Here is a 288,358-nt window from a genome sequence, read left to right as displayed (position 1 = left end):
GTCAGGTGTCAATGGATACGTCCAGGGTCTTGTATGAATGGATACGTCCTGGGTCAGGTGTCAATGGATATGTCCTGAGTCAGGTGTCAATGTATAGGTCAAAGTCAGGTGTCAATGGATATGTCAGTGTCAGGTGTCAATGGATACATCAGTGTCAGGTGTCAATGGATACGTCCTAGGACAGGTGTCAATGGATAAATCCTGGGTCAGGTGTCAATGGATACATCAGTGTCAGGTATCAATGTATACGTCCTTGGTCAGGTGTCAATGGATACGTCCTGGGTCAGCTGTCATGGATACATCCTGGGTCAGGTGTCAATGGATACATCCTGGGTCAGGTGTCAATGGATACATCCTGGGTCAGGTGTCAATGGATACGTCAGTGTCAGGTGTCAATGGATACGTCAGTGTCAGTTGTCAATGGATACGTCAGTGTCAGGTGTCAATGCATACACCAGTGTCAGGTGTCAATGGATACGTCCTGGGTCATGTGTCAATGGATACGTCCTGGGTCATGTGTCATTGGATACATCAGTGTCAGGTGTCAATGGATATGTCCTGGGTCCGGTGTAAATGGATCGACAGGGTCAGCTGTCAATGGATACGTCCTGGGTCAGCTGTCAATGGATACATCAGTGTCAGGTGTCAATGGATATGTCCTGGGTCCGCTGTCAATGGATACATCAGTGTCAGGTGTCAATGGATACGTCAATGTCAGGTGTCAATGGATACGTCAATGTCAGGTGTCAATGGATACGTCAGTGTCAGGTGTCAATGGATACATCAGTGTCAGGTATCAATGGATACATCCTTGGTCAGGTGTCAATGGATACGTCCTGGGTTAGGTGTCAATGGATACGTCCTGGGTCAGGTGTCAATTGAGACATCAATATCAGGTGTCAATGGATACGTCAGTGTCAGTTATCAATGGATACGTCAATGTCAGGTGTCAATGGATACATCCTGGGTCAGGTGCCAATTGATCCATCAGTGTCAGGAGTCAATGGATACGTCCTGGATCAGGTGTCAATGGATATGTCCTGGATCAGGTGTCAGTGGAAACGTCCTGGGTCAGGTGTCAATTGATATGTCCTGGGTCAGGTGTCAATGGATACATCCTGGGTCGGGTGTCAATGGATACATCAGTGTCAGGTATCAATGGATACGTCCTTGGTCAGGTGTCAATGGATAAGTCCTGGGTCAGGTGTCAATGGATACGTCCTGGGTCAGGTGTCAATGGATACATCAGTGTCAGGTGTCAATGGATACGTCCTGGGTCCGGTGTCACTGGATACGTCCTGGGTCAGGTGTCAATGGATACATCAGTGTCAGGTGTCAATGCATACGTCCTGGGTCAGGTGTCATGGATACGTCCTGGGTCCGGTGTCAATGGATACGTCCTGGGTCCGGTGTCAATGGATACGTCCTGGGTCCGGTGTCAATGGATACGTCCTGGGTCCGGTGTCAATGGATACGTCCTGGGTCAGGTGTCAATGGTTACGTCAATGTCAGGTTTCAATGGTTACATCACTGTCAGGTGTCAATGGATCCGTCAGTTTCAGGTGTCAATGGATACGTCAGTGTCAGGTGTTAATGGATATGCCAGTGTCAAGTATCAATGGTCACGTCCTGGGTCACGTATCAATGGATACGTCCTGGGTCACGTATCAATGGATACGTCCTGGGTCCGGTGTCATGGAAACGTCCTGGGACCGGTGTCAATGGATACATCCTGGGTCAGGTGTCAATGGATACATTCTGGGTCATGTGTGAAGGGATACCTCTGGGTCAGGTGTCAATGGCTACGTCCTGGGTCAGGTGTCAATGGTTACATCCATGTCCGGTGTCAATGGATCCATCAGTGTCAGGTGCCAATGGATATGCCAGAGTCAAGTATCAATGGATACGTCCTGGGTCAGGTATCAATGGATACGTCCTGGGTCAGGTATCAATGGATACGTCCTGGGTCAGGTAACAATGGATACGTCCTGGGTCATGTGTCAATGGATACGAAAGGGTCAGATGTTAATGGATATGTCCGAGGTCAGGTGTCAATGGATACGTCCTGGGTCCGGTGTCAATGTATACGTCCTGGGTCAGCTGACAAAGGATACGTCCTGGGTCAGCTGTCAAGGGATACTTGCTGGTTCAGGTGACTGACTACGTCCTGGGTCAGGTGTCAATGGCTACGTCCTGGGTCAGGTGTCAATGGATATGTGAGTGTCAGCTGTCAATGGATACATCAGTGTCAAGTATCAAAGGATACGTCCTTGGTCAGGTGTCAATGGATACGTCCTGGGTCAGCTGTCAATGGGTACGTCCTGGGTCAAGTGTTAATGGATACATCCTGGGTCAGGTGTCAATGGTTACGTCAGTGTCAGGTGTCAATGGATACGTCAGTGTCAGTTGTCAATGGATACGTCAGTGTCAGGTGTCAATGCATACGCCAGTGTCAGGTGTCAATGGATACGTCCTAGGACAGTTGTCAATGGATAAATCCTGGGTCAGGTGTCAATGGATACATCAGTGTCAGGTATCAATGTATACGTCATTGGTCAGGTGTCAATGGATACGTCCTGGGTCAGCTGTCATGGATACATCCTGGGTCAGGTGTCAATGGATACATCCTGGGTCAGGTGTCAATTGATACATCATGGGTCAGGTGTCAATGGATACGTCAGTGTCAGGTGTCAATGGATACGTCAGTGTCAGGTGTCAATGGATACGTCAGTGTCAGGTGTCAATGGATACGTCCTGGGTCAGGTGTCAGTGGATACATCAGTGTCAGGTGTCAATGCAGACGTCATGGGTCCGGTGTCATGGAGACGTCCTGGGTCCGGTGTCAATGGATACGTCCTGGGTCAGGTGTCAATGGATACGTCCTGGGTCAGGTGTCTATGGTTACGTCAATGTCAGGTTTCAATGGTTACATCAATGTCAGGTGTCAATGGATCAGTCAGTGTCAGGTGTCAATGGATACGTCCTAGGACAGGTGTCAATGGATAAATCCTGGGTCAGGTGTCAATGGATACATCAGTGTCAGGTATCAATGCATACGTCCTGGGTCAGGTGTCAATGGACAAATCCTGGGTCAGCTGTCATGGATACATCCTGGGTCAGGTGTCAATGGATACATCCTGGGTCAGGTGTCAATGGATACATCCTGGGTCAAGTATCAAAGGATACGTCCTTGGTCAGGTGTCAATGGATACGTCCTGGGTCAGCTGTCAATGGGTACGTCCTGGGTCAAGTGTTAATGGATACATCCTGGGTCAGGTGTCAATGGTTACGTCAGTGTCAGGTGTCAATGGATACGTCAGTGTCAGTTGTCAATGGATACGTCAGTGTCAGGTGTCAATGCATACGCCAGTGTCAGGTGTCAATGGATACGTCCTAGGACAGTTGTCAATGGATAAATCCTGGGTCAGGTGTCAATGGATACATCAGTGTCAGGTATCAATGTATACGTCATTGGTCAGGTGTCAATGGATACGTCCTGGGTCAGCTGTCATGGATACATCCTGGGTCAGGTGTCAATGGATACATCCTGGGTCAGGTGTCAATTGATACATCATGGGTCAGGTGTCAATGGATACGTCAGTGTCAGGTGTCAATGGATACGTCAGTGTCAGGTGTCAATGGATACGTCAGTGTCAGGTGTCAATGGATACGTCCTGGGTCAGGTGTCAGTGGATACATCAGTGTCAGGTGTCAATGCAGACGTCATGGGTCCGGTGTCATGGAGACGTCCTGGGTCCGGTGTCAATGGATACGTCCTGGGTCAGGTGTCAATGGATACGTCCTGGGTCAGGTGTCTATGGTTACGTCAATGTCAGGTTTCAATGGTTACATCAATGTCAGGTGTCAATGGATCAGTCAGTGTCAGGTGTCAATGGATACGTCCTAGGACAGGTGTCAATGGATAAATCCTGGGTCAGGTGTCAATGGATACATCAGTGTCAGGTATCAATGCATACGTCCTGGGTCAGGTGTCAATGGACACATCCTGGGTCAGCTGTCATGGATACATCCTGGGTCAGGTGTCAATGGGTACATCCTGGGTCAGGTGTCAATGGATACATCCTGGGTCAGGTGTCAATGGATACGTCAGTGTCAGGTGTCAATGGATGCGTCAGTGTCAATGGATTTGCCAGTGTCAAGTATCAATGGATACGTGCTGGGTCAGGTATCAATGGATACGTCCTGGCTCAGGTGTGATTGGATACGTCAATGTCAGGTGTCAATGGATACATCAATTTCAGGTGTCAATGGATACGTCAATGTCAGGTATCAATGGATACGTCCTTGGTCAGGTGTCAATGGATACGTCCAGGGTCTTGTATGAATGGATACGTCCTGGGTCAGGTGTCAATGGATATGTCCTGAGTCAGGTGTCAATGTATAGGTCAAAGTCAGGTGTCAATGGATATGTCAGTGTCAGGTGTCAATGGATACATCAGTGTCAGGTGTCAATGGATACGTCCTAGGACAGTTGTCATTGGATAAATCCTGGGTCAGGTGTCAATGGATACATCAGTGTCAGGTATCAATGTATACGTCCTTGGTCAGGTGTCAATGGATACGTCCTGGGTCAGCTGTCATGGATACATCCTGGGTCAGGTGTCAATGGATACATCCTGGGTCAGGTGTCAATGGATACATCCTGGGTCAGGTGTCAATGGATACGTCAGTGTCAGGTGTCAATGGATACGTCAGTGTCAGTTGTCAATGGATACGTCAGTGTCAGGTGTCAATGCATACACCAGTGTCAGGTGTCAATGGATACGTCCTGGGTCATGTGTCAATGGATACGTCCTGGGTCATGTGTCATTGGATACATCAGTGTCAGGTGTCAATGGATATGTCCTGGGTCCGGTGTAAATGGATCGACAGGGTCAGCTGTCAATGGATACGTCCTGGGTCAGCTGTCAATGGATACATCAGTGTCAGGTGTCAATGGATATGTCCTGGGTCCGCTGTCAATGGATACATCAGTGTCAGGTGTCAATGGATACGTCAATGTCAGGGGTCAATGGATACGTCAATGTCAGGTGTCAATGGATACGTCAGTGTCAGGTGTCAATGGATACATCAGTGTCAGGTATCAATGGATACATCCTTGGTCAGGTGTCAATGGATACGTCCTGGGTTAGGTGTCAATGGATACGTCCTGGGTCAGGTGTCAATTGAGACATCAATATCAGGTGTCAATGGATACGTCAGTGTCAGTTATCAATGGATACGTCAATGTCAGGTGTCAATGGATACATCCTGGGTCAGGTGCCAATTGATCCATCAGTGTCAGGAGTCAATGGATACGTCCTGGATCAGGTGTCAATGGATATGTCCTGGATCAGGTGTCAGTGGAAACGTCCTGGGTCAGGTGTCAATTGATATGTCCTGGGTCAGGAGTCAATGGATACATCCTGGGTCAGGTGTCAATGGATACATCAGTGTCAGGTATCAATGGATACGTCCTTGGTCAGGTGTCAATGGATAAGTCCTGGGTCAGGTGTCAATGGATACGTCCTGGGTCAGGTGTCAATGGATACATCAGTGTCAGGTGTCAATGGATACGTCCTGGGTCCGGTGTCACTGGATACGTCCTGGGTCAGGTGTCAATGGATACATCAGTGTCAGGTGTCAATGCATACGTCCTGGGTCAGGTGTCATGGATACGTCCTGGGTCCGGTGTCAATGGATACGTCCTGGGTCCGGTGTCAATGGATACGTCCTGGGTCCGGTGTCAATGGATACGTCCTGGGTCAGGTGTCAATGGTTACGTCAATGTCAGGTTTCAATGGTTACATCACTGTCAGGTGTCAATGGATCCGTCAGTTTCAGATGTCAATGGATACGTCAGTGTCAGGTGTTAATGGATATGCCAGTGTCAAGTATCAATGGTCACGTCCTGGGTCACGTATCAATGGATACGTCCTGGGTCACGTATCAATGGATACGTCCTGGGTCCGGTGTCATGGAAACGTCCTGGGACCGGTGTCAATGGATACATCCTGGGTCAGGTGTCAATGGATACATTCTGGGTCATGTGTGAAGGGATACCTCTGGGTCAGGTGTCAATGGCTACGTCCTGGGTCAGGTGTCAATGGTTACATCCATGTCCGGTGTCAATGGATCCATCAGTGTCAGGTGCCAATGGATATGCCAGAGTCAAGTATCAATGGATACGTCCTGGGTCAGGTATCAATGGATACGTCCTGGGTCAGGTATCAATGGATACGTCCTGGGTCAGGTAACAATGGATACGTCCTGGGTCATGTGTCAATGGATACGAAAGGGTCAGATGTTAATGGATATGTCCGAGGTCAGGTGTCAATGGATACGTCCTGGGTCCGGTGTCAATGTATACGTCCAGGGTCAGCTGACAAAGGATACGTCCTGGGTCAGCTGTCAAGGGATACTTGCTGGTTCAGGTGACTGACTACGTCCTGGGTCAGGTGTCAATGGCTACGTCCTGGGTCAGGTGTCAATGGATATGTGAGTGTCAGCTGTCAATGGATACATCAGTGTCAAGTATCAAAGGATACGTCCTTGGTCAGGTGTCAATGGATACGTCCTGGGTCAGCTGTCAATGGGTACGTCCTGGGTCAAGTGTTAATGGATACATCCTGGGTCAGGTGTCAATGGTTACGTCAGTGTCAGGTGTCAATGGATACGTCAGTGTCAGTTGTCAATGGATACGTCAGTGTCAGGTGTCAATGCATACGCCAGTGTCAGGTGTCAATGGATACGTCCTAGGACAGTTGTCAATGGATAAATCCTGGGTCAGGTGTCAATGGATACATCAGTGTCAGGTATCAATGTATACGTCATTGGTCAGGTGTCAATGGATACGTCCTGGGTCAGCTGTCATGGATACATCCTGGGTCAGGTGTCAATGGATACATCCTGGGTCAGGTGTCAATTGATACATCATGGGTCAGGTGTCAATGGTACGTCAGTGTCAGGTGTCAATGGATACGTCAGTGCCAGGTGTCAATGGATACGTCCTGGGTCAGGTGTCAGTGGATACATCAGTGTCAGGTGTCAATGCAGACGTCATGGGTCCGGTGTCATGGAGACGTCCTGGGTCCGGTGTCAATGGATACGTCCTGGGTCAGGTGTCAATGGATACGTCCTGGGTCAGGTGTCTATGGTTACGTCAATGTCAGGTTTCAATGGTTACATCAATGTCAGGTGTCAATGGATCCGTCAGTGTCAGGTGTCAATGGATACGTCCTAGGACAGGTGTCAATGGATAAATCCTGGGTCAGGTGTCAATGGATACATCAGTGTCAGGTATCAATGCATACGTCCTGGGTCAGGTGTCAATGGACACATCCTGGGTCAGCTGTCATGGATACATCCTGGGTCAGGTGTCAATGGGTACATCCTGGGTCAGGTGTCTATGGATACATCCTGGGTCAGGTGTCAATGGATACGTCAGTGTCAGGTGTCAATGGATGCGTCAGTGTCAATGGATTTGCCAGTGTCAAGTATCAATGGATACGTGCTGGGTCAGGTATCAATGGATACGTCCTGGCTCAGGTGTGATTGGATACGTCAATGTCAGGTGTCAATGGATACATCAATTTCAGGTGTCAATGGATACGTCAATGTCAGGTATCAATGGATACGTCCTTGGTCAGGTGTCAATGGATACGTCCAGGGTCTTGTATGAATGGATACGTCCTGGGTCAGGTGTCAATGGATATGTCCTGAGTCAGGTGTCAATGTATAGGTCAAAGTCAGGTGTCAATGGATATGTCAGTGTCAGGTGTCAATGGATACATCAGTGTCAGGTGTCAATGGATACGTCCTAGGACAGTTGTCATTGGATAAATCCTGGGTCAGGTGTCAATGGATACATCAGTGTCAGGTATCAATGTATACGTCCTTGGTCAGGTGTCAATGGATACGTCCTGGGTCAGCTGTCATGGATACATCCTGGGTCAGGTGTCAATGGATACATCCTGGGTCAGGTGTCAATGGATACATCCTGGGTCAGGTGTCAATGGATACGTCAGTGTCAGGTGTCAATGGATACGTCAGTGTCAGTTGTCAATGGATACGTCAGTGTCAGGTGTCAATGCATACACCAGTGTCAGGTGTCAATGGATACGTCCTGGGTCATGTGTCAATGGATACGTCCTGGGTCATGTGTCATTGGATACATCAGTGTCAGGTGTCAATGGATATGTCCTGGGTCCGGTGTAAATGGATCGACAGGGTCAGCTGTCAATGGATACGTCCTGGGTCAGCTGTCAATGGATACATCAGTGTCAGGTGTCAATGGATATGTCCTGGGTCCGCTGTCAATGGATACATCAGTGTCAGGTGTCAATGGATACGTCAATGTCAGGGGTCAATGGATACGTCAATGTCAGGTGTCAATGGATACGTCAGTGTCAGGTGTCAATGGATACATCAGTGTCAGGTATCAATGGATACATCCTTGGTCAGGTGTCAATGGATACGTCCTGGGTTAGGTGTCAATGGATACGTCCTGGGTCAGGTGTCAATTGAGACATCAATATCAGGTGTCAATGGATACGTCAGTGTCAGTTATCAATGGATACGTCAATGTCAGGTGTCAATGGATACATCCTGGGTCAGGTGCCAATTGATCCATCAGTGTCAGGAGTCAATGGATACGTCCTGGATCAGGTGTCAATGGATATGTCCTGGATCAGGTGTCAGTGGAAACGTCCTGGGTCAGGTGTCAATTGATATGTCCTGGGTCAGGAGTCAATGGATACATCCTGGGTCAGGTGTCAATGGATACATCAGTGTCAGGTATCAATGGATACGTCCTTGGTCAGGTGTCAATGGATAAGTCCTGGGTCAGGTGTCAATGGATACGTCCTGGGTCAGGTGTCAATGGATACATCAGTGTCAGGTGTCAATGGATACGTCCTGGGTCCGGTGTCACTGGATACGTCCTGGGTCAGGTGTCAATGGATACATCAGTGTCAGGTGTCAATGCATACGTCCTGGGTCAGGTGTCATGGATACGTCCTGGGTCCGGTGTCAATGGATACGTCCTGGGTCCGGTGTCAATGGATACGTCCTGGGTCCGGTGTCAATGGATACGTCCTGGGTCAGGTGTCAATGGTTACGTCAATGTCAGGTTTCAATGGTTACATCACTGTCAGGTGTCAATGGATCCGTCAGTTTCAGATGTCAATGGATACGTCAGTGTCAGGTGTTAATGGATATGCCAGTGTCAAGTATCAATGGTCACGTCCTGGGTCACGTATCAATGGATACGTCCTGGGTCACGTATCAATGGATACGTCCTGGGTCCGGTGTCATGGAAACGTCCTGGGACCGGTGTCAATGGATACATCCTGGGTCAGGTGTCAATGGATACATTCTGGGTCATGTGTGAAGGGATACCTCTGGGTCAGGTGTCAATGGCTACGTCCTGGGTCAGGTGTCAATGGTTACATCCATGTCCGGTGTCAATGGATCCATCAGTGTCAGGTGCCAATGGATATGCCAGAGTCAAGTATCAATGGATACGTCCTGGGTCAGGTATCAATGGATACGTCCTGGGTCAGGTATCAATGGATACGTCCTGGGTCAGGTAACAATGGATACGTCCTGGGTCATGTGTCAATGGATACGAAAGGGTCAGATGTTAATGGATATGTCCGAGGTCAGGTGTCAATGGATACGTCCTGGGTCCGGTGTCAATGTATACGTCCAGGGTCAGCTGACAAAGGATACGTCCTGGGTCAGCTGTCAAGGGATACTTGCTGGTTCAGGTGACTGACTACGTCCTGGGTCAGGTGTCAATGGCTACGTCCTGGGTCAGGTGTCAATGGATATGTGAGTGTCAGCTGTCAATGGATACATCAGTGTCAAGTATCAAAGGATACGTCCTTGGTCAGGTGTCAATGGATACGTCCTGGGTCAGCTGTCAATGGGTACGTCCTGGGTCAAGTGTTAATGGATACATCCTGGGTCAGGTGTCAATGGTTACGTCAGTGTCAGGTGTCAATGGATACGTCAGTGTCAGTTGTCAATGGATACGTCAGTGTCAGGTGTCAATGCATACGCCAGTGTCAGGTGTCAATGGATACGTCCTAGGACAGTTGTCAATGGATAAATCCTGGGTCAGGTGTCAATGGATACATCAGTGTCAGGTATCAATGTATACGTCATTGGTCAGGTGTCAATGGATACGTCCTGGGTCAGCTGTCATGGATACATCCTGGGTCAGGTGTCAATGGATACATCCTGGGTCAGGTGTCAATTGATACATCATGGGTCAGGTGTCAATGGTACGTCAGTGTCAGGTGTCAATGGATACGTCAGTGCCAGGTGTCAATGGATACGTCCTGGGTCAGGTGTCAGTGGATACATCAGTGTCAGGTGTCAATGCAGACGTCATGGGTCCGGTGTCATGGAGACGTCCTGGGTCCGGTGTCAATGGATACGTCCTGGGTCAGGTGTCAATGGATACGTCCTGGGTCAGGTGTCTATGGTTACGTCAATGTCAGGTTTCAATGGTTACATCAATGTCAGGTGTCAATGGATCCGTCAGTGTCAGGTGTCAATGGATACGTCCTAGGACAGGTGTCAATGGATAAATCCTGGGTCAGGTGTCAATGGATACATCAGTGTCAGGTATCAATGCATACGTCCTGGGTCAGGTGTCAATGGACACATCCTGGGTCAGCTGTCATGGATACATCCTGGGTCAGGTGTCAATGGATACATCCTGGGTCAGGTGTCAATGGATACATCCTGGGTCAGGTGTCAATGGATACGTCAGTGTCAGGTGTCAATGGATGCGTCAGTGTCAATGGATTTGCCAGTGTCAATTATCAATGGATACGTGCTGGGTCAGGTATCAATGGATACGTCCTGGCTCAGGTGTGATTGGATACGTCAATGTCAGGTGTCAATGGATACATCAATTTCAGGTGTCAATGGATACGTCAATGTCAGGTATCAATGGATACGTCCTTGGTCAGGTGTCAATGGATACGTCCAGGGTCTTGTATGAATGGATACGTCCTGGGTCAGGTGTCAATGGATATGTCCTGAGTCAGGTGTCAATGTATAGGTCAAAGTCAGGTGTCAATGGATATGTCAGTGTCAGGTGTCAATGGATACATCAGTGTCAGGTGTCAATGGATACGTCCTAGGACAGTTGTCATTGGATAAATCCTGGGTCAGGTGTCAATGGATACATCAGTGTCAGGTATCAATGTATACGTCCTTGGTCAGGTGTCAATGGATACGTCCTGGGTCAGCTGTCATGGATACATCCTGGGTCAGGTGTCAATGGATACATCCTGGGTCAGGTGTCAATGGATACATCCTGGGTCAGGTGTCAATGGATACGTCAGTGTCAGGTGTCAATGGATACGTCAGTGTCAGTTGTCAATGGATACGTCAGTGTCAGGTGTCAATGCATACACCAGTGTCAGGTGTCAATGGATACGTCCTGGGTCATGTGTCAATGGATACGTCCTGGGTCATGTGTCATTGGATACATAAGTGTCAGGTGTCAATGGATATGTCCTGGGTCCGGTTTAAATGGATCGACAGGGTCAGCTGTCAATGGATACGTCCTGGGTCAGCTGTCAATGGATACATCAGTGTCAGGTGTCAATGGATATGTCCTGGGTCCGCTGTCAATGGATACATCAGTGTCAGGTGTCAATGGATACGTCAATGTCAGGGGTCAATGGATACGTCAATGTCAGGTGTCAATGGATACGTCAGTGTCAGGTGTCAATGGATACATCAGTGTCAGGTATCAATGGATACATCCTTGGTCAGGTGTCAATGGATACGTCCTGGGTTAGGTGTCAATGGATACGTCCTGGGTCAGGTGTCAATTGAGACATCAATATCAGGTGTCAATGGATACGTCAGTGTCAGTTATCAATGGATACGTCAATGTCAGGTGTCAATGGATACATCCTGGGTCAGGTGCCAATTGATCCATCAGTGTCAGGAGTCAATGGATACGTCCTGGATCAGGTGTCAATGGATATGTCCTGGATCAGGTGTCAGTGGAAACGTCCTGGGTCAGGTGTCAATTGATATGTCCTGGGTCAGGAGTCAATGGATACATCCTGGGTCAGGTGTCAATGGATACATCAGTGTCAGGTATCAATGGATACGTCCTTGGTCAGGTGTCAATGGATAAGTCCTGGGTCAGGTGTCAATGGATACGTCCTGGGTCAGGTGTCAATGGATACATCAGTGTCAGGTGTCAATGGATACGTCCTGGGTCCGGTGTCACTGGATACGTCCTGGGTCAGGTGTCAATGGATACATCAGTGTCAGGTGTCAATGCATACGTCCTGGGTCAGGTGTCATGGATACGTCCTGGGTCCGGTGTCAATGGATACGTCCTGGGTCCGGTGTCAATGGATACGTCCTGGGTCCGGTGTCAATGGATACGTCCTGGGTCAGGTGTCAATGGTTACGTCAATGTCAGGTTTCAATGGTTACATCACTGTCAGGTGTCAATGGATCCGTCAGTTTCAGATGTCAATGGATACGTCAGTGTCAGGTGTTAATGGATATGCCAGTGTCAAGTATCAATGGTCACGTCCTGGGTCACGTATCAATGGATACGTCCTGGGTCACGTATCAATGGATACGTCCTGGGTCCGGTGTCATGGAAACGTCCTGGGACCGGTGTCAATGGATACATCCTGGGTCAGGTGTCAATGGATACATTCTGGGTCATGTGTGAAGGGATACCTCTGGGTCAGGTGTCAATGGCTACGTCCTGGGTCAGGTGTCAATGGTTACATCCATGTCCGGTGTCAATGGATCCATCAGTGTCAGGTGCCAATGGATATGCCAGAGTCAAGTATCAATGGATACGTCCTGGGTCAGGTATCAATGGATACGTCCTGGGTCAGGTATCAATGGATACGTCCTGGGTCAGGTATCAATGGATACGTCCTGGGTCAGGTGTCAATGGATACGAAAGGGTCAGATGTTAATGGATATGTCCGAGGTCAGGTGTCAATGGATACGTCCTGGGTCCGGTGTCAATGTATACGTCCTGGGTCAGCTGACAAAGGATACGTCCTGGGTCAGCTGTCAAGGGATACTTGCTGGTTCAGGTGACTGACTACGTCCTGGGTCAGGTGTCAATGGCTACGTCCTGGGTCAGGTGTCAATGGATATGTGAGTGTCAGCTGTCAATGGATACATCAGTGTCAAGTATCAAAGGATACGTCCTTGGTCAGGTGTCAATGGATACGTCCTGGGTCAGCTGTCAATGGGTACGTCCTGGGTCAAGTGTTAATGGATACATCCTGGGTCAGGTGTCAATTGATACATCATGGGTCAGGTGTCAATGGATATGTCCTGAGTCCGGTGTCAATGGATACATCAGTGTCAGGTGTCAATGGATACGTCAAGGTCAGGTGTCAATGGATACGTCAATGTCAGGTGTCAAAGGATACGTCAATGTCAGGTGTCAATGGATACGTCAGTGTCAGGTGTCGATGGATACATCCTGGGTCAGGTGTCAATGGATACATCCTGGGTCAGGTGTCAATGGATACGTCAGTGTCAGGTGTCAATGGATGCGTCAGTGTCAATGGATTTGCCAGTGTCAAGTATCAATGGATACGTGCTGGGTCAGGTATCAATGGATACGTCCTGGCTCAGGTGTGATTGGATACGTCAATGTCAGGTGTCAATGGATACATCAATTTCAGGTGTCAATGGATATGTCAATGTCAGGTATCAAAGGATACGTCCTTGGTCAGGTGTCAATGGATACGTCCAGGGTCTTGTATGAATGGATACGTCCTGGGTCAGGTGTCAATGGATATGTCCTGAGTCAGGTGTCAATGTATAGGTCAAAGTCAGGTGTCAATGGATATGTCAGTGTCAGGTGTCAATGGATACATCAGTGTCAGGTGTCAATGGATACGTCCTAGGACAGTTGTCAATGGATAAATCCTGGGTCAGGTGTCAATGGATACATCAGTGTCAGGTATCAATGTATACGTCCTTGGTCAGGTGTCAATGGATACGTCCTGGGTCAGCTGTCATGGATACATCCTGGGTCAGGTGTCAATGGATACATCCTGGGTCAGGTGTCAATGGATACATCCTGGGTCAGGTGTCAATGGATACGTCAGTGTCAGGTGTCAATGGATACGTCAGTGTCAGTTGTCAATGGATACGTCAGTGTCAGGTGTCAATGCATACACCAGTGTCAGGTGTCAATGGATACGTCCTGGGTCATGTGTCAATGGATACGTCCTGGGTCATGTGTCATTGGATACATCAGTGTCAGGTGTCAATGGATATGTCCTGGGTCCGGTGTAAATGGATCGACAGGGTCAGCTGTCAATGGATACGTCCTGGGTCAGCTGTCAATGGATACATCAGTGTCAGGTGTCAATGGATATGTCCTGGGTCCGCTGTCAATGGATACATCAGTGTCAGGTGTCAATGGATACGTCAATGTCAGGGGTCAATGGATACGTCAATGTCAGGTGTCAATGGATACGTCAGTGTCAGGTGTCAATGGATACATCAGTGTCAGGTATCAATGGATACATCCTTGGTCAGGTGTCAATGGATACGTCCTGGGTTAGGTGTCAATGGATACGTCCTGGGTCAGGTGTCAATTGAGACATCAATATCAGGTGTCAATGGATACGTCAGTGTCAGTTATCAATGGATACGTCAATGTCAGGTGTCAATGGATACATCCTGGGTCAGGTGCCAATTGATCCATCAGTGTCAGGAGTCAATGGATACGTCCTGGATCAGGTGTCAATGGATATGTCCTGGATCAGGTGTCAGTGGAAACGTCCTGGGTCAGGTGTCAATTGATATGTCCTGGGTCAGGAGTCAATGGATACATCCTGGGTCAGGTGTCAATGGATACATCAGTGTCAGGTATCAATGGATACGTCCTTGGTCAGGTGTCAATGGATAAGTCCTGGGTCAGGTGTCAATGGATAGGTCCTGGGTCAGGTGTCAATGGATACATCAGTGTCAGGTGTCAATGGATACGTCCTGGGTCCGGTGTCACTGGATACGTCCTGGGTCAGGTGTCAATGGATACATCAGTGTCAGGTGTCAATGCATACGTCCTGGGTCAGGTGTCATGGATACGTCCTGGGTCCGGTGTCAATGGATACGTCCTGGGTCCGGTGTCAATGGATACGTCCTGGGTCCGGTGTCAATGGATACGTCCTGGGTCAGGTGTCAATGGTTACGTCAATGTCAGGTTTCAATGGTTACATCACTGTCAGGTGTCAATGGATCCGTCAGTTTCAGGTGTCAATGGATACGTCAGTGTCAGGTGTTAATGGATATGCCAGTGTCAAGTATCAATGGTCACGTCCTGGGTCACGTATCAATGGATACGTCCTGGGTCACGTATCAATGGATACGTCCTGGGTCAGGTGTCATGGAAACGTCCTGGGACCGGTGTCAATGGATACATCCTGGGTCAGGTGTCAATGGATACATTCTGGGTCATGTGTGAAGGGATACCTCTGGGTCAGGTGTCAATGGCTACGTCCTGGGTCAGGTGTCAATGGTTACATCCATGTCCGGTGTCAATGGATCCATCAGTGTCAGGTGCCAATGGATATGCCAGAGTCAAGTATCAATGGATACGTCCTGGGTCAGGTATCAATGGATACGTCCTGGGTCAGGTATCAATGGACACGTCCTGGGTCAGGTAACAATGGATACGTCCTGGGTCAGGTGTCAATGGATACGAAAGGGTCAGATGTTAATGGATATGTCCGAGGTCAGGTGTCAATGGATACGTCCTGGGTCCGGTGTCAATGTATACGTCCAGGGTCAGCTGACAAAGGATACGTCCTGGGTCAGCTGTCAAGGGATACTTGCTGGTTCAGGTGACTGACTACGTCCTGGGTCAGGTGTCAATGGCTACGTCCTGGGTCAGGTGTCAATGGATATGTGAGTGTCAGCTGTCAATGGATACATCAGTGTCAAGTATCAAAGGATACGTCCTTGGTCAGGTGTCAATGGATACGTCCTGGGTCAGCTGTCAATGGGTACGTCCTGGGTCAAGTGTTAATGGATACATCCTGGGTCAGGTGTCAATGGTTACGTCAGTGTCAGGTGTCAATGGATACGTCAGTGTCAGTTGTCAATGGATACGTCAGTGTCAGGTGTCAATGCATACGCCAGTGTCAGGTGTCAATGGATACGTCCTAGGACAGTTGTCAATGGATAAATCCTGGGTCAGGTGTCAATGGATACATCAGTGTCAGGTATCAATGTATACGTCATTGGTCAGGTGTCAATGGATACGTCCTGGGTCAGCTGTCATGGATACATCCTGGGTCAGGTGTCAATGGATACATCCTGGGTCAGGTGTCAATTGATACATCATGGGTCAGGTGTCAATGGATACGTCAGTGTCAGGTGTCAATGGATACGTCAGTGTCAGTTGTCAATGGATACGTCAGTGTCAGGTGTCAATGCATACGCCAGTGTCAGGTGTCAATGGATACGTCCTGGGTCATGTGTCAATGGATACGTCCTGGGTCATGTGTCAATGAATACATCAGTGTCAGGTGTCAATGGATATGTCCTGGGTCCGGTGTAAATGGATCGACAGGGTCAGCTGTCAATGGATACGTCCTGGTTCAGCTGTCAATGGATACATCAGTGTCAGGTGTCAATGGATATGTCCTGAGTCCGGTGTCAATGGATACATCAGTGTCAGGTGTCAATGGATACGTCAAGGTCAGGTGTCAATGGATACGTCAATGTCAGGTGTCAAAGGATACGTAAATGTCAGGTGTTTCATGGATACGTCAGTGTCAGGTGTCAATGGATACATCAGTGTCAGGTATCAATGGATACATCCTTGGTCAGGTGTCAATGGATACGTCCTGGGTTAGGTGTGAATGGATACGTCCTGGGTCAGGTGTCAATTGAGACATCAATATCAGGTGTCAATGGATACGTCAGTGTCAGTTATCAATGGATACGACTGAGTCAGGTGTCAATGGATACGTCCTGGGTCAGGTGTCAATGCATACATCAGTGTCAGGTGTCAATGGATACGTTTTGGGTCTGGTGTCAATGGATACATCCTGGGTCAGGTGTCAATGGATTCGTCCTGGGTCAGGTGTCAATGGATACATCCTGGGTCAGGTGTCGATGATTACACAGTGTCAGGTGTCAATGGATACGTCAATGTCAGGTGTCAATGGATACGTCCTGGGTCAGGTATCAATGGATACGTCCTGGGTCAGGTGGCAATGGATACGTCAATGTCAGGTGTCAATGGATCCGTCAGTTTAAGGTTTCAATGGCTACATCAGTGTCAGGTGTCAATGGATACGTCAGTGTCAGGTGTCAATGGATATGCCAGTGTCAAGTATCAATGTGTCAATGGATACGTCCTGGGTCAGGTGCCAATTGAGACATCAATATCAGGTGTCAATGGATACGTCAGTGTCAGTTATCAATGGATACGACTGAGTCAGGTGTCAATGGATACGTCCTGGGTCAGGTGTCAATGCATACATCAGTGTCAGGTGTCAATGGATACGTCCTGGATCAGGTGTCAATGGATACGTGCTGGGTCAGGTGTCAATGTATACGTCAATGTCATGTGTCAATGGACATGTCAGTGTCAGGTGTCAATAGGTACATCAGTGTCAGGTGTCAATGGATACGTCCTGGGTCAGCTGTCAATGGCTACGTCCTAGGTCAGGTGTCAATGGCTACATCCTGTGTCAGATGTCAATGGTTACGTCAATGTCAGGTGTCAATGGATACGTCAATATCAGGTGTCAATGGATCGGTCAGTGTCAGGTGTCAATGCATACGTCAATGTCAGGTGTCAATGGATACGTCCTGGATCAGGTGTCAATGGATATGTCCTGGATCAGGTGTCAATGGAAACGTCCTGGGTCAGGTGTCAATTGATATGTCCTGGGTCAGGAGTCAATGGATACATCCTGGGTCAGGTGTCAATGGATACATCAGTGTCAGGTATCAATGGATACGTCCTTGGTCAGGTGTCAATGGATAAGTCCTGGGTCAGGTGTCAATGGATACGTCCTGGGTCAGGTGTCAATGGATACATCAGTGTCAGGTGTCAATGGATACGTCCTGGGTCCGGTGTCACTGGATACGTCCTAGGTCAGGTGTCAATGGATACATCAGTGTCAGGTGTCAATGCATACGTCCTGGGTCAGGTGTCATGGATACGTCCTGGGTCCGGTGTCAATGGATACGTCCTGGGTCCAGTGTCAATGGATACGTCCTGGGTCAGGTTTCAATGGTTACGTCAATTTCAGGTTTCAATGGTTACATCACTGTCAGGTGTCAATGGATCCGTCAGTTTCAGGTGTCAATGGATACGTCAGTGTCAGGTGTCAATGGATATGCCAGTGCCAAGTATCAATGGTCACGTCCTGGGTCACGTATCAATGGATACATCCTGGGTCATGTATCAATGGATACGTCCTGGGTCCGGTGTCATGGAAACGTCCTGGGACCGGTGTCAATGGATACATCCTGGGTCAGGTGTCAATGGATACATCCTGGGTCATGTGTGAATGGATACTTCTGGGTCAGGTGTCAATGGCTACGTCCTGGGTCAGGTGTCAATGGTTACATCCATGTCAGGTGTCAATGGATCCATCAGTGTCAGGTGTCAATGGATATGCCAGAGTCAAGTATCAATGGATACGTCCTGGGTCAGGTATCAATGGATACGTCCTGGGTCAGGTATCAATGGATACGTCCTGGGTCAGGTATCAATGGATACGTCCTGGGTCAGGTATCAATGGATACGTCCTGGGTCAGGTGTCAATGGATTCGTCCTGGGTTAGGTGTCAATGGATACGTAGGGTCAGATGTTAATGGATACGTCCGAGGTCAGGTGTCAATGGATACGTCCTGGGTCCGCTGTCAATGGATACGTCCTGGGTCAGCTGACAAAGGATACGTCCTGGGTCAGCTGTCAAGGGATACTTGCTGGTTCAGGTGACTGACTACATCCTGGGTCAGGTGTCAATGGCTACGTCCTGGGTCAGGTGTCAATGGATATGTGAGTGTCAGGTGTCAATGGATACATCAGTGTCAAGTATCAATGGATACGTCCTTGGTCAGGTGTCAATGGATACGTCCTGGGTCAGCTGTCAATGGGTACGTCCTGGGTCAAGTGTTAATGGATACATCCTGGGTCAGGTGTCAATGGTTACGTCAGTGTCAGGTGTCAATGGATACGTCAGTGTCAGTTGTCAATGGATACATCAGTGTCAGGTGTCAATGCATACGCCAGTGTCAGGTGTCAATGGATACGTGCTGGGTCATGTGTCAATGGATACGTCCTGGGTCATGTGTCAATGGATACATCAGTGTCAGGTGTCAATGGATACGTCCTGGGTCTGGTGTCAATGGATACGTCCTGGGTCAGGTTTCAATGGATACATCAGTGTCAGGTGTCAATGGATACGTCCTGGGTCAGGTGTCAATAGATACGTCCTGGGTCAGGTGTCAATGGATACATCCTGGGTTAGGTGTCAATGGATATGCCAGGGTCAGATATCAATGGATACGTCCTGGTTCAGGTGTCAATGGATGCATCAGTGTCAGGTGTCAATGGATAGGTCAGTATCAGGTGTCAATGGATATGCCAGTGTCAAGTATCAATGGATACGTCCTGGGTCAGCTATCGAAGGATACATCCTGGGTCCGGTGTCATGGAAACGTCCTGGGACCGGTGTCAATAGATACGTCCTGGGTCAGGTGTCAATGGATACATCAGTGTCAGGTGTCAATGCATACGTCCTGGATCCGGTGTCATGGATACGTCCTGGGTCCGGTGTCTATGGATAAGTCCTGGGTCCGGTGTCAATGGATACGTCCTGGGTCGGGTGTCAATGGTTACGTCAATGTCAGGTTTCAATGGTTACATCACTGTCAGATGTCAATGGATCCGTCAGTGTCAGGTGTCAATGGATACGTCAGTATCAGGTGTCAATGGATATGCCAGTGTCAAGTATCAATGGACACGTCCTGGGTCACGTATCAATGGATACGTCCTGGGTCAGCTATCAATGGAAACGTCCTGGGTCCGGTGTCATGGAAACGTCCTGGGACCGGTGTCAATGGATACATCCTGGGTCAGGTGTCAATGGATACATCCTGGGTCATGTGTGAATGGATACATCCTGGGTTAGGTGTCAATGGATACTTCTGGGTCAGGTGTCAATGGCTACGTCCTGGGTCAGGTGTCAATGGTTACGTCAATGTCAGGGGTCAATGGTTACATCCATGTCAGGTGTCAATGGATCCGTCAGTGTCAGGTGTCAATGGATATGTCAGTGTCAGGTGTCAATGGATACATCAGTGTCAGGTATCAATGGATACGTCCTGGGTCAGGTGTCAATGGATACGTCCTGGATCAGGTGTCAATGTATATGTCAATGTCAGGAGTCAATGGATATGTCAGTGTCATATGTCAATGGATACATCAGTGTCAGGTGTCAATCTAAATGTCCTGGGTCAGGTGTCAATGGATACATCCTGGGTCAGGTGTCAATGGATACATCAGTGTCATGTATCAATGGATACGTCCTTGGTCAGGTGTCATTGGATACGTCCTGGGTCAGGTGTCAATGGATATGTCCTGGGTCAGGTGTCATGGATACGTCCTGGGTCCTGTGTCAATGGATACATCCTGGGTCCGGTGTCAATGGATACGTCCTGGGTCAGGTGTCAATGGATACATCAGTGTCAGGTGTCAAAGCATACGTCCTGGGTCTGGTGTTATGGATACGTCCCGGGTCAGGTGTCAATGTATACGTCAATGTCAGTTGTCAATGGATATGTCCTGGGTCAGGTGTCAATGGATATGTCATAGGTCAGGTGTCAATGGATACATCCTGGGTCAGGTGTCAATGGATACATCAGTGTCAGGTATCAATGGATACGTCCTTAGTCAGGTGTCAATGGATACGTCCTGGGTCAGGTGTCAATGGCTACGTCCTGGGTCAGGTGTCAATGGCTACGTCCTGGGTCAGGTTTCAATGGCTACGTCAATATCAGGTGTCAATGGTAACATCAATGTCAGGTGTCAATGGATACATCCTGGGTCAGAGGTCAATGGATATATCCAGGGTCAGGTTTCAATGGATACGTCCTGGGTTAGGTGCAAATGGATACGACAGGGTCAGATGTTAATGGATACGTCCTGGGTCAGGTGTCAATGGATACATCCTGGGTCAGGTGTCAATGGATACATCAGTGTCAGGTGTCAATGGATATGTCAATGTCAGGTGTCAATGGATACATCAGTGTCAGGTGTCAATGGATACGCCCTGGGTCAGGTGTCAATGGATAAATCCTTGGGTCAGGTGTCAATGGATACATCAGTGTCAGGTGTCAATGGATATGTCAATGTCAGGTGTCAATGGATACATCAGTGTCAGGTGTCAATGGATACGCCCTGGGTCAGGTGTCAATGGATAAATCCTTGGGTCAGGTATCAATGGATACATCAGTGTCAGGTATCAATGGATACGTCCTTGGTCAGGTGTCAATGGATACGTCCTGGGTCAGCTGTCAATGGGTACGTCCTGGGTCAGGTGTTAATGGACACGTCCTGGGTCAGTTGTCAATGGATACGTCAGTGTCAGGTGTCAATGGATACGTCAGTGTCAGTTGTCAATGGATACGTCAGTGTCAAGTGTCAATGCATATGCCAGTGTCAGGTGTCAATGGATACGTGCTGGGTCATGTGTCAATGGATACGTCCTGGGACATGTGTCAATGGATACATCAGTGTCAGGTGTCATTGGATACGTCCTGGGTCAGGTGTCAATGGATATGTCCTGGGTCAGGTGTCATGGATACGTCCTGGGTCCTGTGTCAATGGATACATCCTGGGTCCGGTGTCAATGGATACGTCCTGGGTCAGGTGTCAATGGATACATCAGTGTCAGGTGTCAAAGCATACGTCCTGGGTCTGGTGTTATGGATACGTCCCGGGTCAGGTGTCAATGTATACGTCAATGTCAGTTGTCAATGGATATGTCCTGGGTCAGGTGTCAATGGATATGTCATAGGTCAGGTGTCAATGGATACATCCTGGGTCAGGTGTCAATGGATACATCAGTGTCAGGTATCAATGGATACGTCCTTAGTCAGGTGTCAATGGATACGTCCTGGGTCAGGTGTCAATGGCTACGTCCTGGGTCAGGTGTCAATGGCTACGTCCTGGGTCAGGTTTCAATGGCTACGTCAATATCAGGTGTCAGTGGTAACATCAATGTCAGGTGTCAATGGATACATCCTGGGACAGAGGTCAATGGATATATCCAGGGTCAGGTTTCAATGGATACGTCCTGGGTTAGGTGTCAATGGATACGACAGGGTCAGATGCTAATGGATACGTACTGGGTCAGGTGTCAATGGATACATCCTGGGTCAGGTGTCAATGGATACATCAGTGTCAGGTGTCAATGGATATGTCAATGTCAGGTGTCAATGGATACATCAGTGTCAAGTGTCAATGGATACGCCCTGGGTCAGGTGTCAATGGATAAATCCTTGGGTCAGGTATCAATGGATACATCAGTGTCAGGTATCAATGGATACGTCCTTGGTCAGGTGTCAATGGATACGTCCTGGGTCAGCTGTCAATGGGTACGTCCTGGGTCAGGTGTTAATGGATACGTCCTGGGTCAGGTGTCAATGGATACGTCAGTGTCAGGTGTCAATGGATACGTCAATGTCAGTTGTCAATGGATACGTCAGTGTCAGGTGTCAATGCATATGCCAGTGTCAGGTGTCAATGGATACGTGCTGGGTCATGTGTCAATGAATACGTCCTGGGACATGTGTCAATGGATACATCAGTGTCAGGTGTCAATGGATACGTCCTGGGTCCGGTGTCAATGGATACGTCCTGGGTCAGGTTTCAATGGATACATCAGTGTCAGGTGTCAATGGATACGTCCTTGGTCAGGTGTCAATGGATACGTCCTGGGTCAGGTGTCAATGGATACGTCCTGGGTCAGGTGTCAATGGATACGTCCTGGGTCAGGTGTCAATGGAAACATCCTGGGTCAGGTGTCAATGGAAACATCCTGGGTTCGGTGTCAATGGATATGCCAGGGTCAGATATCAATGGATACGTCCTGGGTCAGGTGTCAATGGATACATCAGTGTCAGGTGTCAATGATACGTCCTGGGTCCGGTGTCACTGGATACGTCCTGGGTCAGGTGTCAATGGATACATCAGTGTCAGGTGTCAATGCATACGTCCTGTGTCCGGTGTCATGGATACATCCTGGGTCCGGTGTCAATGGATACGTCCTGGGTCAGGTGTCAATGGTTACGTCAATGTCAGGTTTCAATGGTTACATCACTGTCAGGTGTCAATGGATCTGTCAGTGTCAGGTGTCAATGGATACGTCAGTATCAGGTGTCAATGGATATGCCAGTGTCAAGTATCAATGGACACGTCCAGGGTCACGTATCAATGGATACGTCCTGGGTCAGCTATCAATGGATACGTCCTGGGTCCGGTGTCATGGAAACGTCCTGGGACCGGTGTCAATGGATACATCCTGGGTCAGGTGTCAATGGATACTTCTGGGTCAGGTGTCAATGGCTATGTCCTGGGTCAGGTGTCAATGGTTACGTCAATGTCAGGTGTCAATGGTTACATCCATGTCAGCTGTCAATGGATCCGTCAGTGTCAGGTGTCAATGGATATGTCAGTGTCAGGTGTCAATGGATACATCAGTGTCAGGTATCAATGGATACGTCCTGGGTCAGGTGTCAATGGATACGTCCTGGATCAGGTGTCAATGTATATGTCAATGTCAGGTGTCAATGGATAGGTCAGTGTCATATGTCAATGGATACATCAGTGTCAGGTGTCAATCGAAATGTCCTGGGTCAGGTGTCAATGGATACATCCTGGGTCAGGTGTCAATGGATACATCAGTGTCATGTATCAATGGATACGTCCTTGGTCAGGTGTCATTGGATACGTCCTGGGTCAGGTGTCAATGGCTACGTCCTGGGTCATGTGTCAATGAATACATCCTGGGTCAGGTGTCAATGGTTACATCAATATCAGGTGTCAATGGTTACATCAGTGTCAGGTGTCAATGGATACATCAGTGTCAGGTGTCAATTGACACGTCCTGAGTACGGTGTCAATGGATACGTCCTGGGTCCGGTGACAATGGATACGTCCTGGGTCCGGTGACAATGGATACGTCCTGGGTCCGGTGTCAATGGATACGTCCTGGGTCCGGTGTCAATGGACACATCCTGGGTCAGGTGTCATGTATACGTCCTGGGTCCGGTGTCATGGATACTTCCTGGGTCCTGCGTCAATGGATACATCCTGGTTCCGGTGTCAATTGTTATGTCAATGTCAGGTGTCAATGGTTACGTCAATGTCAGGTGTCAATGGATCCGTCAGTGTCAGGTGTCAATAGATACGTCCTGGGTCAGGTGTGAATGGATACGTCCTGGGTCAGGTGTCAAGGGATACCTTCTGGGTCAGGTGTCAATGTATATGTCAATGTCAGGTGTCAATGGATATGTCAGTGTCAGGTGTCAATGGATAACTCAGTGTCAGCTATCAATGGATACATCAGTGTCAGGTATCAATGGATACTTCCTGGGTGAGGTGTCAATGGATACATCCTGGGTCATGTGTGAATGGATACATCCTGGGTCAGGTGTCAATGGATACTTCTGGGTCAGGTGTCAATGGCTACGTCCTGGGTCAGATGTCAATGGTTACGTCAATGTCAGGTGTCAATGGTTACATCCATGTCAGGTGTCAATGGATCCATCAGTGTCAGGTGTCAATGGATATGCCAGAGTCCAGTATCAATGGATACATCCTGGCTCAGGTATCAATGGATACGTCCTGGGTCAGGTATCAATGGATACGTCCTGGGTCAGGTATCAATGGATACGTCCTGGGTCAGCTATCAATGGAAACGTCCTGGGTCCGGTGTCATGGAAACGTCCTGGGACCGGTGTCAATGGATACATCCTGGGTCAGGTGTCAATGGATACATCCTGGGTCATGTGTGAATGGATACATCCTGGGTTAGGTGTCAATGGATACTTCTGGGTCAGGTGTCAATGGCTACGTCCTGGGTCAGGTGTCAATGGTTACGTCAATGTCAGGGGTCAATGGTTACATCCATGTCAGGTGTCAATGGATCCGTCAGTGTCAGGTGTCAATGGATATGTCAGTGTCAGGTGTCAATGGATACATCAGTGTCAGGTATCAATGGATACGTCCTGGGTCAGGTGTCAATGGATACGTCCTGGATCAGGTGTCAATGTATATGTCAATGTCAGGAGTCAATGGATATGTCAGTGTCATATGTCAATGGATACATCAGTGTCAGGTGTCAATCTAAATGTCCTGGGTCAGGTGTCAATGGATACATCCTGGGTCAGGTGTCAATGGATACATCAGTGTCATGTATCAATGGATACGTCCTTGGTCAGGTGTCATTGGATACGTCCTGGGTCAGGTGTCAATGGCTACGTCCTGGGTCATGTGTCAATGAATACATCCTGGGTCAGGTGTCAATGGTTACATCAATATCAGGTGTCAATGGTTACATCAGTGTCAGGTGTCAATGGATACATCAGTGTCAGGTGTCAATTGACACGTCCTGAGTACGGTGTCAATGGATACGTCCTGGGTCCGGTGACAATGGATACGTCCTGGGTCCGGTGACAATGGATACGTCCTGGGTCCGGTGTCAATGGATACGTCCTGGGTCCGGTGTCAATGGACACATCCTGGGTCAGGTGTCATGTATACGTCCTGGGTCCGGTGTCATGGATACTTCCTGGGTCCTGCGTCAATGGATACATCCTGGTTCCGGTGTCAATTGTTATGTCAATGTCAGGTGTCAATGGTTACGTCAATGTCAGGTGTCAATGGATCCGTCAGTGTCAGGTGTCAATAGATACGTCCTGGGTCAGGTGTGAATGGATACGTCCTGGGTCAGGTGTCAAGGGATACCTTCTGGGTCAGCTGTCAATGTATATGTCAATGTCAGGTGTCAATGGATATGTCAGTGTCAGGTGTCAATGGATAACTCAGTGTCAGCTATCAATGGATACATCAGTGTCAGGTATCAATGGATACTTCCTGGGTGAGGTGTCAATGGATACATCCTGGGTCATGTGTGAATGGATACATCCTGGGTCAGGTGTCAATGGCTACGTCCTGGGTCAGATGTCAATGATTACGTCAATGTCAGGTGTCAATGGTTACATCCATGTCAGGTGTCAATGGATCCGTCAGTGTCAGGTGTCAATGGATATGCCAGAGTCCAGTATCAATGGATACATCCTGGCTCAGGTATCAATGGATACGTCCTGGGTCAGGTATCAATGGATACGTCCTGGGTCAGGTATCAATGGATACGTCCTGGGTCAGGTGTCAATGGATTCGTCCTGGATTAGGTGTCAATGGATTCGAAAGGGTCAGATGTTAATGGATACGTCCGGGGTCAGGTGTCAATGGATACGTCCTGGGTCCGGTGTCAATGCATACGTCCTGGGTCCAGTGTCAATGGATACATCCTGGGTCACGTGTCAAAGGATACGTCCTGCGTCAGGTGTCAATGGATACGTCCTGGGTCCGGTGTCATGGATATGTCCTGGATCCGGTGTCTTGGAGACGTCCTGGGTCCGGTGTCATGGAGACGTCCTGTGTCCGGAGTCAATGGATACATCGTGGGTCCGGTGTCAATTGTTACGTCAAGGTCAGGTGTCAATGGTAACATCAATGTCAGGTGTCAATGGATCCGTCAGTGTCAGGTTTCAATGGATACGTCCTGGGTCAGCTGTAAATGGATACGTCCTGGGTCAGGTGTCAAGGGATACGTCCTGGGTCAGGTGTCAATATATATGTCAGTGTCAGGAGTGAATGGATACATCAGTGTCAGGTATCAATGGATACGTCCTGGGTCAGGTGTCAATGGATACGTCCTGGATCAGGTGTCAATGTATATGTCATTGTCAGGTGTCAATGGATATGTCAGTGTCATATGTCAATGGATACATCAGTGTCAGGTGTCAATCGATATGTCCTGGGTCAGATGTCAATGGATACATCCTGGGTCAGGTGTCAATGGATACATCAGTGTCCCGTATCAATGGATACATCCTTGATCAGGTGTCGATGGATACGTCCTGGGTCAGGTGTCAATTGTTACGTCAATGTCAGGTGTCAATGGTTACATCAATGTCAGGTGTCAATGGATCCTTCAGTGTCAGGTGTCAAAAAATACGTCCTGGGTCAGGTGTGAATGGATACATCCTGGGTCAGGTGTCAATGTATATGTCAATGTCAGGTGTCAATGGATATGTCAGTGTCAGGTGTCAATGGATACATCAGTGTCAGGTGTCAATGGATACATCAGTGTCAGGTATCAATGGATACATCAGTGTCAGGTATCAATGGATACATCAGTGTCAGGTATCCATAGATACGTCCTGGGTCAGGTGTCAATGGATACATCCTGGGTCAGGTGTTAATGGATACGTCCTGGGTCAGGTGTCAATGGATACATCCTGGGTTAGGTGTCAATGGATACGCCAGTGTCAGATGTCAATGGATACGTCCTGGGTCAGGTGTCAATGGATACATCCTGGGTCAGGTGTCAATGGATACGTCAGTGTCAGGTGTCAATGGATACGTCAGTGTCAGTTATCAATGGATACGTCAGTGTCAGGTGTCAATGGATAGGTCCTGGGTCATGTGTCAATGGATACATCAGTGTCAGGTGTCAATGGATACGTCCTGGGTCTGGTGTCAACGGATACGTCCTGGGTCAGGTGTCAATGGATTCGTCCTCGGTCAGGTGTCAATGGAGACATCCTGGGTTAGGTGTCGATGATTACACAGTGTCAGGTGTCAATGGATACGTCAATGTCAGGTGTCAATGGATACATCCTGGGTCAGGTGCCAATTGATCCATCAGTGTCAGGAGTCAATGGATACGTCCTGGATCAGGTGTCAATGGATACGTCCTGGATCAGGTGTCAATGGATACGTCCTGGGTCAGGTGTCAATTGATATGTCCTGGGTCAGGTGTCAACGGATACGTCCTGGGTCAGGTGTCAATGGATTCGTCCTCGGTCAGGTGTCAATGGAGACATCCTGGGTTAGGTGTCGATGATTACACAGTGTCAGGTGTCAATGGATACGTCAATGTCAGGTGTCAATGGATACATCCTGGGTCAGGTGCCAATTGATCCATCAGTGTCAGGAGTCAATGGATACGTCCTGGATCAGGTGTCAATGGATACGTCCTGGGTCAGGTGTCAATTGATATGTCCTGGGTCAGGTGTCAATGGATACATCCTGGGTCAGGTGTCAATGGATACATCAGTGTCAGGTATCAATGGACATTTCCTTGGTCAGGTGTCAATGGATACGTCCTGGGTCAGGTGTCAATGGATACGTCCTGGGTCAGGTGTCAATGGATACGTCCTGGGTCCAGAATCATGGATACGTCCTGGGTCCGGTGTCGATGGATATGTCCTGGGGCAGGTGTCAATGGATACGTCCTGGGTCAGGTGTCAATGGATACGTCCTGGGTCAGGTGTCAATGGATACATCCTGGGTTAGGTGTCAATGGATACGCCAGGGACAGATGTTAATGGATACGTCCTGGGTCCTTTGTCAATGGATATGTCCTGGGTCAGGTGTCAATGGATACGTCCTGGGTCAGGTGTCAATGGATACGTCCTGCATCAGGTGTCAATGGTTACGTCAATGTCAGGTTTCAATGGTTAAATCAATGTCAGGTGTCAATGGATCTGTCAGTGTCAGGTGTCAATGGGTACATCAGTGTCAGGTGTCAATGGATACGTCAGTGTCAGGTGTCAATAGATATGCCAGTGTCAAGAATCAATGGATACGTCCTGGGTCAGGTATCAATGAATACGTCCTGGGTCAGGTGTCAATAGATACATCAATGTCAGGTGTCAATGGATACATCAATGTCAGGTGTCAATGGATCCGTCAGTGTCTGGTGTCAATGGATACGTCAGTGTCAGGTGTCAATGGATATGCCAGTGTCAAATATCAATGGATACGTCCTGGGTCAGGTGTCAATGGATACGTCCTGGGTCAGGTGTCAATTGATACGTCCTGGGTCAGGTGTCAATTGATACGTCAATGTCAGGTGTCAATGCATACGTCAGTGTCAGGTATCAATGGGTACGTCAGTGTCAGGTGTCATTGGATAGGTCCTGGGTCATGTGTCATTGGATACATCAGTGTCAGGTGTCAATTGATACGTCCTGGGTCCGGTTTCAATGGATACGACAGAGTCAGGTGTCAATGGATACGTCCTGGGTCAGGTGTCAATGGATACATCAGTGTCAGGTGTCAATGGATACGTCCTGGGTCTGGTGTCAATGGATACGTCCTGGGTCAGGTGTCAATGGATTCGTTCTCGGTCAGCTGTCAATGGAGACATCCTGGGTTTGGTGTCGATGATTACACAGTGTCAGGTGTCAATGGATAAGTCAATGTCAGGTGTCAATGGATACACCCTGGGTCAGGTGCCAATTGATCCATCAGTGTCAGGAGTCAATGGATACGTCCTGTATCAGGTGTCAATGGATACGTCCTGGATCAGGTGTCAATGGATACGTCCTGGGTCAGGTGTCAATGGATACGTCCTGGGTCAGGTGTCAATTGATATGTCCTGGGTCAGGTGTCAATGGATACATCCTGGGTCAGGTGTCAATGGATACATCAGTGTCAGGTATCAATGGATACGTCCTTGGTCAGGTGTCAATGGATACATCCTGGGTCAGGTGTCAATGGATACATCAGTGTCAGGTATAAATGAATACGTCCTTGGTCAGGTGTCAATGGATACGTCCTGGGTCAGGTGTCAATGGATACATCCTGGGTTAGGTGTCAATGGATAAGCCAGTGTCAGATGTCAATGGATACGTCCTGTGTCAGGTGTCAATGGATATGTCAGTGTCAGGTGTCAATGGATACGTCAGTGTCAGTTATCAATGGATACGTCAGTGTCAGGTTTCAATGGATAGGTCCTGGGTCATGTGTCAATGGATACATCAGTGTCAGGTGTCAATGGATACGTCCTGGGTCTGGTGTCAATGGATACGTCCTAGGTCAGGTGTCAATCGATTCGTCCTCGGTCAGGTGTCAATGGAGACATCATGGATTAGGTGTCGATGATTACACAGTGTCAGGTGTCAATGGATACTTCAATGTCAGGTGTCAATGGATACATCCTGGGTCAGGTGCCAATTGATCCATCAGTGTCAGGAGTCAATGGATACGTCCTGGATCAGGTGTCAATGGATACGTCCTGGGTCAGGTGTCAATGGATACATCCTGGATCAGGTGTCAATGGATACGTCCTGGGTCAGGTGTCAATTGATATTTCCTGGGTCAGGTGTCAATGGATACATCCAGGGTCAGGTGTCAATGGATACATCAGTGTCAGGTATCAATGGATACGTCCTTGGTCAGGTGTCAATGGATACATCCTGGGTTAGGTGTCAATGGATACGCCAGTGTCAGATGTCAATGGATACGTCCTGGGTCAGGTGTCAATGGATACGTCAGTGTCAGGTGTCAATGGATACGTCAGTGTCAGTTATCAATGGATACGTCAGTGTCAGGTTTCAATGGATAGGTCCTGGGTCATGTGTCAATGGATACATCAGTGTCAGGTGTCAATGGATACGTCCTGGGTCTGGTGTCAATGGATACGTCCTGGGTCAGGTGTCAATCGATTCGTCCTCGGTCAGGTGTCAATGGAGACATCCTGGATTAGGTGTCGAGGATTACACAGTGTCAGGTGTCAATGGATACGTTAATGTCAGGTGTCAATGGATACATCCTGGGTCAGGTGCCAATTGATCCATCAGTGTCAGGAGTCAATGGATACGTCCTGGATCAGGTGTCAATGGATACGTCCTGGATCAGGTGTCAATGGATACGTCCTGGGTCAGGTGTCAATTGATACGTCCTGGGTCAGGAGTCAATGGATACATCCTGGGTCAGGAGTCAATGGATACATCCTGGGTCAGGTGTCAATGGATACATCAGTGTCAGGTATCAATGGACATTTCCTTGGTCAGGTGTCAATGGAAACGTCCTGGGTCAGGTGTCAATGGATACGTCCTGGGGCAGGTGTCAATGGATACGTCCTGGGTCCGGAATCATGGATACGTCCTGGGTCCGGTGTCAATGGATATGTCCTGGGTCCGGTGTCGATGGATATGTCCTGGGGCAGGTGTCAATGGATACGTCCTGGGTCAGGTGTCAATGGATACGTCATGGGTCAGGTGTCAATGGATACATCCTGGGTTCGGTGTCAATGGATACGCCAGGGTCAGATGTTAATGGATACGTCCTGGGTCCTTTGTCAATGGATATGTCCTGGGTCAGGTGTCAATGGATACGTCCTGGGTCAGGTGTCAATGGATACGTCCTGCGTCAGGTGTCAATGGTTACGTCCTGCGTCAGGTGTCAATGGGTACGTCAATGTCAGGTGTCAATGGATCTGTCAGTGTCAGGTGTCAATGGATACGTCAGTGTCAGGTGTCAATGGATACCTCAGTGTCAGGTGTCAATAGATATGCCAGTGTCAAGAATCAATGGATACGTCCTGGGTCAGGTGTCAATGGATACATCAATGTCAGGTGTCAATGCATACGTCAGTGTCAGGTACCAATGGATACGTCAGTGTCAGGTGTCAATGGATAGGTCCTGGGTCATGTGTCAATGGATACATCAGTGTCAGGTGTCAATTGATACGTCCTGGGTCCGGTGTCAATGGATACGACAGAGTCAGGTGTCAATGGATACGTCCTGGGTCCGGTGTCATGGATACCTCCTGGGTCCGGTGTCAATGGATAAGTCCTGGGTCCGGTGTCAATGGATACGTCCTGGGTCAGGTATCAATGGATACATCCTGGGTCAGGTATCAATGGATACATCCTGGGTCCGGTGTCATGGACACGTCCTGGGTCCGGTGTCAATGCATACATCCTGGGTCCGGTGTCAATGGATACGTCCTGGGTCAGGTGTCAATGGCTACGTCCTGGTTCAGGTGTCAATCAATACATCAATGTCAAGTGTCAATGGTTACATCAATGTCAGGTGTCAATGGATCCGTCAGTGTCAGGTGTCAATGGATATGCCAGTGTCAAGTATCAATGGATACGTCCTGGGTCAGGTATCAATGGATACGTCCTGGGTCAGGTATCAATGGATACATCCTGGGTCAGGTATCAATGGATACATCCTGGGTCAGATATCAATGGATACGTCAATGTCAGGTGTCAATGGATACGTCAATGCCAGGTGTCAATGGATACGTCCTGGGTCCGGTGTCACTGGATACGTCCTGGGTCAGGTGTCAATGGATAGATCAGTGTCAGGTGTCAATGGATACGTCCTGGGTCAGGTGTCAATGGATACGTCCTGGGTCAGGTGTCAATGCAGACGTCATGGGTCCAGTGTCATGGAGACGTCCTGGGTCCGGTGTCAATGGATACGTCCTGGGTCAGGTGTCAATGGATACGTCCTGGGTCAGGTGTCTATGGTTACGTCAATGTCAGGTTTCAATGGTTACATCAATGTCAGGTGTCAATGGATCCGTCAGTGTCAGGTGTCAATGGATACGTCAGTGTCAGGTGTCAATGGATTTGCCAGTGTCAAGTATCAATGGATACGTGCTGGGTCAGGTATCAATGGATATGTCCTGGCTCAGGTGTGATTAGATACGTCAATGTCAGGTGTCAATGGATACATCCATTTCAGGTGTCAATGGATATGTCAATGTCAGGTATCAATGGATACATCAGTGTCAGGTATCAATGGATACGTCCAGGGTCTTGTGTGAATGGATACGTCCTGGGTCAGGTGTCAATGGATATGTCCTGAGTCAGGTGTCAATGTATAGGTCAAAGTCAGGTGTCAATGGATATGTCAGTGTCAGGTGTCAATGGATACATCAGTGTCAGGTGTCAATGGATACGTCCTAGGACAGTTGTCAATGGATAAATCCTGGGTCAGGTGTCAATGGATACATCCGTGTCAGGTATCAATGTATACGTCCTTGGTCAGGTGTCAATGGATACGTCCTGGGTCAGCTGTCATGGATACATCCTGGGTCAGGTGTCAATGGATACATCCTGGGTCAGGTGTCAATGGATACATCCTGGGTCAGGTGTCAATGGATACGTCAGTGTCAGGTGTCAATGGATACGTCAGTGTCAGTTGTCAATGGATACGTCAGTGTCAGGTGTCAATGCATACGCCAGTGTCAGGTGTCAATGGATACGTCCTGGGTCATGTGTCAATGGATACGTACTGGGTCATGTGTCATTGGATACATCAGTGTCAGGTGTCAATGGATATGTCCTGGGTCCGGTGTAAATGGATCGACAGGGTCAGCTGTCAATGGATACGTCCTGGGTCAGCTGTCAATGGATACATCAGTGTCAGGTGTCAATGGATATGTCCTGGGTCCGGTGTCAATGGATACATCAGTGTCAGGTGTCAATGGATACGTCAAGGTCAGGTGTCAATGGATACGTCAATGTCAGGTGTCAATGGATACGTCAATGTCAGGTGTCAATGGATACGTCAATGTCAGGTGTCAATGGATACGTCAGTGTCAGGTGTCAATGGATACATCAGTGTCAGGTATCAATGGATACATCCTTGGTCAGGTGTCAATGGATACGTCCTGGGTTAGGTGTCAATGGATACGTCCTGGGTCAGGTGTCAATTGAGACATCAATATCAGGTGTCAATGGATACGTCAGTGTCAGTTATCAATGGATACGACTGAGTCAGGTGTCAATGGATACGTCCTGGGTCAGGTGTCAATGCATACATCAGTGTCAGGTGTCAATGGATACGTCCTGGGTCTGGTGTCAATGGATACATCCTGGGTCAGGTGTCAATGGATTCGTCCTGGGTCAGGTGTCAATGGATTCGTCCTGGGTCAGGTGTCAATGGATACATCCTGGGTCAGGTGTCGATGATTACACAGTGTCAGGTGTCAATGGATACGTCAATGCCAGGTGTCAATGGATACATCCTGGGTCAGTTATCAATGGATACGTCCTGGGTCAGGTGGCAATGGATACGTCAATGTCAGGTGTCAATGGATCCGTCAGTTTAAGGTGTCAATGGCTACATCAGTGTCAGGTGTCAATGGATACGTCAGTGTCAGGTGTCAATGGATATGCCAGTGTCAAGTATCAATGTGTCAATGGATACGTCCTGGGTCAGGTGCCAATTGAGACATCAATATCAGGTGTCAATGGATACGTCAGTGTCAGTTATCAATGGATACGACTGAGTCAGGTGTCAATGGATACGTCCTGGGTCAGGTGTCAATGCATACATCAGTGTCAGGTGTCAATGGGTACGTCCTGGATCAGGTGTCAATGGATACGTCCTGGGTCAGGTGTCAATGTATACGTCAATGTCAGGTGTCAATGGACATGTCAGTGTCAGGTGTCAATAGGTACATCAGTGTCAAGTGTCAATGGATACGTCCTGGGTCAGGTGTCAATGGCTACGTCCTAGGTCAGGTGTCAATGTCTACGTCCTGTGTCAGATGTCAATGGTTACGTCAATGTCAGGTGTCAATGGATCAGTCAGTGTCAGGTGTCAATGGATACGTCAATGTCAGGTGTCAATGGATACGTCCTGGGTCATGTGTCAATGGATACGTCCTGGGTCATGTGTCATTGGATACATCAGTGTCAGGTGTCAATGGATATGTCCTGGGTCCGGTGTAAATGGATCGACAGGGTCAGCTGTCAATGGATACGTCCTGGGTCAGCTGTCAATGGATACATCAGTGTCAGGTGTCAATGGATATGTCCTGGGTCCGGTGTCAATGGATACATCAGTGTCAGGTGTCAATGGATACGTCAAGGTCAGGTGTCAATGGATACGTCAATGTCAGGTGTCAATGGATACGTCAATGTCAGGTGTCAATGGATACGTCAGTGTCAGGTGTCAATGGATACATCAGTGTCAGGTATCAATGGATACATCCTTGGTCAGGTGTCAATGGATACGTCCTGGGTTAGGTGTCAATGGATACGTCCTGGGTCAGGTGTCAATTGAGACATCAATATCAGGTGTCAATGGATACGTCAGTGTCAGTTATCAATGGATATGACTGAGTCAGGTGTCAATGGATACGTCCTGGGTCAGGTGTCAATGCATACATCAGTGTCAGGTGTCAATGGATACGTCCTGGGTCTGGTGTCAATGGATACATCCTGGGTCAGGTGTCAATGGATTCGTCCTGGGTCAGGTGTCAATGGATTCGTCCTGGGTCAGGTGTCAATGGATACATCCTGGGTCAGGTGTCGATGATTACACAGTGTCAGGTGTCAATGGATACGTCAATGTCAGGTGTCAATGGATACGTCCTGGGTCAGGTATCAATGGATACGTCCTGGGTCAGGTGGCAATGGATACGTCAATGTCAGGTGTCAATGGATCCGTCAGTTTAAGGTGTCAATGGCTACATCAGTGTCAGGTGTCAATGGATACGTCAGTGTCAGGTGTCAATGGATATGCCAGTGTCAAGTATCAATGTGTCAATGGATACGTCCTGGGTCAGGTGCCAAATGAGACATCAATATCAGGTGTCAATGGATACGTCAGTGTCAGTTATCAATGGATACGACTGAGTCAGGTGTCAATGGATACATCCTGGGTCAGGTGTCAATGCATACATCAGTGTCAGGTGTCAATGGATACGTCCTGGATCAGGTGTCAATGGATACGTCCTGGGTCAGGTGTCAATGTATACGTCAATGTCAGGTGTCAATGGACATGTCAGTGTCAGGTGTCAATAGGTACATCAGTGTCAAGTGTCAATGGATACGTCCTGGGTCAGGTGTCAATGGCTACGTCCTAGTTCAGGTGTCAATGTCTACGTCCTGTGTCAGATGTCAATGGTTACGTCAATGTCAGGTGTCAATGGATACGTCAATATCAGGTGTCAATGGATCAGTCAGTGTCAGGTGTCAATGGATACGTCAATGTCAGGTGTCAATGGATACGTCCTGGATCAGGTGTCAATGGATATGTCCTGGATCAGGTGTCAATGGAAACATCCTGGGTCAGGTGTCAATTGATATGTCCTGGGTCAGGAGTCAATGGATACATCCTGGGTCAGGTGTTAATGGATACATCAGTGTCAGGTATCAATGGATACGTCCTTGGTCAGGTGTCAATGGATAAGTCCTGGGTCAGGTGTCAATGGATACGTCCTGGGTCAGGTGTCAATGGATACATCAGTGTCAGGTGTCAATGGATACGTCCTGGGTCCGGTGTCACTGGATACGTCCTGGGTCAGGTGTCAATGGATACATCAGTGTCAGGTGTCAATGCATACGTCCTGGGTCAGGTGTCATGGATACGTCCTGGGTCCGGTGTCAATGGATACGTCCTGGGTCCGGTGTCAATGGATACGTCCTGGGTCAGGTGTCAATGGTTACGTCAATGTCAGGTTTCAAAGGTTACATCACTGTCAGGTGTCAATGGATCCGTCAGTTTCAGGTGTCAATGGATACGTCAGTGTCAGGTGTCAATGGATATGCCAGTGTCAAGTATCAATGGTCACGTCCTGGGTCACGTATCAATGGATACGTCCTGGGTCATGTATCAATGGATACGTCCTGGGTCCGGTGTCATGGAAACGTCCTGGAACCGGTGTCAATGGATACATCCTGGGTCAGGTGTCAATGGATACATCCTGGGTCATGTGTGAATGGATACTTCTGGGTCAGGTGTCAATGGCTACGTCCTGGTTCAGGTGTCAATGGTTACATCCATGTCAGGTGTCAATGGATCCATCAGTGTCAGGTGTCAATGGATATGCCAGAGTCAAGTATCAATGGATACGTCCTGGGTCAGGTATCAATGGATACGTCCTGGGTCAGGTATCAATGGATACGTCCTGGGTCAGGTATCAATGGATACATCCTGGGTTAGGTGTCAATGGATACGAAAGGGTCAGATGTTAATGGAAAAGTCCGAGGTCAGGTGTCAATGGATACGTCCTGGGTCCGGTGTCAATGGATACGTCCTGGGTCAGCTGACAAAGGATACGTCCTGGGTCAGCTGTCAAGGGATACTTGCTGGTTCAGGTGACTGACTATGTCCTGGGTCAGGTGTCAATGGCTACGTCCTGGGTCAGGTGTCAATGGATATGTGAGTGTCAGGTGTCAATGGATACATCAGTGTCAAGTATCAATGGATACGTCCTTGGTCAGGTGTCAATGGATACGTCCTGGGTCAGCTGTCAATGGGTACGTCCTGGGTCAAGTGTTAATGGATACATCCTGGGTCAGGTGTCAATGGTTACGTCAGGGTCAGGTGTCAATGGTTACGTCAGTGTCAGGTGTCAATGGATACGTCAGTGTCAGTTGTCAATGGATACGTCAGTGTCAGGTGTCAATGCATACGCCAGTGTCAGGTGTCAATGGATACGTGCTGGGTCATGTGTCAATGGATACGTCCTGGGTCATGTGTCAATGGATACATCAGTGTCAGGTGTCAATGGATACGTCCTGGGTCTGGTGTCAATGGATACGTCCTGGGTCAGGTTTCAATGGATACATCAGTGTCAGGTGTCAATGGATACGTCCTGGGTCAGGTGTCAATGGATACGTCCTGGGTCAGGTGTCAATGGATACGTCCTGGGTCAGGTGTCAATGGATACGTCCTGGGTCAGGTGTCAATAGATACGTCCTGGGTCAGGTGTCAATAGATACGTCCTGGGTCAGGTGTCAATGGATACATCCTGGGTTAGGTGTCAATGGATATGCCAGGGTCAGATATCAATGGATACGTCCTGGTTCAGGTGTCAATGGATGCATCAGTGTCAGGTGTCAATGGATAGGTCAGTATCAGGTGTCAATGGATATGCCAGTGTCAAGTATCAATGGACACGTCCTGGGTCAGGTATCAATGGATACGTCCTGGGTCAGCTATCGATGGATACGTCCTGGGTCCGGTGTCATGGAAACGTCCTGGGACCGGTGTCAATGGATACGTCCTGGGTCAGGTGTCAATGGATACATCAGTGTCAGGTGTCAATGCATACGTCCTGGATCCGGTGTCATGGATACCTCCTGGGTCCGGTGTCAATGGATAAGTCCTGGGTCCGGTGTCAATGGATACGTCCTGGGTCGGGTGTCAATGTTTACGTCAATGTCAGGTTTCAATGGTTACATCACTGTCAGATGTCAATGGATCCGTCAGTGTCAGGTGTCAATGGATACGTCAGTATCAGGTGTCAATGGATATGCCAGTGTCAAGTATCAATGGACACGTCCTGGGTCACGTATCAATGGATACGTCCTGGGTCAGCTATCAATGGAAACGTCCTGGGTCCGGTGTCATGGAAACGTCCTGGGACCGGTGTCAATGGATACATCCTGGGTCAGGTGTCAATGGATACATCCTGGGTCATGTGTGAATGGATACATCCTGGGTTAGGTGTCAATGGATACTTCTGGGTCAGGTGTCAATGGCTACGTCCTGGGTCAGGTGTCAATGGTTATGTCAATGTCAGGTGTCAATGGTTACATCCATGTCAGGTGTCAATGGATCCGTCAGTGACAGGTGTCAATGGATATGTCAGTGTCAGGTGTCAATGGATACATCAGTGTCAGGTATCAATGGATACGTCCTGGGTCAGGTGTCAATGGATACGTCCTGGATCAGGTGTCAATGTATATGTCAATGTCAGGAGTCAATGGATATGTCAGTGTCATATGTCAATGGATACATCAGTGTCAGGTGTCAATCTAAATGTCCTGGGTCAGGTGTCAATGGATACATCCTGGGTCAGGTGTCAATGGATACATCAGTGTCATGTATCAATGGATACGTCCTTGGTCAGGTGTCATTGGATACGTCCTGGGTCAGGTGTCAATGGATATGTCCTGGGTCAGGTGTCATGGATACGTCCTGGGTCCTGTGTCAACGGATACATCCTGGGTCCGGTGTCAATGGATACGTCCTGGGTCAGGTGTCAATGGATACATCAGTGTCAGGTGTCAAAGCATACGTCCTGGGTCTGGTGTTATGGATACGTCCCGGGTCAGGTGTCAATGTATACGTCAATGTCAGTTGTCAATGGATATGTCCTGGGTCAGGTGTCAATGGATATATCATAGGTCAGGTGTCAATGGATACATCCTGGGTCAGGTGTCAATGGATACATCAGTGTCAGGTATCAATGGATACGTCCTTAGTCAGGTGTCAATGGATACGTCCTGGGTCAGGTGTCAATGGCTACGTCCTGGGTCAGGTGTCAATGGCTACGTCCTGGGTCAGGTTTCAATGGCTACGTCAATATCAGGTGTCAATGGTAACATCAATGTCAGGTGTCAATGAATACATCCTGGGTCAGAGGTCAATGGATATATCCAGGGTCAGGTTTCAATGGATACGTCCTGGGTTAGGTGTCAATGGATACGACAGGGTCAGTTGTTAATGGATACTTCCTGGGTCAGGTGTCAATGGATACATCCTGGGTCAGGTGTCAATGGATACATCAGTGTCAGGTGTCAATGGATATGCCAATGTCAGGTGTCAATGGATACATCAGTGTCAGGTGTCAATGGATACGCCCTGGGTCAGGTGTCAATGGATAAATCCTTGGGTCAGGTATCAATGGATACATCAGTGTCAGGTATCAATGGATACGTCCTTGGTCAGGTGTCAATGGATACGTCCTGGGTCAGGTGTCAATGGGTACGTCCTGGGTCAGGTGTTAATGGATACGTCCTGGGTCTGGTGTCAATGGATACGTCAGTGTCAGGTGTCAATGGATACGTCAGTGTCAGTTGTCAGTGGATACGCCAGTGTCAGGTGTCAATGGATACGTGCTGGGTCATGTGTCAATGGATATGTCCTGGGACATGTGTCAATGGATACATCAGTGTCAGGTGTCAATGGATACGTCCTGGGTCCGGTGTCAATGGATACGTCCTGGGTCAGGTTTCAATGGATACATCAGTGTCAGGTGTCAATGGATACGTCCTTGGTCAGGTGTCAATGGAAACATCCTGGGTCAGGTGTCAATGGATACATCCTGGGTTCGGTGTCAATGGATATGCCAGGGTCAGATATCAATGGATACGTCCTGGATCAGGTGTCAATGGATACATCAGTGTCAGGTGTCAATGATACGTCCTGGGTCTGGTGTCAATGGATACGTCCTGGGTCCGGTGTCACTGGGTACGTCCTGGGTCAGGTGTCAATGGATACATCAGTGTCAGGTGTCAATGCATACGTCCTGGGTCCGGTGTCATGGATACATCCTGGGTCCGGTGTCAATGGATAAGTCCTGGGTCAGGTGTCAATGGTTACGTCAATGTCAGGTTTCAATGGTTACATCACTGTCAGGTGTCAATGGATACGTCAATGTCAGGTGTCAATGGATACGTCCTGGGTCAGGTATCAATGGATACGTCCTGGGTCAGGTGGCAATGGATACGTCAATGTCAGGTGTCAATGGATCCGTCAGTTTAAGGTGTCAATGGCTACATCAGTGTCAGGTGTCAATGGATACGTCAGTGTCAGGTGTCAATGGATATGCCAGTGTCAAGTATCAATGTGTCAATGGATACGTCCTGGGTCAGGTGCCAAATGAGACATCAATATCAGGTGTCAATGGATACGTCAGTGTCAGTTATCAATGGATACGACTGAGTCAGGTGTCAATGGATACATCCTGGGTCAGGTGTCAATGCATACATCAGTGTCAGGTGTCAATGGATACGTCCTGGATCAGGTGTCAATGGATACGTCCTGGGTCAGGTGTCAATGTATACGTCAATGTCAGGTGTCAATGGACATGTCAGTGTCAGGTGTCAATAGGTACATCAGTGTCAAGTGTCAATGGATACGTCCTGGGTCAGGTGTCAATGGCTACGTCCTAGTTCAGGTGTCAATGTCTACGTCCTGTGTCAGATGTCAATGGTTACGTCAATGTCAGGTGTCAATGGATACGTCAATATCAGGTGTCAATGGATCAGTCAGTGTCAGGTGTCAATGGATACGTCAATGTCAGGTGTCAATGGATACGTCCTGGATCAGGTGTCAATGGATATGTCCTGGATCAGGTGTCAATGGAAACATCCTGGGTCAGGTGTCAATTGATATGTCCTGGGTCAGGAGTCAATGGATACATCCTGGGTCAGGTGTTAATGGATACATCAGTGTCAGGTATCAATGGATACGTCCTTGGTCAGGTGTCAATGGATAAGTCCTGGGTCAGGTGTCAATGGATACGTCCTGGGTCAGGTGTCAATGGATACATCAGTGTCAGGTGTCAATGGATACGTCCTGGGTCCGGTGTCACTGGATACGTCCTGGGTCAGGTGTCAATGGATACATCAGTGTCAGGTGTCAATGCATACGTCCTGGGTCAGGTGTCATGGATACGTCCTGGGTCCGGTGTCAATGGATACGTCCTGGGTCCGGTGTCAATGGATACGTCCTGGGTCAGGTGTCAATGGTTACGTCAATGTCAGGTTTCAAAGGTTACATCACTGTCAGGTGTCAATGGATCCGTCAGTTTCAGGTGTCAATGGATACGTCAGTGTCAGGTGTCAATGGATATGCCAGTGTCAAGTATCAATGGTCACGTCCTGGGTCACGTATCAATGGATACGTCCTGGGTCATGTATCAATGGATACGTCCTGGGTCCGGTGTCATGGAAACGTCCTGGAACCGGTGTCAATGGATACATCCTGGGTCAGGTGTCAATGGATACATCCTGGGTCATGTGTGAATGGATACTTCTGGGTCAGGTGTCAATGGCTACGTCCTGGTTCAGGTGTCAATGGTTACATCCATGTCAGGTGTCAATGGATCCATCAGTGTCAGGTGTCAATGGATATGCCAGAGTCAAGTATCAATGGATACGTCCTGGGTCAGGTATCAATGGATACGTCCTGGGTCAGGTATCAATGGATACGTCCTGGGTCAGGTATCAATGGATACGTCCTGGGTTAGGTGTCAATGGATACGAAAGGGTCAGATGTTAATGGAAAAGTCCGAGGTCAGGTGTCAATGGATACGTCCTGGGTCCGGTGTCAATGGATACGTCCTGGGTCAGCTGACAAAGGATACGTCCTGGGTCAGCTGTCAAGGGATACTTGCTGGTTCAGGTGACTGACTATGTCCTGGGTCAGGTGTCAATGGCTACGTCCTGGGTCAGGTGTCAATGGATATGTGAGTGTCAGGTGTCAATGGATACATCAGTGTCAAGTATCAATGGATACGTCCTTGGTCAGGTGTCAATGGATACGTCCTGGGTCAGCTGTCAATGGGTACGTCCTGGGTCAAGTGTTAATGGATACATCCTGGGTCAGGTGTCAATGGTTACGTCAGGGTCAGGTGTCAATGGTTACGTCAGTGTCAGGTGTCAATGGACACGTCAGTGTCAGTTGTCAATGGATACGTCAGTGTCAGGTGTCAATGCATACGCCAGTGTCAGGTGTCAATGGATACGTGCTGGGTCATGTGTCAATGGATACGTCCTGGGTCATGTGTCAATGGATACATCAGTGTCAGGTGTCAATGGATACGTCCTGGGTCTGGTGTCAATGGATACGTCCTGGGTCAGGTTTCAATGGATACATCAGTGTCAGGTGTCAATGGATACGTCCTGGGTCAGGTGTCAATGGATACGTCCTGGGTCAGGTGTCAATGGATACATCCTGGGTCAGGTGTCAATGGATACATCAGTGTCAGGTGTCAATGGATATGCCAATGTCAGGTGTCAATGGATACATCAGTGTCAGGTGTCAATGGATACGCCCTGGGTCAGGTGTCAATGGATAAATCCTTGGGTCAGGTATCAATGGATACATCAGTGTCAGGTATCAATGGATACGTCCTTGGTCAGGTGTCAATGGATACGTCCTGGGTCAGGTGTCAATGGGTACGTCCTGGGTCAGGTGTTAATGGATACGTCCTGGGTCTGGTGTCAATGGATACGTCAGTGTCAGGTGTCAATGGATACGTCAGTGTCAGTTGTCAGTGGATACGCCAGTGTCAGGTGTCAATGGATACGTGCTGGGTCATGTGTCAATGGATATGTCCTGGGACATGTGTCAATGGATACATCAGTGTCAGGTGTCAATGGATACGTCCTGGGTCCGGTGTCAATGGATACGTCCTGGGTCAGGTTTCAATGGATACATCAGTGTCAGGTGTCAATGGATACGTCCTTGGTCAGGTGTCAATGGAAACATCCTGGGTCAGGTGTCAATGGATACATCCTGGGTTCGGTGTCAATGGATATGCCAGGGTCAGATATCAATGGATACGTCCTGGATCAGGTGTCAATGGATACATCAGTGTCAGGTGTCAATGATACGTCCTGGGTCTGGTGTCAATGGATACGTCCTGGGTCCGGTGTCACTGGGTACGTCCTGGGTCAGGTGTCAATGGATACATCAGTGTCAGGTGTCAATGCATACGTCCTGGGTCCGGTGTCATGGATACATCCTGGGTCCGGTGTCAATGGATAAGTCCTGGGTCCGGTGTCAATGGATACGTCCTGGGTCAGGTGTCAATGGTTACGTCAATGTCAGGTTTCAATGGTTACATCACTGTCAGGTGTCAATGGATCTGTCAGAGTCAGGTGTCAATGGATACGTCAGTATCAGGTGTCAATGGATATGCCAGGGTCAAGTATCAATGGACACGTCCAGGGTCACGTATCAATGGATACGTCCTGGGTCAGCTATAAATGGATACGTCCTGGGTCCGGTGTCATGGAAACGTCCTGGGACCGGTGTCAAAGGATACATCCTGGGTCAGGTGTCAATGGATACTTCTGGGTCAGGTGTCAATGGCTACGTCCTGGGTCAGGTGTCAATGGTTACGTCAATGTCAGGTGTCAATGGTTACATCCATGTCAGGTGTCAATGGATCCGTCAGTGTCAGGTGTCAATGGATACATCAGTGTCAGGTATCAATGGATACGTCCTGGGTCAGGTGTCAATGGATACGTCCTGGATCAGGTGTCAATGTATATGTCAATGTCAGGTGTCAATGGATATGTCAGTGTCATATGTCAATGGATACATCAGTGTCAGGTGTCAATCGAAATGTCCTGGGTCAGGTGTCAATGGATACATCCTGGGTCAGGTGTCAATGGATACGTCCTGGGTCCGGTGACAATGGATACGTCCTGGGTCCGGTGTCAATGGATACGTCCTGGGTCAGGTGTCATGTATACGTCCTGGGTCCGGTTTCATGGATACTTCCTGGGTCCTGCGTCAATGGATACATCCTGGTTCCGGTGTCAATTGTTATGTCAATGTCAGGTGTCAATGGTTACGTCAATGTCAGGTGTCAATGGATCCGTCAGTGTCAGGTGTCAATAGATACGTCCTGGGTCAGGTGTGAATGGATACGTCCTGGGTCAGGTGTCAAGGGATACCTTCTGGGTCAGGTGTCAATGTATATGTCAATGTCAGGTGTCAATGGATATGTCAGTGTCAGGTGTCAATGGATAACTCAGTGTCAGCTATCAATGGATACATCAGTGTCAGGTATCAATGGATACTTCCTGTGTGAGGTGTCAATGGATACTTCTGGGTCAGGTGTCAATGGCTACGTCCTGGGTCAGATGTCAATGGTTACGTCAATGTCAGGTGTCAATGGTTACATCCATGTCAGGTGTCAATGGATCCGTCAGTGTCAGGTGTCAATGGATATGCCAGAGTCCAGTATCAATGGATACATCCTGGCTCAGGTATCAATGGATACGTCCTGCGTCAGGTATCAATGGATACGTCCTGGGTCAGGTATCAATGGATACGTCCTGGGTCAGGTATCAATGGATACGTCCTGGGTCAGGTGTCAATGGATTCGTCCTGGGTTAGGTGTCAATGGATTCGAAAGGGTCAGATGTTAATGGATACGTCCGGGGTCAGGTGTCAATGGATACGTCCTGGGTCCGGTGTCAATGCATACGTCCTGGGTCCAGTGTCAATGGATACGTCCTGGGTCAGGTGTCAATGGATTCGTCCTGGGTTAGGTGTCAATGGATTCGAAAGGGTCAGATGTTAATGGATACGTCCGGGGTCAGGTGTCAATGGATACGTCCTGGGTCCGGTGTCAATGCATACGTCCTGGGTCCAGTGTCAATGGATACATCCTGGGTCACGTGTCAATGGATACGTCCTGCGTCAGGTGTCAATGGATACGTCCTGGGTCCGGTGTCATGGATAAGTCCTGGATCCGGTGTCTTGGAGACGTCCTGGGTCCGGTGTCATGGAGACGTCCTGGGTCCGGAGTCAATGGATACATCGTGGGTCCGGTGTCAATTGTTACGTCAAGGTCAGGTGTCAATGGTAACATCAATGTCAGGTGTCAATGGATCCGTCAGTGTCAGGTTTCAATGGATACGTCCTGGGTCAGCTGTGAATGGATACGTCCTGGGTCAGGTGTCAAGGGATACGTCCTGGGTCAGGTGTCAATATATATGTCAGTGTCAGGAGTGAATGGATACATCAGTGTCAGGTATCAATGGATACGTCCTGGGTCAGGTGTCAATGGATACGTCCTGGATCAGGTGTCAATGTATATGTCATTGTCAGGTGTCAATGGATATGTCAGTGTCATATGTCAATGGATACATCAGTGTCAGGTGTCAATCGATATGTCCTGGGTCAGATGTCAATGGATACATCCTGGGTCAGGTGTCAATGGATCCATCAGTGTCCTGCATCAATGGATACATCCTTGGTCAGGTGTCAATGGATACATCCTGGGTCAGGTGTCAATTGTTACGTCAATGTCAGGTGTCAATGGTTACATCAATGTCAGGTGTCAATGGATCCTTCAGTGTCAGGTGTCAAAAAATACGTCCTGGGTCAGGTGTGAATGGATACATCCTGGGTCAGGTGTCAATGTATATGTCAATGTCAGGTGTCAATGGATATGTCAGTGTCAGGTGTCAATGGATACATCAGTGTCAGGTATCAATGGATACATCAGTGTCAGGTATCAATGGATACATCAGTGTCAGGTATCAATGGATACGTCCTGGGTCAGGTGTCAATGGATACATCCTGGGTCAGGTGTTAATGGATACATCAGTGTCAGGTATCAATGGATACGTCCTTGGTCAGGTGTCAATGGATACGTCCTGGGTCAGGTGTCAATGGATACATCCTGGGTTAGGTGTCAATGGATACGCCAGTGTCAGATGTCAATGGATACGTCCTGGGTCAGGTGTCAATGGATACATCCTGGGTCAGGTGTCAATGGATACGTCAGTGTCAGGTGTCAATGGATACGTCAGTGTCAGTTATCAATGGATACGTCAGTGTCAGTTATCAATGGATAGGTCCTGGGTCATGTGTCAATGGATACATCAGTGTCAGGTGTCAATGGATACGTCCTGGGTCTGGTGTCAACGGATACGTCCTGGGTCAGGTGTCAATGGATTCGTCCTCGGTCAGGTGTCAATGGAGACATCCTGGGTTAGGTGTCGATGATTACACAGTGTCAGGTGTCAATGGATACGTCAATGTCAGGTGTCAATGGATACATCCTGGGTCAGGTGCCAATTGATCCATCAGTGTCAGGAGTCAATGGATACGTCCTGGATCAGGTGTCAATGGATACGTCCTGGATCAGGTGTCAATGGATACGTCCTGGGTCAGGTGCCATTTGATATGTCCTGGGTCAGGTGTCAATGGATACATCCTGGGTCAGGTGTCAATGGATACATCAGTGTCAGGTATCAATGGACATTTCCTTGGTCAGGTGTCAATGGATACGTTCTGGGTCAGGTGTCAATGGATACGTCCTGGGTCCAGAATCATGGATACGTCCTGGGTCCGGTGTCGATGGATATGTCCTGGGTCCGGTGTCGATGGATATGTCCTGGGGCAGGTGTCAATGGATACGTCCTGGGTCAGGTGTCAATGGATACGTCCTGGGTCAGGTGTCAATGGATACATCCTGGGTTAGGTGTCAATGGATACGCCAGGGTCAGATGTTAATGGATACGTCCTGGGTCCTTTGTCAATGGATATGTCCTGGGTCAGGTGTCAATGGATACGTCTTGGGTCAGGTGTCAATGGTTACGTCAATGTCAGGTTTCAATGGTTAAATCAATGTCAGGTGTCAATGGATCTGTCAGTGTCAGGTGTCAATGGATACATCAGTGTCAGGTGTCAATGGATACGTCAGTGTCAGGTGTCAATAGATACGTCAGTGTCAGGTGTCAATAGATATGCCAGTGTCAAGAATCAATGGATACGTCCTGGGTCAGGTATCAATGGATACGTCCTGGGTCAGGTGTCAATGGATACATCAATGTCAGGTGTCAATGGATCCGTCAGTGTCTGGTGTCAATGGATACGTAAGTGTCAGGTGTCAATGGATATGCCAGTGTCAAATATCAATGGATACGTCCTGGGTCAGGTGTCAATGGATACGTCCTGTGTCAGGTGTCAATTGATACGTCCTGGGTCAGGTGTCAATTGATACGTCAATGTCAGGTGTCAATGCATACGTCAGTGTCAGGTATCAATGGGTACGTCAGTGTCAGGTGTCAATGGATAGGTCCTGGGTCATGTGTCAATGGATACATCAGTGTCAGGTGTCAATTGATACGTCCTGGGTCCGGTTTCAATGGATACGACAGAGTCAGGTGTCAATGGATACGTCCTGGGTCAGGTGTCAATGGATACATCAGTGTCAGGTGTCAATGGATACGTCCTGGGTCTGGTGTCAATGGATACGTCCTGGGTCAGGTGTCAATGGATTCATTCTCGGTCAGCTGTCAATGGAGACATCCTGGGTTTGGTGTCGATGATTACACAGTGTCAGGTGTCAATGGATACGTCAATGTCAGGTGTCATTGGATACACCCTGGGTCAGGTGCCAATTGATCCATCAGTGTCAGGAGTCAATGGATACGTCCTGTATCAGGTGTCAATGGATACGTCCTGGATCAGGTGTCAATGGATACGTCCTGGATCAGGTGTCAATGGATACGTCCTGGGTCAGGTGTCAATGGATACGTCCTGGGTCAGGTGTCAATTGATATGTCCTGGGTCAGGTGTCAATGGATACATCCTGGGTCAGGTGTCAATGGATACATCCTGGGTCAGGTGTCAATGGATACATCAGTGTCAGGTATCAATGGATACATCCTGGGTCAGGTGTCAATGGATACATCAGTGTCAGGTATAAATGAATACGTCCTTGGTCAGGTGTCAATGGATACGTCCTGGGTCAGGTGTCAATGGATACATCCTGGGTTAGGTGTCAATGGATACGCCAGTGTCAGATGTCAATGGATACGTCCTGGGTCAGGTGTCAATGGATACGTCATTGTCAGGTGTCAATGGATACGTCAGTGTCAGTTTCAATGGATACGTCAGTGTCAGGTTTCAATGGATAGGTCCTGGGTCATGTGTCAATGGATGCATCAGTGTCAGGTGTCAATGGATACGTCCTGGGTCTGGTGTCAATGGATACGTCCTGGGTCAGGTGTCAATCGATTCGTCCTCGGTCAGGTGTCAATGGATACATCCTGGGTCAGGTGCCAATTGATCCATCAGTGTCAGGAGTAAATGGATACGTCCTGGATCAGGTGTCAATGGATACGTCCTGGATCAGGTGTCAATGGATACGTCCTGGGTCAGGTGTCAATTGATACGTCCTGGGTCAGGTGTCAATTGATACGTCCTGGGCCAGGTGTCAATTGATACGTCCTGGGTCAGGTGTCAATGGATACATCCTGGGTCAGGTGTCAATGGATACATCAGTGTCAGGTATCAATGGACATTTCCTTGGTCAGGTGTCAATGGATACGTCCTGGGTCAGGTGTCAATGGATACGTCCTGGGGCAGGTGTCAATGGATACGTTCTGGGTCCGGAATCATGGATACGTCCTGGGTCCGGAATCATGGATACGTCCTGGGTCCGGTGTCAATGGATATGTCCTGGGTCCGGTGTCGATGGATATGTCCTGGGGCAGCTGTCAATGGATACGTCCTGGGTCAGGTGTCAATGGATACGTCATGGGTCAGGTGTCAATGGATACATCCAGGGTTCGGTGTCAATGGATACGCCAGGGTCAGATGTTAATGGATACGTCCTGGGTCCTTTGTCAACGGATATGTCCTGGGTCAGGTGTCAATGGATACGTCCTGGGTCAGCTGTCAATGGATACGTCCTGCGTCAGGTGTCAATGGTTACGTCCTGCGTCAGGTGTCAATGGGTACGTCAATATCAGGTGTCAATGGATCTGTCAGTGTCAGGTGTCAATGGATACGTCAGTGTCAGGTGTCAATGGATACGTCAGTGTCAGGTGTCAATAGATATGCCAGTGTCAAGAATCAATGGATACGTCCTGGGTCAGGTATCAATGGATACGTCCTGGGTCAGGTGTCAATGGATACATCAATGTCAGGTGTCAATGCATACGTCAGTGTCAGGTACCAATGGATACGTCAGTGTCAGGTGTCAATGGATAGGTCCTGGGTCATGTGTCAATGGATACATCAGTGTCAGGTGTCAATTGATACGTCCTGGGTCCGGTGTCAATGGATACGACAGAGTCAGGTGTCAATGGATACGTCCTGGGTCAGGTGTCAATGGATACATCAGTGTCAGGTGTCAATGGATACGTCCTGGGTCTGGTGTCAATGGATACGTCCTGGGTCAGGTGTCAATGGATCCGTCCTCGGTCAGCTGTCAATGGAGACATCCTGGGTTAGGTGTCGATGATTACACAGTGTCAGGTGTCAATGGATACGTCAATGTCAGGTGTCAATGGATACACCCTGGGTCAGGTGCCAATTGATCCATCAGCGTCAGGAGTCAATGGATATGTCCTGGATCAGGTGTCAATGGATACGTCCTGGATCAGATGTCAATGGATACGTCCTGGGTCAGGTGTCAATTGATATGTCCTGGGTCAGGTGTCAATGGATACATCCTGGGTCAGGTGTCAATGGATACATCAGTGTCAGGTATCAATGGATACATCAGTGTCAGGTATCAATGGATACGTCCTGGGTCAGGTGTAAATGGATACATCCTGGGTCAGGTGTCAATGGATACATCAGTGTCAGGTATCGATGGATACGTCCTTGGTCAGGTGTCAATGGATACGTCCTGGGTCAGGTGTCAATGGATACATCCTGGGTTAGGTGTCAATGGATAAGCCAGTGTCAGATGTCAATGGATACGTCCTGGGTCAGGTGTCAATGGATACATCATGGGTCAGGTGTCAATGGACACGTCCTGGGTCCGGTGTCAATGGATACATCCTGGGTCCGGTGTCAATGGATACGTCCTGGGTCAGGTGTCAAAGGATACATCAGTGTCAGGTGTCAATGCATAAGTCCTGGGTCCGGTGTCATGGATACGTCCAGGGTCAGCTGTCAATGGATACATCCTGGGTCAGGTGTCAATGGATACATCCTGGGTCAGGTGCCAATGGATACGTCAGTGTCAGGTGTCAATGGATACGTCAGTGTCAGTTGTCAATGGATACGTCAGTGTCAGGTGTCAATGGATAGGTCCTGGGTCATGTGTCAATGGATACATCAGTGTCAGGTCTCAATGGATACGTCCTGGGTCTGGTGTCAATGGATACGTCCTGGGTCAGGTGTCAATGGAGTCATCCTCGGTCAGGTGTCAATGGAGACATCCTGGATTAGGTGTCGATGATTACACAGTGTCAGGTGTCAATGGATACGTCAATGTCAGGTGTCAATGGATACATCCTGGGTCAGGTGCCAATTGATCCATCAGTGTCAGGAGTCAATGGATACGTCCTGGATCAGGAGTCAATGGATACGTCCTGGGTCAGGTGTCAATTGATATGTCCTGGGTGAGGTGTCAATGGATACATCCTGGATCAGGTGTCAATGGATACATCAGTGTCAGGTATCAATGGATACTTCCTTGGTCAGGTGTCAATGGATACGTCCTGGGTCAGGTGTCAATGGATACGTCCTGGGTCAGGTGTCAATGGATACGTCCTGGGTCAGGTGTCAATGGATACGTCCTGGGTCCGGAATCATGGATACGTCCTGGGTCCGGTTTCAATGGATACGTCCTGGGTCCGGTATCGATGGATATGTCCTGAGGCAGGTGTCAATGGATACGTCCTGGGTCAGGTGTCAATGGATATGTCATAGGTCAGGTGTCAATGGATACATCAGTGTCAGGTATCAATGGATACGTCCTTGGTCAGGTGTCAATGGATACGTCCAGGGTCAGCTGTCAATGGATACATCCTGGGTCAGGTGTCAATGGATACATCCTGGGTCAGGTGTCAATGGATACGTCAGTGTCAGGTGTCAATGGATACGTCAGTGTCAGGTGTCAATGGATACGTCAGTGTCAGGTGTCAATGGATAGGTCCTGGGTCATGTGTCAATGGATACATCAGTGTCAGTTGTCAATGGATACGTCCTGGGTCTGGTGTCAATGGATACGTCCTGGGTCAGGTGTCAATGGATTCGTCCTCGGTCAGGTGTCAATGGAGACATCCTGGGTTAGGTGTCGATGATTACACAGTGTCAGGTGTCAATGGATACATCCTGGGTCAGGTGCCAATTGATCCATCAGTGTCAGGAGTCAATGGATACGTCCTGGATCAGGTGTCAATGGATACGTCCTGGATCAGGTGTCAATGGATACGTCCTGGATCAGGTGTCAATGGATACGTCCTGGGTCAGGTGTCAATTGATATGTCCTGGGTCAGGTGTCAATGGATACATCCTGGGTCAGGTGTCAATGGATACATCAGTGTCAGGTATCAATGGATACTTCCTTGGTCAGGTGTCAATGGATACATCCTGTGTCAGGTGTCAATGGATAAGTCCTGGGTCAGGTGTCAATGCATACGTCCTGGGACCGGAATCATGGATATGTCCTGAGGCAGGTGTCAATGGATACGTCCTGGGTCAGGAGTCAATGGATACGTCCTGGGTCTGGTGTCAATGGATACGTCCTGGGTCAGGTGTCAATGGAGTCGTCCTCGGTCAGGTGTCAATGGAGACATCCTGGATTAGGTGTCGATGATTACACAGTGTCAGGTGTCAATGGATACGTCAATGTCAGGTGTCAATGGATACATCCTGGGTCAGGTGCCAATTGATCCATCAGTGTCAGGAGTCAATGGATACGTCCTGGATCAGGAGTCAATGGATACGTCCTGGGTCAGGTGTCAATTGATATGTCCTGGGTGAGGTGTCAATGGATACATCCTGGATCAGGTGTCAATGGATACATCAGTGTCAGGTATCAATGGATACTTCCTTGGTCAGGTGTCAATGGATACGTCCTGGGTCAGGTGTCAATGGATACGTCCTGGGTCAGGTGTCAATGGATACGTTCTGGGTCAGGTGTCAATGGATACGTCCTGGGTCCGGAATCATGGATACGTCCTGGGTCCGGTTTCAATGGATACGTCCTGGGTCCGGTATCGATGGATATGTCCTGAGGCAGGTGTCAATGGATACGTCCTGGGTCAGGTGTCAATGGATATGTCATAGGTCAGGTGTCAATGGATACATCAGTGTCAGGTATCAATGGATACGTCCTTGGTCAGGTGTCAATGGATACGTCCAGGGTCAGCTGTCAATGGATACATCCTGGGTCAGGTGTCAATGGATACATCCTGGGTCAGGTGTCAATGGATACGTCAGTGTCAGGTGTCAATGGATACGTCAGTGTCAGGTGTCAATGGATACGTCAGTGTCAGGTGTCAATGGATAGGTCCTGGGTCATGTGTCAATGGATACATCAGTGTCAGTTGTCAATGGATACGTCCTGGGTCTGGTGTCAATGGATACGTCCTGGGTCAGGTGTCAATGGATTCGTCCTCGGTCAGGTGTCAATGGAGACATCCTGGGTTAGGTGTCGATGATTACACAGTGTCAGGTGTCAATGGATACATCCTGGGTCAGGTGCCAATTGATCCATCAGTGTCAGGAGTCAATGGATACGTCCTGGATCAGGTGTCAATGGATACGTCCTGGATCAGGTGTCAATGGATACGTCCTGGGTCAGGTGTCAATTGATATGTCCTGGGTCAGGTGTCAATGGATACATCCTGGGTCAGGTGTCAATGGATACATCAGTGTCAGGTATCAATGGATACTTCCTTGGTCAGGTGTCAATGGATACATCCTGTGTCAGGTGTCAATGGATAAGTCCTGGGTCAGGTGTCAATGCATACGTCCTGGGACCGGAATCATGGATATGTCCTGAGGCAGGTGTCAATGGATACGTCCTGGGTCAGGAGTCAATGGATACGTCCTGGGTCAGGTGTCAATGGATACATCCTGGGTTAGGTGTCAATGGATACGCCAGGGTCAGATGTTAATGGATACGTCCTGGGTCCTTTGTCAATGGATATGTCCTGGGTCAGGTGTCAATGGATACGTCCTGGGTCAGGTGTCAATGGATACGTCCTGCGTCAGGTGTCAATGGTTACGTCAATGTCAGGTTTCAATGGTTAAATCAATGTCAGGTGTCAATGGATCTGTCAGTGTCAGGTGTCAATGGATACGTCAGTGTCAGGTGTCAATGGATACGTCAGTGTCAGGTGTCAATAGATATGCCAGTGTCAAAAATCAATGGATACGTCCTGGGTCAGGTATCAATGGATACGTCCTGGGTCAGGTGTCAATGGATACATCAATGTCAGGTGTCAATGGATCCGTCAGTGTCTGGTGTCAATGGATACGTCAGTGTCAGGTGTCAATGGATATGCCAGTGTCAAATATCAATGGATACGTCCTGGGTCAGGTGTCAATTGATACGTCCTGGGTCAGGTGTCAATTGATACGTCCTGGGTCAGGTGTCAATTGATACGTCAATGTCAGGTGTCAATGCATACGTCAGTGTCAGGTATCAATGGATACGTCAATGTCAGGTGTCAATGGATAGGTCCTGGGTCATGTGTCAATGGATACATCAGTGTCAGGTGTCAATTGATACGTCCTGGGTCCGGTGTCAATGGATACGACAGAGTCAGGTGTCAATGGATACGTCCTGGGTCAGGTGTCAATGGATACATCAGGGTCAGGTGTCAATGGATACGTCCTGGGTCTGGTGTCAATGGATATGTCCTGGGTCAGGTGTCAATGGATTCGTCCTCGGTCAGGTGTCAATGGAGACATCCTGGGTTAGGTGTCGATGATTACACAGTGTCAGGTGCCAATGGATACGTCAATGTCAGGTGTCAACGGATACACCCTGGGTCAGGTGCCAATTGATCCATCAGTGTCAGGAGTCAATGGATACGTCCTGTATCAGGTGTCAATGGATACGTCCTGGATCAGGTGTCAATGGATACGTCCTGGGTCAGGTGTCAATTGATATGTCCTGGGTCAGGTGTCAATTGATATGTCCTGGGTCAGGTGTCAATGGATACATCCTGGGTCAGGTGTCAATGGATACATCAGTGTCAGGTATCAATGGATACATCAGTGTCAGGTATCAATGGATACGTCCTGGGTCAGGTGTGAATGGATACGTCCTGGGTCAGGTGTCAATGGATACGTCCTGGGTCAGGTGTCAATGGATACGTCAATGTCAGGTGTCAATGCATACGTCAGTGTCAGGTATCAATGGATACGTCAGTGTCAGGTGTCAATGGATAGGTCCTGGGTCAGGTGTCAATGGATACATCAGTGTCAGGTGTCAATGGATACGTCCTGGGTCTGGTGTCAATGGATATGTCCTAGGTCAGGTGTCAATGGATTCGTCCTCGGTCAGGTGTCAATGGATACGTCCTGGGTCAGGTGTCGATGATTACACAGTGTCAGCTGTCAATGGATACGTCAATGTCAGGTGTCAATGGATACGTCAATGTCAGGTGCCAATGGATCCATCAGTCTCAGGAGTCAATGGATACGTCCTGGATCAGGTGTCAATGGATACGTCCTGGGTCAGGTGTCAATGGATATGTCCTGGGTCAGGTGTCCATGGATACATTCTGGGTCAGGGATCAATGGATACATCCTGGGTCAGGGATCAATGGATACGTCCTTGGTCAGATGTCAATGGATACGTCCTGGGTCAGGTGTCAATTGTTACGTCAATGTCAGGTGTCAATGGTTACATCAATGTCAGTTGTCAATGGATCCGTCAGTGTCAGGTGTCAAGGGATACGTCCTGGGTCAGGTGTCAATGTATATGTCAATGTCAGGTGTCAATGGATATGTCAGTGTCAGGTGTCAATGGATACATCCTGGGTCAGGTGTCAATGGATACATCAGTGTCAGGTATCAATGGATACGTCTTTGGTCAGGTGTCAATGGATACGTCCTGGGTCAGGTATCAATGGATACATCCTGGGTTAGGTGTAAATGGATACATCCTGGGTTAGGTGTCAATGGATACGCTAGGGTCAGATGTCAATGGATACCTCCTGGGTCAGGTGTCAATGGATACATCAGTGTCAGGTGTCAATGATTCGTCCTGGGTCCAGTGTCAATGGATACGTCCTGGGTCCGGTGTCACTGGATACGTCCTGGGTCAGGTGTCAATGGATACATCAGTGTCAGGTGTCAATGCATACGTCCTGGGTCCGGTGTCATAGATACGTCCTGGGTCAGGTGTCAATGGATACGTCCTGGGTCAGGTGTCAATGGATACGTCCTGGGTCAGGTGTCAATGGTTACGTCAATGTCAGGTTTCAATGGTTACGTCAATGTCAGGTGTCAATGGATCCGTCAGTGTCAGGTGTCAATGGATACGTCAGTATCAGGTGTCAATGGATATGCCAGTGTCGAGTATCAATGGATACGTCCTGGGTCAGTTATCAATGGATACGTCCTGGGTCCGGTGTCATGGAAACGTCCTGGGTCCGGTGACAATGGATACATCCTGGGTCCGGTGTCAATGGATACTTCCTGGGTCATGTGTGAATGGATACATCCTCGGTCAGGTGTCAATGGATACGTCCTGGGTCCGGTGTCAATGGATACGTCCTGGGTCAGGTGTCAATGGATACGTCCTGGGTCAGGTGTCTATGGTTACGTCAATGTCAGGTTTCAATGGTTACATTAATGTCAGGTGTCAATGGATCCGTCAGTGTCAGGTGTCAATGGATATGCCAGTGTCAAGTATCAATGGATACGTCCTGGGTCAGGTATCAATGGATACGTCCTGGGTCAGGTATCAAAGGATACATCCTGGGTCAGGTATCAATGGATACGTCCTGGGTCAGGTATCAATGGATACGTCCTGGGTCAGGTATCAAAGGATACGTCCTGGGTCAGGTGTCAATGGATAGCTCAATGTCATGTGTCAACAGATACGTCAATTTCAGGTGTCAATGGATACATCAATGTCAGGTATCAATGGATACATCAATGTCAGGTGTCAATGGATACGTCAATGTCAGGTGTCAATGGATACGTCCTGGGTCAGGTGTCAATGGATACATCAGTGTCAGGTGTCAATGGATAGGTCCTGGGTGAGGTGTCAATGGATACATCAGTGTCAGGTGTCAATGGATACGTCCTGGGTCTTGTGTGAATGGATACGTCCTGGGTCACGTGTCAATGGATATGTCCTGAGTCAGGTGTCAATGTATACGTCAATGTCAGGTGTCAATGGATACGTCAATTTTAGGTGTCAATGGATATGTCAGTGTCAGGTGTCAATGGATATGTCAGTGTCAGGTGTCAATGGATATGTCAGTGTCAGGTGTCAATGGATACGTAAGTGTCAGGTATCAATGGATATGTCCTGGGTCAGGTGTCAATGAATACATCCTGGGTCAGGTGTCAATGGATACATCAGTGTCAGGTATCAATGGATACGTCCTTGGTCAGGTGTCAATGGATACATCCTGGGTTAGGTGTCAATGGATTCGCCAGGGTCAGATGTTAATGGATACGTCCTGGGTCCTTTGTCAATGGATATGTCCTGGGTCAGGTGTCAATGGATACGTCCTGGGTCAGGTGTCAATGGATACGTCCTGCGTCAGGTGTCAATGGTTACGTCAATGTCAGGTTTCAATGGTTAAATCAATGTCAGGTGTCAATGGATCTGTCAGTGTCAGGTGTCAATGGATACGTCAATGTCAGGTGTCAATGGATACGTCAATTTCAGGTGTCAATGGATATGTCAGTGTCAGGTGCCAATGGATATGTCAGTGTCAGGTGTCAATGGATATGTCAGTGTCAGGTGTCAATGGATACGTAAGTGTCAGGTATCAATGGATACGTCCTGCGTCAGGTGTCAATGGTTATGTCAATGTCAGGTTTCAATGGTTAAATCAATGTCAGGTGTCAATGGATATGTCCTGAGTCAGGTGTCAATGTATACGTCAATGTCAGGTGTCAATGGATACGTCAATTTCAGGTGTCAATGGATATGTCAGTGTCAGGTGCCAATGGATATGTCAGTGTCAGGTGTCAATGGATATGTCAGTGTCAGGTGTCAATGGATATGTCAGTGTCAGGTGTCAATGGATATGTCAGTGTCAGGTGTCAATGGATACGTAAGTGTCAGGTATCAATGGATACGTCCTGGGTCAGGTGTCAATGTATACATCCTGGGTCAGGTGTCAATGGATACATCAGTGTCAGGTATCAATGGATACGTCCTTGGTCAGGTGTCAATGGATACGTCCTGGGTCAGCTGTGAATGGATACATCCTAGGTGAGGTGTCAATGGATACATCCTGGGTCAGGTGTCAATGGATATGTCAGTGTCAGGTGTCAATGGATACGTCAGTGTCAGTTGTCAATGCATACGCCAGTGTCAGTCGTCAATGGATACGTCCTGGGTCATGTGTCAATGGATACGTCCTGGGTTATGTGTCAATGGATACATCAGTGTCAGGTGTCAATGGATACGTCCTGGGTCCGGTGTCAATGGATACGATAGGGTCAGCTGTCAATGGATACATCCTGGGTCAGGTGTCAATGGATACATCAGTGTCAGGTGTCAATGGATATGTCCTGGGTCCAGTGTCAATGGATACATCAGTGTCAGGTGTTAATGGATACGTCAATGTCAGGTGTCAATGGATATGTCAATGTCAGTTGTCAATGGATACGTCAGTGTCAGGTGTCAATGGATACATCCTTGGTCAGGTGTCAATGGATACGTCCTGGTTCAGGTGTCAATGGATACGTCCTGGGTCAGGTGTCAATTGATATGTCAATGTCAGGTGTCAATGGATATGTCAGTGTCAGTTATCAATGGATACGTCCGTGTCAGGTGTCAAGGTTAGGTCCTGGGTCATGTGTCAATGGATACATCAGTGTCAGGTGTCAATGGATATGTCCTGGGTCCGGTGTCAATGGATACGACAGAGTCAGGTGTCAGTGGATACGTCCTGGGTCAGGTGTCAATGGATACGTCCTGGGTCTGGTGTCAATGGATTCGTCCTGGGTCAGGTGTCAATGGATTCGTCCTGGGTCAGGTGTCAATGGATACATCCTGCGCCAGGTGCCAATGGATCCACCAGTGTCAGGAGTCAATGGATACGTCTTGGATCAGGTGTCAATGGATACGTCCTGGGTCAGGTGTCAATGGATATGTCCTGGGTCAGGTGTCAATGGATACATCAGTGTCAGGTGTCAATGGATACGCCAGTGTCAGGTGTCAATGGATATGCCAGTGTCAGGTGTCAATGGATATGCCAGTGTTGGGTATCAATGGATACGTCCTGGGTCAGGTGTCAATGGATATGTCAGTGTCAGGTGTCAATGGATACGTCCTGGATTAGATGTCAATGGAAACGTCCTAGGTCAGGTGTCAATGGATACGTCAATGTCAGGTGTCAATGGATACATCAGTGTCAGGTGTCAATGGATACATAACAAAAACAGAATTACCTGGAAAAACTCAGCAATCTGGCAGCATCGGCGGAAAAGAAAAGAGTTGACATTTCGAGTCCTCATGACCCTTCAACAGAACTGATTTTTCTTTACAAGGTGAGGGGTGAAATATAAGCTGGTTTAAGGTGGAGGGGGGTGGGGTGCAGGGGGTGGGTGGTGGCGGCGGAGGGGGAGAGAGAGAGAAGTGGAGGGGGATGTTGTTGTAGGGACAAGCAAGCAGTGATAGTAGCAGATCATCAAAAGATGTCACAGACAAAAGAACAAAAGAACACAGAGTGTTGAAGTTGGTGATATTATCTAAACGAATGTGCTAATTAAGAATGGATGGTAGGGCACTCAAGGTATAGCTCTAGTGGGGGTGGGGGGCCTAAAAGATTTAAAAATAATGGAGATAGGTGGGAAAAGAAAAATCTATATAAACTATTGAAAGAAAAAGGAAGGGGGAAGAAACAGAAAGGGGGTGGGAATGGAGGAGGGAGCTCAAGACCTAAAGTTGTTGAATTCAATATTCAGTCCGGAAGGCTGTAAATGCCTAATTGGAAGATGAGGTGCTGTTCCTCCAGTTTGCATTGGGCTTCAATTGATACATCCTGGGTCCGGTGTCAATGGATACATCAGTGTCAGGTGTCAATGGATACGTCAGCGTCAGGTGTCAATGGATACGTCAATGTCGGAAAGCCAACTCAGATGCGACCTGTATGAGTTGTGACAGAGGTCACGGGGACCGTAAGAAGACTTCACAATCTGTCAAGCTTAGCAGTCATGCTCCACATCACAACAGATACATCTACAAAGTTGCAGATGAAGCCAACCCCGGCGATGGCGATAGTGAGAGTCCAAATCCGAGTAGGCGAGAGGGACCATTATTTCACATTGTCGGTCACTGAATAGATTGGTTCAATTACTCCAATGGAAGCATTTGTGTCTATTTGTGTTCTACGTCTGAAGTAGAAGGGCAGGTATGTGTTCTGGGTGAAGGTGGGCACACTGCCAGAGCAAATATTTTACCTACACAAAAAGGGTATACATATCTGGGTAAGTGGCCAGCCATGGTAACTCATACGAAAGTCCAGCTTGGGCCTTACAATAGTTTAGCGATTCCATGTTTGGGTTCCATCGTGAGTCCCATGTCTTTTACATTGTCTGAATGGAAGGACCTGCTGGCCCAGGACTACATGCGTGCAGGGATTTGACCCCAGTAACAATACATGCGAAACCGTGTAAAAGGTGCAGGCATATATAGCCAAGGGAAGAAGCCAAGCATGGAGGACAAACCAGTTCACTCTGTAGAGGATCTCATGTCAGTTTACCCTGACTGTTTTGACAGGATAGGTAGCTTTAAGGGGGAGGCTACATTACACCTTCAGGATGATGCCACACCCACCATGAAAATGTGGTATAATTATCCAAGCCAAGGTGAGGACCAAGCTTGATAAAATTGAGGCAGACAGTATCCTCAAGTCCGTCCAGGGCCACACCGACTGGTATAGCTCCCTCACCTACATGGTAAAAAAGGAAAGTATCTATCAGGACCCCTGTAGGCTGAAACAGGCGCTCAAAAGTTGCCCATACAAGGTTCCCACCATGGAAGAGTTGAATCCCAAGTTTGCGGGTGCACAATTCTTTTCAAAGCTAATGCCAAAAATGGCTATTGGTCGGTACACTTAGCCAAACAATTGCAAGAGCTCACCATCTTCCACACACCTTTTGGTAAGTACTTCTTTCAGCGGCTCCCTTTAAGCTTGTGCGTCAGCCAAGGTGGTTTAAGCAATGCATGGACTACATCACAAGTCAAGTGCCAGGGTCTGTGTGTTTGCCGATGACATTGTGGTGGTAGGCAGGACCTGAACAGAGCATGATCACAACCTGCATGTTCTGATGCATGCAGCAAGGAAGGAAGTCCTCATCTTTGACAGCTGCAAATCTGAGATACCTATCCGAAAAATCTATGTCTTCAGGTCTATATATTCTGATCAGGCATTCGACCAGACCCAGGCAGTTGGCCTGTTCCGCAAGATAAGGAAGAAGTCCAGAAATAACTCAGGCTCTTCAACTTCCTGGGGCTGGACTTTATGACTCCCACCAAGCGTGTTTCTGGTGAGGAGGTGCATATGTTGGGTGGCTAGCCACCACATGCCCACCCCTGACCCATTCCCTCTAATTTGGGGAGAGGGTATGGGTAAGGCATCTGCTAGCCCACCTGTCCTTAGGCCTATTGAGGGCCTTAACTGCCCGATTAAGTGGCAGTTAAGGGCCTCAATACAGCTCTACTGCCATAAAATGTTGGGCAGTGACAGGCGGGCCAGGCTGTGTTGAAAAGGCTGGACGGAAGTGGGGAGCACATCATTCAGAGGATACCTCTATGCTCACAAGGGCATTCCCCCCCCCCTCAAGATGTTATCCCCCACTTTGTTGCCCTCTGTATGGCCCCCAAAGGCTGATTCCCCACCCAGTCCTACCCCAAGGTTACCTGGTCCCTTCCCACACTAAAAGCCCGGAACGTACCTGGGGTGCTGATGTCATCTTCGGTCTCCATGGGTCTTAGTCAGACTGGCCGGCAGCACTCAAGGGTGGAACTTCCTGTTTACTGAGGGGCAGAAGTGCAACCCTCAGCCTGTTTATATCTCCCCCAGCACCACCACCAACGACCCCCCCCCCCAACCCCCCAGCAAGTTATTGCTCCAGGGCAGACATTTTAATAGTCAGTCACTTTGGAACCGACTTTCTTTCCCAGCGAGACGGGGTTCGAGCATTACGCTCCCCCCACCCACCCCCAATTAAATTCCGCCTCTGACTCCAGCCAGGGCAGGTTTTGTTCAGGAAATGGCACCATTGAGAGATCTGCTGAAAAAGAACGCTCCTTTCCTTTGGTAGGGAGACCACCAATAAGTATGTCTTTAACCAGTTGAAGACCTCACTGACAGAAAATGCCATGATTCTTCAATTCTATGACCCAATAGAGGTTACCACGCTGGCAGTTGATGCCTCACAGAAGGGTCTGGGTGCCTGTTTGTTAAAAAAGAGGCGGCCAGTTGTTTTTGCATTCCATGCCTTGTTGCCAGCCCAGGCTAATGACTCGAATATTGAGAGCAAAACCTTGGCTCTCATTTTCGGTATTATGCCTTTCCATACATAATTCTTCGGTAAGCGCTTTGTGGTGGAAACTGACCAGGAGCCTCTGGAAATTGTTTGGAGAAAGTCTTTGATGAGTGCACCACCACGCCTTCAGCTCCTACTAGTGAAAATACAAGGGTTTGATTCTAATGTCAAGTATAAACTGAACAAGCTGATGACCACCGTGGAAACGTGGAGCCGGTTGCCTAACCTGGATGCCCTAGTCAACTGGCAGGTTGACCTTGTCAACGTGGAGCTTGATGATGCACAAGATGTTAATTTTGCCCACTTCAGGCAGTGAAAATGTGACCAACTTCGAGTGGAGACAGCAGCAGATCCCACATTCCAGAAGCTATGGAAGAACGTAGTTGAAGGTTGGCCAGATTTCAGCCAAAACGTGGCTGAATCCATCAAGTTGTTCTGGAACTTCAGAGATGACTTTGGAGCCATGCACAGTGTCATTTTTAAGACCAGGCAAGTCCAGGTCCCTGCGTTTGCTACGGGCTGACATACCCCAACAGCTCAACCAATCGCATGAGGGTATTGACTACACCAGGCGGTTGACCAGGGAGACAGTCTATTGGCTGGGTATCAACAACAATATTGCATATATTGTTCAGATATGTCAGGCTCACCTGTCAAGTCAACATCAAGAACCTTTCATTGCTCATGAGATTCCTGCACTCCCATGGTCAAGGACTGATAACTCCTCTAGGTACTTAATCATCAGTTATTTGACATATCGAGTTCTACGGTAGGGGGCATGCTCAGTGTGACCTTCAGTTTATTCGTAGTATCTGAGGAGGCGGTTTCTAATAATAGCTTCAATATACGTGACATTCCTCAGAAATGGGGTGTTTCACTTACCGCATCTTCACTTCATTATCCATGTTCCAGTAGCCTTGTGGAACGTAAGATTCACACAGTCCAATTGTTTATTATCAAATTCCAGAAGACAGGTTAAGACTTACATGTTGCTATGCTCCACCCACATGCAAATCTGTTGAGTTCTACAATTCCATCCCCAGCTGAGCTCATGCTCAGGCACCAGATCCGTGCTTATCTTCCTAGCCTCCATCTTTCCATCTATCCTTAACTTTGGGACGTTCTTTTGGAAAAACGCAGGAAGATGAAAGAGGTACATGACAGTCATGTCGAAAGCAAGCCTTCCAAATTAGCCGTAGAACAACACATCACAATACAGAATCCTGGAACGGGGGCATGATGTACTTCACAAGTCTCCAGGATACAACTAGAATCACACTCACTAGAGGTTACTACTTCTAATAGTCAGGGGTGAGTGTGGTTGAAGACAAAAATGATGCATAGTGAAATGTAAATGCTTCTAGGCCATTTCAAATGGGTGAAATTATTAGACTTCAAGTGGGTAGTCTTTCCTTTGTTTACCTTCTATTACTGTCAAGACTGTGGACCAATGTATTTGTAACAAATCACCAAAGTGACCTCAGCATTTCAGCATTCAATGCAGTCAGTGCACGTAACACAGGATGAAGTCCATACTAGCAACAGAACATGACCTTGCTGGATTAGGTACATGTGAAACAAAGCAAAGGCCTACTAATGCTTCACAAACTATTCTCCAATGCGAACCCCATTTTAACTCACCACAAACTTCTCGAGGGAAATCTGAGGTGGGCAACAAAGGCTGGTCTTGCCAGTAAAGACCACATCCAGTGAATGACTAGATATGTACATACATATAAAACTCTTGAAAATTAACTGGACCCCAGGCGCCAACAAAAACAAAGCAGCAATAATACAGCACAGTAACATGCGGCGTGTTATTCTTAAAGATCACGTATTATAGATCAACATATAAATATGAAAATCTATGTTTTTAAAGAATATTGTAAAAATGTAATTATTTTATATACTCACATATGTTTCAGCTAAGACATCAATATTCCATGATGACTGAAGATTCAACGAAACCACTTTCCCCCTCTAAATTGTAATCAGCTCCTCTGCCCGCCCAGTAAACACATACACCCCTCTTCCCAATCCGCTTCCCCCACACACTCAGCAATACCTCTTCCAAAACCCCTGCCCCTCACTCACACAGCTTTTTCCTCCCTACTTTTTCAGATCCACTCACTCATCCCCTCCAATTTCTCCACCTCCCATCCCGCCCCATCCCTTCTTTCCTCGTCACTGCCACTGCCCTTGGCGTTGTGATTTTTTTTAAATGGCTGTCGGAAAACCGCAAAGCTGTCCAAAGGTTGGAAGCAGCAGTTCCCACTCGCAGAAACTGTCAATGAAACTGATAGTTACGTTTTTTAAAAAAAACGGTCTTTTGGGTCTATAGATACCAATGAAACACTTCCAAAACCCCAATGTCGGAAATCCACCATTTGGCAAAAAATTCTTATCCCTGATTGGTGCTATGTTGTGTCAGAATAGTGGTAATTTAAGAACAGTTCACGAACGCAGATTGATGGAAAACTCCATCCAAACTTAACAAGCTTGAAGTCAAAGTCTCAAGCAGAATCCATGCATTCTACTCTCGCAGAGAAGAATCCTTGCAAAGCTGCTCTAGATTCCAAAAACTGTTATCCCGTTTCTAATCAGGCCATTACCTTCACGCTATTGTGACTGATGATGTTTACGTTATTGTTTTGAAGCATACATATTTATCTCCAATTACTGTTTTTGAATTGTATATAGTTAACTTTTATCTATTTGTGGGGGATCTGTTTTTATTTGCAATAAAGGGGGATGTTATGGTTCACCTTTAAGAGATGTGCTTGTTTGCAAAGTACAGCAGTGTAAGGGATGTGATGTAACATAACATGTGTTTTCTGTATCCTGGCAGTCTGAAGAGAGACCTATACAGTACAGACCTATCTGTACATGCAGGACCATCCTTGAATAAATAATTCATTTCTTGAGTGGTCAGGCTTTGTTCACAAAGGGTATGGGGAGAAAGCGGGAGCAGGCTATTGAGTTGGATGATCAGCCATGATCATAATGAATGGCAGAGCAGGCTCGAAGGACCGAATGGCTTACTGCTGCTCTTAGTTTCTATGTTTCTATATTTATTTACTTCAATGTGGGCCATCAATTCATTTACTTTGTTATGAATGCTACATGCATTCAGATAGAGAGCCTTCAGTTTTGTCTTTTTCTTACCTTTGTTACATCTGGTCTTGACTGTTGATGTATTTTTAGGTTATCCTCTCTGTCCCTTCCTGCCATTCTCTGACCCTCATTTCTCATATTATTATATAACACTCCAGCCTTGACTCTACACTTTGGGCAGAATTTTTCCGTTGGTGTGCGGGGGACAGGACCCGCACGCTGATGCAGGGTGACATCGGGAACTCCCGACGTCACCCCGTGTCATTTACATTTTCAGGTCGGCGGATGTGCAGCCAATTCGGCTGTGCACCTGCTGACCTATCAAAGGCCTATTAAAGCCATTAATAAACCAATTCAGCTTATTGGACGGGCAGGCCGGGAGCTCAGACGGGCTTGTGAAAAAACATGAAACCTCATCCACGGGCGGGATGAGGCTTCATGAGGGTTTTTAACTTTTATTGCAACCTTTCATTAAAATTTATGGACATGTCCCAACTCATGTGAGTGTCCCCTCATGTGACATGGCAGGGAAAATTTTTAAACTCCTTTGTTAAAAGTTTCAAAACAGAGCCAATCTCCTTGAGGCAGCACTTAGCCTCAGGAGGTCTGTGTGTTCTTTCGCACGCATACGCGAAAGAGCGCACTCCCAGCTGAGGGAAACTCCCCTGCCCGCACAGGGAGCACATAGCGCTTCCTGGCCACATCACGCTGGGCAGGCCTTGATTGGCCCGCCCACATAAAATGGCGGCGTGCCCCCAACTAGGGCTGTTGATCGGGAGTCCACCCGCTCGCGCCTGTTCTTCCCCCTCCAACGAAGGGAAAGTTTTCCCCCTTGAATTACTACCTGTACCGAAATTTGATCTCATTTAGTTTAAAACACTCTCTACTTCCCTAATTACATGAATTGCGAGGACACTCATCCCAGCATGGTTCATGTGTAACCCATCCCAATGCTACAGCCCCCACTTTCCCCAGTACTAATGCCAGTGCCCCACAAACCGGAACCCACTTCTCCCACACCAGTCTTCAAGCCACGCATTTGTCTCTCTAATCTTAGTTGCCCTATGCCAATTTGCACGTGGCTCAAGTAATAATCCAGAGATTATTACCTTTGAGGTTCTGCTTCTTAATTTGGTACCCAGCTCCTCATACTGACTTTGCAGAACCTCTTTCCTAGTTCTACCTATGTCATTGGTACCTACATGGACCATGACAACTGGATCCTCCCCCTCCCACAGCAAGTTCCTCTTCAGCCCTGAGCAGATGTCCCGAACCCTAGCACCGGGCAGGCAACATAGCTGTCTGGACTCTCACTCTTTGCTGCAGAGAACAGTGTCAATCCCCCTCACTATACTATCCCCTACTACCACTACATCCCTTTTTGCTTCCCCCAGTTGAACAGTTTCCTGTACCAAAGTGCCATGGCCAGCCAGCTCATCCACCTTGCAAACTTCACTTTCATCCACACAGGTTGTGAGCACCTCACTTGTATTCATATAGCACCTTTCAAACCACAAAACACCCCTGAGTGCTTTACAGCCAATGAAGTACCTTTGAAATGCAGTTACTGTTATATTATAATAATTATAATGCACTTGCCAAATTCCAGAATCTAACCATAGAGAATCACCTGCAATGGCTTTTTTTCCTTCTCCCACACACACCACTCTCCTTGGCTCCTTCTAAATCTCATCCTCAGCTTCTGTCAGTTTCCACACACATCAAATACATCCAGCTCTACCTCACCACAACTTCTCGTAACCTCTTCACTGTCTTTAAATTGTCATTCTGCTTGTCCAACATCCAGTAGTGGATGAGCAGAAATTTCCTCCAATTAGATATTAGGAAGACCAAAGTTATTGTCTTCAGTCTCTGTCACAAACTCATTGGACCCATCCCTCTCCACTCTGAGGTAACAGTCTAAGGCTGGACCAGACTATCCACAATCTTGGTGTGATATTTGACCTCGAGATGAGCTTCTTTGTTGCACACCCTGCCATCACTAAGATTGCCTATTTCCACATCCGTAACTTTGCCGAACTCTGTCCCTGCCTCAATTGGCTGCTGATGTCTCATCCATGCCATTGTTACCTCTGGATGACTATTCGAACACACCCCTGGCCAGCCTCCCACATTCCTCCCTCCGTAAGCTTAGTCATCCAAAATTCAGGTCCCATCGCCCCTGTGCTCGCTAACCTACTTTGACTCCCAGTCAAGCAATGCCTTGATTTTAAAATTCTTTATTTCAAATCATTCCATGGTCTCACATCTACATAAGAACTAGGAGCAGGAGTAGGCAATTCAGCCTCTTGAGCCTGCCCTGCCATTCAATACAATCATGTCTGATCTAATTTCGGCCTCAACTCCAATTTCCCGCCCTCTCCCCATAACTTTTCAACCTGTTACGAATTAAAAATCTGTCTTTCTCCTCAAATTTATTCAGCATCCCTCCCTCTCTCTGTAATCTTCAGCCCACAATACTTAAATGTGTGCTTCTCTAATTCTGGCCTTGAGTAAATACTCATTGTAATCAATTCACTATTGGTGGCAGTGCCTGCAGCTGCCAAAGCCCTAAGTTGTGGCATTTCCCCCCAACCCTCTCAGCCTCTCTTTATTCCTATACCATACTCCTTAAAACCTACTTCTTTGACCAAGCTTTTGGTAATCTATCCTAATGTTACATTTAGGAATGGTGGCACAGTGGTAATGTTATCGGACTAGTAATCCAGAAGCCCAGGCTAATGCTCCAGACATGAGTTGAAATCCCACTGCAGTACCTGGTGGAATTTAAAATTTAGTTCCTAAATCTGTAATGATGATCATGAAACTACTAGGTTGTCTTAAGAGTCCTATCTGATTCAGTAATGCCCTTCAGGGAAGGAAATCTGACATCCTGACCTGGTCTAGCCTACATGTGACCCCAGACCCACAGCAATGTGGCTGACTCTTAACTGCCCTGGAACATGCCCTAGCAAATCAGTCAGTTGTATCAAACTGCCACAGAAAAGTTGAAGAATAAAACTGGACAGGCCATCTGGACATTGGCCTAGGCACAGGGAATGACATAGGCACAGCCAGTCCTGTTGATCCTGAAAAGTCCTCCTCACTAATATCTCAGTGGGCTTGTGCCAAAATTGGGGGGACTGTCCCACAGGCTAGTCAAGCAACAACCTGACATCTTCATACAGAATTATACCTTACAACCAATGTCCTAGACACATCCATCACTAACCCCGAGGTGGTGGCAGAATGGAATATGGCTCAGAATTAGCAGCCTCGGGAGTACTCAGCATAGACTCCAGACCCCTTAAGTTTCAAGGTATCTGGTCAAACATGGGCGAGGAAACCTCCTGCTGGTTACCACCTAATTCACCCCCTCAGCTGATGAATTCGCACTCCTCCATGTTGAATACCACTTGGAAGGAACACTGAGGGTAGCAAAGGTATCTGGATGGGGGCCTTCAATGCCCAACACCAAGAGTGGGTTGGTAGAACCGCCACTGATCAATTTGGCTGAATCCTGAAGGACATATCTGCCAGATTGGGCCAGCAGCAGGTGGTGAGAGAATTAACAAGAGAGAAAAACTTTCTTGACCTCGCCTTCACCAATCTACGTGGTGCTGATACTATTGGTAGGAGTGACCAATGTATGCTGATAGGCCACGGGGCCTCATGAAGCCCAATTTTGAGCTGCTAGATCTGTTCTGAATCTATCCCATTTAGCACAGTAGTAGTGACACAATAGAGGGTAACCCTCAAAGTGAAGACAGGCCTTCATCTCCACAAGGAGAATAGTATTCAACCACAATCTGTAACCGCATGGCCCAGCATATCCCTTACTCTGCCTTTACCTTAAAGCCAGAGGACCAACCCCGGTTCAAGGAGGAGCTTAAGAAAGCATGCCAAGAGCAGCATCAGTCTTACATAAAAATAAGTCGAAACTCAAAAACGGGATTGATTCCATGAATGCTAAACAGCAGAGGCAGCAACCAAAGACAGAGCTAAGCATTTCCACGACCAATGGGTCAGATCAGTGGCAGTTATCTCTCAATCAGCTGAAAGTAGTTGGTTCAATGGGTGTTAATTACTGTAGTAGGAAGATAAGCTAGCTAGTGACTCACCAGAGATTCTTTATAAGCTTCAGGTTTTTGAAACCGTATGGAGTAAGGGGACACACAGAAAGAAGCCTATGCTTGAGTGAGACGTAGACAGAGTGTGTAGTTGGGAATTCGGTTCATGTGGGGATTTGGTGAAGTGAGGGAAGATGGTGATTTTTTCTCAAAATACCTTTTTCAGCCTACAGTCACTGTAGAAGACACAAGTTGCTTCACAGAAATAGAGGGTAACACCAGCAAAAGTTTGAAGAGCCGGGGGTTGGGCGGGGGGGGGGGGGGTTGTCTATGGATTCAGACCATTCCAAAGAACATTGAAATGTGACATAACAGCAAAGAAGGTAAGTGATTGGTTGGTTGGTGAGCATTTTTGCTTATCTAAACTAGGGAATTTTAAGCAGGGTAAGTATAAGATTAATTGAAATAATAAGAAGAATCTTCTGAAACTTGGGTAATTTATTAGTAAGGTTTTATTAGTAGTATTGGTTTTTATTAGCAATAGTAAAGCTTATTAGTTAGTTTAGAATTAATAAATCCCAATACCACTAACAAAAATAAATTAATAGATAACAATGTCCGAGTCCTAAAGGACATAGCTGCTAGGCTGTGGCAGGTGGTGAGAGAACCAACAAGAGGGAAAAAACAAAAACAAAAACAGAATTACCTGGAAAAACTCAGCAGGTCTGGCAGCATTGGCGGAGAAGAAAAGAGTTGACATTTCGAGTCCTCAAGACCCTTCGACAGAACTTGAGTTCAAGTCCAAGAAAGAGTTGAAATATAAGCTGGTCTAAGGTGTGTGTGTGTGGGGGGTGGAGAGAGAGAGAGAGAGAGGTGGAGTGGGGGTGTGGTTGTAGGGACAAACAAGCAGTGATAGAAGCAGATCATCAAAAGATGTCAACAACAATAATACAAAAGAACATATAGGTGTTAAAGTTAAAGTTGGTGATATTATCTAAACGAATGTGCTAATTAAGAATGGATGGTAGGGCACTCAAGGTATAGCTCTAGTGGGGGTGGGGAGAGCATAAAAGATGTAAAAAATAAATAAATAATTTTTTTTTCCTTTTTCTCTTTTTATAATGGAAATAGGTGGGAAAAGGAAAATCTATATAATTTATTGGAAAAAAAACAAAAGGAAGGGGGAAACAGAAAGGGGGTGGGGATGGGGGAGGGAGCTCACGACCTAAAGTTGTTGAATTCAATATTCAGTCCAGATGGCTGTAAAGTGCCTAGTCGGAAGATGAGGTGTTGTTCCTCCAGTTTGCGTTGGGCTTCACTGGAACAATGCAGCAAGCCAAGGACAGACATGTGGGCAAGAGAGCAGGGTGGAGTGTTAAAATGGCAAGCGACAGGGAGGTTTGGGTTATTCTTGCCGACAGACCGCAGGTGTTCTGCAAAGCGGTCGCCCAGTTTACATTTGGTCTCTCCAATGTAGAGGAGACCACATTGGGAGCAACGAATGCGGTAGACTAAGTTGGGGGAAATGCAAGTGAAATGCTGCTTCATTTGAAAGGAGTGTTTGGGTCCTTGGACGGTGAGGAGAGAGGAAGTGAAGGGGCAGGTATTGCATCTTTTGCTTGGGCATGGGGTGGTGCCATAGGAGGGGGTTGAGGAGTAGGGGTGATGGTGAGTGGACCAGGGTGCCCCGGAGGGAGCGATCCCTAGGGAATGCCGATAGGGGGGGTGAAGGGAAGATGTGTTTGATGGTGGCATCATGCTGGAGTTGGCGGAAATGGCGGAGGATGATCCTTTGAATGCGGAGGCTGGTGGGGTGATAAGTGAGGACAAGGGGGACCCTATCACGTTTCTGGGAGGGAGGAGAAGGCGTGAGGGCGGATGCGCGGGAGATGGGCCGGACACGGTTGAGGGCCCTGTCAACGACCGTGGGTGGAAAACCTCGGTTAAGGAAGGAGGGCCCCAGCTATGCCTGTCTCTTTATGGGGTATGTGGAACATTCCTTGTTCCAGTCCTACTCCGGCCCCCTTCCACAACTCTTTCTCTGGTACATCGATGATTACTTCGGTGCCGCTTCATGCTCTCGTTGGGACTTGGAAAAATTTATTAATTTTGCTTCCAATCTCCACCCCTCCATCATTTTCACGTGGTCCATCTCTGACACTTCCCTTCCCTTCCTTGACCTCTCTGTCTCAATCTCTGGTGATAGACTGTCCACCAATATCCATTACAAATCCACCGACTCCCACAGCTATCTCGACTACAGCTCCTCACACCCCGCTTCCTGTAAGGACTCCATCCCATTCTCTCAGTTCCTTCGCCTCCGTTGCATCTGTTCCGATGATGCTACCTTCAAAAACAGTTCCTCTGACATGTCCTCCTTCTTCCTTAACCGAGGTTTTCCACCCACGGTCGTTGACAGGGCCCTCAACCGTGTCCAGCCCATCTCCCGCGCATCCGCCCTCACGCCTTCTCCTCCCTCCCAGAAACATGATAGGGTCCCCCTTGTCCTCACTTATCACCCCACCAGCCTCCGCATTCAAAGGATCATCCTCCGCCATTTCCGCCAACTCCAGCATGATGCCACCACCAAACACATCTTCCCCTCACCCCCCCATCGGCATTCCGTAGGGATCGCTCCCTCCAGGACACCCTGGTCCACTCCTCCATCACCCCCTACTCCTCAACCCCCTCCTATGGCACCACCCCATGCCCACGCAAAAGATGCAATACCTGCCGCTTCACTTCCTCTCTCCTCACCGTCCAAGGACCCAAACACTCCTTTCAAGTGAAGCAGCATTTCACTTGCATTTCCCCCAACTTAGTCTACTGCATTCGTTGCTCCCAATGTGGTCTCCTCTACATTGGAGAGACCAAACGTAAACTGGGCGACCGCTTTGCAGAACACCTGTGGTCTGTCCGCAAGAATGACCCAAACCTCCCTGTCGCTTGCCATTTTAACACTCCACCCTGCTCTCTTGCCCACATGTCTGTCCTTGGCTTGCTACATTGTTCCAGTGAAGCCCAACGCAAACTGGAGGAACAACACCTCATCTTCCGACTAGGCACTTTACAGCCATCTGGACTGAATATTGAATTCAACAACTTTAGGTCGTGAGCTCCCTCCCCCATCCCCACCCCCTTTCTGTTTCCCCCTTCCTTTTGTTTTTTTTCCAATAAATTATATAGATTTTCCTTTTCCCACCTATTTACATTATAAAAAGAGAAAAAGGAAAAAAAATATATTTATTTATTTATTTTTTACATCTTTTATGCTCTCCCCACCCCCACTAGAGCTATACCTTGAGTGCCCTACCATCCATTCTTAATTAGCACATTCGTTTAGATAATATCACCAACGTTAACTTTAACACCTATGTGTTCTTTTGTATTATTGTTGTTGACATCTTTTGATGATCTGCTTCTATCACTGCTTGTTTGTCCCTACAACCACATCCCTACTCCACCTCTCTCTCTCTCTCTCCGCACCCCCCACCGCCCCCCCACACACACACACCTTAAACCAGCTTATATTTCAACTCTTTCTTGGACTTGAACTCAAGTTCTGTCGAAGGGTCATGAGGACTCGAAACGTCAACTCTTTTCTTCTCCGCCGATGCTGCCAGACCTGCTGAGCTTTTCCAGGTAATTCTGTTTTTGTTTTGGATTTCCAGCATCCGCAGTTTTTTTGTTTTTATAAGAGGGTAAAAACCTCATCCTCACCAACCTGCCTGCTGCAGATGCATGTGTCTGTGACAATATCGGTAGGTGTGACCACCGCAGAGTCATTGTGGAGTTGAAGTCCCGCCTTCATATTGAGGATACCCTCCATCGTGCTGTGTGGTACTAAATGGTATGGATTTCAAACAGATCTAGCAACTCAAAGCTGGGCATCAATGAGGTGCTGTGGGCCATCAGCAGCAGCAGAATTATACTCAAACACAATCTGTAACCTCATGGCCCGGCATATCCCCCACTCTACCATTGCATCAAGCCAGGGGATCAACCCTGGTACAATGAAGAGTGCCGGAGGGCATGCCAGGAGCAGCACCAGGCATACTTAAAAGAGGTGTCAACCTGGTGAAGCTATAACGCAGGACTACTTGCGTGCCAAACATCAGAAGCAGTGATAGACAGGATAACCAAAGGATCAGATCTAAACTCTGCAGTCACGAATGGTGGTGGACAGTTAAACAACTCAAGGAGGAGGAGGAGGCTTCACAATTATCCCCATCCTCAATGATGGGGGGGCCCAGCATATCAGCGCAAAAGGTAAGGCTGAAGCATTTGCTACAATCTTCAGCAAGAAGGGCCGAGTGGATGATCCATCTCGGCCTCCTCTGGAAGTCCCCAGCAACACAGGTGGCAGTCTTCAGCCAATTCGATTCACTCCACGTGATTGCAAGAAACAGCTCAAGGCACTGGATAGTGCAAAGGTTATGGGCCCTGACAATATTCCAACAATAGTACTGAAGATTTGTGCTCCAGAACTTGCTAAGCCCCTAGCCAAGCTATTCCAGTACAGCTACAACACTGGCACCTACCTGGTTATGTGAAAAATTGTCCAGGTATGCCCTGTAAACAAAAAGCAGGACAAATCCAACCCGGCCAGTTACCGCCCCATCAGTCTACTTCCGATCGTCAGTAAAGTAATGGAAAGGGTCATCAACAGTGCTATCAAGCAGCACTTGCTTAGCAATAACCTGCTCACTGACGCCCTGTTTGGGTACTGCCAGGGCCACTCAGCTCCACTTATTATAGCCTTGGTTCAAACATGGACAAAAAAACTTAACTCCCGAGTTGAGGTGAGGTGAGATGACAGTGACTGGCTTTGATATCAAGGCAGCATTTGACAGAGCGTGGCATCAAGGAGCCTTAGCAAAACAGGAGTCAATGGGAATCAGGGGGAAAACTCTCTGTTGGTTGGAGTCATACCTGGCACAAAGGAAGATGGTTGTGGTTGTTTAAGGTCAGTCATTTCAGCTCCAGGACATCACTGCAGGAGTTCCTCAGGGTCGTGTCCTCGGCCCAACCATTTTCAGCTGCTTCATCAATTACCTTCCTTCCATCTTGAGGTCAGAAGTGGGGATATTCACTGTGCAATGTTCAACACCATTTGTGACTCTTCAGATACTGAAGCAGTCCATGTCCAAATGCAGCAAGACCTGGACAATATCCAGTCTTGGGCTGACAAGTGGCAAGTAACATTCGTGCCACACAAGTATCAGACAATGACCATCTCCAACAAGAGAGAATCCAACCATCGCCCCTTGATGTTCAATGGCATTATCATCACTGAATCCCCCACTATCAACATCCTGGGGGTTACCATTGAGCAGAAACTGAACTGGACCAGCCATATAAATACTGTGGCTACAAGAACAGGTCAGAGGCTAGGAATCCTGCGACGAGTAACTCATATCCGGACTCCCCAAAGCCTGTCCACCTACAAGGCACAAGTCAGGAGTGTGATGGAATACTCCCCACTTGCCTGGATGAGTGCTGCTCCCACAACACTCAAGAAGCTTGACACCATCCAGGACAAAGCTGCCTGCTTGATTGGCACCACATTCACTCCCTCCACTACTGTCTTACAGTAGCAGCAGTGTGTACCATCTACAGATGCACTGCAGGAATTCACCAAGACTCCTTCGACAGCACCTTCCAAACCCATGACCACTACGATTTAGAAGGACAAGTGCAGCAGATAGATGGGAATGACACCATCTGGAAGTTCCCCTCCAAGTCACTCACCATCCTGACTTGGAAACATATCACTGTTCCTACACTGTCGCTGGGTCAAAATCCTGGAGCTCCCTTCCTAATAGCACTGTGGGTGTACCTACACCACATAGACTGCAGTGGTTCAAGAAGGCAGCTCACCACCACCTTCTCAAGGGCAACTAGGGCTGGGTAGTAAATGCTGGCTCAGCCAACGAAGTACACATTCCGTAAATGAATAATGATTTATAAAAAAAAACTCTGGGAGTAGTTTATAGGCCCTCTAACAGTATCTAAACTGTATGACAGAGTACAGGAGGAAATGCATGGGGCATGTAAAGAAGGCACTGCAATGATGGGTGACTTTTCTTTAAATTCATTTTATGGGATGTGGGCGTCGCTGGTGAGGTTAGCATTTATCCCTGATCACCCTTGAAGGTAGTGGTGAGCTGTCTTTTTGAACCGCTGCAATCCATGTGGTGTAGGTACACCTACAGTGCTGTTAGGGAGTCCCTGGATTTTGACCCAGTGACTTTAATCTACATATAGATTGGGCAAACCAGATTGGCAAAGACAGCCTGAAAAATGAGTTCACAGAGTTTATTCAGAACAATTTCTTAGAGCAGTACATTCTAGAGGCAAGCTTGGAGCAGGCTATCCCAGACCTGGTAATGTGCAATAACCACATAGCAAAGAAACCTCTAGGCAACAGCAATCATAACATGCTAGAATTTTACATTCAGTTTGAAGGTGAGAAGTGTGGGTTTAAGATTATTGTTTTAAACCAAAATAATGATTATTATAAGGTTATGAAGGCAGAGTTGGCTAAAGTGAACTGGGAAAAGGGGAATTAATAATTGAAAACAAGAACGGTAGAAACAATGAACAGGTATTTTGTGTCTGTCTGTATTGTAGAAGGCTTAGAAAACTTCCCAAAGATACTTGAAAATCAAGAGATTTTCAATCAAACAGAGGGAGGAACTTAAAACAATCACAAGCACAAGAGTAAAGGTGCTAGGAAAACTATTAGACCTAAAGGCACAAGTCCCCTGGACTTGAAGGCCTGCATCCTAAGGTCTTAAAAGAAGTGGTGGAAGAGATAGTAGATGCATTAGTTATTGTCCAAAGTTCCTTAAATTCTTGAAGATTGGGAAATAGCAAATTTATTCAAGAAAGGAGGGTAACAGAAAGCCGGAAACTACAGGCCAGTTTTCCTAACATCTATAATAGGGAAATTGCTAGAACCCATTACTAAGGAGGTAGTAGCAGGATATTTAGGAAATCATAATGGGATCAGGCAGCGTCAACATGGTTTTGTGGAAAGGAAATAGTATTCACTAAATTATTAGAGTTCTTTGAGGAAGTAACAAGCAAGATGGATAAAGGGGAACCTGAAGATATTGTGCACTTGGATTTCCAAAAGACATTTGATAAGGTGGCACATCAAAGGTTACCACACAAAATAAGAGCTCATGGCGTTTGTTTGGGGGGGCTGTGGGCGGGTAGCATGTTAGGATGGATAAATGACTGAGATAAAAACAAAAAAACTGCGGATGCTGGAAATCCAAAACAAAAACAGAATTACCTGGAAAAACTCAGCAGGTCTGGCAGCATCGGCGGAGAAGAAAAGAGGTGACGTTTCGAGTCCTCATGACCCTTCGACAGAACTTGAGTTCGAGTCCAAGAAAGAGTTGAAATATAAGCTGGTTTAAGGTATGTGTGTGGGGGGCGGAGAGATAGAGAGAGAGAGGGGTGGGGGGGGGGTGTGGTTGTAGGGACATTGACATCTTTTGATGATCTGCTTCTATCACTGCTTGTTTGTCCCTACAACCACACCACCCCCCCCACCTCTCTCTCTCTCTATCTCTCCGCCCCCCACACACACACCTTAAACCAGCTTATATTTCAACTCTTTCTTGGACTCGAACTCAAGTTCTGTCGAAGGGTCATGAGGACTCGAAACGTCAACTCTTTTCTTCTCCGCCAATGCTGCCAGACCTGCTGAGTTTTTCCAGGTAATTCTGTTTTTGTTTTGGATAAATGACTGGTTAGCTAACAGGAAGCAGAGAGTAGGGATAAATGGGTCTTTTACAGGTTGGCAAGCTGCAACTAGTCAAAAGCCACAGAGTGCTGGAGCCTCAACTACGTACAATCTATATCAATGACTTGGATGAAAGGACTGAAAATCTGGGAGCTAAATTTGCCAATGACACCAAGATAGGTAGAAAGGTAATCTATCAAGAAGAGGAAAGGAGTCCCTACAAAGGGACAAGATGGGTTAAGTGAGTGGCAAAAATTTGGCAGATGGAGTAAATTGTCCAATTTGGCATGAAGGATAGCAAAGCAGTAAATATTTAAATGGATAAAGACCACAGAACCTTACAGTACAACAGGATTTGGGTGTCCTGGTACATGAATCTCAAATTTAGTATGCAAGTTTAGCAAATGATTTTGAAGGAAAATGGAATGTTGGCATTTATTGCAAGGGGAAGGGAGTATAAAGGTAGGGAAGTTTCACTGCAGCTGTACAGGGTTTTGGGAAGACCACATCTGGAATATTGAGTACACTTTTAGTCTCCTTATTTGGAAAAGGATACAATTGTGTTAGAAGTTCAGAGAAGGTTCACCCAATTCAATCCTGGGATGAAGGACTTATCTTAAAGGTTAAACAGGTTGGGCCTGTATCCATTGGCCTTTAGAAGAATGAGGTGATCTTATTGAAACAGAAGATCCTGAGGGGACTTGACAAGGTAGATACCAGGAAGATGTTTCCTTTTGTGTGGGAGACTAGAACCCAAAGGACACAGTTTAAAGATAAGAGGTCCCCCTTTTAAGATGAAGATGAAGGAGAAATTTTCTCTCTTAAGAGGGTCATTAGTCTGTGGAATTCTCTTCCTCAGAAAACTGTGGAGGCTGGGTATTGATTTTATTCAAGGCTGCATTGGATAGATTTTTGATTACAACAGAGGCAAGGGTCATGGGAAGCAATCAGGAAAATGGAGTTGAGGCCACAATCAGGTCAGCCATGAACTTATTGAATGGTGGAGCAGGCTCGAAAGGTCGAATGTCCTACTCCTGCCCCTAAGTCCCCTGTTCTTATTTTCCAAAGATCTGCACGTGCCAGATCCAGTACTGAATGGTAGTGGTCAACTGAACAACCAACCAGAAGCAGCTCCACAAGCATCTTCAATGTTGGGGGAGCCCAGCACATTAGTGCAAAAGACAAAACTAAAGTATTTGTAAGCATCTTCAGCCAGAGTGCTGACTAAGTGATCCATCATGGCTTCCTCCTGAGATCCCTACCGTCACAAATCCCAGTCTATAGCCAAGGAATGGCTGAACACATTGGACACAGCAGAAGCTATGAACCCTGACAGCATCCTGGCTGTAATACTGAAGACTTGTGCTTTGAGAATTAGCTGCACCCCTAGTAAAGCTGTTCCAATACAGCTACAATACTGGCAACCACTTAACAAATCAAAAAACGCCCAGCAAGTCTTGTCCACAAAAAGCAAGACAAATCTAATCAAGCCAATTACCAGCCCATCAGTCTATTCTCCATCAGCGCAGTGTTGAAAGGTGTCATGAACAGAACTATCAGGAAGCACTTACCAATAACATGCTCATCAATGGTCAGTTTGGGTTCTACCAGAGCCAGTGTCAGACTTCATTAAAGCCTTTATCTAAACGTGGACAAAAGCTGAATTTAAGAGGTGTGGTGAGAGTGACTGTCATAGACATCAAAGCAGCACTTGACCAACTATGGCAGCAAGGAGGCCTAGCAAAATTGAAGTCAATGGCATTCAGAGGGAAAACCATCTGCTGGTCGGAGTCATACTTAGCACAAAGAGGGTTGTGGTTGTTGGAGGTCAACCATCTTAATTCCAGTACAGCACTGCTTTTGCTGTCTTTTATCCCTGGATTATTATTTGGATTTTCCTATAATGTTATCTCTCACCTCTTGCCAATCATGGTGATTTTATTTGCTAAGTAGAGCATCAACTGTTAGCTTCAGTATTTAAAATCGATAAACTGAAGTTTCATGTACTAATACATGAGAAAGCTGTGAACATAGCCATATACACTACACCTGTCATAAGTAAGGCTTACATGCTCCCCAGCTAAAATTGGTCATTTATTCACTATTTAGAGCTGAACAGCTCTTCACTTGAGAGTAACTTGAGAGTTCCAATGCTCAATGTGGGCTGGGCAGGGAAGAGATGAACATCACTGAAAATGTAGCACTGTTTGCAGCCACCTGCTATTTAAAAGAGAGTCTGTGTTATCTGCTGCCCAGTGCAAATGCAGTTGTAATTTAGTAAAACACTAAATTCTGCCTTGAATACATTCAACTCAACACTTGACAATAACTCACCATATTTTTATGATGGGGAAGTAGTATTGTAAGAAAACAATCCGTCACACTGCACTGATTTGGGGATTTCGAAAACTTCAAGACTCCCAAGTCTATTAGATGAAATGACCTCTGTATTGTGTGCATCATCACTCTGAAGAAGTGCTTTCAAAAATTCAATACATAAAAATTCCAAATATATTCTTTATTGTTCAGAAAAAATGAAATCTAAAATCATATACAAGAAAATTTATACAGGCTTTAAAATTAGCCAAGGAGATGATTCATATAATCAATATAAAATTTCTAGTTAGTTAGAATAGACAATATTTGAGTGTAGATAAATGATAGGTTACCAAACTCCATCAAACCATAAGTTTATAGCATTAATCATTAGACCCTCATTTACAGTGCTGTCATTTAGTCTACTCAGTGCTCTGTAGGACCATTCACTTATTTCCCAAAGCAGTTAAAAGGAAACAATAAAACCCACACAATGAAAATAAATTTCATTAGTCACTCTTATGATAGAAGAAATTAAGCATTTTATGCCTGATTTCTAATTCTGCTCCTGACACAGTCAGTTGCCTTACAAAATAAAAAAATCCATCCAATGTTGTTATATTCTCATTGTTTAAAATAGCATTTAATAAAAAGAAAAACCTACCAATGCTTTAAACATTGTGAAATTATACATTCAACTAGAGATATGCACTTCCCATGTAAATATTTGATCACCAGTCTTCATAGAACAAGCCCCACTTTGTACTTGATTTAAAAAAAAATCATACCTTCATGCTTTTGTAATAAAACTGTTGTTGTTTTATTACAAAATGAAGTGGGGAGAAAACAACTTTTATTTGAAGGGTTTATTTCAAATAACATTCTTAATCTGGTCAGATAATTGATTTGTGTACTCATGAGTTTCTTCACCCTTCATTTCTCCAAATTGAGTTGAATTGCTAAATCCTGTTAATTAATATGCCTGTTTTCAAAAAGTTCAGAGGATTTCAAAGGAGTAACTAGAGCATAATTACTCATTTTTTTACTTGCTCTATTTTACTGAAGATATTTAGGTAGGAGATGGGAGTTGAAGTGTGGCAAGTTTAAAAAAAACTAAACTTACAGCACATCTCAAAGTCTGGAAGGCAAATGGGCAACGTAATATGGTACTTCAGGAGCATCGGTAGTTAGTAAAGATTTCACAGAGGATTTGATTTAGATTGTCATTTTCAATAAATTCTGTTGATTAAATTCACACTCAATTTCTTTTGATACAGAACATATGAATACGTAAAGCACAAACAGGAAAGAAATTCTGGTCTACAGATGGTGTGGTTTCAATATTCTCTACCTACTGTTACTGAACAGGTTACAGTAATAGTAACGTGACTAGCAATAAAACAGTAAAAATAAATGATCAAACTAGCCAGTTGATTTTAAATCCACATTATGCAAGTTATTCGATATACTGCCACAACAGAATGTTAACATCTCCATTCCATCTCTGCTTCAAATGCTGCTGTCTTCCTGATAATACACTGATTTTTGATTTTCACAAATGCAAGGCATTTGTATTAGTACATTGAGCCACTTTTAGTATTAATTTCTGGTGAACAAATTAACATTACTAGATCAATTTCTAGCAAGATTTGGTTCGATGGTGGGTTCACTCTTCCTGTAGCTCAAAGCCATTCCCAGCCATCCATAGCTCTCCTCTAATGTAACAGGTCACTCAACCCAGAACCCTTTCATATTTATTGGCCAATCCAGAGTCCACAGTGTATGTCCAAACATAAGCACACTTCACAGACCTGTGCTTACTAGCAGTGAATGATGTTGTAAAACAAGTGTACAACAGTTACAGGTTGCTCACTTTTTCTGCTCAAGAGTCATTTATAGGAAACATTGCTCTTTTGACAAAATCTTTCTTCATCCATTGCTAGATTTTCAGTCGGTTTAAGTAACAGATTGTCAAAGATGAAAGCATGTGCCTCTCGCAATATATTTTGTTCTCACACTGGTTCGAATATACATCATGGGACATCCTATCCTTAGACTACTCACACAAGCTCCAATACTTAATGATGGGTAGCACAACTTGATCAAAATATTTCTTCATTTTATCCATGAAAATAATACTCTAAGCAAATATGTTTGGAATTTTAGGAAAAGCATAGAGTTTTTTTTAAAAGCCAGTACAGAACTGGTGAAAAATGATTAATCTGGAATGTTAACTCCGAGAGTAAACTACAGTAGCAAGAAATATAAAAATAGACTGCATTAGCTTTAACAAGAATGTAAAAAAAGAGATTAGTGCAAGTAAACCTGGGTCACTTAAGACAGAGACAGGTGAAGGGTTATCCACCTGAAACATATGAACTCAGTTTCTCCCTCCGCTGATGCTGCCTGACCTGCTGAATATCTCCAGGATTTTCTGATTTTTTTTTGAGAACTGCCTCGCTGCTCAGCTGGCCTGATGACTTCACTAACAGCATCCAAAACAGCTTTTAGGAAATGCTATGGGGAATTGAGGGGGTGGCCAGCTTCAGAGTCGCCAGATGTCAGGGCACAGTGCAGCCAGCTGGGGAACCTGTTATCACATGATTTCCAGGCTGGTTTGCAAATGAAGTTCCTGCTGTTCGTTAGGAGCCTCTTAGTGAATACACTGAGTTGGTAATGTCAGGCCTAAATTAAAAGAAAGAAAATTGGCTCAGACTATTCTTCTTTATAAAGGGAAGAGGTTATGGGAATAAACTCCTGAGACTTTTACCCCTTTAAGGGGATGTATCAATTCCCTATAAAGCAGCTGGGACTACAGAGCCAGAACTGCCTCTCTTTTTCCTTCTATCCTGTATTAAAAAAAAACCCTTTCAGCTTCCCCAACTTTACTGAAAAATTGAAAGCAATATCTAAAACACTTCAAGCAACATTGAGCTTTTCACAGCTTCTACTTTTGGACTACAGAGGATGTCAGTTACGAAAAGGGAGTATTAAGCCAATTCTCCCAAACAGCCTGTCAATTTTAAGAAGTCTGTAAATCACCATCAGAATCTGTATCACTTAAAATATGTAAATCACATCATTAAGAAAAAAATGAAACAAATAAAAGTACATAAAGAGTCAGAAGAAGAAAAGGTAAATTCATGATGTTACATATACATTAATTCTTCAATTTGCAAAATGAACTTTAAAGAAACTGAACCAGAGAGACTCCAGTGCAGGAAGGCTAAAGATAAGCTGAACATACATGGAAGAAAAAATAATTTTGGCGTATAATCTTCCAATTAAGAATTGATAAAATTGAAAATCCACATTTATGGAGAAGACAATAGTGAACTTGAATTTTCAGTAGATTGCCCTTATCATGGTGTTTTATGCTGAGGCCATTTTGTGATATTATAGCAAAAAAAATATTTTATTATCAATTTAAAAAAAAATTTAAAAAGAGATAATCCAAATGTAAAAATGTCAGCTGACATAAATAACACACAACTAGATAAATCTGTAAACAGTACAGTTCACTCTAGTTGTAGAAGCATCTGCAACTGGAAAGTACATTTAACTGTAGGAATTCCTTTTTCCAAAATACAGCCTTTACATAAATTACATTGACACAAGTATGATTACAAGATACTTAAATAAATTGGAGGTGAATTTCCTGGGGCTTCTGCCCACCATAACTTTGGCAGAAGGTAGAAGGATACCTGGGTTACACTTGTAAATGCCCAGTTACAGTAAAAGAGCAGGTGAAACCCTGAATAAATCCACCCCCACCCATTATCTTATTATAAAGTCTTCACTCATCACCAGCACCTCAATCCAACCTCTCAGCAGCTCCTTTTAGGTTTCAACAACATATAAGGAGAGGAAGGAAAGTGTTGGTTTGTGTGCATGTATAAAAGACAACCTTTGATGATTGATTGTCAACAGCAAACACTACTGCCCTTCAGATTAGGCATACCACACATTAACACACTTAAGGAGCGTTCACCTGATATGCTAAGGTGGGCAGAGAAAAAAAAGTAAATAAAATATAAAGTGGGAAACTTAAAGGTAGTACAGTCTTCCTGATGTCAGGCAAGTTCAAGACAGCATTTGTGAAGGAGAAGATAATTGTTTGATATATTTCTTCTCACGAAACTAAGCCATTGCTGCCATAATGGATGCAACACAAACAGGGCTTATTTGAGAGAGTGGTATAGTTTCCAACATTTTAGTAACAATGGGAGATATTTTGTTACCCATGTAGAAAGTCCCTCACAAAATACTCTTTTTGGAGACCTATGGTATTTGCTCATTTATTTTTGGGGTATGTGGAAGAGATGGTTGATGCTAATATATACTTATTCCAGGGTTTTGAAGTTTACAATATGAAAGGACTGATTTGAGGTGGTATTCACAAATCACAATTTGCAACATTCTGGTCTAAGGGCAACAAGGCTCTTCAAAGTTTGTAATGTAAACACAACAACTAAGGCTTCAGTTGATCTATCTACCACATTAGTTACTGCTTTCAAGATACAAGTAGCACCATTTCAAATATAGGCATAGTCAGTTCACATAGTTGAAACAATGTCTGTGCTAGAGAACAGGTTTAAAATGGATAGGGCACAGTTTGAGAAAAATGTGGCAGGAAACAGCTTTCAATCCTGAGAAAAAGTGGGAAACTGTAAACATGTTTCTGCAGATGGACAAAGGTTGCAATGCCCCATTATTAGAACAGTAACAGGTACAAAATAAGTAACAGATACAAAGGTTTAACAAATTGATTAGAATCCAAACATCAGTACACTAAAATGTTTGCGTGTTGAAAACTTAATTGGCAAAAGAAAAACACTAAACAGATAAGATTACTTCAAGGCACAACAGGTTTTAAAACTTGTCAATAAAATCCACTTCAAATAGTGCATTTGGTGTCATGAATTTTCTTTTGGTTGTGAGGGGGAAGGAAAAGATAAGTAAAGATTTCTAGGGAAAAACGTTGGTATAAACTTAAGATCAGACAATGATTATGTAGTACTGTCAAAAATGAAAAAACCAGTACCAAACAGTGACAGAATGGAAAAAAAATACAAGGGTGTTGGTATCAACCAGTCAATTTGGAATGACAGTGGGGAGAAACCACTCAATCTTAAACATTTTAACAGAATGTACGATGTTACACTGCTTAACCTTTAACCTGTTTTAGACTCCTGTAAACATTTGCATGCAGTTATTGCACTGTAGACACCAATGCGAAGTTAAAGATCAATAGACTGGATTTAAAAAGAAAAACTTGCACTTACTTTTTAAATTGTATGTATCTACTTATCTTTAAGTATGGTCATTCAACCTATGCAGTGTAGAAAGCAGGATGATTCAGACAGCAGTGAACTGTATAAAATACATGGAGCCATGTTTAATTTGAAGGTTTGGGGCACAGTAAGATGAAGATGGTGCATTTTATCAACCCAATTTGACCTACATACATGTACCTGCTAGCCAAGGTCTGGTGTTCAAATGTACTTGGAAAAGCCTCGTGTTTGTAAGCTGTAATTTAGTTCAGTGGTTTTAGGTTTAAACAGTGAATTAAACAGACAAGTGGCAGATCCAAGTTTGAGCTAGAACTGAAAGATCTTAATTTGTTCTACTCGCATTCTGACAATTAACATGATGGCCTTCTACCAATACTTGCTCATTTTAGTGCAGCTTAATTTCTGCTCTTTAGTTTCCCACACACATTTCCATTGTATAATTTGCTGACCAACCCCCACCCCAAGTAACTACTAGTAAAAACAAATTGCACTATTTCTAAAGTGTCTGCAGTCATTCTAATAAACTTTGAATGATTGAAACATAAGTACAAAATCCTTCAAAAATACTAATTATCTCGAACAGAAACTAGCTTACATTTAATAATTTCCTTTTCTCCTGTGCCCCCAGCCTGCTTTTGAGTTGTCAACTCATCTCCAATTTTCAAAATTGGTCACATATTAAAGTAGTTCAACACCACATGTTCTCCATGGAGTGCTACAAGACAAATGATTTTTAGCTTAAGTTCTTTTTGGTTTGGGCTTTCTTGTACTTCTCTTGCTAATCCCATTTCTTTTATTCATTTTAACTTTCCTTTCTATAGTGGAAGTGTAGTTGTATGGACACCCTTTCAACATATCCAAGATGAATGATATATGTCTCATGTAAAACATTCTACACAATTAAATAGTGTTTTCATTGAGTGAACTAGAAATGTGTTAACTGACTTACTAGTAGTATTGGTGGGCAGATATGTTTAAATCAGCCGCCTGGGTCTGGGTTGTGAAAATGCACATCTCCAATTGATCCGATATGGTGTCACAGTAGTTGCAATTACTCAAGACTTGAAGACATGTACAGCCCGTATGACAAACTGCCTGCAGATGGGGCACTCACTCATGCGCTTCCCACACTTAGTACACGTGACCATATGGCCACACTCCAGCAGCACACAGTCAATTGGAGAGTCCATGCATATTTTACAGAGATTCTCATCGACACCTGATGGTTCATTCCCACCTACGCAAAATAAAAAACAATTAATGCAAAATGCCACTATTATGATGCAGACAGCTATGCAATAAACTGGTTGAGGCCAAAAATATAAATTTTAATTTGCATAGTCATACTGAGAAAGCCAGTGCTGAAGAATGAAACACTTCCTATTTTTGATACTTGGCTCTCACCCATAGTCTCAACATTAACAAATTTATTGCCTGGGACAGGGGTGCAACTCTGCAATGTCCAAGCATGGAAGCAGAGTGTTACTTGGTCACCGATCTCAGTCTGTCATACAATTTTGGTCTGTTGATTACACTCACACTCGGATAATGTAACTCCAGCCAAATTATAGAGTAGGTTTTGGGTTTTTTGAGTACATCAAAGAGACCCTGCAATGCAGAAATTTCACCCAGGTTTACGCATTGAGGTTCTGAGTTTGAAATCAGCCAACTTAATGGGATGAAAGTCTCATTTCTCTCTAAGGTTACAGGTCCGAAAGTGAAGCGAGTCAATACAGCTTTAACCTGCACAGAACAAAACTGATTGGCATTAAGCATGCAGACCCACAGACTTGGTTCTGTTGGAAATGGAAAACTTACACTTGGACAGTGGTAGTACTTTTCTTCAGTTTACGTTAAGGCAAATGTTAGGATACTTTTGGTTTCTATCAAATTCAGGAAAACTTTTAAACAAAAATCAACATTCCAGCACCAACATCCCTTACTGTGCTGTGTGGTCTGTTTCTGTGCTGTAAATACTATGGAATACTCTGTACTAATCCATACAAAGAACAATCGTAAGGGTCTCTTAAAAGCTACAAAGTGAAATTAATGCAGATTCTTACCACCTTCTGTTCTGGGTTCAGAAACTGTCAAGGAAAAAAATTAGGAGAGAAAAAATATATCCCACACAATAGGATTAAATACCTAGTATGGTTATCTGATTCTATATATGGAACTTCTCTTACCCTGATTCTGAAGGTCCTTTTGTTCATTGTACAGTCTTGTCACTCTCTCCATTAGCTCCCACTTTTCACAACATCCCTTGTAATTTACAAAATTTCGTGCTAGTATTTCCTTTAGCTGACGCACTGTGAGAGCTTCAATATCTTCAATGCAAGTCAAGTCTGATAGAGAGGCTCGATGCCGGCCTGGGGCAACTATCTCCTCTGAATCGATGGACTAGGGCAAAGATCACCAAAACGGATAGTATTAGTGATTACAAATAGGTATAGTGTTTAGAGTATCATGCAAAAACCAATCATTTATTCCACACATTAGTTACAGGAACTATAGTAACAATGTAACACACCCCGATGCACTGCAATTTTACATATACTAAAAGATCTTCAAAAACTTGACCAAACAAATTTGGCAGATGTCTTATTTGGGATGATAAAATTGATGAAAAAAAGTGTTTTCTTCCTATTCTTCTCAGAGCACGCTGAAAGAAAGTTAATCTTTCATTTCATCAAGGAGAGGAATGGACTTCACTTAAACTGGCTGGAATTACTGTCCTATTGACTCAAGTAATTAGGGCAGTAGATTGGGCTTTGCGCTAATACAGGTTCAGGGAGGGTTCAGACAAAGGTAAATTTAATTTAATAATTACATTTCTAAAACAAGATTAGATAGAGATGGCAGTGCAGGAAATATACTACACATGAAGCATGTGGGAGTTTGTAGAGGGCAGCACAATCCTAGGCAACCACATTTGAAATAAACATCTGCATCTTGGGGAACTTTGGCTCCCCAAGAGTTATTAAGCTGGGACCTGAGGTACAGACATTGCAGGGTATCAGGGAGGAGAGTTCCTGTCCATTTTGACCCAGGAGAGAGTCACATCCCTTAGGTTTGGTGGTGATTTGGATTTGGTTAATGGTCAGGGGCAGGAGGGCATGACTGTGATCTAGGTAGGTAAGGGGACCACAGATGCAATGGTGGCAGAGGCTCAGCCTTCGTCCTTGTCCAACAGGTACTTGCTATTGGTACAGGTGAAAATAAAGACTTCAAGAAGGATGGGCAGATTGACTATGGTTTTATGGCATAGGAGGCTATTCGAGTCAGAGGAGTGAAAATGAATATGTTTGTGGTAGGGACGGTATAGTCAGGGGATAGATATTAGTTCCTGCAGCCTAAGCTGAGAGTTCTGAAGGCCTGCTCAATGCCAGGGTTAAAGCCACATCCTTGTGGTTGGAAAGGAACTTAGAAGACCAGGAGGATCCAATTGTTACTACGTAGAAACCAATGACTTCTGTAGAACAAGTAATGGAGGTTCAATTGAGGGAGTTTGGGGAGCTAGTGTGCAAATTAAAAAGAATTTAAAATGTTATAATCACTGTTACTAACTGAGTCATGCAGAAATTGGAATGGATATAAATAGATTTGCGTTTAAATGTGTGGCTGAAAGAGAGTTGTGGGAGGCAAGGAATTTTAATTCACGGATCCTGGTTATGTTACGAGGGAAAGAGTTGAGCTCTATATAAACTGGGCTGGGACCATGAACCTGGTAAACTGAATAACTAGGGTGATCAATGGGGCTTTAAACAACTAGGGGGTGGGGGGGAGGTTTAGATGAGGGTAAATTTAGAAGTCTGAAAAGCCAAGGCCATAGAACATGTAGTATAAGGGTCTGGTACATACAGGGTTAATGTGGGACTAAGTGCAGTACTGCCCACACGTTGATGTAAGAAGGCACATGACCCAGAGCCAGGGTCGGTCTAGAGATGGACAGAGATATGTAAAGACCTAAGATGGGGTCAGCTCCACACCTGTACCCTCTACTGTATATAGTTATGAGTTGTTAGTAGAGACTTCAACTTAATATACTCAAGACTATGAAGCCTATTTTATGGTGCCCGAAGCAGGATCCTTCATGTTGGTAGCGTCTGGATCAAAAACCCTTATCTTCACAAGAAGCAGAAAAACTAAGAAAAAGGACACCTTCAATGGATTCTGAACTGAAACAAACTCCCAACTGAAGCTACAGAGGCGGAGAAAATTCACCATAAAGAAAAAGCTCCAGAGAGAAAAGAGCCTGGAAGCAAAAAGGTAGAAGTTTTGCTCCAGCATAAAACCCCATTGAATTTCCCTTGGAAGGCCAGCTCCAGCAAGCAGAGCTCACAACCTGCAGGGTGAGATAAATCTTTTTGTTAAATTCCAGGCTAGCCACTTCTGAGAAACCCCTTTTCAATCATTCAGAAACTCTATTTGAAAGAAACCCATCGCTGATCCTGATCCCCAACTCCAAGTTTCAACACGTGGCTTCCAAGTTCGGCAAAGAGAAGAGAAAATTAAATTAATAATTACTTTTGTCTATTTTTGGGTACCTCATGATCGTTCGATTTTCCTAAAGGCCAAGCCTGTAATTCTTTTCTAAACGTCCTGACTCGCAATGCTATATTGCTGATTAAATTAAGTCAGCGGCCAGCTGACCCATGCAGCCATTGCAGACCCTTCTTTGGGCAGAAATGTGCTGCTGCCATTTTGGAAAGCCTGCCAAAAGCCATCAAGTGCGGGAAGATCTATTGCTCAGCTGATAACAGTGGTGCCATCTTGGAAGTCTGTAATCTCTTAAAACTGTATCCACACTTTAAAAAAAATCTTCAAAATGGATCACAATTCCACACATCCAGCTCCACTGGGGTTAACGCATTGCCTAGACCAGTCACAGAATTGGAGTCTTTTGAGGGAAAGATTTTTAAGATACAACATTGCTACAGGCCTAAATTAAAAAATAAATCAGCAGCAGAACAAGTCAATACACTTTACTCAATTCAGCCAATTGCAGATGACATAATTGCACAAGCTATCAATGAGTCATCTGCCAAATCTGATGATGTTTTAAAATCTTTCGATGTTTATTTCGACCTGAGATCCAAAAAAATGCTGGAGAGCGCCAAATTTAATGAGCGAGTCCAACCTGTCAATTCATTCAAAAAAGATTACTACAGGCCGCCAGAGGGGTGTGAATATGGCGATTTAAAGTCTAAGGTCATCTGACACAAAATCGTGGTGGGTATTGCAGACAATTCATTCCCTGACCTCCTACTAGCTAAAGGTGATTTTCCCCTGGACAAGACAATTCAGCTAGTGAGACTGAACTATGTGAACATACCAGAACCATGCTAAGGGGAGAGAACACGACTTGGGGCAGAAGCCAGCCCTCAGTCCACCATATCAGGTCACAGAAATGCAGGGACCATCCAAATCAGGGAAAGCAGTTCCTGAACCACCCAGCAGAGTGACCTTGCCAGCGCTGCAGTGTGAAGCACCCTCACAGGGGAAATCAGTGTCCTGCGAGCACTACTCAAGCAGTGCTTCCACTGTAACTGACAGGGACACTCTAGTAAACTGTGCAAGTTGAAAAAACAGCACCGCACAGATAGCCCAAAGATAATCCACAAGGGTGAGACCAAAAACCCTGAAGACATACAGCTATGTTCCTTGGGTGACACCAGAGAATGCAGCTCTTGACTTTGGAATGCTCAATCCTAGTAAATGATCATCAAACAAATTTTAAATTAGATTCAGGTGCCAGTGTGACCATCCTGTCAGATAAGGAACCATGGATCTAAGGCCTTTGGATTCGAACAATGGACACTCCACTTTATGGAGCAGGGGGAGTTTGACTCCCTGTCATCAGCAATGATCCTTGAACCACTGAGGTATGGCAACAAGGAGATTTTTGAGCTGAATCGGAATCAGCTTCCCTCTCTTCTCAGCAGGGATGCCTGTGTAACCCTTGATCTCCTCCAGATGGCAGAAGATGCCAAGACTACCACTGTCGTTAGTCAGCCAGAACAGCACAGTCCTGAGTCCTCAAACACTAGAGTATTCAGACTCTGATTTCACCTGCAATCCCTCTTCTCTTTTTGTGGAGCAGGTTTGTACGTCATCACTCCAGGTCTGAGTAAATCCCCAATGGTTAGACCAACCTACCACACAAGAGATTACCATAGCACCTCTGGTGGAAGAGGTACCAGAGAAGGATCAACAATCTGAGAAGCCTCTACCTCCAACTACGATGATGGTACAGTTGGGAGACACACCAACCACTGTGCACACACAGCATCTTCTAGCCAGCGTCCCAGAAGCACAGGGAAGCTGGAACCTTGTGGCAGTCTCACACCATCAACAACAAATGACAGAGATAAGCACGCTATCCAATCTTCTTGCCTCAGCCTCAGAGAGCTTCCTGACAGCCCAAACAGAAAAAGAAGGAAAGGCACCATTTCCATCCATCCTGTAAGAAATGGTCAAGGGTAACAGCAACCATACACCTTCAAACCAACTAGACCAACCAGGCATGGTTTAACATCAAGCAATGGAAGAAATGGATGAAAGCATATCCAGATGCCAGTCCAACTTCCAAGCTAACAACAAGAACCAGAACCACTAGAGTCTACCATTCTCCAGACAGAACAGGAAACGAGATGTGGGAGGGTTATAGGGCCTCCAGGCTGCCTGAACCTCAAACTTCAAGGACTTGAAGGGGGAGATGTAATCGCAATAATGTTGGAATGGTATTAAGGTTTTAACAATAAGGTAAATGCACAAGACTTGAATAATGTAAGACTTGAAGTAAACTAAAATATCTCTATATCCATGGGATAAAGACTTGGGAGATGTAGTAGTAGGGTCTGGTACATACAGGATTAATGTGGGACTGAGTACAGCACCGCCTACACAGTCACGTAAGACGGCACATGACCCATGTTTAGAGATGAACAGGGATGTGTATCAGCTCAATACCTGTACCATCTACAGTATATATGTACATAGTTATGAGTTGTTAATAAAGACTTGCTGTCAATATACACAAGATTACAAAGCCTACTTCATGGTGTCCGAAGTTGGATTCTTCTGAACAGAGTAGCAATTTAGCTAGAATTAGTCAGTGTTAGGAAGGGATGAAATTTAATAACATTAATATGACATTAGTGACCAAGGCCACATCAGGGAAAAATAGCAGCAAGTTAAAATTAAAGATACTATACCTGAATGCACAAAGCAATTGTAATAAGATTCTTTTTTAAAAGATGAGTTCATGGGATGTGGGCATCACTGTCTAGGCCAGCATTTACTGCTCATAATTGTTTTTGAAGCTAGTGGTTAGCTGCCTTTTTGAACCTCTGCAATCCACGTGGTGTAGGAACACCCAGAGTGCTAGTAAGAAGGGTGTTCCAGGATTTTGACCTAGCAACAGTGAGGGAATGGTGATAATAGTTCCAAGTCAGGATGTTATTTGTCTTGGAGGGGAGCTTCCAGGCAGTGGTGTTCCAATAAATCTGCTGCCCTTGTCCTATTTGGTCATGGGTTTGGGAGGTGATGTCTAAGGAGACAAGGTGAGTTGCTGCAGTACATCTTGTAGATGGTACATACTGCAGCCACAGTGCATTGATGCTGGAGGGGGTGAATGTCGAAGGTGGTGGATGGAGTGCCAATCAAGACAGATTAATGAATGGCACAAATAGAGATAAATGGGTTTAGCCATTACTGAGATGTTGTTGCAGGGTAACCAAGACTGGGAACTAAATATTCCAGGGCACATGACTTCTAGAAAATATAGGCAAAAAGGAAAAGGATATTGGATAGCCCTAATAGCAAAGGATGAGATAAACAGAGCTGAGAGTGGCTGAAGACAAAAAGGTCTAAAATTTTTTTGTGATAGGGAATCATGTAATTATTGTACTTTTTATGATGTGTAGTAAAATGCAAATGCTTCTGGGCCATTTCAAATGGGAGGAATTATTAGGCTTCAAGTGGGTAGTCGTTCCCTTGTTTACCTTCTATTACTGTCAAGACTGTGGACTAACTTATTTGTAACAAACCACCAAAGTGACCTCAGCATTTTAGCATTCAATGCAGTCAGTGCATATAATACAGGATGAAGTCCATACTAACAACAGAATTATATATGCTGGATTATGTATATGCAAAGTGAAGCAAAGGACTATGGCAGTTCGTCAAACTATTTTCCAATGTGGCCCCATTTTAACTCACCGCCACCTTCAAGGGCAGTCAGGGATGGGCAACAAAGGCTAGCCTTGCCAGCTATGACCACATACCATGAATGATTATATATATAAAAAATAACTTTTGAAAATTAACATAACCTCACATGCCAACAAAAACAAAACAGCAATAATATGGCATAGTAAATTTGGTATGTTATTAAAGTTTGTATATTATAGATCAACTTATAATAATTCATCATGTAAATATGAAAACCTGTAAATCTGTATTTTTAAAATACTTAGTCAAAATGTTATTATTTTATGTGCTCATGTAGGTTTCAGCCAATCCATTCTGACAGAAGACCAAGTGAAGCTCCTCTCTCGCCACGTCCACACACACTCATGCCCTACCTCCCATCAACACTCAGCACCCCACACTCAACCCTTCCCACTCTCTCCACCCACCCCCATTCACTCAACTCCTCCTCTTTCTCCACTTTTCTCCCTACCTGGATTTATCCATTTTGCTCAGATGTGTGGGAGCTGGAGTGGAAAAGCAGGAACAATGATATTGGATCAAATGGAAACATTTTATAAATTAGACTCAAAATCTAAATCTTTGTAAAACATTGATTGATGTTGAGAGAAGCAGCTGTCAGGGCCCAAACTCCGGGCCTGGAATTCCACACGTCCCCACCAGGCGGGCCAGGGAGTGCAGCCTATTCCATCACTGGATATTTGGGAAGGGGCAAGATTCCAAGTAGGCTGAGCAAGAAGCAAGTGCAAAGTGACAACCGCTGCCCAGGGCAGGATATGGTTGAGACCAGTTCTGGCTGGAATCTCCCTCCCTCCTGGATCCGGAGCCAGAACCTGAAATCAAGCCAGACCTGCTGAGTTTTTCCAGGTATTTTTGTTTTGGATTTCCAGCATCCGTAGTTTTTTGCTTTTTATCTGAAGTAGAGTTGTGGTTAGGTTGGGGCCGAGTTGCTCCATTGAAAACAGGACCTCAGATTGGGCAAGATGATCCAGCCATCCTTTGCCAGTGGCAGTAACTCCAACAGCAGAGGCAACCCAGCACAGAAGAAGAGCCGCAGAGACTCAAAACGTTAACTCTGTTTCTCTCTCCACAGATGCTGTCAGACCTGCTGAGTTTCTCCAGCATTTTCTGTTTTTATTATAGGACAGTGTTCTGCAGACTGCACATAGGAGCTGCTGCTACTGGGGGCACAGCCTCTACATTTCCCAATCACAGAAAGAGTCAGATTGGTGGCAGATTAAAGAGAAGGGTTGGTGGAAAAAGATTTAAAAGGGCAGAATTTCATGAACCAAAAGTCAGAATTTTGCCAAACAGCAGAAACTTCTCATCCCTAGATAAAGGCAGTAGATAAAGGATCTCAACCAAGAAAAACAGAATGTCAAACCAGTTTGGATGGAGCTACAAAATTACAGAGGACAGAAAACAGTGGTGGGAGTAATTTACAGACCTTCTAAAAATAATCAGTCTTGGACAGAGCATATTTTAGGAAATTAGAGGAGCATATACCAAGGAAAATGCAATATTCCTAGGGGCTTTAATCTTTTTGCAGGGTGAGCAAATCAAATAGGCAAAAGTAGTTTGGAGAAGAAGTTCATGAAATATATTTGAAACAATTTTCTGGAACAATTCAGAGAACAGTAACATGCAATAAGACAGGGGTAATTAAGAACGCCGCAGTAAAAGATTCTCTGGGGAGCAATTTCTAATTTGCCCACTACTCAGGCTAGGCTGACTGGTCTGTATTACTTCAGCTACCCCTTCCTTCATTTTTAAACAACATGGTACAGCAATGCATGCAGTCAGAGGGAATTGGAAAATGATAGTCTGAGCCTTCTCTATTTCTTTCACTTGTTTCTCTTAGCAGTCTGAGATAAATTTCATCCAGGCTTGGTAATTTATCTTTCAAGGATACTAAACTTCTCAATATTTCCTCCCTCACTATGTTTATTTTATCCAATATTTCATCTCCCACAACTACAATTTCTGCTTCATCCCACTCATAATTCAGAACCATGCCCACATCTTCTGCCTCCACACATACATTGCATTTTTAGTCTTTAACCAGCCCCACTCTTTCCTAAGTTATCCTCTTGCTCTTCATGTATTTATAAAATGTCATTGGGTTCTCCTGGATTTTAGTTGCCAATATTTTTCATATCGCCTCTTTGCCTTTTTAATTTCACTTTGCATTTTCTATACTCCTCTGGACTCTCTGCAGTATTGAGCTCTTGATATCGGACATAAGCTTTCTTTTTTTGCTTGATCCTACTTTGACTTTCATTCATTCATTCAGGGTGATTTGAGAGTCCCACCCTTTTTCTTCATGGGAACATATTTGTTTTGAACCTTCTCCTTGAATGTCTCCCATTGTGCTGACACAAATTTACCTTCAAGTAGCTGTTTCCAGTGTTGCTAAAATTACTTTGCAACTTAGTAAAATTGGTCTTTCCTCAATTTAAAACTTTCACTCTTGGTCTAGCTTAATCCTTCCCCATAATTATCCAAATCTAACTGAATTAGGATCACTACCACTAAAATGCTCCCCCACTTTCCACTGGCCCCAACTTATTCCCTAAAACAAGTCCAGAACTGTCCCTTCTCTCGTAGGGCTTGCTGTATACAGGCTAAAAACTTCTCCTGCATATATTTTAAGAATTCTGTGCCAACTGTATGTTTAACACTAAATCAATACCAGTTAACACTTGGTAGTTGAAATCCCTTATTACTGCCCTTTTCAGCAATTTTACTACATTTTTTGCTCTTCTATCTCCCTCTGTTTGGAGGTCTATGGGATACTGCCAGCAGTGTGATTTTCCCGTTTTTATTCCTCAGTTCAATCCACATATCTTCATTTGATGATCCTTCTAGTAAATCAACCCTCTTCATTGCTGTGATTGCTTCTTCAATCAACACTTTTAATCCCTCTCTCTATCCTGTCTGAAAACCCTATTACCAAGAATTTTGAGCTTCCATTCCTATCCTTTAAGCCACTTTAAAATTGTGGAATTAGATTTTTAAAAAATAACCGTAGATAAGCAATGCAAACATTTAAAAGAGATAATTTGTTGTTCTCAACAAATACATTCCCTTGAAGAATAAAAATTCCATTAGAACTAGAAGTTAAGGATAATATTAGATCAAAAGACGACTCTTACAATGTTGCCAAAACTAGATTTTAGGGTACTAGAAACTGGCAAAATAACCAAGAAATTGATAAATAGCACAAAAATAAAGTGAATATAAATTAGCAAAAATATGTAGAGTAAAAACAAATTCTAAGAGTGTTAACAAGAATGTAAAAGGGAAGAGACTAATGCAAGCAAATATGGGTCACTTAAGGTAGTGACAGATGAAAGGTTATCGGCCTGAAACGATAACACTGTTTCTCTCTCCGTAGATGCTGTCTGACCTGTTGAGTATTTCCAACATTTTGTTTTTTTTTTTACAGAAGAAATTATAATGGGGAATAAAGTAGCGTTTTAAAAATATTTTCTGTCTGTCTTCACACTAGAGGACACAAGAAGCATACTGCAAATTGTGGGGAATGAAAAGTCTAATGGGAGTGAGAAACTTAAATGTAATTGGGGAGAATTTTTCCTATGGCGAGCGGGCTGGGCTGGAGCGGGCGTGGACCAGATTGCTGCTTGTGATCGGCTGCGCGCTGCCATTTTATGCGGGCAGGCCAAATAAAGCCCGACCAGCGTAAAGTGCAGCCGTAGCGCTCAGCGCTACCTGTGTGTGTGTTTGTGTGTGTGTGTGTGTGTGTGTGTGTGTGTGTGTGTGTGTGTGTGTTTGGGGGGGGGGGGGGGGGGGGCCGACCCAAGAGAGCAGCAATCACTCGGAGATTGAATGGATTGGAAAACTTTTGAAGTAGTAAAAATTTATTTAAACATGCCCCTTCACGTTTCATGTGACAGTGTCACATGAGCTGGGACATGTTTGTGAAGTTAAGGAAATTTATTTATTTTATTGAAAAGCTTCAGGAAACCTCATCCCGCCCATGGATAAGGTTTCCTGAAAAATGCAAAGGCTGCTTGGGCCCTTGCAGCTTTCTTAACAAGTTTAAGTACTTTTTAATGGCCATAATTGGCCGTTGACAGTTTGACAGGTGCGCAGCTGCCTTTGGCGCGCGCCCGCCAAACGAAATATCGAAATGACGTGCGATGACGTCAGGACACACACCTGGCTGTCTTCACGCATCATTTTACACATCAGCGTGTCGGGCCTGCCCCCGCACGCCAACCAGAAGAATTAGCTCATTAATATTGAAGAAAAGTACTGGAAAAAAATAATGAGTCTGAAAACTGACAAATCCCCTGGATCTAATGGCCGACATCCTAGGGTTCTAAAGAGATAACTACAAAGATAGTGGATTGATTTTGATCTTCCAGAATCGTCTAGATTCTAGAACCATTCTCAAAGATTGGAAGGTAGCAATATGCACCCACAATTCAAGAGTCACAACTGTGAGAAAATGATTAGCTCAGGATGATTGGAATTTTAAGAGTTGCCCAAGTTTAAATGCTGGAGTTGTTTTAGAATAGCATTGAAATAATGCTCTGTGGCACTGAGTATAATTGACCCCACTCAATAAAACAGGCTACTTTTGATTGAAAATATGATCAACACAGTACACTCAGCACATTACTGATCGCTTAGGAAAACTGACCACAAATCTGCTGGCCTGCAACTGTGTCATTTACAAAATTCTAGAAACAAGAAAGACTACAGTGTAGCACACCAAGAATGAAGATGTAACACACCTCAGTCTCATCCTCTAGTTGTGACACAGGCTCGTTTGGATTCTCTTCCGTCACTTCTGCATTCAACTGTGTATGTAAAGATGAGAAATTACATTACACTCATATTTCAGCACAGTCAGTAAAATGAAAACTAAATTGATTAAGATTAAAGCTCATAACTAATACTGAAAGATTATACAAGTGACCACAAATTGTTTGTAATTGGAGTTCACTATAATTCCAGTATTTTTCAATTTCTATGCAAACAGCACAAACCATTCATAATGATCTACATCACATGAATCATGCTGTTTGTGCAGACTGCTTTACAGGTTTACCAGTAAACCTAACACAGTTCTATTAACTGTTATAAACAAAGAAGTTCTTAATTTCCGTATTGGAAGACAAACCAGAAATAATACATGCAAATGATTAAATTCCTTTTTGCAACCAAAAACTTTAAGAAATTAGTGAATTTGGTTTGTGTATACATCTTCATTGTTCACTTCTGTGCTGCATTTAATAGGTTAATAATTTATTCACAAGACAGTCAAATGGTCAATATGACTTAATTTTCATTTCTTCTTCCTACCACTGATACAGAATTAAAGTCCAACACAGGTCCATCACTTTTTTAAAAATTCTGCATGTCGACCATACAGTTTTCTGAGATTTATAAATTACATATACACATATATACCAGGTTTTCTTCTCGAGACTGTCCTGGGCTACTTGAGCTGGTTGCTCCATATGGTGGTGGAGCATCCTGTGAGGTAGATGCTGTTGTCCCCGGGTGGATATTTGGTATGAAGTACTGTTGCTCAGGCACATCCATCCTATAAACAGGGATATGCACATGTGGGGTTGGGGCAGATGGAGGTCGCTGTCCCAGTACTAGATCTACTAGGTCTGACTTCTCTCTGCACATCTCCATTGAAATTTCATGTAGTTGTAGGTAATCACGCAAGTCTTTCACTTTCATTTTCATTAGCTCTCCTCGTTCAAAGTCAGTGGCACGGAATCTCTGGCAAGTGTGGCACATTTTAGGATTGTTCTCAGGTTGGACTGAACAGGCTGTGCAGAAATTCTTCTTACAGTCCACACATACATGCTGTAATGAGAAGAAATGTTAATGGCATTGTGCATCATTCAACTTTGTACATTAAATTAACACAGAGTTCCTACTTGACTTACTGTGGTCATTTCTTCTTTCTCCTAAGTTAAGCAATTTTTTAAAACAAACATTAAACCAGCATTTCTCAGAATTGTTCCATATCACAACCATAATAGTTGATCTCCCATGAGATTGCTCATAGTAAATTTTTGTAGGGATATGCCATTTAATTCACAATATATTGTTCCACTTTTCAGCTGGTCCGTTTTCTAACAAACTAGGAAAACAGGTGTTCAGATAATTTACAGTAACATTGTTTTGAAGCATAGTTGTAAACTGGAATTTGCTCATCTGTTTCTGGCTGGACATTAGAAATGCAGGTCAGAACAACCAGCATTTTAAGATTGTTTTGCATCTGTGGAAAAACGTGATACATGTAGCAAAACATGACATTTGTAATATGGCATCTGTGCGTATAGAAATGCTGTTTTTGATATAATACTTAGATTTTCCATGGCATTACTAATGCCAAGAAAGATATTTCATTGCCTTATAGGGACAGGAGTATTATAACTATGTAATGCAAAATGCATTATCTTGTTGGCAAAGTAAAACAGTATACTTTCAAGAACATAGATCCAACAGCTGTTGAGTAAACATTGAGAGAGTTTATTCAGAGTTTAATTGCCAACCAGACTGCAGGTCAGAACCCTGGCTTTAAATTTAGTTGGTTAAAGCAATTAAGAAGTTGCAAACTTCAATATTTTCTGTTCCTGGACAGTTTCTGTTTATTTCAAATGACTGCTGTTGTCCTTATTTTAAAAAAAGGTAATATTAACATCAGATGAGGCTTGGCTCTGGTATTTTCTATTCAGGCTGGTTTCTCTTCACATTGCAATCCTCTGACTTTTTCCTAATCTTATCATTACCCTCCTTCTCTTCCCCTGCCCGCACCCCCCCCCCCAACCCCCCCACCCCCCCCCACCCACCCCTGCCCACAAGCCCCAACCTCCTCAGCCAGTTTGATATGAAAACCAATGGACAAAAAATGAAATAGAGAAAAAACGTGACTTATTTTCCCCAACTAAATTCCTGTGGAATCTCCTGTGGAGTTTGCACTTGGAATCATAGGCTATGCTACTACAAGGTGCCAAGGTGTGAAAAGGGGAGATGGGTATACATGTCTACTGAAAAACCATGTTTCTAAGAATGCTGCCCAGAGATTGTGAATCATTTATTTTGATTAAAGACAGTAACATAAATTAGAGTTGCCTCACTGCAACTGGATAAATAGCACAGCTGCATTCATGAATGTAAAAGAAAACTCAAACTGTCAATATGAAAAGAGATGCTCCAAACATTTCCCTCAGCACCTCTTCCTAAAGCAAGAGAAAATGAGAACTGGTTTCACCACTATAAAAGGATCTGCAAAGGAGTTTTTAACTCTGCATAAAGACATGGCCAGATTTTCAGGAAAAGTAACAGTGAGGCTAGCAGGTTTTGCCATCATTAAAAAGTAAAACAAATAGCAACTTTTGGTGATGGCATATGTACAGTTAAACAAGGAAATTAGGACGTTGCTGGCCCAGTAGCCCTGCTCCTCTAGAAGCTACATGAAAACAAATGAAGGGCATGAAGTTAAATACTTAAATGACAGGTAACCACTAAACACAACAGAAAAGCCAAGGCTTCTTTACTCAAGCTGACACTAATTTTCAATGGTCTGGTAAGTCTTAAATTCTGCCAAACAGTTTCTCTGACACAGAAAAGTAACTTTAGAAAGTGTGGAATCTCATTCCTTCAGGTTTTTATTATTGCTGGAGAATTTTTTTAAAAATGTAAATGTAAATTTTTTTAAATTTTCCCTCTTGGTCTCATCTTTTTCATAATACCCTCTTTCCTTCCCACTATTGCACTTTCTGTATATGATTTGGCATTGAAATAATTGTTCTAACTTACACTACCTGATCAGACACAGCAGTCTCAGAAAGGATTCTTCAATTGATTGGTTAAGGAGATACACAGTTGCTTGCCCTGGTCACACAGGTTCCATCCCCTGTAGGAGGGCGCTGCATTGTTTGGATTTCTAATCATTGCAGGTTCCTGTGCAAAATCCCATAGAAAGTTTGTGGGCAAGTGTAAGAGCAATGAACAGTTAGCACAGTTCGTTTGCTGCTGACTGCTGGGGGAAAAAAAAATAAGTTTTTATGTAACAATCGTTTTCAAGTTCCAGGACTAAGAGTAAACGACTGTTGCAATCCTATGTTCTCTCTGATCAGCAAAACAAAACACCAAAGTAGCTTGTTTTCATGAAGCTTTACAAGTAAAGGATTTTGAATTTACATTTAAGCAGATTTTGAAATAATTTGGAAGGACAATCTCAATTCTCTCAGCCTGCCTAAATACAGTGCAAATGGATATATGCTGGATAATTTTTAACACTGCACATGCTAAGACCCTGGGAATTGCAGACACAGGTTTACTTGTTTATTTTCTTCAGTTAGCAGAAGTATAGCTTTGGGTGGAATATCAACTCCAATCCTAAGATTTTTAAGAATGGCTGAATTCCCATGCTTAATGCTTTAATGAGGATACTTGGTCAAACTTTTTTTTAATATAAGGATTTTTCTAATCAAGTGAATTATGTATTTTTAAAACAATGTTATGAACCTTGGCATAAAAGCTTTTGGTTCACTTGAGAAAAAATGGCCAAAAGATTTTAAAATGATTCTGAGCAATTTAACTGGTTTAGTTGCTTTCAATTATGCCCTGGAATTAGAAAAAGTCAGGCAAATTTACATTCAAGGAGCAGAATTGGACAATCTTGTATTAATAAATTTGATTTGTAGAATCAAATATATCATCATTGGGACCTAAAATGGGAATGGAAGTTATTGTAGCAAACTCTTTTTAAAATTCTTCCACAAATAAAACACTTGAATTTTTAATCTGCACTTGAGCAGGTCATTGTCAGATTTTACAACAACTTATACTTGCATAGCATCTTTAATATAATAAAACACCCCATGACACTCACAAGAGCATTAAAACAAAATAATGACACTCAGCCATGTAAAGAAATATTAGGTCAATGACTAAAAGCTTGGGCAACGAAGTAGGTTTTAAGGAGCATCTTAAAGGAGGAAAGCAAGTTAGAGGCGCTTAGAGGTGCAGGGAGAATTTGCCAGAGCTCAGGGCCTTGGCAATTAAAGACATGGTCACCAAAGGTGGAGTGATTAAAACTGGGGAAGTTCAAGAGACCAGAATTAGAGAAGTGCAGTTATCAGAGGATTGTGGGGCTGAAAGAAATTACAGATACACAGAGGGATGAGGCTATGGAAGGATTTGAAAACAATGATGAGAACTTTAAAATCAATACGTTACTTAGAGCCATAGATTCTACAGCATAGAAAAAGGTCCTTCGGCCCATCGAGTTTGCACGACAATCAAACAAGTACCTAACTATTCTAATCCCATTTTCCAGCACTAGCAAGACCCATAGCCTTGTATGCCATGGCATCGCAAGTGCACATCCAAATACTTCTTAAACATTATGAGGGTTTCTGCCTCTGCCACCCTTTCAAGCACTGAGTTCCAATTCCCACCACCCTCTGGGTGAAAAAATTCTTCCTGGTATCCCTTCTAAACATCCTGCCCCTTACCTTAAATCTAGAGCCAATGCACATCAGCAAGCACAGGGGTGATAGGTAAACGGGACTTGGCGCGAGTTAGGATATGGACAGGTTTAACCTAAGTTTACGGAGGGTAGAATGTGGGAGACCAGCCAGAAGTGCATTGGAATAGTCAAGTCTAGCGGTAGCAAAAGCGTGCATGACAGTTGTTTCAGGCAAGCTGAGACAGGGGATAAGTTGAGTGATGTTATGGAGATGGAAATAGGTTGTCTCAGTGATAGAGTGAAAGAACTTAGAAGCTTATCTCTGGGTCAAATGTGGCACCAAAGTTGCAAACAGACTGGCTTAATCTCAGTTTTGCTAGGGACAGGGATGGAGTCAGTAGCTAGCAAACATTCTGAATTTTGATCTGCACTCGATGCAACCATTATAAGATTTTAAGAATTCATGTAATGCTTATGTGATATCCTCACATGTAGAAGTCCTATTTATATGCATTCTGCCAATATGGACGTCTGTTCAAAAGAATTGGTAATCCACAAATTAATGAGTTACATTTTTAAAAAATTACATTCTACAGCACCTTTCATGATTTCAGGACATCCTGTGGCTCAATCGGTAGCACTCTCACATCAGAATCAATAGGTTATGCGTTCAAGTCCCACTCCAGATTTGAGCACAAAAATCTAGACTGGCACTTGAGTGCAGAGGGATTGCTGCACTGCTGGAGGTACTTTCAGATGAGAGGTTAAACTGAGGCTTCATCTTCCCTCTTACATGGATATAAAAAATCCCACAGCACTATTTCAAAAATAAAATGGTAGTTATCCACAGTGTCCTGGGCCAATATTTATCCCACAACCAACATCACACTAAAAAATTATCTGGTCATTATCACATTGTTGTTTGCTGTGCACCCAACTGTCTTTTTTCCTATGTAACAAACTGTACTTATCAGCTGTAAAGTGCTTTGGGATGTCCTGAGGTCATGAAAGGCACTAGATAAATGCAATGAAGCATCTTTGAAGTATGCTGACTGTTTTAGTACAAACCAAGGTAGCCGATTTGTGCACAGCAAAGTCGCATAAATCCTAATGAGACAAATGATCAGATAATCTGGTTGCTATGTTGGCCAAGAGAGAAATAATAGTCTGTAGACTGAGAGATGGCCTCTGCTCTTCTACAAATGGTGCCATGGGTTCTTATATGGTTAACCAAGAGAGCAGAAAGGGATTTTTTTTTTAATACCTCAGCCAAAAGACAGCACCTCTGACAACTGAGCACTCTGTCACTCCTGTACTAAAGTGCTAGTCTAGATTATGTCTCCATGTCCTGGAGAAACCTTGAACCCAGGACTTTCTGACTCAGGCAAGAGCACTGCCACTGATGCAAAAACTCAGTCATTCAAAGGTGCAAGTTCAAAGCTTGTGCAGATAATGCCTCCATGCGGAATCATGGCAATGCAGTAAGAATATCATTATCATTGTTCAGTTGTCTCTTACATAGATGCTTTTGTATTTTTAAAGCAGTACTGTCTGGACAAATGACTGTCTAAAAACATTAAAGAAAACAGTGGCTACAAGAGCAGGTCAGAGGCTAGGAATCGTGCAACAAATAACTCGCCTTCTGACTCCCCAAAACCTGTCCACCATCTACAAGGCACAATTCAGTAGTGTGACAGAATACGCTCCACTTGCCTGGATGAGTGCAGCTCTTACAACACTGAAGAAGCTGGACACCATCCAGGACAAAGCAGTCCGCTTCATCGGCACCACATCCTCAAACATTCACTCCTTCCACCACCGACACACAGTAGCAGCAGTGTGTACTATCTGCCAGATGCACTGCAGGAATTCACCAAGGCTTCTTAGCACCTTCCAACCCACGACTACTACCACCTAGAAGGACAAGGGCAGCAGATAGATGGGAACACCACCAACTGGAAGTTCCCCTCCAAGTCATTCGCCGTCCTGACTTGGAAATATATCGCCATTCCTTTACCGTCGCTGGGTCAAAATCCTGGAACTTCCTCCCTAACAGCTCTGTGGGTGTACCTACACCACGTGGACTACTGCAGTTCAAGAAGGCAGTTCACCATCACCTTCTCAAGGGTAACTAGGGATGGGCAATAAATGCAGGGCCAGCCAGCGAAGCCCACATCCCGTGAATGAATAAAACAAAAGGAGAGAGAAGTGGTTGGAGGAAAAAAAAGATTCCAGACATTCGTGGTTAAAACTTCACAGAATATCATCATGAGGTTGTAGTACCAATCCCGTGTAGGCTAGTCACTTTGTTTTAAACTACAGCTTCCAAAGGCAAGTTAGGAAACATATCAGGGTGTGATCATAAGCCGTTAAGAATAGCAAGGTCCACATGCTATGCTGATTTACATCATCTCAGAGAAAGCAGAGTGGATATGTTACTATTGACTTTGGTAACCCAGGATCAAGGACCTGTGGAAGTTTGTTCTCATCTTTCTCTCAGCTAATTATTTGGAAAGTTCTCTTGTCAGATAAAGGCCAGATAAGACTCAAGCGTGAAGCCATTTATGATCAATTAACCTGCTAGTTTTAGACTTGAAAGTTAAGTTGAAAAGAGAAAAGCTTAAGATTTCATTATCTTGGTTACCACCATGCTGAGACTTCAGTTCATTTGTATGTTAGCCAAAGGTGCAAAAATAATTTCTCTCAAACACCTCCCCCTATGACAAAAAAGTCATCTGGGGCTTGCAAGAGCATGAATTTGGAGCATTGCCAAACGAAATACAAATCACTGTTTGAACAGAGGATATAACACATATGTGAATCTATCCATACTATTAAAAGTTACGTGTTTACAAAAATGTAGACTTATTAGCAGATTATAAGTGCTTCCAGAGTTGCTAACCGTGGTTAGCATGTACTACACTGCCACATGGACATCATGGCTTGGGTTGCAAAACCAGGAACAGATATTTACTATGAGAGATCTCCATCAACTTGGTCTTCAGTCTTTACAGTAAGCCCTACATACATAACTGAAGAAAACATGCTAATATAAAGAACTAATATTTCAGTTTCATTCCATAATCTTACTTCATACTTTGGATGGAGACTATCTCCTGGCCTGGACTCCTGCCTACCTCCTATCTGCTCCCGGAGTGCCACTTTCTGACCACACACACATTCTATTTTGGGACCATCAAAATACTCCCATGTCTGAGTCAGAAGCATAATACCTTCCTGCTCCACAACTACAGCTGAAATATTTAAGCGCCTGTACAAACTTCCTCAGAGTCGAGAAAAGTTGGGTTAATTTTCTAAGAAAGACTCATACAAATATAGACCGTTCATGGCATAGAAGAAAACCATGTTGTCCATCTTAACTGTGCTGGTTTAAAAAGAGCTATTCAGCTTATGCCATCTTTCCAGGCTTGGTCCATAACTCTTTAGGTCATGAGATTTCAGGTGCAATTCCAAGTGTGATAAGGGTTTTTTGCCTCTATCACTCTGCAGGTAGTGAATTCCAGACTCTCCTACCTGTGTGAAAAAAATGCCTCTGCTAATAAAGGCAAGTATCCAATCGGCATTCTTAATCATATCTACACTTGAAAGTTTTGAAATTGTGCCCTGTACACCCAAGTTAAAGTCAATAACAGATAATCAAGAAAAACAGTGGTTCTGGTACCAATCCCTGAGGAACTCCACTATACATTTTCCTCCCGCCTGAAAATCAATTGCTCATCACTACTCTGTTTCTTGTCAGTCAGTCAACTTTGTACCCATGCTGTCACTGTGCTTTTGATTCTGTGGGATTCAATTTTGCTGACAAGCCCATTATGTGGTGTTTTATCAAATGCCTCTTGGAAGTTCATATATACACCAACCACATTGCTCTCATCAACCCTCTTATCTCAACAAAAAAACTCAATCAAGTTAGTCAGTGTATGGACATGCATTCACTTCTCAGTATCCAACCATTTATTTCCTTGTCAAGAATGCCCTCCCCAAACGCATTACCTGACTTCTCCAGATTGAACTCCAATTATCTCTTTTCTGCCCACCTAACCAGTCAATTGATACCTTCTTGTAGTCTACAGCTTTCTTCCTCACTGTCAAGTGCAGTCCATTTTTGTATCATTTGCACACTTCCTAAACATGCCCTATATTAAGTCTAAATCACTGATATATACCACAAAAAGCAAGGGACTTCGTACTTTGTGAATAGGATCCAAACCAATTGGTGAAGCCAAAACCAACAAACAGAGCTTTTCTTTACTAAGGGAGTTTATTGACTTGCTCAGTCACACAGCTCTCCTCCCACATAACCCAGTGTCCCAGCTATTCCCTATTTATATGTGCTCAAAAACAATTAATGCTGAGCCCTGCAGAACCCCACTGGAAGCAGCCTACCAGTCCACAAAAACACCCATCAAATATAACACTTCCTGCCACTGAGCCAATTTTGGATCCAACTTTCTCTTGAATCTCACACGCTTTCACTTTTCTGAACAGACTGCCATGTGGAGTCTTGGCAACAAACTTATCTCCTCAAAAAATTCAATCACTTTAGTCAGACATAACCTTATATTAACAAATTCACGCAAACTGTCCATAAGGCCATAAGATGTTGGAGCAGAAGTAGGCCATTTGGCCCACTGAGTCTGCTCAGCCATTCAATGAGATCATGTTCGAACTAATAATCCTCTCAACTCCACTTTCCTGCCCTTTCCCCATAACCCTTGACTCCCTCACTGATTAAAAATCTATCTCCGCCTTGAATATACTTAATGGCCCAGCTTCTAAAGCCCGCTGTGGTAAAGGTTCACTACCCTCAGAGAAGACATTCCTCCTCATCTCTGTTTTAAATGGGTAACCCCCTTATTCTGAGATTATGCCCTCTGGTTCTAGACTCTCCCACAAGGGGAAACAACCTATCAGCATCTACCCTGTCAAGCCCCCTAAGAATCATATATGTTTCAATAAGGCCACACCTCATTCTTCTAAATTCCAATGAGTAGAGGCTCAACTTACTCAACCTCTCCTCATAAGAAAATCCTACCATACCTGGAATCAACCTAGTGAACTTTCTCTGGACTGCGTCCAATGCCAGTATATCTTTCCTTAGATAAGGAGACCAAAACTGTTCACAGTATTCTAGGTGTGGTCCAATTAGTGCATTGTACAGTTTTAGCAAGAACTATTTTTATACTCGATTCCCTTTGAAATGAAGGCCAACATTCCATTTAGATAAAAGCAAAAAACTACGAATGCTGGAAATCCAAAACAAAAATAGAAATAAAAATACCTGGAAAAACTCAGCATGTCTGGCAGCATCTGTGGAGAGGCACACAGTTAACGTTTCAAGTCTGTATGACTCTTCAACATAACTAAGTGAAAATAGAAGAGAGGTGAAAATATAAGCTGGTTTAAGGGGAGGTGGGTCAAGTAGAGCTGGATAGAGGGCCAGTGATAGGTGGAAATAGCCAAAAGATGTCATAGACAAAAGGACAAAGAGGTGTTGAAGGTGGTGATATTATCTAAGGAATGTGCTAATTAAGGGTAGAAAGCAGGACAAGCAAGGTACAAATAGCCCTAGTGGGGGTGGTGTGAAGGAATCGAAATAGGCTAAAAGGTAGAGATAAAACAATGGATGGAAATACATTTAAAAATAATGGAAATAGGTGGGAAAAGAAAAATCTATATAAATTATTGGAAAAAAAAAAGGGGGGCTCGGAAAGGGGATGGGGATGGAGAAGGGAGTTCATGATCTAAAATTGTTGAACTCAATATTCAGTCCGGAAGGCTATAAAGTGCCTAGTCGGAAGATGAGGTGCTGTTCCTTCATTTTGCGTTGAGCTTCACTGGAGCAATGCAGCAGGCCAAGGACAAGACATGTGGGCATGAGAGCAGGGCGGAGTGTTGAAATGGCAAGCGACAGGGAGGTCTGGGTCATGCTTGCGCACAGACCAAAGGTGTTCTGCAAAGCGGTCACCCAGTCTGCGTTTGGTCTCTCCAATGTAGAGGAAACCGCATTGGGAGCAATGAATGCAGTGGACTAAATTGAGGGAAGTGCAAGTGAAATGCTGCTTCACTTGAAAGGAGTATTTGGGCCCTTGGAAGGTGAGGAGAGGGGAAGTAAAGGGGCAGGGTGTTGCACCTTCTGTGATTGCATGGGAAGGTGCCGTGGGAGGGAGTTGAGGTGTAGGGGGTGATGGAGGAGTGGACCAGGGTGTCCCGGAGGGAACGAGCCCTGTGGAATGCCGCCGGGTGTGTGTGTGTGTGTGTGTGTGTGTGTGTGTGTGTGTGTGTGTGTGTGTGTGTGTGTGTGTGTGTGTGTGTGTGTGTGTGTGTGTGTGTGTGAGAAAGGAAGATGTGTTTGGTGGTGGCATCATGTTGGAGTTGGCGGAAATGGCGGAGGTTGATCCTTTGAATGCGGAGGCTGGTGGGGTGATAAGTGAGGACAAGGGGGACCCTATCATGTTTCTGGAAGGGAGAGGAAGGTGTGAGGGTGGATGCGTGGGAGATGGGCTGGACACGGTTGAGGGCCCTGTCAACCACCGTGGGTGGAAAAAGTCGGTTAAGGAAGAAGGAAGACATGTCAGAGGAACTGTTTTTGAAAGTGGCATCATCAGAACAGATGCGACGGAGGTGAAGGAACAGAGTGAATTGGATGGAGTCCTTACAGGAAGTGAGGTGTGAGGAACTGTGGTCGAGGTAGCTGTGGGAGTCGGTCATCGACACCAACACCCATCCAGGACTCTCCACCCTGCCTGTCCCTCTGTCCCCATCCCATCTTCCAATTCCAGCCCCACCGTGTATTCACCATACCTCCTGACCTTGCCCTCTCCGATGCTGAACATTCAGTGCTCAGCAAAGGACTTAGTTTCATACCCTTACGCCCTCATCTCAATGAATTTCAGGCTCGGCACGATGCTGAACTCTTCTACCGCCACCTTCGTCTCTGTGCTCACTTCTTTGGGCAGGAGTCCTATCCCCATTCAATGGATCCTTTTTACCCGCCTTCAATATTCTCCCTCCACCTGGACCCCTCCTTCTGGACTCTTACCTTCTCTTGATCTTTTCATTGAGCACTGTCGGCTTGACATCAGTCATCTCAATTTCTCTGCTCCTCTCACCCACTCTAGCCTATCTCTCTCTGAACTTGCTGCACTCCGTTCTCTCAGGTCCAACCATAACATTGTCATCAAACTTGCTGACAAGGGTGGTTCTGTTGTTGTCTGGTGCACTGACCTCTACCTTGCAGAGGCTAAGCGTCAACTCGCAGACACTTCCTCCTACCTCCCCCTAGACCATGATCCCACCACTGAACATCAAGCCATTATTTCTAGGACTGTTACTGACCTCATCTCCTCTGGAGATCTTCCTCCCACAGCTTCCAACCTGATAGTCGCCCAATCTCGGACGACCCGCTTCTACCTCCTACCCAAAATCCACAAACAAGACTGTCCCGGCAGAGCGATCATATCAGCCTGTTCCTGCCCCACAGAACTCATTTCTTGCTATCTTGACTCCATTCTCTCTCCCTTTGTCCAGTCCCTTCCCACCTACATCCGTGATTCCTCTGATACCCTACATCATAGCAACAATTTCCAGTTCCCTGGCCCCAACCGCCTCCTCTTCACCATGGCCGTCCAATCCCTCTACACCTCCATCCCCCACCGGGATGGTCTGATGGCTCTCCACTTCTTCCTCAAACAGAGGCCCGAACAATCCCCATCCACCACCACTCTCCTCTGTCTGGCTGAACTTGTTCTCACATTGAACAATTTCTCCTTAAACTCCTCTCACTTCCTCCAAATAAAAGACGTGGTTATGGGTACCCGCATGGGCCCCAGTTATGCCTGTCTCTTTATGGGGTATGAGGAACATTCCTTGTTCCAGTCCTACTTCGGCCCCCACCCACAACTCTTTCTCCGGTACATCGATGACTGCTTCAGTGCTGCTTCATGCTCGCGTCTGCACCTGGAAAAATTTATTAATTTTGCTTCCAATTTCTATCCCTCCATCATTTTCACATGGTCCATCTCTGACACTTCCCTTCCCTTGACCTCTCTGTCTCAATTTCTGGTGATAGGCTGTCCACCAATATCCATTACAAGTCTACTGACTCCCACAGCTACCTCAACTACAGCTCCTCACACCCCGCTTGCTGTAAGGACTCCATCCCATTCTCTTAGTTCCTTCGCCTCCGTCGCATCTGTTCTGATGATGCCACTTTCAAAAACAGTTCCTCTGACATGTCTTCCTTCTTCCTAACTGAGGTTTTCCACCCACGGTGGTTGACAGGGCCCTCAACCGTGTCCGGCCCATCTCCCGCGCATCTGACCTCACACCTTCCTCTCCCTCCCAGAAACATGATTGGATCCCCCTTGTCCTCACTTATCACCCCCCCCAGCCTTCGCATTCAAAGGATCATCCTCCACCATTTCCACCAACTCCAACATGATGCCACCACCAAACTCCAACATCATGCCACCACATCTTCCTTTCAACCTCCCCGGGGGCATTCTGCAGGGATCGTTCCCACCCTGGTCCACTCCTCCATCACCCCCTACACCTCAACCCCCTCCCATGGCACCTTCCCATGCAACCGCAGAAGGTGCAACACCTGCCCCTTTACTTCTCTTCTCCTCACCCTCCAAGGGCCCAAACATTCCTTTCAAGTGAAACAGCATTTCACTTGCACTTCCCTCAATTTAGTCCACTGCATTCGCTGCTCCCAATCAGTTTCCTCTACATTGGAGACAACAAACGCAGACTGGGTGACCGCTTTGCAGAACACCTTCGGTCTGTCCACAAGCATGACCCAGACCTCCCCTGTCGCTTGCCATTTCAACACCCCACTCTGCTCTCATGCCCACATGTCTTGTCCTTGGCCTGCTGCATTGCTCCAGTGAAGCTCAACGCAAACTGGAGGAACAACACCTCATCTTCTGACTAGGCACTTTACAGCCTTCCAGACTGAATACTGAGTTCAACAATTTTAGATCATGAACTCTCTCCTCCATCCCCACCTCCTTTCCGATCCCCCCCTATTTTTTCCAATAATTTATATAGATTTTTCTTTTCCCACCTATTTCCATTATTTTTAAATGTATTTCCATCCATTGTTTTATCTTTACCTTTTAGCCTATTTCGATTCCTTCACCCCACTCCCACTAGGGCTTTCTGTACCTTGCTTGGCCTGCTTTCTACCCTTAATTAGCACATTCCTTAGATAACCTTCAACACCTCTTTGTCCTTTTGTCTATGACATCTTTTGGCTATCTCCACTTAACACTGGCCCTCTATACAGCTCTACTTGTCCCACCCCCCCATTAAACCAGCTTATATTTTCACCTCTCTTCTATTTTTACTTAGTTCTGTTGAAGAGTCATACGGACTCGAAACGTTAACTGTGTTCCTCTCCGCAGATGCTGCCAGACATGCTGAGTTTTTCCAGGTATTTTTATTTTTGTCAACATTCTATTTGCCTTCCTCATTACCTGTTGAACTTGTATGTTAGCTTTTTGGGATTCATGCACAAGGACTCCCAAATTCCCCTGTACTGCAGCCTTCTCCATTTAAACAATATTCAGCTCCTCTATTCTTCCTGGCAAAATGCATAACCTCACATTTTCTCACATTATATTCCATCTGCCACTTTTTTGCCCATTCACTTAACCTGTGTATATCGTTCTGTAGACTCCTTGTGTTATCCTCACCATTTGCCTTCCCACCTATTTTTGTATCATCTGCAAATTTGGCAATAGTACATTCATTTTCCTCATCTAAGTCATTAATGTATATTGTAAGTAATTGAGGCCCCAGCACTGATCCCTGTGGCACTCCACTAGTTACAGGTTGCCATCCTGAAAATGCCCCCCTTATCCCAATTCTGTCTTCTATTAGTTAGCCAATCCCCTATCCACGCTAATATACTTCCCCACCACCATGGACTCATCTTATTAAGTAGCCTTTTGGAAATCCAAATATACTATATCTACTGGTTTTCCTTTATCTATCCTGCTAATTACCTCCTCAAAGATTTCTAATAAATTTGTCAGGCATGATTCCCCTTCATGAAGCCATGCTGACTCTGCTTGATTAGATTATGTAATTCTAAATCCTCTGCTATTATATCCTTTATAATAGATTCTAACATTTTCCCAACGACAGATGTTAAGCTAACAGGCCTATAGTTATCTGTTTTTTGTTTCCCTCCCTTTTTGAATAAGGGAGTTACATTGGCAGTTTTCCAATACTCTGGGACTTTTCCAGATTAATCTTGGCCTTCCTAAATGCTGATTTATACTCAGAATTTTTTTTCAATAAGTTGTCCATCACCGAGGTTAAGCTAATTGCCCTTTAATTATTCAGTCTATGCTTTCCACACTTTTTAAACAACTCTTTGTTTAAAAATACTCTGTAGCAGTAGAATCACTCTTTGCATATCAGTTTAACTGCCAGTACCTACATTGTGAGCCTACAATGTCATTTTAAGAGTACATGTTTCAATTAATTAAAGACAGAGCTTGCATTGACATGGTGCCTTTCATATGAAGACATCACAAGGCACTTTACAGCCAATGAATTAATTTTGAAGCATAATCACTGTTGGTCTGCAGAAGAAATGTACTCACTTGTGGATTTATCATAAAAGGTCTCGAGTGTTGCTTCACTTCCAAGAGCCTTCTAATCAACCGTACTCTAGAAAACTTTGCAGCCAAGAATTTTAAAGAGCTGATTCTATTGGTACTAGGTTTTATACATACATCATCTTCATGAATTCTGGAACATTGTCATCAACAATCTGAAAAACTCTGAAATTTATAAAAAGTATGGGGGAAATTGCTCGCAACTAATGCTGCAGATAGGATTAGTTTCTTGAATCTAGACTCTCCAATCAAACAGAATGTTTAGAGCATTAATAATTTTTATGGGGGTTTTCCCAATTACCCTTCTCAACTGTAGAGCAAACAGTCTTGGCCACCATGCCAACTCCGCAGTTTCCACTGAAATAACAGTGGGAGAAGACTCTTGTAGAAATCCCATCCCCAAATGTTTGGAAGAAACAAAGATAATTTGCTGTTGGATGCATTAGCACAAGCAAAAATGTCAATCACAGAATGATGTGATAAGGTCAGAATGATCCTCAAACACAAGAAAGCTTGCCACTCAACCATTAGCCAAATTTTAATTGCATAATATAAAGAAAACCTTCCTTATAGGGAAAACCTTCCTCCTGGGGATCAAAGGGATTCTAAGCTACAGTGCCGTTGGACACATTGCACATATCTGAACTGTGAAATCAAGGCTCCAGCACAAATAAATGAAATGAGAAACTACTTATGACAGATATTTAAGGAAAAAATACAGGAAACATGGCAGCCAATTTGCGCAAACTCTCACAAACAGTAATGTCATAATGACCCAGATAATCTGCTTGCCTGAATTTGTTGATGCCATAATTCTACAGGGGAAACTTCCCACACAATAGCTGCAGTTCCTGTGATTTCATAGCTGACTACATCCTAGGCAGCTAGCTGCCTGCCTCAAAGATGGTGCCAAGCATCACAAGATCAATGGATCCAATTCTAGAACTAGCCCTATACCTCTTTCCATCTACTCATATGTGTGACCATGCAGATATGTTTTCTGCAGGCAGGAAGTGGGGCACTGGCTATTTCTGAAGGTGATCTCCAGCACGGATTATTTCAGGTTCTGTCTGCAATATCCTAGCTCTACTTTAAAGCTCCCAGCTTGAGCCGGGTTGGTTTCTGAGAGTCGTGTTCACGAAACTGGCAAAAGACCCCCTCTCTTGATAGGTCGACACATCCAGCCCCTAGATCTACAGCAGCATCTATACTGACTGAACCAACATGGGAAACTCACAGCAAGTTGAAGCCATGCAGCCCTTTAATTCAATGTTAATGCTGGTTTGGGAAAGCTTTGCACACACTGCCTGTGGACAGAGGGCTGGGATAAATACAGTGTCTATAACTGGAGCCTGGGATAAATGAGCAGCTCCTCACTCACTGTCATCGGGTTCACTGTTACTGCAAATTCCCTTCCTCAGGCTTGGTCCCATCAGTTTTACAGGGGAATGAGTGAGGGTCATAGGCCTGTGTGTGGGAGCACATTTATAGCGATGAACACATGGGCAGCATTTGAGTTTCACTCTGCGTGTTCAGGAGCCGAAGAACACTTGCATGTGTGGATGTTACCAGACAACCATGTGCATGATAACATCACTGCATGTGAGTAGATGGGTTTTCGGCCAGGTACAGGGCAAAGAGGATAGCTTCAGCATATAGGCACATTTCGATAATGTCATTGTCAATTTAAGAACACAAGGACATGAGAAATAGGAGTAGAAGTAGATCATACAGCCCGTCAACCTGCTCCACCATTCAATAAAATCATGGCTGATCTTCAGCTTCAACCTGCCTGCTCCCCAAATCTCTCGATTCCCTGAGAGACCAAAAATCTGTCTGTCTCAGCCTTAAATATATTCAACGATGGAGCACCCACAACCCTCTGGGGTACAGAATACAAAAGATTCACAAACCATTGAGTGCAGAAACTCCTCAGCTCAGTCCTAAATGATCGCCCCTTATTCTGAGTCAGTGCCCCCACATGCACAATGAAAGCAGCTGATTATTATTTAATGGGGATCTTCACAGGCCAGATCTATTTAGGGACCTCAGCTTCATATTTGCTTAACAAGTACATAGTCCTAAGTTACAGTTTCCGTACAAAAATACGATATTGGGTTTTAACATGCCAATCATAGAGCTTCTTCAGCATCTGTTGAAGTGTTCAAGGATCGTTCCATTAGATACCAACAGAATTTCCCAACTCCCTGGAATGCCAGTCTGTCACAATTCTTGGGTTAAGAATTTGAGGGAGGATTCTTTATAAGAGAAATTATACTTAAATTCTTATGTTATAAGATATCGGTTGGTTGCTCGGAACTGTTGGTTGCTCACCACTCTCAAGGAACTAGAGCTAGATTGGTTGAGTTACTTTCAATTGAATCCTAAGTCCTACACCAGAGGTTTAACACATTATCTAAGCATCTCCAGTGCAGTACTGAAGGATTGCATTGTTAGCATTACAGTCCCTCAGGTGTAATGCTAAACCAAAGTCTATTATAATACTGCAGGTCAACATTCTACAATTAACATTCCTGCCTTAACCAACATCATAAGCAGATTAATTGGTCATTCACATCATTATTTTTGCAGCATCTTACTGTACAGAAAATGGTTGCTATGTTTGTCTACATAACTATGATTACATTTCAAATAAATTCATTGTGAAGCACTGGGTCATTTGAGACAGAGTAAGGCATAATTATGTAGCTAGCATGTAAGTTTCAATCAAGTAGTATTTTTTCAGAACTAGTTTTTAAGATGCCACAACTCCTTTCCAATGTCACTTCTCTTCTGCTATATCCCAAAAAAGGCCATTCCCTATAAATAAGGGGATTGAGCAAAAGCATATTTTGGAAATTGCATCTCTGTTCACTCCGTGTACTATATATTTATTGGTTCCTTGTCCTCTTATTCCCCACCTCTCACTGTCCTTGAAGAACTGCAACATTCCCTTGGTGACCTCTTCCTTGCTATCCCTCTACTATATCCCTCCTATCCCTGTACTGTCCCAGTTTTTGTCTCTATTTTCTCTACTGCCATATCCATATAGACCACATCCATGGAACCACAGAAAAATTACAGCACAGGAGGAGGCCATTTGGCCCATCTTGTCCTTGCCAGCCCAAGGACACCCAGGTGCCCTTTCTAATCCCATCTTCCTGCATCCGGCCCATAGCCCTACAGCTTACAGCACTTAAAGTGCAGATCCAGGTACTTTTTAAAGGAGTTTAGAGTTTCTGCTTCTACCATCAACTTGGGCAGCGAATTCCAGACACCCACTACCCTCTGCATAAAAAAAGTTCTTCCTCATGTCTCTCCTACATCTTCTGCCACTTATCTTGAATCTATGTCCCCTGGTTCTAGAATTTTCCACCAAGGGATACAATTTTAATACATTCTTGTAAACCACCTCTGCACTCTCTCCAGAGCTATTACGTTCTTCCTGTAATGTGGTGGCCTCCAAGATCATCTTCCGTTCCAGAGTCCGCTCTGTGGAGCAGGATGAGACATGCTCACATTTCTTCTTCCAAAAGGTACACAGAGAGAGCTCTGTGATCAGCAGCCTGAAGGAAGAAGACGGTCCAGTAAAGTCATCGCAGTCCAACATTTTGAGGATCAGCAAATCCTTTTATGCCGGATTGTATGACGTGAAGCCCACAAACAGCACGGTCTCCCAGTCCTTCCTGTCCTCTATCACGGAGGTCTTAGACAACAGTACACGGGAGAGCCTGGACAAACCGCTAACTCCTGACGAACTGACTAAGGCCCTTGAGTCCTTTGAGAAGAGTAAAACTCCCGGAAGCGAAAGCTTGCCGGCGGAGTTGTATTCGGCTCTGTGGGACTGGATCGGCCCAGACCTGATAGAAGTGTACCAGAGCATGCTCCTGGCCAGCAGTATGTCAGAATCCATGAGGAAAAGCATTATCACCCTCATGAGGAAAAGGGAGGAAATTAGAAATTGGCGACCCATTTCACTGTTGAATGTGGACTATAAGATTCTGTCCAAGGTCATCACCAATCGGATCAAATCCGCTCTGGAATTGGTGCTCCACCCTGACCAGACCTGCACTGTGCCGGGCAGGAAGATTTCTGACAGCCTCGCGCTGCTCAGGGATATGATTGCCTATGTACAGGATAGGGGTGTGGATACCTGCCTCATTAGCCTGGATCAGGAGAAGGCCTTTGACAGAATATCGCACACCTACATGGTGGATGTGATCTCCAAAATGGGGTTTGGAGAGGGAATTTGCAATTGGATCCAACTGCTCTACACTAACATCAGTAGTGCAGTCTCAATCAATGGGTGGGAATCCGATAGCTTTCTGATTAAATCTGGAGTCAGGCAGGGCTGTCCTCTCTTGCCTGTTCTTTTCATGTGTTGCATAGAACCCTTTGCTGAGTCCATCAGGAAGGATCCGGGCATAAGAGGAGTGACAATCCCAGGCAGCGGAGGCACTCAGATCAAAGCCTCCCTGTACATGGATGATGTCGCTGTCTTCTGCTCGGATCCACTGTTGGTGCGCAGACTGATCCACATCTGCGACCAGTTCGAACTGGCCTTGGGAGCCAAGGTAAATCGTGGGAAGAGCGAGGCCATGTTCTTCGGGAACTGGGCTGACCAATCCTTTGTCCCCTTCACTGTCAGGGCTGACGGCCTGCAGGTGCTCGGGATATGGTTCGGAGGGACCAGGGCATGCGTTAGAAACTGGAAGGAGCGAAGCGAGTGTCTATGGTGAAAAGGAAACTGGGCATGTGGGAGTGACGCTCCCTCTCCATTGAGGGTAAGAACCTGGTCATCAGGTGTGAGGCACTCTTGCTGTTGCTGTACATGGCGCAGGTCTGGCCCATTCCACACTCCTGCGTGGTGGCGATCACACACCACCCCCGCCCCCCGCCCCTCCTGGCCCACATGACCAGCTGCTTTTTTTTTGAGAAAGGGATTCAAGACACCCATCCTCCTTACAAGCAACAATTTCAGACTCCCCAATTGCCTTTCAACAATCTTTTTGCAGTGTCCCTGCTGGGGGATCACTTTGCCAACTCCTTTGCATCCCACTCAACCCATCAATATTATTGTTCATTAGCAAAGTCATAGGGGGGCAATAATATCTCTGCACTCCCCTCGAGAATGCCAAGTTATTCGCAAACAAGGTCCCTTCTATCTAGTAACTTAGCATAAATGACTTAATTAACCAATTTTGACCAGGACTTTGCTCATGAATGGCAATACCTTGCCTCTTATTGAATCATCACCACCTAGCCAAACTTTTCATCACCTGCTTTCCAAACTACCTTAATGACGCCATAGTCCTCATCACAATCTCACCTTGATGTCTCCCCTCCTTCATCTCCTTTGAGCTCCTCACCTTGTTCCATCTCTCTTGCTTTTCTTAAAATGCTCATTTTCTACCAACCCACTTGAGTTTCTCATCAAGATGTTCTCCCCACAATGAATGATTCCTCATCTTCAGCAATTTAAATCTCCATCACAGCTCCTCTCTTCTTGTTCTCCCAAAACCTCTTGCTCCATACAAATTCTCCTCTCAGTCATGGCTACCTTATCAACTTTTCCATCTCACTATTCCTGTAATCTTGATCACTGAGACTTCTGATCACTACTTTCTATCCCACATCACGAACAATGTTCATCTTTTTACAAACCTACTTCCTTCTGTACTCCTGGGAAAAAAATGCTACTATATCATCGATAAATGATAGATAATTATTTCCTATCAGTGTAATTGGCAGGGGGCACAGTTCAGCTCCTTTTTACACAATTAAATCCTACTGTTCAGATAAAGCATTTTGCATTTATCAGTACATTATTTAGTTTGTTAAATTTACAATAAAACTAAATAATGTAGTATTTGCTCCAGGAACTTTAATCATCCTTGAAAGCCTCACATACGTAGGTTTTTCTTCAAATTCCTACTGGAAGTCCTATTGAGCCCATTTACAAACAGCAAGCTCCCATAAGCACAATGTGATAATGGCCAGATAATCTGTTTCAATGATACTGGCTGAGAAATAAATTTTGGTCAGGGTGCCAGTGAGAACACCCCTACTTTTCTTCAAATAGTGCAATGGGATCCTTTATGACTACTTGGGGGGGGGGGGGGGGGGGGGGGTGCAGACAGGGTCTCTGTTTAATGTCTCAATCAGAACACAAGTTATGAGCAGGAGTAGGCCATTCAGTCCTTTGAGCCTGTTCTGCCATCTGATAAGATCATAGCTGAACTGACTGTGGCCTGAACTCTACTTTTCTGTCTGTTCCCCATAACCCTCGACTCCCTTATCGATCAAAAATCTAACTCAGCATTGAATATATTCATGGCCCAGTCTCCATTGCTTTCTGGGGAAGAGAATTCCACAGACTAATGATCTTCAGAAAAAAAATGTTCTCCTTAATTCAATCTTAAATGGGAGACCCCCTATTTTTAAACTGTCCACGTCAAGTACTAGTCTCTCCCACAAAGGGAAACATCCTTTCAGCAACTACCTTGTCAAGCCCCCTCAGGATCTTATAAGTTTCAATAAGATCACCTCTCATTCTTCTAAACTCAACTGGATACAGGCCTAATCTTTCCTTATAAGACAATCCCCATTCAATTCCCCTTGTAATAAACCCAACATTCCATTTGCCTTTCTAATCACTTGCAGCACCTGAATACTAACTTTTTGGGATTGATGTACCAGGAAACCCAGATCCCTCTGTACCATAGAGTTCTGCTGTCTCTCTCCATTCAAATAATATGCTGCTTTTCTATTCTTCCTGTCAAAATGAGCAAGTTCACATTTTCCCACATTAAACTCCATCTGCCAAATTTTTGCCCACTCACTTAACCTAAATCCCTTTTTCCTTTTGATAACTTACTTTCCTGCATATCTTTCTGTCATCAGCAAATTTAGCTACCATATACTTGGTCCCTTCAACCAAGTCATTGATACAGATTGTAAATAGTTGAGGCCCCAGCACTGATCCCCGTGACACTTCAGTAGTAACATCTTGCCAACCCAAAAATGACCTATTTATCCCTACTCTTTGCTTTCTGTTTGCTAACCAATCCCATATCCATGTTAATATGCTACCTCTTATACAATGAGCACTTATTTTGTGCAGTAACCTTTGATGTGGCATCTTTTCAAAACACCTTTTGGAAATCAAAGTACACCACATCAAAAGGTTCCTTTTTATCCACCTTGCTTGTTACTTCCTCAAACCATAGAAAAGTTACAGAACAGAAAGAGACAATTCAGTTCATTGTGTCTGCGTCAGCCAAAAAAAGAGAAAGCAAAAAGAAACTAGCTGATTTTAATCCCACTTTCCAGCACCTCGACCATAGCCTTGTAGGTTACAGCACTTCAGGTGCAGATCCAGGTACCTTTAAAATGAGCTGAGCATTTCAGCCTCAACCACCAAGTGAATTCCAGATGCACATTGCCCTCTGGGTGCAAAATTTTTTCTTCATGTTCCCTCTAATCCTACTCTAATAAATTAGTCCAACATGATTTCCCATAGAGGCACAGAAAGAGGCCATTCAACCCATTGTGCCTGTGCCAGCTGAAAGAGGAAAAAAAACACAGCCGCCCATTCCCTTTCACAAAACCCATGCTGACTCTGCCTGATTGTATTCCCTCTCTCTTCAGGTAACATGCCCTAAGACAGCCTTGAAAACTACTGAGCTCATGTCAATCTTGATCTAGAGGTGTGGATCATCTGATTGTATTATGATTTTCTAAACATTGTTATCTTCTGCATAACGTATTCTAGCATTTTCCCTATGGCAGATGTTAGGCTAACTGGCAGACAGTTTCCTGCTTTCTGTCTCACTCCTTTCTTGACTAGAGGTGTTTACATCAGTGATCTTCCAACCCACTGGGACCTTTCCAGTGCCATATAGATATCTGATGTTGAGACAGTCACATTACACCTCACCACAGCATTAGTTCACAATCACAACTGTAGCCAGTATATCCATACCATGTCCTCACATTTGCTGTGCTACCTCTGCCGATTATGTACTGGCCAGAAGGAAGCTGGCAGGAGTATTGCCAACTCAGCCAGAGATGTTGGAGTCTCACTGTGTACAAATGCAAAAGATGGGTTATTCTCCATTCATGTTTAATCTATGAAAAGGCATGAGAAAACACTAGGTAAACTTGCTAGCTGAAAGACGGAACCTCTGATAGTGCAGCACGCCCTCAGTACTGCACTGAATTGTCACCCTAGATTTTGGACTTAAGTGGTCTTTCAAAGTCAAGGTTACAAACAGTATGACCCAACAAGGTTAAAAGAAAATTGTATAAAACTGAACTTAAATTGTAAGCTGGTATAACAGGTTTGAGCACAAAGGACACATGGTCTTCTGAAGGAAAACAAGATTGATGGGCATGCAATAAAAAAGTTGCAGTGCCAATAAATCTCTTGTGGAAGAGTAATAGTTTCAGCATGAATCTTAATTTACTTCTGCAGCTTGATTCGGGCTCCCAAAATAGAAAAGAATAGAGCAATTAGTGGTTTTATTCTCAGGGGTTTAGAAGAATGAAAAGCTTCCATTTTCTTCAAAATACCACAGCTTGAATCCTTCTGAAACACAAAAAATGATTCCATTTCCGACTGATCTAGCATTTGGGAGCTTTCCAGAATAAAGGTATTAAACATTAGGCAATGTAGATGTAGTGAATTATTTAATGTTGGAAAATATCCTGCATCATAACAAGAGAACTTTAAAACTAAAGTTACAGTAGCTAGGATACGTCCTCTAGAAGGCCTCATGCTCTAAAGATGTGAAATCTGAACTCAGAAATAATTAATGATATGCTAATTAGCTTTTTTAAAAAGAAGCTAAACACACTCACTGGACAGGACTTCAATTCCTGTATTGGAACCTTGATGGCGTGATGCTGATTCCCCAACCCCATACCGATGTGGAAATGCACACGTGTCACTATTTTGATTTCCAAGTAACTTAACTGGACAGGAGTTACATTTGCCACTCAATTCGCTGCAGCAGACGTGGGAAGCAGGCAGGTCTAAGGCAGCAGCGGGTTTGAAATAAAGGGCGGACATGAAATATAAAAGCTATGGTACACTCAATATATTTTACTGTACTGAAGTGTTAATAGTTTTAATACACTATATACACACAAACATACATATGCTAATGTAGCACTGATCACAAAGGTTAAGTCTGTTGGGGTGTGGGAGTGGGGAAGGGATGAACACCGTCACTAAGTGTTTGGAGGGAAGTTTTTACAATGTTTTTGTTCACAGACGTAGGTAGGTTGCATCCTAGAAAATAAGAGCACTTTCTATCCCACTGCAGGTAGTTAAATAAATATGACTGTTTTTCCCTCACATAGCAACTCATTATATATGACTGTGATCTGTCCCATGGGATAGAAGCTCTTTATCTTAAAGATTTAAAAAAATGAACGTCAACAAAAGTGAACTAATTTACATAGTTCCTTCTTTACAAAAGGCTTCTGCAACAATAGAGTTATTAAAGGGTTCTGTTTGAATGGGCTTAAATTCAAGGCTTCAATTTACTATCACCCTGCAAACTTGAATAATGGTCTAGTGCTTGTATATCTCTCCACCCATAGCCTGTTGCAAACCATGAGTCCCGTTGAAGGGTCACGAGGACTCGAAACGTCAACTCTTTTCTTCTCCGCTGATGCTGCCAGACCTGCTGAGGTTTTCCAGGTAATTCTGTTTTTGTTTTGGATTTCCAGCATCCGCAGTTTTTTGTTTTTATTTCTTTCTGTGTCTGCCGCAGGAAAAAAGCTCCTTCCCAACTCCCCAACAATTGCACTTTCAAAGTCCTAACTGTCCAGCCTTGGTCCTCCATTCAGAACAGCACTTCGGGAGGTACTGATCTTCCAAACACGTCCTCATCTGCAACTTTGATGCCGTAGCCCCCAATAATGCCATTATTGTCTCATCCTGCGTGTCTCTGGTTGATGCGATGTGTCAAGTGAGCTAGCGTAGTGAGTGGCGTGTAGTCTATGTGTTACCTCTTGATCACAGCTCTCACTGGTGGATAACAGTATAACTATTGCAAAGAGAGCAGAGTGCGTAAGCCTCTCCTGCCAGTACAAAGCCCATTCATCAGCAAGCCTGATGTAGTGCCTCCCCAAGGCGACATATGTTGCTGGGTACCTTGTGGCCTCAGGCTAAACTACTGGGGACTCAGAAAATGTCTGGCCCCAGACATGTGGCATAAAAGCCCACTGGTTTGTGGCTACATCCTGGTGCCCACAAATCAGACCCCCAGCTATGGGTAAATAGCCCTACATTCCTGTGAGTGTCTCAGGAGAAAAGGCAGCTAAGGGACTAAGCCCTGGATTTTCTGTCAGGGTGTCCAGAGTGGAGTCCCGTAGGGGTAATCTGTCACCTATTAGGCAGCTTTCCAGCAACTCCTGCAGCAGAGCTGGTACCAAACAGTGCTGGTTTCAGCCTTTGGAAAATACGGGGTGGGGGGGGCACTCCCCGATGCTTGGGAAATTCCGGGTCTCCAATCTATTTTCCCAGGCCAGCGCCCTTGAGCTTTGTGGTTTATGTTGGCACAGCATGGGAAAAAACAGTTACTGGCTGTAAGTACTTGCCTGATTGGCATAGAGCACAAGCACCAGTGATTACTTCTAATGGTGGGAAGAGATAATTGTGTCTCATTGGATAGCTACCACTCAACTCAAGCTGGGCAACCCCCAACCAGTTAGGTGCTGTCCTGTCATAGCCGGCTTGCTTCAATGGGTGCTTGGGGCTTAGAGAGTCATCTCCTGACAGGCGGGTTGCTAATCTATGCACAAGGCAAGACAAACTCAACAAAGAAGACACCAGTCTTTCATGTCGCAAGCTGGAATGTAAGGACCATGCACCCTGGCCTTACCGACGACCTTCTGCAGGCTGATGACACAAGCAAGACAGCTGTAATCGGCAAAGAGCTTACAAGGTTCAATGTGGACATTGTTGCACTGCAAGAAACTAGGCTAGCTCAAAATGGATCCATTATAGAGAAACACGACATATCCCTCTGGCAGGGGAAACTCAAGAGGCAACATGTGAGCTTTAGTAGGTTTCACAGCAAAAAGAAACAAACACTCTACTCGTGATGACAAGCACTCCATAGAAGGCTGAGAGGGACTTCTTACTCTTCACTCGTCAACAAGCATGGGCCAAGTAACTTCTCTGCATCTATGCCCTGACACTCACCTGCAGATCAAATGTCAAGGATCAATTCTATGAGGCACTTGGCTCTGCCAGCAGCAGGATTCCCAGCACTGAGACTCTGTACCGCCTAGGAGACTTCAATGCAAGGGTAGGTACTGACTTCACAGCTTGGCCAACGTACATAGGGCACCAGAGAATTGGCAAAATGATTGAAAATGGACAGAGGATGCTGGAGCTATGCTGTTACCATGGACTGTGTGAAGAACAGCTACTTCCAAACTAACCCGTGTCAAAATGCATCCTGGAGACATCTGAGATCATGCCACTGGCATCAGCTGGATCTCACCGTCACCACATGTACCACACCCTCAGTGCCCTCATCACTTGTAGCAATCACAGCCCTGGCCATGACACTGACCATTCCCTGATGTGTAGCAAGGTCAGGCTTCAGCCAAGGAAACTATACCACTCCACGGAGAAAAGCCATCTTCGGATCAGCACTTGCCATACCACTGATCCAGAAAAGGACCCAGGAGTTCCTCAACACCCTTGATCAGGTTCTTTCGGACAACACTATCAAAGGCGAGAATGTGGTGTCAAAGTGGAATCATCTGCACAAGACTAACCATTACTTTGCTCTCATTGCATATGGGAGAAGAGATCAGAGGAATGCTGACTGGTTTGAGGTTTATTGGACTGAAATGGAGCCAGTTACTGCAATCAAGAGGGCAGCCCTCATGAACTACAAGCAAGTTCCCAGCAAATAAAAGTCGAAATGCTCTGAGCTGCCAGAATCAAATCTCAGCACTGCACCAATCAATACCAGTTAAAACTCTGCAACAGCATACAATCTGCTGCTGAATGCAGGGATGCTAGTGGGATTTATGAAGGATTCAAGAAAGCAACAGGCCCAGCAGCAAACAAATCAGCCCCCTTGACAACAAAGACAGGGATGATCATCACTGAATCAAGCAATCAGATGGAAAGATGGATGGAGCACTTTTTTCAAACTCAATGGAGAACCTCTTCTGAAGAAAGCTCTCAGCGCCATTCCAGACTTTCCTATCAGGGAGGAGCTGGTCAGCAAGCCCGCCATAGTAGGGCTCAATAAGGCCACTGACCATCTGACCAGTGGTAAAGCCCCAGGAAATGATGGCATTCCACCTGAAATCATCAAAAGCGGAAAACCAGCCCTGCTGCAGCATCTCCACGAACTTTTGTATCTCTGCTAGAAGGAAAGGTTTTTGCCTCGAGACATGCGTGATGTAAAAATGGTCACCTTGTACAAAAACATAAGTGACTGCAACAATTACTGAGCATCTCCTTGTTCAGTATTGTAGGGAAGGTCTTTGCTCGTGTTGCTCTGATAAGATTGCAGACCCTTGCATCACGCATCTACTTCGACTCTCAGTGTGGTTTCTGAGCTGGCAGATCGACAGTTGACTGATTTTCTCACTTTGGCAGTTAGAGCAGTGCTGTGAACTGTGCAGGCCACTCTACAACGCCTTCATGGACGTCAATAAGGTCGTCAACCCTGTCAGCACAGACAGGCTTTTTAAACTGCTGTGGAAAATAGGCTGCCCATCTGGACTCCTGGGTTTAATTTCTTCTTTCCACAAGAACATGCACGGTTTCATCAGAGGCCATCAAGGTCAGCAGCGAGGTAAAGCAGGATTGTGTACTGGCATTAACTTTGTTTGGCATATTTTTCTCCATGCTGCTAGAGTTGCTGTTTGCTGATGTCACCATGCTTGCATCCCATACTGAAGTACACTGACAGCAACTTGTAGATTGGCGCTCCTAGGTCTGCAAGGAGGTTGGACTGACAATCAACATCAGGAATATTAAAGTTACTGTCCAGGACATAGAGTGTCCACCTTCCAACAACATTGACAACCTCACTCTGGAGGTCATCAACAGGTTCACAAACCTTGGATCAACAATTACCAACAACCTGTCCCCTGATGCTCAAATCAACACCAGGATTGCCAAGGCTATAGCTGTCACATCAAAGTTAAGAAGTCAAGCGTGGACCAACAGCAAACTAACTGAAAATACAAAGTTCCATGAATTCTCAGCACCCTCCTTCACAGTGGCAAGGCAGTGGACAACATATGGAAGCCAAGAAAACTAACTGAACAGCTTCCACCTCCACTGCCTCAGATGAATACTGGGCACCTCCTGGCGAGACAGAGTGCTTAATATGGAAGTACACCAGCATGCAGGGATCTCCAGCATGTTTGTCCTCGACAGTGGCTCCATTAGCTGGGTCATTTGAACCGAATGGATGCTGGCTGTATCCCCAAAGAATTACTCGATGGCAAGCTTGCTATTGGCACAAGATAACAAGTGACCCCTGCCTTTGATATAAGCATGTGTGCAGGTGAGACTTCAGGTTGACTGGGATCGGAATCAATGCATGGGAAGTCCTCGCTGCTGACCATAGTGCCTGGAGCAAGCAATCAGAAAGAGCGTGGAAAAAGCAGAGGACAAAGAAATGACCAGATGGCAGAAAAGAGAGCCGGCCAGAGGGACAAAGCAGCAGACCATCTGAAGAAGGGACTGCTGCCTCGTCAGCCATAACAGACCAAGTTCAGTACAGAAGTGACACACACCCTGGGCAGGTGCCATTGCGCTCTCATCCTGGCACATCTTTCATTTCCACTTAAGTCCAAGCGGTGCAGACTTGAACAGATATACTGGAAAACTGGTTAAGCCATTCACCACCAGATCTGGGTGGGCCACAAAAAGCAGTATCAGATCCTGCTCACATCTGCCTAAACTGCTCACTAATCCAGGATCATCCTGAAATGCAAAGGTAACTCCTGGCTTCTTTTTGCTACTGCAAACAGTCTTCAATTTCTCTCCTGTTTCGAGTATCCTCACAATCAACAAATGCAAGGAGTTCATAGACTTCTTTGGATGGTCTCCATCTTAGTGACAATCAGCTGTATCTGCCACTTCCCTTCTGTTCATCGAATAGGAAAATCCCTCTATTGTTTCCCCCTGCCCAGGCCCTGAACTTTCATTTTTCTCCAATTTCTCTTATCTTTCCTTTTTAAAGCCCATCTTAGCCATCAGAGCTTTCTCCTGCTCCCTCAACCCTATGCCTCTAAACTACTGACCATTCAGCATCCCTTCCTGGTTCTCATTAGTTGATATTGTTAACCATCTTTGCTCTCAGATATTGTACTCATCTCCTTTAAATTGACCATCATCGCCCCTCTCCTAAATAAAACCCTTTACTCTGTCTTTGCTAACTATTGTTCCAACTTCAACCTTCCTTCCCTCTCCCTTTTGCCTCCTAAATCCATGCTCATCTTTCCCAGAACTCAATGAAAGACAGGTCATGCTTCATTCTGTTCTGATGTTGTTGACAAAAAGAAATTCCATTGACCTTCACTGCCTCAGTTATTTGCCATCAAGAGTGTAAGAGGACTTTGGCACATAAATACCAACTTCTGACCTACAGAGTAAATGCTCTGTCTTGCTGTCAATCAAAAGAATTCCAGAAGTTGTATATATTCCAGATGTAGTATGCCATGCCATTAGGTCCTCCTACTCTAGGAAGGCCTATGAGCTCAAGCTTCAGGTGTCCAAAAATGCATCAGCCTCTGATAGAAAGCATTAGAAACATTTCATGTCCACAAAATGTCACCAAAGCTACATGTATTGCTTTTCTTCTAAATGTTGTAATTTTTTAAATGTTAACTACATTATAAATATTACTTCCTCTACTATGTTTCTTGGGTTTACAGAGCCCTCAAATGTCATCCAAAAAGATTTTCAAAATTTTCCTTCATTGGTTCGCCTCCACCTCATCTATTGATTACCCATTAATTTCAGACAGCTTCTCTCTATGCCTTAAAAAGTAGAGATAGCTATGGCGCACAAATAAAAGAAAGTGAGATATTGATATGTTCTTGGGAAATAAGGGAATCAAAGGATAGAGGGATAGGGCAAGAACGCAAGTCGAGCTTGAAGATCAACTTTAATCTTAGAATGGCAAAGCAGGTCCAGGGGATGTATAGTCTGCTACTGCTATTTCATGCTTTTATGTGTGAGAGCTACAAGGAAATATTGAAGACATACAGCAGAGAAGACAGACTGATGTAAAACAGTGTTACAGGAACAATTTTAAAAAAATGTTAAACAGACTGATCAAAATTGTTCAGTAGCCAGAGAAAGCATTAGGGATGGGTGGAAGACAAAAAATGAGAAAAATTAAGAGCATAAGCAGCTGAGAAATTTTCAAGGAAAGTAGGAGTGTTGTTCGTTAATAATGCCACAGAATCAGAAATGGTACATCTTGGGGAACCCAACAAGACATGCTGTTATTGATTTTTTTTTAAGTTGCAAGTTGCTGGACGCTCCACAGCTGCAGCCTAAAACTGACCAGCTAATTCCAAACTGTAAGCTTTCCTGATCAAACAAGAATTAAGCATGACCCAGACCTCCCTGTCGCTTGCCATTTCAACACTCCACCCTGCTCTCATGCCCACATGTTCGTCCTTGGCCTGCTGCATTGTTCCAGTGAAGCTCAACGCAAACTGGAGGAACAGCACCTCCTCTTCCGACTAGGCACTTTACAGCCTTCCGGACTGAATAATGACAACTTTAGATTATGAACTCTCTCCTCTATCCCCACCCCCTTTCCGATCCCCCCCTTTTTTCCCCCAATAATTTATATAGATTTTTCTTTTCCCACCTATTTCCGTTATTTTTAAATGTATTTCCATCCATTGTTTTATCTCTACCTTTTAGCCTATTTCAATCCCTTCCCCCCACCCCACCCCCAATAGGGCTATCTGTACCTTGCTTGTCCTGCTTTCTACCCTTATTGTCACCGAATAGCACATTCCTTAGATAATATCACCACCTTCAACACCTCTTTGTCCTTTTGTCTATGACATCTTTTGGCTATCTCCACCTATCACTGGCCCTCTATCCAACTCTACCTGTCCCATCCCCCCTTAAACCAGCTTATATTTCACCTCTTTTCTATTTTTACTTAGTTCTGTTGAAGAGTCATACGGACTCGAAATGTTAACTGTGTTCCTCTCCACAGATGCTGTCAGACCTGCTGAGTTTTTCTAGGTATTTTTACTTTTGTTAAGAATTAAGCCTTATTCATCTAAGTGTTTACTTAGCAATTAGCCTTGGTGGTCTTAGGAGACACAGCTGTGCTTTAGCAGAATGTACTGCATTTTATATGTCATAACACTTCTCAATATAAAAAATAGCAGTTCACCGGTTGCGCATGAACTATTCATATTAAAAAAGTCACATATCTGGAGAGCTTCTGATTTCTGCCGCAAATTTCAATCACAAAACAGCAACAAGTCACAGCCAGAGAGGGAACTTATCAACAAGTGGAATCTTTAAAGGTATTAACAGAGAAAAAGCAATTAGTTTCTAATTTACTTCACGATGAGACTACTCCCAACAACTAACCTATGCAGTATGAACACAGCTCAAATTTAGCAGAATAATAGATGGCACAAAATCACAGCAATAAGTTCTGTTCCTTTTAAAACGGGATATCCTCTAACAAATCAAAGGAACAGTGCAAAAGATGAATAAGTCACCAAATTTAGCTTAGCAAGTATTGAGAGAATGCGTCAACTTCTCCCTCAGTAGAATCACTGATTAATTTCTCCAAGATAGATTAATATTCAAGGTTAACAGCACAAGACACTACCAACATTTAGTAATATTTATTTCTAAGTTGCAACTTCCGCCGAAAAGTAGTTTCCTGTGCAATAGTTCAATTCTAATCTTTAACTCAACTTGTACCCACCTTTCTCAATGGATTTTCAAATTGGGAACCACAAGCTCTGCATGTGTGCTCCAATCCAGATGGGGGTGACTGAGAGTTGTAACCTGCATTAGTGTATGCCTGCCTCCTAGGATTATGCTCAGGTTCATCCATGGTCTGGTTGTCCACACAGAACCAGTTGCAGCAGGAGGCCCACATTGCAGTGCCGTCTGTGAAAACAAACAATTAATTTATAACTTGAAGAGATATCAATATCAACAGTTTTAAAATGGTCAATGTCACACATTTTATCACTTTTTACCCATTCACTTATTGGATGTACTTGAGGATCTGGGAGGTGCTGTAAAAGAAGCCTTGGCAAATGGCTGCAGTGCATCTTGGAGATGGTATACACTGATGCCACTGTGTGCCCGTAGTGGATGGAGTGGACATGGAAGATGCTGGATGGGGTATTGATCAAGCAGGGTGCTTTGCGCTGGTGTTGAGCTTCTTGAGTACTGTTGGATCTGAATTCATACAGGTTAAGTGGAGAGTATTCCATTACACTTCTTGACTTGTGCCTTGTAGATGGTGGAAAAACTTTGGAAGGTCGGGTGGGAAGTCAGTTACTCACCATAGACTCTGGCCGAATCTGGCAGCCACCCTATTTGGCTGATCCACAGTTTTGGTCAATGGTGACATCTAGGATGCAGATGGGTCACTTTCTGACACTTGCATGGCACAAGCGTTATTTGTCACTTGTCAGCTAAGTCCGAATGTTGTCCGGGTCTTGCTGCGTGGGGTTACGGACTGCTTAATTTTATGAGAAATTTTCAACGGAACTGAACACCGTGCAATCAACAACAAACATTCCCACTTCTGACTTTATGATGGAGAGAAAAGCCACTGATGAAGCAGCAGAAGATGGTTGAGCTTAGGACACTGCCCTGAGGAACTCTTGCTGCAACAGACTAGGATGGAAATGATGCCCTCCAGCAACTATCGCCCTTTGTGCCAGTTTGACTCTAACCTGTGGAGTTTTTTCTCTGATTCGCACTGATCTCAATTTTACTGGGGATCCTTATGTCCTATTGATTAAAATGCTGCCTTGATGTCAAGGACAGTCACTGTCACCTCACCTCCGGAATTCATCTCTTTTGACCATGATTGGTCAAGGCTGTAATGAGGTCTGGAGTCGAGTGGTGTTAATGGAATCTAAATTTGAGCATTGACGAGCAGGTTAATGCCAAGTCAGTGCACTAACAAAGACCCTTCCATCACTTTGCTTATGATTGACTTATTTTGAGTATTATTACTAGAAGAGCTAGGCTGGATGTGTGGCTATTTCTGAAGCACAAGTCTTCAGTGCTAATGCTAGAATGCTGTTGACATCCATAATCTGTTACATCCAGTGCTTGATTTTCTGTACAGTGAATTAAATTGGCTAAAAACTAGCATTTATGATGGTGGGGACTCAGGAAGAGGTTAAAATAGATAATCAATTCAACATTTTCAATTGAAAATGGTTGCAAACACTTCAGTGTTGCCTTTTGCACTCATATTCCATACTTTGCTATCATTGAGGATGGGGATGGGCATGGAATCACCTCCCCCTCCTGTTTATTGTCTACCACTGTTCAACGAGCAGATGTGGCAGGGCAGCAAACTGATTTGATCCATTGGCTGTGGGATCACTTAGCTGCCTATAACATGTTGCTTCCACTATTTAGCATCCATATATGTACCTTAGTCAGGCTGACACCTCATGTTTAGGTACACCTGGTGCTGTTCCCGACCTACCCTTCCACATTCCTCATTATACCAGGGTAGGCCCCCACCCTTAGGCTTGATGGTAATGGTAGAGTTAGGAATATGCTCAGTCACGAGATTACAGATTGTAATGGAACACAATTCTGTTGATGATCCACAGGGACTCAAGGATTTGAGTTCCTAGATCTTTTCTGAATCTATCCAATATAGCACAGTGGCTGTGCCACATGATGGAAGGCATCTTCAATGGTAAAGACCGGATTTTGTGACCACAATGATTGTGCGGTCATCGCTCCTTTCAATATTGTTATGAACAGGTCCAGGTGAGTGAGTGAGTGAAGATCAGGTCAACTAAGTTTTTCTCTCATGTTGGTTCTCTCACCATCACCACAAGCACAATCTGACAGCTATGTCCTTCAGGACTCAGTCAACTCGGTTAATAGTGGTGCTACTGAGCCATCCTTCTGATAAATATTGAAGTTCCCCACCCAAAGAACATTCTGTCTTTGCAACCCTCAGTGCTTTTTCCAAGTGGTGTTCAACATGGAGGAGAACTGATTCATCAGCTGAGGGGGGGTAACAGGTGGTAATTATCAGGTTTCTTTGCTGATATTTGACCTGATGCCATGAGTGTTCATGGGATACAGAGTCAATGGTGAGGACTCCCACAGCCACTCCTTCCTGACAAGATACCACTGTGCTGCCACCTCTGGTGGGTCTGTCCTGTAGGCTGGAAAGAACAGATAATGGTGATGGAGGATAAATTGATAGGTATGATTCTGTATGACCATGTCAGGTCTTGCTTGACTAGGCTGTAGGACTGCTCTCAATTTTTGCACAAGTTCCCAAATGTTAATGAGGATGACTTTGCAGAATTGACTGTGCGTGGTGTGCTTTTGTTGAATTAGTTTCTGATACCTAGTTTGATGGCTAGGTGTTCTATCCGGTGTTATTCTTCTTGCACGTTTTTGTAATAGTTTGGTACTTATACAAAGCTGATTGCAGAAATTCAAACAAACATTAATCTGAATTAAGTAAAACTTAAAAAATTGTAACCTTCACCCCCAAAAATTGCTAGAAAATGTTTAGGAAATAAACATGCAAAACGTCAAAGGAACACAGGATAATAGTGCTTCTACAAGCACTCAACTAGGCTGTTTTAATTAAGGACACACTGCTATAACCAGAAACAATTCAGGAATTGGATCACTCAAAAGAATGGGCTCTAATTTATTTACCTCTGAAATAACAGTATAAATGCTTGCTCGACAGCCAAACTACCTTCTCAGAAAGGGAAAAACAGCAATGACTAATGTGACCACTAGTTAAGCAGGATTCCTTTGCTCTCCTGACACAAGTCCTTCTGGGACACCACTAGTCACTTCTTTTCAACTTGAGCACATATCAGTTTTCCTTATTTTTTGTCTTCTAACAATTAACCTATCTCATAACCAGGTCAAATACTTACTTTCTATTCCATGAGCTTTAACTTTGAGCCAACAGTCTTGTACATGGAACCTTACTGAATGCTTTCCGGAAGTGCACATAAGCTATACCCATGGATATCCACCTGTTTACAACTATAATTGCTTTCTCAAAGAAATTCAATTAGATTTGTTGGACATAACCTGCCCTTCACAAATCCGTGTCAGCTTTCTCTAAACAGATCATTTTTTTTTTAAAAAACAGTTCAGGTCATTTTGTCTTTAATTATATATTCCAATAACTTCTCTCAACAGATGTTAGACTAATCAGTCTGTAATTTCCTTGTTTCTCTCCATCACCTTTCTTGAATAATGGAGTTACATTTGCAATTTTCCAATCTAAAGGGGCAATTCCAGGATTTAGAGATCTATGAAGATATCGGTAGGAAACTCTGCAATTTCTTCAGCCATTTCCTTTAAAACCCTTGGCTGAGTTGGAGGTGGGCATTAACTGGGGATTCACTTCTGCCCCTAAAAATAGACACAGACTGAAACTGTGGTTATTGGGTTATGAGGTGCGTTTTTATAATATGTAACCTTGCAATCAAATACTTATTATAAGTGTATAAAGCTTGGCACCAGACCCATCCTTCACCATCTGACTTTCTGGCGTATAACATGGTAACAAAGAATGTTACCTAAAGACTGGAAACTAAGAAAAAAAATCAGAAATTTAAAATCCGAGCAGTGCTTTTGGAAAATGACAGAAAGCAAATATAAATTGTTGATTTATGATTATCCTCTAATGTGCTTGGAGTCTAAACCATTTGACCAGTGGAAGAATGAAGTGAATATATGAATGCAGGTCATGTCCCTACTAAAAGAGGAAACAAGATATGGCTTTGGGTTTGTCACTTCCTACAAGTAGTAAAGTCATAAGTAAAATATTTTTTGAGGTGTATGCCCTTCAGTTGGATAGTTGAAAGTTTGGAGTTCTTGGATGAAATTTACAAGAATGATGATCTGTTAAATCCACGTGAGGCATGGTCAGACTTTAACAAATTTCAAAAGCCCATAGATTTTGTTTTTCCCTTTACTTTTTCATGGGATGTGGGTGTCACCAGCATGGCCAGCATTTGTTGCCTATCCTAAATTTCCTCTGAACTGAGTGGCTTGCTAGGCCATTCCACAGAATCACAGAATTGTTAGAGTAGGAGGAGGCCATTTGGCTCATCATGTCTTCACTGAATGCAGTTAAAAGTCAACCACTTTGCTGTGGGGTCTGGAGTCAAAAATGACATTAGTAACCCAGATAGGTTTTTTCAACAATTTATGATAGTCATTCACCATGAAACTAACTTTCAATTCCAGGTTTATTAATTGAATTCAAATTCCACCAGCTGCCATGGCAGGATTTCAACCCATGTCCCCAGAGCATTAGCCTCAGCATTTGGGGTACTAGTCCAGCAACAGCCCCATTGCACCATAGTTTCCCCATTATATCATGGGCTTTAACAGATTTAGGAATCCATACATCAGTACAAGTGTTTAAACTGTTGGATTCTGCTAAGGTGGCTCATATGGACAGACTACTGGTTCTCTGGGAACCTTGTCCTTTAACTTGGGACGCAAAAAAAAGGGTTCTTAAAAGTATTTTGGTTGCTGAAACACTGACTCTTGTGGAGGCAGTGGATATGTGATTCTGCTTATCAATTATCTTAAGTGAGATCCTGTTCAATGGGATGCTGTCCAATGAATGCTCCTTTGTTTTTGAAAATATGATTTTTCAACTTTCAACTGACTGGAAATTTTGCAATTTGAACTGAGGCAGAGTAAGCTGCTTAAAATGCAAGGCCACATTCCAAGGTGAAGGTGAGAAACAAACAAATCATCCTCAGGGGAGTGTGAAGAGGGAGACATTTCCTATAATCCAGGCACCTATTGAATCTCATAACTATCTCAGGAAGGGACATTAAAAATACAAGTACTGGATATTGAAACAATGACTGCCTTGGTCAGACCCACCAAAAACCTTTTGGAAACACACAATGGGTGAAGTACTTCAAGGCAAGGCTGCCCAATCACTTGAGCAAGATTGCAAGTGACACAGGTGGTCTCAATAAAGTCTTCAGCAGAGGAAACAGGTTAAAGGCTGCTCTCTTACCCTCTCTCTATTTTGGAATAAGTGTGTCGTCCGGTTCGAGAAGCCAACTCGATCAGAAACCTACCAGTGAACTGAGATCTCATAATAATTGCAAAATGTCTCCATCTGACTGCATCCAAAAAACCAGCTAATCTAAATCAACCGCAGCATTTAAAATCTAAGCCTCAAGTACAATCAAAGGACACTTAACCATTTATTCTTTTACTTTTTTTTAATTGCACTCTGACTCCCTTTATTTCTGATACCTGCCTGTGCATGTGTGTGTGGGGCTGAATGCTTGACATCACGTTTTTATTATTTTCTCGGGTTTAGCGGTTAATAAAATTTGCTCTTTGACTCACAATGCGATGCTTTGGACCGAATATAGGAGATGTTTGATTTAATTTGTTTCGAAATTTTGTTTGCACATATAATTTTTTTTATTTAAAGAGAAGGGAATCTTTTAACTGTATATTGTGTGCAGGTGTTAGGCATTAACTAGGGATTCACTTGCCCTATATAAAGACAAACAGTGTTTGTTGGGTTAGGAGGTACATACTTGTAATGAATAACTCTGTAAATAAATGCATTTAAAAGTATGTAAAGTTAGGTTCCAGTTCTATCCTTTACCAACTGGCTTTTTGGAGTATAACAGGATGGAAACCACCAGATCTTGGGGATCTGTCCATCTTTATGGCCACTATTTTACTTTAATAGAGGATAGGATAATATATACCAAAATAATGAATCAAGGACTAAAAGTCACTACAAATGCTGATAGGAAGTGATAATTCAAAAAGTCGGTCATCTCCTTATTGTTATTTGCAACACTATCCACACATTTCTTTTAAGGGCCCATCATTGATTACTCTTCCTCTAACATAATTGTAAAAACTGTGTTAATCTTGATAATGCTTGCAAGTGTCTTTTCACATTCCCTTTTGCAGCTGTTACTATGTTTTTTGTTGTTCTTCAGTGCTCTTTATATATAAAGCACTTTCAAGCAAAAACAATTTCTCGTTTGTTAAATTTGAATCCTCCGATCCAACTTTCCTGATTTAACTTTTAGGTAAATGCCTAAGAAGTTACCAACAATGTATGCTTATCATTTAATATTTTGTACAGCTCATGGAGGTATATCCCAACCATCATCAGGCTCAGTTGTGATGTTCTCACATCTGAATATCTTGATGATCATTGCTTTTATAATTTAAAAAGGTAGGCCACTTGGGCGAGTTTCCTGTAAACTGCTGTTGCCCCTGAACTATAACCGAACTGCTTTCAGAACAGGAGGGAAGAAGGCACAAGAAGGGAAAAGGCATTGCACGTTAAAAGCTCTCTGATATTTAAAGCCTGTATTTATTCCCAAAAAACGGGCTGTATTAACCGCCCTTGCATGATCCTATACTTTCTCATTTGATGTTTCCTTTCTTTCCATTTCTGTATATGCCCTCCAATTCTTCCTAATCCTTGAGAGATAGCACTTCTTAGTGTTGAAATTTCAGAAGCGCATGCAAATATTTCCTCTCCGAAAATGTAAACAGCAGCACAGGAAAAGAATTAGAGAAACCTTGAAATCCCATCATATGTGAGCCCCATGAGGCAGTGGAAAAAAATTATTATAGTTTCACATTTTGACACCTAGGAAGCAACAAATTTACACTCAAATTTCACAAAGTGCTAGATAACTGGAACTTTTTCACCTTCCACTCCTCCATACTGGTCTAATTAGCTTATGATTGCAGGTACACTAACTGCACATTCATTCCATGTGGAGTTTTAAGAATCATATTCACAACCTTTTGTTTAAAAACTCACCTTACACACAGACACTTGAATATTAAACGTATCCAACTTAGATGATTTTTTTTGTAAATTAGAATATGGGGAGGAGCAACAGAATGAAAGGAGAAAAGAAGTCACAACAGTTACAATTCAGAAGGCTTTCATAACATTGAAGTCAACTTGAGCCACTGAATAATGCTAGCTTCATTTTTTGAGTGAGATATTGCCTACAGAGCATAAAGCTTTTCATAGTTTCTCATGTACTACCTATTCAATTATGTTTACAATGGATCAGAATCCCTCTGTGTGCCATTTAAATTCAAGTCTGCAGTTAATTAACAATGATCTAGGAGCAAATAAGATACAATCTTAAATCATGACTGGATTATTGCTCTGGGCAATCACAATGGAACAAGAATCCCATACCAATGATGTCTGTGCATCAGCAACCCGAAGGTATGCATTGGGTAAAAATCTGAATGGCACATGGACGAGGCGCTTGCGCTTTATCCGTATGGAATCGATATCAAGAGATTTCAGAAGCGCAATTTTTGTTTCTTGGAGCTGCTGGTGATCGTTTGTCTCGGCGCTCCATAAAAAAAAAATCCCAAACAAAATTTTGCTAGTCAACAAACAAATCAGGGAGACCAAGATGTCAAAGCTGAAACACACCCAAGAGTCATACTTCTTATAACTGAAATCAGGTGAACATTGCAAAACCTGAGACTACAAGAGTATATTGCTTGTTTAGCAAAGTGTGGCATCTCAAATATATTATCAAAATTCACTTTACACTGCAATTCTAAATCTACAACAATTCATCATTTATTACTCTCATGTTAGTACACAAAAAAAAGCTTTAACTGTAGAAACTTGAACTTAACATAACTGTAAATTATGTTTCCCATACAATTTCCACAAAAGCCAAATAAAATTCATTTTCCATTTTAAATAAAAGAGTGTTGATGCATCAGGCTGATGAATTTTAGATTGCCCTAATACACAAACTGAACAATAGCACAGGTAGATGGCAAGTACTCCAAAACTACATTTTCACCCTCAGTGCAATCTTAGTTTAAGTGCTCCTAGAGAGGTCTTAAAAATTTCATGATTAGAATATTTTTGCTTCAGTAGGTAAACCAAACTCTTTGGAAAATTTATAATTGAAACCAGTTCACAAATAACTGGATAAGTCTTATGCTATTTAAATAGATTCAACTTGCAGCATTAGCACTTAAATTACAGAAACTTCTGCATCTCAAGGTTAGCAAAACCCTGGGATGAGAATCAGAATGACTAAACACAATCTCCATCTCAGTGCTAATAAAGTTTAATTGAATATTCGTAAGACAATGAATGATAGATAAGCCATATCATAGCAGCTTTTTAATCATGCACGGAAGCTTTATACAAGAGGTCACTTTACACAATTAACCAGGACAAAGAGAAAATACTCAAAATGACTACATGGAGGGAAAAAAACAATGAAGAGCTTGCTATCCCAGAAAAGGTGAGGTAAATAGCCGATGCATTTAAGGGGAAGCTAGATTCGTACGTGAAGGAGAAAGAAACTGAAGGGTGTTCAGATAGAATTAGATAAAGTAAGGTGGAAGAAGTGGAGTATGACACAGATCAGTTAGATTTAATTGCCTGTTTGTGTTGTGAATTCTATTGCTGGACTTCGCAGTTGCAATGATGAAGAAACTGTCAGCGTTCATTACATGTGAAGCTGACAGAAACGTCTGCTGTTCACATATCCCCAGTTAAATCCAAATACTGCTTTGGTGATTCCCCGCTCGAGGTTGCACCATCGAAAGTCCTTGCAGATGGCAACCAATTACTCACTGAATTGACATAAACATCCACTTTTCCACTAATGTTCCCACTGGAAGAACCTTTGAAAAAAGTATGCCTCGTTAAATAAGAGGTAACTGGGGTTTTATTTTACAGTGTACTAAGTGATAGTTTCTGCCTAATCAGTTCCCGAGGCCATGGCACTCCAGGTCAGAGGGGAGAGAGTATAAAGTCAAGTCTGAATACCTTTCTATATCTCAGAGCCTGAGATAGATGAGAATGATGGCAGGCTGGGCGCAGGCTTCCTATGTGCCTTGTTGGGTTCCATGATGTTAAGCCAGGAACATCTTAAAGAAAAGGGGGAGTTCAGGTTGCAGCAAGGTTATATACATTCACAAAGTGAATCCTGAACATTTAAAAAATTTATATTTCATTCCAAGGCTTATATTTCCATAAGCCACGTTTGGTTGTAGAATCTGGTGATGGTAGACTTTCCTTTGCAAACTGTTGCCATGAGTTCATCATCCAGTCCAAAACTGGCAAACATTAACTTTAAAATTAACAATGTTTCAGAATTAAGCTACCCAACCAGACCTTTGGAAAAGTCAATGTCAGAACACATCTGACCTCAAAGCTGATAGGTGCCTTCTAAAGAATGAATTCAGACAAAGAATTACTCAATAGCCAAGTCTTCAACTGTAAAACATATGGATGAATTTTATGTTACACCCTTCATTCAGAATAGCTGGAAGGAAGAATGTTTTGATAAAATGTTGATTTCCCCCTCTAAATCTCATGTTGAAGCATAAATATTTCACTCACACATCTCTGCAGATTAGTAAAAATAGCCTCAAGTAGCACCTTAAACTGAATCATTCATCTGTTTTCTGAATGTATGTAATCCTATCTGCAACACTTTTACCCACACAAGAATAAGCAATTCCTGTATTAATTGTATTTCAGAAAAAATATAGTTGTAGGGCATTATGGTCTGCCAGAGTCTTATTTTGATTGGGCCAAGTAAGCAATCAACGAATAGGCATTTGGAGGAGGAAGGCAATTCTGCCCATCTTAATTCATCCATTCAGAACAACCTTGCATTGCCCTCCCTGTAGCAGAGTTGTTTCTTAAATTATTCCAGAGCTTCTCTCTCCACCAATCTATGTAGAAATCCACTCCAAGAGTTAACTACTGTTCAAAGAACTACTTAATACCAATCCTAAAGTTACAGTCTACTAGTTTGAATGTGTGTTATCAGATGAACACTGTTTAAAGTAGTATTCCAAATTATCCTTTTTGATATTATCTTATGTCATTTAAAAGACCACCCCCTCATACATTCTTACCAGGTTGAACATCCAAAGTCCCTATTGTCTTTCCTCATAACTCAGACCCTGACACCAGGAATCAGTCACGTGGCTCTTTCTATATGGCCTCTAGTGCTTGAACGACTGCCTTATTTGCTCAGTGACCAACTTGTCTGACCAGAGCACTGTAGTTTGTTTACCTCGGATTTGTATTTCACTATTTTGACTACTGACTTCCTTAATTGCTGGTTTGCATTGGATGATCATGTCGAGTGTTCAATCTAGGAGTCCTAGGTCTCTTTCAACTTCACTCGCAGCTATTTGATCAGCATTCATCAAGTATTGTTTTCCATCTTTTCCCCCACACCTGCAGCACTCTGCATTTGTCTGAAGATTTTGTTTTGCTATTTTTCATTCCTCAGCTGTCTTCTACTAGTTTGGGATTATCTGAAAATTTAACCATTTGCACTGGGTTTCAAAATCCCAAATCATTGATATACTCAATTCATATAAAATGTTCTGTCGAAGGGTCATGAGGACTCGAAACGTCAACTCTTTTCTTCTCCGCCGATGCTGCCAGACCTGCTGAGTTTTTCCAGGTAATTCTGTTTTTGTTTCATATAAAACGTGATGGACTTAAGCTGGGCATTTTCAGCAACAATTTGAAAGACATTGTTTATTAAATTGATATTTATGTATAGAAAATCTCAGGATAGAATCTTAACAGAAGAGGAAAGAACTAGAATCCAGGTAGTTGCAGAAGCTGATCATCTGCGCATGCAGAATTGGGTTTACATATAAATTACAGCCTATATTCCCTTTCTCATTTCAGATGCTGTTGATCAGTTACAACACTCCTCCTGCTACCATGGCTGAGATCAGCTAACTCAGTACATACCAGGCATTGATTCTAGGTCCTTCCTCATCTGTAATGTTCAATTAAATCACATTCAAACATAATTAAGACAATTAAAATTCCATAGCAGCAACTGCATAACTAAAACAATATTGGATGAATGCTGATCAAATAGCTGTGAGTGAAGTTGAAAGAGAACTAAGACTCCTAGATTCGACACTCAACATGATCATCCAGTGCATGTGCATGACCAATGAGCAGGCCATTTTTTGGGCAAGTAGCAGAAAAATTGGAAAAGGGATGAAATACATGATCAATGTTGATCAAATAGCTGTGAGTGAAGCTGAAAGAGACCTAGGATTCCTAGACACAATGCTCAACATGACCATCCAATGCAAACCATCAATTGAGGAAGTCAATAGCCAAAATAGGCTCAGATGGGCCTTCTCCATTTTAGTTGGTCACAAGCCAGGGACTCCCATGAGTTATCAGGGACATCTGATCTCTTCAAGGATACTTTGGGGCCATCCCTAAAGAATTTCTGCTGGTCTCCTGAGAGTCTCCTGCCAAGACTGAGTTCCAAGTAGAACAGTTGCTTTGGGGATCTGGTGTCAGACATACAAACTACATTAAAGCAAAAAACTGTGGATGCTGGAAATCCAAAACAAAAATAAAAATACCTGGAAAAACTCAGCAGGTTTGACAGCATCTGCGGAGAGGAACAGAGTTAACATTTCGAGTCCGTATGACTCTTCAACAGAACAGAGTTAACTGTGTTTCTCTCTGCAGGTGCTGTCAGATATACAAACTACATACCCCACCTAGCGGAGTTGGTTTTGAGTGGTTAGTGCCTCGATTCTGTGCAAATTAGCTTGGGAGAGGATGCTTCCATTGGACTGCCTTTCTTGCCACTGGATCTGGAGGGTCTTTAGAAGGCACTGCTGCTGGCCCTTCTCCAGTGCTTTTGGGTGCCTGTAGTCCAAGTCTTCAAAGCATATAGGAGAGCAGGGATCAATGCTGCCTGGTAAACCATGACCTCAATCTCAGGTTTGATATCCTAGTTCACAAATACACTTTTCCTCAGGCGACCGAAGGCTGAGCTGGCACATTGGAGGCGATGAAGAAGAGAAGTAGTTTCATTATGGGTTATATGGTTCTGTACATTTAATGAGCAAAATTATTAGAAGTTAGTTCATATAAATTTGTTTAATTTCCAGGAAGTCACTGAAAATATGAGTATTGATGATATCAGTAGAATCTGGCTAGAAGTCCCTAAAACCAAAAGTCATGGTACACTTCAAATAAAAGTACCATCTTCTATGGTTAACAGGTCAATTTCCTGAATTCAAAATCTTCCTTGAATAATAACTTGCTCAAATGTAAGAAGCACAGCTGATTTCAGAGTTTTTCTAGAGTCAATATAATTTCTGGCTGCACTCCTAAACTTGTACTTCACTGATTAAAAGGACATATTAATTCCATTTCCATATCCTGCACAACAAAAAGATATTTGCCTTAGAGTCAAATTGTGATATGTCAAGATGCACCCAATTTGTAATATATATAAAACATACTGAACAGCTTGTGTTAATGAGTATTTTTTTCAATCCTGGAAAGATTTTAGTGGTTAAGTTTAAAATTTACCTGATATGAGTGTCGGAGTAAAGAACATTACGATCGTTTTCTCATTTGAGAGAATATATATGTGAGATAGTATTGTGCAGAATGAAGCAATACTCTTTGTGACAATTCAATTACAGTATATTCTAGTTTTCATCAAAGGTGAACACCAATATGAGGTATTTAAAAATGAACTTCAATGCAATTAAGATAATTCATTAGAAAGCTGTTGAAACAATCTGATAAGAAAACAATGAGAAAAAGAATGGCATAAAGGACTGGCAGGATACAAGGCTAGCAAGAACCATGGTAACACTGGTTGGTGTCCTAGCACATAACAACCGTTATCAAGATCAGGTACAAATGAAAGTGAGTTCCCAAATGTTCCTGTGTTCCTGTTTATTTCTCTTTTGAAGCATTTTCATTCAGATGATTACATTGGGATATGATTAAAACTTAGTTAATTTCATATATTTTTCCATGATGTCCTGGAATGAATGTTACATGCACAAGCTGACAATTGAAATGAGAAATTTTAGAGGTGGTGATGCTGATCTTTATAAAATCTGAGATAAAGAAATCGGTTTGAATGATGAAGTATAATGATTCCCAACTCATTAATCATTGGAGTAACTCATGCACGATGTCCTTTTTTAAACTTGTTCATTTAACAGGATATCATATGAAGGAAAGTTTGATTATACAATTGATGTTATAGTTCCAAAGGGCATTCTATCAGCATAAGACCATAAGACATAGGAGCAGAAGTAGGCCACTTGGCCCATCGAATCTGCTCCGCGTTCAATGAGATCTTGGCTGATCTGATAATCCTCAATTCCACTTTCTAGCCTTTTCCCTATAACTCTTGATTCCCTTACTGATTAAAAATCCGTCTATCTCAGCCTGGAATATGCATAACGACCCAGCCTCTACAGCCCTCTGCAATAAAGAATTCCACAGATTCACGACCCTCAGAAGAAATTCCTCCTCATCTGTCTTAAATGGATGACCCCTCACTCTAAGATTATGCCCTATGGTCCTGGACTCTCAGAAATGTCAATTCAAATGTCATGTGCATGTAACATTCATGCCAGGACATCATGGAAAAATATATGAAATTAACTGAATTAACTCAGAAAGGGAAATAACCTCTCAGTATCTATCCTGTCAAGCCCCAGAATCTAATATGTTTCAAAAACAATCAATGATAGTTGTCATGGTCACCATTACTGAGACTAGTCTTATATTCTAGATTTATTAATTGAATTTAAATTCCACCAGCTGCTGTGGTGGGACTCAAACAAAGGTGCAATGGGGAAAGGCCAATGTCTAAGGCCTTTCAGCCAAAGTACACCGAGGAACTGGAAACTGTGTAGAACTCCTCGAGCTGTAAGTTCAACATGTAATGAACATTGTAAATATTAACTTTAATTGAGTAACATACAGTAATGGAAGAGACTGATATGGTTTGCACCTTATGTATTGTCAATTTTGAATACTCACACAATGTACTTCTATAAATTTTATGAATAAAGTATATTTTTGAAAAAAAGACAGCAATATATGCAATAAGAAAGTCAGGAGAAATGCCTTTACTCAGAGTGGTGAGAGCGTGCAACTTGCTACCTGAAGTTATGAGGCAAACAGTGTAGACGTCTTTATGGGGAAATTTAATAAACACAAGAGGGAGAAAGGAATTGAAAGTGATGCTGAAAGGGTTAGAGAATGTAGGGAGGAGGAGGCTCGTGTGGAGCACAGATAGCATAGACCAGTTGGTCCAAATTGTCTGTTTCTAAGCAATAATTTCAATGTAATACATAAAAAGCCACACAGAATAGAATCAGAAAGCTGCTCTTGATGGAGAATTTATTGTGGAGATTCTTGGATCTGAGGTACTTCTCAAAAGGAAGTCTGTAGCATTTTATATCATTAATCCGCAGGGCAGTCACTGACTCAAAAACTGTACCCCAGAGGACAGTGAGTCACACAGAGTGGGCGCGTGGTCAGAAAATGGCCAGTGTGCAACCTCCTGACCTGTGACTCCCTCCATGCCCTTTCAATGGGACTCAGTTCTCTTAGATCACGATGGGGCAAAGGTTTTGAATGCTCACGATGGCAACAGTGGACCAAGATGTCATTTGTTTGCTATTTTTAGTGAAATTATGAGCACATTCCACATTTCTGGTTTTGACAGAAGTTACAGTTAGAGGAAACCTTCCCACTGATTTTACAGTGTTGATGACATCTAAGAAATCCTCCTCCAATATGATTCAACACTACTCCACTTCACAAACACTAATCACACAGTAATGCAGCGCAGCGCTAAGACAGTGCTGCACTGTCAGGGCTGCCATTCTTCCAATGAGACCCCGGTCTCATCTGCCCTCTCTGGTGGTGTCAATGACCCGACAGCCACTATTTTGAAGAAGAGCATGGGGGGAGTTCTCCCTCATATCCATTTATCCCTCATCCAAAAATCAATGAAAACAGAAGCATCTGGTCATTTATCGGTTTCTTGGTTGTGGGATCTTGTTGTATGTAAACTGGCTGCCACGGAACAGGGAACCTGCACCACAACAGCGTTAGAGGACTAAGAAAAATTGATTATTTGTATACTTGGTAGACACCAAGTGATGAATGTTAGATAATACAGGGTGTGTTACAATGCAGTTTTTATAAACTTGTCACTGAAAAAATCTTTTTGCCGTTTCCTGTAATTATGAAATCGAACAATTAACTAAAGCTAAAACAGAATTACTTGGAAAAACTCAGCAGGGTCTGGCAGCATCGGCGGAGAAGAAAAGAGTTGACGTTTCGAGTCCTCATGACCCTTCGACAGAACTTGAGTTCGAGTCCAAGAAAGAGTTGAAATATAAGCTGGTTTAAGGTGTGTGTGTGTGTGTGTGTGTGTGTGGGTGGGGGGGGGGGCAGAGAGAGAGAGAGAGAGAGAGAGAGAGGGAGAGAGAAGTGGAGGGGGTTGGTGTGGTTGTAGGGACAAACAAGCAGTGATAGAAGCAGATCATCAAAAGATGTCACCAACAACAATCTTTTGATGATCTGCTTCTATCACTGTTTGTTTGTCCCTACAACCACACCAACCCCCTCCACTTCTCTCTCTCTCTCTCTCTGGCCCCCCCACACACTTTAAACCAGCTTATATTTCAACTCTTGCTTGGACTCGAACTCAAGTTCTGTCGAAGGGTCATGAGGACTCGAAACGTCAACTCTTTTCTTCTCCGCCGATGCTGCCAGACCTGCTGAGTTTTTCCAGGTAATTCTGTTTTTGTTTTGGATTTCCAGCATCCGCAGTTTTTTTTGTTTTTATAATTAACTAAAAGCTCTTGACAGGGCCCTCAGCCGTGTCTGGCCCATCTCCCTTGCATCCGCCCTCACGCCTTCTCCTCCCTCCCAGAAACATGATAGGGTCCCCCTTGTCCTCACTTATCACCCCACCAGCCTCCGCATTCAAAGGATCATCCTCCGCCATTTCCGCCAACTCCAGCATGATGCCACCACCAAACACATCTTCCCTTCACCCCCCTATCGGCATTCCGTAGGGATCACTCCCTCCGGGACACCCTGGTCCACTCCTCCATCACCCCCTACGGCACCACCCCATGCCCACGCAAAAGATGCAACACTTGCCCCTTCACTTCCTCTCTCCTCACCGTCCAAGGGCACAAACACTCCTTTCAAGTGAAGCAGCATTTCACTTGCATTTCCCCCAACTTAGTCTACCGCATTCGTTGCTCCCAATGTGGTCTCCTCTACATTGAAGAGACCAAATGTAAACTGGGCGACCGCTTTGCAGAACACCTGCGGTCTGTCCGCAAGAATGACCCAAACCTCCCTGTCGCTTGCCATTTTAACACTCCACCCTGCTCTCTTGCCCACATGTCTGTCCTTGGCTTGCTGCATTGTTCCAGTGAAGCCCAACACAAACTGGAGGAACAACACCTCATCTTCCGACTAGGCACTTTACAGCCTTCCGGACTGAATATTGAATTCAACATCTTTAGGTCTTGAGCTCCCTCCCCCATCCCCACCCCCTTTCTGTTTCCCCCTTCCTTTTTTTTCCAATAAATTATATAGATTTTTCTTTTCCCACCTATTTCCATTATTTTTAAATATTTTAAAATCTTTTATGCTCTCCCCACCCCCACTAGAGCTATACCTTGATTGCCCTACCATCCATTCTTAATTAGCACATTCGTTTAGATAATATCACCAACTTTAACACCTATGTGTTCTTTTGTTCTACTGTTGTTGACATCTTTTGATGATCTGCTTCTATCACTGCTTGTTTGTCCCTACAACCACACCAACCCCCTTCACTTCTCTCTCTCTCCACACACACACACACACACACACACACACACACACACACACACACACACACACACACAACACACCTTAAACCAGCTTATATTTCAACTCTTTCTTGGACTCGAACTCAAGTTCTGTCGAAGGGTCATGAGGACTCGAAACATCAATTCTTTTCTTCTCCGCCAATGCTACCAGATCTGCTGAGTTTTTCCAGGTAATTCTGTTTTTGTTTTTAAAGCTCTTGCCTGCCTGTTTTAATGAAATTGAAATTTGATCTTCTTTGTCACATTGTATACCAGTATTGTGAAAGTCATTATATAAAAAAGATCATTTTAGTTGAAAAACTGGGTCATGTTTTAACAGTCACAATAATATTGGATGCAATTCCTACTCCCAAATGAGTGTAAATGAGAATGAAATCAAGGTGGATGGAACAAAAGTATGTTTCATATTCCAACCCCTTTTGGATTCGTAGCTTAGACTGAGGTGCAGAAAAACCTGGCAATCAAATCTTCTGGAAATGGTGTTGGACCATGAGTCAAGCCCTAGGAAAGCTGGTACCATTATCTAAAAGTAATATGACAGTGATCCAAATGATGTCATAATTGTGCTCCTTCAGCTAAACACTTTTCCACAAAGACAGTACACCTCAAATTTAAAGTAGTAGTATAGATAATACTGTTTTGATCTCAGGGCCTATTCATATCACGCTAAAGAACTGTTCTGGGTATTTTGTAGTGATAAGCTGTGTAGTTAGAAACAAAGAAAATAGGAGCAGTAGGTCATTCGGCCCTTCCAGCCTGCTCAGCCATTCAATATGATCATGGCTGATCCTCTATCTTAACACCGTACTGAAGCCTCTTAACACCATCTTCATCGCTCACATTCCCACTAAGTTTTGTGTCATCAGCGAACTCGGAAATATTACATTTGGTTCCCTCATCCAAATCATTGATATATATTGTGAATAGCTGGGGGCCAAGCACTGATCCCTGCAGTACCCCATTAGTCACCACCTGCCATTCCAAAAAAGACCCATTTATTCCTACACTCTGTTTCCTGTCTGCTAGCCAATTCTCAATCCATACCAATAAATTATCCCCAATCACACGTGCTTTAATTTTACACACTAACCTCTCATACTTTACTTTGACTTTATCAAAAGCTTTCTGAAAATCCAAATACACCACATCGACTGGTTCACCCTCATCTATTCTGCTAGTTAAGTTCTCAAAAAACTCCAATAGGTTTGTCAAAGATGATTTCCCTTTCATAAATCCATATTGACTTTGTCAAATTCTGTGGATATTTTCTAGGTGTCCTGTCACCACATCCTTCATAATAGACTCTAGCATATTCCCTACTACTGATGTTAGGGTAACCGTTCTGCACTTCGCTGTTTTCTCCCTCCCTTTTTTTAAAAAAAAGTGGGGTTACATTTTAGCCAATTAAATTCCAGAAGCACCACCATATGCAGTTGGCTTAGACCTTAGCTTTGCTAACTCGCACCCTTCACTCTCTAGACTTAGACATGTAGGGCATACTTCTATGGGAAGAAAGCATACAATCTATCAAGCATCTTGATTTAGTACCATTATTCAGGTAATCACTTGACCAAAGGAAAATTAGGTGAAGCCCAAATTCAGTAAAAACGGAAGTGCTATATAGTGTGCTCACTAGTGTATTCACAATAGTAGAGGTTATTCCATTTTCACAGCATCACAGAATTGTTAAGGTGTAGGAGGCCATTCAGCCCATTGTGTCTGCACCAGTTCTCTGAGGATTTTGACTTAGTGCCAATCTCCTGCCTTTTCCCCAAAACACTACACATTGGATGATTATTTAAATAGAAACAAAGCCCTCTTGAATGCCTCAATTGAACATGCCCCAACACACTTCCAGGCAGGGAATTCCAAACCTTAACTACTCGCTGTGTGAAAAAGTTCTTTCTCACCTCACATTTGCTTCTTTTGCAAAACACTTTAAAACTGTGCCCTCCGGTTCTCCATCAGTTTACCAGCAGGAACAGTTTCTCCCTACGTACTCTGTCCAGGCCCCTCATGATTTTGAAAACTACTATCAAGTCTCCTCTTAGCCTTCTCCTCTCCAAGGAAAAAAGTCCCAACTTCTCCAATCTTTTCTCATAACTGAAGTGTCTCGGCCCTGGAACCATTCTTGTAAACCTCTTCTGCACCCTCTCCAATGCATTCACGTCCTTCCTATAGTGTAACACCCAAGACTGTACACAATACCTTAGCTGAGGTCTAACGAGTGTCTTATACAAGTTCATCATAACCTCCCTGCTCTTATTCTCTATGCCCCTCTTAATGAAGCCTAGGAAACTGTAAGCCTTAGAAACAGCTCTCTCTACCTGTCCTGGCACCTTTATTGGCTTATATATATACACACACAACCTGGTCTCTCTGCTCCTACACACTCCTTAGAATTGTATCATTTATTTTATATTGTCTCTCCATGTGCTTTGTACCAAAGTGTATCACCTCACACTTCTCCGCATTGAACTTCATCTGCAACCTATCTGCCCACTCCACCAATGCATCAATGTCCTTTAGATGTTCTCCTCACAATTTACAATTCTCCCAAGTTTTGTGCCATCTGCAAACTTTAAAATTGTCCCCTGCACACCAAGATCTAGATCATTTATATGTTTCAGGAAAAACAAGGGTCCCAATACCAACCCCTGGGGAATTCCACTACAAACCTTCTTCCAGCCCAAAATATATCCATTAACCATTACTCTCTGTTTCCTACCCTTCAGCCAATTTTGTATCCACATTGCTACTGGCCCTTTTATTCCATGACTTATAACTTTCCTCACAAATCTGTTGTGTGGCACTGTATCGAACGCCTTTTGGAAGTCCATATACACCCCATCAATGGCCTTGCCCTCATCAACCATCTCTGTTACCTCTTCAAAAAACTCCAGCAAGTTAGTTACATGATTTTCCTTTAACAAATCCATGCTGGCTCTTCTGAATCAATCTAAATTTTCCATGTGACTATTAATTCTATCCCAAATAACTGTTTCTGGAAGTTTCCCCACCACTGAAGTTAAACTGACTGGTCTGTAATTGCAGGGCAGATCCTTACAACCTTTTTTGAACAAGAGGGTAATGTTTGCAATTCTCCAGTCCTCCGGCACCTTCCCTGAATCAGGGGAATATTGAAAGATTATTGCCAGTGCCTCTGCAATTTCCACTCTCACTTCCTTCAATACTCTTGGGTGCATCTCATTCGGTCCCGGTGCCTTACCAACTTTAAGTACTGACAGCTTATCCAATACCTTCTTATCAATTTCAAGCCCTTCTGGTGACTGAGTTCCCTCCTCTGTCACCATGACCTGGGCAGCATCTACCTTGTAGGTAAAGACGGATGCAAAGTATTCATTTAACAGGCCTCTTGCCTCTGTGTAAATCCCCTTTTTTGTGCCTAATCAGCTTCCACTTACCACCCTTTTACTATTGATGTCCTTATAGAATATTTTGGGATTTCCTTTTATGTTAGTTACCAGTCTTTTTTCATAATCCCTCTTTGCTTCTTGTATTTGCTTTTTCACATCCCTTCTGAATTCAGCTTGGTTCTCAATTGTATTTGCTATCTGACACCTGTCGTAAACACACTTTTTCTTCTTTAACTTAATTTCTCTCTCCTTTGTCATCCAGGGAGCTCTGGATTTGTTTGTCCTACCCTTCACTTTTGAGGGAACATACCTTGACTGTGCCCAAACTATCTCCTCTTTGAAGGTAGCCCATTGTACAGTTACTGTTTTCCCTGCCAACCTTTGGTTCCAGTCTATCCGACCCAGCTCTGTTCTTGCTCCTTGAAGTTCGCTCTCTGCCAGTTGATCATTCTTACTAACAGTTGATTATTCTTACCAAAGAAAAATATTCTTATTTTCACCAAAAAATAAACACTGGATTATGGAAAGCTTTGCAATCTGCCAAACATGTACGGCCATTACTTTGAATCTCCTTTATTTTCCAAATCAAATGGGGTTTTAATTGGTGTTCTAATATTTTGCTGGAGAAGTCAACTAACTCATTCTCCTGATACAAACTGCAGCCTCTATTCCTGATTTAATTCCACCACAAAGTAAAACTAAAAATAAATACTATGACAGTCAAATCATCCGAAACTTTGCAAATTAAAAGGAAAACTACATTTTCATTAACTGCTTTTTTCAGCACTAGGGAAGTTAGCAAAATTATGTGTTTTGATGATAACTCAGTTAAAATTTAGGCTAATGATACAAATGTAAATGAACAGTTACTCACAACTATTACAAGAATATTTTTTAAGACAGGACTTGTCTTTCAACCTGTTATTTTTTGTGAATCGAAGGTAGCTCAAATGTAAGTTGACTTTAAACACTTGTCATTGATGGTTAATAAGAACAATCAACTTTAATGTTTTGGTGCATGGCATGTATTTGGGAATTAACATGTTGGATCAATTTGAACATTAATGATTTTGGGAACATTAAGCTAGGTTTGCTGCAGTTCTAATTGGTCACCCTGAGTAAATAGCTCACATGTCACAGATATCATTGAACAACTAATGTATCAATATAAAAATAGAAATATGTATCGCTGATCAAATGTGTAGTTATCACAAAACATTATATGATATGGCAAATATTTCTAATGTGTCACATGTAATTAGAAACATGCACACTGATTCAGACTAGTCTACTATATAATTGCACATGCTTACATTCCTGGTGCAAAATCTTCAAGAAAAAAAGCACGTAGAAAAATAAGGACTTGAAACAAAAATAGTCTAGAGCATATGTGCACAGAAGAAATCTGACAGTACTTCCTGCATGCCTCACCTAACCATACAATAGGTAGTGTTGGCTGCCAACCAGTAATCCTATTAAAAAGTTTCCAAAGATGAACATTAGCTGGGCGATGGGAGAGGGGAAGGCAGGGTCAGATGAATATCAGCTGAAGGGGGTGGGAGGTGGATTCATTGTCTGGTATGCTGATATCCTTAAACAACTTGCCAATGCAAGAAAAATAGAATTCGATGGCATCCTGGAACAAGTTAACATTGGCATTTTCAGGAGCATAGAGCAGAAAATAGTGACGGTTGAGGAAGGGTGGAGGGAGGTATTTACAATGGGACTAAATGCACCAGAATCAATATTTTAAGGAAAGAAGTTCATTTAAAATATGCATCAAGGAGATCTGCAATTCAAGCCAAGTTCGGAAAAGTTTTACCAAAAAAAAGCGTAAAATTTATTAATCTTTAAGAGACATGAACATTCCAGGCATTTAATGAAAAAAATAGACATTCACTAAATTGCCAATGGAACTTGAAATAAAATGCTGTCTTTGTATTTTCTATTGACGTTTCCTCTTTGATCAGATTATACCTTACCACACAAGCAGCGATTTGATTAATTTTATAACTAAAAATAACTTATAAATGAAAACAATGCTGACACTACACAACTTTTCTGGTCACAGCTAACAATGTTGCATTACTGTGGTTGCATGTCGTTACAGCAGCCAAATTTGAAGAGCAGAAACAAGTGACAAGAATTGTAAGCCATAGGTACAGTATAAATGGTGCGTTTTGAGATAAATAGCCCATGCCTTCAATATTGATATTGGAATCCCTCTCCTAATTCACTGTATTAATAAAATATCCTTTTTTTAAATCATTGTGGTAATGATGGTGAAACTGTCAACATTCGCTGTCATTACTGCACTGAAACTGACAGCAACTTCAGGAGTTCGGACATGCTCAAAACAACAAAGGCATCCAGAAGTTGCTGTCAATGACTGTGTTCCTCCATAGGGTGCACTGTAGAGGTCCTCATGGATTGCTATCTCCTTTGCAAACATGAACTAACAAGAATGTTCACTCTTACATTGCTAGTTTATCTGTAAAAACCTTCAAGAAAGTGACACCTTGTTGAATGTGTAACTAAATGGGCTATTTCAAAATTACTGCTAACTACACTCACTGAAAAGCTAGTTTTATATTTGTGGTGTCAAATTTCTCCAGTGATTAAAAATTCCATATATCTTTTAAAACAAAGTTAAAAGTTTGGTTATCTTTAAATCTTCTATCTCAATGCTGTCATAATTTATTTTGTTATCTGAAAATATCCTTCACTTTCATTTAAATTAAGTACCTTTAACTTCTAGGTTTGCTGTGTGTAAATACTTCAACCTCATTGGTTGTCAACTGCTGTTAATGCAATTGATTTGGCACCGGTCTTAAACTGAGGTGGAGGAAGGGGAAATTCCCACAGAGATCTTTGTGGGCAGCTTACTTCTGATTGCAAAATTCAGACATTTATATTACTTAAGCACAATATGCTTCTTGCACATTTCAAAAGTTGGTAGTCGTGCACCTATTTATTAGTCTCTATAGGAATGCATTTTCTTTATTTTTGTCAGAACATCCAAGCTTACTCATTTGTTGCTGTAATTCAGGCACTTGAGGTTCTACTTAAAACATCCATATTAAGATCATTACGCAACATTATATAAACAAGAGTTGCAAGTTAAACTAACAGAGGACACGAGTAAAGTTGCCCTATTAAAATTAATACAATGACTGCTTAGCACTTCTCTGTTGGCTAGATTTCAACACTTCAACAATGTATCTCATCAGGCTTCTTATTAAATGTTCTCTCAAATTCAAATAAATGCCATTCAAATCAAACTGACTATATAACACAAGTAATAAAAGCTCTAGTTTATTACTCAGTTAGAGTGGCTGATTGTATAAATTCATTACACAGACCTGCGTTGTGTTCTATTTAAAAAGCAATTCTGTGCAGAAGGCACCTGTCATAAAGTTTTGGGTTAGTTAAATTTTGAAGAATGGAGATTTGCCTAATCAATTCATGACGTGAAGGCGGCATGGATAAGGATTTCTGGAGGGGCTACAGTAGGGTGAACAGTGTCTTGAGGAGCTATGAGCCTTGGTCATGGGCTGATATGTGATTCAAAGCTCAGCTCATTGTCGAATAGAATGCAGAAATTTTACCAAGTTAATGACAATGCTGGCAAGAGCTGAACAATACAATTTAAGTTTTGCAACAGTAAGCCAAGACTTAAATGCTGAACTGACAATTTGATACCACAGTGACAGCCTGCAGTCAATGGCGATGTTACCAAAGAGTAGCATGTAGATAAAGGGAGATCAGGAGAAAAACGTAATATGAAAAAGGATTGGAGTCTGATACTATTGTGCCTCAGGTGATTATAAGAATTGAAAGTGAAAATGCAACAAGGGAGTGCATCAGCAAGAATGTGAATGAACCACTCGGAGCTAAATATTTATAGGGAAGGTACTCAAAACGTTAACAAAATTAAATGTAGAAAAGTCACCAAGCCCAGTATAAGATGGCTATCACAGCCATGGAAAAGTTACAGTTCAGATTCATTACAATGAAAGCAAGAATGACAGTTACAATTAGAAAGGTTTGGGAAAAAAATGACCCTTTTCTCACTGAAACCAAGCATGTTAACGAGTCAAATAGAGGTTTTCAAGATTATGAAATAATTTGGAGAGTTTAAATAGATTACAATAGTTAGGTATTTGTTTGACTGGCGCACTCGATGGGCCGAAGGGCCTTTTTCTTTGCTGTAGACCTCTATGACTCTATATATTAAAAGCTGTTTTCCTCACTGATTGGTACTTCAGTAACAATGGTATTTCAGTAACAATGGGGCACAAATTGAGGAGAATCACTGAGGATAAAGATGACAGAATATTTTTCAGGGGTTATGAGAACATGGAATGCTTTACCACAAGACCGCAAAATCATTAATACAAGTATTAGATAAATATTTCGAGTGGGGAAGATATAAAAGCAAATGGGGAAAGGCAAGTAGAGTAAAGAGATCTAATTGAGAGCCAACCTTGGCACAGACTGGTATCTAATGCCCACCTTCTATGGTGTAATTTCTAGCATTTTCTCCTCTCAAGTCTACCTCCAGAACACTGCTGTCTTCTGGTTCACTCCTTCCTGACACACCACAGCCACTACCATTGCTGACAATAACTTCTCCTCCACTGATATTTTCCAGAATTGATCTTGGTTTTCCCCACTTTATTATCTACATTCTACATCTTGCTTACATCATCCAGTGGCAAGTAGTCAGCATTTTGCATGTACTCAATGACACCCTATTTCCTCTACTTCCCACACTTTGAAATCACTTATCCAATATCAATACGTAGATGAGGTAATATTTCCTCTGTATGAATGCTGGGAAAACGGAGATTATCCTATTCAGTTCCCATCAGCACTTCTGAGCTTCTGAACTTGAGTCAATTTCAAGCTGAGTTAGGAAATGCTATATCTAGCATCCTGTTCAACTTCCTCCTGCACATATTCTTCATTGTTGAAAAGTTTTTCTTCTTGTTATTGCCTCAAATCAGTACTTCTGCAGCTGAATCCCTTTCAGGTCTTCTTTACCTCAATAATAAACTTCTCCAGTGCCTTTTAACTGACCTACTGCACAGTCACCTCAACTATCCTAGGTTCTCATTCATACTAAGCTCTGTACTCACATTACCTCCACCCATAGCTCCACTATGTGCTCCAGCTTGTCAATTTTAAAATTCTTAACCTTGCTCGCAAATCACTCCATGGCTTCATCCGCCTTCATGAAAGTCCTCTGTCTTGTACTACTGCACATACTCTCTGCTCCTCTAACATTAGGCTTCACCCCACCCCAGCTCCCTCTGTTCAGGGGGTGGCAGTTCAATCAGTTTCAACAGTCCTCTCAAGTAGAAAAGCAGGAGTGCTCTCCCAGTGAGTTGTCCAACGTTTAGCCCTGAACCAACAGTTAAATCAGATGACCTGGTCATTTATTTAACTGTTGTTCATAAGGGCTTACTGTGCACAATCTGGTTGCCATGTTTCCTACTTTACAGTAGTGACTAACCTTTAAAAGTACCTCACTAATAGGAGCAGCTTAAGTGCATCACTTTGGGATACACCAAAACTGACCATATGGGCACAAAAAAATGCTACTGAGGAACTGTAATTGACACATTGAAATGAATCCACAAGGGCTTAAAAGAAACTTAAATGGAGAGAATGGAGTGTTGAAGTTGAATAGCAAGTCATGATCTTCAACATACAAGCTGTCAATGTGACTTTGCAGCCACAAGATAAAATAGTTAAGATCCATCTTACCTAATTCCTCAAGGAAAACCTGACTGTTTACTCATCAAGGCATGCAAATATTTCTTTAAAATATTTCAAATTTATCCCTTCCATTACCACATCAAGGAAAAGAACATAATAGTAGCAGCAGAGCATATGGGCCATCGAGCCCTCTCTGCCATTCAATAAAATTATGCCTGAACTTCTACATCAACTCCACTTTCTCACACTATCCACATATCCCTAGATTCCCTTAGTGCCCAAAAATCTATCAGCCTTGAATACACAACAACTGACCATTCATAGACCACTGGAATAGAGAATTCCCAAGAATCTCAGCCTTCTGAGCAAAGAATCTTAAATAGCCAGCCCCTTATCCTGAGACAATACCATTTAGTTCTAGAGCTTGGGAAACAGTATCTATCCTGCCAAGCACTGAGCATTTTATCTGTTTCAATAAGCTTATTTCTCATTCTTCTAAACCCCACAGAATATACTACTAAAACGCGCCTCATAAGGAGAGCACTCTCATCACAATCTATCTAGTGAGTAGACAGTATCTATCTGGACAGTACTCCAGACGTGGTCTCACTAAAGCCCTATATAACTGCAGCAAAACGTCTTTGCTATTCTGCTACAGCCCTCTCGCAATAAAGGCTAACATATCAATTGCCTTCCTAATTGCTTGCTGTACCTGCATATTAACTGATTTATGTATAAGGGCTCCCAAGTCCTCCTGAAGATCAACATTTAGTAGTATCACTTTTTCACATGTTGATTTTCCATTCTTTCTAACAAACTGAATAATTTCATACTTTCCCATATTATATTGCACTGGAGGGAGTGCAGAGGAGATTCACCAGGATGTTGCCTGGGATGAAACATCTAAGTTATGAAGAGAGGTTGGATAGACTTGGGTTGTTTTCGTTGGAGCAAAGAATACTGAGGGGGCGACCTGATGGAGGTGTACAAGATTATGAGGGGCATGGACAGGGTGGATAGAGAGCAAAAAAATATATATATGTGACATCTTTTGATTATCTGCTCCTATCACTGCTTGCTTGACCCTACAACCACACAACCCCCCCTACTTCTCTTCCCCAACCCCCACCCCTCCAACTTCTCTTCCCACCACCCCCCCCACCTTAAACCAGCTTATATTTCACCCCTCTCTTTGGATTCACCCAGTTCTGCTGAAGGGTCATGAGGACTCGAAAAGTCAACTCTTTTCTTCTCCGTCGATGCTGCCAGACCTGCTGAGTTTTTCCAGGTAATTCTGTTTTTGTAGTGGATAGGAAGCAGCTGTTCCCCTTGGGTGAGAGGTCAGTCACAAGGGGACATAAGTTCAAGGGGTCAGGCACAAGGGGACATAAGTTCAAGGTGAGAGGCAGGAGGTTTAGGGGGATGTGAGGAAAAAACTTTTTACCCAGAGGGTGGTGACAGTCTGGAATGCGCTGCCTGGGAGGATGGTGGAGGTGGGTTGCCTTACATTCTTTAAGAGTACCTGTATGAGCAGTTGGCATGTCATAACATTCAAGGCCAAGTGCTGGTAAATGGGATTAGGTAGGTTGGTCAGGTTTTTCTCACGTGTCGTTGCAGACTTGATGGGCTGAAGGGCCTCTTTTGCACTGTGAGATTCTATGATATGCCCAATCATGTAAAACTGCAATGAAAACAATAATTTCACAGAGCTGTTGTGATCATCTCACACCTCATTACACAATTCTTAACAACATAATTCGGCAATATCTAAATAATGATTGCAGTTGAACAAATAATTGGCATTAAAGAGCTTCAATCTCAAGGCCACTTCTGCATTTGAAGAGGCAAATGGTTGCCAATTAGTCAAACTATGGTCAATATTTATTTTACCATACCAATTAATTCTATAAAACAGAAAAAGCATTTCCACTTATAGTCGTTTAGAAGTACAGAACTTGAGTATTGCTGAAAGAAAAAGACATTTTTTGTCAAAGCTTTTCATCTTGCACTCATCTGGACATGGGCATAAAAGAAACTTGAACAGAGAGAATGGAACGTTGAAGTTGAATAGCAAGTCATGATCTTCAACATACAATGTGACTTTGCAGCTTCCATGAAAATGGAAGACAATGCCAATGTCAGGGGAAACAACATATTTATACTGTATAAGAAGAGTGTGTTGATTGGTTGGTAACTGAACTTTGATTGATAGAGGCCCTGTCATGGAGAATGCACCAGTTGATGGTGATTAAGAGTTAACTGCCAAACATTGTTTGAAATTTAAACTAGGAGCTTGATCTAATTGATCAAGACATTGCCCTGGGGATTGAACCAGCGAATGGCTACCACTTATTTTGCTTAGCTGAAACAGGCAGAGTGTGTGTACATGTTCTTTGTTCGCAAAGAACAGGGTCTTGTGTATTAATAAATGTAGCTTCCAGTATATGCAAATACACCACACTGCAAGCCTGACTGACAATCTTAAATTGGTTGTCTGTGTGATTCTTAGCATACCGAGGAATATTTAGCAAATATTGCCCAATTGCGGAATCACATCTAACGTTGGACACCGTTTAGAGTTTTGCAAGCAGGGCTGGTTGGGTACGGTCTGTATCCTACCCGTTGCGAACAGCAGAAAGGACATGCTATTTTATACGATTCGCCAGTCTTTGGGACGTACAGCCTACATACTTAGCATCACACTGACACTGAAATTCATATACCATATTACTAATTTGTGAGATAGGAAGAATGTCTTTTTAGCTTGATGGCAGCATCCTGTTAGTGGTGAACACCACTTGTGTTGCTATTGCATTGTAGCAGCATGAAAGCTAGCTTCACCTGTTGCTCAAATTTTTGAGATATTGAGAGTTTCAGTGCCAGTGTGATGCTTTGAGTGGTGAACACCACTTGTGTTGCTATTGCATTGTAGGAGCATGAAAGCTAGCTTCACCTGTTGCTCAAATTTTTGAGATATTGAGAATTTCAGTGCCAGTGTGATGCTAAGTGTGTAGGCTGCACGTCCCAAAGACTGGTGAATCATATCAAAATGCACGTCCCTTCCACTGTTCACAACAGGCAAGGTACAGGCCATAACCAACCAGCCTATGCTTGCAAAACTCAAAACAGTGTCCAACATTAGATGTGATTCTGCGATAGGACAACATTTGCTAAATAATCCTGTGTGTGCTAAGAATTACACTGGCAACCAATTTAAGATCATCAGTCAGGCTTGCGGTATGTGCATTTGCATGTATTGGAAGCAACACATTAATACACAGGGCTCTGTTCTTTGAAAGCAGAAAGAACACATACACACATTGCACCTGTTTCAGCTAAATAAAATAAGTGACAGCCATTCACTGGTTCATTCTCCAGGGCAATGTCTTTATCAATCAGATCAAGCTCCTGGTTTAAATTTCGTACAATGCTCAGCAGTTAATTCTTAATCACCATCAACTGGTGCATTCTCCATGACAGGGCCTCTACCAATCAGAGTTCACTTGCCAACCATTCAGCACTCTCTTCTCATACAGTATAAATTTGCTGTTTCCCCTAACACTGGCATTTTCTTGTGAATTGTCCCGATGAGTGTAAGACAAAAAGCCTCAACAAAAAAAAGTTTATTCTTCCAGCAATTTTCTGGGTGAGTACTTGGTCAGGTAAATCATCATTGCCTACGCTGTCAATTGGAAGCAGGAACTGCCCAATAATGGCACACATCAATGCAAATTGCACAATGTAATTTAGGTCGCAAGTCATCCAATCCAAATGTAGGGAAATGGTGCAAAACTACCAAGGCGAGATAGTCTGATGTCACTCAATTTTGCAACAGTTTTGTTAGAACTACAACCTGGGAGGGCTGGGACTCTTAACACTAAAATCTAACTGACATTTGAATGAACAGAGTTCCATTTTCCCCTGACCACAGAACAATATGGAATCAGTAAGATATTACAGATCTTCCAATCAGTTTCAGAAAGTACCAATTACTTTCAGGAGTTTTAAATGTACAGAAAATCCAGCAATAGAACAACATTGTAAGTACTCATTACACCATCTAACAGCATGCTTTTAACACATAAAAGTTGATCAACTTCTGAACTATATTTAGTTTCAGGTAGATATGTAAAGCATGTAGGCAATTCAAACCTCAAAATATAATGTAAAATGCATTGCAATTAAGTTATCAGATCAGCCATGATCTTATTAAGTGGCAGAGCAAGGTCGAGGGGCTGAATGGCCTACTACTTGTTGGTATGTTCGTAAATTTATCTCAAATAGTTCAGCGCATATCTGACAGCATCTCTGGAGAGACACAGCTCATGTTCAGACCAATATGCCTCTTCTTCAGGACGTATTGGGCAGGATTTTCAGCGGCCCAGGCAAAGGTCCACTGCCTTTCAGCTGACGGGGCCAGAAAATCCTGCCCTTTGGACTCGAAACATTAACTCTGTTTCCCTCTCCACAGAAGCAGTTAGACCTTTTCTTTTTTTTCTCCACTCATGGGATGTGGGCATGGCTGGCTAGACCAGCATTGATTGCCCATTCCCAATTGCCTTTGAGAAGGTAGTGGTGAGCTGCCTGCTTGAACTGTTGCAGTCCATGTTGTGTAGGTACCCACAGTACTGTTAGGAAGGGAGTTTCAGGATTTTGACCCAGCAACAACAGTGAAGAAACGGCAATATATTTCCAAATCAGGATGGTGAGTGGTTTGGAGGGGAACTTCCAGATAGTGGTGTTCCCATGTGTCTGCTGCCCTTGTCTTTCTAGATGGTAGTGGCTGTGGGTTTGGTAGGAGCTGTCTAAGGAGCCTTGGTGAATTCCTGCAGTGCATCTTGTAGATGATACACACAGCTGCTACTGTGCACAGTGGTGGAGGGAGTGAATGTTTGTGGATGGGGTGGTAATCAGACAAGCTTTGTCCTGGATTGTGTTAAGCTACTTGAGTGTTTTTGGGGAGTGCAAGTGGAGAGTATTCCATCACACTCCTGCCTTGTGCCTAGTAGATGGTGGACAAGCTTTGCCGAGTCAGCAGGTGAGTTACTCGTTGCAAGATTCCTAGCCTCTGAACTGCTCTTGTAGCCACAGTATTTATATGGCTAGTCCAGTTCAGTTTCAGGTCAATAGTAACTCCAGGATGTTGATAGCGGAGGATTCAGTGACAGCAATACCATTGAATGTCAAGGAGTGATGGTTAGATTTTCCCTTGTTGGGGGTAGTCATTGCCTGGCACTTGTGTAGCACAAATGTTACTTGCCACTTGTTAGCCTAAGCCTGGATATTGTCCAGGTCTTGTTGCATTTGGACGTGGACTGCTTCAGCATCTGAGGAGATGTGAATGGTGCTGAACATTGTGCTATCATTAGCGAACATCCCCACTTCTGATCTTATGATGGAAGGGAGGTCAGTGATGAAGCAACTGAACACTGTTGGGCCTAGGACACTACCCTGAGGAACTCTGATGAGTTTTCTGAGCACTTTGTCTTTAACTTCAGGTTTCCAGCATCTGCAGTATTTTGCTTTTTAGTTCAACACATATCTCTAACTTTATAATACGCGTTCTAGTTTTAGCAGTACTTCATTCTTGAGTTCTCATTGGAATTATTTTAAAAGCTGTGAAATAATATTGTAGTCTGTTAGAAAATCATAAATGCCATTGCCTCTACTGATTTGCATACTTAATTGGTTACTTGAAACTGGGGGAAGAAGTTTTAAATCAAAGATTCGGATCAAGAAAGCACATATTTGACAAAAGAGAAGTCAACTTTGTTATTTACTATCTGTAATTATAGCCATGAAATATACCGCCCGTCTCCCAATATTCAGCTGAAATTTAAACTATTTACTTGAAATTCTACTCATCTGAGTATCTCAAGAATTGCACATCAAACTTAAGGGTGGTGAGCAAATAAAATCTGAAGCAACGTCTTATTTCTCTGGAAAATTATAGTAACAATGTTCTAACATATCTACACAGAACAAACCACTAAATGTAACTGTTTATTTTCCTTAGAATGATTTGTCTGGCATTAAGTGGTGACATTTCAAACTTGATGGTAAAAAAAAGGCCTTTTTCAATTTGAATATTTACAAAGTACCGAAGGAAGACAGTGGAGGCGAATGGAAACATTTCAAGAATAACCTGAAGACAAGACATATGGAATGTGACATTCTGCCAGAAACATGACAACAATTAGCCAGAGACTGCATAGTTTGAACACTTTGAAGACAGAGTGCCAACAGTAGAAGGAACGCCTTATTTCAGAAAAGTCAACCAGTTGGAAGGTGAACAAAACTGGGCACATGACTTTTAATGTGCATCATTAACTATGAACTTATTTATACTGCTGCATCACGGTCATCTTCATTTCAAAGTGACCTGGGCTTTCTTTTGATTGGCTATGTATTTGGCATGGATGAAGAAATATCATTGTGTTAAAGGTCTCAAAGTTATTGAGAAATCCACATAAGTGCAATTTCCATTTAATTAATTTACCCTTCTCATTGTAACAAACGCCATTTACCCAATTCCAGACAGCATATCAAAAACCAAGTTTCTCACCCTGTTGAGAAGTTAAATCAAATATAACTACCAAAGGTATTAGTTTCAGCTGCTCATATATCCTACCCGCCTGTTAGGAAATTGATTTATAGGTTATTTAGCTGCAGGGAACATATCTCAGCCTTGTGATAGACCTATCAATGCAACCACCATCAAGGAGCCAATGTGCCTCATCAATAATCAGTTGCACTAGAGTTTTGACGACAGACTCATGCATCAGTTTACCAAATCCACAATAGAGAAGAAAAGAACTTGGACTTACATAGTAACTTTTCACAACCTCCAGTGTCTCACCAGCAAGTAAAGTACTTTTTAAGTATGAAGGACTCTTGAAATGTAGCCATGGTTGTAATGTAGGCAAATGTAGCAGCTAATTTACACAGTCACATCAACTTTGAGATACTGACCAAATCTGCTCCCATGGTATAAACTGAGTGTAATGTTAGCCAAGATACTGAGAGAAATCCCATGCTATTCTTCAAATATTGTTACAGAAACTTTTATTTCCACTTAAGAGGCCAGATGATGTCTCATTCGAAAGCTAGCACTTCAGTGCAGCACTCCCTCAGCACTGTTCTGATGTGTCAACCTAGATTATGAGCTCAGGTCTTGAATCTGCAGCCTTCCATGAGCTAAGACCTTAAGGATTGACTTGACTCTAATCTCCCATAAGCATAATTTGTCCGGGCACAGATGTTGAAAGGTATTGTTCAAGGCTTTTATTATTAAGTGTGAGCTTGGCTCAGTCAGTGGCCCTCTTACCTTGGAGTTAAAGTTGCAGGTTCAAGCCCCACTCCAAAACTTGAATATATAGTCTAATATCTTAATGTAATGTTGGAGGGAGTACCTTGTTGTCAGAGGTACTATCTTTCAAATGTGACCTTAAACCAAATTCAGGTGAATATAAAACATTCTATGGTTCTATGCAAGGTCTGGGGAATTCTGTTGGTATGATGCCAACATTAATTTCTCAACCAACGCTGCCTAAAAAGATTAATTGCCATTCATCTTATTTCTGAATGCAAATTTGCTGTTACATTTGCCTGCTAAATGTCAAGCGATTAGACTTTTAAAAAATTCATTGGTTGTGAAGCACTTTGGGATGTCTTGAAGATATGAAAAATGCAATACAAAGTAAGTTTTTCAAGGGTTTCTATTCAAAAAGGACTTCATTAAAATAATACTAAAATGAATACAACAAAGCTTCATGTTAAAGTATGGCAACACGATTTCTGATTGATTTCTTATCTTGCGAGAGCATGACTAGTGTCCATTATAATAGTCGCACCTGTTAATGCAAGATTTAGCAGTCTCATTGGCAAACACAGGATTCCACAAACATTGTGTATTGTCCAGAATTAAAATTAGTTTACCAGTTTGAAACCAGCGAGTTTAGAAAAGTAGTAGTCAAAGTGATTATTTAACGAATCCAACAGAACAATTAAATATTGCAAATGTATATGCTCAGTGAGAAGTTTTTATAAACTTGTTGCAAGAGAACAACTTGTACAGCACAAAATAAATCAATCCTATTTAATAGAACAGCAACAATAACTCTGCTTACACTCATTTAGCCACCTTAATTTGAAACACCAATTTTAAAGTTCATGATTGCCCTCGAGAACTCAGCTCCACTTTCACTGCCTTCACAAGATTTTTCAATTCTCCATAAGGGCAAGTGGTAGGGGTAGCATTGGGGGAGCATTTTGCAGATAATGATCATAACTCCGTTAGATTCAAGGTTGTTATGGAAAAGGTCAAGGATGGGCCAGAAATCAGAGTTCTAAATTGGGGGATGGCCAATTTTAATAAGATCAGATATGATTTGGCCAGAGTGGACTGGTGCAGCTACCTTAAGGTAAATCTGCACCAGAGCAGTGGAACTCATTTGAGAAGGAAATAAGGAGAGTACAGGGCCAACATATTCCAGTAAAGGCAAAGGGTAGGACCAACAAATCCAGGAAACCCTGGATGTCGAGGGATATGCAGGATTGGATAAAGAGAAAAGGAGAGCCTTATGGCAGATACCAAGGGCTCAAAACAGCAGAAGCCCTAGAGTAGTATAGAACGTGGAGGGAGGATCTTAAAAAGGAAATTAGAAGAGCAAAAAGGGGGCAAGAAAAAACATTGGCAGGTAAAATAAAGAAAAATCCAAAGTTCTTTTACAATTCCATTAAGAGTAAGAAGATAACTAGGGAAAGAGTAGGGCCCATTTAGGGCCATTGTGGTAATTTGTATGTGGAGCCGGAAGACATAAGTAGGGTTCTAAATGAATACTTTGTGTTGGTGTTCACAAGTGAGAGGGATGACGTGGGTTTGGAAATCAGGCTGAAGGACTGTGACATAATTAAAGAAATTAGCGTAGAAAGGGAAGAGGTTCTAAGTGGTCTGGCAGGCTTAAAAGTAGACAAATCTCCAAGCCCAGATGAAATGTATCCCAGGCTGTTGAGTGAGGCAAGGGAGGAGATAGCAGGGGCGCTGGCAATAATTTTCAATACCTCACTGGCCACAGGAGAGGTGCCAGAGGACTGCAGCACAACCAATGTGGTACCGTTATTCAAGAAGGGAGGAAAGGATAAACCAGGAAACTACAGGCCAGTCAGTCTAACCTCAGTGGTGGGGAAACTATTGGAAGCAATTCTGAGCGACAGAGTTAATCTACACTTGGAGGGGAAGGGATTAATCAAGGACAGTCAGCATGGTTTTGTTAAGGGGAAGTCACGTCTGACCAATTTGATTGAATTTTTCGAAGAGGCGACCAGGTGTGTAGATAAGGGCAATGCATTTGACATAGTCTACTTGGACTTCAGCAAGGCTTTTGATAAGGTCCCGCAAGGGAGACTGATAACGAAGGTGAGAGCCCATGGGATTCAAGGCAGTTTGGATCTAGAATTGGCTGAGTGGCAGGAATCAGAGGGTGATGGTCGGAGGGTGTTTTTGTGACTGGATGCCTGTGTCCAGTGGGTTCCACAGGGATCGGTGTTGGGTCCCTTGCTGTTTGTGCTATATACAAACGATTTAGACTTGAATGTAGGAGGGTTATCAGTAAGTTTGCGGATGACACGAAAATTGGTGGGGTGGTAAACAGTGAGGAGGATTGCCTTAGATTACAGGAGGATATAGGTAAGCTGGTCAGATGGGCTGATCAGTGGTAAATGGAATTTAATCCGGATAAGTGAGAGGTGATGCACTTGGGCAAGACAAACAAGGCACAGGAATTCACAATGAATGGGTAGGACCCTGGGAAGTACAGAGGATCAGAAGGACCTTGGTGTGCATATCCACCAGTCCCTTAAGGTAGTGGGACAGGTAGATAAGGTGGCTGAGAAGGCATATGGGATACTTGCCTTAAATAGCCGAGGCACAGAATATAAGGGCAGGGAGGTTATGCTGGAACTGTATAAAATGCTGGTTAGGCCACAGCTAGAATATTGCGGGCAGTTCTGGAATCTGCATTATAGGAAGGATGCGATTGCACTAAAGTGCAGAGGAGATTTACCAGGATGTTGCCTGGGCTGGAGAGTTTTAGTTATGAGGAGAAATTGGATAGACTGGGGTTGTTTTCCCTGGAGCAGAGGAGTTTGAGGGGAGACTTGATTGAGGTGTATAAAATTTTGAGGGGCATTGATTGGGTGGACAGGGAGGAACTTTTCCCCTCGATGGAGGGATCAATAGCCAGGGGGCATAGATTTAAGGTAAGGGGCAGAAGGTTTAGAGGGGATGAGGGGAAGAATTTTTTCACCCAGAGGGTGGGTGGGAATCTGGAACTCACTGCCTGAAAGGGTGGTAGAGGCAGAAACCCTCATAACATTTAAGAGGTATTTGGATGTGCACTTGTGATGCCATGGCATACAAGGCTATGGACCTAGTGCTGGAAAATGGGATTAGAATAGTTAGGTACTTGTCTGACTGGCGCAGACTTGATGGGCCGAAGGACTTTTTTCTGTGCTGTAGACCTCTATGACTCTATAATTCAGAGGTACTAGCTGTTCTGGCACATGACAGAGAGCCCTGCAAAGAGCACAAGTCAGAGCTACAGTATCATCTACACAATTACACAATGATTGAAGGCTGTAATGGACACAAGATTTACTCAGTTCAACAACAGTCTAATTCTGTGAGCAGCATACACTCACCTGGACTGATAGCAGTCTTTGCCTCACCTTTAGGATAGTGATCTGAAATTACACACCATAATATTAATATTTAATTGGAAAAGACAAAATTACTATCATTTCTATGTTTTCTTTGCAAATAAGATTACATTTCTAAGACAATTTTTACAACTGATGATGTTGCAACTTTCTTTGTTCATAAAAGTGAGCATTTCTGGCAAGACCAGCTTTATTGCCAATCCCTAATTGTCCTTGGGAAGCTAGTGGAGAACTGCCTTCTTGAACACCTGGTGGAAGGAGGAATCAGCGATGGCAAGGCCATTGATGTCAAAGGGAAATGTTTAGATTCTCTCTTGTTGAAGATGATTATTATCTATTGCCACTTAACAGCCCAAGCCTGAATGCTATCCAGGTTTTGCTGCATGCGGACAAGGGTTGCTTCAGTATCCGAGAAATAAAGGCAAAATACTGTGGATGCTGGAAATCAGAAATAGAATTTTAAATTAATAGGTGTTCTGAAGAAAGGTCATCAACCTGAAAAGTTAACTGTTTTTCCACAGGTGTTGCCAGACCCACTGAGTACTTCCAGAGTTTCCTGGTTTTGTTTCTGAGTTTAAATCATTTTTTTTAAGGATAGCATTAAAAGACAAAAGAAAATTCAACAGGTAAGTTTAATCATTTTTACTGTGTTCTATATTGGCTTTATTTTCTTTAAATGCTTATTTTGAAAAATTAGTTGAAATTAATTTGATTCATTGACATGGGTTGAGGCAACTCTTTAAACTGGAAATTCCCCATAGTAATGTTGCTTTAGGCAGTTTCTATGCTGATGTAATTGTAACTAAAAAAGGATGACAACAGAACCTAAAGTTTGAAGACAGGAAATATGTCAGTGCAATAACTTCTATTCACATAGTGCCTTTAACACAAAAAAATACATCCCAAGGTGCTACACAGACATGGAAGGAAAAAAATGAATGCTCAGCTAAAATAAGAGATTTTAGGAGCAGTGATCAAAACCTTGTCCAAAGAGTTATAACGTTAAAAGAAGGGTCTTAAAGAAGCAGAGAGACTTCTGGAGAATAGACCATTCATGGCTGAAGACATGGTTGATAATGGAGGGGAGAAGGCAGTGGAGTCTGCATCAGGATGAGTGGTGAGTTCAGGTAGCAACCTCAGGCTGGAATACACTAGAGATTTCTGATACGTCAGTTATTTCCAATGAATATCAAAACTTAGCAGCAACCTGAAGCAGAGCCTGGATATCTACTGTAACTGACTGTAAATTCTGCTATGTACTTGGTGTACCGTAGGAAATGTCTGTACTACAAGGCGATCATCTGCAACTTTTGTTTGTCTTTAGAAATTGCACTGATTAGTTTTAGCAATAAAAAAGACTGTGTTTAGTAGAAAGAGTAGCATGCAATAATTTTGCACTGAACAGTATATAATGCTGCACATTCCATAACAAATGGCACAATTCTTTTTGCTGGGGGTAGGGCACAGGGGGCATAGGTGCAAGGAAAGATGAGAGAAACACGTCATCTCCTTTTGAGGGCATCTTCACCCCTTCCTGTTTTGCCCTCTTCCTCAGTTTTTTCTCTTCCCTGGTCCCCTGTCAGTTTAAGTCCTTGCTGGAGAAATGTTCCACAGACACCTGCTACCTGAATGCACATTACGCAAGTGAGCATTATTTGGACATGAGTTTAGACATTTAGTCTCAGCAAGATATCTAACTACTAAGGGCATCAGAGCCAAATCAAGTTTTTCGGCTTATCAGTCAAGGAAAAGTGCACTTCCAGTAGGAGTCACTCAAGAGTAATCAGAGATGGAAACCTTAGCTCTTACTCCTGGGAACAAGCTGCAATACCTCTGCACTATCCAGGTTGAAATCAACTAACAAAGCTGAAATCAGGAATTAAATTCAGGCTCTTCCTGGTCTATCAAAAGAAGCAAAATTATGACACAACAGACAATGTCAGGATGCTTAAGGGTATACAAAAGTAAACAGCGGTAGACTGTTTCCAGTGGGCAGTAAGACAAAATTAATTAATAAGCGAGTTTAGAAAAGATTCTCAAATAAAGATGCTTTGAACATATAACTCTTTAAACAGGCAGTTCCATTGGTTGTGGAGGAAATAGAAATAGAAGTCCCACCTGCCAACTCTTCCTGTGAACATGGGGGACAAAAGAAGAAAAAACAGGTTCAGGGTCAGTCCCCAAAAAAAAGGTGCCAAGTCAGGGAAGGAGGAGGAAGACTGTCCAAGAAAAGTACATTTAGTTTTAGCCTGCTGAAAGGGTCAGTATGGAACATTTCAAACACAAAGTCTGAGGTAAAGTTATTTTCAAATTACATTGTGCAATAAAGCAGCTTAATTATTTTCTGGCCCCATCTCAGTGTTAATCAGTTTACTTTTCAAAAGACCGGCGAAGCAAAAGTGAGGATTAAATTAATGACCACCATATCCCGTTTATACAACAGGACGCCTCATTGTTACATCCCTCCCTCCCTTTCCACATTATGCTATGTATCTGTAGATATTTACAAATGCAAACTCCCAATTATGAGACAAGCTGGTGAGATCAACTTCAGGGAATACATAAGACAGGCTTGAAATTCAAAACTGGTCACATCAACTGAAATACCAAGAACTCCTATAACTTATAATGTGAATAAATTGCAAATATCAGGCACACTACCTTGCAAGATGCTTCACTGTTTAAGCCTAGACTTTGCCATTAAATAAGTAAATTTTATATGCAACATAATCTTCACAAGACAAAGCTGATCGACAACTTAGCTGACAACATTAGCAGGCAGTGTATTCTGACAACCTGCCAATTGAAATTGAATCCCTCTGGACTTTGCACTTAAGCGTTCTGCGCATCTAAACCAAATAATAGAATCATATTCCCTTGAAGTTTTTTTTTTCGAAAATACATGGTTAAAAAGTGCCAAACACACCTACTTTAGAGCTGATAGCAACTATCTTCCAGGACTTCTATAGTAATTAGAGTTTATTATAAATCTTCTGCTTGAGTTCAACGATTTGCAAAAAGGAACTTTATTTGGCACCTTTATTGTGTGTCAGAAGGGTAACAAAAGTGATAAAGATTAGGTACAAGCCATGTCCTGGCAGATATTAATATCTTACTCAAGGATGGAGGCTTTTGTGGGTTTATTTTTTTTTTAAGTACAGTAAATGGGTTGAAGTTCAGGGAGTACGAAGAGATTGGTGAGAATTCAAGGACAACGTTCAGAAGCTGTAAGCTGCCCTGGTACAGAAGACAGCAGGGAACTACAACAGGTAAACACTGGTGTACTTTCAAAGTGTGGCTGGTAGTTTGAGAAGAGATGGGGGGGGTCCGGAGGGCGATGTATTTCAGGTATACTCCTGACGCTGGTTAACTTTTCTTCCTAGTGTGGCACGTACACCATCCCCAACACACACAGATACGACAACCCCAGGTAAAACAGCCAGCCCAGCACCTTATTCCTTACCTTCGCGGCTTCCCCTCGTTGCTTTATCGAAAACTTTTCCTCACTTTGTTTCATCGGCAAAGACGTAAGATTGAAGACAGAGACTGAACTTCAACGGGTGGGTAGAAGGGACAGCAGCAAAACTATGATTGGGGGGAGGGGAAGATGACGATCCGCCAAGTCGTGAATCACTTGTCCTTTCACTTTAGCTTCTAACCGACTTCTCTTTGCCCCTCGCGGCAGCCGGATGGTGCGCGCGCACATCAGGCTGGCTGGTCCTTGGGACCGGAGCCTGGAGGACCACTCCGGGACAGCGGAAAACAACAGAGGGAACTCTTGGCACGAAGTTAGGGTATCGTTGGCGAGACACCTGCTTCAATGCTGACGGGTCCAAAACATCCGATAAAACAGGAAAATCTGGCGGAAAATCAGAAGTCTTCGATACAGTGTAAGCGGGTTAATTTTGAAAGACCTCAACAATCGAAGGTTTTTATTGCGTTTAGGTTTAGAAGCTGTTGACCAATGAAAGGAAACACGGGCCGCCAACCACCCCCCCCCCCCGGACGTGATCACGTAAGACGCATCGCGCGGGAAGCGGGTAACCATGGAGCCGGGAGAGAGCGGGAGCGGCTCGGTGCCGGAGCCGGGAGCGGGGCAGGATCGGGATAAGGAGGTCGCGACCTCCAGTGCTGCAGGGCGAGTGGCAACGGCAACCTATGAGCTTCCTTGGTGAGTGAATTCTGAGCAACCCTCTCCATCCCCCATCCCCCCTCCCCCCCCGCCCCATCCCCCCTCCCCCCCCGCCCCATCCCCCCTCCCCCCCCCGCCCCATCCCCCCTCCCCCCCCGCCCCATCCCCCCCCCGCCCCATCCCCCTCCCCCCCTCCCCCTCCCCCCCCTCCCCCTCCCTCCCCCTCCCCCTCCCTCCCCTCTCCCCCCCTCTCCCCTCTCCCCCCCTCTCCCCCCCTCCCCCTCCCCCATCCTCCCCCCTCCCCCCCTCTCTCTCCCTCCCTCTCTCTCCCTCCCCCCTCTCTCTCCCTCCCCCCTCTCTCTCCCTCCCCCCTCTCTCTCCCTCCCCCCTCTCTCTCCCTCCCCCATCCTCCCCCCTCCCCCCCTCTCTCTCCCTCCCCCCTCTCTCTCCCTCCCCCCTCTCTCTCTCCCTCCCCCCTCTCTCTCTCCCTCCCCCATCCCCCCTCCCCCCTCTCTCTCCCTCCCCCCTCTCTCTCCCTCCCCCATGCCCCCCTCTCTCTCCCTCCCCCATGCCCCCCTCTCTCTCCCTCCCCCATGCCCCCCTCTCTCTCCCTCCCCCATGCCCCCCTCTCTCTCCCTCCCCCATGCCCCCCTCTCTCTCCCTCCCCCATGCCCCCCTCTCTCTCCCTCCCCCATGCCCCCCTCTCTCTCCCTCCCCCATGCCCCCCTCTCTCTCCCTCCCCCATGCCCCCCTCTCTCTCCCTCCCCCATGCCCCCCTCTCTCTCCCTCCCCCATGCCCCCCTCTCTCTCCCTCCCCCATGCCCCCCTCTCTCTCCCTCCCCCATGCCCCCCTCTCTCTCCCTCCCCCATGCCCCCCTCTCTCTCCCTCCCCCATGCCCCCCTCTCTCTCCCTCCCCCATGCCCCCCTCTCTCTCCCTCCCCCATGCCCCCCGCCCACTCTCCCTCCCCCATGCCCCCCGCCCACTCTCCCTCCCCCATGCCCCCCGCCCACTCTCCCTCCCCCATGCCCCCCGCCCACTCTCCCTCCCCCATGCCCCCCGCCCACTCTCCCTCCCCCATGCCCCCCGCCCACTCTCCCTCCCCCATTCCATCCCCCATTCTCCCTCCCCCATCCCTCCCCCCCTAGTGGGCACCAACCATGAACTTTCCTCATCCATATGAAGTACACAGCAAAATCTTTGAGAGTTGAAAGAGATTTATGCACTGAATCTCAACTTTGCATCTGTCTTAACAAGAGACACAATAAACATCCCAAGAAGTTCTGTAAGTCAAGAGCCAAAAGAGAGAAAGGAATTTAGAGCAGTCGCGGTCACTAGAGAAACAGTAGTGGGAATGCTAATGGAAGTAAAGAAGACAAGTCCCCTGGACCTGATGGTGAGTGGCTTGGAGGGGAACTTGCAGGTTGTGTTCCCATGGGTCTGTTCCCAGGCATCTGCTGCCCTTGTCCTTCTAGATGGTAGTGGTCGTGGGTTTGGAATTTGCTGTCTAAGGAGCCTTGGTGAGTTCCTGCAGTGCACCTTGTAGACGATACACACTGCTGCCACTGTTGGTCAGTGGTGGAGGGAGTGAATGTTTGTGAATGGGGTGGCAATCAAGCGGTTTGCTTTGTCCTGGATGGTGCCAAGCTTCTTGAGTGTTGCTGGAGCTGCACTCATCCAGGCAAGTGAAGAGTATCCTGACTTGTGCCTTGTAGATGATGGGCAGGGGTTGGGGAGTCAGGAAGTGAGTTACTTGTTGCAGGATTCCTAGTCTTTGACCTGCTCTTGTAGCCACAGTATTTATATAGCTAGTTCAGTTTCTGGTCAGTGGTAACCAGGATTTTGATAGTTGGGGATTCAGCGATGGTAATGTCATTGAATGTCATGGGGTAATGGTTAGATATTCTCTTGCTGGGGATGGTCATTGCCTAGCACTTGTCTGGCGCAAATGTTACTTGCCACTTATCAGCCCAAAAGGTCTTTACTTGCCTGGATGAGTGCAGCTCCAACAACATTCAAGAAGCTTGATACCATCCAGGGCAAACCTGCTTACTTTTTTGACACCACATTTACAAACATTCACTTCCTCCACCACCAATGCACAAGGTGTACTCCAGGAGCTAACCAAGGCTCCTTAGACCACACCTTCCAAATCCATGACCACTACCATCTTGAAGGACAAGGGGAGTAGACACATGGGAACACCACCACGTGGAAGTTCTCTTCCAAGCCACTCACCATCCTGACTTGGAAATATATCGCCATTCCTTCATTGTCACTGGGTCAAAATCCTGGAACTCCCTCCCTAACAGCATTGTGGGTGTACCTACACCTCATGGACTGCAGCAATTCAAGAAAGCAGCTCACCACCACCACCTCAAGGGCAACAAAAGATGGGCAATAAATGCTAGTCTAACAAGTGACACCCACATCCATGAATGAATGAAAGAAAATAAAGGTTCGTGGAAATCTCCCCTAAAACTGTTGAGGTTTGACCAATTAAAAACTACAAAACTGAGATGTGTGCATTTTCGTTCAGCGAGGGTATTGATGGTCATGAAAACAGGCTGGGTAGATGGAGTTAAGACACAGATCAACCATGATCTAATTGAACGGCAGAGCAGGCTCAAAGGGCAGAATGGCCTCCTTGTATTTCTATATTCCAACTGACCTCTGCAATTTTTCCATGCATTTACATGTTTTAGCTTTGTTTGCATCCCCAGTTCCCTCTGTTTGATCCATCCAGTCAGAGCCATACTATCTGGAATTTCCTATCCAAGCCCCTGTGTGTACATGCATTCCTTGGCTATCTCTCAACTCGCGTTTCTCTGAAGTATCTCGTGTTTTTTTTTCTACATCTTATTAATGTAAGGTATCAAAACCTGATATTAAAAAAAATCTCTTTGTTAAACAGGGTTGAGAAATACAGACCACTGAAACTAAATGAAGTTGTGGGGAATGAGGAAACCGTCAGCAGGTTGGAGGTACTTTTCAGCACTTTTCTGTTTCCACATCACCAATTCCAAACCTCTCCTCTCCTTGCCACGTGGTTGAGGTTGAACCAGACTGTTTGCAATCTTGATGTCATATCTGACCCAAGATTAACTTCTGAGCACATACCCACTCTATCACTAAGATCTCTATAACATCGCTCAACTGCCCCTGCCTCAGCTCATCTCGTGAAACCCTCATCCATGCCTTTGTTACCTCCCAGACTTAACTATTCCAACATGTTTCAGGTCAGCCTCCCACACACTACTCTTCGTAAACTTGAGGCGGTCACAAACTCTGCTGCCCGCACCCTAACGCGCACATACCAAGCTCTGTTTACTCGTCACCTTTCTACTTCCTGACTTACACTGGCTCCCAGTTCAACAGAGCTTCTATTTTAAATTCTCCCCTTGTTTTCATGTCCCTCCTTGGCCTCACTCCTTTCTATTTCAGTCCAATAACCCTCAATATGAGTCCCTGTAGTTCTGATATCTTGTGCGTCCCCAATTTTAAACGCTCAACCATTTATGGCGAAGCCTCAGCTGCTTAGACCCTAAGCTCTGGGATACACTCCGTAAACCCCTCTGCCTCGCTTTTCTCCTATAAGAAGATACTCCTTAAAACCTACTTCTTTGACCAAGCTTTAAGTCATCTGGCTGAATATCGCCTTATGTGGCTTGGTGTCAAATTTGGGTTCATAATGCTCCTGTGAAATGCCTTGGGATGTTTTATGCAAAATGTGTTAGATAAATACAAGTTGTTGTTTAAAGAAGCAAATCTTAAAGTTGACAATTACATTGTGAGGGAAAGAAAGTTCATTTTCCTCTCTTTTTTTCCCCCCGCCCAGCCCTAATACATCAAATTTAAAATTTACTAATTGATCTCCTGCAATATTACACTTGGGCAATCAAGACCAAATATACCAGGGCATGTATGGCTCACAACATTTTATTGTGCCTCAAGTTAGGCTGATAAAGAGGGCTTGGATCTGCTTGGAAAGCTACTGAGGCAATATGTAACAAAGCTCTGTTTATTTGGATAGTTTAAGTGTCCACTGAACGGGCGGGGGGTAGAAAATGGCAAGAATAGTTCAGGCTAGTGAACATTTAACCCACTATTGGGTTGCCAGTGGAGCTACGCTTAGGTTGAAAAACTGTCTGGGAGAAGGTGGAGTGGTTGAAGCTTGATGAACACTACTCGGGAGGTCAGATACCCTCCTTGTACAGAGTTAGACTTGAGGTAATTCGGATTAATTAATAAGCGAGGGGATCTCATGTACCACACTTTTCAAAGTGGTACACAGTGTGTTTTTCAGTGCTCTTGCTTATGCTGATATGGCCTTTTGGGAGTTCTCAAATGACTTGTCTAAGGGAGTGTATGAAGATCAATTTAGGAAGATCAATTTGTGCAAGAACCAATTATCACTTGCTTATGAATTATTGGAGTGGGCTTCTAAAGCAAAATTTACAAGTACACGTGATCCTGCAGTTGAATATTGATGCATTATTAGTGGGGTTCCCATTTACATTGGTGTTTCTTCAATGCATTTTGAGATGGAATGATGTGACCCATTCAACATGCTATTATGAAAAATTACTGGTAGTAGGGTAAACCAATCATTCAGTTGCACAGAATAAAGAGATTCTTAAAAAAAAAATGTAATTTCCTTCACAGGAAGGATGATCTTTTAAGTTCCTGAAGCTTTAATTAGCAATTTTAAACTTGATTTAAAGTAGGAGGAATTTCAATTTTCCTGGTCTCTACTCTATCTTAAGCTTTGCTTCCTTAAGCTTCCTTTGGCTGGGGGAAGCATTCCTTTAAAAGACTCTTCATTTCTGTTCTTTTCCAAAGAAGTATGTTTTTCTCATTCTTCATCGTTGTAAAAGTACAAGAACTGGTTTCCCTGAATGACTATAGTATGGTTTTATAATTGAGGTGAGGCCAATTGTCCAACTTTTTATAGCACTGACGCATTGCAGGGAAAAAACAGATCAGGAACAGAATTTTAAGTTGCAGTGATCTGGAATTAAAAATGGGAATCATTTACTATGAGCTATTTCCATTAGCTATATAAACACAAGCCATTGTCAACCAGATGCACATTAGATTTTCCCATTTTAGTTTCCAATTATTGTTCCTAATGTTGATAAATTTTGATTAATTATCAGTTATTCAAATTTGGAGGATTTTAATTTATTACAGCATTATTGTCAACAGTAGCCTCAACTTTGGCACTAATTGTTAGTGGTATGTTAATTATATTGTGAAGATGCACAGGTGAAGAGCATTGTTTGTTTAAGTACTTAGAGCACTGATAAAGAGAGACTGCTGGGACACTGGGTTGGTAGGTAGAAGGCAGAAATATATTATGTTGGATTCTGTGAATAAACCTGTTGTCCAGAAAAGTATTGGTATCTAGTTTCATACTTCTCCAACTGGTTTGGAGTTGAATTAACAATAAACATCATAGAAACAATAGAGCCATAGTATAAATAAACCATAGAAATAAAATGGCATCTATATCACCAGAGCATCTGAAAGGCTTCTCCAGCAGTAGTGAATGCCATAGGACACCTTTTCACCTCCCGGCCCAGTCTGCAGATTAGCTAAATTGCTAGACTGCTAGTGCAAGCCAGTTATGTGGTGCGTTAATTGTATAGATCGGTTTCTGATATGGCAGAAGATGCACAGCCAACAAATTGAATGTCTGCAATTGGGGAGCAAGTTTATCCCTTAGTCACTGCCAATGCTTTGAACTCCATTTTGGCCTGTAAATATACCAAGTTCAGAGTGCTGTGAGTCAACACCTATTGAAGAAGTTCTGTAACTTAAATAATGTGTAAAACTAGTTTCCATGTCAGTTAAGCTTTATGCACTTTGTGTCCAAAGTTCAAGATGTCTGAGCTGAGGAACGCCAGGAGCTAAACTAAGTTCTTCCCAAAAATGTTCAAGTAATAAAAGGGCTGTGCCCAGATTTGTCTAATTTCTTTTGCTATTAGCTTCTGTCTCTGAAGCCTTTTGAAATAAGTTGGCAAAGTGATTTGAACATGGTTCCACTCTCTCTCTCTCTCTCTCTCTCTCTCTCTCACATCCTGCCACCCCTCCCCCAAGGTCTCAAGAATGATTGTTTTAATAAAGAATGCTTTTCCATCTGTCCACTCATAATTTAAGAAATAGGAACAGGATTAGGTTATATGGTCCCTTGAAACTGTTCCACCATTCAATAATAAGATCATGGCTGAACTTCTACATCAACTGCACTTTTCTGACTTCCCCATATCCTTTGGTTCCCTCCAGAAATCTGTTGATCCCGATCTTGAAAAATTGAACCAAGCATCTACAGCCCAGTAATAAAATAGTAGTAGAGAATTCCATTGATTCACAATCGTCTGAGTGAGGATGTTTCTCCCCATCTTAATCCTAAACAGCTGAGCCTTTATTCTGAGACTATGATCCTTAGTGATAGATTCCCCAGCCCTCAAAGAATTTTATGTTTTGATGAGACCATCTTTCATTCTTCTTAATTTCAGAGAATATGGGCCTATTCTATTCAATTTCTCCTGCTAAGAATCAATCTAATCAGCTTTTACTGCACCTCTTCTAAAGCAAGTGTTTCCTTTTCTTGAGCTAGGAGACCAAAACTGTACATGGTTCTTCTGGTGCGGTCTCCCCAAAGCCCTATGTAGTTGCTCTTAACCTTTATTGCAAGGTAATTCAAGTGTAAGGCACCATTTGGTCTCCTAATTGCTTGCTATACCTACGTGTTAATATTCTGTAATTAGCAAACAATGGCCCCTCCCAATCCCTTTGTATCTTTGTATACCAATATTTAGCAGTCTCTCACTTCCTTAAATATTTGTATAAAAGTGGATAATTTCACACACTCCCCCACACCCCCCACCCTGCATTCTACTCCACCTTCTTGCCGATCATTTAACTGGCCCGTATCCCTTTGCATCCTCTTTGAATTCCCTTCACGGCTTACTTTTGCAGGGACAATGAGCTTAGGATGGGAGAAGAAAATTAATCAAGAAAAAAAGGTTTGAAAATACTATGAAGGCCCATCAAGCATGATAACAGAAGAGGTAGCTTTGCTCTGTCCCTGACATTTGTTAGATCTCACTGAGATGTAGCACTGATCAAAAACTGGCTTGGGTAATCCTGTTCACAAGTGCAGCCATCACTGACTATGATCAGCACAGATCTAGCCAAAGTTAGCTCAATAAAAAATTCTTCTGGTATAAAAGCAAAAAACTGCGGATGCTGGAAATCCAAAACCAGGAAAAACTCAGCAGGTCTGACAGCATCTGTGGAGAGGAACACAGTTAACGTTTCGAGTACATATGACTCTTCAACAGAACTAAGGAAAAAATAGAAAAGCGGTGAGATTAGTCAGTGTGTTTTATTTGTCAATTAAACCTTGTTGGGTTTTTTAGTGGGGTGGATATTAGTTTCCGGAGACTGTCTCCTTCATAATTAGTAATCATTTTAGTTTAAAATTCATCAATCTGAGGATAATTATGTAGTATGAGGACCTTGTTTCCTGAACCTATTCATTGTATCCTCCAGTAAAGTAAGAACTATTTGAAGTTGAATAGTTGATTTGATTGGCTGGAATACATCAACGAAGCTTGATGTTTCTTTGGGCAGAAGTGGGGCAAAAAAGGAAGAAAGTTATAGAACCTAACAATTGTTTACAGCACAGCATCATGAGTTTTGTGGATAGCCACAAACTCTGGCCAGCTGGAGAATTACTCAAACCTATGGCATTGTAAGCAATACTCTTCATTTGCTTAGCCATTTTAAGCATTTCATTCACAGAAAACAACCAGCTTATGTGATAGCCTTATAGCTCCAGATGAAGTATTGCCTTTTAAACAGTAACCAGGTTACCTGCTTCCTCATGTAAACTGCATAATGAATCTTTTAGTTGTGATGTTTATGGGCTGGGTTACGAGGTTTGATTGTAGCTTTTTTGCTTTTTCCCATCAGTGAAATGTTGAGTTTTTGACCTTTCAGTAGGTACTCATGAGTTAATATATGTATTACAGTTGTCCTATATTTTTTGCGTGATCCTGCACTTTCAAATTAATTCATTGTTGAATGTTCAAATGCATACTGGCTGCAATTACTTCAGTCATCTCATTGTGTCATCTTTAACAGGTGTTCGCAAGGGAGGGAAATGTACCCAACATCATTATTGCAGTGAGTATGAATCATCATACAGGCCAACGCCCATTTAATTATCTTACAGGAATGTCTGATAGCAGCATACTGTGATGTTTCCAGAACACAAACCTTTGTAAAGCATAAGAGAGTTTAATGTAGGAAAGGTATGTTTTGTTCAGACTGAAGGATACTAATGCCTGATGTGTTGATAAGAACAGGAAATCAGAAATTGTCTTTTAAGTTGTGTTATGACCACAGCAGATGTTAATTGCTAAGCAAACCAAATCCCAGAGGGAAACTTGGCTTATGGACCATACCCTTTTATTGTATTCTGAAAACGAGAAGAAAGCACACTGATCTCAGCAGCAAGAGGTCCAGTAACACATTTTGAGATTTAAATTAAAAGTAAAAGTTTTATTAACAAGAAGAAAAGAAAACTTCACACAAGATTACAATTACACAGTTAAAATTAGTTTCACATAATACCTTCTCAAAAGACTCCCTACTTGGTCAGACCCACAAGTAAACACCTTCCAGGCAACACTCCTTTATGAATGTTTAACTATAAAAACCCAGTAATATTACCCAAGGCAAACTGCTGTAGATTTACTAAAGGTATACCACACAACCTCTTAAACTCTCTTCACTCTGCTGTGAAAATCCAAGATTTCAGAACAAAACTGCTTTTTGCAGCCCAAGACTTTCCTGGCTTGCTTGGATGGCTGATTCAAACTGCATCTTCTCCCAGCCTAGAGCTGTTTCCAGGAGATCTTCCTCACACAGCCAACTATCAACCCGTAAGCTTTCCACAATAACTCTAAAATACCTTTTCCCCCTTTCATCTGAGGTTCCACTGTTCTCACACCACTTTGAAACTCAAATCCTTCCAAATATAAAATATTTCATGTTTTTATTTTCCCTACTTTCGAGTCAATAAAATATAATATACCCTCTTTTGTTTACCCATGGAACTCCTGTAAAATGCAAAAGTGTTTCTTGTCACTTCTGACTTCCCTCTCAACTTAACTAAACTCTCAACTTAACTAAAAATACAAATATTAGATCCAACCTATTTACTTGTACCTCAAACCCACCATAATATGTCATTACAAATGCATACCTAACACCTCTATTCTTTCATGCCTTACCTCCCAGACAACCTGTTTTCTAGTAACTTTTCCCCAGCTTAATCAATGGCATTAAATGGCACAGCCTGCTTCACGGAAAAACACAACATTCACCCCCAAAAAGAATCCATTCGCACAGTGGTGCTGATTAAATCATATCTGCACTTGAACTTGCATCTAAACTGCTGTAAGTTTGCATTGTTTGTTTTTCCCCTGACCTTTTTTATCTACTATTGCTATCATTTCATGCCTTAACGTTGACAATTGACCAATGTTTCTTGGTCTGAATGCATCCTTGCAAAATGGTTTTACCTTGCTTGCTAATTGGGTTGGTGAGAACTACTACCTTTTGACATTACCATTGACCAGGAATTTTATTTATGCCAGTTTGCTTCAAAAATAGTTCATAATTTGATAATATCTAAAGGTAGAGATCACTAGTGGCAATCCAGTAACTGGATTTGTGTTGCTGAGTTAAATCCTTGGTGACCAGCTTTCTCTCCATCTATATCCATGGACTGAAATTGTACCTTGATCTTGGTCTAAAGCTTTTATTTTTTTAATCCATTCATGGGATGTGGGCATCAGTGGCTAGGCCAGCATTTAATTCCCATTCACAATTGCCCTTGAGAAGATGGTGATGAGCCACCTTCTTGAACCACTGCAGTCCATGTGGTGCAGGTACACCCACAGTCCTGCTGGGGAAGGAGTTCCAGGATTTTGACCCAGTGACAGTGTAGGAACAGTGATATATTTCCAAGTCAGGATGGTGAGTGGCTTGGAGGGGAACTTGCAGGTGGTGGTGTTCCCATCTATCTGCTGCCCTTCCAAGTGATTGTGGGTTTGGAAGATGCTATCCAAGGAGCCTTGGTGAGTTGCTGCAGTGCATCGTGTAGATGGTACACACTGCTGCCACTGTGTGTTGGTGGTGGAGGAGGTGCCAATCAAGTGGGCTGATTTGTCCTAATTGATGTCAAGATTCTTGTGTGGTTGGAGCTGCACTCATTCAGGCAAGCAGAAAGTATTGTATTAAACTCCTGACTTGTGCCTTGTAGATGTTGGACAGGAAGTCAGGAGGTGAGTTACTCACCACAGGATTCCGAGCCTCTGACCTGCTCTTACAGCCACACTATTTATATGGCTGACCAGAAATTGAACTGGACTAATGGTAACCGCCAGGATGTTGATAGTGAGGGATTCAGTGAAGGTAATGCCATTGAATGTCAAGGGACGATGGTTAGATTCTCTCTTATTGGCACTTGCCTGGCACTTGTGTGGCACAAATGTTACTTGCCACTTGTCAACCCAAGCTTGGATATTGTCCAGGTCTTGTTGCATTTGGACATGTGCTTCAGTATCTGAGGAGTCATGGATCGTGCTGAACATTATGCACTCTTCAGCGAACATCCCACTTTTGTCCTTATGATGAAAGGAAGGTCATTGATGAAGCAGCTGCAAGATGGTTGAGCCTAGGACACTACCCTGAGGGACTCCTGCAGTGATGTCCTGGAGCTGAGATGATTGATCTCCAACAACCACAACCATCTTTCTTTGTGCTAGGTATGACTCCAACCAGCAGAGAGTTTTCCATTGATTCCCATTGACTCCAGTTTTGCCAGGGCTCCTTAAAGCCACACTTGGTCAAATGCTGCCTTGATGTTAAGGGCAGTTACTCACCTCACATCTGAAGTTCAGCTCTTTTGTTCATATTTGAACCAAGGCTAATGAGGTCAGGAGCTGAGACCTCCTGGTGGAACCCAAACTGAGTGTCAGTGAGCAGGTTATTACTAAGCAAGTCCCACTTGATAGCATTGTTAATGATCCCTTCCATTACTTTTCTGATGAAAGAGAGTAGACTGATGGGGCGGTAATTGGCCAAGTTGGATTTGTCCTGCTTTTTGTGTATTCTCATATAACTAGAATGTTTGAGTGGTAAAGAACTGTTGATCCCAAATTTGTGATTGAGCCTTGACATCATTTAAGAAATCCAATGTTGCCGTTTGTAGAAAGTCATTGTGTTTCACTGTCAAGAGTGGGAAAGATTTAGCTCACAATATCTTTTCTTAAACTTCCTCAACTTTTCCCATTCACACTAGAGAAGAATTGTTCTTGGGTTATTTAGAACGTACACGTGGTGGATTGCTGATTTATAGAAAATAAACTTCATTGGTTATATAGCTGGTGGCACTCTGTAAAGTTGTGTTCAGTGATGTAAAGAAAATACATGTATACAGTTGTTATGAGTTATAAAATATAATTTTACTAACAGATTTAAAAATTATATCTGTTTAACGCAAACACAGGATTTAGATGGAGTGCTGACAGGCTTAACTCATTACTGTGTTTGCATTACGATTGACAATGTTTTTCTTAATGTTTATTAAAGCCATGAGTTATTGCTGGATGTTAACGCTTTATTAAAGTAATAAATATTCTAGTGCTTGCCCTCAACATCTGTTGTCTAAATTGATTCTTTTAAGTGAACAGTTTTAACTATTGCATATCTTTAAAAGCTGACCATTTTATTTCTGTCATCATCAAGGGTCCACCTGGTACTGGAAAAACAACTAGCATCCTGTGCTTAGCACGGGCACTGTTGGGTCCTGCATTAAAAGATGCCGTTCTTGAACTCAATGCATCAAATGACAGGTAAGATAGCTGAGGATATTTTGCGTGGATTTTTAATATGATTATTTAATATTTTTCATTTGTCGCTCACAGTAACTGCTGCCTTAATATGCGTTGCTGTCCGTCTACATTTACTCGGTGCCAGTGCTTCTAAGGTGCCACCCATCCCAAGGCAGACCCACAAAAAGTCTGATCCATAATTTTCATTCCCAAAAGTGAGAGACTGTACACTTTTTCAGCAAAGATCTGATGACACCTAATGAAATCCAGCAGATTTTGCTGCTAGTGTTTGTATTTAGAAGAACAGCAGGCAGCAAGAGAAGCAAGCAGTTGGCTCAAATTTGCTGCCCAGCAACTTTTCTTTCCAGAAAATATGTTGTGTTACGAAATATTATCTTACACAATATGTTGACATGTTGTGAAACATAGTCTTTTCCCAATGTTTTAGTTCCATATCCCCCATCTCACCTTTGTGTTGCTTCAGTCAGGGCTGGTTGTAGGTACAGTAAAGGCAGTTGACATTGGCAAAAGCATTATTAAATATGAAAATAAATACATCAAGACAAAACATCCCTGCTACAACCAACCCTCCTGTGATATCACTTGCTATCAACCAATCGTGTTTGATGTGAACAAATGGATTTTGTAATTCTAATCAATTGTAGTGTGTAGCTTTTCTGTGACAATTGGAAGTGATGAAATTTTGAGGTAATTTATTTACAGGATTAAGCCCATGTGATGATCTCATTCACAATGTAGAAAGGTGTAAAAAAAAAAACCTCTAATTTGTGCAGTGCCTTTTATGTGTTCAAAGTGATTCACAGTTAATGGCATACTTTCTGAAATTGTGGCTGTTGTAATGATGGCAAAGATAGCAAACTGATTTTTTTATACCATAAGATCCCAAGTACAGCAATGAGCTGATGTTGGTTAAGGGACATGTATTGGCGACGAAATTGGGAGAAATCTTTTTCTTTTCAAATTGCTTTTCTGCCTGCCTTAGAAACAGGCAGAGCCTCCGTTTAACATCTCCTCTGAAAGATAGCCGATTGGATAATGTCCTAAAGTGTCAGCCTAGATTACATGCTCAAGTCACTGCAGTGGGTCTGAAACCTGCAACCTTCTGACTCATGAAAATGCTTCCAAAGATGTATGGCTGACATGCTAAATATTGGATATAGTATTCATCTGCAGACACCCTCAGCAAATACAATTAATATTATTCCGGAAAAGGCAAAATAAAAATGTCTGGAAGATATCTCTGGTCTTTTTCAGAAGAGGAACTCTTCTCCCTCCCTGACTCCATAAGGCATTGAAGCACAATCCAGGAAAACTACCCATCCCTAGACGAACTCAACTAATCAACATACTCCTAATGTGCCCAATGATCGTCTTTAGGAAATTGTCAGCTCTTATTTTAAAGGATTCTTATTTATCCACTTTTTACCATGGTCACCATGTTGCAGAGGGCAACAGAGTAGCACTGTGGACAATAAGGCTGGCGTGAGCAAGAGTTTGCAGATATTTTCCTCTTCTTTTGAACACCCTCCTGCCCCTGTCCCCTACATCCACATACTTGCCCATGGAGAGTGATTATTGAGTTCATTGTTGGTTAGACTCCAAAATCTGAATTGTCAGAACAGATACAGAGTAAAATTCTATCTACTCTGCCTTAGCCCTCAATTTCTAAAGAGCTACTCCAATGGGCAGATGTGAACCTTTACATTTCCTACATCAGCTGCTCTGGTTCAGCAAAGTTTGAGAAATTTTTGGACTGCATAATAATTCTGCCTAGATACTTCCAATTATTTTAATAGTGACAAATGATGCCTTTGTGAATTTATATGAATATGATTTGCCTTTGTACAGAGGTATTGATGTGGTCCGAAACAAAATCAAAATGTTTGCCCAGCAAAAGGTCACACTACCAAAAGGTCGTCACAAGATCATCATCCTGGATGAAGCTGACAGGTGAGAGGATTCATGTACTTGAGCATAAAAATCATATCTGATGTATGTAATCTAGACTGAAGAGAAGATGGATGCCAACAGCATTTCAGCACAAGATTGGTAGGGATTTCCCCGCCTTAGTGTGTTTGAGGTCAGCATCAAAATTTTTATTGCATTGCAGACGTGATCAAGACCATAAAAAATATCTGTTTAAGGCAGAAGCGAGCATAATATGACTGCTTCTGGAAGGAGTTCTGCAGTGCAGCTGAGTGCTATGGAAACACTGCGTTTATGTTATTTGAATGCAGGGTATAGAACCAGACCTTTTTGTAAAATTGCATGTGGCAACCACTTCCATGTCCAGTTGTGGTGACTTTCTGCCACGGCTCACTAGCTTCTACAGTGGTTGGGGAGTTGGGGGGAGGGGGGGGGTGCCTAGGCCTCCTGCTCTAGAATACCCTTCCTACACCTCCCTGCCTCTGCAACTCACTTTCCTCCTTTAAAACCTACCTCTTAGATCATCAGACTTGATATCTCTTTGTTTGACTGCATCATGTTTTGTTTTATAGTGCTCCTGTGAAGCACCTTGGAATGTTTCACCATGTTGAAGATGCTTTATGAATATAAGTTGTAGTCGGCACCAGCTCAGTTAGTGGTCTGGCATTTTATTAGCCAATGCTGTCACTGAAGCCAGACTTGTACCTCTCTGGAGGTTCCCGCAGATGAGCAAGAGCTGAATGTAGAGTGAAGAGCATTTATTATTTATCTGTGGTATAATTAAGTGATGTTTGTATTCTATATATTTTCAAATATTCTGTATGATTTATAGTATGACAGATGGAGCTCAACAAGCCCTAAGGAGGACAATGGAGATTTACTCTAAAACAACACGCTTTGCCCTGGCATGCAATGCTTCAGACAAAATCATAGGTAGGTTTGTATGAACGGGAAAACCTTAATTATATCTCTAGAAGTTGTTAAATTAGCTATTCTCCTGTTTCCGGACATTTTGACTGTTTTTCCACAGAAATAATTTCAAATGGTTTGAATTTTGTTTTTGAAAGCAATGTACATTGTCATCAGTTGATTTTTTTTTTTAAACTCCAAAAAGAGTCAGACAGCAAAATGCTGTGAGAAGGTTGAAAAGTCAGGAACTATAGCAAGAGGATGTTAATCCCTGGGGTTTGGACTGTATACAAACTTAGTCAAGTAGGACAACCTACTGATGGAGAGGTTGGGGAGACATTGTGGCATTCCTTGTCATATCATTACACAAATACAAGTTGTACTGACTAAACAGGGTTTCATATATGTTTGCATCTTATCATGGTATAAGCCCTCTTAAAGGTACAAAACCAAACCTTATCTCATCTAATGTTAACTCTGGCCACTTTCAGGGTGCCTTCTGAAGGACTGAAATAATATTACGTTAAGCTGGCACCTGTTACACTTCTGTCTGTGGTGCCATCAAGGAATGTTATTTTTCGAAGTTGCAAGGAGTTTTTATTTTAGTTTACTGTAAATTGCTTTACATGATACCAACAAAGCAGGTGTTGCCATAGCGGTGAGTTGTGGAAATGTAACCACTCCTGGAGCTGATCTTGTGATTTATTCAGCTCACGTCACTTGACGGTTTATTTTTAGTAGCTCACCACTTCCTGGCCTGGATCCTCTCGACAGCAAACAGAATGAATCATACAGCTCAAAACTTGAGTTGACATTGGTTGGATCCTAGCCAGAGGCGATTGTATCACATGAACTTCACAGGCTGTGCTAGTGAGCTGTAAACTGAAAGATTTTAGTGGGGGTTTTTGATGGGGAGGGGCAAGTGAAAGAGATGCAAAAGTGAACGTACCCTATACCTGCTTGTATATAATTTGAAATAGAGTAGCTATTGTCTGCGATTTACACTTTGTAGCATGCTAATACTGCATCACATATTGCAATGTTTTCTACACTCTTGAATATAGTTGATTAGGTGTATCTGTATGCTTGAGATGGATCATTAGCCGATCCAGCTCTGCTTTAGGTTGTTGCACAAATCAGTAAGGAAATTAGCTATCTATCTCTTTTACCTGCACTATGGTTATATGAACATACAAATTAGGAACAGGAGTAGGCCACTCAGCCCCTCGAGCCTGCTCCGCCATTCAATAAGATCATGGCTGATCTGATTGTAACCTCAACCACACGTACCTGCCTACCCCCCGATAACCTTTCATCCCTTTGTTAATCAAGAATTTACTTAGCTCTGCCTTAAAGATATTCAAAGACTGCTTCACCGCCTTTTGAGGAAGAGTTCCAAAGACTCACAACTCAGAAAAAAATTCTCCTCATCTCTGTCTTAAATGAGCGACCCCTTATTTTTAAACAATGATCCCTGGTTCTAGATTCTCCCCACCTCCACCCTTTCAAGACCCCTCAGGATCATAAAGGTTTCAATCAAGTCGCCTCTTACTCTCTAAATTCCAGTGGACACAAGCCTAACCTGTCTACCTTTTCCTCATAAGACAACCTGTCCATTCCTGGTATTCATTTAGTAAACTTTCTCTGAGCTGCTTCAAATGCATTTATATCTTTCCTTAAATAAGGAGACCGGTACTATACACAATACTGCAGATGTGGTCTCACCAATGCCCTATACAACTGAAGCATAATCTCCTACTTTTGTAATCAATTCTCCTCACAAAAATTATATTTTATTAGCTTTCCTAGTTACTTGCATACTAGCCTTTTGTGATTCATGCACTAGGACACCCTGATCCCTCTGAATCTCAGAGCTCTGCAATCTCTTTCCATTTAGATAATAAGCTTTTTTATTTTTCTTGCCGAAATGAACAATTTCACATTTGCCCACATTATATTTCATTTGCCAGGTCTTAGCCCATTCACTTAACTTATCTATGTCATTTTGTAGCCTCCTTACGTCCTGTTCACAATTTACTTTCCTATCTCTCTTTGTGTTGCCAGCAAATTTAACAATCATTCCTTCGGTTCCTTCATCCAATTCATTTATTTAAATTGTAAAAAGTTGAAGCCCCAGCACTGATCCCTGTGGCACACCAGTCATCACATCCTGCCAACCAGAAAAAGACCCATTTATGCCTACTTTGTTTCCTGTTAACTAACCAATCTTTGATCCATGCTGATTTGTTACCCCCTACACCACTTGCTTTTATTTTCTGCAATAACCTTTGATGTGGCACTTTATCAAATGCCTTCTGGAAATCTAAGTATAGTACATCCACCGGTTCCCCTTTATCCACAGCACGTGACTCCTTCAAAGAACTCCGAGAAATTGGTTAAACATGATTTCTCTTTCACAAAACCACGCTGACTCTGCCTGATTGCCATGAATTTTTCTAAGTGCCCTGCTATAACATCTTTAATGATAGCTTCTAACATTTTCCCTATGACAGATGTTAGGCTAACTGACCTATAGTTTCCTAATTTCTGTCTTCCTTTTTGAACAAAGAATAAACATTTGCTATTTTCTAATCTAATGGAACCTTCCACGAATCTAGGCAATTTTGGAAAATTAAAACCAATGCACCAACTATCTCACTAGCCACTTCTTTCAAGACCTTATGGTGAAGTCCACCTGGACCTGGGGATTTGTCAGTCCACAGCCCCAACAATTTGCTCAATACTGCTTCCCTGGTGATTGTAATTTTCCCGAGTTCCCGCCGCCCCCCCCACCCCCCCCCCCATTTCCTGATTTGCAGCTATCTCCGGGATGTTACTTGTAGAATACAAATCCTACAATTGAAGACCAAAGCAAAATACCTGTGACTGCCAGTTCATTTATACTGATATTTTTAGTCAAGTAGTAAGTGTGATACAAAGGATGTAGATTGTTTGGAAGTCCAGGACATGTCACATAAAGAGGTTGATTGTACTAATTGTTATGTAATCCTAAATGTTTGTTCTGCTGTACCTTTGTCCTCTTTTGTTATCATGTGTTATGCCTGAAAACTGCTGGGAGAATTTATATAAAATCCCCTTTTTAGTGACATCCCAAGAAGGAAAACAGTGGATAGAGAGAGAGAGCTCTGTCCCCAAACACTAGAGAGGAAATTATGGTATAATTGAAGAAAGCTTCTCCTCATTATGGCCACTTCTATGCTGCCTCCTGATCAGACCAGCAAGCACCAGAACAAATTTGGAAAACTAGATTATCTAAGGTGCATCCTTAACCTTGAAGTGTTCAGAATAAAGGGTGCTGTAATTGTATCTACTGGTTGATACTGTTCAGTGTACAATCAAGTTCATGTTATATCCTTGGCATGCTCACAGAGCCTATCCAGTCTCGCTGTGCTGTCCTACGTTACACAAAGCTCACCGATGCCCAGGTCCTTGCACGACTGATGCAGGTGGTCGAGAAGGAAAATGTCCAATATACAGATGATGGACTGGAAGCCATCATCTTCACAGCGCAAGGAGACATGAGACAGGTAAGATCAGTTTGAGTCGTGGCACTCAAGAGTATAGAATGAGTGCTGACCTGTTAAATGTTATGCAAGTACACCAACCACTTACAAAAGATTCCTATATTATAATTTCCCCATAAGCTTTTCCCAACATCAACAACTATAATTGCATATGTAGCACTGTTAAGTTAGTAAATGTCACAGAAGCGTTCTCAAACAAATTTGGAATAGCAAACCTTATGGGAGGAGAGAGGGCAGGAGAGGTCTAGGGATGGGATTCCTGAGCTTAGGTAAATTTGCATCAATGTAAGTGAGCTGTAATTTTTGTCCTTGTCCCTTGAAGGATGTTGATGTAGAGATATGGACGACTTTCATTTTTCTTTTAGCTATCTCAATAAGATGCAAAGTGATTTAACCTTTTACCATGTGCCAGTACTGTGCTTTTGACCCAGTCATGGACAGCCTCTGTTCAGAATGTGACATTTCCATTTGCCTCTGATTAAGACAGCTAATTAGCATCAAATTATGAGCAGTTTTAATCAAACACTACGAATTGGGTTGAATCCATCTAGACTCCATTCATATAGGAAGTCAAGAGAAAGATATGTTTATTCTGTTCCTATGAGCTGAATTTGAGTGAGTAGAATGTATTACAGTATGTTCATTTTGAATAGAAACTCCAGTGTAGGTGTCCCAAGGTGTGCATTTCTTGGCTAATTTATTTTGACTTATAGAGAAACTTCTTTGTCTTAACAGGCTTTGAACAACTTGCAGTCAACACATTCAGGATTTGGGTTTGTCAACAGTGAAAATGTTTTCAAGGTAAGTGCTTAGGATTTTTGTAGAAAGAAAAAACTTGGATTTATATAACAGCTTTCACATCCCAGAACACTTTACAGCTAAATCATTATTTGAAGATTATGATGAGTTAACCGGTTTTTGGTGGTGTTTATTGAGGGAAGAATGTTGACTGGGATGTTAGGAGAATTCACAACTCTTAATCAGTTAGTGCTATGGGATTTTTAATGTCCATCTGTCAACAGGCAGGTGAGATCCTGGTTTAACACCTTCTGAAAGACAGCGCCTTGAACAATGCAGCACTCCCTCCATTTTCCACTGAAGTAACAGTTCAGATTGATATGTTTGAGCAAGAAAGCTAAACCACTGAGCCAGTCTTCCGCATGTTTAGTTACACAATATTGCTGCTACTTTGCACCATAATTCTGTTGTTTATCTTAATTTGTTTCCTGTCCAGTGATTTTTGTTAGATGTCCTAAAGATCCTAAGCAATATTTTTTTTAAATAATAGAATGGATATATTCCTCAATTTTCCCCATTTTATTATACAAGAATACAGAAAATTGTTCTTTAAAAAGCTAATTTTTATTCCATCTTTCTTGCATATACCTGGATCCTGTTTTCTAGTTGCTTTATTATAACCACAATAGTTTTGATCTTGATGCACACTTCTTGTTATATGTTATAATGCCATTGTTTTATTAACTGTTGAGTTATTGAGCTGTATTTTGCCTCAAATATTTTGGAAAACATTTGTTTTACACCGAATGATGGTGCATTTGCTAGTCCTGTGTTCTGAGCAGGGAGTGTGCTCAGATTTAGTGTGTTCCTTTGACCTGTATCCCCTTTTAGCTAGCTCCTTACTGGGAGCATGGAATTGGTGAATTCATACCAATGGAAGCTAAGAAGGGACTTTAGATATCAACTTCTCTCAGTTGGTAGCTCTCTGACCTCTATATCAGGCTTGTGGGTTAAAGCTCCACTGTGGATTTAACACGATCCAGAGTGACACTACAGTGCAATACTGAGGGAGTGCTGCGTTGCTAGAGGTGCCATTTTTCCTTGATTAGTGAATTCAAGGTTTTGCCTGCCAGTTCAGATAGGTGTAAAAGATCTCATGACACTATCCAATGAAGACCAAGAAGCTCTCCCAATGTCTTAACTGAATCCAATCACCAAATAAAGAAAATTATCTGGTAATTCATTTTCTGTGTTGGAACCAGCCAAAAGTGGCTGCTGTATCTACCAATGTAACATCGGCAATATTTGAGTGATATGTGGCTGTACTTTGAAACATCTTGAGGATGTATTAAAGCACCATATAAATAGAAGTTTCTCACATTTTGAGTATTTGAGTGCACAGCCAACTGTCAGCCGTAGTTTGGTCTGTAGATGCCTTAATTATTTGCATGTCTTACAAATTTGTTGACACCCAAGAAATTCTAGTTGAGTTTATGCAGGGAGCATCAAGTAGAATTAAAACAATGGCCTTAGGAGTTCTGGCAGCTGTGTGTAGTAGCGGGTAAAAACACTGGAGATACTGTCATGATTCAGAACGTGTAGTTCTATCCTTACTAAATGTCCCATTTCCAATAGGTCTGTGATGAACCACATCCACTTCTGGTAAAAGAGATGATTCAACATTGTGTTAATGCAAACATCGATGAGGCATATAAGGTGAGTTCTGCATGATGACACTATCGTTCGCGCATGTTTATAGTTAACTCTCAAACACAAATTTGTTAATGTCTCCTCCTTAAGCTTTTATTCTTCAGCTAAAAATGGAGAATGCTGGAAATACACAGTAGCCAGGTGCATCAGTGTAAATAAACCAAATAATTAACTCATATTTCGCTTTATCAGAACAGTCCTATCTCCTTGTTTGTTACCAAATTCTCCTCTATTCCAAAACTATGCTGCAGGATCAGGTTATTCCTAATATTCTCCTCAACAATAAACTGCTGCCTCCAACTCCCTTCCATTCTTTCCAGTGGCAAGCGTGAGAAGCTTGTAGACTTCTTTTGTTTGAAAGGTTATAACAATCTGTTCAACAGCCTCATCCCTCAATTTTTACTCCCATCTCATGCCTTTTGCTCTGCATCATGGCCTCATCATCCTTGTCTCTTTCATCTTTCAAGACTGCTGACATCACACCCTCTTCAAAAGACCCACATGAGCATCGTTCCCTCTAATTTCTCTTGCTGTTTGTTGCACTATGTGGTCCCTTTTAAGATTGCTGAGCTCGTGTACATCTTAAAGGGAACATTGCCTTTGTGCAGCCTGTTTGTCCTTTGTGCGGTACATCCCAGATTGCTGTGCAGCCACACACCAGCACACCTCAGGGGTGACATTGCGTGTGAGACCTTTGTGGCGCCCCCTATCTTGCATGCATGTCTTCACTGCCCACCTCTCCCTCTTCACCTCGCCATTCACACTCCATCTTATTTGCACTTGTTTTCAGTTGATAGCTTTTGATTTATATTTTCTCCTCTCAGTATGATAATTTGACGTGTGTTTCATTGGCTATGCTGTTTACTGATTATCTATCTGTATCGCTGTTGTTTTTTTCATTTTCAGGTTGTTGCTCACCTCTGGAAGCTGGGTTACTCGCCAGAAGACATCATTGGCAACATCTTCCGAGTCTGTAAAACTTTCCAAATGCAGGAGTACTTGAAACTGGAGTTCATCAAGGTGAGAAGGGTTGGAGCATTGGAAACTAGGTTTCCCAATTGGCAGTACCTGGCATTAAAATAATACCTATCAGAAAAACAGTGCTACTGTTTGACATGATCATCTTGGTTGTATCTGCTTCTGGGTCAAATGGTTAAGTGTTTCTGTTTTGCACCAGAACTTGAGCACATAGTCAAGGTGACATTGTATTGTAGCACTGAGAGACTTCAGCATTGTCAGAGGCACATCCTGCAAAGGAGAGACCTCATTATCCATTTTGGTAGTTCATGTTAAAGATCACCCAACGCTATTTGTATAGGGCATTCTGGTGCACTTCAACGTAACTCTTTGTGTGAAATGTTTCGAGACATTTGACACACCACAATAAGTTTTCCATGCAGGGGAAGATGTAAGAAGGAAACTAGTTTCACTTAACATGTCTGGGAATAAAACCATTTGCAACACTGAAAATGTGTTATAACCAGGAGATTGCTGTTGGTTTATTCTAGCATACTGTTCCAAACCTCATGTCAGACTCCTGACTGTGATTCTGAAGCTATACCCCATTTCCTAGCAGGAACTCAAGTCCCCTTTAAACTTGCCATGGTTTAAAATTTCTCCATTTTGACTGTGATTACTCAATAATTCTACCCTTTTACAAAAAGAAAACTGACTAAATATCTTTTGTTTTGATGCCTTTTAATTTTGAAAAGTAGAAGTTTGGCCCATTGTAGTTGTTCTGATACCAATCCTGCAAGCAGAGCTAACCACTCTAATTCAATTTTCCTGTTCTTCATATCTATGTATACCGTTCCTTTACAAATATCTATCCATTATATTTTAAATTGTTATACTCTGCTTCAATAAATACGTGTATTTAAAACATTCCACGTGCTAATTACTCTGTGTATGGAACGTTTCAAATCTTCCTTTCATTCTTCCACTGATAATCCTTGTTACCAATTGTAAATTCTCTTCCTCCCACTGCACACCTCCCCCCCCCCCCCCCCCCCCCACAATATGCATGACTCCTTTTTTAAGTTTTATTTCTACTCCAACCTTGTTATCAAATCTTAGCCTTAACATATTTTTAACCCAAACTTTATTCACCACTGACTTCAGTATCTTCCACTGCTGGTTTTGCCATTTGCCAGTTTTCCAACCATATTAATCTGGGTGAAGGCCCCTTTCAGTCTATTAAAATTAGGTATTTAATGTGAATTTTTATTAATAAGGCTGAAAATGTGTTTATCACAGAAAATAAGTTTTTTACGTGTCTAGTTCATCATCTGTAAGTAATCTGATTTTAAATCTCTGAAAATGACTTGAAACAAACTTCTACTATGCTATTTACTAGTGTTATTGGTGTACACATCAGTTACTTAGTAAATTAAATATTCGTACTATTTTAAAAACCTTTGAAATGTGCCTTTGTGCCAAAAAGAAACCAGCTTCATTTGAAGAATCTCCATTTGATCAGACTTGATGCAGTGGAAACTCTCTCTACGTTACTTATTTCAATTTGGAGATGGGGGCAGCTTCCAGCGCAATGTTTCTTAAACCAATGTTAAAGATTGTAGAAACTAGATTTACACTGGACTTAACCTGTGCTTAAAATTACACAATTTCCTTTTACACCAAAATTGGTAATTAAAGGCAAATGGTCATTAGGAAGACCAGTGAAAACTTTAGGCTGCTTTTAATGAATGGTTAGATAGTGGTTTCATATTTGCAGTTCCTTGTGAGTCGATTTATTGGGACCGTTAGAATGAAGGTGAAAAGTTGAAGCTGGGCTTTTCTACTCACGGTTGCACAGTGACATTGACAAGAAGAATGGAGCAGATCACCTGGAATTTAATTAGTGTTACAGGACTGGCTCTTGGGAAAATGAGAGGAAAACAAGAGGGTGGAGGAAAGATTGAGAGATAGTGTTATTCCAACATGGAACTGCATTGCAGAAATCCATGTTTGAACCCTCCTGGAATAATAACTGTGTTTTCTCTCTTGCTCTGGGCTCCATTCAGTTTGATTCCACAACCTAAAACTGGTAAATATTCGGTGCTGATTTGCAGAAGCAACATGGAAATGTTAGGGTAATGATTTTTCCATTGTTGAAATAGAGCTTTATTCTGATTCTTCATTGCAAATCTCAGGATCTCTCTCGGAAAAAGTGGGAGGCAAGAATGTAGGACAGAATTGCAGAGAAAAGTTGCTGCTGTACTTCTAGTTTCCGGCATAAATAATGGCACATGGTTAGAGAAATGGTTAAGAAACAGGAAGAATAGAGATTGGTCTCTTTAAAACAAAAGGTAACTCATAAATTTTGAGCTGATGGTTTGTAATTTTTAAAAGTAAATTCTTTCTTCTGGATCCCTGCAGGAAATTGGATACACTCATATGAGAATTGCAGAAGGGGTGAATTCCTTATTGCAAATGGCTGGACTGCTGGCTCGACTTTGTCAAAAGACTGTGGCTCCACCAGCAAGTTGATGCATAGGCCCTAATCTCCAGAGTGCTTTTGTTTTCAAAAACTAGTTTCAAGTTTGTTACAGATTTGTATGTTTATCTGTATAGACTTCATTGGATATCTCCCATCAGATAACCTTCCTGTATTCATGGGATTCTGTGGATTTGTACTTCTGTATCTCGGCTTTTATCACTTTCTGGAGCTGTGTAAAGTTCACATAATAAATGCAGAAATTTTAATGTGCACCAAATCAGTAAGGCATAAATTTATGTGAACTTATTTCTCGACCATGGAAACAACCATAGAGCACGGAAACTAGAATTTCCAAGTTGGAGACTGATCATTTCAATATGAAATTCTGATTTACCTGTTCCATGGGTGTGTTTTAATATTTTCTTTTCACCTTGATTCTGCTGTGTAGCCCGTGTAAGTTTCTTAGCAGCATAGTAAGATGCTGACTCCTTGGCTAATGAGATCCAGTACAGGTTCGCGTTGTTAGTTCTTCCTTTCTCCAGTTATTTGTAAAATAAATTCATCTCTGTTGAGGTATTTGACAGTGGATTCACTTCAGGAGATCTTCACATATCACTGCTTTCTGTTTTTGTCATTGGTCCCAATTACACCATGAAAATAGCCCCATGTGAGCTCCAGCACCCCATGAGGCCACTTAAATCCTAGTTCACGTGCATGCTAGAATGCATTTCTATTTTGCCGTGACTGTCTCCATGGAAATAAGCACACGTGCTGAAACCAAATAGACTTTTTTTTAAACTGGTGAATATGAAGAAGCTGTTGACATTTCTCAACACTTTAATAATATAAATATTGCCTCTGCTCAGGGGATTTACAGGTGAGCTGTTTTTCTTTTCTGTGTTTGTTGACCTGATCAATTTTGGAGAAAAACATGATTCATACTGGGAGGAATGTCAGAAATGCAGTCATGAATGTGATTAATTTATTAGAAACTCAGCCACATACACGCACACAATCTGATTTCCTTGTTCTCTTTCCTTTTCACCGCATGCCCCCTCCCCACCCAACCCTTAAAATTGTAGCAGAGAGATTATCCGCCACAGTGGGTGAAGAGGTTGCAAAAGGAAATTGCGCAGCAAATGTATGAAGGGAACCTAGAGCTTTTCAGATCTGAGGTGTTGAGAGCTGCAAAGGGAAAACTGCTTGTGGATTGAGGTTAGAAATGGAATTACAACAATGGTTAGACTCCGATAAGTCAGAAATTATTTGATCTGGATTGAAAAGGAGCAGACTACTTTCCCACTGAACACTATTCTAATGTTTGTGTGGGAATGCTAGAGTATTCTCCTCTTTGTGGAATGATGAGGCTTGTAATTTTCAGTGGTGGAAATGCTTAAGTCGGTCTTCCTTTTTGTTCACTGCAGTGACAGCAGTTGGAGTGGTTGAAGGATCCAGTACTGTGACTGGGCTGCTCCACTGACGGTGGTTACAGGGAGTAGTTTCATGACATGACTGTTAACAGATCCAGTGGCCAAAAAAACAGGATGCTGCTCCTGTGACGGCAGGGAGCAAAAACCAACTTCAGTGTGCTCATGCCAGCAACAAAGTTTAGTTTCATAAAAAGCCTTCAAAACCCAAGGGAAGGAGTACTTTAATTACAAGTTAATTTTCCTGCCAGTTTGTCTTGCCTCTCTTTGACCAATGCCAGAGCTCCACCAAACTTTTTCTCCTTGCTCCTCTTACTCTACAAATATGCTACTCTACCCTCATTACGGTCACATCTACTTCGTTTTTCCCCAACCTCAAATCTTTGGAACTCATAATCTCCCTTAATCTCCACCCCCTCCCCCATACTTGTTTTTAAAACTCAAGCTTTGCATTATCTAATTGCTGCTTTCGAATTCTGCTGTCCAACCTTGGACTGTGGGCCATCAACCTACTGATGTTTTTTTTAAAAATACATCACCTAGATGGATTAATGATAACTACTGAAATTAGAGGACACATGGGATCACCCAGGCTTGGCCAAATTGCAGATACAAGTTTTGAAAGCGCTTGCAGTAAAATAAAACTAGAATGGATGTCGTAGGGAATATGACCTTTTGGCCAAGCCAGGAAGCTGATAACTAGCCTGTGGGTCAGTCTGTGATAAGCTGAGGATTGTGGGTCAGAAAAAAATAAGTTGATGAATGACCTGTGAGTTGTAGGGTAATAAACTGATTGCTTGACCTCGGGGTCAAGCTAAAATATGCAGATGATAGGCGCTGTGGTGAAATGTCAGGATGGATGAGCAAAGTTTATTTTGGAATAAACTGAGGACATCGTTTGTGCTAAAGGTCAGGTCATTCTGTGATCGTTTTATAAATTTCTCTAATTACAGATGCATCAAACAGGTAATTTCATGTTTGTGTTGTAAACTTGTTTGTAATTATGTAGGTAACAAACTAGACATACAAAATGATAACATTGTGAGTTAATGATTAGATAACACAAAGATGGCATACAAGAGACGGAACCTGTGTAAGTAACCTTGAATTGCCTCTGAGCATTCTGAAAGAGCATTTCCTCTGTATGCATACTTATACTGAATAAACTGCTTGTTTTTACTTAAAACTGATTGTGTCGAGTTTTTTTTTTAGGTACTCCACAACACATGGATAAATCTTGCTCCATTTTGCCAAAACTTGTTTTTTCTGCTCCAGAATGTTGTCTTTTAGGATGCCACAGGTGTACAACCATGTTTTTAGTACAAACACTTTCTGCCCTGGGACGAATGTGTCATTTCAATAACATCTTAAAGAAGTAAGCAAGCAAACAATCTATGTATGGTTAGTGTACGTGTCTGAGTCTTTCATGGTTGGTACTCTTTGCTAGAATTCATTCAAAACTAGTGTTTCCCTCAGCAGAAGATGGGTGTATCTCATTTATTACTGATAACAGAATTTTAATTGGGCCTTTTATTGAAATGTTTGTAAAAGAACTGTGCAGAATAACATTTTAAACTGTTGTACTTTCAATAGATTTAACAAAGCAATTCATAAATTACAAATCTTGCAGAAAAAATGTTCACATTAAAATTAATGGCATTTTTACTATCTCCAGTGTATTCATTGTCACTGAAGTGAAATAAAAACAAGGCACTGTACATAGACTTTCCTTCCCTTTTAAGGAAGTGATAAAACCACCTGAAACTAGAGCCACCTTAGGGAATATTCCCATCAGCAAAGCGGCATTCACAACTTGGATTTTCACATTTTTTTTTTTTCAAAGGTCTGATCAATTCTGTTCTCAATAGTTCTTATTTTTCAACCTTATTTTAAATGGTAGCATTTCTTATCGAATTAGTATCCAGTGCCAATTACAACCTCTTTAGCTTTGACTGACCCTTGCATATTATTAGGACTGTGCAAAAGCATCTGGAATAGCTAACTTATTGCATGAGATAATAGCACTGAAGGATTGATTTCCCAACCCTTGCCCTGGGAGGAAAGGTCAGGAAAATGGGGCTCTGTTGTTTCTGCGTTGTTTCAGAAATAGGGGGCAAAAATATAAGAAATCACTGGTAAGTCAAATAAAGAACTCAGGAGAAACTTATCCATTCCCTATTCCTATGATGAAGGGGTTGACTTATCAAGAACGGCTAAACAGGTTAGGCCTTTATTCATTAGAGTTTAGAAGAATGAGGGGTGATCTTACTGAAATGTACAAGATTCTGAGGGGGCTTGACAGGGTAGATGTTGAGATGTTTCCATTGGTGGAGGTATCTCAAACTAGGGGACATAGTTACAGAATAAGGGGACACTCATTTAAAACTGAGATGCAAAGGAATTTCTTCTCTGAGGGTAGTGAATGTCTGGAATTCTCAAACCCAGGGAGTTGTGGAGGCTAGATCACAAGGTATTTAAAAAGGAGGTAGATAGATTTTTGAATTATTGGGGTGTTGGGGGCCACAAGGAACTGGCATGAAAGAGGAGTTGGGGCCTGGGGTAGATCAGCCATGATCTTATTGAAGGGGCCGAATGGCCTACTCCTATTTCTTATGTTCTTATTCAGAGTATGGTGGGAATGCAGAACCTACTCCCATATCGTGTGGTCGAGGTGAATAGCATAGCTACAATTGAAGGGAAATTAGATATACATGAGGAAGAAATTAATAAAAAATAAGGTAGGCTAGGTGGAGACTTCTATGGAGCATAAACACAGTCAGAGACCAGGTGGACCAAAGGGTCCCTTTCTGTTGTAAATTTTATGTGTAATTGCTGGTCATTTTTTTGGGAGAGGGGGAAGAACATGTCCTCAAGGCATTCAAATGAGGTAGGAGAAGATGCTCCTGGCCCCCCCCTGCCATCTCATTTCCTGGTCTAAATATGTCCCAGAATCTCTAGAGCTGTGGCCTGCACATAACCCTGCAGACTGCAGGGTTCCTGAAGACAATTTAAAAAGCTCACATGTTGAAATTTACTTGGAATTTGTGGCTGCTGATTTCCTTTGGCAGTCAGAAAATCCTCATCACTGAGACCCAATGCCCACTGTTCTGCTGCCTGTTACAGGGTGGCTACAAGTCACAGATATCCTGGGACTCCTAAGAGCCACCCACTTGAGCACATAGAATCCAGATTCTATGTTTGGATATCTGGCTATATGGAAAACATGGTGGCCAATGGTGGGAAATGAATGACAGCCTAACCAAAAGGGTTGCAGGGTTATATTGAGTTTAAACAAACAACTTTCCCCTTAGGTTTTTTTCTCCATCAAATCTTAAAGTTCAAATTAAATTTAAAGAATGGCTGGTTGAATTATTCACTAATTATTTACCTTTTTAATTTTGTTTTCTCCCTCAAGTTCCACTGTGACCCACACTATTTCTTGGTCAAGTGAGCAAGTAAACTTTGTGTTATGCTAAAATCGGCTGCAGGAACATAAGAGATGAGGATTCTGCCTCCACTAGGGGTGTAAATCTGACATCACTTTCCTGTTACAGAGTGAAATTCATTGAATATGTTTCAAACCTACATCCTAACACGTATTATGGTAGACTGCAATATTGTGTTTTGATTACCCTTGATGTAGATACCAATTTTGTGGAAATATATTTGTATTTAATAATATCATTTGATAGGCTGTTGCCATGAAGTACCACACAAGCTGAAACTGGTCCAGCTGGTCATTGTCAACAGATGCTGAACCAGGTTTTATGGTATATCTAGGATTGCAATTCAGTGTGGTCCAATATCCAAAAATTTTCATTCCAAAGAACTGTAGGGGGGGAGAATAGAAGCCAGGTTAATGTGCATCATTTTGAACAGATTCAATTGAGCCTTATTGAATGCTGGTTCTACATCATCAGTCAGTGTTTAGAGAATCTCCATAGTACAGCTGAGACATGAGAAACATATCGGCAAGCTACTTTCTACTTGGATTTTGTTTGCTTAAGGTGTATATTTATAACAGCGCAACTACAGTACATCAGTATACAGCCAACTGAATAAAGGAGCCCTTTGCCAGATAACAGCATAACCCAAGTTATGATGCAAGTGCAGCTAGAATGCTTAATTTCCCTATTTTTACAATGGGTGCACCCACAAAAGTAAATTATTTTTTCTAGAACGTAATATACATTGAGATAAATTCATTGGACCCTTGATAAACAGTGCTCTGGCTAGGAAAGATACTAATAACTTAGATGTTCTGATAGACTCCACTCCAATCATGTTAACTTCCATCAAGCTAAAACCTGCCAGTGTTTTAAATTGGATTTTTGGGAATCAAGAATAACTAGTAATCGATGCTGACTTGGTTAAAATAATTGATGCACTGATATGCTAATATACATAACTGCTATTTATGGAGCAACTTTTAATGTAATAAAATGTCCCAAGCTACTTCACAGGACTGTTTTAAAGCAAAATTAGACAGTCACATAAGGTGATATTAGGGCAGATGGCCAAAAGCTTGGTCAAAGAGGTAGGCTTTAAGGAGCATCTTAAAGAAAGAGAGATAAGAGTTTTATTGAGTGAATCCCAGAACTTGGGGTTTAGGCACCTGAAGTCAGTGTTTGTGGGGCTGGAAGTAATCAGAAATGAGGAAGGGAGAGATCATGGAGAGATTTGAAAATAAGGAACAGTTTTAAAATAAAGGTTTTGCTTGACCGGGAGCCTATTTAGGTCAGCAAACATGGGTGAAATGGGACTTGGTGTAAGTTAGAACAAGGGCAATAGAGTTTTTGGATAACCTTATGTTTATGGAGGGCAAAATGTGGGAGATCATCCAGGAATGTGTTGGAATAGTCAAGTCCAGATGTACCAAAGGCATAAATCAGCAGCAGATAGGTTGAGGCAGGGACAATCAGCTGATGTTACAAGTATGTGGTTGAAAGCTCATCTTGGGATCAAATATGACACCAAAGCTGTGGACAGTCTGGTTTAGTCTCAGACAGTTGCTAAGGAGAGGGATGGGGTCAGTAACTAGGTAACGGAGTTTGGAATGGGGACTGAAGATAATACTGGCAAGACATTTAGTTGGAGGAAATTTCTGTTCATCCCATACTGGATGTCAGATAAGCAGTCTGATAATTTAATAACAGTGGAAGAGTCAAGGGAGGTGGTGGTAAGGTAGAACTGCATGTCATAAGTGCACTTGTAAAAACAAATGCTGTGTTTTCAGATGGTGTCGCTGCAGGGTAGTCTGGGGATGAGAAATACAATGGTGTCAAGGTTAGTTCCCTGGGAGACACCAGAGGTAATGATGTGGGATCAACAAGAAAAGCTATTACAACTGGGCATCTGAATACAATCAGATAAGAATGGAACTAGGTGAGTGTAGTCCCACCCAGCTGAATGAAGTGGAGAGATGTTGGAGGAGGATAGTGTGGTCGACTGTGTCAAAGGCTGCAGGCAGGTTGAGAAGGATAAGGAGGGATAGTATATCTTTGTCAGTCACACTATGTCATTTGTGTCTTGTGCTAAGAGCTGTTTTGGTACTGTGGCCGGGGCAGAAATCTGATTGGATGTGTTCAAACATGATGTTCTGGGAAAGTTGGGCACAGATTTGAAAGGTTGGATGTGGGGTGGCAGCTTGAAAGGGCAGTGGGGTCAAGAGTTGTTTTTTTTTTAAATGGAGAAAAGTGATTACAGCAGATTTAAAGCAGAGAGGGACAATAGAAAGGAGAGTTGTTCACAATATCGGCTAACATAGGGCGAGGTGGTGAAGCTGGGTAGTCAGCAGTTTAGTAGGAATAGGGTGAAGCAAATTGGCTCCTATGGACAAGATGTTCTTGGAGAGGGAATGAGGGAAAGACAGTGAAAGCAGAGGAAACCATTGAGGGATTTTGACCCAGTGGGCTAGTGGAAGGGAGGGAAGCGATGGAGGCAATTAATCAGATGGTTTCACTCTTAGTGACAGAGGTCATGAGCTCTTTGCACTTAATTGTTGGAGGCGAGGGGTTTAAGAAGACGGTTTGCAGTAAAGAAGCTAGAGGTTATCTCTATTGCAGGATGATCCTTGAATTGTAAACAGTTTTAGCAGGCATGAGCAGGACCCAATAGTACTTTATAGGGCCCAGGCCGATCTGGCAGTGAATTGATAAACCAGTTGTCTACCATATCCTTTCAAGTCTACATCCCTTGGAATAAAGGTAGCAGAAGGAATGGCCAGGGTGAGAGAGTAATGGTTTTACTGGGGACTAGGACATTATAGGTGGAGGTGAGAGTATCATTGAGCAAATCAGTAGCTGCAGAAATGTGAATGAAGGGCCAAAAACTAAACGGTTGTAATTTTTGAAGTGAGTTGCAAGTGAATTAGCAGATAGCTTTTCTTATGGGTGAATACAGGAGGAGGAAGGGTTTGGGAGTAGAAAAGGGATGTGCGTGAAAAGTGATACACAGAGTGATTTTATCTGTGATTGATAGATGGGAGAATGAGACCACATGATATGGCAACTTCAAGGGGTGGCCATGAACATGGATTGAGGAGTTTACATGGAGAGAGAGGTTATGGAGGAGAAGAGGGAAGTGAACTCAGTAGAGGCAGCATGATGAGTTGAGATTTTGGGGGTGGGGATGCTGAGGAGTGGGTGAAATCACCAAAGGTCAAAAGTTGCTTGGTGTAGTGGCTTAGGGAGAAAAGCAGTGAAGGTAGCCCTGTGAGAATTTTTTTTACAATACTTGAGTGGGTGATAGAGAATGAGGGATGAAATAAGGCGACACTCTTGAGGAGGAAAAAGTGCCAGAGGAGTAGGCAGTCAGGCTAAGGTTTTATTTGGTGATATCAGCCACACTGTCAATACACTGGTCCTGGCAGGGCAAATGTTGGAAGATATGGTCAGGTGGTGAGACTTCATTTACTGGGAAGGTACCGCACAAAGGATTAGTGCGTTTGTTTGGGCTACTACAGTTTGATTGTTTCTGTCATTCTGATCTGTATTAGTCCATTATGCAACCAGTCTATTATTCTGCAGCCTCACACTGCAATGCAGGCCCACTGGCAAATATCACTCAAGGCAGTAACACTGTGTTGGACAGTGTCCTCTTACCCAACTGTGGTTCTTATTAGCTCGTTGTTTGCAGCCTTGCCAGGAATTTCTCTGCTTTAATCCCTGGCAATAATACAGAATGCGCATAATTTATTGTACAGTTTGACTAAAAGTGAAAACCCTGTGTTATCATTTTTGGTAAATAAAACAACTTTAGGTCCACAGATAATAAACATTCTTACTATCTGGCTGTTTGAGTATCAAGCAACAATTACTTGCATTTGCAAGGTGGTCAATTCACTTGTAACCTGCTCCACTGGTTCAACAATACCCTAACGCTATCAGATCATCCAAACAGGAAATGTTTTTCATCATTTAATATATAGATTATAAAATTTTGATCAACAGTTAGTACAAATATGAACACAAGAGCTTGATATAAATTTGTGCAGAAATTTGCATTGATCCATACAATAGCTTCTAATCTCTTTCGTATTACATGTACCATGAACCCTGGATGAAATTGTGTGCTGTTCATAACAGGATTTCATTGTGCATCACTGATACACAAAGACTTTAGTACAAAGCACAGATTAGAGTATCAACAGAGCTCTGACGCTCTTCAGTAACTTTGGTTCTATTTGGAGAGTATGAGATAATGGCTCTCTGTCTCTGTGCATCATTTTAAATTCAATAATACAATAATTTAATAAAACACTAATTGAGGGTGAGAAATGAAAGTAGATCTACTGGTGTGTTCAGAGTTTGTAGATTGAAGCTAAAACAGTCTTGAATGGTGACCATTATCAGAAGCACAATGGTACCAGACTTCTATCAGATCATTTTAGTGATACCAGAGCACGCACAAGACTGGCATCAACACAGCTCATTGTGGATCATCATTATTGAAATCTTCCAATTCTAATCAAATGTTTAAATAGAGTGGAATTAACATGTTTGATTGGGAAGTGCACCATTAGAATGCGATTCTTGTGCAGCAATAAATTAATGGAGACCAGGTCACTAAATGTTTGTGGATATTGCAACTTTTAAGTATTCTTAGCAGAGCTAAGAAACACAAAAAAAATCTTTGCATTCGGAGAAAGGAAGGAATTCTCCAGGGGCTTGTCGACCATGTTCCTCTTTGACAATCCATTTGAGTTCATCTGAGAATAGTTAACTTCACAGTCTGAGAGTCTTAAATGTAAGTTTTCTTCCAGATCTCTGTATGCTAAAGGAAAAACAAAAGCTGAATGAATCTGAAGTTAAAAGCAGGAAAATGCTGGAAATGTTTTCCACGGAAGTGGAATTCTGAAACCTATGCATCTTTCAGATTTGGAACTACATGGAATAACTGAAGCCAATAGCATTTAAGAGGAAGCTGGAGAAGGATATGCTGATGGGATTGGATGAAGATGGGTGGCAGGAGGCTCACGTGAAGCAGAAACAACAACATAGAGCAGTGGGGCTGAATGGCCTGTTCCATGTAAGAGATCTGCAGAACTTTGGGGTGTATATGTCTTTAGGATTCATACAAGAATCACGTCATAGTGAGGGGGTTCACAGAATCACAGAATTTTAAATGAATGAATATTTATATAAAAGAGAAAAGTTTATATCATCCTAATCATTTCTAAGCACTAACTTGATCATGAATAGAAAAACCATTAAAAATACTATACCTTCCCCATCTCCATAGCCTTGTCCAGCACTATACCTCCTTCTATAAAAATTGTTTTTTTGGGCTGTAACCCCTTGCAAATTGTCACTCCCTTTGCTCCAACATTGTAGTTGCTGCCTTAGCTTTAGATTCTGGAACTCCTTTCCTAAACTCTTCTGTTTTCCCCACCTCCCTCATTTTTCAGACACTCCTTGAAACTCTCTTCTTTGGCCAAACTTTCGATCAGACCTCATTGTAGCTCCTTCTTAGGCTGGCTATCCACTTTTCCCTTGTGCCTTTGAAATGCCTGAGAAAGATTCTCTGTTAAAGGTGCTGTGTAAATTCAACTTGTTGCTGTATAACACAATCAATGCAAATGCCCATTTTATTGCTATAGAAACAGCAAGTCAGCATCTGAAAGGTGCATAGGTTTCAGAATTCCACTTCTGTGGAATACATTTCCAGCATTTTCCTGCTTTTAATTTCAGATTCATTCAGCTTTTGTTTTTGGGCAGATAGATGGCAGATGAAGTTCAATGCCGAGAAGTGTGAGATCATGCATTTTGGAGGAAGAACATAGACAGACAATATAAAATAAGGGGTGAAATTTTGAAGGGGATGAAGGAGCAGAACGACCTGGGTGTATATGTGCATAGTTCATTGAAGGTGGCAGGACAGGTGGAGGGAGCAGTTAATAAAGCTGTGTGTCCTGGGCTTTATTAATAGGGGCATTGAGTACAAGAGCAAGGAGGTTATGCTGAATTTATATAGGATACTCATTAGACCTCAGCTGGAGTAGTATGTACAGTTATGGGCGCCGCTTTATAGGAAGGATGTGAACACATTGAAGAGAGTACAGAAGAGGTTTATAAGAATGGTTCCATGGATGAGAAACTTAAGCTGTGAAGATAGATTTAAAGTGATTTGCAAAAGAAGCCAATGTGAAATGAGAAAAAACTTTTTCACACAACGAGTGGTTCGGGTCTGGAACACACTGCCTGGGAGTGTAGTGGAGGCAAGTTCAATCAATGCATTGAAGAGGGCATTAGATGATTATTTGAATAGAAACAATGTGCAGGGGTATGGGGAAAAGGCACGAGGTCATAATGCTCATTTGGAGAGCCAGTGGGCCGAATGGCCTCCTGTGCCATTAAAATTCTGTGATTCTGTGAACCCCCTCACTATGACGTGATTCTTGTATGAATCCTAAAGACATATACACCCCAAAGTTCTGCAGATCTCTTACATGAAACAGGCCATTCAGCCCCACTGCTCTATGCTGTTGTTTCTGCTTCACATGAGCCTCCTGCCACCCCTCTTCATCCAGTCCCATCAGCATATCCTTCTCCAGCTTCCTCTTAAATGCTATTGGCTTCAGTTATACCATGTAGTTCCAAATTCCACATTCTAACCACTCTGAGTAAGGGAGCTTCTGCCAAATTCCCCATTGGAACTATCTTGTATTTATAGCCCCTAGTTTTGGTAATGACACTTCCTTACACGTTTCAGCACACATCTTAGAAAGCAACTGAATGTCCCTCGGGATGTCACAGCTATTGTGACGCTGGCTGCGATTTTCCGTGCCCGCTGGCACGTGCCTTCGGACCTGTTCGGCAGCGTGAGCGGACAATTTGGAGTGATTGGTTTCACAATGGCGTGAAACCAGTTCGTGATCATCTACTCACACCTGCCCATGGCAGGCTGCATTTCCTGCCATCGGACATCAGGAACCTCATTATAATACATCAGCGTATCATTATTGGGTCACCCCACTGGAATTGTCATTGCCGCCCCGCCCTGCTGCCATCCCCCCAAAACGTGCTGGATTTTCCGACCATGTTGATGTAAAATATGTCTTGACAAGTGCGACGTGCAGAAGTTGGGATTTACTGCCTTTTTTCACATCACGGACATCCGAGGAGCAGGGAATGTTGGAGCCCGACAGCAATGGGACCCTGGGGAACATCCATAGCATGCTGGGTGGATTCTCATCAACATGGCTCTGCCGCAAAGCAGCTCACGGAAGTTGTATAGTCAGCGTTGATGCTCACAACGGATGATGGTCGAGGGGGCAAATGAAGGTGTCGGAGGCAAGGTTGGGAGGGAATGAAGGAGGAGGGGATAACGGAGGAAAGCAGCAACTGGGGAGGCAGGTGTAAGGGAAGGAGAGGGGAAGAGTGTAGAGAGCGAAGGGTGGGTGGGGGGGGAAGTGTGTAGGTGAACATGCGCAGGAGGGGATGGATAGGTCCATCTCTGCCTCCTGGGGAGCAATCTGAGGGTGGGCATGATATGAGGGAATGACCGAGGGCAGTGTGAGGCGGGAGGGTGAGGGTTTGACTGTAGCGGTAGAAAGAATAGCAAGGGACGGTGTTTGGTGGGGATTTGGAAGCAGACACTGACCCTGGGGGCTGGGAAGGGAATATGAATGGGGGTGGGATTTTTGGGAAGGAAGGGAACCTGCACATTCACCCGGACATCCCTGAAGGAAAAGGGTTGTGGCTGATAGGTCACGGAGTGGGGGGGTGGAAGGTGATGTCACAGGGGCAACAGTGACAGGGGAAAGGAAATGGGTGGCTGGGGGAGGGGAAAAGATGGAGGAAGTGCACAATGCTGTGAAACCAGACCATGCTTGCTCAATTGAAAGTGAAACGAGTGTCGTGGCAGTATGATCAGTGGGGGGGCGGAGATGCAGGTCAGCTCAGATGGACAACTGAAAGCGAACCCCAGCAGGCAACATTCAAATTGCTCAGGACATTGAGGTGTGTGTGATGTGGGAAGGACCCACGTGCGTGTGAGAATGCTTGCATGAGGCACTAAAAGACCTGACCACACACACACTTCTCCCTCCAGAATCACTCATTGGCCGGCTGCTCCCTCTGCGGTAAGAGGATGAGGTTGAGGAGGTCACAGGCAAAGGGGACTCGGAGGGAGAGGAAAGACTCTGAGATTACTGAGTGGATAACCCAGGGGTGTTCAGTGTCGCTCCTCCTCCCTTCGGGTGCCCAAGGGCCCTGGCCTAACTCCTTGAGAGAAAGAGCACCTGGAGTGATGTCGAGGTGCCCCGTTTCCCTCTCATGCTGCCACTGCAGGGACTCACCCATGGCTACCACGATGGAGTGCAGGTCTGCATGCTGCTGGACCCGAGTCTCTGTGGTGTCTGCCATCTCCCCATGGACACCTTCATGTACGCACATGTGGACTTCACTGTATCAGAGAGCAGGCAAACACACACTTCTGGCTCGCATGTTGAGGCCTTTCAACAGCTCTGCACGATGTTGTCCCGTCTTTTGCTGAATTTCCACAATGAGCTGGAAGGACAAATCCAAAGGCTCATCATCTGACTCGCACCTCAAAGATGCCTCTTCCCCAGCAGTCCTCCGAGTGCAAGGGGAGCTCGGCTGAACCTGCCTTCTCCTGCTGCGGACACGTGTCCGTGTGGTGACCACCAGATTGTGAACCAGAGCCTGCTCTAGATCTAGGTCCCACTGAGGTGTGTGTCTGTGTGCTGGTGGAGGGTCTGGATAAGCGCTGTGACGGGTCTTCCAGGCTGCTTATTTCCAGCTCTTCAATAGAGGAGGTGTCCTCTTGGCTGCAGATGAGGGTGTGGCTGGAGCTGAGGGACTGGCAGGCTGAGGGTGTCGGTCCCTTGGCAGAGTTCCCTGTGACCCAATGTAGAGATAATGAATGCATAGCAGCAGAGTCAAAATGTGGCTGCCCTCTGAATGAGGGCAGTTAGAGATGGGCATTAAATGCTGGCCTAGCCAGCGATGCCCATATCCCATGAATGAATATTAAAGAAAAGCAGGAGAAAGATCACTTACAATTGGGTTGAGAGAGGGATGATGTGGTGCTGGATCCTCAGGTGGGTGTTTGCCACTGACCTCACCTTTGCCACAGTCACAGTCCCTGCCCTCACTAGTCAGCATGATGACACGTTCCTCAAAGTGAGTGAGGGGCCTAATGTGAGCCACTCCACCCCGGGTCTAGGACCTCTCCCTGCTGTTGTGAGCCAGCTTCTCCTGCATGAAGACAGATGGAGAGTGTGTGAGCAGGACACATGGCACTGAGTGGAATGTTTGTGCGGTGAGCAGAGACGTGGACAGGATGAGGACGTGAGCTCAAGAGGGTATGAGCCTGCTGGAGATATGAGGGGTGTGTGTGAGAGTTAGTGGCATTGTCCCTTGAGGTGTGAGATCTCTGGATGTGCAATGAGTTTGAGTTGAAAGCAATGAGAAGAGTGAGTTATACTGGCAGAACGGATGAGACTATTCATCCTGTAGCAGCACTGGGTGGCTGTCCTCTTTTGCAGGGCATTGGCGCTGACCACCCCTGCCACCACCTCTCATGCTGGATTGCTGATGACTCTACCCCTCCTGCGGCCAGAGCAGGGGGTAGAGGACATCACATCAGGCTTCCACGGTGTCCAAATGGCATTCCAGTGACGTGTCATTAAACCTGAAGGCTGCAGTCTTTTTGCCTTTCGTGGACCTCTTCCCTGCAGTAGCCATGGGCTGGAAGCACTGAGATGTGTGCGCGCGACTGGACTTTAAATATGGCGCCCAGCGTGAAGAACTGGCGAATGAGAGCCCCCCCGCCATGGAAACATCGTGTTTCCCAGGAATGCATAATTAATGTGGCAGGTTTGGGTTGAAAGGATGTGAAAACCCACCATCACGGCCAGCAGGTAAAACGTCATTTTACCCACCCGCTACTGCACTTAGTGCAAATCTGGGATGATTCCGCCCACTGTGTTGTGCTGTGTTCTCAGTGGTCAGAGTTTGTTGCCTGGGGCATTTTCAGATGACGGGTAATGTAAAGATTCCCAAGAAGCTAATAATAGGAAGGTTGGAAGAGTTTCATGAAATTCATGTTCAACGTTTATGTTCATGCTCTTCCAATTTCAACATTCTTACTACATCCAGCCCATGTCAGATTTATTCCATTTAGTGGAACAGGCTGAGCAGGTACACTTGGTCAAATTCTGAGTGATTTTCTTACCTTTACAGGGATGGACAGGGAACAGTGTTGACATAATCTGGATCATCGTCATCATCATCATTATTCCCAACTCTCTTTTCTGAGGATTAAAAATAAAGCATAAATAGTGAGTTTGTTCGGATTTTGTACAATTTCTTGCTACTGCAATGCTGGTTCCAATAGGAACAAGGATAGAGTCTTGGAGATCATTTAAGGCCATCTTGTGTTTGTTCTGGACTACCATAGACACAGTATGGTATACTACACTATATCATACTCTATCTAGGAGGAGGCCATTCAGCCTCTGAGCCTACATTATTCAATCAGATCATAGTGGATCTGTACCTCCCCTTCATTTACCCACCTTTTACTTCCTATCCTTTGATACTCTTACACAATAACTTTGCAAGAAGGTAGTTCCATATTTCCATTACATTTTGTGTGAAAAAATGCTCTCTGATTTCACACAAATGACCTCGCTCTAATTTTATTATGCCATCTTATTCTAAATTCCCCCACTGAAAGGAATAATCTCCCTCTACCTACCCTATCAAATGATTTCATCACTTTAAACACCTGAATGAGGTCTGTCCTCAACCTTTCAAACTTGTGAAAGTTTATGCAAAGTGTCTTCATCTTTAAATCTTAATTTAATCTTTAATTAAATCTTCAATCTCTGATATCATTCAAAAGACTCTGAGGTACTCGCTGTTAAGGCCACAATACAGTGAAAATTGTATCACAGACAGTTCCAAAAAAGAGACAGATGTTCATTGAGACTCCCAAATAACTTGCATGGTAAGATACACAAGAGGCAGTCTGAAACGACTGGCATTCAAATAGCAAAACAGCGGTAGTCTTCAATGCATCAAGCCTTTCTTTTCTTCTTTATTCTTTCATGGGATGTGAGTGTCACGGGCAGGCCAGCATTTGTTGCCCATTCTGAATTGCCCTTGAACTGAGTGCCTTGCTCAGCCATTTCAGAGGCAGTTAGGAGTCAACCCCATTGCTGTGGATCTGGAGTAAAATGTAGGCCAGACCAGGTAAAGACGGCAGATTTCCTTCCCTGAATGACATTAGTGAACCAAATGGGTTTTTGTGACAATCACAGAACGTTAATGGTACAAAAAGGAGGCTATTCAACCCATCGTGTCTTCACTGGCTCTCCAAATGAGCATTATGACCTAGTGCGATTGCCCTGCCTTTTCCCCATACCCTTGCACATTGTTTCTATTCAAATAATCATCTAACGCCCTCTTCAATGCCTCGATTGAACCTGCCTCCACCAAACTTCCAGGCAGTGCATTCCAGATCCAAACCACTGGTGTGAAAAAGTTTTTTCTCGCATCACATTTGCTTCTTTTACAAATCACTTTAAATCTGTGCCCTCTCATCCTTGATCCTTTTATGAGCGGGAACAGCTTCTCCCTATCTACTCTGTCCAGCCTCCTCATGGTTTTGAACATCTCTATCAAATCTTCTCTTAGCCTTCTTCTCTCCAAGGAGAACAGTTCCAACCTCTCCAATCTATCTTAGTAACTGAAGTTTCTCATCCCTGGAACCATTCTTGTAAGCCTCTTCTGCACTGTCTCCAATGTGTTCACATCCTTCCTATAATGTGGCACCCAGAACTGTACACAAGACTCCAGCTGAAGTCTAACAAACGTCTTGTATAAATTCAGCATAACCTCCCTGCTCTTGTGCTCCATGCCACTATTAATAAAGCCCAGGACACTATGTGCTTTATTAACTGCTCTCTCCACCTGTCCTGACACCTTCAATGATCAATGCACATATACACCCAGGTCTTTCTGCTCCTGCACCCCCTTCAAAATTTCACCCCTTATTTTATATTGTCTGTCCATGTTCTTCCTACCAAAATGCATCACCTCACACTTCTCCACATTGAACTTCATCAGCCACCTTTCTGCCAACTCCACTAACTTGTCTATGTCCTTTTGAAGTTCTACACTGTCCTCCTCACAGTTTACAACACTCTCAAGCTTCATATCATCCGCAAAATTTGAAATTGTCTCCTGCATGCCAAGATCTAGATCATTAGTATATATCAGGAAAGGGTCCCAATACTGACCCCCTGGGGAACTCCACGATAAAGTTTCCTCCAGCCTGAAAAATATCCATTGACCATTACTCACTGCTTCCTATTTTTCAGCCAATTTTGTATCCACGTCCCTTTTATTCCACGAGCAATAATTTTTCTCACAAGTCTGTTATGTGGCACTGTTTCAAATGCCTTTTGAAAGTCCATGTACACCTCATCAACAGCATTACCCTCATCGACCTTTTCTGTTACCTCTTCAAAAACTCCAGCAAGTTAGTTAAACATGATTTCCCCTTTAGAAATCCATACTGGCCCATATTTTTCCATGTGACTACTAATTCTATCCTGAACAATTGTTTCTAAAATCCTGTCCACCATTGAGATTAAACTGACTGGTCTGTAATTGCTGGGCTTATCCTTCCAACCTTTTTTGAACAAGGGTGTAATGTTTACAATTCTCCAGTCCTCTGGCACCTCCCGAATCTAGGGAAGGCTAAAAGATTATGGCTGGTGCCCCTGCAATTTCTACTTTCACTTCCTTCAATATCCTTGCATGCACCTCATCGAGTCCCAGTACCTTTTCAACTTACCGACAGTCTATTCAACACTTCCGCCTAATCACTTTTGAACCCTTCTTGTGACAGAGTTTCCTCGTCTGTCACCATGGCCTGGGTAACATCTACCTCCTTGGTAAAGATGGATGCATAGTTTCATGGTCACCATTACTGAGACTAGTTTTATATTCCAGATTTATTAACTGAATTCAAATTTCACCAGCTGCTGTGGAGGGATTTGAACTGGTCTCCCCAGAGCATTAGCCTGAGCCTCTGGATTACTAGTCCGGCAACATTACCACAGTGCCATCAGCTCCCCACTTTACAACTTTAAAATGAGACATAGCCTGTTGCAAAGCTACTGTGTCTTTCACTCCCGCTTCCCCTTGCAGCTTTCTTTGTTTCTGTCCCGTTAGATCAGGATGTGCAGACTGATAAGGGATGGGAGCAGGTTTTGAGACAGAAATTTTGTAGAAAGGGGGGCTCTTGCAAAATCCTGGAATTCCTTCCTGAACAGCACTGTGGATGTAGCTTTGCTATGTGGACTGCAGTGAGACCAGAAGGTGGCTCACCACCACCTTCTCAAGGGCAGTTAGGGGTGGGCAACACATGTTGGTCTTGATAATGACGTTCACATCCCAATACCAAGAATGAATAAAAAACAAAATCATAATGGTAAAGAAACTGTTCTGCTTCTGGTATTGAATGCTGGCTTGGTTCTATCTCAGATACATCAATTTCTCTGCCACTTTGGATGTTGGGAATTAAAGAATTCTCCATTCTGTTGAAACTTATTTCTCATGATACATACAATGAACATTTTGAAAATGACACCTACAAACAGCTGATGCCAGTTTCCAAAATATCTGTCTTTTACTGGTTTCTCTCTCTATGCGTTGAGGTTTAGTGTCCATAACTGATCCCTGTGCTCAAGTCAAGATCAGACCAAGACCTTGTACAACTGCAGCAACACTTCCTGACTTTTGTATTCCCGTTCTCAAAATAAATAGCAACATTGCATTTACCTTTTTGATTGCTTATCATTTCCGAGTACTAATCTTTAGTGCTTTGTGTATGTGGACACCCAAAGCTCTTCCATCCACCTAGACTCTCGTCATTAAAATAACCAAATTATCTTTCACGTATCCAAAGGGATTGATCTTATGGAAGTATGTTTGAACAATAAATGTGCTACAGTTGGCCAGTCACCCTTGCTGGAAGGAGGTCTATGCGGACATCAGGTAGGCGAGGTAGAATTTCCCCAAAGCTCTCCCACCATAGCTTGATTTTAAGTTATTTATGCTGTTCTTTTTGTGGAGGGAGGTGGAGCTTCATTTCTCTCCCAACAAAGAGTCCCTGCACAGGAGAATTTCTGGGCTTGAGTGAGAAAAGGATAAGACACAGTTGTTTCCTGGTTGTACCTGAAGAGCTGCCACCAAGTTTGTTCTCTCACTAAACACTTCATGAAGGCACTGGCCTATTACTAATTTTAGATGTTGGAGATACAGTACCCAGAAATTCCACATCTTTGTACTCACTCCAATTGGAGTGGGGTGGGGGTGGGGGAGAATGTGGTTTGCAGGAAACTCAGTGGGGGAGCGGGGGGAGCTCTTTTACCAGTTCTTTACCCCTGGCCTTACAGTGGAGCTGCAGTAGGCTGGGTCTGCCATGCTGTGGTGCGCATATCCAAATTAAACATCAATGGCGGGAAATTTTTGAAGTATTTCAGTTTTTCCTCATTTGTGTGAATTACTCTATTTTATACCTCAATGAGGTAATCCACTTTCCCACTGGGATAATTCTTTTTGCTTGTCCTTGTATCTTTTCTAATGTCCTTTTTGAAGTGAGATCAGAAATACATTCATTGTGTGATGAAATGTACATTCGTTTTGGATTTTTTTTCTCTGTGTGTTTTTGTAATTTTGCACCTGTGGGGAGCGACACTTGGTCAACTGGAGATGTAACATTTTAAGGTACAGAATAGACCATCTGACTCTGCCTCAGGGCAGGGGGCTGAACCCTGTTGGGAGATATCACAGGTCAGTTCAAGGGTCACAGCAGTTCACTAACAGTTAGTCATGAACAGGAAAAGAGGAGGTTCGCTCCATACGGATGAAGTGCTACCATTAGCTCTGCGTTACTGGAGGGGGCTGGGGCTCTGAGAGGCCTGGGAGCCATTGGTGGCTCCATGCTGCTGAGAGTTGGGGCTCAGAAAAGCCCAGGAGCAGAGATTGCTCATTGCTGCTGAGGAGATTGAGGCTTAGGGAAGCCCAGAAGCAATTTTTGGTAGCAGCGCGACTGAGAAGTTGGGACCGTGCTTGAACGCTGGAACGTAGCCTAGCTGACACAATGGGGCACAGACTCGGTAGCAGGTTAGTTCAATTGGAAAAGAAGACCAAGACTTTGGAGCAGATCGAGAGAGAGCTAGAATAGTGTGCCTTATGTGTGAGGATTGTACACATGGAGTAGAGGTGCCGTCAGCTGGGAATCAGACTAGATCTTTGAAGGCGAGGAGCCGAAATTCCTTGTGAGGAAAACAGATTTAAAGAATTTTTGTGACTCAGTGATGACTGACGTCTGGGCAGGTTGCTGAGAAATTCAGGAGACCCGTCTTGGTTGTGTCTGCCATACAATGTGTAGTTTATGGTGTGTACAACCACAGTTTGTCTGTTGATTCCTGTTTACCTGTTATTTCTGGAGGCTAAGAGTACAGGATAGATAGTGTTGAGTGTTTGCCTTGCTGGCTTTTGTATAGTAAAATTTCTTCTGTTTATTTAAAATGTTGCGGTTTTATTCGATTAGTGAGTAACTGGAATTTCAAGTTGCAAATTTCATCCACTTTAACAAAAGATTAACGTTGGCCAGATCAGAATGAAATTTGGTGGTTTCGTTCAGGGTTGTATGAAAATTTGGAGATCTAGTCTGGGATCTTAACAACTGCAAGATCTGCCAGTATTAGAAAGCCTTAAAATACCCTTTATGCATATGTATTCCAATGTTCTCTCGCTGTCAAATAACTACCATTATTAATAAGTTTCCTTCAGCTGATGATTAATGACCATCCAATTTTCTGTAAGGTTCCCTACCCCGATCTCTCAATTGACATCACTGGGGCGTTGTTGGGCTGATTTGTGTGAACTATCTCCGATCTCATCCCTGCCCTTTCACTCAGTTTCATTCCCTGACCTTAGCTGTTCAACATCCTTTTGCTAGGGTTGAAATGAAACATACTTTGATAATCCCTGATATGTCTATAGGAGTTGAACGAGGCTGGTTTGAGCTCTACATAAGGCACGGATCTCTCTGGCCATCACCACTGATCCCTTTCTTACCAAGATATAAATCGCAGGTTTTCAGTGTTACTATTGGTTCAGCAATAACACTTACCCTCTGGCTCCTCCAGGTGCTTCCACTTTACGGCATATTCGCAGTTCTCGTAACTTCCGCCTGACTCCACTGAAATCAGATGAAACACTGTTAGCTGCAATTCTCTTTAAGTGTTTGTAATATTGAAAATGTAGAGGAAACCTGTTACTAAACCTACCAGATGTCTGACTCGCCGTTTTACCGATCTCCACATTTTCATACGAATTTGAATCGTCTTTGGGCAAAAATACAACAAGGTCACATTACAAACATCATCACAGAAAATCTGAGAAATATTCCTTGCTTATTAATCCTTTGACAACTGCACTGGGTTTCTGCCCCAAAATCAGAAGTGTGCAAGATTGTTCATACTATTGAGGGTAGGGACAAAGGAACATCGGAATACCAATCTTGAATCTTACCCCCGTGTTTCACTGCTTCTTGGCTACACTGTACGATGTGTGGGACATTCCAGTCTGAGGGAAGGAGAGAACAAACTCCCACAGAGGAGCTGATTCACGTTCTGCAAAGTGCATTTGCCAAAGTGCAGGATGTGGGGGAAGAGCAGGAGAGTGAAATTAATTGGATAGCTCTGTCAAAGAGTTAGCACAGGCATGATGGGCTGAGTGGCTGCCCTCCCTGCTTTATGATTCTAAAAAGCTAGGAAGTCTGGAGGCAGAAGCTTACGTAATTTAAAAAATATATTTAAATTAAGGACATTATGAAGTGTTTAAAGATCTCTATTCTTTTAATTCCATCTAAAAAGTATCCATTTGAAATAATTAAATATAACTTTCAGGTGAAATTGGATTTCTAATCTAACAGAAACCAGCTCCTTGTTCAGTCAGGTCCTAGTGTTCCAGCAGTGTGGATGATCTTTGCTGTCACCTGCCCAATTCTAATCTGTGTGCTTAGAGCTCCATCTAATGGCCAGATGCGGCAACTGATTAGAGGGAATTGACACCAGACAGAACAGGTGTATATGGGTAGCCTGTTATTTTTCAGTCAGTAACTTATATGGAAATTACCTACTTTGGACTATGTAGGAAAATGATAATGTTTACAATATAAATTGTTGCCATCTCATTGGGGGAAATAAACTTGCAGGGCTATGGGGATAGAGAAAGGGGATGACACTGGTTTGCTCTCCAGAGACTCGATGGGTAAAATGGCCTCCTTCTGTGCCCAGAGTTCCACAGTTCAAATGAACTAGTTTTACCGCCTCTGACTGGACATATTCTAAGACATTTTATCACATGTTCCTATGACCTGATGACAGTGCAAAGCCACTAATTATGTATTAATCAGAAGCAGGAATCCTCTTAATTGCCATCGCCTCCTAGCCCAGAGGCACTGAGACCAATTTAAGCACCCACAACTAGCACAGAACTGAGATCAAACTTTAGTACTTGGATCAGAACAGTGCAGAGCAATGCCTTTACTCTATCTGAAGGATGTCCAAACACGTAACCAAATCCAACCCACTACACAGTTTCAAATTGACCAGCTTCTAGTTGCAGCAGAACATATATCAGCATAATTGCCTGCCCTGCGTGAATAACAACATCAGGGAGGACACCGGCCTGATAATGAGCCTCCCACACCCACCAACTGAGATAGTTGCCCTCAGGCAGGGACCTGCCTTACTGCAGATTTCCGAGACAAAGCCTGACTACAGGGAGAGAGTAGCACTTAGGAGAGTGGGAGAGATGTGTGATCCCACTGAAATCCCATTTCCAACCCTGACAGTGGTCTCACTACTCGATATGCTCATTCCCCACCAGCCTAAGGTCAATGGGCCAAAAGACCGCCTTCTGCGCCATAATGACTCTATTGCCCAGCAATTTTAGAGTACTTTCTATCTGTTTTTTGTCAACAGGAATTTTGTCACCTGCTCCCCCTTCCCCCAAAGTGATTACTGATTAAAAGAATGCACTGAACTAAACCAACTGGAAGTAGTGATGGAGAAATGTTAGAAAATGCATTGGGAGATTTATAAAAGCAGTTATTTCACTCTCATATGATTTTCTACCGTATATTGTAATATTGCTTTAAGAGAGATTATGCTGATGAGTAAGTATTCGGAATGTAAACCATGTGACCGACATTGTTCAGAGGAGCTTTCAATTTAGCTAGCAGCATGTGGCGTGAAGGAATTGCAGCTATGCTTTCTGGTTAACAATAGCTGTTGAATCTTTGTAGTAAATCTGTCTGCTGAGCAATCCTGTTCTACATTGTCAAATAAACCAAACCTACCTTTAGTTTACCAGTCCTGAGTGAGATTGGTAAATTTGTATTAAGCAAACATAGAAATACAATGTGGTACATTTAATTGAAGTTTGTTTATGAATATTATATGAATTGGTTTTGTAGATAAAATAAATTTCTAAACTAAAAAATCTCAAATCATGAAAAGCAGATCAGGCAGATTACCATTTACCGTAAAATAGAGGGACATGAGGAGGATCATCCGGAACCATCTAGAAAACCTGATCTTTCATGACAGTAATACCGTCTCTTAAGTAACGTCAACATCCCTATTTTTCAGACTCCAACAGCTTATTCCAAATATCAGCTTTAGCTCAATGGGTAGCACGCTTGCCTCAGAGGTGGGTGATTGTGGGTTCAAGGCCCACTCCATCCAGAAACTTGAGCCCTTAATACAGGCTGTGCTTCAGTGCAGTACCGAGGCAGTGTTACACTGCCACAGGAGCTGTCTTTCACATGAGCTGTTAAACTAAGGCTCCATTGTGGTCAGTCAAATAAAAGATTACACAATGATATTTGGAAGAGGAGCAGGGAACTATTCTTAATGTCCCTCCCCTCCCCAATATTTATTTCTCAATCACCACCAAAAACACATTAACTCATCATGGTTGTTTGTGGGACCTTGCTTTGTGCAAATTGGCTGCTATGTTTACTAACATAACAAAAGTGGCTGCACTTCAATAGTTGAATGCAGGTGGGTTGTCCTGTGGTCTCATTGGCACTCTATAATTACAAGTTCTTTTTATGTGTTGACCATCTTTCATGTAAGTGGAATTCCCTGGTATCAGCTCTAAATTTACCTTTTGCAAGCTTGAACCTGCCACTCCCTGTTATACTACTGGCTCAGAATAATGCACCAATCAATCAACAGACATGCAGTTAGACCCAAGTTAATGTCAGGGTGTAACTTACCATTGGGAGGTTTGAGAAATTCCTCAGGGAAGCAATAATATTCTGCTGCTAAGGGATTTCTGCCAAAGGAAACAAAAGACTAGAAATTAAATTCAAAGCAATCATCAGTTAATAACCTGCAATTGTGAACAAGCAGAATTAAATCCAAAAGCGCAGTGCAAACCTGCCCAGTGCTGTCTCAATAACTGGGACTGGGATTCCAGTGTTGGCTGACCCAGTGCCATCTCAATAACCGGAATTCCACTGTTGGCTGACCCAGTGCCATCTCAGTAACTGGGATTCCACTGTTGGCTGACCCAGTGCCATCTCAGTAACTGGGATTCCACTGTTGGCTGACCCAGTGCCATCTCAGTAACTGGGATTCCACTGTGGACCTGGATAAATATGCCAGGTTGCTGTGTCCTGTTGTAAATGCAGACAAACCCCGATGGTCACACCGTCAAACTCACTTTCCATGTCCAGGGTTATGATGATAGCGGTAATGTGCAAGCTATCAAATGGTACTTGGTGCTCATGGAGCGGCTCCCTGGGAATGACATGGGTGGGGAGGCAATGTGCAGCTTTGGTGATGGTGGACAGTTCGTGGATCAGCCACCCAATAAGTGGTGTTAAGATATGGATCAGCTATGATCTAACTGAATGGTGAAACAGGCTCAAGGTGCAGAATGGCCTCCTCCTGTTCCTCTACTCATATGCCTATACACCCCATCTAACATTGTTTGCCATCAATTTCAATGGCGTGAAAAGACGGGCAGGCAATCTGATACCACCACTTGTCCAGCTCTGCCCAAGTGAAAAATTATCCCCAAAATCTTGGGCAAAGAGAAAAAGTATTAAATCAAATTTCCACAGCATTTCTGTGAATTGTGGGATCTTCCAAATTAATCACTTTCACAGCCTCTTTGGGTGAGACTGCCAATTTTGCCAGTCCTGCAGACTCACATCCTCTTTGAACTGGGCAGGGACAGACAAATTCAATCTACGTTAGACCCTTACAACAGCAGCCTTGCATTCCATCACTCTGGACTGGGATCAAAGAGGAGCTCAGTGCTCCAAGTCTAGCATCAGTCCCTCGACATTCAATTGAGGCCAATTCTTCTTGTCAGCATCCTTCCAACAATTTCGAAATCCAATTTTCCCAGTGAGGAATGTGTGCAAGGAGGGGGTATCATTGAATCAGACTGTAGCAACATGAATGGGAGATAACACTACCCATATCCCTCACTGCCCCCCACAGACCCAATTTTAACATGAGTTCTGCAATCTAAATTTAAGAAAGCTTAGAAACGGGGAGTGGGGCTGTCTTGCAGAGAGCCAGCACTGACACAATGGGCTGAATAGCCTTCCTCTATGGTGTAACCATTCTATCTTCCTCTCTCCCCATTTTGTTTTATATTTTGCAAGTGCCTACTGTTTGATTCTATTCTCAGATTCCAGTGCTACACCTGAAAGAATCCAGACTACAGTTTATATAAGCAGAAAGTAAACAGTGACTTACATGTAATTCTGGTCTTGTTCATGATTGTTTGCTGGAAGAGAACAGAACTTGTTACTTTATCTTAATAGTTTCCACAGGTGGCAAACCATCAACAACACACCACGAACAGGCATGGGGATGCTTAGAAACTAAATTAGAACTATCTGAAGAATCTATTGAAACAGTAACAGAAGATAATGGCCTGGCATGAGCGTATTGTATGGCAATGATCGGTCTATGGTTCAGATAAAGAAAGAAAAATTTGCATTTGAATAGTAACCTTCCCATCCACTGGGGAAGACGGTGGCATGGTGGTAATGTCATTGGACTAGTAATCCAGAGGGGGACATTAATATTCTGGGGATACTGGTTCAAATCCCACCATGGCAGCTGGTGGAATTTAAATCAAATCAATAAGATAATGAAATTTTCATTAAAAACCCATCTAGCTCCTTTAGGCCATCCCTCCCAGGTCTTGCCTACATGTGACTCCAGGCCCACAGCAATGTGGTTGACTCTTAACTGCCCTCTGAAATGCCTGAGCAAGCCACTCAGTTTAAGGGCAATTAGGGATGACCAACAAATGCTGGTCCAAAAATAATTATTCTCCCGTTTATACATGGCTGTTAAATCCTAATTTACATCTTGGTGGTGTCCTACAATTCTTGATAGGAGTAGGCTGGACTAGGAATCAATCGCAGAATGATCTAATCTATTTTTGGTAGAGTAAACTTGCCAAGTAAATTTGACTGTATTAAAACAAATTTGCATATAATTAAGATGACACCTCTACCCTTGTCCTACTCCCAGGCTTTAAATTTAAAAGGATTAACCTTTCCCATATCATCCCTCTATAAAATAACTTCTTAGCTGTACCCTTTCTAGTAGTTCTTATGGTGTAGTTTGACCAGAATTGGATACAGTGTTAAAGATGGGTCTGCCTGGCGTTAAGTTGAGCATTGTACAGTTCAATCATGATCTCCCTCTGACTTTTCTTGGATTTGAAAACAAGAAGTGATATTATCAAAATTATTGAATTAAAACTTTAATTCATAATGGTTACAACAACTACCTGTCCTCACTTGCACTCCATTACAATACCACTCTGGAAATTGTTCACTTACCAATACTTATGTTGCCGTAGCCAGGTGTGTTTCCAGCTGTTAGAAAAGAGAGTGGAGTTTAAGTTTGGCAGCAGCAAGTGCTAATATTACATTCTGTCCTCTCTATCTTAATTGTCTTTAATCCCTTTCCCGAAGGAGCTCTGATTGCTGTGATCCAGTTCCCTGGGCAATGATTGCTATCCAATACCTGCTCCAGGTTTTCTTGTTTCACGTGTGAATGTAGGTTGCCAGCACTGGCAGGGGATTTGACTGAGCAGAACATCTACGCAAGACCAGCACAATCCTCACATCTAGCAGGTCACTAATCAGGAGTGGCAATTCCAAATATATCTTAAAAGAGCCATATAAAAGATGGGGTAATGGAATTTTGGGTATTATGTTTCTTTATAGAAACATTGAAACTGGAGGTCAGTCATCCCCTCAAGCCCATTCTGGTATTCCATAAGATCATGGCTAATCTTCCATCTACCTACTTTCGCCCCATATCCCTTAATACCTTTGGTTAACATCTCAATTGTAAAACTAGTAAATGACACAGCATCAATCATCATTTGCAAAGAGAGTTTCAAACATTTACTATCCTTTGTGTGGAGAAGTGTTTCCTAACTTCACCCCCTGAAAGATCTACCTCTAATTTTTCCATTAAGTCCTCTAGGCCTAGACACCCCAACCAGTGGAAATATTGTTTCTCTCTCTCCTATCTTTTCCTCTTAATACCTTGAAAATTTCAATCAGATCTCCCCTTTAACCTTCTAAACTTCAGGGAATACAACCCTAGTTTGTGTAACCTCCCCCTGGAGTCCAGGTATCATTTTGATAATTCTATGCTGCTCTTCAAGGCCTATATATCCTTCCAAAGGTATGGTGCCCAAAATTGCTCACAATACTCTGGGTATGGTCTAACCAAGTCTTTATTGCTATAACATGACTTCTAACTCCCTGTATTTTAGTCCTCTTGATATAAAGTCCAGCATTCTTTTAGTCATTTTGATTATTTTCTGAACCTGTCTATGACATTTTAATGATATATGTACATGGACCCCAAAGTCTCTTTCAGCCTTTACTGTTTGGAGCTTTTCACCATTTAGAGTGTGCCCTGTTCTATCTTATTTAAGTTCAAAGTGGATTATCTCATATTTGCCTATGTTGAATTCAATTTGCTACAGTTTTGCCCATTCACTTCATCTATTAATATCACTTTATAAATTTATTCTTCCATCTGCACTGCTTGCAGTGCCACCTATCTTTGACTCATTGGAAAACTTGAACATGTGTATTTCCATCCCATCATCTAAGTCGTCAATAAATACAGTGAATAGTTGAGGACTCAACACAGATCCTTGCAGAAGACTACTAGTTTCATGCTGCCAAATAGAGTATTGGCCCATTATCCCTACTTTTTGTCTCCTGCCACTCAGTCAATTTCCTAACCAGATCAATAATTTGCCTTCGTTTCTAAGAACATTAACTCTCAGTCTCTTATGAGGAACTTTATCAAATGCCTTCTGGAAGTCCATATAAATAACATCCATAGACATTCCCCAGTCCAATATTTTAGTCACCTCTTCAAAAAATTCAATCAGGTTCATCAGGCATGACCTACACTTTACAAATCCATTCTGGCCCTTTCTGATCAGCTGAAATTTTTCAAGGTGTCCAGTCATCCTATCCTTAACAATAAACTCTAGCAAGTCCCTGGATTCTCTCTCTCTCTCTTTCTTAAAGTGCGGAACGATATCTGCAAATTTCCAATCTTAAGGAACAGCTCCCGAATCAAGAGAACTTATTTAAAAGAAATGACATTCCTCTCCTCTTGCCCTATCGTAGGATTACTAACATGGCAGTTCTATGTGAAGGGTCAGGAGTAAGTTCAGGGAAAATATGAGCGGCAGAGAGAGAATAAGAAATACAGCAAAAAAGCGACAAAGGGCAGATTTACAAAAAGGGAGTGAGTTTAAGCAATCAAGTCAGAGGCAAAGAGAAAGAGATACCAAAGTAACAGGAGAGAAAAAAGGTTATACATTGAAAGAATGTGAGAAAGAGGGAGAGAAAGAAGTGAAGACAGAGTGAGTGTGACAGAAGAAATGAAAGGGCACAAGCAGAGACAAGGAGACAATTTTTTTTTTTTGCCTGTGAATAATAGGCAGATGGTCTGCTTTTAGGGTAAGTAGCTAACACAGGCTGTCCCTGAGAAGGGATTCTTAAACTGTTTCATACAAACCTTGGTGAACGTGTGAAATTAAATCATTTGAGGCAGCCAAATTCCTGAAAAAAGTTAGAAGTATGTTATTCAAGATTATTATCTTACTTCTGGTGCTTAGCAAATCAACCAGAAATGCAGCAGCTCACATCAATAGCTCACACACACACACAGACACAGACATACACATTCTTATACATCTGGTCAACTCAGAGGGAAATTGAGGGGTTTTTATAAACATCATTGATCATACTTTGCACCACATTTCTTACTCAGTCTTTGAATCCGGTGTTGGTGTTGGTTCTGGTCGAGACACTAGAAAAAAATAAAGACAACATTTTACTCAGTGAAAATTAAAAGTCATACCAATTGAATTAATTTCTCTGTGTAGTGATACTGATTTAGTCTTTGATATATTAGACAGTTTTTCAACAAGCTATACGAGTGTGCCTGGGCCCAAACATACTCCCCTCCCAAACCTTAAGCTTCCCACACTTAACCTAGCATCAAAGTAGAGGTTTACCTCACTATCGTATGTTCTTCTCTGTTCTATCTTACAGACCACTTTGTACCTTATGTCTTCATTCCCAGTCTTTGTGAAAAGGCTTGATAACAAAAACACCATCTTGTGATGCTTGCCACCTGTAGCAATGCTATAATTTTTAAATGTTCTTCACAGAGGAGAAATATTTACTGAACTGTAAAGAGAGAAAGAACTTGCATTGTGCTCTTCATGAACTCCAGGATGTCCAAAGTGTTTTACAGACAATGAAGAAAGAATATAATTAGGAGGAGGTAGTCCACATGGCAACTCAAGCCTGTTCTGGATTCAGTACAATCATGGCTGATCTTCTGCCTCAACTCCACTTTCCCTTCTGCTCCCCAAATCCCTCAATTCTCTGAGACACCAAAAGTCTGTCCATCTCAGCCTTAAATATATTAATTGATGGAGCTTCCACAACCCTCTGGGGAAGAGAATTCCAAAGATTCACAACCCTTGAGTGAAGAAATTTCTCCTCACTTCAGTCCTAAATGATTGACCCCTTATTCTGAGACTGTGCCCCCATGTTCTAGATTCCCCAGCCAGGTAAACAACCTCTCGGTGTCTACTCTGTCAAGCCCTTTCAGAACCTTGTATGTTTCAATGAGATCACCTCTCATTCTTATAAACTTCAGAGGACAGATGCCCAGTTCACTCAGCCCCTCATTATAGGACAACCATCTCACCCCAGAAACCAAACTAGTGAACCCTCATTGTACCACTTCTAATGCAAGTATGTCCTTCCTTAAATTGGGTACCAAAAACTTGATCTTCTCATGGAGGTAGAAGACATGGCTGTGATACTAATGTTTTGCAATCGTCTTCATTAGATGAGAGGATGCTGCCAATGTAGCAATAAATTATGAGGTATAGCAATATTGAATAGGATAAAATCAGATAAGGTGGTCATTGAAAGTTTGGCAGTTCTTAAGGTAGAAATGTCACCAATCCTGGTTGGATGTATCCTAAGCTAATGAGGCAAGTAAGAGTCGAAAGTGCAGAAGCTCTGGCCACAATCTTCCAGTCTTCCTTGGATATAGGAGTAGTACCTAATGACTAGAGGATTGCACACTGCACACCTCTGTTGAAAAAAAATGGAAGAGATATAATCCCAGTAACAAAAGGCAAGGCAGCCACCATTGGTTGTGAGGAAACCTTTGGAGACAATAACCTGAAACAAATGCATTGGTGTTTAGAAAATTCTGGGCTAATAAGTAAAAGAAAGCCCAAACATGTTAAAAGCAAATCATGTTTAACAAAGCTTGAGTTCTTTGAAGTAACTGAGAAGGTTGATGCAAGTAGTACAGTTGTTGTTGTGGATAAGGACTTTCAAAAGCCGTTTGATAAACACATAGCAGATTTGTAAACAAAATTAAAGCCCATGGGATTAAAGAGATGGTGGAAGCATAGATAAAAAAGTGGCTAAGGAAAGCAGAGAGTAGTGGTGGATGGTTATTTTTCAGACCGAATGGAAGAATACACTGATGTTTCCAGAGGTCAGTACTAGGATCACTGCTCTTTCTGATATATATTAACGATCTGGATTTGAGTATGCAGGGCATAATTTCAAAGTTTGCAGACAATCAGGGAAGACAGTGGCATAATGGTAATGTTGCTGGACTAGTAACCCAGAGATCTAGGCTAATGCTCTGGGACAGGGGTTCAAACCCCACCATGGCAGCTGGTGGAATTTGAATTCACTTAATAAATCTGGAATTGAAAGCTAGTCTCAGTAACGATTGTCATAAGAACCCATTTGGTTCTCTAACGTTCTTATCCGATCGAGCCTACATGTGACTCGAGACCCACCACAATGTGGTTGACTCTTAACTGCCCTCTGCAATCATTCAAGGGCAATTCAGGAGGGGCAACAAATGTTGGCCTTGCATGCAACACCCAAATCCCATGAGCGAATAATGTAAAAAAAGATGATATGAAACTCGGCAAGTAGTAAACAATGAGGATAGCAACAGACTTCAGAAGGACATAGGCTACTCAAGTGGGCAGACACATGGCGAATGAAGTAGGTGTGAAGTGATATATTTGATAGTGAAAACAATACAATTTTAAAGGAACAGAGACCTGGCGTTGAATGCACACAAATTGTTACTGGTGGTAGGAGAAGGTTGTTAAAAAAGCATATGGGGTCCTTGGTTTTATTTAGTGGATTAGAGTAGAAAAGCAAAGAAATTATGTTAAATATTGTGTCAAACATTGATTAGGCCTCAGTTGGAGTAATGTGCTCAATTCTGGGCACCATGCTTAGGAAAGATGTCAGAAGAGATTTACTAGAATAGTACCAGAGATGAGTGACTTTGGTTACATGGAGAGACTGGAAAAGCTTGGATTGTTCTTAGAGCAGAGGAGGTTGAGAGGAGATGTGAAATGAGGAAACGTTGCTTAGAAAGAAACACAGCGAGCTGTTATGATCTGGAATACACTGTGTGACGGGGTGATAGTAGCAGATTCAATAGTAACTTTCAGACAGTAATTGGAAATATATTTTAATGGCAAAAATTGCAGGGATATGGGGAAAGAGCGGGGACATGGGACTAATGGAATATTTCTACCAAAGAGCCAATACAGACATGATGGACCAAATGGCCTCCTCTTATTATACAATTCTATGATTTACCTGGATGTTAATAATTTTTTTATGTCATTGTATGTTAATATTACCTGTATATGATCTCACTACTTCAAATCGCTTCTTGTCTTCATTCCTAAAAAAGACATGTTAAATTGTATGAAAATGGAACATTTCTCTCCAGTCTAGTAGCTGAAATCTCATGTTTGATGTGCAGAAGTCCAATGTCTGTTTAAAAGGAAGTATGAGGAAGTACCCCAAGCTGTACCAGACAGGTAGCACCTTCATACCACAAAAAATGAAGCAATGCATGTTGCATGTAGTAAGACCTGCAGAACATCTGGCTTTAGGCTGATTATTGGTAAGCAACATTCGAGCCACACAATGTCAGGCATTGACCATCTTCAGCAACACAAATCTAATCACCTCTCTTTGGTAATCAATGCCATTATGATCACCAAGTTCCCCACCATCAAAATCCAGGGGGTCAGTACAGTTCAGAAATGTAACTGGACCAGCCACGTAAAAGGCATTGCTACCAGAGCAGATCAAAAGGCTGGATATTCTGCAGTGAGCAGATGAACATATAAATTAGGAGTAGGCCATTCGGCCCCTCAAGCCAATTCGCCATTTGATAAAATCATGGCTGATCTGATTGTGGCCTCAGCTTCACCTTCCTTCCTACCCCTGAAGACCTTTGACTCTTAGAATCTATCTAACTCAGACTTAAAAATATCCAATGACCCTGCCTCCATCGCTTTTTGGGCAAGTGTTCCACAAGAGAAGTGAGAGAAAAAAATTCTCCTCACCTCTGTCTTGAATGGGTGATCCCTTATTTTTAAACTGTGTCCCCTAGTTCTAGTCTCTCCCACAAGGGGAAACATCCTTTCAACATCCACTCTGTCAAGTGCCCTCAGAATCTTATGTGTTTCAGTCAGATCACCTCTCATTCTTCTAAACTCAAATTGATACAGGCCTAACCTGTTCAATCATTCCTCAAAGGATAACCCCCTCATTGCAGGGATCCACTGAGTGAGCCTTCTCTGAACCCTTCACCTACTGCACACTTGCCTAGATGAGTGCAGCAGCAACAATACTCAAGAGGCTTGACACCACCCAGAATAAAGCAGTATAATTGAACGGCAAAATATCCACGAGTTTAAACATCTGCTCCCTCCAATACCATGGTTGCAGTGTGCACCATGAACAGGGCGAACTGCAGAAACCTGTTGAGGTTTCTTCAATGACACTTTCCAAGCCTGCAACCTCCACCGTGTCGAAGGGGGCAAGCCATCATCACTCCCAGGTCTCTCTCCAAGTCATACACCATCCTGAGTTTGATGCAGATTGCCATTCCTTTACCAACATGGGAAAAATGCCAGGAACTCTCTCCCTAACAGTACCATCACCATGTAGACTGAAGCTGTTCAACAAGGCAGGCCAACCCTACTTTCTCAAGGGAAACTCGGGAGAGCGATACCAAGTGTGGCTTTGCCAAAGACATACTCATCCAGAAAAATGATAGAAATAAAAATCAGAATTTTATAACTTGGTCATTTTAGAGACTGATCAGTTGATCAGTTCTGACTTCCCAAGTGGATTCAGTGATACAGTTTGAGGAACATGTAATGGACAGGGGACCAGGAGAACTCCCCTGCTCTTTTCCTAATTGTGTATGGGATCTTCTATATCCATCTGAATGAACCCACAGCCTTTGTTCAAGGTCTTATCCAAAAGATTAGATAACATTTTTGAACCATAAAACTTTTTTGTAATACTACACACAGAACAGTGAAAAGAAAATATACTTTCATTAATGTAGCTCTTTGTCACTGCTCTCAGAAACCTCAACGTGTCAAATTCAGATAGAGTGTATCATGTCAATCACAAGAACATGAGAGTTAAGAGCAGGAGTAGACCATTCAGCCCTTTGTGCCTGCTGTGCCATTTTTGATGGCCTATATGCTTGGAAAAGCCTGCATTTTCTTAATTGTGCAATGCCCATTTAAAACCAAAGTTGACACTGAAAAGGGGGAATTTTAATCTTCAGAGAGACTGAGCAAGGAAAATTTATAGTAATAGTTTGGAGCACAAGGGGACAATGCAGAAAGGTGAAGTTGAGGCTTGCCCCCTTCAACACGGTGGAGGTTGCAGGCTTGGAAAGTGGAATTGAAGAAACCTCAACAGGTTTCTGCAGTTCGCCCTGTTCGTAGTGCACACTGCAACCATGGTATTGGAGGGAGCAGATGTTTAAACTCGTGGATATGTTGCCATTCAATTAGACTGCTTTATTCTGGGTGGTGTCAGAGTCTGAAAGAGGATTAATTGGTTTCCCAATTATGACATCATTAGGCTCGAAGAAATGTCCATGTGACCTGAGGTTGCATAGGAATGAACAGCTAAGAAGCAGAAAGTAAATAGAAAGCTAATTACAGTGGTGTTGGGTCAACCTGTATTTTCTGTTTGGCAGTTCAGAACACACAGAATTCGTTTGAAGAGGAAACGAACTAGGTGCTCTCTGAATGGAAGAGTTTTTTGTTTGGCAGTCTTTGAACAGATCCTGATATTGAGAATAGAGCAGAGACTGTGTGTTATACAGCTGGAAAGAACAAAGAGCTAAAGACAGGAAGGGCAACGGATTGTGGATTGGACAATACCCATTGCTGTTGTTTCAATGTTGCCAGAGCCCACTAGGCCGTATAAAAGGATCAGAGAAGGGAGTCTCTAGGGATTCAGTACCATTAGTGTCATGATCTGAGTGAGAGAAGGTTGGTAGAAGTACACCTTATTGGTGTTGACCATGTCCGGGGACTCTGGATGGAATACTGCTACTGGTGAAAGTGAGTCAAGGGTTGAAACGATTGGATGGGAAATGAGAGATCCTACAAAATAGAGGCCGAGTTGGAAAGACTAAGATTGCCCGTGGTGCCACATTTGTGCGGGAGATAAATGCAAGAGCTTGTAACTATGTGAGGTGTATCTTTGCTGTATTGACTATTTAAAAGTGAAATTTACCTTTTCATTTGAAATATCCTTCATCTGTTAACTAATTTCGAATTATGTTGATTTTAGTTGGTTTGCTACAGTAAAAGTTGTAAAAAGTGTAATCTTGTCCAGAGATTTTTTTCCACGTTGGCATCCTTTCTTTTTAAAAAGTTATTGGCCTCTTCAGTGATCTTAACACATTCAATAAGATCATGACTGAGCTACCTCAACTTCATCTTTCTTCATTGTCCCCTTGTGCTCCAAACTATTACTATAAATTTTCCTTGCTCAGTCTCTCTGAAGATTAAAATTCCCCCGTTACTGTATTATGCTTGCTACATGCATTTTTAATTTCCTGAGTTATGCTCTTACTGATACTAACTATTTTTAGGTGACTTATGACCTACTCACATTAGTGTTTCCTGTCCCTGTTAGCTCCATCGAAACTGATTTTACATCTTAATTTTCTGAGCTAGGATCCTCCCTCTACAGTCATTACCCCAAAATTTATTATTAGGGCTACCCCCTCCTTTTCCCTCTTACCTATCTCTGGTTAAGTATCCTGCAATACTTAATTCCCAACCTTCACCGTGCCTATGGCCAGGATTTTCCAGTCCTGCCCACTCTCTAGCCCTCCCTGAACCAATTATTTTTACCCTAATCTCTGCTCTGAAGCCTCAAAATTTCTCTTACTGTTTTAAATTTACTCATTCCTGTATCGTCCCAAAACACACACACATCATTCCCCACCACCACCCCCCACCCTGTCCAGTGCTTCATTAGTTTAGAGTCCCATCTACCTCCTGGGTTATTCGGCTCATTAGGACACTGTCACTAGCCAGTTTATAAGCCGAGACTGTCCCAACCAAACCGTTCCCTCTTTCCCCAGTACAGACGTCAGTGCTCCACGAATCGAAATCCTTGCCTCCCACACCAGTCTTTAGGCCATGCATTTAACCTTCTAATCTGTTTATCCCTGTGCCAATTTGCATGTGGCTCAGGTAACAATCCAGGAATTATTACCTGCATGGTAATTCTGACTAGCTCCTCAAACACCCACAGCAGAACCTCATTTTCAGTTCTACCTACGTCGTTGGTCCCGATGCGGATCAGAACAACTGGATCCTTGTCCACCAAGTTCTTCTCCAGCTGAGAGGAGATGTCTTTAACACTGACACCAGGCAGACATCACAGCTGTCAGAATGCCCACTTACTATCCTCCATCACTATACTTTGGCCTATCACGACCACATTCTTTTTCATTCCCTCATTTGAATGGCCTCCTGTACTATGGTGCCATGGACAGTTTGCTTAACCACCTTGCAGACTTTGCCCTTATCCATACAGGCAGCAAGAACCAGGTGACTGTTGGATAAGGGCAATGTAAAGTTCCTCCAGCACTGCACCCTATACTCTCAGTCACACCCTTTTGTCTGTAACCGCCAATTAAAACTGTGCCACTACATAACCTAAACCTAATTGGTGGGGCATTAGTTATGACTGCCTCCTAGGGTCAAAGTATCTCTCCTTGATTTTCCACACAGTTTGGACCTCGGCCTGCAGCACAACAATCCTGAGCTGAAGTTCCTCAAGTTACAGATGCTTGCTGTCGGTGTAGCTGTCCGGGACTGTGATACTCTCCACAAACTCCCACATGCTGCAACTGTGGTACATTACCTGCACTGTATTCCTTGTAAAACCTTGTTTTATTTATTTAATCATGTATTTAATCAACTGAAATATATTTTTTTAAACAGCTGATTTGATCTGATTTAAAATTCTAGGTAGATTAAATTAAACTTACGTTTAATTTACCCTGCCACCTCTTGTGCTGCAAAGTGATGTTATGATTTTTCTCCTGTTCTGTTCTCAGACTCTCACATTTCAATTCTTGTACTCTCAGGGTCACGCTCTTGCTTTCCCATCACTTTATACTCTGAGGGCTGCTCTCTCTCTCCTTCCACCACTTCATACTCTTGGGGCTGTGCCCTCTCCCTCCTATATACTCCTATAATTGGTGGTGAGGTGTTAAAGATCACTTGAAACCCAAGCGGCTGTGACAACATGCACTCTTACATGTATGTTGTATTGTGGAGCGATGGATAGTAATGGTAGAGGCTCCAACATTCTTTCCACTGCATGGCTGACCAGGATCTCTCCCGCTCTTACCACCTGTCATTGGTGTGTGTTGGAAGGATTTGCAGGTTGATACTCAACCTATTTGGCTGCATCATGAATGCACCTTCCTTGGCCATCTAGTCCTGGAGTGGGACTTGAACATGGAATTTCTGGCTCAGAGGCAGGGACACTACCCACTGCACCACAATCCTAAACTTATTGATCATTATTGTGAATTATTGATCATTTTGAACAGCGTAGTTCATATCAATCATTTACTCATCAAAATTGTGTCAATTTCAGACAGAGCACCTTATACCAATCACACAGACACCTGAAAAGAGCACTGCAGTTTTGAACTGAGCAATCTGACATCTACTTACATGTGAACACTCTGGCCTTTTCTCCTGGTCTCTTCTCTGATTATAGCTGTGGATATAGAAAGAAGACCTGTTAACTCATCAAGCCTTTCCTAAATTAAAAGTAATGGCCCATTTAATTCTTTACGGCTTCCATTTTCCACCAGATTTTACATTCTCTGTCTCTCCTTACACAACAGAAACTCTCTAATTAACTAAAAATGTTCAAGGTCTTCAGTCACACTATCCTTAATTATAGACTCTTAGTAATTTCTCAACAACAGCTATTAGGGTAACTGTTCTATAATCCCCTGATTTCTCACTCTCACCATTCTTAAATAGCAGTGTGATATGTGTAATTTGTCAATCAAAAGGAACAGTTTCTGAGTCGAAAGAACTTTGGAAGATTATAGTTAGGATTCCGCAATGTTCGCACCTACTTCCTCGAAAACCTTGTGATGGAAACTATCTGCTCTTGGGAAATTGTCACTCTTTACTGCCATTATTTTCTTCATTATTTTTATTTTATTCATGTTAATTTTCACAGAATCACAGAATTGTTACAGTGCAGAAGGCGGCCATTTGGCCCATTGTGTCTGCACTGGGTCTCCGAATTAGCAACTCATTTAGCACCATTCCACCGCCTTCTCTCCGTAACCCTGATGAGTCCCTGTCTCTGATTTAATATTAGTTTCTTTAGGAGTCTGGCATGCTGATCTCTTCCTCTACTGTAAATATTGATGTGAAATAACCTTAACATGTCCAGTGTTTCTTTATTTTCAATAGATCACCATTGTCAACTTTTGAAGGCTCATTTTGCTCTTAACCACCCTCTTTTTCATAATACGATTGTTTAAAAAATGGTGTTGACTTTAATATTCCTTGCAAGCTTCTTTCCATAATCCCTTTTTGTATAGTTCTCATCTATTATGTCACTTTTTGCTATTCTTCGTATTTCTCCCATTTGCTGGAATCTCTGCTACTTTTGGCATTTTTGTGTGTTTTACTTTTTTGTTTTATGTTATCCTTAACTTCTTTTGTCATTCATGGCTTTATTTTTGGAAAGTAGAATTTTTCCTTTTTAGAGTATAAATTGACTTTGTATCACATTACAGTCTTTCTTCGAAGATCTCCCATTGATTGTCTATCATTTAATCCAATAACATATTTACCCAGTTTACTGTGGACAGTCTGTCTCATCTCATTGAAGTTGGTGCTATGCAAATCTAGAAACTTTGTGTTTGAAAGAAAGATACATGATATAGTTACAATATTGAACTCAATCACATTATGGTCATTATTAGGTAAATGTTCATGCAGTTATAGATAGGAGGGGTGTTAATTTAAACCACACTGATTTCTCCTCTCACCACTCGTCCATAAACAGAAAGGTATTTTGATTTGCTTCCCCCTTTTAAGTGGCAGCACATTTCCCAACCCCTCAGTTTTGGTGTGATACACTTTTTATTAATAACCCCAAAGCAAACTTGAGACAAGATGGATCCAAATGGTTAGTCTATTTGCACACACACACACACACACAAACGTGGGAGGAGGGTAGCAAGTCTGCCTCCTTTGCATTCATATAGTAAAAGGGGGATAGGGAAAAGAAAGATTTACAGTGCAGAGGCCACAGAGAAAAGAATGGTTTTCATGTGGGTCCAGAGTCCAGAATTAAAGTCCAATAAGATATTCCTTCATGGAGATCAGCAGGCTGAAAACTGATGCTTTTCCTGTGGAGTTGACTTCACATGATGAGATAGGCATGCAAAGATGAATCAGTCTTGTAGGCAATTATAAAGAAATTCCAGTAGAAACAGTGTAGATGGGGCCAGGTATTCAGCCTGGGCAGGGTCCCCTTTCTCTGATGCTGCTAGTTAGATGGTAAAATGGCAGGCTGAGTTTGCAGCACAGTAAGACAATGCAACTGGTTCCATCAGCTAGCGGTTCACACCACATAACTACCACATTTCCACATTGCCTTTGACAAAGGATGTGTATCCCTTGTCTGAGTTCCCGAGATAGTTAAATGTTCCAACCATTAAGACTTGAAAGGAAGGTTGTGGGGTCATTTGTTCTAGTAGACAAATCGACTCTGGTTGGCCAACTTGGCTTATGAAATGCAGATGGCATTTGTATAGTTCTCTTTCAACTTGGTTTCTGCAGCCCACAGGGATGTCATTAGTGTCTCTTCAGAGATAACGAAGTATGAGTTTTCCTGATACTGCCAGAAAGCTCCTATTGTTCAAAGGTCAGAGACAGACATAGCTTCAGCCATTTTAAAAGCTCTTTGTCCAGTTTTTTAAATTTCACAAATAGCCATGAGGATATAGATATCAATTTTATAAAAATATGCAGGGTAAGGTCTTAGTCCCCTCACTGTGCACTATTAGGTTATTAACTAAATCTGTTTGTTGTTCATTATTAAATCTAACATGGCATGCTCCCTTGTTGGTTCTGGGACATTTTGTTTTACAGAAAACTATGCTGGACACACAAGAAATTCATTACCTTTCTGAGATAAGCTCATCTGCTTATCCCAATCCATATGCAAATAAAAATCACCCATTAAAACCACTCTGCCTTTACTACATGCTTGTCTAATCTATGCATTAATAAACTTTGCCACTTACCAGCTATACCAGGGATCTATACAAAACTTCCACTACAGTTTCCCATTTCTTAATTCTGCCCATAAAATCTCCAGTTTCCCTGCCTCTCATCACTGAAGTAATTTATTCCTTGATCACTAGGACTACTCTACCATATTCCCTATCCTTCCTGTAGATGTTATAACCCAGTATATTTAGTTTCCAGTCTGCTTGTCCTGCTGTCACATCTCAATAATGGCTACCATGTCATACCCTGTAAGTTGAATTTGTTGAACAATTTAATTTGTTCCTTATACTCTGTCCTTTTGTATAAAGGATGCTTATTTGAGCCATACCCTCTAACTTGTCCTTCTGCTTTAATGCTGCTTTTCCCACACATTTATTTCCCTCTCCTGATTTTTATCTTTAGCTTTCCCCTTATCTAAAGCACAATTTCTGACTGTTACTCTGCACTTTTCCTTTACATTTGTTTCAGAATTATTATTTATGCTACCTTTTCCACCTGAGCCCTCCTCTCATTTACAAGTCTAAAGTCCTTGTAACTGTCCTGTTTACCCTTTCTGCTAGGACACTAGTCCCAACCCAGTTCAGGTCCATTGTATCTCAATGGAAAATAATTAGAGGGAAGTCGGGATGGGAATAAAATCACAAGACAGCAATAGCAAAATGACAGAAAAATTAAACAATTATTTTGCTTCCAAATTTACCAGGGAGACAGATCAAATGGACATGACATCGGAAGATGAGATTAGAAATAATATAAACATATTTAAAATAGAAAGAAGAAATATAAAATTAACTGATCCAACTCAACAACGGTAAAAACCTCTGGAAGGATTGCATTCACACATTTTAAAAATAATCTAGTGAAAAGATTGCAGAGAGGCTGTTACACATGCTTAGTTTGTTGGAAAAAGGTGTAATGCTAGATGACTGGTGAAAAGTTAACATTTTAATTATATTTATGAAAGGAGATAGATCATGGTCAGGGAACTATGGATCCACTTTTCAGTGGTAGAAAAGATAACCTAATAAAAGAGAAAATAGAAAAAGATCTAGAAGCCATAAATATAAAAACAAATAGTCAACATGGGTTTCAAAAGGGAAATTGTTGCTTGACCACCTTATTGAGAGAGAGAGAGAGTGGCAATTCAGTAAATGTAATATGTCTAGATTTCCATAAGGTCTTCAATAAGGCACCACATAACAGACTAATGAATAAGGTCAGAACATGTGGAGTCAGGGGTGATCAGCCAGAAAAGCCTGTGGGCATCTGTCTCCATTAGAGAGACAATTGGTTATATATAGCTTGAGGGACAACACTCCACAAGTGTAGGGCAAGGTGAACAATCATGAACTACCATAACAGCTGATATGGTGATTAAACCCACACTGTTGGCATCATTCTGCATTACACTCTAGCTATCTAGCCAACTGAGCTAGCTGACCCTCCATGAAGGACACTGAGGACAAATAGCATAACGGAAAGGTATCTGGCTAGAAGACAGAAAACAGAGAGCCAGAGTAAAGGGTAGCTTTTCAGAGTGACAGAAGGTGGAAAGTGAAGCGCACAAGGATCAATGCTGGGACCACTGTTGTTCACAATTTATATTAACGATTTAGACTTCAGAAGCAAAGACAGTTTCTAAATTTAGAGGGTATATTCAATACTGAAGAGGATGGCAACAAAAGTACAAGACAACATTAATAAACTTGCAGAATGGGCATGTAATTGGCAAATTAATTTCAACATAGATAAGTATGAGGTGTTAAATTTGGTTAATAAAAATAAGGAGGTCATATATTATTTGGAAAATAAGAATCTAAATGGGATACATGAGCAAAGGGATCTGGGAATTCAAATACACCAATCACTAGAAGTAGTCATGCAGGTTAACAAGACTAAACCAAGCACTAGGATTTAGTTCTGGAAGGACAGAATTGAAAAGTACAGAAATTGTGCTAGACTCGCATTGAACCTTGATTAGACCACACTTTTATAATGCACTGTACACATTACTCAAAGGCTGTAGAGGCGCTGGAGAAGGGGAAAACATATTTGCAGGGATGTTACCAGAGCTGCAAGTTTATACCCATCAAGAAAGGATGAACAGGCTGAATAGAGAAGGCTGAGGTCTTTAAGATTAGTGAAGGTCTTGATGTTAACATGGAGAGACTGTATCCACTTGTGGAGAAGAGCACAATTAGAGACCACTAATATAAAGTGATCACCAGACAATCAAATAGTTGAAGAAACTTCCTTAGCCAGAGTGTGGGGTGAAGGAATTTGCTATCAGAGGAAGCAGCTGAGGCAAAATGCATAGATGCATTTAAACGGAAGCTACATAAGCATATGAGGGAGAAGGGAACAGGAGATTATGTGAAAGTCAGTTGAGAAAGAATGGGAGAAAGCACAAATGGAGCATAAATGTTCTGTTGAAGGGCCATGAGGACTCGAAACGTCAAGTCTTTTCTTCTCCGCCGATGCTGCCAGACCTGCTGAGTTTTTCCAGGTAATTCTGTTTTTGTTTTGTCATAAATGCCAACTTGGTCCAGTTGGACTGAACGGTCTGTTTCTGTGCTGTATATTCTATATAATTCTATGTGGGCACTTCTTGAGACTTCAACCATAGCCATTAATTCATATGAAGTCAGATATTGAGTGTCACCACAGGTAACATTATAGCCAAGGTCCGTCCCAGTGAATCTTGGTGCTCTTCCATGAGAGTTCAGCTAACAGAGGTCCAACCTGGGGTGTGTCTGATCTGTGTGGTAATCAGTCATAACTAACTAAACCATTAGGGGGCATAATGGTTCACTGCACAGATAGGTCACCTACACATTAACAGCCAGCAGGCGATATGACCTGGGATGACTCATCTATTGATTATTTTTCCTTCTTTCTTTAAAAGACAATGAGAGGCAGCAGAACAGAATTCTTTGCCCATGAATTTCTTTGGACCTGCTCCCACTTCACCACCGTAACTTTGCCAGAAGGGTAGTGGATACCTCATGTACTTTCTGACTGGTTTCCAATCTAGTTTCAGCAGCAGGGTGGTAACGGCTCCAGGGAGATTCCAAGTCATTATTGGGCCAGGGCTGATTTCCGCCCTCTGGCGTTTGACAGTCAGATGCCTATTATACATCCTGTCCAATATTCAGTTCAATTCAAGGCAAATCAGACAAAGAATTTAACAGGTGGCAAGCAGTCTGTACCCTGAGATTTCCATCATCACAAATTAAAATTTGTCCCACTAAACGCATGGGAAAATGAGAGCACTGCACTTATAAACCTTATCAATCAAGTTAAGTTTTAAGTTTTTAAATGTAAGTAAACCAACACCACTCCCACCCCCACCACCACCACAACACCCCCCCCCCCACCCCCACCCCCCGGCAAACTATTGTTTAGGCTGGGACCAGAAAAAAGCCATGAAAGCTGCTAAAGTTGTCAAAAAAAAATCCCAAATGGTCCACCAATGTTCTTCAGGGAAGGGATACTTGCCACGCCCTACCTGTTCTGGGCCAAGGCAGACTCCAGCCCCAATCTGGGACTCAGTGTTAAGAGCAATTAGGGATGGGTTTTGAATGTATCACTTACATCACAAGAACAAAAATAACTATGTACTTGGTCCAAAAAAATTTTTTAAATCTTCATTAATAGATAAGAATGAGACTAGTTCAAGAATTTCCCACTGTGCGAATCACAGACACAACAACCTTTTCTTACCACACACACATTAAAAAAGTGAGGCTTGTTTGTTTGCCTCAAGTCCGTTTCTCAAGTTGATTAATGTTTTTGTCAAACGGTAACAAAGTAAAAATGAGATTTTGGAAAAATATTAGCCATCCTATTTATGTTCTGTACTCATTTCTGAAACTGTATTTGGATGTAAGTCGTGTTTGTTTTAAACAAGCTGCCAGCTAAATTTTTGAAAAAAAAAATTAATTCAGAATAATCCACTGTTTTACATTACATATTACAAAAAGCATATTGAAGCACAAGAGAAAGTATAGAAACAATTTACGAAGTATTTGCAGCACAGGAACAGACTATTCAATACATAAGGCCCACAAGGCCTTCTCCCGTTCCTCTTCATCTAACACCATCAACATATCCCTCAATTCATTTCTCTCTCCTGTACTTCCTAGCATTCCCATTCCACATTCTAATCACTCTTGGTCAACAAGTATCTCCCAATTTTCCTATTGGGTTTATTGGTGACTATCTTATATTTATGGCCCTTAGGTCTCACCTGGAAGTAGAAAAATCTTTTCTACGCCTGCCCTGTCAAACCTTTTAATAACCTTAAAGACCTCCATCAGGCCATCCCTCAGTCTTCTCATTTCAAAAGCAAACAGCCCCAACCTGTTAAATCTTTTCTGATATGTATACCCTTTCAGTTCTAGTATCATTGTAGTAAAGCTTTATTGCACCTTCTCCAGAAATTCAATAATCTTTTCATGAAACAGGAGGCCAGTTCATAGTACACCAAGTGTGGTCTAATCAAGGTTGAACATAAATTTGTTGCTTTTCAATTCTGTTCCTCTAGAAATCTCAGCACTTTGTTTGCTTTTTATGGCCTTATGAACCTGTGTTGCTAGCTAGTGATTTGTGCACCTCTACCTTCAGATCCCTCAGTTCCTCTCTCATTTAGACATGCATTTTCCCAGGAGTACATAGCTTTCATATTCTCACTATCAAAATGGACCATCTCACATTTATCTGCACCCTTTCTGCAAGTTTATTAATGTCTTCCCATATCTTGCTCTCCTCTGTGTTAATGACACCCCTTGATTTGGTATAATCTGTAAAATTTGAAATTGTACTTCTGATTCCTGAGTTCAAATCATTTATACAAATGATGAACAACTGTGATTCCAACACTGCTCCTGTGGAACTCTATTTCCTGCCAATTTTCAATCTTAATAACTACCTTTAATCTCTGCTCTCTGTTTTGTAGTCAGCTTGTTACCCATTCTGCTACTCGTGCCCTGACTCCACGTGTTCTGACCTAATTTCTGAGCCTACTATATGGTATCTCATTGACGGCTTTTTAGAAACCCAAATATATTACATCCACAACATTACCCTTATATATACTATGTCGTTTCTACAAAGAATTCAGTAAGGTTGGTGAAGCATGTCCTTCTTTTTGGAATCTGTGCTGACTACTCTATTTTATTTTTAATTTCTAGATTTTGTTTCTTAATTACAATTTAAGTAACAATGCCATTATCTTTCCAACATTAAGCTAGTTGGTCTGTAGTTCCCTGGACTTGTTCTGTCTCTCTTTTGAAATACAGGAATCACATTAACTGCCCACCAGTCCCCTGTCACTATTTTCTTTTCCAAGATTTATTTTTATAATATATAAATAGTCATTTGGTAGTACAGAACTTGAGTACTGCTGAAAAGAGAGACATGCTATCAAAGCTTTTCGTCTTGTACTCATCAGGACAGCTCGCAAGAAATTACCAAAAGGGGTAACAGCAATTTATACTGCATGAGAAGAGAGTGCTGATTGGTTGGCAAGTGGTCTCTGATTGGTAGGGGCGTTGTCATGGCGAATGTAGCATGGAACAGTTAACTGCCCAGCTTTGTTCAAATTCAAGCTGGGCAGGTCAACTCTGACTGATCAAGGCATCACCCTGGGGAATGAACCAGACTGTTCTCCAAACTTTTGTTTAGTTGAAAAAGGCACAATGTGTGGACATATTCATACTGTCTGCAAAGGACAGGGCCCTGTGTGTGAACTTTTGTGGATTCTAGCATGCGTAAATGAGACACACTGCTTCAAACAATGAGTTGACCTGCCTGGTTTGAATTTGAACCAAGCTGGGCAGTTTCCTGGCTGACCAGGAAACTCTCCTGCTCTTTACAGGCTGATAATCAACCTGTTTGGCCACATTATGAACCTTAGCCGTCAAGTCCTGAAGTAGGACTTGAACTCGGAGCTTCTGGCCCAGAAGTAGGGACGCTACCATGGCACCGCAAGACCTCCACACTTACCCTCTCCAAGTTAGCTTAACTTATCAAATATCCCCCTTCCTCTGTATCAAATGACTTTATATCCTTTTTGATATTTTCTTCTAATGTCATTTCTGTCATGTCAGTTTCCTTTCTTTTACTCACAGCTATTTTGTCATCTCTCATTAGTACAGCTACCCTAACCTCCTTCCTTCCTTCACCATCCTATTTATAAGGACAATAACAGAATTGAGAAGATGAAACCGTCAGGATAGATTGAACAGGCTACGAATTACTTATCTGAAAAGAGGAGTCCTGATAAGGGTTTGACAGGGCAGATGTGGAAAAATTGTTTCCATATAGCAGAGACCAGAACAAGGGAAAAGTATAAACATAGCCACTAACTGATCAAATAAAGAATTTAGGAGGAATTTCTTTGCACAGAGTGGCGAAAATGTGACCTGTCATATGGAGTGGTTGAAACAGATGACATTGATGCAATTAAAGAGCTTTGATGAACGTATGAGGGAAAGGGGAATAGAGGGATACAGGCGAATGGTAGGAAGAGGCAAATTAAGTGGAACAAGACTCATAAGGAGCATATACATTTGCATTGACCAGTTGGGCTGAATGGCCTCTTCCTGTGTTGTAAATTCAATTTGATTCTAAGGTGGAAGGGAGGTGAAAGGAAATGATTGTTGCTTGATCACATGATGGAGAGTAGGAGAACCTCAATAACAAGATCAAATTTATCAAATTATTTTTTCTGCCATTGAATAACTTCATTAACATTTTTATTTGGCAGTTTCAGCCATTATGTAAAGGTCAGGATTCGATCAACATTCTGCGCAGCTGTATCGCTGTAGCCAGAGGTAGGCAGCAGAATTGTCAGCAAGCCCCTGAATGCACAATGAACAGCAGGCTTCACTCTGAGCACATGCACATTCATGACCTTCCAATATGATTCTCTCAGGTACAATACTGAAAATAAGTCTATTGTCAGACTATGATCATTATGAGTTTGTCTTGCACAAAACTCAAGGATCAACTTTAAATTGTTTTGATGTTTTGGCAAGAAAAATATTTCAAGTGCTTACATTTTTTTTTGAGAGGGAGGGCAAAATCTTGATTCAGAACATTGAGAGAGCGAGAGAGAGATTGAGAGAGAGAGAGAGAGAGAGAGAGAAAAGGAACAGCTAGAGACAGAATCAGTAAGATAGACCAAAGGACCGAATGACAGAATGATAAAGCAAACCGCTGCCAAAAGGCAGACCAACCAGCTGCTAGAAAGACAGAGCATTTATATAGTGTCTTTCATGACCTCAAGACGTCCCAGTTAAGGCACGTTATAATCTAATTAGTACTTTTGAAGTGTCGGCACTGTTATGATAGGGAAAAGAAAGACAGATTAAAGCATGAGAAGTTGGTGAGAGAGGGAACAGCAGAAAGGAAAAAAGGCAATAAACAAGTAAGATACAAAGCATTATGAAAGTGAGAGAGACACGCACACTAAAAGGGAGAAAAAGATAGCTGTGTGAAAGGCACACTAAGAAGAGAATCAAGAACAGGCTTACACAAAGGGAAAGACAGAGAACGAGTTGGAGCCAAATCCAATTTCAATCAGCAGTATGTTTTGATATGCCGGTGTTTTGTCTCTCCAAATTCACCGAACACTGAAGTAAGTTTCCAGCTGACAGTACGATTTGCAAGCACACAGCTAACCGGCACTCTAAAATAGATTTTGGATTTAAAATGGCTACTAGCTACAGCACATGCCAAGTGTACAAGCAGGCGATAACCAGTTGGAAGCTGCCTTCATTGTTAACTTGAATGGAGCAGAATATCAGTAATTCAAAACACAGAAGATTAAATTTGAATGGTCTAACACCACTGTCATCAAAAAGCAAGAAAACAGGGGTATACTCTAATTTATCATAGAATCTTAAGAGATTGCAATGTAGGAGGCGGCCATCAGGTCCACTGTATTGGCTTTTTGCAAGAGCAATCCAAACTAATCCTACTTCCAGCTCTCCTGATTTTTTCCCTCAGTTTCAAATAATTTTGCTGTTTTCCTTAAACGGTGCAACAACTTGTGGTAAAGTATTTCATGCAGCAACACTTTAAGAAGAGATTTCTCAAAACCTCTCTCCCCACTATGATGCACGATGCCAGCAGTGTTAGAAGTTTACATTTTTACATGCAATCCTATTCATCACATTCAAAGCAACAGGTTCCTTGTGCCATACTCTGGCTAGCAAAATTTGCCTACACAATACTTGACTCATTTGACAAATTTCTTTCACTTGAATGACTGGTAAGCAACTGTATTCAATTTGGCTTTTCAATGATCATACAGAACAGGGAACCAAGTTTTAACCTTTTTCTACTCAGCATGGATAGTAGTTAGTGGGGGCATGAGATACAGCTCCCAAGTGCTCTCCTTGTTGTGTTTCTCCAAACTATATGACTCCAGTTTTCCATTCAACTTGCCCCCCACCCAACATGAGTCAAACCTGTAACTATCCTCGTTCTGCCCACAAGCCCCAGCCTCTGCCGACTCCAAACTACACAGCTGCCACCAGTGCCAAACCACCCACCTGGGCATTCAAACAAAATTTGGGATTCATCACAATTAGCATTCCTAATAAGGATCCTTCCACTGTTGCTTCCTGTCCATCAGATCCCGATCATTTAAGGACATGTGTCACCTCATTCACAAAGTAGAGATCTAGGCTTCACGCAGTCCAAGTGTTCAAAATGTGAGCTGGCAGCCCCATGAGTAATCAGTGAACATGATTTGATGGGGATTCCCATCTTCAAACCATATTCAATGCACAAATTTTGCAAGCACTAAATATTGCTTATTATAGTAAGACATTTCATACTTTCAAATTGTTTTCCTGGTTCCCAGATGTGGTAGCCTGGGTTATAAAAAGTCTCCAGTTACTTCTTACTGTTCAGGTTATCATTATGCTACATTCTATAACAGTGAACAATTTTGAATGTCAATTGTGGCTCAGTTGTTAGCACTCCCATCCATGGGTTAGAAGATTGTCAGTTCAAGTCTCTAGAGTGGAACTTGAACACAAAAACCTTAGCCAACATTTCAGTGTGGCTCTGCACTGTCAGAGATGCAGCATTAATTGGAAGCCTTGTCTGCCCTGTCAGGTAGGCCTAAAAGATCCCACAGCACTATTTGAAGAGAAGCAGGGAAGCTCTCCCTGTGGTCCTGACCAATATTTATCTCTAAAACAGATTATATGGTCATTATCATGCTGCTGTTTGTGGGAGCTTGCTTTGTACAAATTGGTTGTTGCATTTCCTAAATTACAATTGTGACTACATGCAATGACTTGACGTACCAGACAAGTTTCAACAAGAAACAGAAACTTTATTACAGAGGCCTACATGCTTGAACAGAATCCTTGACAAGAAACCCCACTCCCCCCATTACCTGCGCTTAGGACTCATTGGTCGAAACCTCCAAGAACATCACGTGACCCCTGATAGACAGGAGGAGAAGCTATACCTTCAGTTACTATATTTTCTCCCCCAACAACATATGCATATATACAAATCAGGCGTTAAAGATCAAAGTCTCTGAAGCGCTTTCCTTATTCAGTTAGAGCAGTGTAGCTCTGCCCCTAGAGGTTCCTCCAAAGGATCAACACAATCAGGAACTGCAGCACCAGATGCATCATTAGAAAGTGGCAGTTCGGGGTTTGGCAGCTTTACAGAGACAATGGGCATGTCCATTCTAGGTCGATCTGTCACTTCAGGGATTAATGGTTCAACATTAATCACAGACAGGATAGTTGGTTGTTAGAATGTCTCTCTATCCCAAAGATGGTCCACTTGTTTGAACAATTCTGTCTTCCACTTCCACCTGGATAGATAAGGGACCAGTATGAGACAATGATTCCAGGCACCCAATAGGTCCACCTCCAAAATTCACAAATACTGTGTCTCCTACAGTGAATCTGTGAGCTTTGCTATGAATATCGTGATCCAATTTTTGATTACTCTGATTCCTCTTTTCTTTCCCCTCTAAGTTTGGAAACACTAGACTTAATCTTGTACTTGGTGGCGTTTCATCAATAATTCAGACGGTGTTGAACCCATAATCGAATGAGGCATTTTCGATAACTGAGAAGAAAGCGAATTGAATTTCTAGAGAACCTTCTGATAACCTCTTCATTCCAGATTTGAAAGTTTGCACAGCTCTCTCAGCTAAACCATTTGATAAAGGATGATATGGGGCTGTTTTAATACGTTGGATTCCATTTAAATTCATGAATCTCTGAAACTCTGTACTGGTAAAGGCTGTACAATTATCAGAAACGCTTATTTCTGGTACGCTGTGTAGGCTAAAACAATGATGCAGCTTTTCAATAGTTGCGTTCGATGTTGGTGATCTGACTTCATGCACATCCATCCATTTAGAATGTGCAACGACAATCAACAAAAATGTGGTCCATAAGAATGGTCCTACATAATCAATATGTAGTCTAACCCAGGGTCGACCAGGCCGCTCCCACGGATGCAGTGGAGCTGAAACAGGCAACTTCTGTTGTTGCTGATAATGAAGACAGTGCTTGACCATGCTTTCAATGTCACTGTCAAGCCTGGCCACCAGACACAGCTTCGTGTAAGCATTTTCATTGTTGATATGCCTTGATGTGCACTCTGAAGCTCTGTCAAGAGTGGTTCTCTTCCTTGCAAAGGGATGACAACTCTAGATCTCCACAAGAAGATTCCATCTTGACAAATTAACCCTGTTGTTTGGGAATGGAATGGCCTAATTTCTTCAGGCATAGGGCAATTTGACCACCCTTGCAATACGAGGTCTCTGACTTTTGACAAAATTGGATCTTTGTTCATCCAATCTCTAATTTGCTTCACACACGCAGGTGAAGAATCCAGGAATTTCAGTACTAGCACAACTTCTTGTGGCACTGAAACAATGCTATCTGGTAATGGGAGACAATTGAGTGCATCCGCATTTGCAATGTGTAAGCCAGGATGGTTCATAAAGTTATACTCATATGCAGATAATATCAAAGCCCAGTGTTGTATTCTTGCTGATGCTCCTGACAGAATGGCCTTATCCTCACTGAATAAACCCATCAATGGTTTACGGTCCAACACAATGGTGAAATGTTGTCCATGCGGATACTGGTGGAATTTCTTCACTCCAAATATCACTGATAAATCTTCCTTTTCTACCTGGGAATAACCGTTCTTGGTTGTGGAGAGAGTTCACAAGACATAGCCAATGGGCCTTTCTGATCCATCTTCGATTCTATGTGATAACACAGCTCCTATACCACAAGAAGCATCACATGTTATTACCAAATTCTTTCATCATGTTTATTGGTACACTACAACCCATCGAATGTAATAGTTTCTTTACTTTCACAAAGGTTTCTGCCTGTTGCGAATCCCACAACCAACAGTGTTTCCTTTTTAACAAGTGTAATGGTGCTAACACTGTTGATAAGTTTGGAAAGAAGCAGCTATAATAGTGGATCATATGCAGGAAAGACTCAAGTTACACTGGATGGAGAGGGTGCATCTTTGATTGCCCTAACTTTCTCCTCTACTGGATGCAAACCTATGGCATCCACCCTGTGGCCCAGGTATGTAATTTCTGGCACTGGGATTGTACATTTTTCTTTCTTTAACTGTACGCCAGCTTCCATGAATCTTCTTAGCAGCTCCTCCAGGTTGGCTAAGTGTTCGGTCTTGGTTGACCCTGTGATCAGAACATCATCAAGGTAAACTGCCACTCAGGGAAGTCCTTGCAAAAGACTCTCCATTGTCCTTTAGAAGATTGCACATGCAGACAATACTCCAAAGGGTAGGCGAGTATAATGATAAACACCCTTGTGTGTGTTGATAGTATCCTCTAGATGTGCTATCCAGCTCCAATTGTTGGTAAGCATGGCTCATGTGCAGTTTTGTATAGGATTTGCCTCCAGCCAGCTTTGCACATAAGTCGTCTATCCACGGAATAGGCTCTTTGTCTAGTTTGGCTGCCTTGTTTACGGTCAATTTATAGTCCCCACAAATGCGTGTGGTTTGGTCAGGCCTAACCACTGGAAGTATGGGCGCTGCCCAACCCGAGAATTGGACAGGCTGGATTATGTCTAGTTTTTCTAACCGGCACAGTTCTGCGTCCACCTTCTCCCTCAATGCATAAAGCACAGATCTGGCCTTAAAGAAACGTGGTGTCGGCTGAGGATCCATTTATATTTTTGCTTGCAAGCCTTTAACCTTCCCTAATTCATCACGAAATACACTGTCATATTTCCTTAGCAGTTCAAGAACTCATCCTGTTCTCAAGTGAAATATTTCAGACCAGTCAAGCTTGATTTTCTGTCACCAGTCTTGGCCCAGAAGACTAGATCCTTCACCCGTCACTATTATCACTGGAAGCTGAGCTGTCTGTTTCCTATAAGACACAGGTGCTGTGGTGATGTCCTTTACCTGTATAGATTCTCCAGTGTATGCTTCAATCGAGCCATTGTTTGGTCCAGATACAGTGGCTGGGTACCTTCATTTAGGTATTTAAATGTGTGCTCTCCCACCACTGTGGTTGAGGCTTCTGTACTGACCTCCATTATTAGTGGCTTCCCATTAACCTGGATTGTGACAGTGTTGGGTACAGTTTTTATAGCAGTGATGGTGTACAGGGAATAGATGTCGGTATTGGCAGCTTCAGGTTCTGCTGCGTTTTTCAATTCAATCATGTTGGTTCGCTGCTTAATGGCTGTTTCGATTTCACCCTGCATTGCCTTACCATGTGACCTTTAAGGCAGGAATGGCATTCTGCCTCCCTGAATCTAAAGGTGTCCAGTCCAGTTTGTGGTCACCCACACCTGTAACAAATTAACCTTGGGGTCACTGCTGAAGTGTTTCTACTAGGCTTTTCCATGTTTCTCACAGCGGACATTGCGTCTCACTTCGCTGCTGTGACTCTGCTTTTCGTGCCACACCCAGCAGGAGGTTCCCCCCCACCCCCCCACACGAAGAACAGCTCCACATTGTATGTGTTACAAAGCCTGCGTGTCTCTCGCAGCACTTTCCATGGCTAGTATTATTTCCAGGGCGCACTTCAAATTGACGTCGACCTCTGCAAGTAAATGGCGCTGTATGGCATCATCCTGAACTCCACAAACGAATCAGTCCCGCAGCATTTCATTTTGTGTGTCCCCGAAGTTGCAGCATTCTGTCCACTGCTTCAGCTTCGTTACATAGGTTGTGACGGACTCTCCCAGGGCCCTAACTCTAGAATTAAACTTAAACCTCTGCATTATTACAATGGCTTTGGTTGGAAATGTGTTTTCACGAGGTCCACTAATTCATTAAAGGACTTAGAATTGAGCGTGTTCGGGGCCGTCAGACTGCGGATGAGATTGTATGTTGTGCTACCACATACACTCAAAAGGATTGCTTTCTGCTTTTCCTCCGCAGTAATTTGGTTCCACACGAAATAAAAACCAAGGCACTCTACATATTGGTTCCACTGTTCCATAGTCACATCATAGGAATTGATTCTGCTGAAGAGTGGCATGACTGGTGAGTGGTCTTTTCTTTTTTCTTAAGATTCTACGCGCTCACGTTAACAAGATGAGGTGCAATGCCGGAGCTATTTTACCCTCACTGTCAAATGTAATTACTCAGACAGGTTTCAACAAGAAACAGATAAATTTTACTACAGAGAGCTTTTCAGATGCTATGTATTTGGACAGGATCTTCGACAGGAAGCCCCACATCCTGGATTACCCGCACTTAGAGTTCATTGGTAGGAGCCTCCAAGAACATCACGTGCCCCCTGATAGACAATGGGAGAGGCTATACATTCAGTTACTACAGTACACTTCAAAAGTACTTCATTGCTGTAAAATGCTTCAGGGCTTCCAGAGATGATGAAAGATGCTATATAAATGCAAAGTCTTTCTTTTTATTGCATGACAAATTTCATCATAAAGCTGTGTAGTGTACATAGGAGACACTCCCATTTCAAATACAGTACTCAGCCATTGTGCCTGTTGCACACGGAACTACCTTCCACAGGCACATGGAGTGTATCAGTCAGAAAACATGGTTGGATTAGAGTCAAATTATTAGGTATAGATTGTGATCTCCTGATGATTAAGTAGCCAGCTATGGATCAAGTTTTGAAATTAGGCAACCTAACTCACATTTCAAAAACTCAGGGTCCACAGTGCATTTGAACTCTTCCATTCAAGCTACATGCTACACCAAATGTTTCAAACAGATGCATTTACATGAGGTTGATACACTTCAGAACAATAGAACCATTCTATAGTAATAAACACATTGAACAGAATTATTTTATTCTTTACCTCAAGTTAAGATATTTGCATTTGTGCCTCTTCTGCATTGGAGGCATAACTTAAATTGAAATATCTGGATTTCTGTCAAATGTTCCCCCTTTTTCCTTCTCCATTTTCTTGCAGCCCTCCTCTCCAAATCTATGAATTTTGGCCAAATTAAAGATTGGCTCAGATTACTTCTTTTTCCCCCATTCTCTCCTCACCACATTTGTTGGTTCTTTGGGCAAGGTTTTCATGCTTTGTTTTTGACTAGACTTTATCTTTGTATCACAGTCTCTTCTCAGCTCATAAGATCCATGAACTGTACGAGCATTGGCAGCCCAGCATTTATTATGTTCTTGGTTCTTGGGCTTTTACAGTAGTTAGGAAATAATTTGCTCCTAACTATTAGCCTTGGCTCAGTGGTAGCACTCTCACTTCAGAGTCAGAAGGACTTGACTTCAAGGCCTATTCCGGAGGCTCGAGCGCATAACCTAAGCTAATATTGCAATGCTATCCTTCAGATGAGAGCAAGGCTCCATTTACCCTCTTTCGTGGACTTAGAAGATCACATTACACAATGTGAAGCACAAGAGTGTTCTCTCGGTGTTCCTTGATTAACATTATTAAGTCAGATAATCTGTTGATTTATTTCATTCCTGTTTTTGGCACCTTGTGTGTAAATTGGCTGCCACATTTATCATAAGAGCATGAAAAAAAGGAGCAGGATTAGGCCATTCAGCTCATCAATAAGATCATGGCTGATCTGATTGTAGCCTTAACTCCACTTTCCTGCCTGTCCCCATAATCCTTTGTTCCCTTGCCAATGAAAAATCTGTCAAGCTCAGCCTTGAATATATTCAATGATCCAGCCTCCACTGCTCGCCTCCACTGCTCTCTGTGGAAGAGAATTCTGAATACTAACGACTCTCAGAAGAAATCCCCCCTTATCTCCACCTTAAATGGGAGAACCCTTATTTTTTAAACTGTGCCTTCTTTTTTTATTCATTCAAGGGCTGTGGGCGTCTCTAGCTACGTTGTAAGGTGTTGGGCATAGTTTGGTAGGTCTTGTCATGCCTGACAAATCTGTTAGAATTCTTTGTGGAGGTAACGAGTAGGTTAGACAAAGGAGAGCCAATGGATGTTATCTACTTGGACTTCCAGAAGGCCTTTGACAAGGTGCCGCATGGGAGGCTGCTCAGTAAGATAAGAGCCCATGGTGTTAGAGGCAAGGTACTAGCATGGATAGAAGATTGGCTGTATGGCAGGAGGCAGAGAGTGGGGATAAGAGGGTCCTTCTCAGGATGGCGGCCGGTGACTAGTGGAGTTCCGCAGGGGTCAGTGTTGGGACCACAACTTTTCATTTTATACATTAATGATCTAGATGAAGGAACTGAGGGCACCCTGGCTAAGTTTGCAGATGATACAAAGATAGATGGAGGGACAGTTAGTATTGAGGAGACGGGGAGGCTGCAGAAGGATTTGGACAGGTTAGGAGAATGGGCAAAGAAGTGGCAGATGGAATACAATGTGGGAAGTGTGAGGTCATGCATTTTGGTAGGAAGAATAGAGGCAAAGACTATTTTCTAAATGGGGAGAGAATTCAGAAATCTCGAGTGCTAAGGGACTTGGGAGTCCTCGTCCAGGATTCTCTCAAGGTTAACTTGCAGGTTGATGCAGTAGTTAGGAAGGCAAATGCAATGTTGGCATTTATTTCGAGAGGACTAGAATATAAAAGCAGAGATGTGTAGCTGAGGCTTTATAAGGCTCTGGTCAGACCACATTCAGAATATTGTGAGCAATTTTGGGCCCCGTATCTCAGGAAGGATGTTCTGGCCCTGGAGAGGGTCCAGAGGAGGTTCATGAGAATGATCCTAGGAGTGAAAGGCTTAACATATGAGGAATGTTTGAGGACTCTAGGTCTATACTCGATGGAGTTTAGAAGGATGAGGGGGGATCTGATTGAAATTTACAGAATACTGAAAGGCCTGGATAGAGTGGACATGGGGAAGATGCTTCCATTAGTAGGAGAGACTAGGACCCAAGGGCACAGCCTCAGAGTAAAGGGAAGACCTTTTAGAACAGAGATGAGGAGAAACTTCTTTAGCCAGAGAGTGTTGAATCTATGGAATTCATTGCCACAGAAGGCTGTGGAGGCCAGGTTATTGAGTGTATTTAAGACCGAGATAGATAGGTTCTTGATTGGTAAGGGAATCAAAGGTTACAGGGAGAAGGCGGGAGAATGGGATTGAGAAACTTATCAGCCATGATTGAATGGCGCAGCAGACTCAATGGGCCGAATGGCCTAATTTCTGCTCCTATGTCTTATAGTCTTATGAAGGTATTCATGTCTTAGGTAGCTCAACATCAAGTATTTATTAATTACTAGTAGCTATATACATAGGTACAGCAAAGATCCAAGCTCAGAGCTGTCTCCATGTTTGCTTCTAACAATACATTGCCCTGTCCAACAGTACATTGCCTCCTAGGTATGGGTATGTGTTCTTTTACATCACTGTAAGGGTGGTACTATACTTGGTCCCACATTAGCCCTTTATGTGCCAGACCTTTACTCTACAGGTTGGGCCAACATTTATTGCCCACCCCTAATTGTCCTTGAGAAGATGGTGGTGAATTGCCTTCTTGAACTGCTGCCATCCCTGTGGTAATGTTCTAGTTCAAGATTCCTCTCAGCATCCACCTTCAAGTCCCCCTCAGAGTCTTGTTTTAATAAGCAGAGTTTTAATAAACAATGTATCTCATTCAAAATCCCTTCTGGCTCTATAGTAGTTTGAGATATGAAAGGTGCTTTCATAAGGAATTTCTTAAAGACAGTGGATTACATGGTAGAATTATTTTACCTGGACATTGGATGAAGCAGGTTTGATGGCCTTTCGTTCCTATGAACTTAAAAATGTACGTACAAAAAAAATGGTGGACAGGAAAAGATCCACTGGTGCATCTAGCCTGTCCCATACAACTGTGATGTCTTTTTCTCCACAACTAAGCCTACCATCCTGCACCATGTAATTTCCGAGAACACAGAGAAAAATGGATAAAAACCAAAGCCGACTTAGGAAAGAAACTCCAGAAAATTATGACATCTGTCCCGTCCCCCATAAGGGAACTGAAACTAATCCACAACATCAAATTGACCATGGCTTATGTTTCTCTGTATCTCCGACTTGAACAATGCAATCTCCAACCAATTAGGAGCTCCTCCAGCTCTTGTATTGTCAAAAGACCCTGAATTTGTGTTTAAGTTAGGGTTAATGTCACTGAGTCAGGCATTTCCACATTAGTCTTAATATTAACAGGAAGAAAATGTTCATGTCATCACTTGAAACATTTGCATCTTTTACAGCTGTTGTTTGTCGATGAAGCACCTGCCCTTAGTATTTAAAGTGAAAATGGTTTCATCACCACTGAATCTAGGCTGATTTTCCAGTGCAGTACTGAGGGACTGCTGCACGGTTGGAGGTGCCATGTTTCAGATGAGATGCTAAACCCAGGCACCGTCAGCCCTCTTAGATGGGTGTAAAAGGTCCCAAAGCACTATTCTGAGGAAGAGCAGGAGAGTTTTTCCCAGTGTCCCAGACTCTATTTATCTCCAGATCCACATCATAAAAACAGAGTTATCATCACTGTGGGAGCTTGCTGTGCCCAAAATGGCTGCTGCATTTACTAACATTACAACAGTGACTTCAAAAGTATTTCATTGAGTGTCAAGTACTTTGGGACATCCAGAGATTGTGATATGTGATATATAAATGGAAGTCTTTATTTCGTTCTTGAAAATAGCTCACAAAATATGTCCCAGTTCAGTAACCCCTAATGTTGAGAGACTGCACATGTAGAGTCCAGAGTGAGCAACTTGTGGTTTTGTGGGACACCTGAAAACAACTGCTAGATTAACGCTTCTGATAAATTCCACTTTTCAAGTGTGCTAACATGATGGTGTTTATTCCTGGAGGTGATGGAGCAGTGACAACAAACTGGATGATTAATTTGTCGTATGTTCTTATTAGATTCTTGACTAACAAGGGAGTCAAAGGTTATTGGTGGAGGGGTTGGAGGGGGGGGTGGAGGTAAGGAGAGAATATGGAGTTGGGGCCACAATGAGATGAGCTATGGTCTTATTGAATAGTGGAGAATGGTGGAGAATACTCCTGCTCCTAATTTGTATGTTCGTATTAGCACAGAAGGAAATGGTAACTGAAGTGAAGCGTTTTTGTCTCAGACAAGACAAAAGGGGTTAAACACCAACATAAGTCACAGAAAAAAGGTGTCCTAGTTTATCTTGATGTAAAACCCCACTGAAATGGAGCAAATTGTATCAAACCACAGTAAAAAAAAAAGTCAATTAAGACCACTTCCTCACCCATCTACCTGTCGCTGAAGCATCTGCCTATGTCAGTTTTGATAGGAGTAACCACCACACAGTCCTTGTGGAGACAAAACCCTGTCTTCAAACAGAGGACACCCTCCACCGTGTTGTCTGGCACTACTACTATGCTAAATGGGATAGATTCAAAACACATCCATCAGCTCAAAACTGTGCAGCTGTTTGGCACAATGGGCCATCAGCAGCCACAGAATTACATTCCACCATAATCTATGACCAATTGCCTGGCAGTTCCCCCAATGTACCATTACTATCAAACTAGGCAACCAGCCCTGGTTTTTGAAGAGTGTGGAAGAGCATGCAATGTGCAGCACAAGGTGAACCTAAAAATGAGGTGCCAACCTGATGAAGCTACAACACAGGGCCACATGCATGCCAAACAGCAGAAGAAACATGTTACAGACAGAACTAAGCAATTCCTCAACCAATGGATCAGGTCAAAGTTCTGCAGTGCTGCCACAGCCAGTTGCGAATGCTAGAAGACTACGAAACTACTAAGGGGGTGAGTGGGTTCCCTGAACATTCCCATCCTCAATAATGGAAGAGCCCAGCACATCAATGTAAGAGACAAGCCTGAAGTGCTGAGCAGATGATCCATCTCACCCTTCTCTTGAGGTCCCGAGCATCACAGATACCAGTCTTCAGCCAATTGATTCACTCCATGTGAAAACACTGGAAACAGCAGGGCCATAAACCTTGATAACATCCCAGCTAAAGCACTGAGACTTGTGCTCTAAGATGAGCTGCAACTCTAGCTGAGCTATTCCAGTACAGCTGCAACACTGACAACTATCTGACAATGTGGAAAACTGCCTAGATATGTCCTGCCTACAAAAAGCAGAACAAATCCAACCCAACTAATTATCATCCATCAGTCTATTCTCAATCAACAGCAAAGTGAGGGAAGGGGTCATCACCAGTGCTATCAAGTGGCACACCCAACAACTTGCTCACCAATGCTCAGCTCAGATACCAACAACACAACTCAGTTCCAGACCTTATTTCAGCCTTGGTCTAAACATAGATAAAGTGATTAATTCCTGAGGTGAGTTGAAAGTGACTGTTCTTGACATCAAGACAGCATTTGATCAAGTGCAATATCAAGGAGCCTGGGAAAACTGGAGTCAGTTCGAATCAGGAGAAAACTCTTCACTGGTTGGAGTCATACCTAGCACAAATGAAGATGGTTGTGGTTGTTGGAGGCCAATTGTCTCTTTCAGAATACTGCTGCAGGAGTTTCTCAGGGTAGTGCCCTAGGCACAACCATCTTTAGCTGCTTCATCAATGACCTTCCTTCCATCATGAGATCAGTGGTGGAATGTTCACTGATGATTACACAGGGTTCAGCATCATTTGCAACTGCTCAGATAATAATCAGTCCACGCCTACGTGCAGCAAGACCTGAGCAACATTCAGGCTTGGGCTGATAGGTGGCAAGTAACATTCACACCACACAAGTGCCAAATAATGACCATCTCCAACAAGAGAGATTTGGACCACCTGCCCTTGACATTCAATGCGATTGAATCTCCCACTATCAACGTCCTGTAGAATTACTATTGACGAGGCTCTTAACTGGATCAGCCACATAAATACTGTGGCAACAGAAGATCAGAGGATGGCAATCAGCAAATAATTCGCCTATTAACTCTTCAAAGCCATTTCTTTTCACCATTTTCAAGACACAGAGTCAGGAGTCTAATGAAATACTCTCCACTCTGGATTAACGTAGCTCCAACAACACTCAAGACACTTGACACCATCCAGGACAAAACAGCCCATTTGACTGGTACCCCATCTATCACCTTGGTAGTTTATTCCCTCCACTACCAGGGCACAATGGCAGCAGTGCTTACAGTGTACGAGATGCACTGCAGCAACTTGCCAAGGCTTCTTTGACAGCACCGTCCAAACCCATGGCTTCTACTGCCTAGAAGGACAAGGGCAGTAGATGCATAGGAACACCTGCACACAAGTTCCCCTCCAAGTCACACACCATACTGACTTGAAACTATATCGCCATTTTTTCCATTATTGCCGAGTCAAAATCCAGAATTTCTTACCTAACAGCACTCTGGGTGTACCTTTACCCCATGGACTGCAGGGGTTCAAGGCATCACCACTACCTTCTAGGGAAATTAGGGATGTGCAATAAATGTTGGCTTTGCTAACAGTACCTACATCAGAGGAATGAATGGAAAAAAAAGTTGTCAAATTCATTATTTTGTCTAAACCTATTTCCAAGAGGTGGGTTTTAACAACAGGTGACAGTCCATTCAATTCAAATACAAACATCCAATGGAGTTGGCTCAAAATATTTACTGCTTGGCTGCTCTTTTGGAGTTTAATAGACAGTTACTTAAATTTGTTTGGTCCTGCGATTTTTTTTGGTAAATATTTCTCTACCTGTCTGGCTCAACTTGAAGGAGTTCTGTTGAAGCATTCAGGGGGAGATGGCTTCAGGGGGAGAAAAATAACTATACCATAAAATTAAGTATATTACACTTCAGCACAGCAACTTATTATTTGTTTTGTATGAGCTAATGAAGTTTAATAACTTCTGTAGAATCTATGTTGTGATGGTGCTACTATTTGTTTATTATTCAGCATTTGCATTTAAAGCCTAAAGCACTGACCAGCATGGTGTTATTCTGCCCCATACTGAAGTCAAGGAAGATCACTTCAGAGCATATGTAAAAATATGTCAAACAAAAGCAGTAAGAATTCTCTGTTCAATCCCTGGAAATGATTTGAGATCACCTAGCAATCTGGGTAAGTGAAAGCACTGCAAACATTGGGAGTGAGGGTTACCTTTAGGAGTGAGGTCTCAATGGGCAGGGGTGAAGGCTCACCCAGCACAACCTTACCCAGTGCACCCTAAGGGATCAAATGTACGCAACATATATTGATCCTACGAAATGAATGAAAGTTGCTGTAGTCCCAGAGGGCCGTAGGCTGCTCTCTCATTAGAGAGAGATGACTGGCAGCGAGTTTAACCTGAGGGTCACCACATCTCAGGCGAGGTGGGGCCTTCATGGATGACCTCAGCCAGTATGGGAATTGAACCCGCACTGTTTGCATCACTCTGCATCACAAACCAGCCATCCGGCCAACTGAGCTAATCGACCCCCTATACTGATTCTATACATTCTGAAAGAAGGCAGGCTGAGTCTAAGACTCAGTCAAAATTGGGATCTTTGGCCCTTCCAGCACATTTCCAGCAAGCTGCTGGCACAAACATCCAGAGGCAACTCATTGGTTTGAAGGGAAAAGGCTTGGGCCAGCTACCCTGCCATCATGCAAGTTAAATCCTGGTGGGAGACAAAGGAGAGTGATAGGGGAGTCAGCAGTAGTGGATCTGCTGCTGCTCAGTTCTCCATAAATAAAAGCTTAAAGGAAAAATACTTACATTTTGGTGGCATCCTCCAGCAGTCTCTAAGGCCCACTGAAAAGCAGAAGAATCCACAAACCTGAGCAAAGTATGCCCAGTGCTTGCTCTGGTCAGTTCTAATATGTTTCCAGGAAATATCCTGAAACAAATGTCAGGCCTCTCATTAACATATATAATAGACTGCACAGGGAAAATGATGTCTTTGTTCCCCCAATCAACCAAAAAATGGGCACAACCAGATTCTCCCCCCATTGATCCTAAAGAAACTGATCCAATATAACTAACCTTACATAGGAATTAACAGCACAGAAACAGACTATTTGGTCCAACATGTCTATGCTGGTGTTTATGGTCCACTCATCTGAATATCAAAGATAAACTTTTATTCCTCTCTCAGTCACATGCTTATCTAGCCTCTGCTTAAATGCATCTACGCTATTCACATCAAGAACTGCATGTAGTAACATGTTCCTCATTCTAACCACTCAGAGTATAAAGTTTCTCCCAAATTGCTTCTTGGATTTATTAATGACTATCTTATTTTTATGGCCCCAGTTTTTGAACTCCCCGAGAAGTGGAAATATCTTCTCCATGTCTACAGTACCTGAACCCCGTCATAAGTCCTCTATCAGGTCATCTTTCAGCCTTCTCTTTTTGAGAGAAAACAACCTAAACCTGTTCAGTCTTTTCTGATGGTTGTATCCTTGCAATGGTATCACCTTATCAATCTTTTTTAGCGACCTTAATGGTGCACAGTACTGTAAGTGTTGTTTAGCCAAGTTCCATATAGATTGGCCCCAAACAAGCTGATTGATAAATCTATCATAATCAGCTGTCAAGAGGAACAAGGACCTATAAATATGAAGAACCATCAGACATTACCCATAATGTGTTCTGCCATTTGCGTGTTCAATATACTCATCTTTCTGAGATGGCTGTAATTGCTATAATTGGGCTCAGTGCTCAAGTCAAATAGAGGCACTAGTTCAGGGGGCCATTTCCAGCAAGCTGCTGGCACCAACATCCAGAGGCAGCTCATTGGTTTGAAGGGAAAAAGCTTGGGCCAGCTACCCTGCCATCATGCAAGTTAAATCCTAGTGGGAGACAGAGGAGAGTGATAGGGGAGTCAGCAGTAGTGCTGTGGATCTGCTGCTGCCCAGTTCTCCATAAATAAAAGCTTAAAGGAAAAATACTTACATTTTGGTGGCATCCTCCAGCAGTCTCTAAGGCCCACTGAAAAGCAGAAGAATCCGCAAACCTGAGCAAAGTATGCCCAGTGCTTGCTCTGGTCAGTTCTAATATGTTTCCAGGAAATATCCTGAAACAAATGTCAGGCCTCTCATTAACATATATAATAGACTGCACGTGGAAAATGATTATTCCTCATTGGAATGGTACATTTGTGGGTATTAAGACAGGAGGGGACCAAGATGTGATGCATCTTGTAGTATAACAGCTGCCGACATTCACAGTCAAGGCTCAAATGGAAGATATCTGATGACAATGGAGGCTCATGGAACTGCACCCCGGTATGGAGTGGTAGTTCTCTCGCCTCTGAGTCTAAATGTCATGACCCACTTGAAAGACTTGAGCACATGATCTAGGCTGATATCGCCATGTAGTACCAAATGAGTACTGAACTGGAGGATGTGCCATTTTTTGGATGAGACATTAAGACCAAAGCCCCAAATGCTCTCTCGGGTAGGTTGGAGAGAATGGTGGCATAATGGTAATGTCGCTGCTCTAGTAATCCAGAGCTCCAGGCTCTGGGGATATGGGTTCAGATACCTTACCTTTGAGCCTTGACTGTGAATGTCAACAGCTATTATACTACAAGATGCATCGCATCCAAGTCCACTCCTGTCTTAATACCCACAAAATATCAAAATTCAATGTCTTCAAGGTGGGGAGGGGAGAAAAACGGAAAAGAAAAAAAACAAGAAATGTACTTAAGTAACACAGGTGAAAAACAAAGGATATGGTCCAAGTAATGGGAGGAGGAATACACAGGGAATGCAAAAAATCTTATGCTAATATTTGAAGAGGATCAGGGAATGTAGCTGGCCAATATTTATCCCTCAATCAACAACACTAAAATTGATTCATTTGGTGTTTTTCAGGGATCTTGCTGCACATAAATATCCTCCTGCATTTACCTATAAAGCAGTGACTGCATTTCAAAATTAATTTGCTATTTGTAAAGCACTTTGGGCATCAGCAGGAACAGAATAAGGTGTGACAAATGCAAGCTTTGCGATCATCAAATTGTCACTTTGAACAAAGAATACTACAGATCACAGAGCTGCTCCAAGTATTCAGTCAAAGCCAAACAAGTGGGGCCCTGGACAAATACTCGTCTCTTTTTGTAATTAATGGGTTAATATCTATATCTTTCTATAGCTCATTTTAACCAATTTTCAGAAATAAATCTTGAGAGCTTGATGGGATAGAAGCCCCAGCCCAGATTGTAGTTCCTTATCTCCAAACAGATTGTTCCACAGCTAACGACTAAAAATTGAGTGTAATTTATTAGGCGACTTTTTAACTCCGTATAAAATGGTTACATTTTACCCACAATGAAAAACCGTTCTAACAAGGCTCCAGAATAACATAAGAAAATGGGCAAGATTGGAAAATATTAGGCAAGATTCACCAGAAAACAAATCAGTCAGGTTCAGCTCACATGGACATTAGACAGACAGGCAATCAACAGCAAAAGAGAAAAAACAATTGTTGGCAATCAATTAACAACTGGAAATAGATAGCCCCTGAAAGAAACAGACAAGCTGCTATTTTGGTGGAGGCCCTACATTGATTCTAATGAAATAGAATCTATATAGTGGCTTTTACAGCAGTATGTCCTATAAAGCTTTGTGTGTGTTCATGACCATAACGCAGAAGGTCCAGCAGCCAATTTTGCACACAGCAAGATCACACAAACAGCAATGTGATAATGACCAGAAGGTTTTCTTTAATGATGTTGGTTGAGGGATTAATTTTGGCCCACGGCACCTGAAAGAACTCCTCTGCTTTTCTCCAAAGTAGCGTCAGGGGATTTTTAACATTTTTTTTCTTTATTCTTTCATAGGATTTGTTGCCCATCCCTAATTTCCCTTGAACTGAATGGCTTGTTGCATCCTTTCAGTGGGTGTCTAAGAGTCAACCACATTGCTACAGGTCTGGAGTCACATGTGAGCCAGACAGGTCAGGATGGCAGATTTCCTTTCTTAAAGGACATTGGTGAAGCAGATAGGTTTTTATGATAATCAATGATAGCTTCGAGGTCACCATTACTGAGACCAGCTTTCAATTCCAGATTTATTAATTGAATTTAAATTCCACCAGCTGCCATGGTGGGATTTGAACCCTAGATCATTAGCCTGGTGCTCTGGATTACTAGTCCAGTGTCATTACCATTATGCTGCTGTCTCCCCCTCACCTACCTGAGAGAGCAGTGGGGGCCTCGGTCTTAATGTCTCATCCACAAAATGGCACCTCCCCCAGTGCAGCACTCACTCAGTACTTCATGGTGATATCAGCCTAGATCATGTGCTCGTGTCATTTGAGCATGACATGACATTTAGACTCAGAGGTGAGAGAGCTGCCACTGAACCATGACTGACAGTGGAGAGCTCCCAGTGCCCGTGGCACTACATGTCAAATCTCTGTCTCTGGTTTATCCAGTTACCATTACTTCAATGGCTGCACCACAATCACCAGCAACAATTCAAAGCTGTCAAAAAATGTAGCCTTCTCTCATCAGTGGGAGTGTGGAGGGTGGGGAAAGGTAGGGAACAGAAGTAGAAAATGCCAGCACTCTATTATGGTGAAATACTCTCACGCTTTTAGTTACACAGGAAGTAAAGGGCTTGCTCCAGTTGTGGTTAATGCTGTTTAGTGGTCAGTTTAATCTGCTAATCCATTGCGATCTGAGCGCAGCTACCCTTATAAAGGGCACCCCAAACACACTGGACCAACTTTGGAAGTGTGACAGGCCCCTGACGCATCCCATCGCAGAATCCCTCCTTCCCTCGCAAAGCCTGTGGGGCTCGCTCCACCTTTTCTCTTCCTCACTTTATCTGCTGCCTTCATTGTCTACTTTTTGCTTTGAGTTATTGCACCCTGCCCTTCTTTGACCCAGGAATCCTCCACTCCTCTCCAATAATTTTATTTCATTTTAGATTCTTTAGTTTGTTAGAGTACAATATCTTTATCCGACTGAATCTTTTACCACTTCTGTGCTGTTTTAAGACTCATCATGCAGCCACTTTGCATATTTGATAGAAACTGGCCTGTGAGGCAATGAGAACAGGTACAGAGGCCTCATCTACTGTATTCTATTGCACATCCACATTGGTTACTGCTCTCACTCTGCAAGTGCTCCATCCTGATGGCCTGGCACAGGAAGATGCAGTGGTGCTTCTTAAAGTGCTACTGCAATCTTGTTAGGGAGTTCTCAGTACGTCTTCCACTCCTCTCCACTAATTTTATGTCAGCAGGTAAGGAATGGCAAACATTTAAAGAAATATTTCATAATTCTTAACATTACATTGAAAAGTTTAAACTCCATGGAAAATGCAATATATCTGTTGCTAACTAAAGAGGATAAGAGTAATAATAGATTAACAGAAGCTTATGATATCAATAATAATGATATTAATGACAATGGTAATAGATTAAAAGAGGCTTGATATTAATATAATGATACTAATGATAATAATGGTAATAGATTAAAAGGGGCTTGATATTAATATAATGATATTAATGAGAATAATGGGAATAGATTAAAATATGAGGCTTATGACATTGTCAAGTAGTGTAGTAAGCCTGAGGATTGGAAGAGTTTTAGAAAACTGCTGAGGATGCCTAGGAATGAGAAAGAGGGAGAAAGTAGAATGAGAATAAACTGTTTTTATGTTTCTGACCAGTTGCAATATTTCTACAAATATGTAAAAAAGATTGATAAAAGCAAATGTGGGTCCCTTAGAAACTGAGGCAGGAGAAATGGTCATGGGGAATGATGGCAGATATGTTAAACAAATATTTTGTTTTTGTCTTCACATTGGAAGATACATTAAAAAAATCTGAAATAATGGGGAACTAAGGGTCTAATGAGGGCGAGGAACTTAAAGTAACATTGGTAAAGAAAAAATACTGGAGAAATTAATGAAGTTAAAAGTTGAAAAATCCTTTAGACGTATTTTCCAGGGTTCTAAAAGAGGTGGCTGCAGAGATGGTGCACACATTGGCTTTGATCTTCCAAAATTCCCTAGATTTTTGAATAGTCCCAGAGGATTGGAAGTTAGCAAATGTAACACTGCAATTCAAGAAATGGGGGGCCGGGGGGTTGGGGAGGGGTGGGGGGTGTGTGGTTGGGGTGGCGAGAGCAAACAGGAAACGGTAAGCCTGACTGCAGATCTCTGGGGTATGCTGGAATCTGATATTAAGGAAATTATAACAGATCTCTTAGATAATCAAAATATGATTAGCCTAGTTTTATGAAAGGGAAATCATGTTTGATAATCCTATTAGAGTTTATGAGAATGCAACAACAAGCAGGGTAAATAAAGGGGAACCAGTGAATGTAGTATATCTGGATTTTCAAAAGGCATTCAATAAGATGTCACACAAAAGGTTCTTTTTTTGATTCTTTCATGTGGGGATGATTGGCTAGGCCAACATTTCTGACAAGAGAAGGGCTAATGGGGTTGTGAGTAATAAGTCAGCACGGATAGAGGATTAGTTAAAGAGCAGAAAACAGATTAAAAATAAATTGATTATGTTCAAGTCGGCATGATGTCACTAGTAATCAGTGCTGGGGTTTCAGCTATTAACAATCTATTTGGATGACTTAAATGAGGGGACCGAGGTAACGTGTTCAAGTTTGATGCTACAAAACTAGGTGGGAAAATAAGCTGTGAGGAAAAGACAAAAGAATTTGTACGGGAATATAAATAGGTTAAGTGGGCAGGCAATAAAGGTGGCAGATGGACTATATTATTGGGGAAATGAAAGGTTTTTCAATTGGGTAAGTGGAATAGAAAAGCAGAATTATTTTTTTTTAAATGATGAGAAACTATTAAATATTCAAAGAGATTTGCATGCCTTTTGTACATAACACATGGAAAGTTAACGTGCAGGTGCAGCAAGCAATTAAGGCGGCAATAGGTATGTCAATTTTATTGCAAATGGGTTGTAGTACAAGAATAAGGAAATGTTGCTGTAATTGTAAAGGGTTTTCGTAAGGCCTTACCTAGAGTGCTATATGCAGTTTTGGTCTCTATCTAAGAAAGGCTATATTTGCCTTGCAGGTGGTACAGCGAAGATTCACTAAATTGACTCCTGGGATGAGAGGGGTGCCTATGGAGGAGAGACCGAGTAGAATGATCCCATATTCTTTAACGTTTATAAGAATGAGGTGGTCGTCTTAAAAGTTCTGAAGTAGAGTCAGATCGGATTCGAAACGTTAACTTGGTTTCTCTCTCCAAAGATGCTACCAGACCTGAGTTTTTCCAGCACTTTGTTATTATTTCAGATCTCCAGTCAGCTAAAGTCCAAACTGCAAAATCACACCTTCACATAATCATCAATATTTCAGCACAGAAAGAGGCCTTTTGGCCCACTGTGCATCTTTTAACAAAGCAAAGAGAACATCAAGAAGTCAGACAAGAACAAAAGGAGGAATTTGCATCCATACTCAGTCTCTCAGATCCTCATGACATCCCCAAAATGCTTCGTAGTTAATGATGTGCTTTGAAAGCATGGTCACTGATGTAATGTAAGAAATGCAGCAACCAATTGATGCACAGTAAACTCCTACAGATAATAGTATGATGAATGATAAGAATTTCACCCTGGAGATATCTGCTGCATGATAACCTCCTACCATAAGCTCTATGGCATTGGGTGATTTGGAGGGAAGGCCTGAGGCTGTAAATGTGCAAATGGCACCCATATAATGATCAAGGCTGGGCAACAATTAAAAGAATTGCACATCCCTCTCTCAGAACAGTGCAGTTGGCTATATTTGAAAACTTGCTTTGCCCTGGCCTTTCATAGGGTTTCATTAACCTTTAAGATGCACTTAAGTGGGTGTGCCCTTCCTCTGTGGACTGTCTACAAGTTTATTCATGTCAGCAGCCCTTCCAGTCTCGGTGAACTTTTACACAATGCAGATTTAGGAGATCTTTGTTCAACTGAACAAAGAAAGGGGCATGGTAGTTGGTTCTTAGCCAAATGAAAAAAATCGTCCATTATGTTCTCGCTGCCACTTCCAAAATACGAACATATGAATTAGGAGCAGGAGTAGGCCACTTGGCCCCTCGAGCCTTCTCTGCCTTTCAATAAGATCATGGCTGGTGAGAGTCAGCAAGAAGCAGGAACAAGGTAGAAAATGGGAATGGTATAAAAATGGATGGATTAAGTGGGGAAAAGAATCAATTTAATGTTAAAATGTAAACAAAAGAAAGAACTTGGGCTTGAATAGCACTATTCATGTCCTCAAGACATCCCAAAGCGCTTTACAGCCAATTAAGTACTTGTGAAGAGAGAGTACTTTGGTTTGGAGAGGATGTTTCCTCTTATGGGAGAAACTAGAACTAATGGTCACTGTTTAAAAATAGAGAGTTGGCCATTTAAGACAGAGATGAGGAGAAATCTTTTTCTCTTAGAAGGTCATGAGTCTTTGGAACTCTCTTCCTTAAAAGGTGGTGGAAGCAGAGTCTTTGAATACTTTTAAGGCAGAGCTAGATAGATTCTTGATAAGCAATGGGGTGCAATGTTATCGGGGGTAGGCAAGGAGTTGAAGTTACAATCAGATCGGCCATCATCTTATTGAATGGCGGAGCAGGCTCAGGTGCCAAGTGGCCTACTCCTGCTCCTGGTTCGTAAGCTCATTGTGAAGTGTGGTGATGGTTTCTTGCAATTTACATGTTGATAATCAACCTGTATGGCCAGATTATAATTGCACTTTCCTTGGCCATCAAGTTCTGGAATGGGACTCAAACTCAGCTTCTGGCTCAGAGGCAGGGATGCTACCCACTGCACCTCAAGACCAGTTATGAAATGTAATAACTGTTACAATACAGGGGAATGTAGCTGATAAGTTGTGCACAGAAATCTCCCACAACTACCAATGAGATAAATGATCAGATTATCTGTTTTATTGTACTGGTAGTATTTACACAAGGATTACAATGCAGCTACTGAAAACAAAAAACTAGTCAGCTCAGGGAATTTACCTGCACCAGTTGGGAATCTAAAGACACAATTTGAGAGACAATAAAACATATTATACTTCTACAATTATCACATTGGGTGCTTCCAAAGTGCAGCTTCATCCAAATCCCCGATTTCAACTTTAAAGCAACAGTTCTACCTTTAACCTGAAAACCAGTTCCTATCTTGATCATAATTTATTCATCTCTGTTTGCTTAAGATGGATGATAAGATTGGAATTAACCACAGACATGAATTAAAAATACTCTAGGATAAATGTTGCACAAAAAAACTGTGAGTGGAAAGCCCAGAAAGGAAGTCTGCTACACCTCCTCTGTGGAGGCCAAAATTGCAATCTCGCAATGGGAGCGTCACCACCTCCTTTTTCAGTCACCCACCAGCCCAACATGGACATCGATGCTCCTTCATTGTCGCTGGGTCAAAATTCTGGAAGTACCCACCTGACAGCAGTAAAGAGTGCTTTCCATCACATTGAATGCATCTGTGACAAAAGGCAGCTCACCACCAACATCTCAGGAGCAACTAGGGATGGGCAATAAACGCCTCTCTTGCTAGCTTCACCTACATCCTGAGAATGAATTACAAATTTTTTTTTTTATTCATTCATGGGATGTGGGCGTCGCTGGCTAGGCCAGCATTTCTGAACCAGATGGGTTTTTACAACAATCGACAAAGGCTTGATGGTCATCATTAGACTTTTAATTCCAGATTTTTAAAATTCAAATTCCAGCATTTGCTGTGGTGGAATTCAAACCTGGATCCCCAGAACATTATCCTGGGCCTCTGGATTACTAGTCCAGCGACAATACCACTACGCCGTCACCTCATGAAAGAATTTACATTTGTATAGTAACTTTCACAACCTCAAGACATCGCAAACACTCGACCACCTTTGAAATGTAGTCTTTGTTCTACTGCTGGTTGCAGCTACTCCTACCAGATCTGCTGTCAGGTTTGTCATGCTCCTCTGTCTTCTGCCATCCTCACACATCCACTGTAGCTTGGCTGCAACCGCTCTATGATGTCAGTCATTCAACTACACCTAGGTCCACCCCTCTTTCTGCTGGCCTCCACTTTGCCCTCTGGAAGAGATCTCTTTAGCTTTTCAGCTCTGATAAAATGGCGGAAATACTGACATTTTCTTTTCTGGGTGTCTCTTTTTAGAGCTCTTCTTACCCTTGCAATTTCAAACATCTCTTCATTTGTTTTACAGTCTGTATATGGAAATTTTAGCATACATCTTGGTATCCACATTTCAAAGGCCTCTATTTTCTTCCACAGATTTTTACTTATTGTCTCTGCTCTAATGTTCAGAAATGTGGCAACTAATTTGCGAAAAGCAACATCCCAGAGACAGCAATAAGAGCAGGTAATCTGGTTGATAGTGTTGGTTGAGGAATAAGTATTTAGAGAGAGCTCCTTTGCTTTCCTTCAAAAGAGTTTCATGGGATCTTTCAGAGGGCAGCTAGAGCCTTGGGAAAATGTCTGATTCAAAAGACGGCACATCCAGCATTGCAGCAGTCCCTGAGTACTGCATAAAAGCATAAACCTAGATTATACGCTCAAGTCAATGGAGTGAGACTTGAACCAGTAACATCCTGACTCAGAGTGGAGAATGCTATCACTCTGCCATGGCTGACAAACTCTGTCTGTGGGATTGACAGATCACTTTTCCCTAAATGAATGCTTGTTTGCAGCAGGCATTGGTGGTAAGATTGTTGATATTTCAAAACTTGATGAAGATACCAGAGTTAAACAAAAAGAAGCTGCTTTACTAATTTCTCAACTAGGGATAATGTAAAGGATGAAGCATCTTCCACATATGCAGCACCTTTCATGTCCTTAACACTACACAACCAAGGAATTATTTTTTGAACTGTAATTCCTAAAGTAAAGTCGACAAATGCAGCTGCCAATCTGTGCATCGCAATGTCCCATAAACAGCAGTGAGATAAATAAAGACTTGAATTTATATAGCGCCTTTCACAACCTCAGAAAATTTCAAAGTTCTTTACAACCAATCAAGTACTTTGGAATTGTAGTTACTGTTGTATTGTGGGAACAGGGCAGCCAATTTGCACACAGCAAACGCCCACAAACAGCAATGAGATAATGACCTGATAATTTGTTTTTAGTGATATTGACAGAGAGGTAACTATTGGCCAGGACATTGGGGAAAGCTCCCTTGCTCTTCTTTTAATCATGCTACCAGCTCTCTTGCATCCACTTGAACAGATTGACAGGACACCTTGGGTTAACGTACTACCTAAATGGCAACATCTCGGACAACAAAGTGTTCCCTCAATACTGCCTGCTGAAATGTAGGAACTGAAAAGAGGTAGAAATGTGATAGGTTTTACGCTGTTGAGAAAGATGCGAGGGTCATGTAGAACAAAAGGAAGGTCAGGGGTAGGTTAGAAGGCGGGGAGATTAAAAACCAAAGACACCCTGGAACAAAAAGCAAAGGGAGTTGTAATAGTAGTAGTAAAGAAACAAAGCAGTGGAGGTATTAATAGCAGAATAAAAGATCAGCTCTTTCTGAACGCAAAAGCATGAAAACACGATACAAATTGGCACTTGGGGGAAAAAAACCTCTAAATCAAAATGGAGGGCAGAGCTCATGGTTTGAAGTTGTTGAACCCAATGTTGAGTCCAGAAGGCTGTAACGTGTCTAATCAGAAGATGAGGCGCTGCTCCTCCAGCTTGCGTGAAGGAGCATTGTAGAAGGCCAAGGACAGAAATACAAGCACGAGAACAAAATGGTGAATTGAAATGTCAAGTAACCAGAAGGTTGGGGTCATGCTTGCGGACTGAGTGCATGCATTCTACCCAAGCGTCAGTCTTTATCTTTTCATGTTTTGCTTTCAGGCAGAGCTGACATTTATTCTGCTATTAACACCAATTCTGGACCAATGCTTTGTTTCTTTACTACTACCATTACCACTCCCTTTGCCTTTTTTCCATGATATCTTTAGTATTTTAATTCCTTCAGCCTCTAACCTATCCCTGACCTTCCCTTTTGAGCCACCTGCCCTTGCCCCCTCTTCAATAGCATAAAACCCATCACATTTCTGTCTCTGTTCAATCCCGAAAAAGAGTCATACAGACTTGAAATATTAACTGTTTCTCTCTCCACAGATGCTGCCAGAACTGCTGAGTTTTTCCAGCACTTTCTGTTTTTATTTCAGATCTCCAGCATCCAAATATTTAACTTTTATTTCAGATGATTGACAAGCTGCTCATGTTTGTTCTTGTAATTTATAACTGCTTCACCATTTTGAAATGCAAAAGCCTTTATGTATCGCTCCAAAGTAGCATTAAAAAAAATATAGGAGAGCAGGGGCCAGTAATACATCCTAAGCGATAGAGACAGGTACTGTCTCATTATTATTTTTTCAATTAATTATTTCCTCAATAGGTTTCTCAGTTGGTAACAATCTCACCTGAGTAGACAGTTATGGATTCAAGTGCCACTTTACTGACTTTTTTTTATTCATTCATGGGATGTGGACATCGCTGGGCAAGGCTGGCATTTGTTGTCTATCCCTTATTGCCCTTGACAGCAGTTACCACATCGCTGTGGGCCTGGAGTCACATGTAGGCCAGGCTAGGTAAGGATGACAGATTTCCTTCCCTAAAAGGACATTAATGAACCAGATGAGTTTTGACAACAATGGATGACAATTTAATGATTACTGTCATTGAGGCTAGCTTTCAATTCCAGGTTTTTTTTAATTTAAATTCTGCCAGCTGCCCGATTTGAACCCATGTACCCAGGTCAGTTGCCTGGGCCTCTGGATGATTAGTCCAGTGACATTACTACTATGCCAACATCTCCCCTTCCAAACACAAACTCTAGGCTGACATTCAGTGCAGTACAGAAGAACGGATGGAGTGTTGCACTGTCTGAAGTAACATGTTTTGAATGAGCTGTTAAGACAAGGCCCCATCTGTCCTTTCACGAAATATAAAATAACCCGTGGCACTACTTTGAAGATCAGGAGTGTCCTGGCCAATATTTAGCAATTGACAAGACACTAAAGGCAGATTATTTGGTCATTATCATAAAGCTGTATGCAGTAGCTTGCTGTATACAAATTGGCTGCTGCGCTTCCCCCATTACAATAATGCCTACACTTTAAGAAGATACTTCATTGGCTGTAAAGTGCTTTGAGACATTAAGGTCATAAATGGCACTATAGGAATGCAGGCCTTTCTTTAGTACTACACAACAGGATACAGACAAGCCGCAAGCACGTGGGAGACACCTCCATTAACAGCAAGTGCTGAAGGGAGGGAGAATCTACCATTCAAATCATGCACTAACTTTGTAAATGAAGCAACAATTAACTGTGTAGTACTCCAGGGGTTAAACACTGCTGGTTCCTGATATATATCTGAGCCCCCTTCTCCACCAACGTGCTCAAGTTTCATGTCAACTTTCAGCAGTAGAGCCTGAAGTGCCAAGCCTGAGTTTCACAGCAACGTATTTCAAACAACATCCGACACCTGAAAGCGAAGCCAAACTCATTGCCTGCAAAAACTTACTGAAATAGATTGATTCTCAGAACATGTTTGATTATATTGCTGTATTTTGCTGTTGACTAAACCCCAGGAAGATTTCAGAAAAAAATTAGACTGATTACAACAGAGGCGGTTTTATTTCACTTTCCACCTTGCCTTATTTTTAGATCACCCACCTCTCGATTTCGATGACATTTACGACCTTGACCTACAAAACATGGGATTTGAAGAGTGCAGCAGAATCTTACTGCAGAAGAATCATTCACTAGCTTTATATCTGAAACTATTGACTTTTCCAACGTGTACTAAATATGCCTCTAAACAGAAAATTATAAGATGTTTTCTGGAGCTGCTCCAAGTTAGGAACTTTGTGAATCCTTATGCATTTCCTGGATTCTACTTTATATTCTGTGTTACTAATGAACGTTATTATTTTTATAATATTTCATGCTTTAAAAAAATTGCAATGGATGTTTAGTACTTTGAGGGTTTGATCTGGCTAGAACAATTTCAGCTCAAAAATGAAGGAAAAAAAGCAGAAAGAGATGCCAAATGGTTTTCGCTCTATAAACACTATCAACGTTCTCTGCTGCAAAACAATCCTCTAATTATACTTTATAATACTGAGTATGAAAAAGGTACCTAAAGAGCAAAGCAAAGGGATACAAATGGCAGGATGCAGTTTGGTAAGATAGGGGTTGCAGGAAAGAGCAGGTATACCAGAGGGATGAAGAAAAAACAAAGCCAAGTTTATCATCTTCTCATCTGAGCTCTTCATCAACGCAAAAGTGCTGAGCTAGGCTCTATCCCAACTATTGGTGTTTGTGCAGAGAGCAACCATATGGAACAAAATACAGAAAAGAAGCACATTCAGGAAACAAATAAAACCATTCATTGCCTGGGCTTTAGAGATTCTCTCATTTGCACAAAGACCACTACAAGCCTCCATTTGGAGCCAAGAAAATGGCTACTTACTGCGATTTCCAAATAGCCTACACCTGGTACAGAGCATTACAAGGATCCCAAATGGAAGAACGGAGAGAATGCCCCACCACAGCTCCACTTGATTCATTCCTGTACAAGGAGTTCAAAAGAAACACACATTAACATGGCATTGAAGACTAAGACTATTAAACAGCCACAAATTGTTAATCATTTGAATGTAAGTCTGTTCCTACAGTGAGTGCTTCATAAATAAAGACGTAAAGATTTCTAGGTAACAAACCTTTCCCCTCTGTGCCAGGTCATAAGATAATTACAGAGAAGGAAGGTCCTTCAGCCCATCTTAATTCATCCACCCAGGAAGATTCCTCGCCCATTGCAGCATCCAATTGATTCTTAAACGATTCCATGTTTCTCACCTCCACTTCTCTATCTAGGAGTTGATTCCGTATATTAATATCTATGTCAAGAATACATTGGATATAAATGCTGCAATTTTCTTTATTGGTTGAAACTTGTGACCCCCAATTATTTTCTGCATTTATTTTTTTTTTGTTTTACATGCTGTAACTACCTTGCACAATTCTAAAAGATCACCTCTCAGATGTCTCTTATTCAGCTGAAGACCAAGCTTTTTCAGTCTTTCCGCGTTACTCATTCGCCTGACATCAGGCTCTTCTTGTAGCTCTTCTCTTTTTGAGCCGTGACTACTCAGAGAGGAGTCAAGGCTCAAGGTGTGGTCTGACCACAGCCCTTGATCAGGACTTCCTCTGACCTGTATTCTGCATTATAATTGGACATTCTATTTGTTGCTCTGCATTGATTGGACATACTGCGTCTAAGACTTTTAGGCCCTTTTCAGATTCATCTACGGTTATTTCAAAACAATTCATGCAGTTTGTTTTTTTGACTCATCTGAAATGCCACCCACATCCTCATCATCTCTCACAATTCCTTCTCTCTCCAGAGTCATGCCTCATTTTCCATTTATATCCATAGCCTCCCTGTTGATGTATTTCAATTGAAGTTATCCTTTGACTCCTAACGCCCTTCCTTTAACATTGTCTCCGATATTTAAACACTTTACCCTTTCACTGTTGTGAACTTTGTTCTTTTTATGATGTGGTACAATTTCTATGATTTCTTTTTGGGTCATTCATAAACTTTGTGAAAAATGAATCCTAGAAAAAATAATCAAACCATGCTGTAAAACGATAAAAATCACTAGGCCAAAATTCAATTTGAAAAAATTAACGTTTCTGGTGAGTAAGTGATCTGTCACAAAGAAAACTCTATTTCATTTATAAGAGTTTCCAAATCACAACACCAAAATACAGTATCCATGTGTGAGGCTTCCACTTGCCCAATGTGGAGTCCCACTGGGGCCCACCTCACTTATCAAAGTTGAAGGGACAAAGTGCAGGTAAATAGAGCCAAGGCTTGGGGATCAGCACACCATCTGTCTCCTTACATATTCACTCCCTTCAGCACTGGCGCACCATGGCTCCAGTGCTGCGTACCATGAGCAAGATTCACTGCAGCAACTCACCATGGCTTCTTTGACAACACCTCCCAAATCTACCTAGAAGAGTAAAGGCATGGGACACCTGGGAACACCATTACCTCCAAGTTCCCCATTAAAAGTCAGGCAACATCCTGACTTGCTATTATAACACTGTATCTTCATCATTGCTGGATCAAAATCCTGAAACTCACTCCCCATCAGTGGAGTTGACTAAGCCACGCTGACTACAGCAGCTCAAGGTGGCAGCTCACCACCACCTTCTCAAAGCCAACTAGGGCTAGGTAATGAACACCAGCCTTGTTAACAATGATCATGTCACAAGATTAAATTTAAAAACAAATAGGCCACTCACTTAGATGATGGCTGATTTGTACATCAAGCCTGTTTTTTCATATATATTCCATACTCAGGTTTGATTTGAAGCTCTGCACACTTATTTAATTCTATCCATTATTAAGAATCACAGGATCTTTCTGAATGCTTAGTTAGCATAGGGTTGGTTAACGTGGAATTGATTAACACTGAACAGGGGGGTTACAGATTCAATCCCTGGTTCGTACAGAGTTTTCAGTTGCAACCAAACTTTCGCTTCAGGAACCTATCAGAGATGCAGGGGAAGTCAACTAGTCCTCCCACTCTCAATCACTGCTTAATACTTCTGTTGGGACCTGTCTATCTACATTCATGGGAGAAAGAAGCAGGGCTGGGCTTGGTTGCAATTCTCAAATAGCTTGCTGACATTCATTTATAAGCTCTGACATGAAGAAAGGTCACTTTACTGAGTATAGGACAGAGGTTAGCACATGTGGAACTATATATCTTGTAAGCTAATGCCTTCAGGAGAGGAGGTAAATAAAACCATAGAGAAATTTAAAATAAATGTATTGAGGGTCATTCTAGACAATAATGATGAGAAGCATCAGAGTCAGAAACAATGAGACCTTTCGATAACTGTGGCAGGATATCAGTGCTTATTCAAATATAGAACATGGTTCTCGTTATAAAATGCTTCCACTCTCTACAGAAACATCAAAGTAACACGTGAACAAGAGTCACAACGTGTTGAATATCTCCGCTAGTGGGGCAGGCTGTGCAGTGAATAAAAGTTTCCACAATCAGTTGGCTTCACAACTGGAGGTATTAGGGGATCTCCCTAGCAGCATGGCCAAACCAGATGTTTAGAAGATAGATGTCAGATAAAATTTAATGCAGAGAGGTGACACCATTTGGGAGGACAAATAAGGAAGTAGATAATAAATGGGAAAACATTAAAAGAAGCAAAGAGACTTAGGAGCTCAGACACAAATCCTTAAAAAGAAAAACTTGCATTTATAGAGCACCTTTCACGACCACCACAATCTTACAGCCTTGAAGGATTTTTGAAGTGTAGCCACTGTTGTCACATAGGAAGTGGGAGAACAAGGATAAAAAGCATATGGAATCTAAAGCTTCAATTTTAACCAAACTTGGGATGGAGTGGGTTCAAGTCCATGGAGAGAGCAAGGCCTGTAGCTTCTAGAGGGCAAAGTGAAGGGCAACAGAAAGAGGGATTGACCTAGACATACTTGAATGACGGACATCATAGAGCAGTTGCGGCTGAGCTGCAATGGATGTGTGGGAATGGCACAAGACAGATAAGTGAGACATACCATGACAGCAGATCTCCTGGTAGGAGTAGCTACAAGCAGCAGCAGCAGAGAAAAAAGGCATTACAACCAATTCAATATTAAGAACTTCACTAAACTCTGCATGAAGAATATGATGCGACATTTTCCCAAACATAACCATTCCACAGTGAATGTCATATATCATGTTCTCTGCTCCACCCAGTGAGGGATATCAAAATTGTCGTACAAGGTATTTTTTTTTTTGCATCTCCCTAAAGGTTACAGGGAGGCAGGGAGGGAAGGAGGTTTGGTTCAGATGGGGGTTGTCTAGTCATGATACTTCTGCCATTACAAGTGTGAGGCAGGCTTGATGAATCAGGTGGTCTTTCCCTGTCTACCATTTACCTATGTTTGGAGCATAATTTAGCTATTGCATAATATACAAACCTACAAAACCACCCAGGGAAAGCAAATAGTCAGATGGCTCACTGAGCCTGACATATATGAACATATGAAATAAGAACAAGAGTAGGCCACACGGCCCCTTGAGCCTATTCCGCATTCACTAAGATCATGACTGATATGATTGTAGCCTCAATTCCACATTCCGCCTGCATCCAATAGCCTTTGTTAGGCAAGAATCTATCTACCTCTACCTTAAAAATATTCAATGGCCCTGCCTTCACTAGTCTCCAGGGAAGAGAGTTCCAAAGACGCATGGACCTCAGAGAGAAAAAATTTCTTCTCACCTCCATTTTAAATGGGAGACTCCTTATTTTTAAAGTGTCTCCTAGTTCTAATTTCTCCCACAGGGGAAACATCCTTTCAGCATCCACCCTGTCAACTCTACTCAGGATCTTATATGTTTCAGTAAGATCACCTCTCATTCTTCTAAACGCCAATGGATACAGGCTCAACCCATCCAACCTTTCCTCCTAAGATGACCCGACCCCCCATCCCAGGTATTAGTTGAGTGAACTTTCTCTGAACTGCTTCTAACGCATTTATAACCTTTCTTAAATAAGATCAAAACTACACGATGCTCCAGATGTAGTCTCACCAACACCCTGTACCAGGGTAGCAAAACATACTTACTTTTATATTTCATTCCCCTTGTAATAAATGACAACAACCCATGTGCCTTCCTAATCACTTGCTGTACCTGCATACTATTTTTTTGTGATTCATACAGTAGGACACCCAAATCCCTCTGTATCTCAGAGTTCTGAAATCTCTCAATTTAAATATTATGCTTCTTTTCTATTCTTTCTGCCAAAGTGGACTAGTTCACATTTCCCACATTATATTCCATCTGCCAAATTTTGCCCACTCACTTAACCTATGTCCCTTTGCAGACTCCTTATGTCCTCTTCACAACTTACTTTCCCACCTATCTTTATGTCATCAATAAATTTAGCAAACATACATTCGGTACTTTCATCCAAGTCATTGATATAAATTGTAAATAGTTGAGGCACCAGCACTGACCCCTGTGGCACTCCACACATCATATCTTGCCAACTCAAAAATGACCCATTTATGCCCACTCTATGTTTCCTGCTAACCAATCCCCTTTCCATGCTAATATATTACCCTCCTATACCATGAGCTCTTATTTTACATAGCATGTCAAATGTAATCTGGAAATCTAAATACACCACATTCACAGATTCCCCTTTATCCATGTTGCCTGTTATTTCATTGAAAGAGCTCCAATAAATTAGTCAAGCATGATTTCCCTTTCACAAATCCACATTCATCTGTGTGATTGTATTGAGACTTTCTAAGTGCCTCGCTGTAATCTTCTTAATAATAGATTCCAGCAATATCCCAATGACAGATGTTAAGCTAACTGGCCTGTAGTTTCCTTCTTTCTGTCTCCCTCCTTTCATGAATAAAGGAGTTACATTTGCTATTTTCCAAACTGATGGGACCTTTCCAGAATCTAGGGAACTTTGGAATATTAAAACCAGTGCACCTACTATCTTCTCAGTCACTTCTTTTAAGATCCTAGGTAAAGTCCATCAGGACCTGGGACTTGTCAGCTTTTAGTTCTAATAATTTTCTCAGTACCCTTTCCCTGGTGATTGTAATTGTTTTAAATTCCTCCCTCCCTTTCACCTCCTGATTCACAATTATTTCTGGGATGTTATTTGTATCCTCTACTGTGAAGACAGATGCCAAATATCCGTTCAATTCATCCACCAATTCCTTATTTTTAATTATTAATTCCCCATTCTCAATCTCTAGTGGACCAATGCTCACTTTACTTACTCTTTTCCTTTTCAAATACCAATAGAAAAACTCTTACTATCCGTTTTTATATTTCTTGCCAGCTTTCTCTTGTACTCTTTTGTCTTTCTCCCTATTAATCTTCTGGTAATTCTTTGCTATTCTTTATATTCTGTCCAATTGCTCAACCTGCCACTTATGTTTGTGCTCTTACTTGCAATTTGATACTATCTTCAACTTCCTTAGTTAGCCATGGATGGTGCATCCTTCCATTAGAGTCTTTCTTTCTCACTAGAATGCATTTTTTCCCCGAGTATTCTAAGATATCTCCCTAAATGTCTCTCATAGCATCTCCACTGACTCCCTTAACCTAATTTCCCAATTCGCTTTAGCCAGCTCTGTCTTCATGTCCTCATAATTGTCCTTATTTAAGTTTAAAACACTAATTTAGATCCACTCCTCCCTCCCTCAAAATCAATGTGAAATTTAATCATATTGTGATGACCACAACCTAGGGGCACCTTCACTCTGAGGTCATTAGTTAATCCTGTCTCATTGTACATTACCAGATCTAGTATAGCCCGCTCTGTACTTGGTGCTAGAATGTGCTGCTCTAAGAAACTATACAAGCATGGTTTGAGTTTTGTACACCAAGGAAACACAAAAAATAGAATTCTATTTGCTTCTGATGTCAGAGGGGTTGAGATATAATTATCCAAACAGTGGGAAAATTTAATTTCTGATATTCAGCAATTGCTAATTCTTAAAGCGAATTACTAAAAGATGACAAGAAGATTTAACACTTGGATAGCCATCAGGTTCAATGTGTTCATATCCTCTACATCAATATGTGAATCAGCTAAATGGAACATACAAATAAGGTTATGTCAGCTCAGCTGAGTGTGCGCATGTGGGTCTTGAGAGAGGGTTGTTGCTTCAGGTTCTACACGGTTCCGGGGTTGGGGGGTGCCGGGAGCATGTCGAAAGAAACGCTGGGCCTCCCTCATCTCCTCCCTTTACTCCACCCTGCCAATTCTGCCCCAATTATTTCCAAACTCCATGACTTCTCCATCTGCCCTGTTTAACTTCACCCTTTCCACCCCAACTCTATTCTTCACCAACTTCACCTTAAACCCCCCACCACCTTCATCCTTTTCCTCCAAAACTCCACCAAAATTGCAAAACTGTCAGAGACTGAAAGCTCTCGTTCATTGTTCTGACAAACCCTTCTCCTTTATGGGGCAAGGGCATGAGAGTTCTGAAGTATTTTTCAGGGTGATCACACCAACCAACTCTGCAGGACTCCCACATTCCTTGGCATTTCCCATGTCCCAGCTATGTTTAGTTGGTATACAGAGCAAGGAATAAGAATTCTGGAGGCTCTTAACCCGCCTGTTCAAAATCTACCCCACCCCCATCTCTCACAAGATATTAACACAAATTTGTTGAAAAATGATTGAAAAAATAGTCATGCAGAATGTTTACACACTGCATTAATATTCAAGCAAATCACAACACAATATATTGCACTTGAAGTAAATATATTTGCATGGGGTCCCTGATGAGAAAACCCTGACTTGACTGTGGCTCTTGCCCTAGGCTCTCAGGGCAGTGGGAGTGAGTGGGGTTTGGTGGGGGGGGGGGGGGGTGGGGAGGCGGTGCAGGGGGTGGAAATACCTACCCTTCTGTGTTTTTCCATTTTCTTTGAACATATTTATTTATCATAACGGTGGAAAGAGGAAGGAAAAGTCAAGAATCATCTAAGCAAGTAACAAATAGTTTGCTTGGTTTCCAATTGGCCATGGCGAGGCAGTGTGTCGAAAATGGACACGTCAGACAACCAATGGTAGAAGTGTGGTGATAGGACGATGGGTGGCAGGAGATTATATGATCAAACTTCTCAGAATATGCCTTGATAATGCTATCTGTAGGCCTGTGTCTTCATCCTGTTGACATGCATCACATGTTGGATTTATCATGGATTATTTCGGAAAGGGAAATCTCCTTTATGACACATTTGCATTGGAAACCTATTTTCCTCAGCAACTAAAACTTCACCCTTTGTTTCTGAGCCCTGTAACTTAATCAGAAACAAAATGGTTCCATTGCAGGAAAACACTTAAAAGGAGCGACAAAAAATCTATGAGGGCAAAATGAATCAGGAGTCACTTAGACACCTTTCTTACATTTACTGACCTTACTGTAAACTAAGTAAATACCTGGGACCATTATGCACGGCAGAAGCCAAAAACTAGCTTAGATAAGTAGCTGCTCTGTATACTAGCTAAAGTGCCAACATTGTGAAAGTCTTCATAGTATAATTATTATGAATATTGGCAGGCTGTTAAAATACCATGCTTTGTAATAACAGTAAAATGCAACTTAAACAGGAAGAGTTCATTCTGCACACCATTACTAAAATTGTGTATTATCAAAAAAAATCATACAAATTTTTTAAAAATATCAGATTGCACCAGAACGGTTTGCCCTTTTGAGTGTGAGAAGTATTTGAGTTTTCTCAAACTCAAAAATAAAGCTTTTTCACATATAACCTCTTTTCTGATTGGGCTCGATACACCAAAACATTTTGGTAATCTGATCTTGTTCATATCAAGGAAGCACAATCTTAAAATTAGAACTAGGCCATTTACTTTTGAAATCAGGAAACACTTTTTTTTCTACATTAATGGTAGCAGAAATCTGGAACTCTCACCCAAAAGGTTGCGGGTGTTGGATCAGTGACCAACTCTAAACCGGTCACTTGGTCTAATGAATTTCGAACATTTGAAGTAAAGCTTTTGGAATTCAAAAGAATCATACAGCACAGAATGTGGCCGTTCAAGCTATCATGCCCCTGCCAGCTCTTTGAAAAGGTTATCCACTCCCCTGTTCTTTCCCCATAGCCTTGTAAATTGTCCCCGTCAAGTATATGTAAGTTATGACTGAATTTCTTTCCAACACCCTTTCAGGCAGTCCTGATCTGCATAAAAAGAAATCTGCTATCTCTCTTGTCAATCACTTTAAATCTGTGCCCTCTGCATATGGACTTTCCTGCCAGTGGAAACAACTTCTCCCTATTCACTCTGTCCAAACCCTCATCATTTTAAACTTCTCTATTAAGTATCCTTCTCTGTTGTAAGGAGTCTCTAGTCTCTCTACATGACTGTAGAAATTGGGAGTTCCACAAATTTATCTCCCATTTCATTGGGGAGCAAAGGTTATGTTCACAGCTTTCACTTGTTGTCTTCTTGGATGCCCCAGCCACATAAATGCGCACTATTTCAGATTTTTGCTCTTCCATATGGAACCCTGCTATAGAATGGTGTGTGAAGGGCACTGCTTACTAAGGGGGAGATGCTGGCAAAGTGGCAATGTCACTCGATTAGCAATTTCTCTGGGGACATGAGTTCAAATCCCAACATGGCAGCTGGTGGAATTTTAATTAAGAGGAGGTCTTGTGTGGCAGTGGGTAGCGTCCCTGACTCCGAGTTAGAAATTCCAGGTTCAGGTCTCACTCCAGGACTTGCATGGTGCATTCATAATGAGGACAAACAGGTTGAGTATCAACCTGTAAATCCTTCCAACACACACCAATGGTATACTCTGACTGAACATAATTTAAGAAGGAAATAGATATATCTCCGGACTCTAAAGATGTCAAGGGGTATGGAGGGAGAGCGGGAGTACGGTGTTGAGAAAGAGGATCAGCCATGATCATATTGAATGGCAGAGCAGGCTCGAAGGGCCGAATGACCTACTCCTGCTCCTATTTTCTATGTTTCTAACTCTCTGCACTACACCATTAAACATTTTGGGCCAAAATATTAAGGATATTAAAATATGGTTTGATTCGTTCTTGAACACTAAGTACTACCAGGAACAAATTAATTGGTTCAACATGTGGTAAAGTGCTTTTTTGTAGAAGAACTGGTTCCCAAACCCTCTCATCACTGGGGCCTTCTTCCTCAAAATATGTCTGAATCTGATAGAAATTCTTTGCTGTAATTAGTCAATTACTCCATTATCATTATATCACACAGCTACCAAAAGGGTGGAGGGAAAGCTGGATGAATTCTGGTCTTTTTCATCAATTTCTGTACTCCTACTGGTCATTTCTCTCATTGCTGCTTTGTGGGATCTTGCTGTGCAAAACATACTTTGCCCAAAAACAACAGCACGCTACAAACTAATTAACTGTATATGATGCGCACAGCATGACCTTGGAGCACCATTCAGGGCCCCTTCACATCTCTCCACCCCCGCCCCACCCCACCTACACTATACTTCCCATCTTGAACAGTAAGGGAGAAACTGTGAACCTGCTCTATATTATCTCCTGACATAGCGGTTAATCGGAAATAATCTGTATTCACAGTTTGACCTCATCGTTAATATGACATAATTGAAAATGGCACCCAATAAAACATAAGCTCTTTCCACTAGCAATTTATGAGAGAATCTAGCAACCAACAGGCAATGGAAGAGAAGGAATAAATACAGGTCACTACAGACTGCACTGTGGAAGCTTTCATGAGACTGGCGGTGGGCAGGAGTGGGGGTGGGGCAGGAAAGGTTTGATCGGAAATTGATCAAGAGCAGTGTTAAGTTGTGGCTTTACCAACATTCTTCAAGGAGAAGTAGGCCAGTGGGTGTTCAAGCCTGTTTTCCCACTGGAAATATTATCAATCTAACTACCTTATTGTTTCCCCTTAATGTTTCCAAAATTTTGATCAATTCATCCCTCATAACCTGCTAAATTCCAAGGAATACAGCTCTACTTTATGAAATCTTGCCTTGTAAATTAACCCTTAGAGTCTAAGTATCATTCAGTAAATCATGCCAGTCAAGGCCAAATTATCCATCCTAAGGTGCAGTGTCCAGGACTGCTCACAGTGCTCCAGAGGCAAAATTTTCCCCCGTTGGAGGGGGGGTGGGGAAAGAGTGCGGGAGCAGGCAGCCATCTGTGGTTGGGGGGCGGGGGGGTGGTGGGTGGCGAATGGCAAATGCAGAAGTGCACTCTTGGTGCACTCGCGCGAAGGAGCATGTCACATGAGTTGGCACATGGACATAACTTTAAGTAAAAGTTAACCTTAATTTTTTAATTCAGTCATGAAATCTCATTCCACCCATGGATGAGGTTTCACACTTTTTCAGGTGGCTGCCAGCACTCCTGACCTGCCCAGCTGATCTGGCTGCGCCCCTGCCGACCTGAAAATGCAAATAACGTGGGGTGACGTTGGGAGTTCCGCCTGATGCCATTCCACATCATTTTACACATTGGCAAGTGGGCCCTGCACCCTCGCATGCTGATGGGAAAATTCTTCCCCAAATTTGCATAGCTGAAGCAAAACTTCCATTCTCTTAAGTTCTAGCCCACCAGATATAAAGGTCAGCATTCCCACAAGCTTTTTTGATTATTTTCCATAATGTTCACAGCATTTTAATGACCTGTGTACCTGGATCCCTAAGTCTCTTTGGATGTTCGCTGGTTCCAGCTTCTCATCATTTACAAAATACACTGTCCTGTCTTTTTTAGGGCCAAAGTGAGGTACACACATTTGCTAACATTTAAATCAATTATACAATTTTGCCAATCACTTAATTTATTAATATTTGAATATTGCTGAAAAGAAAGACGTGTTGCAGAAGCTTTACATCTTGCACACATCAGGACAATGGCAAGAATGCCAAATTTCAAACAATCACAACAATTTATACTCCAGGAGAAAAGGGTGCTGATTGGTTGGCAAGTTGACTCTGACTGGCTGAGGCATTGTCATGGAGAAAGCAATGGGGAACGATAGGCTCCCCAAGATCCTGGGTAATTCCAAATAGATACAAGGCTTGAACATATTCCTTTTGTTTACAAAGAACAGGTCCCTGCATATGAATGTATGCATTCACTTCTAGCAAGCATAAATGAGTCACGTTATGAGCTTGACTGATCATCTTAAATTGGTTGTTCATGGTGCTATTAGCGCTCTCAGAATTGTTCAGCAAGTGGTGCCCAATTGAGGAATCGCATCTAATAGTTGAGATTTTTTTGGGTTTTGTAAGTTAGTTGAGTACAGTCTGTACTCAACATACTACAAGCAACTGAAGGAACAAGCGGTTTTATTCAATCAGCCAATTGTTGGGATGTACTGCCTACCCATCATTGCACCGGCACTGAAATTTATACATGAAACTGCTCAATTGTGGCAGGCAGAACATCTTTTTGGGCTGACGGTAGCATCCAGTTAGTGGAAAAGCTTCAGCAACATGTCACTCTTTACAGCAATATTCAAGTTTTGTACTATTAATATTTCTTTGTAATTTTATGTTTCTCCCTGCATTGCTTACAATACCCATTAACTTTGCATCATTGGCAAACTAGAATTTGTGGCTTTCTATCCCATTGTCTAAGTAATTAATAAATACAATGAATAGTTAAGCTCACAACGCAGATCCTTATGGGACACCGCTAGTCACATCCTGCCATATAGTAACTGCTCATTATCTCTATTCTCTGTTTCCTGCAGTTGAGTCAAATTCTAAACCAGCTCAATAATTTGCCTTCAATCCCATGAGTTTCAACTTCAGCTAAAAGTCTCTTGCGAAGAACTTTAACAAATGCCTCATGCAAGTCCGTATAAATAACATCCATAGACATTCCCTTGTTCAGCCATTTCTTCAAAAATTCAAAGCATAACCTACCCTTTACAACTCCATACTGGTGCTCTCAGATCAGCTGAAATTGTTCAAGGTTTATCACTCTAACCTTAACGATAGACTCCACTAATTTCCCCAATAACAAATGTTAGGCTAACTGGTCTATAATTCCCTGGTTTCCCCCTCTTAATTTTCTTAGAAATATGTCACCACTACCTGGTCTGGTCTTCATCTGATTTCAGTCCCACCCTACACAATTGACTCTCAATGTCTTGAGAGTGCCTTGAGATGGGATAAGAAACATTGGTTTGCCAAAACGTCACCCATATCGAGAATCATTTAAAAAGATCCAAAGCCCTGCATATTTTCTTCACTTCTACTTAATTAGTTACAAAATAATAATTCTTGGGCAAATTATCCAATCAAATTGGATGAATGCTAGTCAGAGACATTCAAATCTTTATCAACATTCATTGATAATGCTCTGAAGTGGGTGTAGGAGCTCTTGAGGCTACATGGCGTACTGTCAAAAGCCTCCTAAAGACTTGACTCAACATATACAATATGTAAGAAATTAATGCAAAGTTGCCAATGTTTAGTTTTTGTTTGTCAGAGGAATCTAGGAATAGGTGGATAAATGGGGTTGAAATACAGATCAGTCATGATCTAATGGAATGGTGGAACAGAATGGAGGAACTGAATGGCCTCTCCTGCAGTGTGGTTTTGCTGATTAGAATCGCTTTCCCTTTAATACTGGAGCCTTCAACACCAGAGAACTTGTGGTCATAGACGCGTTGCTGTTTAGCCAGATGCTGAATGGCCATTATGTTTTGCACGTGACAGACCCGAGAACCACAAACAAGGCTCCACATTTAAATGCAACCGTTTCATGTAAAGAATTGTTCCTGAAAAGTTTTAAAAACAAATGTTTAAAATGTGAAAAAGTAGAATTCTCTGAATCAGCAAGAGACTGACCTATAACTTCCAAATGGATCGAGGGAGTAACCTTCTGGCACAGCTAAAGACATCCTGCACTCAACATCAATATCTGTTTTGCTGGCTCTGCTCATCTCTTTGGACGCTTAAGGGCACCCCGTTTAAAATAAAAGTAATAACAGACACGGTCCCAACGCGTGGAGCTAATGCACAGCCCAATAGTTGTTTAGGCTGGAATTAGTGCAGTTCAGAATCCCCAAGTTTCTCGCAACGAGCAACCAAGCTCTCTGTATTTAAACAAATTTACATTGTTCGTACCCCGAACCTGATGCTTGCTCTCCGTGACATCACAGCGCCGCCCCTGGCTGTTGTAAAAATACAGAATGATTTGAAGTGTGCAAAGGTAAAGTTGGGTTTTTCCCGACTACATGAACCAAACGGGGGGGTGCTGAACCCATCCTCTGGCTAATGCAGCATCTCCCTGCCCCCACCTTTCCTTAGCTTTCGTTTCAAAGACATCTGGAACTGGGGTATTGGGATGTGGCTCTTGGTCATCTGAAGTTAGAACTGAAACTAGCTCTGCACCTGGATTTGGCTGTGTTTCTGGATCTGGGGCGTTGCCGAATCAGACAGGTTGTCAAAGGGATTTAACACACGAGCTGTAATTTAAAAGGTGGAGTTTCGTCCAAGCGAAGCTCATTTGACACAGAAAACAATATTGAATACAAAAACAGAATTACCTGGAAAAACTCAGCAGGTCTGGCAGCATCGGCGGAGAAGAAGAGTTGACGTTTCGAGTCCTCATGACCCTTCGACAGAACTTGAGTTCGAGTCCAAGAAAGAGTTGAAATATAAGCTGGTTTAAGGTGTGTGTGTGGGGGGCGGAGAGAGAGAAGTGGAGGGGGGTGTGGTTGTAGGGACAAACAAGCAGTGATAAAAGCAGATCATCAAAAGATGTCAACAACAATAGAACAAAAAAAACACATAGGTGTTAAAGTTGGTGATATTATCTAAACGAATGTGCTAATTAAGAATGGATGGCAGGGCACTCAAGGTATAGATATAAAAACAAAAAAACTGCGGATGCTGGAAATCCAAAACAAAAGCAGAATTACCTGGAAAAACTCAGCAGGTCTGGCAGCATCGGCGGAGAAGAAAAGAGTTGACGTTTCGAGTCCCCATGACCCTTCGACAGAACGGTATAGCTCTAGTGGGGGTAGGGAGAGCATAAAAGATTTAAAAAAATTTTTTTTAAAAAAATAATGGAAATAGGTGGGAAAAGGAAAATCTATATAATTTATTGGAAAAAAAAGAAAAGGAAGGGGGAAACAGAAAGGGGGTGGGGATGGGGGAGGGAGCTCACGACCTAAAGTTGTTGAATTCAATATTCAGTCCGGATGGCTGTAAAGTGCCTAGTCGGAAGATGAGGTGTTGTTCCTCCAGTTTGCGTTGGGCTTCACTGGAACAATGCAGCAAGCCAAGGACAGACATGTGGGCAAGAGAGCAGGGTGGAGTGTTAAAATGGCAAGCAACAGGGAGGTTTGGGTCATTCTTGCCAACAGACCGCAGGTGTTCTGCAAAGCGGTCGCCCAGTTTACGTTTGGTCTCTCCAATGTAGAGGAGACCACATTGGGAGCAACGAATGCGGTAGACTAAGTTGGGGGAAATGCAAGTGAAATGCTGCTTCACTTGAAAGGAGTGTTTGGGTCCTTGGACGGTGAGGAGAGAGGAAGTGAAGGGGCAGGTATTGCATCTTTTGCGTGGGCATGGGGTGGTGCCATAGGAGGGGGTTGAGGAGTAGGGGGTGATGGAGGAGTGGACCAGGGTGTCCCGGAGGGAGCGATCCCTATGGAATGCCGATGGGGGGGGGGGGGGTGAAGGGAAGATGTGTTTGGTGGTGGCATCATGCTGGAGTTGGCGGAAATGGCGGAGGATGATCCTTTGAATGCGGAGGCTGGTGGGGTGATAAGTGAGGACAAGGGGGACCCTATCATGTTTCTGGGAGGGAGGAGAAGGCGTGAGGGCGGATGCGCGGGAGATGGGCCGGACACGGTTGAGGGCCCTGTCAACGACCGTGGGTGGAAAACCTCGGTTAAGGAAGAAGGAGGACATGTCAGAGGAACTGTTTTTGAAGGTAGCATCATCAGAACAGATGTGACGGAGGCGAAGGAACTGAGAGAATGGGATGGAGTCCTTACAGGAAGCGGGGTGTGAGGAGCTGTAGTCGAGATAGCTGTGGGAGTCGGTGGGTTTGTAATGGATATTGGTGGACAGTCTATCACCAGAGATTGAGACAGAGAGGTCAAGGAAGGGAAGGGAAGTGTCAGAGATGGACCACATGAAAATGATGGAGGGGTGGAGATTGGAAGCAAAATTAATAAATTTTTCCAAGTCCCGACGAGAGTATGAAGCGACACCGAAGTAATCATCGATGTACCAGAGAAAGAGTTGTGGAAGGGGGCCGGAGTAGGACTGGAACAAGGAATGTTCCACATACCCCATAAAGAGACAGGCATAGCTGGGGCCCATGCAGGTACCCATAGCCACACCTTTTATTTGGAGGAAGTGAGAGGAGTTGAAGGAGAAATTGTTCAGCGTGAGAACAAGTTCAGCCAGACGGAGGAGAGTAGTGGTGGATGGGGATTGTTCGGGCCTCTGTTCGAGAAAGAAGCTAAGGGCCCTCAGACCATCCTGGTGGGGGATGGAGGTGTAGAGGGATTGGACGTCCATGGTGAAGAGGAAGCGGTTGGGGCCAGGGAACTGGAAATTGTTGATGTGACGTAAGGTGTCAGAGGAATCACGGATGTAGGTGGGAAGGGACTGGACAAGGGGAGAGAGAAGGGAGTCAAGATAACGAGAAATGAGTTCTGTGGGGCAGGAGCAAGCTGAGACGATCGGTCTACCGGGGCAGTTCTGTTTGTGGATTTTGGGTAGGAGATAGAAGCGGTATAGAATATTGAATGTTGCCCTCACGATTGTGCGCGTATTATACTAATTAGTAAACAACTTATTTTACTGGTTGGGTTTCGACTTTAAATATTACATTAATTGTGCAACGTTTTAGAAATCCCCCCAGACTGAATTATTTGGGTTTTCTGCATTAAATTAATAACTGTCAAATGCAGCAACTTCTTTTGGAGAACATTGTCGGAAATTGACACACCGAGAAAGACCAGGTTAATTTCAGCGGCTGGAAGCGGGGAAGGGAACAGTTGGAGAGGTCGGGTCTCTGGGTTCAGTATGGGCTCCTTACCGGCTGCAGACTCAGGGGCTCCTTCTACGGCCTTTCATTGTCTCTGATCTCAGGGAAAGAAACTGAATGTGAAAGGCAAATAAAAAACGGTTCGAGCTGCAGTTTCCGCTGTTTAACAGGAATCCTGCACCACATCCGCCCGTCCCCCTCCGTGCTCTGACTCTGATATTCATCAGTTCAGGGCTCTTCACCTCGCTAGGGCACAACCATTACTTGTATTTGGACAACTCTCCAGGATTGTCCGGGAATCTCCAGGAATTAATCTCCCAGACATTGCTGCAAGCAACTATGAAGAAAAAATACTTCTTTAAAAAAATAGTTTTTTTCGTTTTCTTTGAAAACTTTCCTGTATTAGTTATAAAATATTGGCTACGGGGAAAAGGCAGTCCAGGTTGGGTCATTAAGAGCCAGTGTTTTCCTGATTGGTCATAGAGGGGGGCAGACCATTGCAATGTGGGATGATTGGATTGACCAATAGCAGGCGTGTGGGCTGGGGGGACAGTTGGAAGTGGAAGAGTCTGGGATGACACTTTTCAGAAATACATCCAACCACAACTGGCAACCTCACACAGGAGGGGGTCATTGAGCCCCTCGAGCATGTTCTACCATTCAATTAAGCTATGATTTAATTACAGATATATGTTAACTTCATACAACTGTCTTGGTTTTGTAACCCTTAACACCATTTGCCTAACAAAAACTTATCAACCTCAGTTTTGAAAATTTTAATTGATTCCCCCAGACCCAACAGTATTTTGGGGGAAGATAGTTCCAAATTTCTATGACCCTGTGGATAAACAAATGCTTCCTGACATCGCCCCTGAATGGCCTAGTTCTAATTTGGAGGTTGTACCCTTGTTCTGGGTTCCTGGATTGTCCAATGACATTGTCTTGCCATTATCTCCCCATAACCATAGATCACTGAATGACTACAGCCTATCTTGTTTCAATTCCTACAGACT

General features: G+C 43.0%; 3 protein-coding genes and 1 pseudogene across 11 annotated transcripts; 2 read left to right on the top strand and 2 right to left on the bottom strand.

Annotated features, from left to right (window-relative positions):
• Positions 1 to 79,498: 79,498 nt before the first annotated feature.
• LOC121283486 (E3 ubiquitin-protein ligase rififylin-like) lies at positions 79,499 to 170,488 on the bottom strand. 2 transcript variants are annotated; one of them, XM_041198119.1, is made up of 7 exons: positions 170,237 to 170,488; positions 166,756 to 166,797; positions 129,927 to 130,114; positions 98,266 to 98,676; positions 97,587 to 97,652; positions 86,796 to 87,009; positions 79,499 to 85,846 (listed from the first exon to the last, which is right to left on the bottom strand). In XM_041198119.1, the coding sequence occupies exons 3-7, from the start codon at positions 130,101 to 130,103 to the stop codon at positions 85,665 to 85,667; spliced, it is 1,050 nt and encodes a 349-aa protein (XP_041054053.1). In that variant the 5' UTR covers positions 130,104 to 130,114; positions 166,756 to 166,797; positions 170,237 to 170,488; the 3' UTR covers positions 79,499 to 85,664. The 2 variants fall into 2 exon arrangements, with proteins under 2 accessions (XP_041054053.1, XP_041054054.1); XM_041198120.1 differs by having other exon boundaries at positions 166,783 to 166,797; positions 170,237 to 170,482.
• LOC121283710 lies at positions 137,475 to 137,600 on the top strand (annotated as a pseudogene).
• On the top strand, positions 170,469 to 198,145 carry rfc2 (replication factor C (activator 1) 2). 4 transcript variants are annotated; one of them, XM_041198118.1, is made up of 11 exons: positions 170,469 to 170,944; positions 173,819 to 173,888; positions 179,059 to 179,100; positions 182,734 to 182,840; positions 184,689 to 184,790; positions 185,599 to 185,699; positions 189,066 to 189,223; positions 189,956 to 190,021; positions 191,594 to 191,671; positions 192,573 to 192,688; positions 197,747 to 198,145. In XM_041198118.1, the coding sequence occupies exons 1-10, from the start codon at positions 170,820 to 170,822 to the stop codon at positions 192,669 to 192,671; spliced, it is 948 nt and encodes a 315-aa protein (XP_041054052.1). In that variant the 5' UTR covers positions 170,469 to 170,819; the 3' UTR covers positions 192,672 to 192,688; positions 197,747 to 198,145. The 4 variants fall into 4 exon arrangements, with proteins under 4 accessions (XP_041054052.1, XP_041054050.1, XP_041054051.1 ...); XM_041198116.1 differs by having other exon boundaries at positions 191,594 to 191,674; positions 192,575 to 192,688; positions 197,747 to 198,141; XM_041198117.1 differs by lacking the exon at positions 197,747 to 198,145 and adding an exon at positions 195,047 to 197,720.
• LOC121283487 (linker for activation of T-cells family member 2-like) lies at positions 198,050 to 287,492 on the bottom strand. Of its 5 annotated transcripts, XM_041198124.1 has the most exons (14): positions 285,259 to 285,309; positions 271,226 to 271,324; positions 233,940 to 234,000; positions 232,792 to 232,837; positions 227,398 to 227,441; positions 224,450 to 224,492; positions 224,199 to 224,242; positions 221,978 to 222,013; positions 220,875 to 220,905; positions 219,377 to 219,435; positions 216,375 to 216,431; positions 216,218 to 216,286; positions 210,236 to 210,314; positions 198,050 to 200,363 (listed from the first exon to the last, which is right to left on the bottom strand). In XM_041198124.1, exons 3-13 carry the CDS (start codon positions 233,965 to 233,967, stop codon positions 210,238 to 210,240), a joined length of 534 nt encoding a protein of 177 aa, XP_041054058.1. In that variant the 5' UTR covers positions 233,968 to 234,000; positions 271,226 to 271,324; positions 285,259 to 285,309; the 3' UTR covers positions 198,050 to 200,363; positions 210,236 to 210,237. The 5 variants fall into 5 exon arrangements, with proteins under 5 accessions (XP_041054058.1, XP_041054055.1, XP_041054057.1 ...); XM_041198121.1 differs by lacking the exons at positions 233,940 to 234,000; positions 285,259 to 285,309 and adding an exon at positions 287,397 to 287,492; XM_041198123.1 differs by lacking the exon at positions 233,940 to 234,000.
• Between the last annotated feature and the right edge of the window lie 866 nt (positions 287,493 to 288,358).

This window comes from Carcharodon carcharias, chromosome 10, assembly GCF_017639515.1.
Source record: "Carcharodon carcharias isolate sCarCar2 chromosome 10, sCarCar2.pri, whole genome shotgun sequence".
Taxonomy (NCBI): Eukaryota; Metazoa; Chordata; class Chondrichthyes; order Lamniformes; family Lamnidae; genus Carcharodon; species Carcharodon carcharias.
The sequence above is the reverse complement of the archived record's forward strand: the minus strand, read 5'-3'. Positions and strand labels throughout refer to the sequence as shown.

Excerpts from the sequence above, each read along its gene's own strand:
- LOC121283486 (XM_041198119.1), bottom strand. The coding sequence starts at position 130,103 with ATGTGGGCCTCCTGCTGCAACTGGTTCTGTGTGGACAACCAGACCATG. Across the intron at positions 98,677-129,926 it reads TTGAAAATCCATTGAGAAAG|CATGTATGTGTGGACTGTAA; the intron begins GTGGGTACAAGT and ends TTCTCATTACAG. Across the intron at positions 87,010-97,586 it reads AACTAGAGGATGAGACTGAG|TCCATCGATTCAGAGGAGAT; the intron begins GTGTGTTACATC and ends TCTTTGCCCTAG.
- rfc2 (XM_041198114.1), top strand. The coding sequence starts at position 170,820 with ATGGAGCCGGGAGAGAGCGGGAGCGGCTCGGTGCCGGAGCCGGGAGCG. Across the intron at positions 182,841-184,688 it reads CTCAATGCATCAAATGACAG|AGGTATTGATGTGGTCCGAA; the intron begins GTAAGATAGCTG and ends GCCTTTGTACAG. Across the intron at positions 189,224-189,955 it reads CGCAAGGAGACATGAGACAG|GCTTTGAACAACTTGCAGTC; the intron begins GTAAGATCAGTT and ends TTGTCTTAACAG.
- LOC121283487 (XM_041198121.1), bottom strand. The coding sequence starts at position 271,322 with ATGAATCAAGTGGAGCTGTGGTGGGGCATTCTCTCCGTTCTTCCATTT. Across the intron at positions 224,243-224,449 it reads ACACCGGATTCAAAGACTGA|GAATTTGGCTGCCTCAAATG; the intron begins GTAAGAAATGTG and ends AACTTTTTTCAG. Across the intron at positions 210,315-216,217 it reads GCACCTGGAGGAGCCAGAGG|AAAAGAGAGTTGGGAATAAT; the intron begins GTAAGTGTTATT and ends TTTAATCCTCAG.